The sequence below is a fragment of the Dama dama genome, chromosome X (genome assembly GCF_033118175.1).
Source record: "Dama dama isolate Ldn47 chromosome X, ASM3311817v1, whole genome shotgun sequence".
Taxonomy (NCBI): Eukaryota; Metazoa; Chordata; class Mammalia; order Artiodactyla; family Cervidae; genus Dama; species Dama dama.
Window position 1 is genome coordinate 49,110,768 of NC_083714.1, and position 288,358 is coordinate 49,399,125.

Genomic DNA, 288,358 nt, shown 5'->3' on the forward strand with positions numbered 1-288,358 from the left:
ACAGCTATCAAAACTAGTGCATTTTCTTTTGTGGGAGCTCTCAGTGACCTTTTATATATTCCATAGACAGAGTCTGCCTAGTTGATCATGTGGATTTAATCTGCAGCTTTACAGCTGGTGGGAAGGTTTTGGGTCTTCTTCCTTACCCACACTGTCCCTGGGTTTCAAGTATGATTTTATCTCCACTTCTGCGTGTGGGTTGTCCACTGGGGACTGCTTCTGAAGCTGCCCTGGAGGACTTGGGTTTGTCCCTGTGAGGGTCCGTTGTGGAGGTGGTGCAGCTGCTTGGGTCACAGGGATTATGGCAGCACCATGTACTCAGGGGAGTTGGCGGCTAGGGCAGCAGGAAATATAGTGCTCCAGAAGGGTATGGCAACCAGCACTGGCCAATACACTCTGATATTCTTGCCTGGAGAATCCCCTTCCCTGAAAGACAAGCCTGGCAGGCCACAGTCTACAGAGTCATAAAAAGCTGGGCACTACCAAAGTGACCCTGCACACATAGATGCAAGTCTTTTTTTTTTTTCTTTGCTTGTGGCAGCTCTGCCCTAGTGAGGGTTGAGTGTGAAAGTGGCATAGCTGCTTGGCTTGTGGGGATCCTGGTGGGGCCAAGTGTGCAGGGACACGGACTGCCTTCACCACAGGGGTTATGACCCTATCAGAGTCTTTTTTCAAGCCTTTTGTAGCTGGTGATCAGAAGGCCTCTTTGCCCAGTCTTTCTCCATAGTTCTGCCCTTTCAGGCACTTTAGAGGGCTCCCTTGCCTGGGGTCCTTCTCTGTTGTTTGTCACATCAGGCAAACAGAGGGCCCCCCCTGGCTGGGGTCCTACTCTGTAGATCTGCGCATCAGGCACTTAAAGAGACATCCTGGGTGGGGTCCTGCTCTGTAGTTCAGTGCATCAGGAATTTGATGGGCCAGCCTCTCTATTGTTCAGCTGCTGATGCTGGCATGTGGCAGGAGAGGCTATGGTGATGGCTCCACCCCCTACGCATGACTCAGCAGTATCACCTTGCTTCCACGGCTGCCCAGCTTTCCTCCACAGGTATTTCCCACCACAACCTCCTCCCTCACATCCCCTCGATTCACTTCTCCACAGTCAATAGCAATGCTTGCCCTGGGATTGCTCCACAATCCCTAAACTCCAGCTTCCAGCTGTTGTGCCTTCCAGGGGACCTGCTTCCCTGTTCAGGGTATGTATGGCCATGACAAGAACTGCCTGATTCTCATTCCATTTAGGCTGCCACAGATCAGCTTTTTCATTCTCAGCCTTAAATGTTTCTCCTCTGACTCAGACAGTTGCGCCAGTGTGGGGATCGGACCCCTGATTCAGTTCCCCTTCCCCCAAGGGCAGGCCCAGCCCTACTAACACTCCTGTTTTTTCCCCCTAGTTTCTTCATCCTACCGAGTTTTGCATGGTTCTATATATTCTTTTCCTCTGGTCAGGTCCTCCGGTCCGCTCTCAGCTGGTGTTCTGCATGCACTTCTGTGTCTGGAGGTGTATTCCCAATGTATCCGTGGAAAGACATGTACTCCACGTTCACCTACTCCTCTACTGTCTTGTTCTCCTCCCCTCCTTCTTCTGCAGTAATCTCTTAAATGGTCTCCCTGACTATCTCCTTGCCCCACTTTAATCTAGTCTCAATATAAGATATCAATTATTATGTCACTAGTCTCTTTAAAACCCTCCCAAAACACCCTAGCTTATTCAGAGTACAAGGCAAAGCCTTCACTATGACCTGACTGGTTCTGCAGCATCTGGTCCCCTTCATTCCCTTACCTCTCTGACAACTATGACACTCACTTCTCTTCCTTTGAGTCATTCTGATCGCCTAGCTATGTTCTATTCTGATATTTGTTTCTATATTTAATTTTTTTCATTATTCTGTCTTAAATATTATATGTTTCTTTTTCTAATTTTAGCTAACTCAGTTTCATTTATTTTTTAATATAAAAGGACCACTTTAGCTGCATCTAACAGGTTTTCTTATTTTGTATTTGGTCCTTTAACTATTGTCTATTTTTACATGCTTTCTAATTTTCATCATAGTTTGTTTTTGACATAAACGTGTTTTAGAGTTTCCAAATGTATATTTTAATGTCATCTTTTTATAACATCAAGGTCAGAAAATCAGTCTGGGTGTCACTAAATACTTTGAAATTTGTTTATGGGGTTGATAGCCTAATAGGAGGTTAACTTTTATAAATTTTTCACATATGCTTGAAGAGAATGATTTTTTAAATTTTGGAGTATAGGAGTAAGCCTGTAAATTTTGTTGCTCAAGTCATTCTCAGTCCATTTGTACTTATTGCAATTACTAATATACTTGGATTTTCTATTTTATTTTCTAACTTATTTTCATTTCTATCTTATCATCTTACAAGTTTTTCCTTGATTATTTTCCTTTTTTTCTAACTTTTATTTGAATTGGTGTTTTATTTCTTTCATTTAAGTTTTTTCTCCCTGTCTGCTGCTTCTGAAAATATAAATTATGTTTCTTCAAACTGTTACACTGGTAATTTTGCTTAGCAGTACCACTGAAAACAAAATTTCAATTAAACTCTCCAGTGAAGAAAATAGACTTTCTTGCAGGCAAGTTACCTTAAATCTCTTATTTTGCTGGATTTCTTCCCTGGCTTTGAATGTAGAAGGTCAGTGATAGTTTGTCAAGATGATATTGACAGGCAGGTTTCTCTAGGCCAATTCCATTTAAGCCAATTTCAATTTCAAAGTGTTAATTGCTAATTCTGAATATGGCATATAGCATAGTTAAGTAAAAAAGTTAAAGAGATATTCGATATATACATATCTTTAAAAAAGATTTTTAAATTGATTGAAAGTTCTTATATTAAAGAAATTAGTAAAGTTAAATTAGAACCCAGTATATCAGCTCTTGGCTTTGTTATCAGTATAATTATCCAAGCTGTCTTAATCTTTTTGTACTCTACAAAACAAAACATAACAAATATACATTTTGTTACCAAGTCCTGCTCCTACTGCTCACTGCATGACAGCTCAATAAATATAAAGACATGTTATTGGGGCAAGGAATGGTGACTGTACTGGGAAAGCTGGCAGACTGAAAAGGTGGTGGACTCATGTCCCAAAGAATAATTTTCCCCAAGTTAGAATTCAAGCTTCTCTTAAACTTGAAAACAGTGGAAACAGTGGCTGACTTTATTTTTTGGGCTCCAAAATCACTACAGATGGTGATTGCAGCCATGAAATTAAAAGATGCTTACTCCTTGGAAGGAAAGTTATGACAAACCTAGACAGCATATTAAAAAGCAGAGACATTAGTTTGTCAAAAAAAGGTCTGTCTAGTCAAGGCTCTGGTTTTTCCAATAGTCATGTATGGATGTGAGAGTTGGACTACAAAGAAAGCTGAGCACAGAAGAATTGATGCTTTTGAACTGTGGTGTTGGAGAAGACTCTTGAGGGTCCCTTGGACTGCAAGGAGATCCAACCAATCCATCCTAAAGGAGATCAGTCCTGGGTGTTCATTGGAAGGACTGATGCTGAAGCTGAAACTCCAATCCTTTGGCCACCTGATGTGAAGAGCTGACTCATTGGAAAAGACCCTGATTCTGGGAAAGATTGAGGGCAGGAGGAGAAGGGGACAGCAGAGGATGAGATAGTTGGATGGCATCACTGACTGGATGGACATGAGTTTGAGCAAACTCTGGGAGTTGGTGATGGACAGGGAGGCCTGGCGTGCTGCAGTTCATGGGGTCGCAAAAAGTCAGACACGACTGAGTGACTGAACTGAGCTGAACTGGACTGAAAAGGTCAGGAGTAAAATTAAGCATTTACTGTTTCTTGTCAGCCTCGGGAGAGGATGTGTTAATTTCTTCCTTTTTTCAGCTATTCATAGGTGGCCCTGGGCAAGATGTTTCTTGTGTGCTAAACAAAAGTATTTTTGCTTAAAACTAATTACCTGGGAGACAGCATTCCCAGAGATAGGCCCTAATGTGTAATTTAAGCTTATAGACAATATTCTTTTAATGATGAACTTGTAATAGAATACAAAAATTCTTTCCTATTAGAATTTTACCCTAATAATATTATTTAAATCTAAGTACAAGAGTCTCCAAGAAGTGAAGGGTAATGGGAAAATAGAGAAACAAAGTTCTTTTTATAGGGAAATAAATTGTGAAAGACAGATGTAATTCATTGGAAAATGGTGGGTCACATTTACCTGAAGAGAAGCATTGTGGTGAAATAGGAAGTTTTTTATATTAAGTTTAAGTTTATTCATTATGTTTGATTATACATGATATAAAATAAACAGGAAGGTATCCTTATACATTTATATATTTGGAAATCCTTTGTGAATTAAAATAAATGTACTAGATTAGTGGGATTAGCTGAATGTGGGTTTGTAATACTCAATTTTCATCAGCACGATTCATAGAGATACAGGCAATATAAGCAGGAAGAGATTGTATATGTTTTGCATTTCAGGGAACTCAAAAAAATGAGCTAAAAAACCTTGTGGCCAGATGAGTAGGAATAGGATTAAATGGAGCAAATTATTAGTCAACAGACTGTAAGCACTGCTCTCAATTGCCGTGGGTGCTGGTATTCTTCCTCATCCTATGTCATTATCATGAATCAATAGCATGTGAATAAAGTAAATAGCATTTAGGGTAGAATAACAAATGTAGCTAGGTTGTTCTGCCAAGAGGAAGAAGTATGGTAGAATTTGGAAGACGTTTGTATAAATAACGTGGGAAAAACAGATTCAGTTGGGAGCTCAAGAATATTTTTTCTGTATCTTCTGTTTGTCTCTTCTCTCATGTGGATGTAAACTATATTATCCTATTCCTTTCATCTCTTGGCATTACAATGAGGAGGCAACTCTGAAATGCGAGATGGAAGAATTCATTCTTTAGAGAGGCTTTCAAAAAGGGCTTGAGTTTCTAAGCCTGCTGCTACAGTAGCTCTCTCTAACCTCTTGATACTGTTAAAGGAGGCTGAGCCTACCCAGAATATGTGTAACATGGAGTTTAACAAGTGCCCAGTTGCACGTTGACTTACTTCACAGAATAGACAAAGCTGAGGAGAGAGATGGTCTTCATCAGGTTAGTCTATGAGCAAATGCATGTGATCTAACAACTGACTTGACCAAACTTTTGTCAGGCTTTTCTCCTCCATACAGGTCCCAGAACTTTGGTTCTCCCTTGCTTAAGCAAGCAGTAAGATGCAGACATCCTTCTTTATGACACATTCTCTGAATTGTTTGACTGCAGAAACTTTTTTTTTATTGTTGAAGTCCTGCATTTTTCTACCTTCTCACCCCCACTGCTTGCCTCCCTTCCCCATGAAGTTCCAGTTAACTCTCTTAATCCTTCCTATTTAAAAAAAAAAAAAAAGCTTTTACTGTTTGATCATGAGATACTTTGCAGATCCTAAAGTCAGTGTATTTTCCTGATTCTGATAGTCTTTTTGAATACAGTCTTTCCTTACTTAAATATAGATTTGTTGGTATTTGACAGCTGCTACCAACAATCCCTATTTTTCAATGTTTAATTTTTCCTCAAAGATCACAGACCAGTGATCTATTTCATGCAGTCTTTCAAGGACACAAGTTCTTTTGATCTATTTTTTCCATTTTTTTTTAGGCTTTAGAGTCCTTCAATGGATCGTTTGTGTTTGTCTGGGAGACAAGAGGAGAGAGGGTGAAAAATTGCAAATGAGTTTTTACAGGGCTTCTTAGGTGGTGCTAGTGGTAAAGATCCTGCCTGCTAATGCATGAGACATAAGAGATAGGGGTTCAGTCCCTGGGTTGGGAAGATCCCCTGGAGAAGGAAATGGCAACCCACTCCAGTGCTCTTGCCTGGGAAATCCTCTGGACAGAGGAGCTGAAAGAGTCTGACATGACTGAGCAGAATCATATATATTTTACAGGTCAGGTCTACAAGTGATACACTTCATGGTTACCCACATGCCATTGGCCAAAATTCAACTACCTAACTGCAAGATCCCTAAGAAATTTAGTATAGAAGCAGTTTCATTAAAAAAAAAAAGTATGTCTCTGTCAGGACTAAATATGAATGTAATAGCCTGGCATAATGAATGAACTAAAAATTTAGCAATAATAGAAACTTTAGCAACAATATTTGACTTTCAAAATCCAGCTACACAAATATCAGGTTCAAATAAAGTGATAATAAGGAGGACTTTATGTAGTGCAAAAGCAAGATAAAATTATTTAGGCCAAAAGCTTGTGGTGTGGGTGTGATGTCAATATATTCTTAAGAGAAAGATGTGAAAGTGAAAGTCGCTCAGTTGTGTCTGACTCTTTACGACCCATGAACTGTATAGTCCATGGGATTCTCCAGGCCAGAATACTGGAGTGGGTAGCCTTTTCCATCTCCAGGGGATCTTCCCAACCCAGGGATCAAACCCAGGTCTCCTACATTGCAGACAGATTATTTAGCAGCTGAGCCAAGAGAGAAGCCTGAGAATGCTGGAGTGGGTAGCCTGTCCTTTCTCCAGTGGATCTTCCTGACCCAGGAATCAAATCAGAGTCTCCTGCATTGCAGGCAGATTGTTTACCAACTGAGCTATCAGGGAAGCCCTAAGAGAAAGAATAATGATTCAAATATTGTGGTACTTCCCTCTATGCCAGAACAGTAAAAATCTAATAGTGACAAGGAAATAGAATGTTTCTTTTAGCAAGCAGAGGAAATTCATAGTGATGTTTTAGCAAAATGTTAAATATACTGAAAGGATACTGTTGTGTCTTAGTGTTTCAATGAAAGAATTTAATAGAAAGACACAGGAAGGGCTGGGGTCATAGTGGATCTGGGACTTTAACAGTAGAACATTGTGTATCTTCTTCCTAACATTTTGACATTGATGTGATTTGGCCCTGAAGACTCCCAATCTGTTTCAATGTTTATAAATGCTCTGTAGAGATTTAGTCTATGGATCAGTCAGCTACAGTTAAGATTGAAAGTTCATCTCATCATTAGTTCTGGTTTCCTCTCAGTACTGAGGATTTTACAAGGGAAGAGATGAGTATTTTGAATCAGATGTTTATGCAAAGAAGAATGTACTGTAGGTTTGAAATAAAATAATAAGATTTTGGTTAAGCCCAAGAGAACCATAAGATGATAAAGCATGATTTCAACCATGCTAATGGAGTCTCCATTTATTATAATGTCCTCTGTTGGGAGTAAATGATACGAAGATCAGTTCAGTTCAGTCACTCAGTCGTGTCCAACTCTTTGTGACCCCATGGACTGCAAAATGCCAGGCCTCCCTGTTCATCACCAACTCCGTGAGTTTACTCAAACTCGTGTTCATTGAGTTGGTGATGCCATCCAACCATCCTGTCCTCTGTTTTCCCCTTCTCCGCCCACCTTCAATCTTTCCCAGCATCAGGGTCTTTTCAAATGACAGTTCTTCACATTAGGTGGCCAAAGTATTAGAGTTTCAGCTTCAACATCAGTCCTTCCAATGAATACTCAGGACTGATTTCCTTTAGGATGGCCTCAGAACTGGAAAAGGTCAGTTTTCACTCCTATCCCAAAGAAAGGAAGTGCCAAAGAATGTTCAAACTACCACACAATTTTACTCATTCCACACACTAGCAAAGTAATGCTCAAAATTCTCCAAGCTAGGCTTCAACAGTATGTGAACCAAGAACTTCCAGATGTTCAAGTTGGATTTAGAAAAGGCAGAGGAACCAGATATTCATATAGTCAAAGCTATGGTGTTTCCAGTAGTCATGTATGGATGTTAGAGTTGGACCATAAAGAAGACTGAGCACAGAATTGATGCTTTCTTTCAAATTGTGGTGCTGGAGAAGACTCTTAGAGTCCCTTGGACAGCAAGGAGATCAAATCACTCAATCCTAAAGAAAGTCAACCCTGAATATTCATTGGAAGGACTGGTGCTGAATCCGAAACTCCAGTACTTTGGCCACCTGATGCGAAGGGCTGGCATTTTAGAAAAGACGCTGATGCTGGGAAAGATTGAAGGCAGGAAGAGAAGGGGACGGCAGAGGATGAGTTGGTTGGATGGCATCACGGACTCAATGGATGTGAGTTTGAGCAAACTCCAGGAGTTGGTAAAGGACAGGGAAGCCTGGAGTGCTGCAGTCCAAGGGTTTGCAAAGAGTCAGTCATTACTAAGTGACTGAACAACAACAAAAGTGTTATTGAAACAAAGTTAGTCATTAAAGTATTGTCTAGTATATAAATACTACCTATTGTTTATTATATGTTGAGCAGTTGCAACAGAGACTATATGATCTGTAAAGCAAAACTCTTTACTACCTGGACCTTTACAGAAAAAGTTTGGTGACCTCGGGTCTAGACTGTGTACTGTAAATAATAGAGGGCAAAGGGAAATAATGGCTAAGAATATTTGCTAAAGTCAATGTTGAAGGTCTTACAAGTCAGAATGAATGAGGCAATGTGGAACTATTATAGCTATTTGGAAAGGTGAGTGATGTCCTTAAATATTTCTAGAAAACACATTGTAAGATGACACTGACAAACTAGAGTGGTCAAAGGCCAACACAGATGTAAGTAAAGGGTCTGAAACCAGGTCATAAGTGGGAATGGTTGTAGAATTTATAAATATTGAGCCAGGGCAAAAGGCTTAAGGTTTACAATATGTCGGTATTCAAGTATCTAAAAGCCTGAATGTTGGGGAAAATTCCAATTTATTTGCAAATATCCAATTCAGTGTCTTATCAGAAGGCAGTGCTCCTCTAATGCAGATACTTGAGTGAAGAGGTAAACTGAGATTCTTTAAGAGATCAAATCAGATCAGTACAAATATAGTTTAAAATATCTAGCACAAAATCATGCTATCTATTTTTCACGTTGAAATTCCATCCTATATTTTCCCATGAATCCAGTGCAATATGATTTTAATCATCACCATGGCCACTCCCCTGAATTTGCTTTTATCTAGGTTACCAATAGAATTTGTGTTGAAAAATTGGTTGAATATTTTATATACATTTACACTATTCATGACTTGCTTTAAAAATCTTCCTGTCACTTTGATTTTGTGACACAAACCTTGCTGTGTTTTCCTGTCCCTGGACATTTCATGTTAATCTCCTTCAAAGGCTCTTATCTAGTTGGCCTTCAATTACATATTAGTTTTACTCACCAGTCTGCCATAAACTCTCTCTTTATTCTCCCCCATCTCTACTGGTGGTAGCTTCATATTCTAAAAGTAGATGTTAAAGCCACATCATTTCATGTTTTCAAAGTCATTTTAAGAATGTATGAGGTTTTAGGATTAAGTTTTAAGAAGAGTTCATCTCAATGACTTTATTCATTTAAAATTGAGTGGCCAGTTGGCTCTGACCTTGGTGCTGGAGATCCAACAGTGAGGGAAAAAAAGACATGGGTATTTGACACTTGTGAAATTTTCACTCAAGTTGGAGGGGAAGATAGATAAACAAACATTAGGATAAGTGTGAAGACTTCAGAGAGGGGCAAGTGCTTTGAAGAAAATAGGGCATGGTAATTAATTAGGGAGTAGCTTGGAAAATGACTAATTTAGATGAGATGGTAAATTATGTTTTCTTTGAGACTTGAATAAGGACAAGCTAAGATTTTTGACCTAGGACCTAGATAATAAGAAAGAGCTAGTCATGTGAATGGTGAAGGTGAAGGACAGGGAAGCCTGGCATGCTGCAGTCCATGGGGTTGCAAAGAGTCAGACATGACTGAGTGACTGAACAACAAGTCATGTGACTATCTGGGTGAATAGCATTGCCAGTGGATTGAATAGTGAGTCCAAAGAGCTGAAGATGGGAATGAATGTGGCATATTGAAGGAACAGAGAGATTAAAATGTAGTTAACACTGGGGAAAGTAATACTTGATGAGACTAGAAAAATAATGGGAGCCAAAGGATGTTGTGCTTGTAGGCTACATGTGAAGTCTGAATTATCTGTAAGTGCAATGGAAAGCCATTGGGGGTTTTAGCATGGTTGTAACATGATATCACATTGCCTTTATTTTTCTATTTAGCAAATGATACAAATTATATAACTTTTGACTTTGCTGCAAGGAAATTTAAATCCACAGTAAATTCTTGACCAAAGGATATGGATTAGTTTATGACTTCATGTATATTTATTATCTTATTCTTTTTTATTTCTGTTATGATTTTTATTTGTATGTAGCATCTATTGTAAAATGTCTCAAAGTATTTTTGAAGAATTGATAATATGAATCATAAAATACATTCTGATTTGACATATGAGCATTGAACTTGGATTTGGTAACCTGCATGCTATGCTGGTTTTAACGCTGAATTATTCATGTAAATTTAGGATAATCGTTTAAATTCTTGGAGCCTTAATGCATTCATCCAAAAATGAGGAAATTAGCACTTCTTATTTCTCTGCTTCTAAGGAGTACTGTGTGGAGAAGACTGAGACTGGATATAGGCAGACAGTAAAAAACTATAAATATTCAGTACATATCTCTCAAACTTTTTCTATGGGATTCAAGATGTACTTTCACAAAAAGGATCTGATAAAGTTATGTTAAATATATAGGGATCAGGCATTTTTAACCCATGTATATTTCATATGTAAAAGAAATATAGGATGTTTTCTCAAGTCTATGCATTCTTGGATTTTTTTTTCTAATGAGGAGATTGAAAATCCTGACAAACATGTGAAATTTGAATCAGGAACAGTTCAAGTTCAATGCTAAAATTAGGAGAAAAGTTTGAACAAGTTATCTGTATGCATCCTCATCAGAATTACTGCTAATGGCTATGAGCAAAGTTTAGCTGATGAATTATTCAGTTTGATATCAATCTTGTCTGTTGCCACAGAATTTTGAAACAAAGACTGCTTTGCAACTCTTAAGAATATACCTTTAGGCAATGATGGAAATATTACTTGACATCCATAGTCCATGCTTTTAAAATTTATTTAAAGTTTAAGTAAATTGCATAAGAAGCTTTTAATTCCTATAACTTTTGAATAATGCATCTTACCTTTCTTATTATCAAACACTTATGTGTGTTTTGCTATGAAATACAGTTAACTCCATGTGTACATTTTTTTTGACCCTAGATAGAACTTACTTTATAAATAGTAGGTTGGCCAAAAGAGTCATTCAGGCTTTTCCATATAATTTTATGGAAAACACCCAAACAAACTTTTTGGCCTACCCAATATTAACTCTACAGAGGTGGCTAATGAGAGAACTCCATAAAAGTCAAGTGCTCCATGAATCACATTTTGGAAACCACTGGATTATAGAAAACTACTATGTATGCAATGATCCCAACCTTCCTAACTGCAATGATTTATGTATTTCCATTTTGTTCATATCAATATTTAAGTGCTTTTTGGTATTCCACATGGTATTCCACAACTTAATAATTCTACTCTCATCATATCTTCTTCTATAGAACTGCTTTGATCTCTCCTCCTATACTTTTCTCCTCATCAATAGCCACATCTTGCCAACCTTAAACTATACACCATTGAAGGTTCAGTATTTGATAATGTTATTTCACATGTCTGGAATACATACTTACATACATACATACTCATTCCTCTGCCCTGATACAGGGCTTTTCCAACTGATTATTTATTCAATGTTTCTTCACAACAGCCACTAAAAAGTGACTGCAGCCCTGAGGAAACAACCAGTGAAAGCTTCCCAAGAAAATAATTCATAGAAGGAGACTGCTCTTTAGATAACTTCTCATAGGATCCCTAGGATACACAGAAAAAAACATCAATGTTCAGGATCCGTGCTGTCACTCCCAATGAGTGCGATACAATGAAGCCACTCATGTTTCTATGCCCAAGAAAGGGGCCTATTTCCATGGCAATAAATTGTTTGAGGATAGAAGTTTTATTATTTATCTTCATATTCATATTTCTCTGCATATCACGTGGTACAAATGAGGCCTGCCCACATACTTGTTGAAATAAAGTGCAGTGGATTTCTGAGACATTGCATACCATTTATATTTGTTTCATATCACAGCTCATTACTTTCATAGAAAGAAAGCAATAAAGGGCTTTTCTAACTAGGTACATACAGTAAGTGAGAGAGGTACCAGCATATTCATGAAGGAACTGAAATATATTTTTATAAAGCAAAATAGTATGCAGATAGAAATTATAATACTATAAGCTTTTAGAATATTGGTTATTGGAGAAACGTTAGAATCCAATTTTTTTGTAAAGCACAGATTTCAGCTGGGACAGATCTAGATCCACATGCTAGATTTACCACCTAAAGGCTGTGTGATCTGGACCAAGACTCCAGCTTCTTTAGTTGTACAATGGACACAATAGTAGTACCTGCTCTGAATATTTAACTAAGATAATGTGTAGGACATACCAGGCATTATAGGACTTTGCAGTTGTTGCTGCTTTTAGAGGAAAATTAGGCATTGGGTAAAACATTAGGTTAGAAAACTTACTAGGTCCACTTTCACATTTAGCAATTCTTAGAAAAGTTCTTACAGCCTGGGATGGGCAGACAGAATTGTGATCATCTGACAACTACTTCCTGCTACTTCCTACTCTTTCTTTTGCAAGGAGCTCCCTGACAACAGGCCCTGTATAGGCTCTGTCCCCACATCCCATACCCAAATTCAGCTACCAGCAGTCTCTGTTTCTTTCCCTCTTCTCTTCTCCATACCAGCTGATTCCTTGTCCTTGTTTTCCCTTTTATCCCTCAATGCCTTGCAGAATGTAATTTAACTCACCTTTTTTTTTTTTCATCTGTGAAGCAAGGATAATAACCTTCTTATCACCTTTGCTTGAACAACCATGGTGAGAATTAATGAAATAAAGCTTAGACTCAGCCTCAGAGATAATAAAGTCTAAGAAATGTCAAAGTACTTTGAGTTCTTTAGAAAAAAAATAAATTTGAGAAAGCTCAAAGATAACATTATAGCATTGATAGGCTGAATTTGTTGTCAGAAAAATTATTTTGTCTTCCTATATACAAAGTAAAAACTTCATGCATTACTTCACCTGATTTAAATTAGAAATAATCAAATGCATAGAATATTTAGAGTTGGATGGGAGCTCTGAGATGACGCACTTCAACTCTAGAATTTTGACATGAAAACTGAGGCCCCCAAGAAAGGAAGTGACCTACTTAAGTTCATGAAGCAGTTTGGGAAAAGTACCAGGCAAACCTCCATTATGCTGTTGTGAAAAAAGAGAAAAAATACACTACATCAATATTTCTTTGGGTAAAATTAGCATGACTCAAAACCTCCCAGTGGAAGTCATTTGACCTTAGTGCAAAGTTTCAGAAAATTATTCTATCAAGAATTCCAGGGACTGCCTGGCAGACCAGTGGTTAGAACTCTGCACTGTCACTGCCAAAGGCACAGGTTTGATCCCTGGTCGGGGAACTAAGATCCCACAAGCTGCATGGTGAGACCAAAAATTCGGTTAAAAGTTGGCAAAATGTTGGAGAGAGAAGCAACACTGTCATCCCATCCTTTCATGACTCTCAAGACATTGCAGCAAAACAAGGGCTGCTTTTAATAAACTTCAGAATAGAGGATAGTATGGTGATCATTTTCGGCAGTATCATCTAGACCAGTAAAAGTTCTAGTAATCCAGCAAGGAACCAAATGGAGTACTTCGTTGTTCTCAGTCAATGACAATTACATAATGTTTGGAATACCTTTGTCTCCTCAATGAACTGTAGCTTTGGTTTAGCATGAAAGTGAAAGAATAATGGAACTATTAATCTTCATTACCCTAATAGTCCTCAAAGTCCTATTAGGGTAATGAAGATAGAAACTATTCCAGCTTCTTCTCGTCATTATGGTCATTGATGACCTGAGAAGCAATATCAGCCCCTCTCCACATCAGTGCTCTCTTATTTCCAACACTAAAATGGAGGGGGTTTTCTGAAAGCAAGGAGTGATGACTTTGAAATTGAGATTGATGTTTACTGGAAATTTTACCTTCTAGCCTAAAAACTTGCAGCAGAAACATGTCTCTCAAGGTATTCAATGCACACATCAAAATACCTAATAGGTATATACCCAAGAGAATACACATTTTGGAAGAAGCTCCTTGGTAAATGTTTAAAATGTGTTTAGAAACTCAGTTGGTGAGATTCTTTATGATTATAAGCACAAAAAGGCTTATACTAAAATAAAAAAATACACCTCAACAAAAATTTTGGCACTCAGTGGGAAAAACAGTATTCAGCTCCCAGCATTGATAATGAATATTATTGGGATGTAGCACTGTCTGAATCTTATGGAAATACTGAAACCTTTTCCCCACCCTCCCTCTCACTGTTAACAGTTTTAGCTGTACAAGATATTTCTTCACCAAAACTCTGAGAAACTACTCACTGGAGTCTTCAGATCCATAACAGTCTGCTTCCCACACCCTTCAGAGTGAGCTTCCACTGACCCTTGAGTGATAAAAGACATAGTGATTTTTTTAAATGTAGATTTACTTATTTTAATTGGAGGCTAATTACTTTACAATATTGTATTGGTTTTGCCATACACTGACATGAATCTGCCACGGTTGTACATGTGTTCCCCATCCTGAACCCCCCTCACACCTCCCTCCACATTCCATCCCTCTGGGTCATCCCAGTGCACCAGCCCCAAGCACCCTGTCTCATGCATCGAACCTGGACTGGAGATTCATTTCACATATGATAATATACATGTTTCAATGCCATTCTCCCAAATCATCCCACCTTCACCCTGTCCCACAGAATCCAAAAGACTGTTCTATACATCTGTGTCTCTATTGCTGTCTCACAGGGTTATCATTACCATCTTTCTAAATTTCATATATTTGTGTTAGTATACTGTATTGGTGTTTTACTTTCTGGCTTACTTCACTCTGTATAATAGGCTCCAGTTTCATCCACCTCATTAGAACTGATTCAAATATATTCTTTTTAATGGCTGAGTAATACTCCATTGTGTATATGTACCACAGCTTTCTTATCCATTCATCTGCTGATGGACATCTAGGTTACTTCCATGTCCTGGCTATTATAAACAGTGCTGCGATGAACATTGTGGTACACGTGTCTCTTTCAATTCTGGTTTCCTTGGTGTGTATGCCCAGGAGTGGGATTGTTGGGTCATATGGCAGTTCTATTTCCAGTTTGTTAAGTAATCTCCACACTGTTCTCCATAGTGGCTGTACTAGTTTGCATTCCCACCAAAAGGGAAAGAGGGTGCCCTTTTCTCCACACCCTCTCCAGCATTTATTGTTTGTAGACTTTTTATAGCAGCCATTCTGACTGGCGTGAAATGATGCCTCATTGTGGTTTTGATTTGCATTTCTCTAATAATGAGTGATGTTGAGCAGCTTTTCATATGTTTGCTAGCCATCTGTATGTCTTCTTTGGAGAAATGTCTATTTAGTTCTTTGGCCCATTTTTTGATTGGGTCATGTCTTTTTCTGGAATTGAGCTGCAGGAGTTGCTTGTATATTTTTGAGATAAATTCTTTGTCAGTTGCTTCATTTGCTATTATTTTCTCCCATTCTGAAGGCTGTCTTTTCACCTTGCTTATAGTTTCCTTTGTTGTGCAAAAGCTTTTAATTTTAATTAGGTCCCATTTGTTTGTTTTTGCCTTTATTTCCAATATTCTGGGAGGAGGGTCATAGAGGATCCTGCTGTGATTTATGTCGGAGAGTGTTTTGCCTATGTTTTCTTCTAGGAGTTTTAAAGTTTCTGGTCTTTTGTTTAGATCTTTAATCCATTTTGAGTTCATTTTTTGTATGGTGTTAGAAAGTGTTTTAGTTTCATTCTTTTGCAAGTGGTTGACCAGTTTTCCCAGCACCACTTGTTAAAGAGATTGTCTTTTCTCCATTGTATATTCTTGCTTCCTTTGTCAAAGATAAGGTGTCCATAGGTGTCTGGATTTATCTCGGGGCTTTCTATTCTGTTCCATTGATCTATATTTCTGTCTTTGTGTCACTACCATACTGTCCTGATGACTATGGCTTTGTAGTAGAGCCTGAAGTCAGGCAGGTTGATTCCTCCAGTTCCATTCTTCTTTCTCAAGATGCTTTGGCTATTTGTAGTTTTTTTGTACTTCCATACACATTGTGAAATTATTTGTTCCAGTTCTCTGACAAATACTGTTGGTAGTTTGATAGGGATTGCATTGAATCTATAGATTGCTTTGGATAGTATACTCATTGTCACTATATTGATTCTTCTGATCCATGAACACGATATATTTCTCCATCTATGTGTGTCCTCTTTGATTTCTTTCATCAGTGTTTTATAGTTTTCTATATATAGGTCTTTTGTTTCTTACGTAGATATATTCTTAAGTATTTTATTCTTTTCGTTGCAAAGGTGAATTGAATTGTTTCCTTAATTTCTCTGTTTTCTCATTGTCAGTGTATAGGAATGCAAGGGATTTCTGTGTGTTGACTTATATCCTTCAATGTTACTATATTCATTGATTAGCTCTAGTAATTTTATGGTGGAGTCTTTAGGGTTTTCTATGTAGAGGATCATGTCATCTGCAAGCAGTGAGTTTTCCTTCTTCGTTTCCACTCTGAATTCCTTTTATTTCTTTTTCTGCTCTGATTGCTGTGGCCAAAACTTCCAAAACTATGTTGAATAGCAGTGGTGAGAGTGGCCACCCTTGTCTTGTTCCTGACTTTAGGGGAAATGTTTTCTATTTTTCACCATTAAGGATAATGTTTGCTTTTATTATGTGGAGGTATGTTCCTTCTATGCCTGCTTTCTGTTTTTTTTTTTTTTTTTTTTTTTTTATCATAAATGGGTGTTGAATTTTGTCAAAGGCTTTCTCTGCATCTATTGAGATAATCATATGGTTTTTATTTTTCAATTTGTTTATGTCATGTATTACGTTGATTGGTTTGCAAATATTGAAGAATCTTTGCCTCCCTGGGATAAAGCCCACTTGCTCATGATGTGTGATCTTTTTAATATGTTGTTGGATTCTGTTTGCTAGAATTTTGTTAAGGATTTTTGCATCTATGTTCATCAGTGATATTGGCCTGTAATTTTCTTTTTTTGTGGCATCTTTGTCAGGTTTTGGTTTTAGGGTGATGGTGGCCTCATAGAATGCCTTTGGAAGTTTACCTTCCTCTGCAATTTTCTGGAAGAGTTTGAGTAGTATAGGTGTTAGCTCTTCTCTGAATTTTTGGTAGAATTCAGCTGTGAAGTCATCTGTTCCTGGGCTTTTGTTTGCTGGAAGATTTCTGATTACAGTTTCAATTTCCATGCTTGTGATGGGTCTGCTAAGATCTTCTATTTCTTCCTGATTCAGTTTTGGAAAGTTGTACTTTTCTAAGAATTTGTCCGTTTTTTCCAAGTTGTCCATTTTATTGGCATATAGTTGCTGATAGTAGTCTCTTATGATCCTTTGTATTTCAGTGTTGTCTGTTGTGATCTCTCCATTTTCATTTCTAATTTTGTTGATTTAATTTTTCTCCATTTGTTTCTTGATGAGTCTGACTAATGGTTTGTCAATTTTCTTTATCTTCTCAAAGATCCAGCTTTTGGCTTTGTTGATTTTTGCTATGGTCTCTTTAGTTTTTTTTTGCATTTATTTGTGCCCTAACTTTTACGATTTCTTTCCTTCTACTAACCCTGGAGTTGTTCATTTCTTCCTTTTCTGGTTGCTTTCGGTGTGGAGTTAGGTTATTTATTTGACTTTTTTCTTGTTTGTTGAGGTAAGCCTGTATTGCTATGAACGTTCTTTCCAGTGTCCCATAGATTTTGAGTTGTTATTTTTTAATTTTCATTCGTTTCTATGCATACTTTGATTTCTTTTTTTTATTTCTTCTGTGATTTGTGTGTTGGTCAGTCTCCATATGGTGGAATTTTTAATAGTTTTTCTCCTGTAATTGACATCTAATCTTACTGCATTGTGGTCAGTAAAGATGCTTGTGATGATTTCAATTTTTTTGAATTTACCAAGGCTAGATTTATGTCCCAGGATGTGATCTATCAGAGAATGTTCCTGTGCACTTGATAAAAAGGTGAAATTCATTGTTTTGGGGTGAAATATCCTATAGATATCAATTAGGTCTAACTGGTCTATTGTCTTATTTAAAGTTTGTGTTTCCTTGCTAATTTTCTGTTTAGCTGATCTATCCATAGGTGTGAGTGGGGTATTAAAGTCTCCCACTATTTTTGTGTTATTGTTAATTTCCCCTTTTATACTTGTTAGCATTTATAATTGCTATATGTTCTTCTTTGATTCATCCTTTGATCATTATGTAGTGTCCTTCTTTGTCTCTTTTCACAGCCTTTGTTTTCAAGTTGATTTTATCTGATATGAGTATTGCTACTCCTGCTTTCCTTTGGTCTCTATTTGCATGAGATATCTTTTTCCAGCCCTTCACTTTCAGTCTGTATGTGTCCCTTGTTTTGAGGTGGGTCTCTTGTAGACAACATATATAGGGATCTTGTTTTTGTATCCATTCAGCCAGGCTTTGTCTTTTGGTTGGGACATTTAACCCATTTACATTTAAGGTAATTATTGATAAGTATAATCCCGTGGCCATTTACTTTTTTGTTTTGGGTTCGAGTTTATACATCCTTTCTGTGTTTCCTGTCTAGAGAAAACCTGTAACATTTGTTGGAAAGCTGGTGTGGTGGTGCTGAATTCTCTCAGCTTTTGCTTGTCTATAAGGCTTTTGATTTCTCCTTCATATTTGAATGAGATCCTTGCTGGGTACAGTAATCTGGGTTGTAGCTTTTTCTCTTTCATCACTTTAACTATGTCCTGCCATTCCCTTCTGGCCTGAAAAGTTTCTATTGACAGATCAGCTATTATCCTTATGGGAATCCCCTTGTGTGTTGTTTGTTGTTTTCCCCTTGCTGCTTTAATATTTGTTGTGTTTGATCTTTGTTAATTTGATTAATATTTGTCTTGAGGTGTTTCACCTTGGGTTTATCCTGTTTGGGACTCTCTGTGTTTCTTGGACTTGGGTGACTATTTCCTTCCCCATTTTAGGGAAGTTTTCAACTATTATCTCCTCAAGTATTTTCTCATGGTCTTTCTTTTTGTCTTATTCTTCTGGGTGTCCTATGATTCGAATGTTGGTGTGTTTAACACTGTCCCAGACGTCGCTGAGGTTGTCCTCATTTCTTTTAATTCTTTTTTCTTTTTTCCTCTCTGTTTCATTTATTTCTACCACTCTATTTTCTACCTCACTTATCCTATCTTCTGCCTCCATTATTCTACTGTTGGTTCTCTCCAGAGTGTATTTTATCTCATTTATTGCATTATTCATTATATATTGACTCTTATTTCTTTTATGTCCTTGTTAAACCTTTTGCATCTTCTTGATCCTTGTCTCCAGGCTATTTATCTGTAACTTCATTTTGTTTTCAAGATTTTGGATCATTTTCACTATTATTATTCAGAATTCTTTATCAGTTAGATTTCCTATCTCTTCCTCTTTTGTTTGGTTTGGTGGGCATTTATCATGTTCCTTTACCTGCTGAGTATTTCTCTGCCTTTTCATCTTGTTTAGATTGCTGTGTTTGGGGTGGCCTTTCTGTATTATGACAGTAATGGTTCCTCTTTATTGTGGAGATTCCTCACTGTGGGTGGGGTTGGATGGGTGGCTTGTCAAGATTTCCTGGATAGGGAAGCTTGTGTCAGTGTTCTGGCGGTTGGAGCTGGATTTCTTCTCTCTGGAGTACAATGAAGTGTCCAGTAATGAATTTTGAGATGTCAATAGGTTTGGTGTGACTTTGGGCAGCCTGTATATTGAAGCTCAGGGCTATGTTCCTGTGTTGCTAGAGAATTTGCATGGTATGTTTTGCTCTGGAACTTGTTGGCCCTTCGGTGATACTTGGTTTCAGTATGTAGGTATGGAGGCGTTTGATGAGCTCCTATCGATTAATGTTCCCTGGAGTCAGGAGTTCTCTGGTGTTCTCAGGATTTGGACTTAGGCCTCCTGCCTCTGGTTTTAAGTCTCATTCTTACAGTAGCCTGAAGACTTCTGCATCTATACAGCACTGATGATATAACATCTAGGTTAATGATGAAAAGTTTCTCCACAGTGAGGGACACCCAGAGAGGTACACAGAGTTACATGGAGAAGAGAAGAGGGAGGAGGGAGATAGAGGTGACCAGGAGGAGAAGAGGGGGAATCAAAAGAGGAAAGAGTATTTTAGCCAGTAATCACTTTCCTATGTGCTCTCCACAGCCTGGATCACTCAGAGATGTTCACAGAGTTACACAGAGAAGAGAAGAGGGAGGACAGAGACAGAGGTGCCCAGGAGGATAAAAGGGGGAATCAAAAGGAGAGAGACAGATCTAGCCAGTAATCAGTTCCCTAAGTGTTCTCCACAGCCCAGAACACACAAAGAGCTTTACAGAGTTGGGTAGAGAAGAGAAGGGGGAGGGAGGAAATAGAGGCAACCTGGTGGAGAAAAAGGAGAGTCCAAAGGGGGAGAGAGCAATCAAGTCAGTTATCGTACTCCCTAGTAAAAATGGGTACTGAAGATTGGGTGCTTACAGGTACAGAATTGATAACAAATACCAAAAAGCAAAGATTAAAAATCTAGAGTAGAGGTTAGATTCTCAAAAATACAATATTAAAGAGAAAAACAATGTCACAAAAATTATAAAATAAATATATATGAAGTTTGCTTTAAAAATAGGGTTTTTTTTTAGAAAAGTAATGGTAGGTTATAAAAATGAAAATTAAAGGAGTAATAGAGGATTTAAAAATAAAAAAAATTAAAATTAAAAAAGTGATAATAGTAAAAATATATCTAGGAGTTTCTCTGGTGTTGTGGACAGTGTGGGGTCAGTTCATTTTCAGATAGTTCCTTCATCCAGCATATATTTCCTCAAGATCTATAAGCCCCTTCCTAGGTAGTCGGTGCTAACATCAGGGTTTTAATCTATTGCACCTGTCACTTCCAAAGCGGTTCCCTCTGTTTATTTTAGCTTCTTCTGTTTGCTGGTCTCTTCAGTGTCTAATTTCTGCCCTGACACAAGGGGGTGGTAGTGGTCACTTTTTTAGGCTTACTTGTTCAGCTGTGCTGTGGGAAGGGAGGAACACTGCAAGGAAATATCACTGGGGTGTGTGGGGAGTGCTCACAGTGTCTCAGCCACACTGGTTTTGCCCCCATTCAGGGCATGTGTGTTTTCCCAGTCTACACTTTTCAGGCTCTAGGTTGCTCTGCCTGGAATTGTCTGAGGCCGGCCCTGGGTGGCATGCACTTCCCAGGTCTAAGCTGCTCAGGTTCAGGTTCTCGGGTACTCCACAAAGGCGCAGACTTGGTTGGGCCTGCATTTTGTGCCCTTACCAGGTCCTAGCAGCTCAGGTGACCAGGTGCTTGGCAAGCACAGTCACCCCCAATTGGGGGCTATGTCTTATCACCTCCCCCGTCCCAACCACTCGGTTTTCCGGGTGTACAACTGGCCCGCCTTCTCAAGTGTGCCGTATGTCTCTTCTGGGGAGCTGATCTCTGGCTGCAATGCTCCTGGCAGATGTCGACGGTCCAGAATCCAAAGAAGTCTTGGTCAGCAATGAAGCCTGCTTGCAGTTTGGTAGATGATGTCTCTCTGCGGCCGTGATTGCCTCCTTCCAGCTCTGGCTGCCCTTGCCTGCCTGTCTCCGGTGGGGGATGGGCCAGTCTGCATCTGGCTAGCTCAGCTCAGGCCTTTGTTCTGTGAGCGGGCCTGGCAGTGTCTTGGGATAGCTATCCCACAGTCTGGGTTGTTATCTGAAGTTAGTTCCCTCAGATTGCCCTTGGGGCATTCATGCCTGGTCCTTACCCTAAGCAATGCAGCCCTCGCCTCCCTGTCTAGTCCCCGCTTGCTAGTGGCGGATGCAAAGGTCTGTGCTGCTTCTCCACTGGGAGTTGCCATTAGACACATCATCTGTGGGTTTTAATTATTTACTTATTTTTCCTCCCGGTTATGTTGCCCTCTGAGATTCCAAGGCTTGCCACAGACTCACTGGTGAGAGTGTTTCCTGGTATTTGGACACTTCTATCTTTTTCAAGACTCCCTTCCTGGGATGGATCTCCATCCCTACCTCTTTTGCCTCTCTTTTTATCTTTTATATTTTTTCCTGTCTCCTTTGGAAGACAATGGGCTGCCTTTCTGGGTGCCTGATGTCCTCTGCCAGCATTCAGAAGTTGTTTTGTGGAATTTTCTCAGCGTTCAAATGTTCTTTCGATGAATTTGTGGGACAGCAAGTGGTCTTCCCATCCTATTCCTCCACCATCCAGACATAGTGATTTTCGAGTTTGGTTTCACAATAATGTCCTCTGAGGAGCTTTGCAAAACCCCATTTACTCAGCCCTACCCTGGGCTAATTAAGTGAAAGGCTGAGGATAGAACCCAGACATAGGTATTTTTGAAAGTTCTTTAGGTAATTGTAATATGTAACTAGGCTTGGGAATCCCTGTTTAATAGTATACCTTCTGCAGGCCCCTGCCGCTTCAGAACCTGGAAGGAATATGTCCTTCCCCCCTACCATCCCCAGCTCCACCTATGTTAAATTACTGAACCAAAGACTGTGGAGGGTTCTGGAGTACATGGTATCATTTTCTCTTGTCCTATTGTTCAGCCAAGATAAATGCCAAATGAGAAATAATTGCCAAGTTGTCACACAATAGACACAGACCAGGGCATAGACTCAAACATGTGGAATACACCCAGTGCTAGAGCAGATCAGTATGGAAGAAAGCCAAAATGGTCTCTTAAAGTGACAGCTGGGGACCAGATTTGGGAATCATCCAGCTCTGGTTAACACTGAGCTTGCAGGTCATGATAAGCCCCTTCTATCTCTAGGAAATAAAGTCAGGGTCAGGATTGGGCTCAAGCATCTGAAACACTCAAATCAGGACACACAATTTTAGGAGCCATGAAAATGTCAGTAAATCGGACTTGTTTGGTGGTCCAATGTTTAAAACTGTGCTTCTATTGCAGGGGGTACAGCGTTTGATCCATGTTGGGAAACTAAGATCCTACATGGTGCACAACAGGGCAAAAAAGGGAAAAAAATTTTAAAAGTAAATAAAAATGCACATTATTTTAATGTCATGTCTTAAAAATTCTAAATCAATGAAAAAAATCTATGATGGACAAAATTTTATGTAAATACAGGATCCAACCCTGCACTCTCATAGCTTAGTTACTTCCCTCATCCTAACCTAGGCTCTGTCCTGACCTTTCACCTTAGTCCTGGCCCTGAGACAGATGCATCCAGACCCAAACCCACCTACCACCCAGAAGAGAAAGATACTCTTATTCAGGAGAAAGGTAATGGAACTCCTACTCCAATACCTCATGAGATGAGTGGGCATGAAATACACTGTATCCTGAGCTTCTTACCTACAACTATTCAGGAAAGCAACCCTTCTTTACTGCCAAATAAATCTCATGAAACCTCACTGTGATCCTCCCAATATAAATCAAAAGCTGTGAAATGAGAAGAAAGGGATAAGAGATCCTACAGAAAAAATTTTCCCCAAAGCCCTGCTTGGTGTACTGGAAGGGAGTGGAAGAATGGAATGGAATGGCTAGAAGGAGGCAGTTATTTGCCTGTTGCTTGACTTTTTATAGTTGGACCTCTTGATAGCTCTGTCTCCAGATCAATAATCCCTAAAATGATTCTCTAATGGTTACATTTCAGGCATCCAGCAGCTTTGGGAGAGGCGTAAGGATGGAAAATTTCCAAGTTCTCTCCATGGGGTACTAATTAAAATAATAGACTTAAGAATGAATAAATGTGTGAATGGATGAATGGGTGGGCACCTGCTGTCTCTGCATTAGAATAAAATCTGTTGTCTACATTTTCAAGGTCACACAGAAAGAAAGATATGGTGGAGTCTGCAATGAGAACCCTGGCTTGTCAATTCAGTTTTGATTATTGATCAAAAAATCAATTTTTTGATTACTTCATAACATATGAAGTATGTTATATGAAGTAAAATTGTACTATCAAGAAAAGTGTTAGCAATAGATACATATGGGGAAAGAGGATTTTTGTTTTTGTAATGGTTGGAAAATGTAAAAGCATTTTCAAAATTTTATTATTAAAACTTCATATATTAATAAGAAAGCTGAGATGCTTGAAAAGTAGGAACTAAACAAGTCATGGCTATGTAAATCCAAAATTAAAATTATGAAATAAACATTGAAAACTATGATCACAGAAATGCAAAACTAAATATTTATGATATACCATTTGTTACCTATTGAATTCTAAAAGGATACAGATATTCAGTTATGACAAGGTATTATTTTAAAAAAGCACCAAATATTGCTGGTTGAACTTTAGTACAAATTTTATAAACTTATGGAGAAAAACAGCAATCTATAGCAATGTTCAAAAAATCTCAAGCATTACAATGTAGACATTAATACACTTTGGGGACTATATTATAAGGAAATAATCAGAAATGCAGACATATATTAATAAATACTGATGGCCTCCCCAGAGTTATTGTATAATAAGAAGAAATAGAAAAATTTAAACATTTAAGTGTAGGGTATGGGATAAAATACATTAGAACATATTCATATAATCGTGTAAAATTCAGACCTTTAAATTTTATTTGGAAAAATGTGGGGAAAATGTAGATTAGATAATGCAAATAGGACTAAAATAGAATAGAGAGAGCTGTATATCCAATTCATTCTGAAAGAAAGACTGGAAAAGAGTAACCCTACATGGAAAAGCTGTTATCTCAAATATTATACATATATATTATAAGGTATCAATAGTGAGCTTATATCATTTTTATAATGCAACATGTAAATAATACATAATTTAATTGGATCCTCATAAAGGAATGGATTCCTGGATCATCATACCTCTGTCTTTGTTTTCTCCATATAACCTGCTCTCACTTCTATGAAAATCTTTTGTTCATTGTGGCTTTACTCCCTCTATGAAGGATAAAATATTATATCTCTTATGAAGCCATAATTGAACTACTGTCTATGATATTCTCCAATTTCCTTTATCAAAATTATATCCATATGACATAGTATTTTTTTTTCATTTATTTTTATTAGTTGGAGGCTAATTACTTTACAATATTGTAGTGGTTTTTGCCATACATTGACATGAATCAGCCATGGATTTACATGTATTCCCCATCTGATCCCTCTGGGCCTTCCCAGTGCACCAACCCCAAGTACTTGTCTCATGCATCCAACCTGGGCTGGTGATCTGTTTCACCCTTGATAATATACAAGTTTCGATGCTGTTCTCTCAAAACAATTTGGTTCAGGAATGTTTCTTTGGTTATACACTGACAAGGTTTACTACCAAGGATTACACCAGCCTGGGGATGTAGCTCAGTGGTAAAGCACATGCTTTGCATGTATGAGATCCTGGGTTCAACCCCCAGTATCTCCACTCGATTGCTCTTTGTTTAATTCTTGGAAAATTTGGCTAGTTTAAGTGCAGATCTTAGTTTTTTTTTTTTTTAATTACAAGATAAATATAATTAACATTGCTATATGTCATATATGAAAATTAAGAGTAAATCCAAGGAAAAAATATTTGTTTTTTCTTCAGATTATAACAGAGTGCAAGAAGGTTAGCAGAGCCAAGATATTATAAATGTATGCTATTGATTCTAAATAAATGAAAGTTATTTCTGATACACTTTGCTAATTAGAATGTAAAAGAATATTTCCCTTGAATCAGTGGTGGCATGGGGTGCATCAGAGGGTTTATTAATATGCTCCAGCAAAGGGCTTCCCTGGTTGCTCAGCAGTAAAGAATCTGCCTGCAATGCAAGCAACATGGGCAGGAGACATGGGTCCAATTCCTGGGTCAGGAAGATCCCCTGGAGAAGGAAATGGCAACCCACTCCACTATTCTTGCTTGGGGAATCCCATGGACAGAGGAGTCTGGTGGCTACAGTCCATAGGGTCACAAAGATTTGGACACGACTGAGCATGCAGCAAAGATACCATGTCTGGCACAGTTCCTGCACTAAAGGTTACTACTTTTGGTTGTATTCAGTCATTGTTCAGGATCCATCCATTTTCTGCAGGATCCAGATTGGAAAATTAAATAGAATTATAAAGGCTATGACTCCTGTATCCTTCAGATGTTTAATGATGTCACTAATCTTAACCATATCCTCTCTCATGATTATAAGGTTTTGATTTAGTGTCATTTTCAGGTGATTTCAGGGGTTTCTGTATGGTCTTCCCTAACATGACAGTTCTTACTTCACAGACCAGGGGCCCAATGTGGGGTTTGCCTCATTTTCAAGTATATTCAGGGCTTCCCTGATAGGTCAGTTGGTAAAGAATCCACCTGCAATGCAGGAGACTCTGGTTCAATTCCTGGATCGAGAAGATCTGCTGGAGAAGGGATAGGCTACCCATTCCAGTATTTTGGGGCTTCTCTTGTGGCTCAGCTGGTAAATAATCTTCCCACAATGCAGAGACCTCGGTTCGATCACTGGGTTGGGAAGATCCCCTTGAGAAGGGAAAGGCTATCCACTCCAGTATTCTGGCCTGGAGAATTTCATGGACTAGACATTCCATGGGGTCGCAAAGTGTCAGGGGACGTTCAACTTTAAGGGATCCAATACGTTGTTTTCTTCCTTTGTGTGCTGTTTCTCAAGGACTCTCTGTTCCTTATCAGTTCCTGGAAAACAGGAACAAGCAGAGCTGCACGCAGTTCTGAGGACTGAGATCATGGGAAAGAGCACCTGCTTGGATTCCCTTCCATGACTCCCTTCAGTGACCTTTTAGGACTATCCATTTTTTTACAACTGGTGGAATTTCATTCTTTTTAATGGCTGAGTAGTCATTTTATTGAAGACATATAAGCATGCACTTCTGCAAATTAAAGTACTCTTGTTTCACTCGAGACTTGGGTCCCCTGCATCCTTCTTCTCATCAACTCTAGTCCCCAGGTCGCGGTCTACGAAGACCGTGACAGTGAAGGGTTGGACACAACTGAGCGACTTTCACTTTCAAGTATATTCATTTCGATTGTGCATGTGGGGACTAAGGTCCATCTTAAAATACCAGCACTCTTCCACCTCCAGGAGACATATGCTACAACAGAAAGAAGCACCGGGCCTTATGGTCAGACAGAAAAGAAGAGGCACCTGGCTCAGCATTAATAGCTGAAAGGGAGCACGGTCAGGGAAGACTTCCTGGAAGAACCAGAACTGGAACTGAATGTTAAGATGACCTCTGTCTAATCATCTCTCATTTTGCACTATTTAAGTGTGTGGGCATGCTAAGTTGCTTCTGTGTGACGCTATGGACTGTAGCCTGTCAGGCTGCTTTGTCCATGGGCTTCTCCAGGCAAGAATACTGGGGTGGATTGCCATGCCCTTCAGGGATTCTTCCTGACCCAGGGATCAAACCCGCATCTCTTATGTCCCCTGCATTGGTCTATGGGTTCTATACCACTAGCATCACCAGGGAAGTCCATTTAAGAGTGACTAAGCCTTAAGTCATTTTAAGAGTATTCATGACACATAGTTCAGTTCAGTTCAGTTGCAGAGTTGTGTCTGACTCTTTGCAACCCCATAGATGGGAGCAGGACAGGCTTCCCTGTCCATCAGCAACTCATGGAGCATGCTCAACCTCATGTCCATTGAGTCGATGATGCCATCCACACATCTCATTGTCTGTCGTTCCCTTCTCCTTCCACCTTCAATCTTTCCCAGCATCAGGGTCTTTTCCAATGAGTCAGTTCTTCACATCAAGTGGCCAAAGTATTGGAGCTTCAGCTTCAGTATCAGTCCTTCCAATGAATATTCAGGACTGATTTCCTTTGGGATGGACTGGTTGGTCCAAGGGACGCTCAAGAGTCTCCTCCAACACCACAGTTCAAAAGCATCAATTCTTCAGTGCTCAGCTTTCTTTATAGTCCAACTCTCACATCCATACATGGCTACTGGAAAAATCATAGCTTTGACTAGATGAACGTTTGTTGGCAGAGTATTATCTCTGCTTTTTAATATGCTGTCTAGGTTGGTCACAACTTTTCTTCCAAGGAGCAAGTGTCTTTTAATTTCACGGCTGCCGTCACCATCTGCAGTGATTTTGGAGCCCAAGAAAATAAAGTCTGTCACTGTTTCCCCATCTATTTACCATGAAGTGATGGGACCAGATGCCATGATCTTAGTTTGTTGAATGTTGAGTTTTAAGTCAAATTTTCACTCCCCTCTTTCACTTTCATCAAGAGGCTCTTTAGTTCTGTTTTGCTTTCTGCATTAAGGGTAGTGTCATCTGCATATCTGAGGTTACTGATGTTTCTCCCAGAAATCTTGATTCTAGCTTGTGCTTCATTCAGCCCAGAGTTTCTTGGGATGTACTCTGCATATAAGTAAAATAAGCAGGGTGACTATATACAGCCTTGACGTGCTCCTTTCCCTATTTGGAACCAGTCTGTTGTTCCATGTCCAGTTCTAACTGTTGCCTCCTAACCTGGATACAGATTTCTCAGGAGGCAGGTCAAGTGGTCTCATATTCCCATCTCTTTCAGAATTTTCCACAGTTTAGTGTGATCCACACAGTCAAAGGCTTTGACATAGTCAATAAAGCAGAAGTAAATGTTTTTCTAGAACTCTCTTGCTTTTTTGATGATCCAATGGATGTTATCAATTTGATCTCTGGTTCCTCTACCTTTTCTAAATCCAGCTTGAACATCTGGAAGTTCATGGTTCATGTTCTGCTGAAACCCGGCTCAGAGAATTTTGAGCATTACTTTGCTAGTGTGTGAGATGAGTGCAATTATGTGGTAGTTTGAGCAATTTTGGCATCGCCTTTCTTTGGGATTGGAATGAAAACTAACAATTTTCACTCCTGTGGCCACAGCTGAGCTTTGCAAATTTGCTGACATATTGAGTGCAGCACTTTCACAGCATCAAATTTTAGGATTTGAAGTAGCTCATTTGGAATTCCATCACCTCCACTAGCTTTGTTTGTAGTGATGCTTCCTAAGGCCCACTTGACTTCACATTCCAGGATATTGGGCTCTATGTGAGGGATCACACCATTGTAATTATCTGGATCGTGAAGATCTTTTTTGTACAGTCCTTCTGTGTATTCTTGCCACTTCTTAATATCTTCTGCTTCTGTTAGGTCCATACCATTTCTATCCTTTATTGTGCCCATCTTTGCATGAAATATTTCCTTAGTATTTCTAATGTTCTTGAAGAGATCTCTAGTCTTTCCCATTATATTGTTTTCCTCTATTTCTTTGCACTGATCACTGAGGAAGGCTTTCTTATCTCCCCTTTGGAAACTCTGCATTCTATTCTTTGGAACTCTGCATTCAAATGGGTATATCTTTCCTATTCTCCTTTGCCTTTCACTTCTCTTCTTTTCTCAGCTATTTGTAAGGCCTCCTCGGACAACCATTTTGCCTTTTTGCACTTCTTTTTCTTGGGGATGGTTTTGATCCCTGCCTCCTGTACAATGTCATGAACCTCTGTCCATAGTTCTTCAAGCACTCTGTCTATCAGATCTAATCCCTTGAATCTGTTTCTCACTTTCACTATATAATGTTAAGGGATTTTATTTATTTCATACCTGAATGGTCTAATGGTTTTCCCTACTTTCTTCAATTTTTTTCTGAGCATGGTCCCACCCATCAGAACAAGATCCACTTTCCCCTTCAGTCAATCTCTCCCATCAAGAAGCTTCCATAATCCTCTTATCCTTCTCCATCAGAGGAGAGACAGACTGAAAACCACAATCACAAAAAACTAACCAATTTGATCACATGGACCACAGCCTTGTCTAACTCAATGAAACTATGAGTCATGCCGTGTAAGGTCACCTAAGATGGACGGGTCATGGTAGAGAGTTCTGACAAAAGATGGCCCACCAGATAGGGAATGGCAAACCACTTCAGTATTCTTGCCTTGAGAACCCCATAAACAGTATGAAAAGGCAAAAAGATAGGACACTTAAAGATGAACTCCCCAGGTTGGTAGGTGCCCAATATGCTACTGGAGATCAGTGGAGAAATAACTCCAGAAAGAATGAAGGGATGGAGTCAAAGCGAAAACAATACCCAGCTGTGGATGGGACTGGTGATAGAAGCAAGGTCTGATGCTATAAAGAGCAATATTGCATAGGAACCTGGAATGTTAGGTCCATGAATCAAGGCAAATTGGAAGTGGTCAAACAGGAGATGATAAGAGTGAATGTCGACATTCTAGGAATCAGCAAACTAAGATGGGCTGGAATGGCTGAATTTAACTCAGATGACCATTATATCTACTACTGTGAGCAAGAATCCCTTAGAAGAAATTGAGTAGCCATCATAGTCAAGAAAAGAGTCTGAAATGCAGTACTTGGATGCAATCTCAAAAATGACAAAATGATCTCTGTTCATTTCCAAGGTAAACCATTCAATATTACAGTAATCCAAGTCTATGCCCCAACCAGTAATACTGAAGAAGTTAAATTTGAACAGTTTTATGAAGACCTACAAGACGTTCTAGAACTAACACCCTGAAAAGATGTCCTTTTCATTATTGGGGACTGGAATGCTAAATGTAGGCAGTCCAGAAAAACCTGGAGTAACAGGCAAATTTGGCCTTGGAGTACAGAATGAAGCAGGGCAAAGGATAATAGATTTTTGCCATGAGAAAGCACTGGTCATAGCAAACACCCTCTTCCAACAACACAGGAGAAGACTCTACACATCCCGAAGTCAGATTTATTATATTCTTTGCAGCCACAGATGGAGAAGCTCTATACAGTCAGCAAAAACAAGACTGAGAGCTGACCGTGGCTCAAATCATGAACTCCTTATTGCCAAATTCAGACTTAAATTGAAGATCACGATACACATTATATCTGAAATAATCTCTCTAGAACCTTTTGAATATAGCCAGTTAGATTACCTGTGTACTAGGTACAATGTTTTCCTGACCTGGCACCAGGATATTTGGTGCTGACCTGGATTTTATTTTCATGGGACTTTTTTTTTTCACCCAAAACATCTTAAGACAGTATGTTCAGTGTCAAAATAGCCACTCCCATTGTTTTCTTCAGGAGTCTTTCACTTGCCCCACAGTGAAATGTCTCCTTACCCTAAGCTGTTCCTCCTAAGTTAAAAATAAAAGGAAAAGTCCTTATGGAGGAAGATTTTATTTGGGGAGGAAAATAGGATCCCAGTAGTGTGAACTGTATAAACTGGGCACTGCAGTGGTTCCCGTAAATGATGGACTTAAATATGTGCCCAGAGGTCATAGGGAAATATTTGTTTTGTTTGTATAACTAAATGTTACCTAACTTTCAGCATCCTCCTTTCCCTTCAATAGTTAATGAAAGAAAGAAAATTTGCTATCAACAATTATAATTTTAAAAGTTATTGCTTATAAAATACAAACATTTCCATACATCTCACCCTCTCCTCCCCTCCCCCATGTTCATAAGTCTGTTCTCTATGTCTGTTTCTCCATTGTTGCCCTGTAAATAAATTCTTCAGTTTTACAGAAAACAGCAAAATTCTGTAAATCAATTATCCTTCAATAAAAAATAAATTAATTTAAGAAATATAAACATTTATCTTATATATTTAAAATAAGAACCATAGCAAGGATGGTTACTATGGACCAGAAACCTGAAGTATTACAGGTCCTTCTCCAGCCTCCCATTGAGCTTTACGTTTTTTTTTTTTTTTGGAAACCTGTGATCTCTATCCAGGCTTCACATACCCTGCCTTAAGATTTCTTCACCTGCCTCCCATTTCTTAGATATAACCTTAGGTCTGGAAAACTGTATATTGTAAACTTTGTTCTTCTTTAATCTGGTTCAGGTGCCCATCTTTTTAGCTGTCACAGCACTTGCCCCAATGCATTCTTCTTCCTGCATCATGTCTTTTCATATCTTGGGATCCACCACAAAATTTTACCTCTAGGTATTTGCTGCAAGATTATCAGATCCACAAAGGTGGGGACTGGATTTTATTCACCTCTTTATCCCTTTCATCTGGCACAATCTGAGTACATATATTCAGTAAATATTTAATAAATATAGGAATAGAAAACAGGAAGATAGCTAAATAGAATTCATCCTTTAAAACTTCCTGTCCCTGTCCATATGGAGATTTTTCTGAATTTGACACTTATTGCCATTTTTTAGGCATAACTTTAAATTTCCAAGATTGCTATACCTCGTTATTCAATCAAGTACTAAACTAGGTACTGCTGTGAAGCAACTTGCAGATATAATTGGGTTAGTCATCAGGTGACCTTAAATTAGGAGTGGAGCCTACCATATCCAGGTGGGCACAATGTAATCACATATCTTATAAATAGGACAGGATGGCCAAAGAATATCAGAGATGCATCAAACATAGAGGTGGAGGAGGTGCAGCAAATGGTAAGTCAAAAATATCCCCCAAACAAGAAAGTATTTGATGTACCATTGTTGGTTCTTAGATGTAGTGGGCTATCTGTGAGAATGAAAAAAGTGCTCTTCTCCTAGTTGGCTGAGTTTTTTTTTTTTTTTTTTAATCGTGGTAGGCATTAGATTTTATCAAACATTTGTTCTACAGTTACTAACATTATGTGGTTTTTCTTCTTAATCTTGTTGATATGGTGGATTACATTAACTGACTTTTCAGATGTTGAACTAGTTTTACACACATAGAATAAAAACAACTTGCTCATGGCAATTATCTTTGCCAGGTTTGATTTTCAAATATTTTGTTGATGAATTTGGCAGCTTTGTTTGAGATGTTGACCTATAGTTGTTTTTTGTTTTTTGTTTTTTTTGCTTTTAATTTCTTTTTTTCCTTTCTACTTCAGCCTGATGTTAGTAACAGGGTAACACTAACCTCATAAGGTGAGTTCGGGAGTGACTCTTCTTCAGCTTTCTAGAAGAAATTATGTAAATTTGGAGTCAATTCCCCTTTAAATATTTGGTGGAATTCTCCTGTGAACCATCTGGGCCTGGAGATCTCCTTTGCAGGAGTTCTTTAATTGCAAAGTCAACTTCTTTAATGGTTAGAGGATGACTCGGATTGTCTGTTTAATCTTGGTTGAACTTCAGTAGTTTGAGTTTGTGGTTTGCAAGGAAGTTGTCCATTTCTCCTCAGTTTCCAATTTATGTGTGTACCTATAGCTGTTCATGACATTCCCTTATCCTTATGCATGATCCATAGTGATATTACTTTTCCCATTCTTGATGTTGGAGTCTATATTTTTAAAATTTTAAATTATTGGTCTCTTTAGAGGTCTGTCAGTTTTACTGATACTTAAAAAAACAGCTTTTCTGTTGATTCTTCTCTATAGCTCTTTATTTTCAATTTATTAATTTCTCCTTTTGTTTACTTCTTGAATAAAAGTTATTTTGCCCTTTGCTAATTTCTTGATGTGGGAAATTACTGATTTTTTATTATTCCTTTCTAATCTAAGGATTTAATGTTAAAAATTTAACTCTGCTTTGCTTTAGCTTTGTCCTATCTTATTCGATATATGGTATTTTCATTATCATTAAGCTGTAAGTATTTCTATTTTCCTTAAGAATTATTCTTTGACTCGGGGATTATTTATAAGTGTTTAATTTTTAAGTCCTTAAAGAATATTTTGACATCGTTGACTTCCAGTTAGATTCCCCTGTGGTTGGGGAACATACACTGTATGTCTTTGGGATTTGTTGGTTGCTTTTTCTGATTTGTGTTGAGTTTATTTTTTCCTGGTTCTTGATTAATTTTTATTTTTGTATCCTGGCTTTGGGGGAATGTTGCTATAAACTGAATGTTTGTGTCACCTGGAAGTTCATATGTTGAAACCAAATCCCCTACATGCTGTTATCTGGAGGTGAGATCTTTGGGGAGTCGGTGATTAGGACAAAAAGGCAGAGCCTTGATGAACAAGATCTACGCCTTCATTAAAGAGGCCCCAGAGAGATTCCTTACCCCTTCCTCTGTGTGAGACACAGTGAAAAGACTGCCATCTATGACCCAGGTACGAGATCGGCTGGCGCCTTGATCTTGGACTTCTGGCCTCCAGAACTGTGAGTAATTCTTCATGGCAAATAGATGAGGAAACGATGGAAACACTGACAGACTTTATTTTTTGGGCTCCGAAATCACTGCAGATGGTGACTGCAGCCATGAAATTAAAAGACGCTTGCTCCTTGGAAGAAAAGTTATGGCCAACCTAGACAGCATGTTAAAAAGCAGAGACACTACTTTGCCAACAGAGGTCCGCCTAGAGAAAGCTATGGTTTTTCCAGTAGTCATGTATGGATGTGAGAGTTGGACTATAAAGAAAGCTGAGCGCTGAAGAATTCATGCTTTTGAACTTTGTTTTGGAGGAGACTCTTGAGAGTCCCTTGGAGTGCAAGGAGATCCAACCAGTCCATCCCAAAGGAAATCAGTCCTGAATATTCATTGGAAGGACTGATGCTGAAGCTGAAACTCCAATACTTTGGCCACCTGATGCGAAGAACTGATTCATTTGAAAAGACCCTGATGCTGGGAAAGCTTGAAGGCAGGCAGAGAAGGGGACAACAGAGGATGAGATGGTTGGATGGCATCACCAACACAATGGATGAGTTTGAGTAAACTCCAGGAATTGGTTATGGACAGGGAGGCCTGGCGTGCTGCAGTCAATGGGGTCACAAAGAGTCAGACATGACTGAGTGAGTGAACTGAATCTATGATATCCTGTCACAGCAGTCTGAACAAACTAAGATGTTGAATTCCAATACTGTGGATCATATTTAATAGTGCCTCTTAGCAGGGACTTCCCCTGTCAAGATGTAGTGTAAGATTCTGGTGGGCACATGGGTTCAACTTCCCTGGGTCTCACCAACACCTCTCCAGCAAATGTGGAGTCCTGACAAGCAGCCTCATGATGCATGCATAGAGTGGAATTTCAGCTTGCCCACTAGGCTTACTGACTGCTTCACAGAAATTGGGGCCCAATATTTACATTGTCTCATTCCTTGGTCCTTCTTTGTGGTGTAAACTCAGCTGCACCCTGGGCTCATGCCACTGAAGGAGGGGGATGTAAAGTTGTTAGCCCCACCTGGCAGCACTTCCTTATACCTTACTGATGCTGCTTGGATGTGGGTGTTCAGTGTCCTACCCGGTGACAAAAGGGCAGGGAGAGCACAGTCATACTGCCTCACACCATATTGTTCAGTGTGTCTGTTGCTGCCAGTTGGGTGTGGATGCTAAGTTCCCCCATTGGGCCTCACTGACACCAGCAGGGGGGAAATTGTGTCCACTCCCCTTACCACCTCCTGAGTCTTGTTGCTACCAATTGAGGGTGGAGGGTCAGCTACATGATAGATCTGCTGAAACTTGGGTTGGGCAGGAGGGAAGAAGAGTGCTGATTGGCTGTGACTCACGCATCATCGTGAAGTCTGCTTGTGGCTAGGTGGGAGTTGAAGTTCAGCTTGCTTATCTGTGCTAATAGTGTCACCTAATTCTATTGGGTAGGGGATGAAAGAGCAGCTCCTTGCTCTGCTGCACCTAATCTAACTTAGGCAATCAATCAGACCATCACCTGCCTCTAAGTGTGGGCTGGGTGATGTGATATACTCATGATTTTACCAACACTACACCACTGGGGGAACAGGGACACTCGCCAGCTTTTTTGTGCAGTTGGCGGGGGGGAAATGTTGAGAATATGGATTTCCTCCTCAGGCCAGCTGAAACCAGAGATGGGGCTGTGCATTTGCCATTGGTGTTTTGACTGGAGCCAGATGGGTATTGTCTAAAAGGCTTTTTGTTCTGAAGCCGCTGTTTTTCAAGCCCTTTGGCTTGGGGAAACAGGCTTTTTTAAAATCATTTTTATCTGTGCCTGTTGATGGCTTGGGTTGAAGTCTTAGGTACCCTGTTCAGGATACATGAAAGCAATTACAAAACAGAGAACACACTACCGTGTCATTCCTCAAGTTTGAAGATCCCTATGCAGTCTTTTTTTTTTTTCATTTATTTTTATTAGTTGGAGGCTAATTACTTTACAATATTGTGGTTTTTGCCATACATTGACATGAATCAGCCATGGATTTACATGTGTTCCCCCCATGCAGTCTTTTTTTTTTCCTATTCAGTCTTTTTTCAACCTTTTAAAGGCTTTTTAAAGCCTTCCATTTTCCTTTTGTTGTGAGATTTTTTAGTTGTCAAAGGGGAGACCTGGAAAATGGGGATTTTTCATCTTGGCTAAAACCAGCTTGTCATAACTCCTGTCATAATCCTCGATTTTAATGTCCTCATGCATGATCTTCCCAATACCCATGACTCTCTTCTTCACCAAAGGATCTTGTCCTCCACTTTACCTTAGCTGCTCACTTCCATGTTGCTCTTCTAGACAGTGTCATTACCAATAAACTGAGAGCCCTCTATAAATTCCATTTCATAAACCTCAGTCTGTGACCAAGAACCCGTATTTTCAGGTCACCCTCTCTCCTACACACTTCCAACCATATTTAACCCTCATTGGGACCTCAAACCCATTGATCCTGCCACCTTTATCTTGTCCTTCACCTGCCCCATGTCCTTATCTTCTCAATACTCAGCTTCAGTTCCAAGGTCTCTCATCAAAATCACTTGCTTATACTCAACTTTCTTGTTCCTCTTGCATTCTCTAGTGATCCAGGAAAAAAGCAAAACCCTCATTTTAACTTAGATTCTTCCCCACCTGCAGCTGAACGTGACTGATGGAAAACACTTAAGCATACAATAGTTTTCACTTAAAATTCATAACACCTCTCCTCAGATGAATCTTCAATACTGCCTGGAAGTACTACCACCTTTCCATATTCCACTTTCTCTACATATTCCTACTTCACCAAGAAAAGCCAAGCAATCAGAAGACAACTTCTACAAGCCCCCAACATCATTATCAACTACCTGCATCTGTGTCTACAGTTGACCTCTCTACCATAGTAAATCTCATTCCCCTTCACCTAGTTGAGGACATACTTCCAGAAATTCTTCCCTCTCTTGAATTAGCTTTTGCAGTACTGCATATTTCCCTTCAGCATAAAATATACTATTCCTGCCATGTTTCCATAGCCTTTCTTTGGACCCTTTATCTCCCTCTACCTATTTCAATATTGTTCTGTCCCCCTTTAAAGTAAAACCTTATTTATACTTGCAGTTTCCAATTTCTCTTCCTCTTAAGCTGACTGGTGTGGGATCAGGAGAAAAATCATTTGAGGTTTCTCCTGTTATGGAGATCAACAGTCTGTATTCACAATTCTCATTGTGAAAGTTTTCAAGCTTGTAGAAAAGCTCAAAGAATAATAAACATATGTGACCTAACTCACGTTGGACAAATGTTAACATTTGTAGTATTTGCTTTGGAATTTTATTTATTTAAAAAAGTAGATACACAATTTAAACCTACTTTATTACCTTTCCTGATCCCTTTCTTCATCTCTACCCAGATTAACCACTCTCCTGAAGCTAAGATGAGCCTTCATATCCACATTTTTAAATACATGTATTATATTGGCAGTTATACATAACACAAATACTCCTATGTTTGGTTTATGGCCAAAATTTACATAAATGTGTTACTGGGTATTCTGCATATTAGATTTTTGCAAAAATGTTCAATTACTATGAAATTTGCCAATTATTTTCCTTTCATACATTATCCTTATCTGATTTTGTATGGAGGTTGAATTGGCTTCATAAAATGAGTCTAGCAGCTCTTCATGATCTCTGTTCTTAAACTCTATCCTACATAAATTATTTATCCTTAGAATGTTTGCTAACAATAATATGGTGCTTTATTAGTGATTTTTGAATATTAATGAAATTTTAAAATGACTATAGGTCTCCGGATTTTGTTTGTCCTTGAGTCAGTGTTAGTAATTCATCTTTTTCTAGAAAGCAGTTTGTTGTTCTCTTGCTGCTCTTTCCTAGATGTCCCATTATTATAAGGACAAACTATCAGGGCTACTCCTGAGAACACTTTACCTAAGCAACTTTTTCTTTTCCCATTTTTCTCCCACATTTTCATCACTTAGGTATTTTTAGCTTTTTGCTGTTTGATCTTTTAAAAAAACCCTTTGATATATTTATTGAAAATTTGTAATTTCCATTAATATTTTTTATAAAGTTTTTGAAAACTTTTTATTTTGTTGGACTATTGCTAATTAGTGCTTCCCAGGTGGCACTAGTAGTAAAGAACCCATCTGCCAATGCAGGAGATGTAAGAGACACAGATTCAACTCCTGGGTTGGGAAGATCCCCTTGAGGAGGGCATGGCAACCCCCTCCAGTATTCTTGCCTGGAGAATCTCATGGACAGAGGAGCCTAGTGGGCTGTGGTTCACAGGGTCACAAAGAGTTGGACATGACTGAAGTGACAGCATGCACACATGCATTGCAGATTAACAATGTTGTGATGGTTTCAGATGAACAGTGAAGGGACTCAGCCATACATATACATGTATCCATTCTCCCCCAAGCTCCCCTCCCATCCAGGCTGCCACATAAAATTGAGCAGAGTCCTATGTGCTATATGATAGGTCCCTGTTGGTTTTCTAGTTTAAATATAGTAGTGTGTACATGTTCAGCCAAACTCCTTAACTATCACTTCCCTCCATCCTTCCCACTGCTCCCTCCCACTACCTCAATGATAAGTTCATACTCTGAGTCTTTCAGATTCCGCATTTAAGGGATGCCATATGATACTTCTCCTTCTGTTTGACTTCACTCATTATGACAGTCTCTAGGTCCATCCATGTTGCTGCAGATGGCATTATTTCATTCTTTTTTAATGGTTAAGTAACATTCCATTGTATAATTGTACCATATCTTCTTTATCTATTCTGCAGTTGATGGACTTTTACATTACTTCCATGTCCTGGCAATTGTAAACAATGCTGCAATGTACGTTGGAGTACATGTATCCTTTTGGATCATGTTAATTTTTATTGGGCTCATCACTGCTTAATTGAAAAGTTTTCTATCAAATATAACATGACTAAGTTTTCTGGTTTAACAGTGAATGATTTGTACTTAACCTCTGGTGTATAGAGAAACAAATTAGTATGTGGATAATAATTAAAACAAAATTATCTACATATATAATATAAAATTGGTCAGCATCACTATCAATTTGTGCAACTTGGATTAAGATATAATTGAAATCTTTTCACTGTGGAAATGGACAAAGTAAATACATGATGAAAATATAGTTAAACACCTTAATGTACATTCGTTTCAGATGGCAATTTACTTAAATATTTGTTATAGAAATGTACCTTCCAAAGTGTATTACAAGAGAATAATTGGAAGAGATAAACAGCTTTATGCTGTTTATTTAATGAACTGAAAAAAATGAATATAGAACAAATTAAATTTTAAAAACATTTTCACCCTAGAATGATATAGAACTGTTAAATTACTCATTATTAGGGTTATATGGAAAAATGGGAAAATGTTCATGAAATGCTATTAATGTTGAGCATATTTATCTTTTTATATTCTTGCAACTATATATATATATATGCACATATACACATATACATATATGTGTGTGTGTGTGTATATATCTCAAGTGAGAGAGAAAGACAGCATATGAGTAAAGCGTAGATGTATGGCTGTGGAAATAAAAATTGTATTGGATAGAAGGGATTATCAGTACTTTGGTAGGGATTGTCACTTAATATTAAGAGTTGCCTTAATTAAGCTTTGGGCTGTTGGCCAACCAAGAAGTGAGACTTTTAGTTCAGTCTTCTTTGAGCTTCTAAGAGGTTTAACTTCAGGTAAAACTTGTTTCTATTTTTAAATAATTCTATATTTAAAGGAAAGCCTATTTCTCTACTCTCTTCAGTTAGAACAATCTGTCAGTCTATTCTTGAGCCAGTAACATACTGCCTTAATTATTGCAGCTTTGTAATAAATTTTAATATCTAGTAGAGTTTATGGGCCCAGTCAGCCTCCTTTCTCAAAATTTTGCTGGGTAATCTCTAATGTTTATTTCCACATAAATTTTTACTCTCATTTTGTCAAGTTCCCAAATTGTTTAAATTTCAAGTGCTATTGCACAAAATTTGTAGTTTAATTTGGAATAATTGGCACTATTTCTATGTTGTATCTCCCAATCCAAAATCAAAATGTGCTTCTCAATTTACTCATGTCTTCTCTTGTGTCTTAATTGAGTTGTATAGCTTTCTTCAGTACAGCTTATGCATTTCATATTGAGTTTACTTCTACATGTTTCACATTTGTTTCTTTAGAAATTAGAGATTTATTTAATTTTTAAGCTAGCTATTATTTATCAATTGAAAGACTATTGATTTCTGTGTATTAGGACAGTGACCTTGATGAACACTTTTGTTGTAGTAGACTTAGGACTTGTCTTTCAGCACATTCAAAGAGTAAAACTATCTGTAAGTGATATTTATTCAGTTTTTTTCTAATTTTTCCTACTTTAAATTTAATCAGTCCTTGATCCCTTGATCTCAGTAAAATCCTGTTGATTGCTCAAATCACTGAATTGTAGAACACATGTTATTGATGTCACCACAGAGTGGCCATTAATTAAGCAGGCCATATGTTGTTCTAGAGTAGGCCATACAGGCCTGGGTTTATGGCCGAGGTTTTCTGAAAGCCTGTACTGCACATAAAATCTAAAATCTTATTGCGATTGTTCAATAGAGATGAAAAGTACACTGAACATGTCAGTTTAACATTTAACTGTCCTCATTTTCAAAATAGTAAAAACAAAAGCTTAGTGAAATGTTAATAGATTAAAAACTGTATATGAAACTTCAACATGACATCAATAGCACAGGTAACAAAAGTAAAATAAATTAACTAGGAGCACGTCAGCCTTAAAAACTGCATAAGGAAAAAAATAGATTGAAAAGGTAACCTATGAAATGGCAAAAAAAATGTTTGCAAACCATGTATGATAAGAGACTAATATTCGGAATCTCTAAAGAACCCCTACAACTCTAACAAATCAAATAACCCAATTAAAAGTTGGGCAAAGGGATTGAATAGACATATCTCCAAAGAAGATATGCAAATGGCTAACAAGCACATAAAAATATGCTCAACATTACTAAGCATCAGGGAAATAGAATCAAAATCACAATGAGATGACCTCAGACGCACCACACATTAATGGATAAATGGATAAAATGTAGTATATACAAACACTGGGATGTTAGTCTTTTTTTTTTTTTCATTTATTTTTATTAGTTGGAGGCTAATTACTTTACAATATTGTAGTGGATTTTGTCATACACTAACATGAATCAGCCATGGATTTACATGTATTCCCCATCCCGATCCCCCCTCCCACCTCCCTCTCTACCCGATCCCTCTGGGTCTTCCCAGTGCACCAGGCCTGAGCACTTGTCTCATGCATCCAACCTGGGCTGGTGATCTGTTTCACCCTAGATAATATACATGTTTCGATGCTGTTCTCTCAAAACATCCCACTCTCGCCTTCTCCCACAGAGTCCAAAAGTCTGTTCTGTACATCTGTGCCTCTTTTTCTGTTTTGCATATAGGGTTATCGTTACCATCTTTCTAAATTCCATATATATGTGTTAGTATGCTGTAATGTTCTTTATCTTTCTGGCTTACTTCACTCTGTATAATGGGCTCCAGTTTCATCCATCTCATTAGGACTGATTCAAATGAATTCTTTTTAACAGCTGAGTAATATTCCATGGTGTATATGTACCACAGCTTCCTTATCCATTCATCTGCTGATGGGCATCTAGGTTGCTTCCATGTCCTGGCTATTATAAACAGTGCTGCGATGAACACTGGGGTGCACGTGTCTCTTTTAGATCTGGTTTCCTCAGTGTGTATGCCCAGAAGTGGGATTGCTGGGTCATATGGCAGTTCTATTTCCAGTTTTTTAAGAAATCTCCACACTGTTCTCCATAGCGGCTGTACTAGTTTGCATTCCCACTAACAATGTAAGAGGGTTCCCTTTTCTCCACACCCTCTCCAGCATTTATTGCTTGTAGACTTTTGGATAGCAGCCATCCTGACTGGCGTGTAATGGTACCTCATTGTGGTTTTGATTTGCATGTCTCTGATGATGAGTGATGTTGAGCATCTTTTCATGTGTTTGTTAGCCATCTGTATGTCTTCTTTGGAGAAATGTCTGTTTAGTTCTTTGGCCCATTTTTTGATTGGGTCATTTATTTTTCTGGAATTGAGCTGCAGGAGTTAGTCTTAAATCTTGTCACATGTGACAATATGGGCAAAACTTTAGGACATTATGCTAAGTGGAATAAGCCAATCACAAAAGGACAAATACTGTATGAATCCACCTAGGAGGCATCTAAAGTAGTAAAATTATGGAAACGAAGTAGGAGTTGCCAACAAAGTGGAAACAAAGTGGTTGCCAAGGACTGGGGAGAGGAGGATATAGGGAATCTTTGTTCAATAGATCTAGACTGTCCATCTTGCAAGATGATAATTCTTGATCTATTGTACAATAATGAACATATTTAACAATTTAATGTACAAGTAGAAGTTGCTAAAAGTGTAAATTTGTGCTTTTACCACAATAAAAAAGAATGCAGTGAAAAAAGACGTTTTTATGGAGGAATGGAAATTTTCCCTCATATAATTCATTTTGAATTCATTGGTGGGTTTTTGTTTCTTTAATTAATGACCAGATAGACTAATGGAGCCCATAAGAAAGGGAGGTAGCCAACTGCACTGGCAAAAAGAAAAGAAAGATGAATTTCAAACGTTGTTTTCACTATGATTAAAAATATTCATGGATTATGAAACACAATGAACCACTTCCTCTAGAAATGATCTTCTCTTGACTAAAGTGATGTCATACTCAAGATTTTTCAACTTCATCAAACCTTTATCTGTCTTGCACTGTTATGTTTCTTGTGTGTGCTTTTTTTTTTACTCACTATTCAAATGTTCCAGGGCTACACCTTTTCATACTTTATGCTTTCTATCCTTAAGTGATCTATATCTCTCCTTTGCTTCCGCTACCATCTATATACTAATGAATACCTAAAGTTATATCTTGTGCTTTATCTCTTCACTGAGTTACAGATTGAAATCCAAAAGGTTCCTCAGAGGTCTCCACTTGGACTTTTTATAGGGATCTCAGAAATCTGCCCAGTTAATAAAGCCAGAAATCTGACTCATCCACTATTCTCATTTTCTCTTATTGTCTTATCAAGAAATCATGTTTACTCTATTTCCCAACTTCACCTTCTGTCAACTCTCTCCTTGTTGCCAACATACTAGTTCAAGCTGTAATGGTTCAAATCTAGACTGGTCAATCTGCTCATGCTGGTGTGGCATCATTAACTACTTCAGTTACTCCTTTTAACCATTCTTTATCACTACCCATCTCCCCCTGTCATTATTCTCTACTACTGCAATCCATCCGTTTTCTTCATAGTAATTGTTTTTATTATCTCTCTCACTGGATTTCCAGTTTTGTATGGATAGAATCTACATTGTGTCTTGCTAAGCATTAAAGCTTCAACATCTAGCATTGTACCTGGATCATAGTAAGTGTTAATTGAACAGTTGTTGACTTAAAACAATAAATATTTGAGCACTTACAAGATTATAGCAACTGTGGGTGGTACTTCATACGTTATCTTCACCATAATACTCTGAAGTAATTATTTCTTTCCAGTTTTAAAATGAGTTAACTGCAATTCATTTCATATGGCCACAGCCATACAGCTATAAAAGAGAATCTTGGAATTTAGACTTATTTCTGTCTAAATGCAAAGCATTTTAGAATGTACCACACTGCTATAGGATAAAACACTGGTAGGAAACAAGGTTCTGGTTTGGCATCTACCATCATATAATTTTTTGGAATCTTGGGCATGATGTGTAATCTTTCATTTATAAATAATATGACCAACAAGGGATTAATATGCAAAATACATAAACAACTCGTACAACTCAATATTAAAAAAACAAACATCACAAAAAGAGCAGAAGACCTGAATGGGTATAGCCTTCCAAAATGATATACTACTTTAAACTCCTATCAACATTTTTTTAAATCAAAGTACTTTATTAATAATGTTACTATCTAAGATTTGAATGTTGCATCATTGATCTAACAATCTATAGAGTCACTTTTGTTGTTTCTGGTTTTGGATGAAAATTATTATTCCAGCATTTTTATTTGGCTTGGTTGAACTCTTCTGATACCCATTTTTCTTTAATATTCTGTACCTTGAAGTGACTTTTTTCCCATTAGTCTTTTACACATTTTATTTCATTTTTTCACTAATCTAAGTTGCTTTTTTTCTTGATTTAAAGTGATTATACAAAGCAGATGGTCACTAAAATTTCCTTATTAGATGAAGTTTTTCTCGAGCATAGGTTTGTTTTCTTTATCCCTTGACCATGAAATTTTTTGAGAGGCTCGTTATTGTCGTTTCTCTTTCATTAGTTTTGAAATAATGACCTTCATTCACCTCTATGGTTTTGCATTAAACAATACAGATTATCTCTCTTTGATTACCCTCAGGTTCTACTTGAGTGCTCCTAGCATTCTTTCTCTTTGATATTACATTGGTGTTTTGCTTGAGATACTTAGCTGTTTACCATTATTTCTGAAGTCTGGTGTACTTTAATGGTCTGGTACTGCTAGACTGAGGGGGAGGTATTTTATTTCCCTCTATTGCCTGGTTATCTGATTCTACAAAGGGATATTAACTCTTGGGACCCAGCTATCTGATTCTACACAGGAATATTAATGTCTGAATATTTAAAGTCTATAATTTTTCCCTTGAAGAAAGTCACAAAAGACAAACTGCAGTACAGATGGCCCTTTTCCCAGGATTTATCCTGTCAATACATTGCAGGAGAAGCTTGAGAATACTGTGAGACATATCCTATATGTTCTGATGCCTATTTCACTGCATTTCAAGAACAAAAGGGGGGAGAAATATTAATGGTCATGATGGAAGCCAAGAGGAAAAAGAGCCTTGTGTGCCTCTTTAGAAATCAGTTCTGATGTTATAGACCAAGGAGTTGCCTACTTTATTTGTGCAAATTTCCTTAGTCAATGGAATGTGTACTTTATGGCATATAACTGGGAATCTCTTCCTATCTTCTTACCTGTTGCCTCATATTATGTATGAGTTCCCCATGCCTATTTTATTTGTGTAATTTTTTTTCTGGGATTGTCAGGACCTGAATTAATATTCTTGACTTGCATTTGTAATATAGCTTTTGATATCTTTATGGGATTCTAGAAATATTTCATTTGAGAATTGGAGACTGACTTGACTGTCATCTTTTATATAAAAGTAAAAGGAAATGATTTTCTGGTCAACACATAATGCATGAAGTCAATGTAAATATTACCATTGTTATAAAAATTTTTCTGGACCAGAAGCAGGGAAAGCAAGTTTATGGTGAAACAAGTTTATGATTAGAGCCTTACATATGATATTAGGATATCTAAAGACATTTTCTGGAACTTGGAAAAAAGATAGACCAGTTTCCTTGGGTCCCGTCTAAGATCCATTCAGGTGGTGTCCATTCTGGGCTATCTCTTTTTATTGATATATCAGGGTATTACAGCTTATAGCCATTAGTCAGTCAAGTTATCTTTTTTATTGCCATTCTTCAGATAAAGAATCTGCTCATGAAAAATCTGTATGTTAAATAATTTTCAGGCCATCTCAAAGTGAAGTCCTAGTTAGTCTAAAAATTGTTTTTCAACATAAACTGAAATACTGTGTTTGTAAAAAAAAAAAATTGGTTTGTAAAATTTTATTTCTTAAGATTGCAGAAGTTCTGCTTAAATAGAGGCTTGGGTGGCCTGCACACACAAAAGAAGTAGCTTCCTCGGTGTCATTGTACCTTTGTCACAGGAGCAATTTCTTGTCTGTGCTAAGCTGACCTGAGTCTCCTGTTTGCTTTGAGAACATTTACTCTCTGTGGTAGAGGGTTAAGGTATATCTTTAGTTCCTGAGTTTGGAGTTCTCCTTAGAGAATGGTGCTACTAAAAATTAACTATATTTTGGTTGGGGCATTCAACCCATTTACATTTAAGGTAATTATTGATAGGTATGGTCCCATTGCCATTTACTTTGTTGTTTTGGGTTCACATTTATACAACCTTTCTGTGTTTCGTGTCTAGAGAAGATCCTTTAGCATTTGTTGAAGAGCTGGTTTGATGGTGCTGAATTCTCTCAGCTTTTGCTTGCCTGTAAAGCTTTTGAATTCCCCTTCACATCTGAATGAGATCCTTGCTGGGTACAGTAATCTAGGTTGTAGGTTATTCTCTTTCATTACTTTAAGTATGTCCTGCCATTCCCTTCTGGCCTGGAGGGTTTCTATTGACAGATCAGCTGTTATCCTTATGGGAATCGCTTTGTGTGTTATTTGTTGTTTCTCCCTTGCTGCTTTTAATATTTGTTCTTTGTGTTTGATCTTTGTTAATTTGATTAATATGTTTCTTGGGGTGTTTTGCCTTGGGTTTATCCTGTTTGGGACTCTCTGGGTTTCTTGGACTTGGGTGGCTGTTTCCTTCCCCATTTTAGGGAAGTTTTCAGCTATTATCTCCTCGAGTATTTTCTCATGGCCTTTCTTTTTGTCTTCTTCTTCTGGGACTCCTATGATTCTAATGTTGGGGTGTTTCAGATTGTCCCAGAGGTCCCTGAGGTTGTCCTCATTTCTTTTGATCCTTTTTTCTTTTTTCCTCTCTGCTTCATTTATTTCCACCATTTTATCTTTACCTCACTTATCCTATCTTCTGTCTCCGTTATTCTACTCTTGGTTCCCTCCAGAGTGTTTTTGATCTCATTTATTGCATTGTTCACTTTTAATTGACTCTTTTTTATTTCTTCTAAGGCTTTATTAAACATTTCTTGCATCTTCTCTGCCATATGACCCAGCAATCCCACTTCTGGGCATACACACCGAGGAAACCAGATCTGAAAGAGACACGTGCACCCCAGTGTTCATCGCAGCACTGTTTATAATAGCCAGGACATGGAAGCAACCTAGATGCCCATCAGCAGATGAATGGATAAGGAAGCTGTGGTATATATACACCATAGAATATTACTCAGCCATTAAAAAAAATTCATTTGAATCAGTTCTAATGAGATGGATGAAACTGGAGCCCACTATAAAGAGTGAAGTAAGCCAGAAAGATAAAGAACATTACAGCATGCTAACACATATGTATGGAATTTAGAAAGATGGTAATGATAACCCTATATGCAAAACAGAAAAGGAGACACAGATGTACAGAACAGAGTTTTGGACTCTGTGGGAGAAGGCGAGGGTGGGCTGTTTCAAGAGAACAGGATTGACACATGTATATTATCTAGGGTGAAACAGATCACCAGCCCAGGTTGGATGCATGAGACAAGTGCTCAGGCCTGGTACACTGGGAAGACCCAGAGGGATCGGGTAGAGAGGGAGGTGGGAGGGGGGATCGGGATGGGGAATACATGTAAATCCATGGCTGATTCATGTCACTGTATGACAAAACCCACTACAATATTGTAAAGTAATTAGCCTCCAACTAATAAAAATAAATGAAAAAAAAAAGAAAAATAAGAATTAACTATCAGACTATATGTGAATTCTCAAACAACTTTGGAAACTAAAAAGAAAAATGAGCTTAGTTATTCTTCCTACTAACTATATTTTAGACCGCCACAGCATTTATTTTAAATTACAGTATATATCAAGTCCTTTATTTCATTCAGGACATTACAATAAAGAAACATATCTTGGGTTTATAGGTGGGTTCAGTCTTACATTCAGTTCAGTTCAGTCTCTCAGTCGTGTCTCTTTGCGACCCCATGGACTGCGGCACAACAAGCTTCCCTGTCCATCGCAAACTACCAGAGCTTTCTCAAGCTCCTGTCCATGAAGTCGGTGATGCCATCCAACCATCTCATCCTCTGTCATCCCATTCTCCTCATGCTTTCAATCTTTCCCAGCATCAGGGTCTTTTCCAATGAGTCAGTTCTTCACATCAGGTGACCAAAGTATTGGAGCTTCAGCTTCAGCATCAGTCCTTCCAATGAATATTCAGGACTGATTTCCTTTAGGATGGACTGGTTGGATCTCCTTGAAGTTCAGGAGACCCTCAAGAGTCTCCTCCAACACCACAGTTCAAAAGCATCTTTTCTTCAGTGCTCAGCTTCCTTTATTAATCCAACTCTCACATCTATACATGATCACTGGAAAAACCATAACTTTGACTAGGTGGACCTTTGTTGGCAAAGTAATGTCTCTGCTTTTTAATATGCTGTCTAGGTTCTAATCTTAAATTAGAGTTTTATAAATACTATTTACTAAAGGGGACCCACTCTGAAAACATTTTCAAAATCTGCAGCTGGGCAAAACCTAACCAATTTCTTAAATCTAACCAAGTCCTTTAGAAGCAGATGGCCACTTGTTAAACTGCAGATGCTGACATCAGAGACTAGCTTGCATAACTGCATACAGAGTAATCAGTGGTATGTATACCAAAAGTCAGTCTAACTGTATTCTATCTAAGCATCAAAGACTTTGGTAAAGCCACTATTTTCTCCTGGCTTCCTGTACTTGGAAACATGGAAGTTTGTTTTTTTTTTAAACAGCTGGTTGTTACCAGTGTTTCTCTGCACATCTCAACTAATACAGTAACTTCAAGTAATCTTTAATTTTTATTCTTGGCAGGTGAAATATTTTCTCTTCAATAATACTAAATTGTTGTTGTTGTTTGGTCACTAAGTCCTTTCTGACTCTCTCTGACTCCATAGATGGTAGCATTCCAGGCTCCTCTGTCCTCCAAATCTCCCAGACTTGCTTAAATTCATGTCCATTGAGTCAGTGATGTTATGTAACCCATTTCATTCTCTGCTGCCCCCTTCTCCTTTTGCCTTGAATCTTTCCCAGCATCAGAGTCTTTTCCAATGAGTCAGGTTTTTGCATCAGGTCACCAAAATTGTTGGATCATCAGTCCTTCCAACAAATATTCAGGGTTGATTTCCTTTAGGATTGACTGGTTTGAGCTCCTTGCAGTCAAAGGGATTCTCAAGTGCCTTTTCCTGCACAAAAATTTGAAAGCATCAGTTCTTTGGCACTCAACCTTCTTTATGCTCCAATTCTCACATGTGTATATGACTACTGGAAAAATCATAGTTTTGACTATATGGCCCTTTGTTGGCCAAGTGATGTCTCTGCTTTTTAATATGCAGTCTAGTTTTCTCATAGCTTTCCTTCCAAGGAGCAAGCATCCTTTACTTTCATGGCTGCGGTCACCATCTGCTGCAGTAATTTTGGAGCCCAAGAAAATAAAATCTGCCACTGCTTCCACTTTTCCCCCTTTTCTATTTGCCATGAAGTGATGGGACCAGATTCCATGATCTTAAAGGCCATCTAGTCAAAGCTATGGTTTTTCCAGTAGTCATGTATGGATGTGAGAGTTGGACTATAAAGAAAGCTGAGCACCGAAAAATTGATGCTCTTGAACTGCGGTGTTGGAGAAGACTCTTGAGAGTTTCCTGAACTTCAGGGAGATCCAACCAGCCCATCCTAAATGAAATCAGTCCTGAATATTCATTGGCAGCACTGATGCTAAAGCTGATGCTCCAATACTTTGGCCACCTGATGTGAAGAACTGACTCATTGGAAAAGACCCTGATGCTGGGAAAGATGGAAAGTGGGAGATTTTTTGAATGTTGAGTTTCAAGTCAACTTTTTCACTCTCCCCTTTCACCGTCATCAAGAGGTTCTTTAGTTTCTCTTTACTTTCTGCCATTAGAGTGGTATCATCTGCATATCCGAGGCTGTTGATATTTTTCCCAGCAATCTTGATTCCAGCTTGTGATTCATCTAGCCCAGCATTTTGTGTGATGTACTCTTCATTTAAGTTCAATAAGCATATCATCTATCATCACAGATATAGATCAAATTTAAGATTTTGGAAAATAGTAGAGTTATAATAACAAAAAGTTCCATGATATTTAGTATTATTTGGCACTATTCTAGGGCTTCCCAGGTGGTTCTAGTGGTAACGAACCCACCTGCCAATAAGAAACACAGGTTTGATCTCTGGGTCAGGAAGATCCCTTGGAGGAGGGCATGGCAACCCACTTCAGTATTCTTGCCAGGAAAATTCCATGGACAGAGGAGCCTGGCGGGCTACAGTCCATAGGGTCACAAAGCGTCAGAGATGACTGAAGCCACTTAGCATGCATATATGGCACTATTCTAAGCAATTTGCAAACCCTAACTCATTTCATCTTTATATTAACCCAATAGGATAGGGGTTATTTTTACCTGTTACATAAGGGTAAGAAAATCAAGGCAGAGAAATTCAGTAGTGACTGTGAGATTTGAACCCAGGCACTCTGACTTGACTTTGTACCTAACCGTGACATTTTGGTGCCTCCTGAAGTCAAAACTGAGCTGTTGACAAATCATTGTTGAATCTTGTTACTTTATCATTTATTAAACAAATTGGATTTAGTTTTTGTGCTACCTTTTTATATTACTTGCATGTTTGTTCACTAAACATCACAAAATAATAGGTATTATTTATATAAGAATATAGAGAACCCAGTAGAAAACCATGATCCATAACACTGACTCCACATCACCCAAGATATTGACACTGGATATGTCTTCTTTCTTGATCCCACTTTAATGGACCTTGTTTCAATATCCCTTTTTAATATTCTTGCTTCTGATATCAAAATACTAACATATACCATTTTTACTGTAATATCATAGCATCACATTAATAAAGAGATTTATATAGTGACTTATGGTTTATATAGTGCCTTCATTTTACATTTTTTACATTTTTGTTCTTCATAGCAACACTGATAGATGGTCAGACAGCTATGATATCTTTTCAGGAGAAGGAAATAGGTTAGCATTTGAACTAAGAGTTGGACTAATTTCACTTGGCATATCCTTGTGCAATATCCTTTCCACAATAACTGGCTGGCTGTCTTTTCACAGCTTTCCTTTTCACCTCTTCTCTCATGGAATGGAATGGCATAGCCTTGTTTAATTTGTGTATTAATATTTAAGTAATATTGTAGTAGATATACTTCAATGTTTGATTTATTAATTGTATGTTTTAAAGTACATTTTATTTACAGCATATTATTTGGCCACAGGTCAAAGTGCCTTGTGTGTGGGTAATGTTCATGAAATACATGAATGAGTGAGTGAGTTTATGTAAGAATGAATGGCAGTTCAAGTTGTTATCATACATGCTTTTCAGCTAGTGCCAAATATTGAAGGAACTCAAATCACTGTCACCTCTTGAAGTGTTCACTTAAGCTTTTGATCAGCTACCTCTGTTGTTTCCAAGTTTTTGAATTACCTTTGTTTCTCCTATCCAAATTGCTCTGTTTTAAAAATTGAAGTATGCAAGATTTAGATATATCTATAGTACCACAAAATGTCAATGACACTGCCATTTGTACACCATTTACTCAAGTGATCTGGGTGGCCTTTTTATTACTCTATATGATCCCACTAAAATAATGTTAGAAATGATGCCCACTGTTCTCAAGAATTTGTATAGCACTTCAACAGAATACAATGTATAGCTGCTGGCAGAGTGTGCTTCTGACCATAATTGGTTAATAGTAATCTGTGAAGAATGTTTTCAAATAGCTCGAAATGTAACACAAAAGTATACTTCATAGAAAATGCCAGGATTTCAAAAAGTTCTGTATTACTGGCAATTTAGGCAAGGGCCAATGGAGATTTGAATCTAACTTCCAAGAGTTTTCTTGAGATGGAACTCAAGCTATAGGGACATGTGATTTAGATATAAATTTCTCAATGAAATATTATCCTCAATTATATATAAATCACAAGGATATTCTTTACCTTTAGTGAAAGTTGGTCAGTATTGTCTGACCCTTAATCTGACCCCATGGACTGTAGCCTGAGAGCTCCTCTGCCCATGAAATTCTCCAGGCCAGAATACTGGAGGGGTAGCCATTCCCTTCTCCAGGGGATCTTCCCAACCCAGGGAATGAACCCAGGTCTCCCACATTGCAGGCAGATTCTTTACTATCTGAGGCACCAGGGAAGCCCTTAGATAGAAGATTAGGAAATGAAAATGTCTAATTTCTTCATTTTTAGTTACTATTTATGTCCAACTCTTTTCTACCCCATGGAGTGTAGTCCACCAGGTTCCACAGTCCATGGGATTTTACAGGGAAGAATACTGGACTGGGTTGCCATTTCCTGCTCTAGGGGATCTGCCCAACCCAGGGATTGAACCCTGGTGTCCTGCATTGTAGGCAGATTCTTTACCCTCTGAGCCACCAGGGAAGCCCAGAATGAAATCTGTGAGGGTGGCCATTGCCACCTTTGCTTTCCATATCTGCTATTGCATATGAGAGATTTTAAATCCTTCCACACTATATTACCTTTTTGGGTATCTATTCCATTTTTTGCCAAACGCTCCTAATAAATGATAGTGTTAAAGCTATTGAATCAAGGCAAATTAAAAATTAATTTACTGTGGATGGCTTATCACTATATAATATATGCTTGAGATAACCTGTCACTCTATACCCAGCCTCACCCTATACCCAGCCTAGAAGTTCCAGCATTATATTGAATGATTCTCCTATCTTACTCTGGATTTGTAATGTTTGAGTTTGAAATAAATACAAATCAATGGATTTGTAGTTGGCTGATACTGACTCATTGAGCCATTGTTTTCCCAGCTGAAAAGTGGGACTATTTATATCACAAGATTTTTGAGAGGAAAATAAGTATCAAGAATAACTTAAGCTCTAAAGTGCTATTTAAAAATTGAATGGTAATAAGATACCTTTAACTCCTCCAAATCAAAGATCTCATATTTTGAAAGAAGTCTTACCAAGTTATTTTTTAATCATAACATTGTTTTATAATACAAGTAGGTTCCACTTGTACCCCTATATTTATAAGTCATATTGATATCATCTTATTATTTAGAATATAGTGGTATAGTATGAGTTGCTAATCAACCACTTGTCTTGATGGTTGTGAGTTCAGTCTCTAGGTTCCAGGAGAAATGTGTTCAAGTTCTAGCTCAGCATTTCTCATTTTTGTAACCTTGGGGAAATTATTGTATTCACCTTGAACCTCAGCTTTTTCATTTGTAAAATAGGACTTATAGTAGAGTTGTTTTATGTCTTGATATCATGCAGGCAAACTGATTCAATACCTTAGTCATAGTAAGTGCTTCATAAATGTTATTAATTTCTTTTACATTTGGATTAAGAGGGAGAAAAGTTTTGTGTTGAAGATGATGATCAAGCAAAGGCTCACTATTTCAAGACTTACATTTCCTTTTCTGTCTATTCAATACAAAATTTTATTAGTTATGAGAAAACTATGGGAAAGGGGATGAATAACTTAACCACATCAAGGAATAAAATTACATAAAATTTAATTTGCATTTGATAAACATTAAAAAGCCATCATTCAATTAGTCAGTAAAGTATTTAGTTCAAGTTTTGAGGATCTACTATGTGCCGTGGATGACTTTAACCACTGAAGATAGAGAAGTAGATAAAACAAGTGCCCCTTTTCAAATAAACTTGAATTCTAGTGGTGGGATATGACTAAATTTTAAAAAAGTAAACATACAGATAATAAGATGACAATTACTAGAGAGAAAATTTAAGCAGGTAAAGGGAAGTTATAGAATGCTTGGGGCTGGGGTGCCCTTTTTTAATTGTACTAAGTTCATGCCTCACTAGGAAGGTGAAATTTGAGCAGAGTCCAAAAGGGAGAGAGGAGGCTTATGCCTGGGGGAGAGTACTCTAGTTAGAAGGAACAAGTGCAAAGACTCTATGTTGAGAATACTCTGGAACCTTGGAGGAATGCAAGGTGACTGATAGTCTTAGAGTGGACAAAGCAAGGTATTCAGGCATCTTAACAGGTGAGAATAGAAGAATACCAAGTATAGACAACTTTTCATGAGTTTGTCATAAAAGGGCAGAGAAAGCAATGACCAGTGAGTGAAGTTAGGTCAAAAGAGCTTTCTTTTTAAGTAATTCTAGAAGAAATAATTGAACTTTCTCATGCTGATGGGAATGCCCCAGTGGAGAAGAAACATAGGTGTGGAGAGTGAAGAAATTATTGTGGCAAGTGACATTCTTGGGTAAGCAAGGGAAGATGTAGTATAGTGTGCTAGCAGAGGAAGGATTTTATAAACAGAGATATATGAAGGTACTGAATATCTAAGACGGGAGAAAGGAGGTCACACCCATTTGTAACCCTCTGAACTCTGCTAGTTGCTAGAGGATGAAGCAGTTTGACTGCATTCTAATAGATGAATAGGAATTTACCATCTTGAGAAACCTTGGAAAGAATATCCTAGCCAAAAGGGATGCCCTGTGGAAAGATATGGAGACAGGAATGAACAACATGTTTTGGAGGAAATACAATCTCTGAAATGCTTGAAGCAATTAGTATAGGTGGGAAAGTGGCAGGAGACACAACTATAAGAATAGGCAAGGTCATAACATATAGGGAACTGGACATTTTCAGAAGTTTAAAAAAGACACCCCTGTTTGTCTTTCAACAAAACTCATCATTGGAATAACATACATTTCTATTTATAATGTTATTTTTGGAATTCACCTATTTTTTTTTGCTGGTAAGTATCATGTTATTTCATAGCATATTATGAGTATGAGTCTTGAGATCAGATGATAAATATGGGTTGAATCTAAGTTCTATCACTACCTGTAAGAGCAGTGAGTCTCTGTATTTTCTCATCTGTAAAATGAGAAAAATTATAGTTCCAGTAGAACCTACATTATAGACTTTTGAAGAATTAGGGGGATTATGCATATAAAGCCTGGGGCAGTTCCTGGCTCATAGAAAATGATATAAATGGTTCTTACTATGTCTAACACCTATACTTCAGTAGCAGTAAACACATCAATCACATACTTAGCTTCAGTGTGGACTCCTTAGGTGCCTATATTTCAGTGGGAATCACCATGTTCTTGATTTAAAAAAGAAGATATTACTACCTAAAGACCAGTAAAGCCAAGTTGCCATTCTGCAATTACACAAAATAAATGGGACCAAATATCTGAAGTTATTCATTTAATTCTGTTTGTTCATGAGTCATGTTCTCTCAAAATGTAGTATTTTTAACTGGAGTTGTAACCACATCAATAAAATTGAAGAAATCTGCGTCATCAATGAAAAAACTGTGTTCTTACTAAAAAAATTTTTTGATGATGATCATTGCCATAACATTCTAGGTGCACTATTTTTGACATGTTTGATACATCAATTCTAGTCACCCTCAATACAAATGCTAGTGATATGTGCTATGCTACTGAGAGCTGCCAAAATTGCAGAACTAAATACAGTTGGTAGGACTAATATTTTGATAATTCATGCATCAAATCCAAGCTCAACTAAATGACAGGAGATAATCAATTAGAAATGATCCATAAAAAGTGCTTTATTTTTACATGAAAGTGAAAGGGTAGTGAAAGTGTTAGTTTCTCAGTTGTGCCCTACTTTTTTGGACTCCATGGACTATAGCTTATCAGGCTTCTCTGTCCATGGAATTCTCCAGGCAAGAATACTGGAGTGACTAGCCATTCCCTTCTTTAGGGGATCTTCCCAACCCAGGGATTGAACACACGTCTCCTACATTGCAGTCATATTTTTTAACATCTGAGCCACCGTGACATACCCTCATTATTTTTTTTATTATAACCATATTTTATTTACTCATGTGACTTTGCATATTTGTATTATAACTTTCCTACAAAATTTATTTCCTCAGTTTTCACATACGAAAATAAGTGCTGCTTGACACCATAAAAGTTAAATAATTTCATATCAAAAAGGATTTTCTGTCGTCAGTACTGTTGCATTGGCAAAAACTTTGTCCAATTTTTTTTCATATCAGCTTATGGAAAAACCTGAATAAAGTCTTTGGCCAACCCAATTAAAAAACTTACCTTAAACTGATCATAATAGGTATATTTCAAAAGCCTACTGAAAAGGAAAATACTTTCATGTATCTTAATAAATTATTAATTTTGACTTTATTGGTGATATTAGATAGTATGTAGACAATGCTTAATGTCAGGGTAAAATATTAAATCTAATGCTCATATTTAGATATTTTATTAACTTTTAACACTTTGGTGCTCACATGCCATCTCTTTAATATATCATTCCAGAATCTTTATGCAAATAGTGTCAATATTGCTTGCATAAACTTGATAGCACATTTTTCTTCTGGAAAATTAGAATATCATAAGTCTCAAACATTTCAAAATCTCATTTTCCTTGATTATTCAAATATCATCTACAATAATTAGGCAAACTCATGTATATATTCTTTCAATCCCTTGAGATATGATTTGAGTAGGCCAAGAGATGCCTTAAGAAGAGCTCTGTACTATCTTACAATCTTTTTAACCATCTTTAAGGTTTTTTCTTTCAGTACAAGCAACACTTTCCTTAATAGAGAATGCAAAATTAAAACAGGAAGTGATGTGTTTCTATTTCTGCTCGCCTCCCATTAGAGCAATACCATCAGCTCCAAGCAAAGGCATTTTCCTTGTTTGGCAAATGAGATTGTCCTGGTAGATTATACAGAGCAAGATTAAAACAAAGGCCAATGCCTTGGGAACATCATTGTTTAAGAATTACTAAAATTCCACATAAAAGATGTAGAGATGAAAGAGAAGTAGCAGGAACTGAAAAAGCTGACTTTTTGTCATAAGGGGTCAGAATATTTTTGGCTTTAAAGGCCAGGCAGTAAATACTTTACCCTTCACAGGTCCATATGGTCTCTACCACAGCTATTCAACTCTGCCATTGTAGCCCAAACACAGTCATGTATGATATAGGAAAAATAGGTATGGCTGTGGGAATAAAACTTTAAACCCAGGTTGAATTTGGCCCATGGACTATCGTTTGCCAAGCTCTAAGATAGTAAAATTACAGTGATATTAGAGAAAATCCTAGTTGTCCCTAAATGTGCCTCTTCACTTCATTTACTGGTAGAAACCTAGATTTTTATTTGGCTATGTAGCTATCCAGAATAAGTACTACATTTTAGACTATTTAAAACTTAAATGTGAACACATTACTTTTTGATAACTGAATGGACATAGAAATGTAATGAGAAATTTTCTAGACATGTCCTCAAATGGAGAGGGCACAGCCTTATTTTCCCAACCTTCTTCCTTCAGGCTACAATGTGGACATAATGACTAGAACTTAAGTAGCTGACTTGAATCAAGTGTTTGAATTCATGGGTTTAGATTTGGAGAATAACTACCTATTGATTCATTTCTATGAGATAAACTGGCGTAAGACATTTTGTTATTGTCTGGGTCATGTGAAGCTGAATCTAAGCCAAACAGAATCAACAACTATTCATTATAATTGCATTATCCCATAATATTCAGTATAATGCAAAATAAATATGGAGGGTAAATAGCTGGCTTGATCCAAGGCTTGCCATGTGTATAGCAGGTGCATGAGAGTATCACAGGACAAGGGCATTAAAGAGGGTATCTGTGTGTGAGTGTGTGTGCACATTCACATGTGCACACACATACAGTAGGAAGTCAAAATTTTTCTTAGATTTTGTTCTTCACAAATTTTCAGTTCAGTTGCTCAGTCGTGTCTGACTCTTCACGACCTCATGGACCACAGCACGCCAGGCCTCCCTGTCCATCACCAACTCCCGGAGTTTACTCAAACTCATGTCCACTGAGTTGATGATGCCATCCAACCATCTCATGCTCTGTCATCCCCCTCTCCTCCCACCTTCAAACTTTCCCAGCATCAGGGTCTTTTCAAATGAGTCAGCTGTTAGCATCAGGTGACCAAAGGATTGGAGTTTCAGCTTCAACATCAGTCCTCCCAATGAACACTCAGGATTGATTTCCTTTAGGATGCATTGGTTGGATCTCCTTGCAGTCCAAGGGACTCTCAAGAATCTTCTCCAACACCACAATTCAATCAATTATTTGGTGCACAGCTTTCTTTATAGTCCAACTCTCACATCCAAACATGACTACTGGAAAAACCATAGCCTTGACTAGATGGACCTTGTTGGCAAAGTAATGTCTCTGCTTTTTAATATGTTATCTAGGTTGGTCATAACTTTCCTTCCAAGGTGTAAATGTCTTTTAATTTCATGGCTGCAATCACCATCTGCAGTGATTCTGGAGCCCCAAAAAAGTAACGTCAGCCACTGTTTCCCCATCTATTTGCCATGAAGTGATGGGACCAGATGCCATGATCTTAGTTTTCTGAAAGATGAACTTTAAGCCGACTTTTTCATTCTCCTTTCACTTTTATCAAGAGGCTCTTTAGTTCTTTGCTTTCTGCCATAAGGTTGGTGTCATCTGCATATCTGAGGTTATTGATATTTCTCCTGGCAATCTTAAATCCACCTTGTGCTTCATCCAGCCCAGTGTTTCTCATGACGTACTCTGCATATAAATTAAATAAGCATGGTGACAATATACAGCCTTGACATACTCCTTTTCCTATTTGGAACCAGTCTGTTGTTCCATGTCCAGTTCTAACTGTTCCTTCCTGACCTGCATACAGATTTCTCAAGAGGCAAGTCAGGGCATCTGGTATTCCCATCTCTTTCAGAATTTTCCACAGTTTGTTGTGATCCACACAGTCAAAGGTTTTGGCATAGTCAATAAAGAAGAAATAGATGTTTTTCTGTAATTCTCTTGCTTTTTTGATGATCCAGTGGATGTTGGAAATTTAATCTCTGGTTCCTCTGCCATTTCCAAAACCAGCTTGACCATCTTCAAGTTCACAGTTCAAGTATTGTTGAAGCCTGGCTTGGAGAATTTTGAGCATTATTTTGCTAGGGTGTGAGATGAGTGCAATTGTGCAGTAGTTTAAGCATTCTTTGGGATTGCCTTTCTTTGGGATTGGAATGAAAACTGACCTTTTCCAGTCCTGTGGCCACTGCTGAGTTTTCCAAACTTGCTGGCATATTGAGTGCAGCACTTTCACAGCATCATCTTTTAGGATTTGAAATAGCTTAACTGGAATTATATTACCTCCACTAGCTCTATTTATAGTGATGCTTCGTAAGGCCCACTTGACTTCTCATTCCAGAATGTCTGGCTCTAGGTGAGTGATCACACCATTGTGATTATCTGGGTCATGAATATCTCTTTTGTACAGTACTTCTGTGTATTCTTGCCACCTCTTCTTAATATCTTTGCTTCTGTTAGGTCCATACCATTTCTGTCCTTTATTGTGTCCATCTTTGCATGAAATGTTCCCTTGGTATCTCTAGTTTTCTTGAAGAGATCTCTAGTCTTTCCCATTCTATTGTTTTCCTCTTTTTCTTTGCACTGATCACTGAAGAAGTGATTACAAATTTCAAGCATGCTTCTTTGCCTCTCAACTCATTAATTTCTATTTCATTTTGATATTAGCTGAGTTTTCTTCTCTTGCTTCCCCTTTCTCTTTTGTATAAAGACCTACAGGACTAGTTTTGAAATACAAAATGGCAACCCACTCTAACATTCCTACCTAGAAAATTCCATGAACAGAGGAGCCTGGCAGGCTATAGTTCATGGGGTCGCAAAGAGTAGGACATGACTGAGCACACACAGCACTAGTTTTTATTCTGTAGGCATTTCTCACAGAATGTCTTACTGTTAAGCTTTTCCCACAGAATACTGCTTGGTTTCTAATACACAAAATGCATGGACTATATTTATTTCTCGACTCAATGTTTCATTTTGTTTTTCTGGCTACTGCTTTTATAGGAAAACTTTATGTCACCAAAACTCATTACTATATTTTAAACATCTTTTGAGTTGCATTCTAGACATAATTTGTAGCGTGTTATTCACATGTTGAAATCTTTAAAGCTATACCAGTTGTCAACCAAGGAAGGGGATGTGAGTCATGAAAGTTCTTTGTACAAATAGAGGTCATGTAACAGCAATTATTTACATTTAAAACCATTTTACTTCGGTGACCAGGAAGTCATGTTTTAAGCATTTCACACAGCACATAAGTTATTTATGTATTACCATTTTTATTTTATTTATTTATTTTTAAGTCCTGTCCTACTCTTTGTGACCCCCATGGACTTTAGCCGACCAGGATCCTCTGTCCATGGGATTTCCCAGGCAAGAATACTGGAGTGGTTGCCATTTCCTTCTCCAGGGGGTCTTCCTGACCCAAGATCAAAGCCATTTCTCCTGAATTGGCAGGCAGATTATTTACCACTGAACCACCTGGGAAATGTATCTATCTATCTGTGTGTGTGTGTTTCTTTCTGGCTTCTTAACAGAATACTTTAGACATTCAGTCATGTTGTTGTAAGTATCAGTTTGACAAGGGGTATTATATTTTATGCAAATACCACAATTTATCCACTTGCAAATTAATGGGTTTGTTTTCAGTTTGGAGTTAAGATAAATAAAGCTGCTATGGACATTTGAGTACAAATAGTTGTGTGACATATTTTCATTTCTTTGGAGGTAAATACCTAAAAGTGGGATTGCTGGGTTGTGTGATGTGTACATTTAACTTTATAAGAAATCTTCACACTGTCTTTCAAAGTAGGCTTAGCATTTTGTGTTTGAGTTCTAATTGTTCCACATCTATACCAGAACATGTTCATCTTCTTAATTTTAGTCTTTCTAGTGATTAGGTAATATTATGTCATTGGAGTTTTAAATTTGCCTTCATGACTAAAGATATTAAGTACCTTGTATTTTTTGGCAATCATATATTTTTGGTGAAGTGTCTGTTCAAATATTTTGCCTGTTTAAAATATTTAAAAATTTTTCTGTATTCTTTTTATTTATTTATTTATTTTTATTAGTTGGAGGCTAATTACTTTACAATATTGTAGTGGTTTTTGCCATACATTGACATGAATCAGCCATGGATTTGCATGTGTTCCCCATCCTGAACCTCACTCCCCATCCCATCCCTCTGGGACATCCCAGTGTACCAGCCCTGAGCACTAGTCTCATACATCCAACCCGGACTGGTGATCTGTTTCACACTTTATAATATATATGTTTCAGTGCTATTTTCCCAAGCAATCCCACCCTCCCCCTCTCCCACAGAGTCCAAAAGACGTTCTATATCTATGTCTCTTTTGCTGTCTTACATATAGGGTTATTGTTACCATCTTTCTAAATTCCATATATATGCATTTATATACTGTATTAGTGTTTTATTTTCTGGCTTCCTTCACTCTGTATAATAGGCTCAAGTTTCATCCACCTCATTAGAACTGATTCAAATGCATTCTTTTTGATGGCTGAGTAATATTCCATTGTGTATATGTACCACAGCTTTCTTATCCATTTGTCTGTTGAGGGGATCTAGGTTGCTTCCATGTCATGGCTATTTCAGGATTTTGTGATTGAAGTGCCAGTAAATATGGGTCTTTACTACTGTAGATCTAGTATTATTTCACCTGAAATTGTCTGCTTGTCTACATAATGTCCATAAAACCAGCTAAAGTGTGGAAAGTTCAGTCAAACTTCAGTGTGTTGTTGATTACTTGCTAAATAGCTGATTGACTTTATTTACCTGCTTTTCACTCAAAGGGTATGTGTAAAATATCAGGTTGGCCAAAAGGTTTATTCTGTTTTTTCTGTAACATCACACAGAAAAGCCTGAATGAACTTTTCAGCCAATCCAATACCTAAAATACTGACAGTGCTACTAGTGAAGCCCATCTCTAATCTGGGGTGTGGTATAGTGCAGCGAATAACTTCTCACGGCCAAGACAGGAATGGAAGAGATGCTGCTAATGTCTACTGTCTGAATATATGAAACACCACAGTATTTCTACACAAAAGTCTTGTTTGTGTGAATTACATGAAACAATGCTAGAAGTCGATTCAACTATCAGTGAATAAAATGAGAAAGTCTTTCTATTCAATTCCCAATTCTCATTGTGTTGGATATCAGATGTATGATAAACTATAATAAGTCTCCTAGGGAGAAAATGGCCCTCAAAATACTATTTTTTGTTGTAGTTAGCAAAGTCTTCCACTTTCTGAGTTCCTTCACACTAGGATCAAATACAAACTAAGAATCCTGGTGTCTTAGGTGACTTTGAAGGCAAAAAGAAATTGCAGGATCCTAAAAATCATTCACAGAGATGCAAAAGCATAAAATCAGCAATTAATACAGCATTTAAAGATCATTTTGTCCCACTTTTATAAGATGTAAGTTATCATTTTTTTGGTTCAGGGACTCCTTGGATCATTAATTTAGTTCTATAATTACTTGAACACTGTTTTAAAGCCCACCTCAGTGTGCAGGCTACTCTAAAACATACAATTTAAATCATTAGATAAATTCTTATCTGAGAGTCAGAAAATAATTTAAAACTCCCACACAGAAATCACACTGTACTTTAGATTTCAATGGCATTTTCATTTTTTTTCAGGTGAGATAAATATAACTTAATTTCTGTCTTTAAAGGTGGTTGTGTTGTTATTGAGTATGAAACCACAGAAATTCTTTTTTATGGTGACATTTATGCTTTTTCATAGGGGATAGATAAATGTCCAAGAAGTTTATGTATACTTGCTTTTATTTCTATTTTTATTCCTTTGAGAATCTGGTAATCTCTAAGGGAATCTTTAGAATGCTAGAATGTCTAAAATCTTACTATAAAAGAGATCATTGTTATTGGGTTGGTACTGTAAACTGTCTACATAATATCACATCTTATTTTTATAAGAATTTTTCCTCAGATTCTTTGTTTTTTACTTCTTTAGGTTTAAAAATGGTAGGCCAGGTAATCGAAAATATATTGGTCAGATTGGTGGACATCCTGAACATAAACAACCAGTGTCATGGAAGTAACCAAAGAGAAGTTTAAGTCAGCCATGCAAATTTCTGATCAGGGAGTCAGTGATGTTGATTTTAAAATGTCCCTTCTCTATTTCATCGTGAGATTTTTGGCATTACTCTTAATTGCCTTAATACGAAAGGTTAGGGTGAAGGTTAAGAAAGTCAAGAAGCCCTAGATGACTTCTGGAATACCTCACAATATTACTTAAGGGGGAAAAAAAAATTCACCAGAGATTCTGCTCTGGCTGTGCACACCCTTGCCATTGTTAACAAAGACACTAATTGTGCTCTACAGTCCATTTTGAATCAGTTTGATTATGTGGTGTCGAGGTAGAGTTTGAGGTTCTTTTTTTTCCTGTACAAATACCCAGAGGCTCACACTTAATGGCAAAGGCTGCCTTCTTGCCATAGAATTACTTTGGCAAATTTATTAAAATATTTGAACATACATGGCTAGTTCTAGTTTTGTAATCTCTATTCTGTTTCAATGATATTTTTTTCTCTTTCTCTGGACATCATGACCATATTGTCTTGGTTACTTCAACTTGATATTAAGTCTTCAAGCTATATGAGGCCTCCAACTCTATTCTTTTTCAAGAATTCTTGGTTATTTTACATGCATTTCACTTTCATAGAATTTTATAACCAACCTGTCAATTTCTATAAAACTTCTGGTTTTTTGGGGGGAGTGGTGTTGGTATTGAATCTATAGATCAATTTGGGGACAATTGATTATTTTGTTTCCCAACACATGGACACATTGTACCTTTTCCAATTATTTAAGTCTTCTTCCCATCTAATATTAGTTTCAAGGGCTTTTTAGTGCAAGTCTGCTTGTGGCAATTTTTTCAGCTATTGCTTATCTGAAAATGTCTTTAGTCTCAAACATTTTTGAGTGATAGTCTTTGTTATGTATACAATTATGGATGAATATATTTTTACTCTTTTTTATTGAAATATAGTTGATTTACAATACTGTGTTAGTTTCCTTTACAGCATAGTGATTCAGTGTTGACACTTTTGCAGATTATATTTTGTTATAGCTCATTAAAATATGATGGGTATAATTGCTTGTGCTATAAAGCAAATCCTTGTTGGTTATTTTATACATAATGGCTTATATTAATTACATGCCTTTTATTTGTCCCTGTCCTCTTTAGTAACCACAAACCCATTTCCTATGTCTGTGAGTCTGTTTCTGTTTTGTATATACTTCATTTGTATTTTTTAGATTCCACCTATCAGTGATATGATACAGTGCTTGTCTGACTTATTTCACTAAACATAATGTTCTCTAGGTCCATCCACATTGGTACTAATGGCAGTATTTCATTTTTTCTGACTGAGTAATACTCCTGGACACTAACAGGCAAGTCTGGGTCAATCTCTTGTGGGGTCACTGCTCCTTTCCCCTGGGTCCTGCTGTGCACAAGGTTCTATCTGGGCCTTCCAAGAGTCTGTTTCCCCAGTCCTGTGTAAGTTCTGGCAGCATTATGGTGGGGTTAATGGCGACCTCCTCCAAGAGGGCTTATGCCATACCCAGGCCTACTGCACCCAGAGACCCTGCCCCTGCAGTAGTCCACCTCCTCAGGAGACACTCAACACAGTTCTGTCTCAGTCTCTGTGGAGACTCTAGGTCCTGGCATGCACAAGGTATGTTTGAGCCCTCTGAGTATCTCTGGTGGGTATGGGTTTTGATTTTAAATGTGATTGCACCCCTCCTACCAGCTTGATGGGGCTTCTCCTTTGCCCTTGGACGTGGGGTATCTCCTTAGAGTCACTGCAGCGGCACATAGCTTCTGCTCCAGCGTCTACCAACTTACTGGGGCTTCTCTGCCCTTGGATGTGGGATATATCCTCACAGTCGCTCCATCGCCATGCAGCCACCACTGCAGCACAATGTAGCCAGCCCTCCCCCCACTTTGGTAGTTACCAGAAAATTTTTAATTATAAATGTGGATTGTCTTATATTTCCAATGGATGGGGTGTTATGTTAAGCAGAGCTCCCCAACACCTGTGTCAGAGAAAATGATTGAGTTAGTACCTAAACCATCTCTCTAACCTCCCATTCCAGTACATGCAAAAATTGTCTTCCATAAAATCAGTCCCTGGTGCCAATAAGGTGGGAGCCGCAACTCTGAATAGTGAACACCTGAATGCAGAGTTCCAAAGAATAGCAAGGAGAGATAAGAAAGCCTTCCTCTGTGATCAATGCAAAGAAATAGAGGAAGACAACAGAATGGGAAAGACTAGAGAGCTCTTCAAGAAAATAAGAGATACCAAGGGAACATTTCATGCAAAGATGGACACAATAAAGGACAGAAATGGTATGGACCTAACAGAAGCAGAAGATATTAAGAGGTGGCAAGAATACACAGAAGGACTGACAAAAGAGATATTCATGACCCAGATAATCACAGTGGTGTGATCACTTACCTAGAGCCAGACATTCTGGAGTGAGAAGTCAAGTGGGTCATATGAAGCATCACTATGAACAGAGCTAGTGGAGGTGATGTAATTCCAGTTAAGCTATTTCTTTTTTTTTTTTTTTTTTTTTTAAGTTTTTTTTTTTTTTCAGGTGAATTTTTATTTATTTTTTTTTTATTTTTTTTATTTTTTATAATTTTTTATTATTATTATTATTATTTTTTTCCAGTGGGTTTTGTCATACATTGATATGAATCAGCCATGGATTTACATGTATTCCCAATCCCGATCCCCCCTCCCACCTCCCTCTCCACCCGATTCCTCCGGGTCTTCCCAGTGCACCAGGCCGGAGCACTTGTCTCGTGCATCCCTCCTGGGCTGGTGATCTGTTTCACCATAGATAGTATACATGCTGTTCTTTTGAAATATCCCACCCTCACATTCTCCCACAAAGTTCAAAAGTCTGTTCTGTATTTCTGTGTCTCTTTTTCTGTTCTGCATATAGGGTTATCGTTATCACCTTTCTAAATTCCATATACATGTGTCAGTATGCTGTAATGTTCTTTATCTTTCTGGCTTACTTCACTCTGTATAATGGGCTCCAGCTTCATCCATCTCATTAGGACTGGTTCAAATGAATTCTTTTTAATGGCTGAGTAATATTCCATGGTGTATATGTACCACAGCTTCCTTATCCATTCATCTGCTGATGGGCATCTAGGTTGCTTCCATGTCCTGGCTATTATAAACAGTGCTGCGATGAACATTGGGGTGCACGTGTCTCTTTCAGATCTGGTTTCCTCAGTGTGTATGCCCAGAAGTGGGATTGCTGGGTCATATGGCAGTTCTATGTCCAGTTTTTTAAGGAATCTCCACACTGTTTTCCATAGCGGCTGTACTAGTTTGCATTCCCACCAACAGTGTAAGAGGGTTCCCTTTTCTCCACACCCTCTCCAGCATTTATTGCTTGTAGACTTTTGGATAGCAGCCATCCTGGCTGGCGTGTAATGGTACCTCATTGTGGTTTTGATTTGCATTTCTCTAATAATGAGTGATGTTGAGCATCTTTTCATGTGTTTGTTAGCCATCTGTATGTCTTCTTTGGAGAAATGTCTGTTTAGTTCTTTGGCCCATTTTTTGATTGGGTCATTTATTTTTCTGGAATTGAGCTGCAGGAGTTGCTTGTATATTTTTGAGATTAATCCTTTGTCTGTTTCTTCATTTGCTATTATTTTCTCCCAATCTGAGGGCTGTCTTTTCACCTTACTTATAGTTTCCTTTGTAGTGCAAAAGCTTTTAAGTTTCATTAGGTCCCATTTGTTTAGTTTTGCTTTTATTTCCAATATTCTGGGAGGTGGGTCATAGAGGATCTTGCTTTGATTTATGTCGGAGAGTGTTTTGCCTATGTTCTCCTCTAGGAGTTTTATAGTTTCTGGTCTTACATTTAGATCTTTAATCCATTTTGAGTTTATTTTTGTGTATGGTGTTAGAAAGTGTTCTAGTTTCATTCTTTTACAAGTGGTTGACCAGTTTTCCCAGCACCACTTGTTAAAGAGGTTGTCTTTTTTCCATTGTATATCCTTGCCTCCTTTGTCAAAGATAAGGTGTCCATAGGTTCGTGGATTTATCTCTGGGCTTTCTATTCTGTTCCATTGATCTATATTTCTGTCTTTGTGCCAGTACCATACTGTCTTGATGACTGTGGCTTTGTAGTAGAGTCTGAAGTCAGGCAGGTTGATTCCTCCAGTTCCATTCTTCTTTCTCAAGATTACTTTGGCTATTCGAGGTTTTTTGTATTTCCATACAAATTGTGAAATTCTTTGGTCTAGTTCTGTGAAAAATACCGTTGGTAGCTTGATAGGGATTGCATTGAATCTATAGACTGCTTTGGGTAGAATAGCCATTTTGACAATATTAATTCTTCCAATCCATGAACACGGTATGTTTCTCCATCTGTTTGTGTCCTCTTTGATTTCTTTCATCAGTGTTTTATAGTTTTCTATGTATAGGTCCTTTGTTTCTTTAGGTAGATATACTCCTAAGTATTTTATTCTTTTTGTTGCAATGGTGAATGGTATTGTTTCCTTAATTTCTCTGTCTGTTTTTTCATTGTTAGTATATAGGAATGCAAGGGATTTCTGTGTGTTAATTTTATATCCTGCAACTTTACTATATTCATTGATTAGCTCTAGTAATTTTCTGGTAGAATCTTTAGGGTTTTCTATGTAGAGGATCATGTCATCTGCAAACAGTGAGAGTTTTACTTCTTCTTTTCCTATCTGGATTCCTTTTACTTCTTTTTGTGCTCTGATTGCTGTGGCCAGCACTTCCAACACTATGTTGAATAGTAGTGGTGAGAGTGGGCACCCTTGTCTTGTTCCTGATTTCAGGGGAAATGCCTTCAATTTTTCACCATTGAGGGTGATGCTTGCTGTGGGTTTGTCATATATAGCTTTTATTATGTTGAGGTATGTTCCTTCTATTCCTGCTTTTTGGAGAGTTTTAATCATAAATGAGTGTTGAATTTTGTCAAAGGCTTTCTCTGCATCTATTGAGATAATCATATGGTTTTTATCTTTCAATTTGTTAATGTGGTGTATTACATTGATTGATTTGCGGATATTAAAGAATCCTTGCATTACTGGGATAAAGCCCACTTGGTCATGGTGTATGATTTTTTTAATATGTTGTTGGATTCTGTTTGCTAGAATTTTGTTAAGGATTTTTGCATCTATGTTCATCAGTGATATTGGCCTGTAGTTTTCTTTTTTTGTGGCATCTTTGTCTGGTTTTGGAATTAGGGTGATGGTGGCCTCATAGAATGAGTTTGGAAGCTTACCTTCTTCTGCAATTTTCTGGAAGAGTTTGAGTAAGATAGGTGTTAGCTCTTCTCTAAATTTTTGGTAGAATTCAGCTGTGAAGCCATCTGGTCCTGGGCTTTTGTTTGCTGGAAGATTTTTGATGACAGTTTCGATTTCCTTGCTTGTGATGGGTCTGTTAAGATCTTCTATTTCTTCCTGGTTCAGTTTTGGAAAGTTATACAAATCCTAAAAGATGATGCTGTGAAAGTGCTGCACTCACTATGCCAGCAAATTTGGAAAACTCAGCAGTGGCCACAGGACGGGAAAAGGTCAGTTTTCATTCCAATCCCAAGGAAAGGCAATGCCAAAGAATGTTCAAACTACTGCACAATTGCATTCATCTCACATGCTAGCAAAATAATGCTCAAAGTTCTCCAAGTGAGGCTTCAACAATACATGAATCATGAACTTCCAGATGTTGAAGCTGGATTTAGAAAAGGCAGAGGAAACAGAGAACAAATTTCCAACATCTGTTGGATCATCAAAAAAGCAAGAGAGTTTCAGAAAAACATCTACTTCTGCTTTATTGACTATACCAAAGCCTTTGACTGTGTGGATCCCAATAAACTGTGGAAAATTCTTCAAGAGATGGGAATATGAGACCACCTGACCTGCCTCCTGAGAAACCTGTATGCAGGTCAAGAAGCAACAGTTAGAACTGGACATGGAACAACAGACCAGTTTCAAATAGGGAAAGGAGTATGTCAAGGCTATATATTGTCACCCTGCTTATGTAACTTATATGCAGAGTACATCATAAGAAATGCTAGGCCGCATGAAGCACAAGCTGGGATCAGGATTGCCAGGAGAAATATCAATAATCTCAGATATGCAGGTGACACCCCCATTATGGCAGAAAGCTAAGAAGAACTAAAAAGCCTCTTGAAAGTGAAAGAGGAGAGTGAAAAAGTTGGCTTAAAGCTCCACATTCAGAAAACTAAGATCATGGCATCTGGTCCCATCACTCCATGGCAAATAGATGGGGAACAGTGGAAGCAGTGACAGACTTAACTTTTTGGGCTCCAAAATCACTGCAGATGGCGACTACAGCCATGAAATTAAAAGATGCTTGCTCCTTGGAAGTAAAGTTATGACCAACCTAGACAGCATATTAAGAAGTAGAGACATTACTTTGTCAACAAAGTCGCATTTAGTCAAAGCTTTGGTGTTTCCAGTAGTAATATATGGATGTGAGAGTTGGACTCTAAAGAAAGCTGAGCACCGGAGAATTGATGCTTTTGAAATGTGGTGTTGGAGAAGACTCTGCAGAGTCCCTTGGACTGCAAGGAGATCCAACCAGTGCATCCTAAAGGAGATCAGCCCTGAATATTCATTGTAAGGACTGATGCTGAAGCTGAAACCCCAATCCTTTGGCCACCTGATGCGAAGAGCTGACACATTTGAAAAGACCCTGATGCTGGGAAAGATTGAAGGCGGGAGGAGAAGGGGACAACAGAGGATGAGATGGTTGGATGGCATCACCGACTCAGTGGACATGAGTTTGGGTGAACTCCGGGAGTTGGTGATGAACAGGGAGGCCTGGCATGCTGTGGTCCATGGGGTCGCAAAGAGTTGGACAGGACTGAGCAACTGTGTTGAATATTCCATTGTATATATATCACATCTTCTTAATAGAGTCATCTTTTGATGAGTACATGTATTGCCTCCATGTCTTGGCTATTGTAAATAGTGCTGCTATGAACATTGGTGTGCATGTAAAATTATTACTCTTTGCAGATGACACTATACTTCATATAGAGAACCCAAAAGTCTCCACCCCAAAACTACTTCAACTAATAAATGAATTCTACAATGTCCCAGATACACGATTAACATACATAAGCTTGTCGCATTTCTATATACTAAGAAATATAGAGAAAGTAGAAAATTCTACTTAAAATCATATCACGAAAATGCCTAGGATAAACTTAAACAAGGAGGGAAGTTCCCAATACTAAAAAGTATAAAACATTGAAGGAAGTTTAAGATGATGAAAATAAATGGAAAGATAGTCCATGTTCTTGGATTGGAAGAATTAGTATTGTTACAAATGGCCATACCACTCAAATCAATCTACAAGTTCAGTAAAATCTCTATCAAAATACCCAGGATCCTTTTTTTTTTTTAAACAGAACTAGAGAAAATAATCATAAAACTTTTGTAGAACCACAAAGATCTGAATTGCCAAAGTAATCCTGAGAAACGAGAACATAGATGGAAGTATAGCTTTCTCAGACTTCAGTCTGTACTTAAAAGATACAATAATCAAAATAGTGTGATACTGGCACACAAACAGACATATGAATCAATGGAACAGAATATAAAGCCCAAAATAAATCTGTGCGCTTAAGGTCAGTTAATCTACAACAAAGGCAAGAATGCACAAAGGAAAAAGACAGTCTCTTCACGTGGTGCTGGGAGAACTGGACAGTCGTATGTAAAACAGATTAGAACATTCTCTTGCACCTTATTAAAAGAAAACATAAGTCAAAGTAGATTAAAAACCTAAATGTAAGACCTGAAACCATAAACTTCCTAGAAGAGAACATAAACACAACACTCTTTGACATAAACTGTAGCGTGTTCCCTTGGATCAGTATCCTAAGGCAAAGAAAATAAAAGCAAAAATAAACAGGACATAATTAAATGCTTTTCCACAGCAAACTAAACCATCAACAAAATGAAAAAGACAACCTATGGAATGGGAGAGAATATTTGAAAGTGATGTGACTGACAAGGGTTTAATGTTCAAAATATGCAAAGAGTATGTACAACTTAAACTCAAAAATAAAACAAATTATTTAATTGGCAGAAACTTAAAAAAATAAATTAATATTTTAATGGGAGGATAATTCCTTTAAAATATTGTGATTTTTTTTTTTTTGCTGTGCATCAACATGAATTGGCCACAGGTATACATGTGTTCCCCCCATCCTGAACCCCTCTTCCACCTCCCTCTTCACCCTATTCCTCCTGGTTGGCCCAGAGCACTGGCCTTGGGTGCCCTGCTTCATGCATCAAACTTGGCACTGGCCATCTATTTTTACATAATGCACATATGTTTCAATGCTATTCTCTCAAATCATCCCACTGAGTTCAAAAGTCTGTTCTTTACATCTGTGTTTCTTTCACTACTCTGCATGTAGGATCATCATTACTATCATCCTAAGTTCCATATATATATGTGTTAATATATGGTATTTATGTTTCTCTTTCTGACTTACTTCACTCTGTTTAATAGGCTCCAGTTTCGTCCATTTAATTAGAACTGACTCAAATGCATTCTTTTTTATAGCTGAGTAGTATTTTATTGTGTATATGTACCACAACTTGCTTATCCATTAATCTACCAATGGACATCTAGGTTGCTTCCATGTCCTAGCTATTATAAATAGTGCTGCAGTGAACACTGGGGTACATGTGTCTCTTTCAATTCTGTATTCCTCAGTGTGTATGCCCAGCAGTGGGAATTTTGGGTCATAGGCAGTTCTATTTCCAGTTTTTTTAAAGGATTCTCCATAGTGTCTGTACCAGTTTGTATTCCCACCAACAGCATAAAAGAGTTCTCTTTTCTCCACACCCTCTCCAGCATTTATTGTTTGTAGGCATTTTGATGGCAGCCATTCTGACCGACGTGAGATGATACCTCATTGTGGTTTTGACTTGCATTTCTCTAATAATGGGTGATGTTTATCATCTTTCCATGGGTTTTTTTAGCCATCTGTATGTCTTCTTTGGAGAAATGTCTGTTTAGTTCTTGGCCCATTTTTTGATTGGGTCGTTTATTTTTCTGAAATTGACCTGCAGGCATTGCTTGTATATTTTTGAGATTAATTCTTTGTCAGTTTGCATCATTTGCTATTATTTTCTCACATTCTGAAGCCTGTCTTTTCACCTTGCTTATAGTTTCCTTTGTTGTGCAAAAACTTAAGTTTAATTATGTCCCATTTGTTTATTTTTGCTTTTATTTGCATTACTCTGGGAGGTGAGTCATAGAGGATCCTGCTGTGATTTATGTCGGATAATATTTTGCCTATGTTTTCCTCTAGGAATCTTATAGTTTCTGGTCTTACGTTTAGAACTTTAATCCATTTTGAGTTCATTTTTGTGTATGGTGTTAGAAAGTGTTCTAGTTTCTTTCTTTTACAAGTGGTTGACCAGGATTGTCTTTTCTCCATTGTCTATTCTTGCCTCCTTTGTCAAAGATAAGGTGTCTACAGGTGCGTGGATTTATCTCTGGGCTTTTTATTTCGTTCCATTGATCTGTATTTCTGTCTTTGTGCCAGTACCATACTATCTTGATGACTGTAGATTTGTAGTATAGCCTGAAGTCAGGCAGGATGGTTCCTCCAGTTCCATTCTTCTTTCTCAAGATTACTTTGTCTATTTGAGGATTTTTTTATTTCCATACAAATTGTGAAATTATTTGTTCTAGTACTCTGAAAAATACCATTGGTAGCTTGATAGGGATTGCATTGAATCTATAGATTGCTTTGGGTAATATACTCATTTGCACTATATTGATTCTTCTGATCCATGAACATGTTATATTTCTCCATCTATTTGTGTCCTCTTTTATTTCTTTCATCATTGTTTTATAGTTTTCTATATATAGGTCTTTTGTTTCTTTAGGTAGATTTATTCCTAAGTATCTTATTCTTTTTGTTGCAATGGTGAATGAATTGTTTCCTTAATTTCTCTCTCTGTTTTCTTGTTGTTAGTGTATAGGAATACAAGGGATTTGTGTGTGTTAATTTTATATCCTGCAACTTTCCTATATTCATTGATTAGCCCTAGTAATTTTCTTGTGGAGTGTTTAGGGTTTTCTATGTAGAGGATCATGTCCTCTGCGAACAGTGAGAATTTTACTTATTCTTTTCCAATCTGGATTCCTTTTTATTTCTTTTAAAATCAACAAAGCTAAAAGCTGGTTCTTTGAGAAGATAAATAAAATAGACAAACCTCTAGCCAGACTCATCAAGAAACAAAGGGATAATAATCAAATCAACAAAATTAGAAATGAAAATGGAGGAATCACAACAGACAACACTGAAATACAAAGGATCATAAGAGACTACTATCAGCAACTGTATGCCAATAAAATGGACAACTTGGCAGAAATGGACAAATTCTTAGAAAACTATAACTTTCCAAAACTGAACCAGGAAGAAATAGAAAAATTTAATAGACCCATCACAAACATGGAAATTGAAACTGTAATCAGAAATCTTCCAGCAAACAAAAGCCTGGGACCAGACAGCTTCACAGCTGAATTCCACCAAAAATTTAGAGAAGAGCTAACACCTATCCTACTCAAACTCTTCCAGAAAACTGCAGAGGAAGGTCAACTGCCAAACTCAGTCTATGAGGCCACCATCACCCTAATACCAAAACCAGACAAAATGCCACAAAAAATGAAAACTACAGGCCAATATCACTGATGAACATAGATGCAAAAATCCTTAAGAGAATTCAAGCAAACAGGATCCAGCAACATATTAAAAAGATCATACATCATGATCAAGTGCATTTTATCCCAGGGATGCAAGGATTCTTCAATATATGCAAATCAATCAATATAATACACCATATTAACAAATTGAAAGATAAAAAGCATTGATTATCTCAATAAATGAAGAGAAAGACTTTGACAAAATTCAACATCATTTATGATTAAAAAAAAAAAACTCTAGAAAGCAGGAATAGAAGGAACATACCTCAACATAATAAAAAAGCTATATATGACAAACCCACAGCAAACATTATCCTCAGTGGTGCAAAATTTAAAGCGTTTCCCCTAAAGTTAGGAACAAGACGAGGGTGCCCAGTCTCACTACTACTATTCAACATAATTTGGAATATTTAGCCTTAGCAATCAGAGAAGAAAAAGAAATAAAAGGAACCCTGTCCCATTTTTGCATCTTCATTACAATGGAAACACTTTACTCCATTCTTGGCAAGACTAATAATACACATTGAATTTCCTACATATAATCTTACAAGTTGCACATTTGCAGAGACACAAACGTGCATCTAGTTTCAGCAAGGAACCAGAACCTGTGCCATCAATGTCAGCCATGCATGAAATTGCAGCTTGCCCTCCTTCTCCTATGCTGATGACCCCTCAGTTCTACCATCTCCCACCTCCTCCCTCCTCCAGTCAGTAACTCTTCTAGCCTTTTCACTCGATGCCAGCCCCTGTATGCCAGCTGTTGTACTGAACTACTGTACTTTTCGAGGTACTGTGCTGTAAAATGTTTCCTTATATTTGTGTTTGTTTAGGTATTATTTGTGTGAAATGTATTGTAAACCTATTATAGTACAGTACAATATAGCCGATTGCGTTAGTTGGGTACCTAGGCTAACTTTGTTCGACTTAATGAAGAAATTAAACATACAAACATGCTCTCAGAATGGTAATCATTCATATGTAGGGGACAAACTGTATCCATTTTTCACATGAAGTTCATTAAAATTAATATTTCTTGAGCCCTACATTTTGAAATAGCCCTTGACGTCATACTCATTTTATTAGGCTATAGTCCGTGGGGTCGCAAAGAATCAGACACGACTGAGCGACTTCACTTTCACTTTATTTTATGACTTCAACAAATATTTTAATTGTAATTTATGTACTTGTTTACATTTTGTTTCTCTCACTATAGTATATATTTAGAGAAGGAAATGGCAACCCAATCCAGTATTCTTGCTTAGGAGATCCCATGGACAGAGTCTGAGCTTTGGGTGGGCTACAGTCCATGGGGTCACAGTCAGACATGACTTAGCAACTGAGTACACATTACTTACTGAATTGGCTCTGTATTCATTTCTGTATCTCCATCCACTGACATATTATCTAAACACATAGTAAGCTCTCAATGAAAATCTATTTAAGCGAGTGAAATTGTGATTTGAAGAAAATAACTCTCAGTTTAACAGTTTCCATAACTTGTGGTTTCATTTCATTTGTTGTATTATATTCCCATTTATCCTTGATATCTACTGTTACATTACCTAGTGAAAACTCAGTGAAATATTATTTGACATAGCTCACATGACCTTAGAATTGCCACTACTTTAGTTTTAGAATCTTAGTAAAACTAAGAACAGCATTATATCCATGTCACAGAGACCATATTCAAAAACTCTAAAATGTTTTGTTTTTATAGCTGTATTAGTTGATTAAGGTGGCCATATAAAAATACCACAAATTGGTGGTCTAGGCAACAGAAATTTCTCAGTTCTAGAGGCTGGAAATCCCAAGAACAAGGTGCTGGCAGCTTTGATTTCTCTTGAGACCTCTCTCCTTGGATTGTGGACAGCCACACCCTGATATCTCTTCCTCTTCTTCAATGGACACCAGTTACATTGGATTACAACCCCACTCTTGTGACCTCATTTAACCTTAGTTATTTCTCTAAAGACCATATCTCTCAATAACTTCCACACTGGGAATTGGGGCTTCAGCCTATCAATTCTTGGGGACACAGTTTAGTCCTTAACATTGGCTGCCTCTGTTTTATTATGTTTTCAATATCATGCCTATACAGAAAATCATATTGATTTCCCCCCCACATTTCTTTGGTCAGATGAACACAGAAACCTCCATAACACTCAGGTAGAGATGAAGGAACTTTTTCACTTTATTCAATATTTTGCAATTGGTTGGTAGTTCTTCCTGTTGCTAAATGCAAGATGAGTCTTAAGACTTTTTCAAGGATCTCTAAATATAAGGTGTTTTTTTTTCTGTTTTGTTTATTCATTAAAAAAGTTTTTGACAAAAGTTCACAGGTAATCTTAGCTAGTTATGATCTTTTCCCTAAACCAGCCAGATTACTTTAAAAATTACCAAACCAATAGGATCTGCTATTTATTTGAATGACATGCATTTGGAAAATAATTTTGCACTTTGGGTCTTTGTAAGATGTTTTGACAGGTAATTCTCAAGTGATTACTAATGTGTACAGGGTTTCCTTTTGGGTTAATGAAAATGTTATAAACTTAGGTTTTGGTAATGGTTGCACAGCTTTGTCAATACAACAAAAAACAGTGAATTGCACTTTAAAGGGGGAAATTATATCTGAATAAATATGTTTTAAAAGGGTAATATCTGAATTTATTCTATTTGTTATCATTGTCAGCTAGTGACATTTATCTGATATACTGATTAGAGTTATCTCTGTATATCTAATCAGATATACTGATTAGAGATTAGAGTTATCTCATGTTATGAAATTATTTTTCCATGTTTTACATATTAAGTTTTCTCATTTATTCTACATCCAGTCCTCATCTCTTTGTGAACAGAATCTAATATTTTTTTTAATTACTATTTACTTTAACTGGGAAAATTAGAATAGAGATGAGTAACCACATCAAAATTTAGAACACTAGTTGTAAATAATTGAAAATCCAGAGGAAAAGAAAGACTAAGCTTTTTGCACAACAAAGCAAACTATAAGCAAAGACTAAGCTTTTGCACAACAAAGGAAACTATAAGCAATGTGAAAAGACAGCCCTCAGATTGGGAAAAAAATAATAGCAAACGAAGCAACAGACAAAGGATTAATCTCAAAAATATACAAGCAACTCCTGCAGCTCAATTCCAGAAAAATAAATGACCCAATCAAAAAATGGGCCAAGGAACTAAACAGACATTTCTCCAAAGAAGACATACAGATGGCTAACAAACACATGAAAAGATGCTCAACATCACTCATTATCAGAGAAATGCAAATCAAAACCACAATGAGGTATCATTACACGCCAGTCAGGATGGCTGCTATCCAAAAGTCTACAAGCAATAGATGCTGCAGAGGGTGTGGAGAAAAGGGAACCCTCTTACACTGTTAGTGGGAATGCAAACTAATACAGCCGCTATGGAGAACAGTGTGGAGATTTCTTAAAAAACTGGAAATAGAACTGCCATATGACCCAGCAATCCCACTTCTGGGCATACACACTGAGGAAACCAGATCTAAAAGAGACACGTGCACCCCAGTGTTCATCGCAGCACTGTTTATAATAGCCAGGACATGGAAGCAACCTAGATGCCCATCAGCAGACGAATGGATAAGGAAGCTGTGGTACATATACACCATGGAATATTACTCAGCCATTAGAAAGAATTCATTTGAATCAGTTCTAATGAGATGTATGAAACTGGAGCCCATTATACAGAGTGAAGTAAGCCAGAAAGATAAAGACCAATACAGTATACTAATGCATATATATGAAATTTAGAAAAATGGTAACGATAACCCTATATGCAAAACAGAGAAAGAGACACAGATGTACAGAACAGACTTTTGGACTCTGTGGGAGAAGGCGAGGGTGGGATGTTTCGAGAGAACGGCATCGAAACATGTATATTATATGTGGTGAAACAGATCACCAGCCCAGGTTGGATGCATGAGACAAGTACTCGGGCCTGGTGCACTGGGAAGACCCAGTGGGATCGGGTAGAGAGGGAGGTGGGAGGGGGGATCGGGATGGGGAATACATGTAAATCCATGGCTGATTCATGTCAATGTATGGCAAAAACCACTAAAATATTGTAAAGTAATTAGCCTCCAACTAATAAAAAATAAATGGGAAAAAAAGAAAAAAAAAAAGATTAACATATGAAGATGTCTCCAACTTTTTGAAGCTAAGAAAACTCATTTTCATGGCTCAAAAAAGTGGATCAAATCCCTGAAATTCAGTCATAACATCTAAAACCCTCTTTTTCTGTCAGCTATCCCATGTCAGAAAATGTGCCATAAAAAGAAGAGACTTTTTATGATAAGCATGGTTTCTAGCACTACCCCTAAATCTTCAAGGGATTTTACATGAGTAACCATTGCTCACTGCTCATGCTTATAATTCAATATATGAATCTTGATCAGGCTTTTTCTAAGACAAAATAATGATTTTAATTCATGGTGAGATTTAAGCACTAAAATTCAGAGAAGAATGAGCTTCTAAGTCTTTTTTCTAGAATTTTTCACTAATTGCTTTGTCCTGTCCAAGTAAAACATGTTCTGATATCAGTATTGCACATTAATATTAAGCTGTGTTTAAAATTTTTATTTGTAAGTGATCTTTGAAAAAGCCATTTTAAATAAAACTAATGGAAACTGATGTTTACCAGTAGTCAAATGTGCCTTAATTTTCTGTTTTTAGTAATGAGGGCAAACCCCAAATCTGGAACTTACAACTCTGCCTTTCTCTTGAGCAGAGTAGTAAATGCAACTCTCTGAATCCAATAAGTTGATTACTTTTTTTTTTTTCTAACTTTTAACAATTTCCTCAGTAACTTATTCCAAAATATCTCCATTTCCTTCTCTTGCTTCATGCAAACAGAGTCTATGATTTCCCATCCAAGTAAGGTTTGGCTATTTTGAATGACCTTTTTTCCCACAAACTTGAACTGTAGTCTGTTCCTCTTTGTTTTCTCTCTGAATGATACATAAGCTTGGGAAAATGTTGCTGGATTTCTCTGAGCATAAAATGCAGAGATTCCCAGAGTTCTCAGACCTTGGTAACAATGTCCACTTCAGTCTGGCAGTGTGCCTGAGGGGCTAAGGGTCCAAGGCTGCCTTTGAAAGGAATGACCTAGAGAAACCAAGAAAGAAGAGAATCAGTCTATAGTTTAAATGGGGTTCCAGTTTGATCAGTTACACTAGCCTACTGTGTCTACATGTGGTCACAGAACTTACTGAAAAGCTGATTAATCTAAAATAATAATCATTTTTTGCCTGGCCAACCACATTAGCCATAAAGTAGATCTCATTAAGTCACTATTAAATGCATCTAATTCAGACCAACTGCAGGTTATCATGAGGGAAATGGCTTTTGGAAAAAAGGTTCTTCAAGCTGCTATGTGAAGAATGGATGGGAGGGGAGAGTGAGGGAGTCTTCTGTCTTTTTCCATGGCTGCCCCTATCAGTGAATAGCCTTCTCAAGCTACTTTCTGCAGATGTACTGTTTCACATTCTTCTTTTTCCTACCACAACTAATTAATTTTTAATGCAAGTAATAGCTTCACCTCTAAATTCAGCCCCTTAGAGAACCCAACCCAATGGCCCTTGAATATGCAGGGCTTCTGGGTAGGAAATCATATTAATGCCAGTTTGGGGCTTGCAGCTTGCAGGATAAATGAAGTTATCTTTGGATTGGTTTACTCCACTTGGGTCAATTGCTGGCCTCCTCTCTTGTCTGGTAACACTTTCCTGATTTGTGTTTAAAACTTGCTACTTTGCCCTAACATAGATATTTCTGAAAGTTCAGAAACAGGTTTTTGTGTGTGTGTGTGATGTCTCAAGAGCCATTTCCTTTAGCAAATCACAGCACATCAGGCCTAGAAGGGAATCTTAGAAATCACCTATTCCTGCAGTGTACAGAAAAAAATAAATCTTCAGAGAGAAGAATGGGAAGTTAGCTTGGATTGAGATATGAAGAACTTGTTTTATTTTGTTCACACTCAAGAGTTGGTACTTTGTCCTGGAAGTAATCAAAGGTGATTGTAATTGAGTGTTATTGTGTTTGTTTGGGGTGAGGAGAGAAGGTCTGAGTTCAGAAAGAACATTCTGGCAGAAGTTTAAAGGGCATTGAGAGAGGGTAAATCTAAGGGCTGAGGAGAGCAGTTCAGGGTGTGATATGATTTCCAGTGAAAGGTAGTGGGGATTGAAGTAGGTCTCTGAGTGTCAGGATGAAGACCAGAACATAGAGAGAGCTATTGAAGAGACAGAATTGGCAGGGTTTTGTGAATGATCAAATGTCATGGGTGTAGGAGAAAGAGAAGCTGAGTATTTATTGATTGTCGGGCAAGCTAAGTAGTCAGTCATTCAATGTGATAAGGACTTACAGGCTGGAGACTTATGAAAATGTTTGGCTATGTGGGTAATGATATTAACAGTAATGCTACTGATGATAATACCATTGGGAAATGTCTAATGGATGAGGAATTAACAGACTTAATCAGTAACATATATTTGAAGTATTCTCTGATCCTATCAATTATCAAATACATTTGTCTTCTCAGTATTTCCTTTCAATATTTTTTAAGAGACAGCAGTATTATAAAACTATTTAGTCCCATTTCTGCCATGCCCCTTAGCAAGTCATTTCATCTCTCTGAACCTAAGTTCCTTATCTAGACGTGGAGATAATAAAACAGGCTTATCTTAACTTAGTGTATGAGTCATATAAAACTGATAAGGGAAAGTATTTTGAAAACCTAAAAAAGCACATGTGACTAATTTTTTTATTAAGAGTATTGAAGTTCATGTTATCCCTATTACAGAAATGTACTTCAGGGACTTCCCAGTGGTTAAGACTCTGTGTTTCCACTGCAGGGAACATGGGTTTAATCCCTGGTTGTGGAACTAAGATCCCACATGCCTCACGGTGCAGCCAAAAAAAAGTGACTTTAAGGGCTCTCCTCCTTCCATATTCTTTGTGCATTATGGAACTCCTCAAATTCATTAAACTCTGGCAAACATTGCCATTCTTAGAAACATTCACAGCCAGCTGAAAGGGCCTAAGAAAGAATACCCCTACATTTTCAATGGAGTTTTCAACTATCATCTAGGAAGCCACTAGGACTGCTTTGACATCCAGGAGTTTCTTTGAGTGATATAGATGCTAGGGAACGCATTTGTAGTGGGACATAGAGGAGGCCTGAAATCTGTAATTTTGTGGGGAAATGGCTTGAAACTATAATTTATTTTGGTTCAGACCTACCCTGGTAGCACAGATGGTAAAGAATCTGCTTGCAGTGCAGGAGACCCACGTTCAGTCCCTCAATCAGAAAGATCCCCTGGAGGAGAAACTGACAACCCACTCCAGTATTCTTGCCTGGAGAATCCCATGGACAGAGGAGCCTGGTGGGCTATAGTCTGAGGTTGCAAAGAATTGGACACGATTGAGTGACTAATACAACACTGTCAGGAATCTGAGTGGTCATAAGGCCTTCTTTCCCCCAAGTCAATAGGTTTGAGTGGCATAATTAAGAACTGTGCATAAATTTCTCAGAAAAAGCTTCCTAGTTGTGGTAGGTTTCATTTTGACCTGAAAATGGATTAGAACATTTGGAAAATGCATCCAAATAACTGTTATAGGTTTGCTATGTGCTGGCTTCTATTCCTGTGGACTGAAAGGTGATTATGTGCAAGAAAGACATAAAAGCAGAGATTTATAACAGGAACATCAGAGGCTAAGATTTTAAAAATTGATATATTTGTACAGAAAAACTGAGTACCTTGGAAGTCCTTTTAAATTTGAAGCCCTTTATTTTTACTTGAGTTATTTAAATAACGGTCCTGAAACTAAGAGACAAAGTTCACTCTCTCCAGAAAATTTAATTGGAAACAGCACTGGCCTCAGTGCCACAAACTTGGTCTCTTATCCTGGCTTAGACACTCTTGTGACTCAGGTGACATATGAGGAAGGAATTGATATATTTATACCTGGGATTCCTCCTAACTCTAAAATTCAGAGTCTTAAGTTTTCTCAGAATTCCTAAAATCCTTTTCATTTTGATTTTTGTGAAGATTAGTACAACAAAGTAGACAATTTTCTATAATGAGGTGGGGCTCAGTCTTCACTAAAACTAAAAATTTTTCATGTTGGCTTGAAACAGGGGAAATAAGACATTTAGAGAGAGAACTCTTTCCATGCTATGGATGGGCATTATCAGTAACTACATTTAGCTATGATTGCTTTCTATTTCTTCTGACTAGTATCAAGCCCAAATAGATAATTCATGTGTTTTCAGATGGCTAAGTAAGCACTATAGAAACTTAAAAACCATTTGGGAATGGAAGGTTCAACCATGTAATATTAAACATGACCTGAGCAGTGTTAGTATATGCTATTTTTGGCCAAAGGCATAGAGAAATATAGTCATTGGGCTGTAATGAGAGTCTGCTTTTCTACATTGTATTTCTACTTAATTAAAGCATTTCTTTCCTATTTGTTATTTCCAAGTTTATTTTATTTTTATTCACAAAGAAAGTATAATAAGTTAATAGATAAACTAGCTTCTCTTTTTAGCCTCTGTGGGACATAGTTTCATTAGCTGAAGTAAAAAATACATACATACATACATACATACATATATATATATATTATATATATACATATATATATATATATATATATATATATATATATATATATATATATATATATATTAACCAACACATTTCTGCTGTGTCTTTTTCCACTACTGTATTGTTCTGGTCAGTAGTTGGTGCTCCTGCCTATGTTCATTTTTCATACAGGTGTCTCCTTCTGTCAGCTAATTGTAAAGAAATGTATGTGAAAAGTTTGTCACTAATTAGCCTTTTTGCCATGTGTTATATTGACCTCAGTAATTCTGTGGCCCATTATAGTACAACCCAGGGATGCTGGTTAGAAATAGGAAAGGACACTTAGAAAACAATGTGTATGGTGTCCAGTGACCCAGAAGAAGCAGTTATGCCAGTGTCAGAACTATGCAAAGTATGTGTGGCTAACTGTCCAAACATGGTCATGCTGAAATTGATTCAGTGTAGTGTGGACAATGAGAAAGGCATTCCTGTAGGCTCTTTCAGGTATACCAAGAGGTTTAAAGTACAGTCTAGGTTCTCTTGAGGCTTACAATATAACAATACTCAGACAGCTATAGTCGAGGGAAAGGACACAGGGAAAGTTGCTTTGATGTAGGTCATATCGTTTTTCTTCTGTGCTTATTTGACTGATGTCTCTTATGTGCCATCTAAAGCTTCCCTGGTGGCTCAGACAGTAATAATCTGCCTGCAATATGGGAGACCCGGGTTCGATCTCTGCATTGGGAAGATCCCCTGGAGAAGGGAATGGCAATCCACTCCAGTATTCTTGCCTGGAGCGTTCCATGGACAGAGGAGCCTGGTGGGCTACAGTCCATGGGGTCGCAAAGAGGTGGACACAACTGAGCAACTAACATTTCCACTTTCAAAGCCTTCCCCAGGTTGAGAAAGGAGCTGTCCAGGCTCACTCTCCAGTTTCATCAGTAATACAAGTTACAATGAGACAACCTAGTTACAAAGACTCCAATAAAGAACAAATTTAGAAAGTTTTGAGACAAGTCTTAAGGGTTGTGAAGGATTTTGACAGGCACAGATAATGACAAAGGGAGAAGGAGATCAATGGGAAAGAATGCATAGCATTAAGAAATGGAGCATTGCCAGATATTGACGAATGAGGGAGGGTTCTGGGAAGTGCAAGTGATCTAATTTGGCTGCAGCAGGGGGGGAGATGAGCTTTTGTAGTGAGGGAGTGACATCATCACTGAAAGCTTCAACATTAATTCTGGCAGCAGTAGAGCAGGTGGATTAACAGACATGGAGAGTGTGTATCATAAAAGAAAAGAAATGTGAGCCTGCGCTGGTACAGGGTCTCTGGGAATGGGAATGAGGGGCAGATGTCAAAGGCATGGAGAAGGATCTGTGACAACTGATTGGATCCAGAATGCCTTTGAAAGAGATTGTTGATGACAAAGCTGATTTATTTCTGTGAATTTTGTCGTGGTCATATATATATATATATATATATATATTTGCTTACTTGGGTTAGTTCTCTTGTCAATGTATCTTTCCATTTTCACAGAGAAGATCTTATACATTGAGAGATTATATAGTGAATTTATGCATGCTAATTGTATATACATCTCCTAGTTTAATCATAAAATCTTTAAGATATATATTAATAAATGTGAAATATCATTAATACAGACATAATTATTTCCAGTTAAAAGTAATTCATCTCTTGTCAAATTTTTCTTTTCACTTGATAGAAGAGAGGATTTTTATAAAGGTGATATTACAAGGAAATAAAGATAGGTGGGATGCTTTGTTCTTATCTTGGTAGATACTAAAATGACTCTGCTTTCCAGTACCCAAAGATATGTATGTTATAGTTAATTAACTTGATCTCATACTTGTTCAAAAGTATTTAAAGTGTTCATCTAATATGAGATATAACATAAGGGGTCCTGGCTCATAGCCATCTATCAATTCACCAAGACCCAAATAGTGGGCTGTTACCAGAGAACACTTAGATAATACCATCACTGGAGTCTCTAAGACAGGCTTTTAGAGAAATCCTTCAATTTGTACTTACCTGTATTCCTCTGTGTCCATATTTCTCATTTAGAGTAGATGCTTCCACCATCTACCAAATACACAAGTCAGAATCAGTGAAGTAATTCCACTCCCTTCACAATAAATGAGACATCACTTCAGCAAGCTTCCTTGATATATAAGATCTATTTGTGCTTTTCCATACTCAGTATTCCTCCTTACTTCTAGATGTTATTTTCTGTTCAACTTTTACATCCATTCTCATCTTGAACTCTTCTTGTCCCTCCTCTATATGATAATCGATTTCATTGAAAATGCATGTTACTTAAAATGCTGATTATATAGGAAATAGCTGCTGGTTTCTAAGAATTTAGAAAATGTAGCAACCTTTCTCAGAGTTCAATGAAAGAATTAAGCCCAATAAAAATTATTGGAATAACTTCTCAGTTTTCCAAGGACAGTACATAGTAACTGTCATTCTGGGTGAATAGGAGAAATGCTTTAGAAAAAGGCTGGGCAATTGCAGCCTGCAGGCCAAATATTTGTAAATAAAGTTTTGTTAGAACAAGTTGAGAGTCAATTCATAGGCAGATTGATAAGAATTTCAGGGTCCCCAAGGAGGAGAAAGGGGTCTGAGGCTCTCGAAGTGGAGACTGGGGGTCTGGAATTCTCAAGGAGGAGAAAAGGACAAACGTTTTTTCCCTCTGCATCCCTTCAGTTTAGTTCAGTCGCTCAGTCGTGTCCAACTCTTTGCGACCCCATGAATCACCAGGCCTCCCTGTCCATCACCAACTCACAGAGTTTACTCAAACTCATGCCCATCAAGTCGGTGATGCCATCCAGCCATCTCATCCTCTGTCATCCCCTTCTCCTCCTGCCCTCAATCCCTCCCAGCATCAGGGTCTTTTCCAATGAGTCAGCTCTTCGCATGAGGTGGTCAAAATATTGGAGTTTCAGCTTTCCTTAGTCTCAATCAATTATACTACTAGTTTAAACTCTGTACTAGGCATTATACAACAAGACTGTATCCAGCTGGAGGACAGTTTCTCCTTCCTGAAAACCTTCTGACTAATCCTGATATTTTAGAATGTATATTATGGGAGTGGGTATGGAGGATCTTTCTATTGTTAAATTCTAATCTTGTTATCCTAAAATGTAAATTGCTGGAGTAGGTCTGGTAAAATTTTCACAAACTTGAGACATTCTTTTGATTCATTGTAATAACTAATTAAAAGGTATATAACTCCATTGCTAACACTAGCAAGGGGGTACTCTTTCTGCCCCCTTCTGATGTCTATGTCAGAAGCTTTTTCTATCCCTTTTATACTTTAATAAAATTCTATTGCACAAAAGTTCTGAGCCATCAAGCCTCGTATCTGGCCCCGGATTAAATTCTTCTCTTCCAGAGGCCAAGAATCCCGACGTCTTTTTGTGGGTCGGCAACAACCTTTCAAATTCATGCCCATTAATTTTATGAGTCTTTATGCCATTGTTTGTGGCTGCTTTCACACAAAGGCAGAGTTGAGCAGTCATTGTGACAGAGACCATACAGTCTGCAAAATCTATTACAATAATTACTATCTGGCCCTTTACAGAAAATGGTGGCTAACTCCCACATTGGAACATTAACTCTGAATACTCTAGCAATCTTGTTGAGAGGAGTCACCACTCAGGAAACCATAAAGGCAATATAAAAATCTCACATAATCATGCAACCCAAATATAACCACCACTGTCATTTTAATACACTTACACACAAGTGTTTTTATATGCTTACATATATAACACTAATGCAACATTAATACTATTGAGATAAAAGTATTCATCCAATTTTATCAAATTAATAATATTTACCATATAACATTGGGATCATAGCACATATAACTATGTTATTAAACATTCTTCAAATATAATTGCTAGATCCTCTTCCATCATAAAATTTAACAATTCTGTTTGTGTTGGGTATTGAAGTGATTTATTCGTTTTTTACAAACTGTGTTTTAAAATTTATATAGGAAACTTTTATCAAATGTATTAAAATTACTTAGTCAAATGCAATGTGGTATCCTCAATCACATCCTAAAAGATGTATATTAGCAGAAAAACTGAAATATAAAGTACATAATTTAGTTAATTGTGCTATACCCTTATTAATCTTTTAGTTTTGAAAAATATGATTATATAAGAAATAAATTTTAGAGGAGCCATGGTGAAGAGGATCTCTGTGCTATATTAAAAACTCATCTATAAACCTAAAATTACTCTAAAATATAAAACTTAAAAACCTTGGTCAAAGTTGTCAACTTTGGGGAGAATATGAATGAAATATAACTTCTATATAAGAAAGTGCACAAATCATAAATGTATAGCTTGATTTTCCAAAATTTAGCACTTTCATGTAACTTCCACCCAGATCAAGAAGCGGAACATTAGCAGTTTCACAACCACACCACCCACCTCTGCCGCCCCGCCATGGTGCCCTCCCGATCACTGCCCATGGCTACTGCTAACACTATCCATATTTTTAACTGAAAATATCAAATTCACCAGCTTTTTCAGTTTTTACAATGGCATCAAGTAGCATATATCTTTTTGTGTCTGAAATATTTTGCTTAACATTTTGAGACTTGTCTGTGTCATTGTGTTATAGTTTGTTCATTCTTATTACTGTATAGTGTTCCACTGTATAGTTATAGCCCAATTTATATATTGAACTATTAAAATGCATTTCAGTAAGTTGCAATCTTTGGCTATTTAAAATACTGTTATGAATATCCATGTACAAATATGTTTTCATTAACATGTTTTATGGTGTATACTGCTGGGTCAGAGTGTGTGCATTTGTCTGGATTTAGTGGTTATCCTTAGTCAATAATGAAAAATAGCTTTCTAAAGTACTTGTACCTTGTAATCATAATGCTATCAGAATTATGTGTGACAGTACTGTGATATACAAGACAACTGAAAATGCCCTAATACTTCCCAAGGTTAAATACTTCTAACTTAGAATTGTATATTATCCAAACTCTCATACAAATATGATGATAGAATTAATATATTTTCAAATGTACACATCTCAAATAATCTCCTTTCACCGCCTTTTTGTCAGGAATTTCTGAAAAGTACTCCTCTGAAAGTAGAGATTAAACCAAGAATAAAGAATATATCAAAAATTGCTTAAAAGAATAACATGTCAGAGGCAACATGAGAGAGAATGGGTGATGTTGAATGAAAATCATATGTTGAAAACTGTGTATTAGGCCTCAGAAAAAGCAGCTCAGAGTGGAGCAGGTGGATGTCATTCTCAAGGGGAGGGACAGAATCCCTCCCCCACAAAGTTGAGTTAATTGATCATCTGATAGGGACATCTCTGGTGATCCAGTGGTTAAGACCCCACACTTAGAGTGCATGGGGTATGGTTTGATCCCTGGTTGAGGAAATAAGATCTCGCATGCTCTACTGTCCAAAAAAAAAAAAAAAAGATTATCTGATACATTTACTCTCATTGAAGAATTTATATAGTATAGTTAAAAACTAGGGAGGGGCTTTGATAGGGATAGTTTCATAGAAAATTGCAAAGTAAAAAAATAAGGCAGCTATAAACTCTAGAAGAAAATTATAACAAAAAGCAATCAGTATACTGAATATGAGTGTGTCATAAACAACTTACATAGTTGTAATATAAATGCTGAATATTGATTTAATAAAATTGTTACATATTTATGTTTATCCCAGGAAAACTTCAGTGTGTGATCATGGTAGAAGAAATCAAAATCCTCATTTTTTCCCTAATAGGACAGAGAAGAGAAAATGTTTATATTTGGTAAGAAACAATAGCAATATATGTATATCATTTAGATATCTGAGGAAAATAATACAAGAAAGAGATAAGAGATGATAAAGCCCTGTGAGTGGTGAGGTAGTATGCCAGGTAACTACTATTTTAAGTATAGGCTTTGTGTAAAACCTTATTAACTTGAAATTAATTTCTGTATAATGCTTTTTTTTCTTTTAATAGTTTAGAAGTTGTGTAAAAGATATAAAAGTAATTCTTAGAAGTTGGTATTATGACAAAAACATTAACAAATCATTGATGAAAGAATATATATGGATGGCAAATAAACACATGAAAGGATGCTGAATATCACCAGTTAAACAGAACTTCTAACTACCATGATATGCAATTTCACATCTACTTGCATGTCTAAATTTGGGTAGACTAAAAACACCAGAAAGGAGCTTGCTCAAGTTAACAATCTTAGTAAAAACTGGTGCAACTGTTTTGGAGAATAGATTGGCAAGTTCTTATAAAGTTAAACTACATCTACCTATGACCCAGAAATTCCTTTCCTAAGTATTTATCAAAAGGAAATTTATATGTTCACATAAAAACTTGTATACAATATTCATAGCATTATTCATAATACCAAAAAAAAATGGTCCTCAGCAGGAGAATGGATATGTTTTGGTAAATTCACAAAAAGGAATGCTATTTCAATTAAAAAAAAAAAACAACAGTGAACAATTGATACCTGGAATAATGATGATAAACCTCAGAAATTTAACTTTGAGTGAGAGAATCCAAACACACCAAGATAATATTGTAAGTTTCTATCTCTGTGAAGTACAAGAAACCAGAAAGTAGTTGTCTGACTGTAGAGATGAGAATCAAACTGAAAGGAGTGCCAAAGATTTGGGGGAGTAATTGAAATGCTCTGTATCCTGTCTTGGGTGTTGGTTATGTAGGTAGATATAATTGACAAAAGGTATAAAGCTTCATTGGAGAAGGAAATGGCAACCCACTCCAGTATTCTTGCCTAGAGAATCCCATGGACAGAGGAGCCTGGTGGGCTGTTATCCATAGGGTTGCACAGAGTCGGACATGACTGAGGCGACTTAGCATGCATGCATGGATGCATTGGAGAAGGAAATGGCAATCCACTCCAGTATTCTTACCTGGAGAATCCCAGGGACAGAAGAGCCTGGTGGGCTGCTGTCTATGGGGTCGCACAAAGTCGGACATGACTAAAGTGAGTTAGTAGCAGCAGCTGCAGCATAAAGCTTCATGTAAGACCTGTACATTTTTTAAATATGTAAATTACATTTTGAGGAGAAGACCAAGATGGTAGAATAGCAAAGCATGTAACTCATCTCCTACCACAAAAACATCAAAAATATATCTGTATGTAGAATACTTTTCACTGAAAACTAACTGGAAATTGTCAGACTCCTGTACAACCAAAATTGCAAGAAAGAGCCACATGCAATCAGATACAAAATAAAACGAACTTAAACAATATCCATCTAAAACTTAAACAATAATTTGGCAAATTTTCCATCTGGTAGGCTGAATTTTAGTAAATTGCCTTCCAGCAAATGTACCTGCTCCCAGGACTCAATGACTGTAAACTATTTGTGCTTAAATTTGCATTTAGAGATGTGGAAATTTAAACTTCAATTATAATTTATCTTGGTCAGATGTTTTTCAAATTACAAATGATTGTGCTTCTTATAACATGTGAAACAACATACTCCATCTGTATGGTCCCACCCACAAACCCATGGTAATTCCTCTACTTTTCTCCATGTTCACATGGATATACACACATGTACTTGTACACCCACAACACTCAAAGGCATATAGTTTATCATTCTCTGCTTTAAACATGGGGTCATAAAGTAACATGTTTCTTTCCATCTTTGTTTTATCTTGCTTAGCAAAACTTCACAAAAACCCACCAAGTCAAGTTTTCAAACTTATGCGTAGTAGTCTGTGGTATTAGTGCCTCAGAGTCATTTATTTATTTCTCTCACTCAGAGAGTGGAGGGTCATTCCCAGGTTTGTGATCCCATGAGAATAGTTGTAGTAAATGGCTTTGCGTTTTTTTTTTTTCCCAATTATTTTTATTAGTTGGAGGCTAATTACTTTACAATATTGTAGTGTTGTACATTGACATGAATCAGCCATGGATTTACATGTGTTCCCCATCCTGAACCCCCCTCCCACCTCCCTCCCCATCCCATCCGTCTGGGTCATCCCAGTGCACCAGCCCTGAGCACTTGTCTCATGTAGCCAACCTGGACTGGCGATCTGTTTCACACTTGATAATATATATGTTTTGATGCTGGCTTTGCGTTTCTAGGTGATGGAACCTTTAATTCTATGGAACAAGGTGATAGACATCTTTGTTGTTTCAGGAGATGCAAGTATGTATTTCTTTTGCAGTTTACAAAACACCTAAAAAGATAGGTTTTTATTTTAAAATGTTACTCCACATCACTAGTGTGTTAGATTGGGTTCCTGAGAGACTCCAGGAAGGAAATTTGCATTTGGGGAGATTGACTGGGGAGGACACACAATAGAAAACAACACCTTCGAGGGAGGAGGGGTGGTGGGGGGCAGGATTGAGTAGAGGGAGAAGGCAAGTCATGATGGAATCATATCAGATTCTCATCTGACCCAACAAGCAGCTCTGTTGCTGGGCTGGCCTTTCACAGTGGTCCAGAAGTGAGGCTGGGGGCCTGGGCCTTTGTAGTCCTATACTGATCTGTTATTGAATGTTGACTGCCCTTGGGGGAGAGGCATAACCTTCAGGGAGGCAACTCTTCTAGACCAAGACCAATGTTCAGAGGGGACTGCAGCTGTGAGCCATCCACAGCCAACGCTCCTGGAAGCTGGGGACATAGTGCCTTGGTCCTGAAGGGTTATCTAGGCAGTGCACCACAACATTTCCCGCGGCCAATAATTAAAAACTTAATGATTAACATTCATTGAATGCTAGAAGGAGGTCAATTAGTCAACAGTCAATTGGGTGGAAACCAGTTTTTTTAAATGACCAGTTCACCAAATTATGAAAGATTGCTGGGTCAAAGAGTAGGTGTCTCTGTATTTAAAATACGATGCCAGATTGGTTTCTCAAACAGGTGTATGGCTTGCATTATCTTGCTCTGCTGCCAGTATCCCACACAGAGTCGGGTATAAGGCAGCAGGGAATGTCCTAACTTCTGTTAGATTGGGGAATGTACACTCAATATAAAGATCTTGAAGTTCAGTCCTTTAAAAGGCTACTATGTTAGCCAAATAAAACATCTATAGCATCTAGAGTTGATTTCCCTGATTTAAAAGGAATAGCTATCATGGAACAGAAAACTGCCTAGCCAAGTGAATGGAGACTTTTCCTATTTCACAACAAGGAACAGCAAGAATGAGTCACACAGTTACCTGTGGTGCTGGTATTGATTTGGGGCAGAATTAGAGATTGGAGAGTGTTGATCTTGTGAACAACCAGTATTTTATTTAAAAAAGTTTTCTTCTAAATCTATGGAGCAGATACATGTTATGGTAGAACAGACACTTTGTTTAAAGGCATTCAAATTATGCCCTGAGTAGTCTTGGATTAGAAAATTCTGTGCTAGAAACAGAGCTTTTCTGCCACTCCTCCCCATTGTCCTTTTAAAATGGAAAGTCACTTACCACACTCACTGAATGATTACTATATATTAAATACTATGCCAAGACTTGGAGTTCGGTAGTGAACTAGAGGCAAAGATCCTATATCTAGAGTGCATGCTAAGTGGCTTCAGTCGTGTCCAACTCTTTGCAACCCCATGGACTATAGCCCACCAGGCTCCTCTGTCCATGGGGTCCTCCAGGCAAGAATACTAGAGTGGGTTGACATGCCCTTCTCCAGGGGATCTTCCTGACCCATGGATTGAACCCGCATTTCTTATGTCTCTTCCATTGGCAGGTGGGTTCTTTACCACCAGTGCCACCTGGGAAGCCCAGGTATATATAGAGGAACACATTTAAAAAATCACAACAAGATAATAAAAGTAATTACAAGTAGGAATAGGTGTCATGAAGGAAACAGGCAAAACATTGAGAAACAACATTGAAAAGTTAGTGTGTCACATTTGCTAGGGAAGATGGGCAGAGCACATAAAATGCCAGGAAGACAGAGAATGGCTTGGAATAAGAACATAGGTTCTGGTGTGGTTGTTCAGTTGCTAAGTCATGTCCAACTCTTTGCAGCCACATGGACTACAGTAATCCAGGCTTCCCTGTCCTTCACTATATCCCAGAGTTTGCTCAAGTTTGTGTCCATTTAGTTGGTGATGCCATCCAATCATCTCATCCTCTGTCACTGTCCTCTCCTTTTGCCTTCAATCTTTCCCATCATAGGCTCTGGAGCCTATGTCAATTCTGACTGACATCATTGACTGGCTTCATGAACTTGAACAAGCCTTTTAACAGCTTCCTGGATGATTCTCTTATTTGTAAAGTAGTGTTACCAGTGTATATCTACCTCAGAGACTCTTGCATGCATGCTTAATTCTGTCTGACTCTTTGCGACCCCATGGACTGTAGCGTGCTAGGTTCATCTGTCCATGGGATTTTCCAGGCAAGAATACTGGAGTGGGTTGCCATTTCCTTCTCTAGAGGATCTTCCTGACCCAGGGATTGAACCCACATCTCCTGTTTGGAAGGCAGATTCTTTACTGCTGAGCTGTCAGGGAAGACCCACAGACTCATGAGAATTAAATATTTCCAAATATAAAGAGCTTAGGATGCTGCCTGGCACATAGTAAGTATCCAGTAACTCAGCTTCCCTTATTATAATTGAGATTTGATTATATGAGTCACCAACCAAGAAGGAAATTGTAAAATGAAATGCAAAGCAAGGCAACATTTGAGAGAGGCTGCATGTGTTTATTGTATAGGGATGGTGGTTTCTGCAGTCCTGTTTACCATTTTCCTCATGCTTTTTGCTATAGAATAATGAACTAAAATGTCTAGGACACACAATGCTGTTTCAAGCCTCTGTGGTATTTCCTGAGCCTAGAGTGCCTCCCTTGCCCCATTTGTCTTATCTTCAACTCCCTGAGTTTTCTTTCAAATTCAGGTTCATCTATCACCTCTCCAGGAAGCCATATCTGCCTCTCTTTCCCCCTATGTAGTCAATTACACCTTCTTCTGTATAAAATCTGCACATTGCAGAGAGTGGAATTCTGTGAACCACCACTGTGTTCTGATCTGTTTCCATGGCCCTGTCTCATATGAAGTCACGAGCATCTCAAGGACAGTAACTCAATGTCACACTCATCTCTCCAGCTTCACAATTTAACACGGTGAGTAAATAATGCATAGTGGTAGCTCAGACGGTAAAGAATCTGCCTGTCAATTCAGGAGATGCAGGTTTGGTCCCTGGATCTGGAAGATCCCCTGGAAAAGGAAATGGCTACCCACTCCAGTATTCTTGCCTGGAGAATCCCATGGACAGAGGAGCCTGGTGGCTACCATCCATGGGGGTCTCAAAGAGTCAGAAATAACTTAGCGACTTTCACTTCACAATGCATAGTAGGTTTTCAATAATTATCTGTTGAATGAATGAGTGAATAAATGAATATTTTCATTAGCATCTTTCATAACTGTTTTTGGTTAACTTTCAGCAATTACACAGATGAGTAGTGAATTAGTACTGTGGTAAAGAGAGAAGGAGGCAATCAAATTGCCTATGAGAAATAGTAGTAGCTAATGCTGATTGCTAGCTTCTTGTACATACTATGTTTAACCTCCTTAACAACCCTATTAGATAATTTTGATTATGATCCATGTTTTCAGAAGTGGAAAATTAGGCTTGAAGAAGTTAAGCTTTTGTTCTAGATAGTAAGCCAGTAAGTGGTCGAGCCAAACATTGCTCCCAAATTATTTCTTGCTTTATTACACTATTTGAGATTTAGCTAGCTACAGTAACATTGTTTTAGAATCATGATATTTGAAATGTATTATGATAAATAAAATAATAGAAATACTGAAGTTTTTATGGTAAAATAAAGTGGAGAATACATCTTCCTTTTGAGATGTACAATATACTGTAGCATGTTCAAAACTCTATAATGTCCTATAATAAAGGACTTAATTGCTCTCTTGTTCATTTGCCAAGTTTGTCTATTTGTGAACTCATGGACTGCAGCACACCAGGATCCTCTGTCCTTGGCTATCTCCTGGAGATAGCAAATTCACGAATTCTCAAATTCATGTCCATTGAGTTGGTGATGCCATCTAACCATCTTCTCTCTGCTTTCCCCTTCTCTTGCCTTCAATCTTTCCTAGTATCAGGGTCTTTTCCAATGAGTTAGTTCTTTGCATCAGATAGCCAAAGTATTAGAGCTTCAACATCTGTCCTTCCAATGAATATTCAGGGTTGATTTCCTTTAGAATCAATTGGTTTGATCTCCTTGCAGTCCAAGGGACTCTCAAGAGTCGTCTCCAGCACCACAATTCAAAAGAATCAATTTTTTGGTGCTCAGTCTTCTTTATGATCCAACTCTCACATTCACACATGATTATTGGATAAACCATGGCTTTGACTATTCAGACCTTTGTTGGCAAATTTATGTCTGCTTTTTAATATGCTGTCTAGGTTTGTCATAGCCTTCCTTTCAAGGAGCAAGTGTCTTTTAATTTCATGTCTGCAGTCACTGCCCACAGTGATTTTGGAGCCCAGGAAAATAAAATCTATCACTGCTACCACTTTACTCCTTCTATTTGCCATGAAGTGTCAGGACTGAATTCATGATCTTAGTTTTTTTAACGCTGAGTTTCTAGCCAACTTTTTCACTTTCCTCTTTCAGCCTGATCAAGAAGCTCTTTTAGTTTTTCACTTTCTGCCCTTAGAGTGCTATCATATGCATATATGAGGTTGTTGATAGTGTTTTCTTACACAGCTTCAGTTGATGACATTTTTTTCATGAGAACACTAAAAAGGGGTTCTGGTCACCAAGTCCACAGGAGTATCACCCACACATCCAACAACCCATTCTATGACCCCGGTGGGGTGTCTTACAATTTAACTTAATTCTGACACTACCCAAAGATAGCATCACTTTCCCTCACATTCCTCAAGGGCGCAGTCCTACAAATCTGACCTCCCTTTCAGATACCAGTGGAAAGCATAGGTTATGATCTGTGTTTCTGAACAACTGGCTATAAATCAGAGATTCCTTATTTGGTTTAAATTAATTTCCTATAGCAGCTCACAGAACTCAGATTTTACTTACTAGATCACCAGTTTATTATAAAAAGATATAACTCAGGAGCAGCCAGATAGAAGAGATATGTGGGACAAGGCATGGGAAAGGGGTGTGGGGCTTGCTGGCCTTCTCTAGGTGCACCCCCCCACACACTTCTATATGTGCACCAACCTATAAGCTCTTTTTGGGTTTTTAGAAGGAAATGGCAACCCACTCCAGTATTCTTGACTTTGAAATCTCATGGACAGAGGAGCCTGTGGGCTACAGTCTATGGGGTTGCACAAAGTTGGACAGGACTTAGCTACTAAATAGCAACTGCCTTATCTGTGCACAATTGATTAAATCATTGACCACTGGTGACTGATTCAACCTCCAGCCCCTCTCTCCTCCCTGGAAATCAGGGGGTGGGACTTAAAGTTCCACCCTCTATTCATTGGTTAGTTTCCCTTGGCAAGCAGCCCCCATCTTCAGGTGCTTTCTAGAAGTCACCTTATTAACATAAAGCTAGTAGTGGTGGGAAGGAGCTTCTTGTAAATAACAAGACAGGCATTTCACCTTCATGGCCCTGAAACATTCTCAGGAATGGAGAACAAGAGACTAGATATTATAACAAAAGATGGCCCCATTGTTCTTATCACTCAGGAAATTCCAAAGATTTAGGGAGCTGTGAGAAAGGAAATGTAGACAAAGACTAGCTATGTATGAGAAATATATGATCAAAGTATGTATTTTTTATAAATCATAATATTGCAAATACCAACTGATTTGCAGCAAAGCTAGGATTCTGAGGAATACGCTTTGAGAAGTGCTTACTAGTCTATAGAAATAAAGCAGAAAGTAAGCTTTGGGTAAACTTTACTAAAGTCTCAGAGGATTATGTGTAAAATATGCTGGAGTCTAAACTCTTCTAGAGTCAGGAATGTTCTTGCCAACTGGAATCCTTTAAATAAAAATAATGCAGGAATAAGGTCAGGCTGTATGCACGGAGGAGATGACAACAACATAAACCCAATTTTTATGTTTAGTGCTGTTTGCAGTGTATATGCAGAGATGCAAAGGATGCTTACCACATGATGTGATTGGTGACACTGATGATAGCTCACTTAAATTTTTAGTATTTATTAGTATCGCTTATTCTTTAAATTGGATAGCTGGTATATATCTCCACAAAGAACTATGTAATTTATCTTAGGATGCACATATAAGGGACAAATAACAGAAAGAGTTAACAATCACTTAGAAAAATTCCATTAATAAAGAGGGTGAATCTGTGAAAGTTTTCTCCTTTGGAGACCTCCAAATTTCCTGATGAACCATCTTTTAATTGAGTGTTGCCACATAATGTCAGTACTTGTGTTCAGTTTTGTAATTGTGTTGGCACCAAGTACTACTGCTTAGCCTTGAACTATTGAGGAGACACTAGGTGTGGTTTTCATATCTAGGTTATGCATTTTCACCAGTGTAGACCAAATTATGCAATGGCATACTGTACAAATGAAGAGTTGAAAATGACTTGACAATAGAAAAATTATGTTGAAAATGGGTTGACGATAGAAAAATGATGGGAAGAATTTTGACATAATACAATTCTTGGTATTATAGGTATTTAGAAAGCCCTAAGACATGGGCCATGGCAGTCAATATCATTATATGTGTTTCACACAGTGCTTTTGTTTTCGTAAGTATTATGATTTTTATCATTTAATTATAAAGTTTACTTTGTTTTATAGTACTGTGAGAATTAACAAAATAAATTTGTACTTAGTTTTGTTTATATACATTTAAATAACATTACAATAAAAAAAGCACCGAGAATCAGATCTACTCTGTAGTAATTGATTACTGTTTTCTAAATAGAAGATGGTGAATGACATAAATTCTGTAATTTGGAGATCCTCAACTCGGAGAATTTAGAAATGTTTGGATGCATCACGGTTGTCACAAAGGCTGGGGTCTGCTACAGTCAACCAGTCTATGATTTAGAGGACAGTGGCTAAATGTCTTGCAAGTGCACAGAGTAGACTTGAAAAACACAGATCTGTCATGTAAAAAATGTCAGTACAGCTGTTGTTTAGCTTGCACCCCGCTTTGGTATCTGTATTGTTAGTGATAAATCTTAGCCCAGCTCTAGCAATTGCACTGGGCCATATAATCTATAAATAGTGATAAGGTTAATTTACATATCAGAACTTCAAAATGGAGACCACCCAAGTGGTCCTGTCCACATCACAAATCTAAAGCCGAGTCAACCTGCACTTAACTAGAAACATCTGTCTAGGGAAACCTAGCATATACCAATCCCAATCTTCCAACTCAGTATTAGCTAGGTCACTCAACCCTAGAAAATACAATTAGCTAGCTCTGTAAGGAAATCCCAACCTCCTGGTCAATCACACTGTTTCCATATTGCGACTTCTTTGTTTGGCTGCTTCAGTCGTGTCCGATTCTTTACGACCTCATGGACCGTAGCCCCTCAGGCTCGTCTGTCCATGCGATTCTCCAGGCAAGAATACTGGAGTGGGTTACCATTTCCTTCTCCAGGGGATTTTCCTGATCCAGGGATTGAACCCGCATCTCTTATGTCTCTTGCACTGGTGGGTGGATTTATTACAACTAGTGCCACTTGGGAAGCCCATTGCATCTTCTAATGTTCTTTAAAACAAAGTATTAAAAAAATTTTAAAAAAAGATTCCCCTGGAAGTCCAGTGGTTAAGACTCTGTGATTTCACGGCAGGGGACAAAAGTTTGAACCCTAGTCAGGGAACCAAGATTTCACATGCCGCACAGTGTGGCCAAAAATTTAGGGGGGAAAATGGTTCTTCCCCCAAATCCCCCTGAAACAGTATTCTACTGCTTGTGAGGTATTGTACTCCCCAAATCCTGGGATTGTTTTCCCTTGAATAAAGGACATCACATCTATTACTCATTAGCACTATTTTTGTCTTGACAATATGTGTGCCAATCTGCCTCCTTGCTGTAATATTCTCCCACCCCCTTTTCCTCTTCATTCGCAATTATTCATTTCCCCAGCTCCTTATATAAAGGATCTGAGTGTGTTGCTGTATATGTTTGTGCAGGCACCTGATTGACTAAGCAGTTGCTTAAGTTGGACTGGAATTTTTCAGTTTATATCTCTATGGCTATATTTCATTCTTTTATACATAGGTCTTTGTGTCATGATTTGTATATAATTGTCATGATTGGGCTTCCCTAGTGGCTCAGACAGTAAAGAATTTACCTGCAATGCAGGAGACCTGGGTTCAATCCCTGGGTTGGAAAGATCCTCTGGAGAAGGAAATGGCAACCCACTGCAATATTCTTGTCTGGAGAATTCCATGAACTGTATAGCCCATGGGGTTGCAAAGAATTGGACACAAATGAAGCAACTTAGCCTGACTTAGCCTGTCATGGTTTATCTGATAGATTATAACATTTTTCAGTCCTTCACAGCACATAACCCAAGGTCCTTTTTTCTCCAATTTTATTTCCATATAGTACAAATTTCCTAATCTTTCTTTGCCTCAATTGTATCATCTATAAAATGGAGAAGGGCACCGGCTTTGGGTTCAGTAAGGAGGTTCAAGAGGAAGGGGATGTGTGTATGCCTGTGGCTGATTCATGTTGATGCATGGCAGAAACCATCACTATATTTACTGTAAAGTAATTATCCTCCAATTAAAAATAAAATTTAAAAAAATGGAAAAGGGCCCATACCTCTTAAGTTTGTTGTAAGGGTTAAGTGAGAAGTGAGTGAGTGCATAGTTTAGGTCAGTGACTACCACATGATAAGTGGTTAATAAGATTTAGCTATATAAAGCTGTATGTATTTTTTACAGTGAACACATTTGGATTTTGATAGTCTCAGTCACCAAAATAATAATAATAATAACTGACATTTTAAAGTGGAACAGGAAAATAGAACTATTGCTACAGTAGAAGAAAGGGAAGTACAGAAAGTATCACCAGTGTCCAATATTGGACACTAGAGAGTCCGTTCATTTTCACTTGTTTTCCCACTTTCTACCCTTCCATTCTGGAGGGTGATAAGAGTTAAGCAATGGGAAGAGAGCAGAGCTAACCATCTTTGAAACACTTTTTTACATTTATTTATCATTTAAGAGTTGGATAAAGTGTGATAAGAGACTATTTTGAAATAAAGCAACATTTTATAAATACAGAAATAAAGCACGTTTGTTTTCTCAAAATCAAGATAAAAACTTGTGTAAATAGCCATGACAATGTGAAGAGTAGCATGTCAACAGCAAGCATACTTTTGGACTTTCCTACTCAGTGGCAGCTTCTTTGGCTAAGAAAATATTCAGATTTTCAAAAGGCATGTTTTCCCCTCTTCCACAAATGTATCAGAATGTAGGAGAAGAATTGTGTTATTCTTGGTTTAATAGGCTGCTTAGCTCATTAAGGCATACTTTAAATTTATAAAGGTTGGTAGTACTTACACATCAAAGAAGACAGAATGCTCACTTTCTTGGTTTATAAATTCAGTTCAGTTCAGTCACTCAGTCATGTCCCACTCTTTGTGACCCCATGAACCGCAGTATGCCAGGCCTCCCTGTCCATCACCAACACCCGGAGTTTACCCAAACTCATGTCCATTGAGGCGGTGATGCCACCTAACCATCTCACCCTCTGTCATCCCCTTCTCCTCTGGCCTTCAATCTTTCCCAACATCAGGGTCTTTTCCAATGAGTCAGCTCTTCGCATCAGCTGGCCAAAATATTGGAGTTTCAGCTTCAATGTCAATCCTTCCAATGAACACCTAAGACTGATCTCCTTTAGGATGGACTGGTTGGATCTCCTTGCAGTCCAAGGGACTCTCAAGAGTCTTCTTCAACACCACAGTTCAAAAGCATCAATTCTTCAGCACTCAGCTTTCTTTATATTCTAACTCTCATATCCATACATTACTACTGGAAAAACCATAGCCTTGATAGATGGACTCTGTTGACAAAGTAATGTCTCTGCTTTTTAATATGCTGTCTAGGTTGGTCATAACTTTCCTTCCAAGGAGTAAGTATTTTTTAATTTCATGGCTGCAGTCACCATCTGCAGTGATTTTGGAGCCCAATAAAAGTAGTCAGCCACTGTTTCCCCATCTATTTGCCATGAAGTGATGGGACCAGATGCCATGATCTTAGTTTTCTGAATATTGAACTTTAAGCCAACTTTTTCACTCTCCTCTTTCACTTTCATCAAGAAGCTCTTTAGTTCTTCTTCACTTTCTGCCATAAGGGTGGTGTCATTTCCATATCTGAGGTTATTGATATTTCTCCCGGCAATCTTGATTCCAGCTTGTGCTTCATCCAGCCCAGCATTTCTCATGATGTACTCTGCATATATAAGTTAATTAAGCAGGGTGACAATATACAGTCTTGAAGTACTCTTTTTCCTATTTGGAACCAGTCTGTTGTTCCATGTCCAGTTCTAATTGTTGCTTCCTGACCTGCATACAGGTTTCTCAAGTGGCAGGTCAGGTGGTCTGGTATTCCCATCTCTTTCAGAATTTTCCACAGTTTATTGTGATCCACACAGTCAAAGGTTTTGGCATAGTCAGTAAAGCAGAAATAGATTTTTTTTGTAACTCTCTTGCTTTTTCAATGATCCAATGAATGTTGGCAATTTGATCTCTGGTTTCTCTGCCTTTTCTAAAACCACCTTAAACATATGGAAGTCCATGGTTCACGTATCATTGAAGCATGGCTTGGAGAATTTTTGGCATTACTTTAGTAGCATGTGAGATGAGTGCAATTGTGCAGTAGTTTGAGCATTCTTTGGCATTGCCTTTCTATGGGATTGGAATGAAAACTGACCTTTTACAGTCCTGTGGCCACTGCTGAGTTTTCCAAATTTGCTGACATATTAATTGCAGCACTTTCACAGCATCAACTTTCAGGATATGAAATAGCTCAACTGGAATGCCATCACCTCCACTTGCTTTGTTCGTAGTGATACTTCCTAAGGCCCACTTGACTTCACATTCCAGGATGTCTGGCTCTAGGTGAGTGATCACACCATCATGATTATCTGGGTCATGAAGATCTTTTTTGTATAGTTCTTCTGTGTATTCTTGCCACCTCTTCTTAATATCTTCTACTTCTGTTAGGTCCATACCATTTCTGTCCTTTATTGAGCTCATCTTTGCATGAAATGTTCCCTTGGTATCTCTAATTTTCTTGAGGAGATCTCTAGTCTTTCCTATCCTATTGTTTTCCTCTATTTCTTTGCATTGATCGCTGAGGAAGGCTTTCTTATCCCTCCTTTCTATTCTTTGGAACTCTGCATTCAAATGGGTGTATCTTTCCTTTTTGCTTCTCTTTATTCACAGCTATTTTTAAGGCCTCCTCAGGCAGACATTTTGCTTTTTTGCATTTCTTTTTCTTGGGGATGGTCTTGATTCCTGTCTCCTGTACAATATCACGAACCTCTATCCATTGTTCATCAGTCACTCTGTCTATCAGATCTAGTCCCTTAAATCTATTTCTCACCTCCACTGTATAATCATAAGGGTTTTGATTTTGGTCACACCTGAATGGTCTAGTGGTTTTACCCACTTTCTTCAATTTAAGTCTGAATTTGGCAATAAGGAATTCATGAGCTGAGCCACAGTCAGCTCCTGATCTCCCTCCTGTCACTGAATTCCTTCTGCCTCAGGAATGTTGAACCTAGCCCTGAGCTTCAGTACATCATGGTGCCTGGCTTATTATCTTTGATTCAACATTGTCATTAAGGAATATCGTCTCTTTAGATTAACTAAAACCCTTCAGAAAGATTTACTGTCCCTTGTATGGGTTTTCTCCTTTGATGGGAAGGCAAATAAGATAAAGGCAAGAAGGAAAAGAGATTCCTACATAAAACAATACCTTAGCTTTCCCCCCCCCCTCATTTCCATTTTTCTCTGAGATGTATTTACAGTTTGTATTTCTGGAAAGCCTTTTTCATTACATGATGCATAAACTTGAAGAATGTGTAGTGATAGCCATACTGTTTGTGGTTGGTTTACTTTTTATCCTTATGTTTTCTTGCCCTTGGCAAGAAATAAAAAGTGATTTTGCAGTTTTTTCTCACTGCCCTCTTATGAGTATAAAAAAGTACTTGTTCTTAATATTTTTCATAGATCTTTTAGTAATGCAGTTGTCAAACAAAACCTTTGCTCTCTAGGTTGTTGGTTTTTATGGTCCCAACCAGAAGGAGGGTAATTTCAATCACTCAACAGCGTATTAGGATTGAAGCAAAAAGGATATTAGCATGTTTTCCAGTGTGCATTTTACATAAAACAATGCCAAATGGATGTAAGCCTTGATCAACTTCTGATGTTTTCCTTGTCCACCAAAGCTTTTGTCAGAGTTCTTCAGGAGTTAAAAAAGAATCTAGGCACAGAGACTGTCATCTGTTCTTGTCCATAGAACAGGCAGCCTGAAGCAAATGCCAAGAGTTTTATTGGGCTTTTTTTCTTGATTTGTTATTGCAGCTGGTCTCATTCATTGTGCTACATGGCAGCTGATGCAGACAGATAGAGTGAGGTGATTGAAACATCTAGGTTCCAAATGGCAAAGTGGGAGGCTGTCCGAAAGCATTTTATGTGTTTGTGTTTGTTTCCTGAAGTTTAATGACACAAAAGGCAGCGAGGATTGACATAAAGCAGGCTGAAGTAATGGCTGCAGGAAATGCTTCCTGCACTTGACTGTTTTATTAGTGCCAAGTGGAAGGACCACCAGAGAGAGAATGCCTATCTTTCCAACAAGTTGAAATATAATTATCAGAGCACCTTCTGCTGCTATATGTTTCCTTGTACTATATTGAATTCTGCTTGGGTCCTCATCTTTGTTGATGAGATTATAATTCATAGTCATTCACTGTTCTTCAAACTTTGCAATTCAGTGGTTACCCCCCACCTCAGACTAGGGGATACCCTAAACAGGAGGAGGCTGAGTAGTCTCTGTAGCATAAAGAGTCAAGAATATATCAGAGTTACGCTATAGATGATCTAATTGACTCTGTATATTGGAGTAGGGTTAGAAGTGATGTACAAAAACTGAAGCCCTGGGGAAAATGGACGCAATGGCCACTTACCTGCACAGGTGAGGGTGGACACCCAGTGGTTACATTCTTGATTGCAAGTGTGTGTGGCGGACCACGTGAAAATTCTCTAGATACAATTGGCATGTGTTTCCAGTGATTAATTCAAATTTTACTCAAATACCTCTGTGGTAAGAAGGACTGTATTGATCATATTGCCTATAATCCTGGAGAAGTTGGAGAAGGTGAAGACTAGGCCAACCACAAACCTATTCTTGAGGATTATTACAAAATGCACTAACTCCCCCCAACAACCCCCCTATATATTATAGAGTATAAATAGTGATGGCAGAACAGTCCCCAGCAATGAGCAAGCAGGAGATTGAGAGTAGGGTAGCAAGCACCTACTACTTACAAAATGGGAGGAGTGGACATCACTAACTTTTTGTGGGCTCATCTCTAAGTGGTTATTTTAAAAAAATGCTCCAGGAAAATCAAAGCAGACACTTGGCGCACTAAACCTAAACTCAGATCTTATCTAAAAATTCAGACTTCGGTTGTGAGCAGGGTTGTCATACTGTCAAATGCCTAAGGAGCATCTCAAAATAGCTGTTTTCTCGTCAATCAATCAACTTGCTGTTAGCAATCATGTCACAGTGTATTGTTTTTCAATCGCTCATTTGTGTCTGACTCTCCGTGACCCCATGGACTGCAGCAGTCCAGGATTCCCTGTTGTTCACCAGCTCCTGGAGCTTGCTCAAACTTGCATCCACTGAGTCAGTGATGATATCCAAACATCTCGTTCCCTGTCATCGGCTTCTCATCCTGCCTTCAATTTTTCCCAGCATCAGGGTCTTCTCCAGTGAGTCCCCTCTTTGAGTCAGGTGGCCAAAATATTGGAGCTTCAGCTTTTCAGCATCAGTCCTTCCAATGAATATTCAGGGCTGATTTTCTTTAGGATTGACTGGTTGGATCTCCTTGAAGTCCAAAGTACTATCAAGAGTCTTCTCCAACACCACAGTTCAAAAGCATCAATTCTTCGGTGCTCAGTCTTCTTTACGGTCCAACTCTCGCATCCATTCATGACTACTGGAAAAACCATAGATTTGACTAGATGGACCTTTGTCAGCAAAGGCATACCTCTGCTTTTTAATATGCTGTCTAGGTTGGTCATAGTTTTTCTTCCAAGGACCAAATGACTTTTAATTTCATGGCTGCAGTCACCATCTGCAGTTGTTTTGGAGCTCAAGAAAATAAAGTCTTTCACTGTTTCCATTGTTTGCCAATCTATTTGCCATGGAGTGAGGGGACCAGATGCCATGATCTTAGTTTTTCTGTGTTGAGTTTTAAGCTAGCTTTCTCACTCTCCTCTTTCACCTTCTTGAAGAGGTTCTTTAGTTCCCTTCACTTTCTGCTATAATGGTGGTATCATCTGTGTATCTGAGATTATTGATATTTCTCCCAGCAATCTTGATTTCAGCTTGTGCTTCATCCAGCATGGCATTTTGCATGATGTACTCTTCATAAGTGTTAAATAAGCAGGGTGACAATATACAGCTTTGACATACTCCTTTCCAGCTTGAATGAATCTGTTAATCCATATCTTGTTCTAACTGTTGCTTCTTGACCTGCATACAGGTTTCTCAGGGGGCAGGTATGAGATGGTATTCCCATCTCTTTAAGAATTTTCCACAGTTTGCTGTGATCCACACAGTCAAAGGCTTTAGCATAGTCAATGAAGCAGAAGTAGATGTTTGCTTTTTTTTTTTTTCTGAAATTCTCTTTCCTTTTTTATGATCCAACAGATGTTGGCAATTGGATCTCTGGTTCTTCTGCCTTTTCTAAATCCAACTGGAACATCTAGGACTTTTCAGTTCACATACTGTTGAAGCCTAGCTTGGAGAATTTTGAGCATTACTTTGCTAGCCTGTGAAATGAGTGTAATTGTGTGGTAGTTTGAACATTCTTTGGGACTAGAATGAAAACTGACCTTTTCCAGTCCTGTGGCCATTGCTGTGTTTTCCAAATTTGCTGGGCATGTTGAGTGAAGCACTTTAAACAGCATCATCTTTTAGGATTTGAAAAAGCTTAGCTGGAATTCCATCACCTCCACTAGCTTTGTTCATAGTGATGCTGCCTAAGGCCCACTTGACTTCACATTTCAGGATGTCTAGCTCTAGGTGAGTGATCACACCATCATGGTTATCTGGGTCATTAGACTTTATGGTATAATTCTTCTGTGTTTTCTTGCCACCTCTCCTTAATATCTTCTGTTTCTTTTAAGTGAAATTGAAGTCACTCAGTCGTGTCTGACTCTTTGCGACCCCTTGGACTGCAGCCTACCAGGCTCCTATGTCCATGGGATCTTCCAGGCAAGAATACTGATGTGGGTTGCCATTTACTTCTCCAAGAGATCTTCCCGACCCAGGGATTGAATGTGGGTCTCCCGCATTGTAGGCAGACACTTTACTGTCTGAGCCACCAGGGAAATCCCACTTCTTACCACTTCTTCTTAAAATAGTCTGCTTCTTTTAGGTGCATAATATTTCTGTGCTTTATTGTGCCCATATTTGCATGAAATGTTCTCTTGGTATCTCTGATTTTTCTTGAGGAAATCTCTCTAGTCTTTCCCATTCTATTGTTTTCCTCTATCTCTTTGCATTGATCACTTAGGAAGGCTTTCATATCTCTGCTATTCTTTGGAACTCTGCATTCAGATGGATATATCTTTCCTTTTCTCATTTGCCTTTCACTTCTTTTATTTTCTCAGCTATTTGTAAGGCCTCCTCAGACAGCAGTTTTACCTTTTTGTATTTCTTTTCTTGGGAATAGTTTTGATCACCACCTTTGTACAATGTCACGAACCTCCGTCCATAGTTCTTCAGGCACTCTGTCTATCAGATCTCATCCCTTGAATCTGTTTTCACTTCCACTGTAAAATCATAAGGGATTTGATTTATGTCATACATGAATACCCTAGTGGTTTTCTCTACTTTCTTCATTTTAAGTTGGGATTTTGTAATGAGTTCATAATCTGAGCTACAGTCAGCTCCCAGTCTTGTTTTTGCTGACTGTATACAGTTTTTCCATCTTCAGCTGCAAAGAATATAATAATCTGATTTTGGTATTGACCATCTGGTGATGTCCATTTGTAGAGTCATCTCTTGGTTTGTTAGAAGAGGGTGTTCACTATGACCAGTGTGTTCTCTTGACAAAATTGTTAACCTTTGCCCCACTTCATTTTGTACTCTAAGGCCAAACTTGCCTATTACTCCAGGTTATCTCTTGACTTTCTACTTTTGCATTCCAGTTCCCTATGATGAAAGGGACATCTTTTGTTGGTGTTAGTTCTAGAAGGTCTTGTAGGTCTTCCTAGAATCGTTCAACTTCAGCTTCTTTGGCATTAGTGGTTGGGCATAGGCCTTGATTATTGTGATATTGAATGGTTTGCCTTGGAAATGGACAGAGATCATTCTGTTGTTTTTGAGGATCTATAGGATATCAAATATCCTCATAGTGTATAGGATATCAAATAATCACATTGTAAACCTTAAATATATGCAATTTTATATGTTTATATGCTTATATATTATAATATATAATACAAATGATATGTTTATATGTTATATATTTGTATGCTTATACAGATTATAATGTATTTATATACTTACATATCTCAATAAATTCAGAAAGTAGTTTCAATTCATGTTGTAGTGATTTTTAACTTCAAGTTGAAAAATAATGGTGAATTATGTCAACTGTAACCTGTCTATAATTTCAGAAATAATTTTACAGAATATTTTATTTTGATTTTCTCCTAGAAGTTACTGAACCTCTTTTGTGCTTCAATATACAGAATACTTCATTTAATCCTATAGGGCAGTCACTTTTGTTTAGATTCAGGTATCTTCAAAACTTGTTTACATATTTTTCAGGTTTCTTTCTTACATATTAATCTCTACATGAACATATGAATTCCTGGGTGCTGGTTGGATCTCTCTGATTGATCGGTATTTTCCTCAATAGAACTAAATGCACCAAAAACAGTGAGTCATCAGAACAGAGATAGCCAAATGAGACCTGTTTGAACCATGTTTTAGGGCCTTTTATCTGTGTTTCAGGTGATTTTGCTTTTTCCTATTTTTGATATTAAGGTTCTACATATTTTTTGAAAAAAATTAAACTAATAATTGATTAAAATTCATAGTGTCTCTTATCTCAAGAAATGTAGCAAGGGGGACTGAAGCCTGCTGTTAGTAGTAGTTGCATTTACCCTTGTCTGGACTTCTAGGATGTTGTTTTTGATCAAACCTTATTAATGTGCAGGCTGAGTTATCTCAGGTATCAAGATCAAAGGCTCAAAAGAATAAAGACTCAGGCACTCACTGCAAGTTCATTTGGAGTAAATTGCTTTATACATCATTTTATTTGCACCATTTTAATCCTCAGAGTTACATTGTACAGAGCTGTCTAGTTTGGCCAAGATATTTCAAAGCTCAATATTGAGGAATGAGCTCATGAATTTGTGTTATTCTTGTTGTACCCTGAGATTGGCTATAAAGAGCTTAGATTTTTTTAATCACTTATTTTTTTGTGGAAACAAATATCAGTTTAGCCTATAGAGTAAACCGAATCCATGGCTTATGACTTGGTGGATTTGATTAAAGGTTGTGCAAATTTATCTGAAGGGTCAGCCTGGCAATAACTCACTTTCCAGGTGGTATTTAAGAAATTTAAATTACTTATACCATGCCTATTTCTAAAAGGATTATGATACAATATAAAAATATTTCTTGAGAAGTACCATTAAAATGCAAAAAAAAAATGAGTACACACAAATACAAATTAATGTACATACGAGACCCTATTTTAAAGAAGGGAGAGAGAATCAGGTTGGAATCTGGAATGAATGATGTATAGAAACTGAGCAAAATCAATTTAGCAGCCCAAAGAAGAAGCTGGATCTACTGGATAATATTGTGTGATTTTCTGATGAAAAGAAGTAAACAATTTCAGCTACCCAAATAGCAGTTTTCTTGACATTGAATTCTAAGAAGGACATATGAGGGGACACTTATCTTCAGCTTCAGGTTTTAATCAACATAGCAACCCTCTTCAGATAGATTTTTCTCAAATGAATTCTCCAGAAATGCTAAATGTTGTATCAAATGAGGTTTTAGGTGGGTCATTCTGTGGGAAACAAGGCAAACTTGTCCAGGTGCAAATACCACTGATGGAACAACATGAGCCCAGAGCTTAGAGTATCTGGAGGAAGGCATCTGTAACATCTTCTAGAACTTTCTTTCAAATTTGAGCTGGGCTGGGCTTAGTTGGGATAGTAGACTGTAGTGACTATGTGGACTCTGTATTTGGCTTCTCACATCCTAACAGATGGGTTCCCAGAGGAAGCATCTGGACAGCAGGTATTCTAAAAGACCTAGAAATTCAAGACTTAATAGGCTTGACTTTTTTATGAGTCAGTCAGAAGGCACATAGAGTGGCATCCACGGTCCTCTATTGGTTGAAGGCATGCCAGGTTAGTGCAGATTCAAGGAGAGGTGAAACAGCACTCTACTCTTGAATAAAACAGTCTTTAATAAGCTGTGGTAATGTTTAAATACTACCTTAGTCATACTGTGTTCAAAGAACTTGCTTTTGTATGTTGTTAAATCATGTGGTTTGTATGTACTGCATTTGTTTCCCCATACCTTTATTTATAACAATTTTTATTTTTTGCTTTAAGTATATCTTATAAAAGCAGGGTATTGTTGGGATTTTTTATTTATTCAATATTAGAGACATTTTGTATATGACTGTTTCTGAGCTACAACAACACAATATAGCAGGTGCCATATGACCCATAAGGCTATAACTATTTAAAAATTGATCATTTACAGAAAAAGTTTTCTGATCCTTCTAACTCAAACTCCATTGTCAAAATTGCACATATCCAAATAATAATATTCATAGTTAAATTTCCTCATTTAGGACAGACACACCCGAGATCTCTCAGAGCATTTAGTTGTTTCTTTAGTCTTTCTGGCCACAGCAGTTCTTCATTCTTTGTTTGTATTTAATGATGCTGAAATTTTTAAAGAATAAAAACCACTTGTAGAATATCTTACTATAAATTTATCTGATATCACCTCATGGTAGATTTAGGTTAAACATTTTGGGCAGGATTAACACTGAAAAAACTCCGTGTTCTTCTTATTGCACCCTGTCAGTAGGTATAGTAGATGTCAACTTTTCTTTTGTTAGTGATAATCATCTTAATCACTTAGTTAAGTTGGTATTTAAGTTCTTCCAACATGAAGTCACTCTTTTGCCGTATTAACATATAACTTTTGGAGGAAAAGCTATATAAATATCTTGTTCTGAATGAATTATCATTATGGTTAAAAAGAGTGATTTTAAAGTTCTATATGCATGTTTTAATGTCTTGTAGAATAATGCAGTCCAGGCCTGTGTACACAAAGTGCAGGAGGAATGTTTAAGATCAATACTCAGTAGAAGCCAGGACTCACACAGAATGCTGAGCCTTATCTTCAGTGCCTTTTTGAGTGTGAATAATGGATGTGATATTGAAAACAGGGAATGTTGTGTGGTTGACAGAATCTTTATGGAGTAGGGTACTACAGGAGTGCTCAGAATAAGTTCTGAATAATATTCTTCCATAAAATGCAGTATAGAGATTCAAATGCAATACTATAATATGACTAGGAAACTTCCATCAATTCAAAATGGTTCAATATAAGGCATGACTGTCTACAGGCCAGAAAGAAAACACACCACAACATATAGGTTTGGGTAACTGATTTGCAGTGGTGGTCCTCAGCCAAATATTTCACTTATGTGACTGTGAAAAACCAGTGCATTGGGCTGAACTAAGACATGTTTTACCTACCCTTAGTTAAAAGCAATCACTCAGGCTGCCACTGTTAAAATTACTTTTTCTGGTAGTGGGAGCTGACATACCAAGTGTATGAAACTTCTGATTTGACTCAATATAAAGTCAAAATGAAGGTCATATCATAGTTCTCAAAGTCAGACTTGGTTCGAGAAGTAATTAGAACAAGAGAGATTAAGGAAACAAGAAACAACATTTTCTTCCAAGTGTTATTAACTTAGCATTGATGGATGTTTTCATTCTGTCCACTCTCTGATTTGAAAAAGAGGAAGAATTGAAAGGCCAATTTGGAGTATACTCATTTTCAATTTCTGTTCAATATTGGTTTGGAATAGAGCAAATAGTGAAATGATAATGGTATGGACAAGAAGGGAAGCAAATGTTTTTCTAGATGGTACCAGGGGAATTTCCCAATATGGCAGAAAGGAAGTAGTAGGAAAGAAATCTCACAGCATGTTTTATGTGGTTGAAGTGTCAGTCTCTTGGTCTCCCCATTTAGATATTTACATAAAACATTGCAAATAGTCTTGTAAATACTGGTTTTTAGGCAATGCTATGTGTCATTTTAAGAAAATTTATTTTTATAATATGTCAGGAAGGTTTATTTTTGGGGTAGTGATAATAGAATAAGTTGGCTTCAGTTATAGTATCCTAAAAAGGCACTGAATAATCATATGGGGACATATGTATAGCTGAGGCTGATTCATGTTGATTTTGGGGAGAAAACAACAGAATTCTATAAAGCAATTATCCTTCAATTAAAAAATAAATAGATTTTAAAAATCATTCTCATAATGTACAAATACAAGACCTCTAACAGAACAAAGACTAAGTGAATGAAAAAAGTGTTGAACCTTACCATATCTTGGCATACACATATGATGATACATGCTAATGTTTGCCAAATTGTTATTCATATACAACTGAGTCCAATGTGAACTTATTTATAGATCTGTACACTCAATTGTACTGGTCATAGCAAACACCCTCTTCCAACAACACAAGAGAAGACTCTACACATGGACATCACCAGATGGTCAAGACCGAAATCAGATTGATTATATTCTTTGCAGCCAAAGATGGATAAGCTCTATACAGTCAGCAAAAACAAGACCAGAAGCTGACTGTGGCTCAGATCATGAACTCCTCATTGCCAAATTCAGACTTAAACTGAAGAGAGTAGGGATAACCAGTAGACCATTTAGTTATGACCTAAATCAAATCCCTTATGAATATACAGTGGAAGTGAGAAATAGATTTAAGGGACTAGATCTGATAGACAGACAGCCTGATTAACTATGGACGGAGGTTCGTGATATTGTACAGGAGATAGGGATCAAGACCATTCCCATGGAAAAGAAATGCAAAAAGGCAAAATGGTTGTCTGAGGAGGCCTTACAAATACCTGTGAAATGAAGAGAAGCTAAAAGCAAAAGAGAAAAGGAAAGACATTCCCATTTGAATGCAGAGTTCCAAAGAATAGCCAGGAGAGATAAGAAAGCCTTCCTCGGAGATCAATGCAAAGAAATAGAGGAAGACAACAGAATGGGAAAGACTAGAGATCTCTTCAAGAAAATTAGACATACCAAGGGAACATTTCATGCAAAGATGGGCTCAATAAAGGACAGAAATGGTATGGACCTAACAGAAGTAGAAGATATTAAGAAGAGGTGGCAAGAATACACAGAAGAACTGTACAGAAAAGATCTTCATGACCCAGATAATCACAATGGTGTGATCACTCACCTAGAGCCAGACATCCTGGAATGTGAAGTCAAGTGGGCCTTAGAAAGCATCACTACGAACAAAGTTATTGGATGTGATGGAATTCCAGTTGAGCTATTTCAAATCCTGAAAGATGATGCTGTCAAAGTGCTGCACTCAATGTGTAAGCAAGTTTGGAAAACTCAGCAGTGGTCACAGGACTGTAAAAGGTCCGTTTTCATTCCAATCCCTAAGAAAGGCAATGCCAAAGAATGCTCAAACTACCACACAATTGCACTCATCTCACGCTAATAAAGTAATGCTCAAAATTCTCCAAGCCAGGCTTCAGCAATACGTGAACCAAGAACTTCCAGATGTTCAAGCTGGTTTTAGAAAAGGTGGAGGAACCAGAGATCAAATTGCCAATATCCTCTGGATCATCGAAAAAGCAAGAGAGTTCCAGAAAAACATCTATTTCTGCTTTATTGACTAGGCCAAAGCCTTCGACTGTGTGGATTACAATAAACTGTGGAAAATTCTGAAAGAGATGGGAATACCAAACCACCTGACCTGCCTCTTGAGAAACCTGTATGCACGTCAGGAAGCAACAGTTAGAACTGGACATGGAACAACAGACTGGTTCCAAATAGGAAACGGAGTATGTCAAGGCTGTGTATTCTCACCTTGCTTATTTAGCTTCTATGCAGAGTACATCATGAGAAACACTGGACTGGAAGAAGCACAAGCTGGAATCAAGGTTGCCGGGAGAAATATCAATAACCTCAGATATGCAGATGACACCATCCTTATGGCAGAAAGTGAAGATGAACTAAAAAGTACCTCTTGATGAAAGTGAAAGAAGAGAGTGAAAAAGTTAGCTTAAAGCTCAACATTCAGAAAACTAAGATCATGGCATCTGGTTCCATCACCTCATGGGAAATAGATGGGGAGACAGTGGAAACAGTGTCAGACTTTATTTTTGGGGGCTCCAAAATAACTGCAGATGATGACTGCAGCCATGAAATTAAAAGATGCTTACTCCTTGGAAGGAAAGTTATGACCAACCTAGATAGCATATTTAAAAGCAGAGACATTACTTTGCCAACAAAGGTCCATGTGGTCAAGGCTATGGTTTTTCCAGTAGTCATGAATGGACATGAGAGTTGGACTGTGAAGAAAGCTGAGAGCCGAAAAATTGATGCTTTTGAACTGTGGTGTTGGAGAAGACTCTTGAGAGTCCCTTGGACTGCAAGGGGATCCAACCAGTCCATCCTGAAGGAGATAAGTCCTGGGTGTTCATTGGAAGGACTGATGCTGAAGCTGAAACTCGAATACTTTGGCCACCTCATGCGAAGAGTTGACTCATTGGAAAAGACCCTGATGCTGGGAGGGATTGGGGGCAGGAGGAGAAGGGGCGACAAAGGATGAGATGGCTGGATGGCATCACTGACTCTATGGGCATGATTTTGAGTAAACTCCGGGAGTTTGTGATGGACAGGGAGGCCTGGCGTGCTGCGATTCATGGGGTCGCAAAGAGTTGGACACAACTGAGCGACTGAACTGAACTGAACACTCAATTGTAGGTTCTTTTCTACTGACAGGAAACAAACAAACAAACTGTTTTGGATGCTATTCATCACAAAAATCTTCATTTAGCTTCTTTATGAAGGATATATTACCTACATAAATCTGAATCATTACTTTCATAATTCTCCAAGATGGAGATTCGATAGGAAGTTAATTTTAAGTGGAAAAATATCTAAATTATTTTAAGACTAGAAATATCTCCTTGCTTCCAATCATTGAAAGTTTGTTTTTCAAAATTCAATAATATATTTATTTACAATATTTTTATGGGTTATTGCAGAACAGAAATTTGTCTTAAAACCTTGTTGAAGCCACCTAATGATATATTGTATGTACTGAGGATATTCGAGGTGGAGGAGTTTCAGGGTCACACATTCTGAAGTGAAGAGACATGAACATTTGATAACTAATTCAACATTTGATATCAATTCAACTAATTGATATCAACATTTGATAACTAATTTGATAACTAATTCAACTAATTCAACACTAATTGCTATTTAGTGTTAAGATTTCCTTGAAATATTTACTCATGATCACACTGTACAAGAAATAGTCTTCCTGTTGACAAATAGGTTTCCAAAATGTAGTTGTTAACAGTTTATGAAGACTCAAAGGGATTTTATATTGCTATGTGTCTTAATTTGTACCAGGATAATGTAATTAGCCAGCACATCCTAGCCAGAATTTTCTGGGGGGCAAAGGGAAACAGAGGAACTTCTCTAGAGTGCTTTTTAAATTATGATGATTTGGAGGACAATACCTGCATACAGATTGCCTGAATCCCAGTTTGGCTCTACCATCCACTGCTAGTGTAATCTGGTGTAAATATGAGAAAATGTAAAACCTCCATGCACTTTACTATTCAATAAGATTCTTGGAGGATTAAATAAATATAATAGAGTATTTATAAAGGTGACATAGAGTAAGCCCTTAGGTATCAGCATTACTATTAAATAAGGGCAAACTGTACATATGAGAAAATGCATAGTCCAAAAGAATTTCATCATTAAAGCTGAAGAAAATAAGTGAACTGAAGATGCAATTCAAAAAGTTAAAAATAATAAAAGAATAAAAGGAACCATGAGAGATGAATTGTTAAATATAACAACATAAATTATTGGATTGACAATATAGATTAAAAGCATTCCAAGCATTGTCACATTGAAAAGATAATCATAAATGGACAATTTGGTAAAATCTAATTATGAATCAGAGAAAACATAAGATATGCTGTCAGAGATTTGGAAGGCAACAAAATTATTCAAAATGATGGAGATAATTGATGATAAAAAATCACTGTCCTATCATTTGCCTCTGAAAAAAGTAGGTTTTTAGAGACCAAAGCCACATAAAAAGACTGAGTCATGTAGCTAAAATATGGTTGCTTGTATTTCTCTGAGGAGAAGATGGTGTGAACAGCTAGCTGACACTTCAGTCAGTGAAGAAGATGACAAGAGGTGAGAGAGTAGGAAGATGGTCAGGTGCTGGGGATGTTGCTGCAGTCCTTAGAATGTGACAATATTTGGAATAGAAACTTTGAATTGGCAAGTTTGAAAAGTTTTTGCTTCCTAACTTATTCTGATGTATTTCTTCCATTAATTATGAAAAAAAAATATTACTACTTTTAAAAATGCCAACCTGGGTCAACTAGATTAAGTGAAACAAAGGAACACCTTTGGGCTAGAGATTGAGTATCACACTTCTCAAAAGTGGGTATGATGGCAGCTTTAAGAAATTCTGAAGGTTTAGATGGATCATAGAAAAAGCAAGAGAGTTTTAGTTGGATCATAGAAAAAGCAAGAGAGTTCCAGGAAAACATCTACTTCTGCTTTATTGACTATGCGGATCACAATGAACACTAGAAAATTCTTCAAGAGATGAGAGTATCAGACCACCTGACCTGCCTCCTGAGAAATCTGTATGCAGGTCAAGAAGCAATAGTTAGAAGTGTACATGGAAGAACAGACTGGTTCCAAATTAGGAAAGGAGTATGTCAAGGCTGTATATTGTCACCCTGCTTATTTAACTTATATGCAGAGTACATCATGTGAAATACTGGGCTGGATGAAGCACAAGCTGGAATCAAGATTGCTGGGAGAAACACCAATAACCTCAGATATGCAGATGATACACCCCTTATGACAGAAAGTGGAGAAGAACTTAAGAGACTCTTGATGAAAGTGAAAGAGCAGAGTTTAAAAGGTGGCTTAAAACTCAACATTCAGGAAACTAAGATCATGGCATCACCTCATGGCAAATAGATGGGGAAACAGTGGAAACAGTGACAAACTTTATTGTTTTGGGTTCCAAAGTCACTGCAGATGGTGACTGCAGCCATGAAATTAAAAGACTCTTGGTCCTTGGAAGAAAAGCTATGACCAACCTAGACAGCATATTAAAAAGCAGAGATGTGACTTTGTTGACAAAGTTCCATCTAGTCAAAGCTATGGTTTTTCCAGTAGCCATGAATGGATGTGAGAGTTGGACCATAAAGAAAGCTGAGCTCTGAAGAATTGATGCTTTTAAACTGTGGTGTTGGAGAAGACTTGAGAGTCCCTTGGACTGCAAGCGGATCCAACCAGTCCCTCCTAAAGGAAATCAGTCCTGAGTATTCATTGGAAGGACTGATGCTGAAGCTGAAACTCCAATTTTTTTGCCACCTGATGCAAAGAACTGACTCGTTGCAAAAGACCCTGATGCTGGGCAAGATTGAAAGCAGGAGGAGAAGGGGATGACAGAAGTTGAGATGGTTGGATGGCATCACCGACTGGATGGACATATGTTTGAGCAAGCTCTGGGAGTTGTTGATGGACAGGGAAGCCTGGCATGCTGCAGTCTACGGGGTCACAAAGAGTCAGACACCACAGAGCAACTGAACTGAAAGGTTTATGTGAAATTCAGGGGGCCTTGAACAACCTGGTTTCCTTTTATTGCAAAGTTATTTGACAGTCATTTCTGTGTATAATTTTTTCCAACACCCCAAAGTGTACTTGCCACCTGATGAGGACTGAATGCATGCATGGTGAATGAGGGAGGCCACTTTTATATAGGCAGATCAGTGGTTACCACCTTATCTTGATGGTAGAGATAATTTTATGACAGAAGTGTGGAAAAGGTGTCTCCAGGTTACTGTTGCTTTTTACAATAGCAAAGCTACACTACTCAGTTCATTAAATAGGCCTGCTCTCAGCATGCACTAGTTTTTTGCCTTTGATACTTTCTGTGCACATAGGTGCAGATAGAATCATCAGTAAATGAATAGAAATTGATGTACCAAACACATTCGATCAGAGAAGACTCCAGTCCAAGCAACTAGTGATAAGTGCCATCCTCCTGGAATGCTCCAGACAGTAATAATGACAGCAGTAATAGCTCTCAGATACTAATGTATCTACCATCATCCAAAGTAGCAGTTTCAAACTAAATGTGACAGTGAAGGATTTTTCAGGCCATACAGATGTTTCCACTAATAGCACACAGGTACATGTTCATTCTTCCCTGGTGGCTCAGACGATAAAGTGTCTGCCTACAATGCAGGAGATCTGGGTTCAGTCCCTGGGTCAGGAAGATCTCCTGGAGAAGGAAATGTCAGACCACTCCACTATTCTTGCCTGGAAAATCCCATGGATGGAGGAACCTGGTAGGCTGTAATCCATTGGCTCGCAAAGAGTGACTTGACTTTCTTTCTTTCTTTTACATGTTCATTCAGACCTGTAACCTTGCCTACCACCAAGATTACCTAGCATGATTTCCTGCCAAAAAAAGATTGTTTTATAGGTGATAAAAATATGCAGTAAGTGTCTACTGCTGTGTGATGAGGTAAAATCAATCTCTCACAAAAGATGTATAACAAGTTACAGTCTAACCATCACAAAGAGTAAGGCTAGGAATGCTGAAGAGCCCAACTATGAAGACCAGGCTTACAGGGCCTACCTAAGACTGAAGTTTTAGTAGGAGAATAGAGAACTCTCTCTCTGTACTGCTAATCTACCAATGAATAAGAAATAAAAGCATTCAGAACTAGGTGACTGGCAAAATCATGAGAGACACTCTGTATGGAGCAGACATATAGGGACAACCAAAAACTAAGAATAGCAAACCAGCATTAAGAAAAACTCTTCAGCAACTCCAAGCACTCAATCTCACCACAAGCTGATGTGGAGAAAGTGGAACCCTTGTGTACTGTTGGTGGGACTACAAATTGGTGCAGCCACTATGGAAAACAATAGGGAGGTTTTGCAAAAAAAGAGAAAAAAAAATGGAATTTGGCATATGTTCCAGCAATTTTATTTCAGGCTGTATACACAAAATGATCTGTAAGCAGGAACCTTGAAGACACATTTGTATACCCAAGCTCATAGCAGCAGTATTCACAATAGGCAAATGATAGAAGTAACTCAAGTTTTTATTAATAGGTGAATTGATAAAAAAAAATGTAGTCTGTACATAAAATATGATATTTAGCCATAAAAAAGGGAGGGAATTGTGACACATTGTTACAGCATCAGTGAACCTTAAGAACATTATGCCAAATGAATAAACCAGTTATAAAAAGACATATTGTATGATTCCATTTATATGAGGTACCTAGAGCTGTATAGTCAAAGCTATGATTTTTCCAGTAGTCATGTATGGTTGTGAGAGATGAACCATAAAGAAGGATAAATGCTGAAGAATCGATGCTTTCAAATTGTGGTGCTGAAGAGATTCTTTTTTTTTTTTTCTATTTATTTACTTTTTATTGAAAAATAATTGCTTTACAGAATTTTGTTATTTTCTGTCAAACCTCAACATGAATCAGCCATAGGTATACATATACTCCCTCCCTTTTGAAACTCCCTCCCATCTCCTTCCCCATCCCACCCCTCTAGGTTAATACACATCCCCTGTTTGAGTTTCCCAAGCCATACAGCAAATTCCCATTGGCTCTCTATTTTACATATGGTAATGTAAGTTTCCATGTTACTTTTTCCATGCATCTCACCCTCTCTTCCCCTCTCCCTGTGTCCATAAGTCTACTCTCTATGGCTTTTTCTCCATTGCTGCCCTGTAAATAAATTATTCAGTGCCATTTTTCTAGAATCCATATATGTGTTTTAGAATATCATATTTTTTTATCTTTCTCTTTCCTACTTCACTCTGTATAATAGGTTCTCGGTTCATCCACCTCATTAGAACTGACTCAAATGTGTTCCTTTTTATGGTGAGTAATATCCCATTGTGAATATGTACCACATCTTTATCCATTCATCTGTTGATGGACATCTAGGTTGCTTCCATGGTCTGGCTATTGTAAATAGTGCTGCAGTGAACAATGGGATACATGTGTCTCTTTCAATTTTGGTATCCTCAGGGTATATGCCTAAGAGTGGGATTGCTGGGTCATATGGTGGTTTTATTCCTAGTTTTTCAAGGAATCTCTGTACTCTCTCCCATAGTGGCTGTATCAATTTACATTCCCAGTAACAGTACAAGAGTGTTCCCTTTTCTCAACACCCTCTCCAGCATTAATTGTTTGTAGACTTTTGGATGATGGCCATTCTGACTGGTGTGAGATGATATCTCATTGCTGTTTTGATTTGCATTTCTCTAATAATGAGCGATGTTGAGCATCTTTTCATGTGTTTCTTAGACATCTGTATGTCTTTGGAGAAATGTCTGTTTAGGTCTTTTTCCCACTTTTTGATTAGGTTGTTTGTTTTTCTGGTCTTGAGTTGTATGAGCTGCTTGTATATTTTGGAAGTTAATCCTTTGTCAGTTGTTACAATTGCTATTATTTTCTCCCATTTTGAGGGTTGTATTTTCACCTTGTTTCTGTTTCCTTTGCTGTGCAAAAGCTTATGAGTTTAATCAGGTCCCACTTGTTTACTTTTCTTTTTATATCCATTACTCTAGGAGGTGAGTCAAATAGGACCTTGCTTTGATTTATGTCATGGAGTGTTCTACCTATGTTTTCCTCTAAGAGTTTTATAGTTTCTGGTCTTACATGTAGGTTTTTAACCCATTTTGAATTTATCTTTGTGTATGGTGTTAGGAAGTGTTCTAATTTCATTCTTTTACATGTAGCTGTCCAGTTTTCCCAGCACCATTGATTGAAGAGGCTGTCTTTGCCCCATTGTGTATTCTTGCCTCCTTTGTCAAAAATAAGGTACCCATTGATGCATGGGTTTATTTCTGGACTTTATATCTTGTTCCATTGTTCTGTGTTTCTGTTTTTGTGCCAGTAAAATACTGTCTTGACGACTGTAGCTTTGTAGTATAATCTGAAGTCAGGAAGGTTGATTCCTCCAGCTCCATTCTTCTTTCTCAGGATGCTTTGGCCTTTCAGGGTCTTTTGTGTTTCCATAAAATTGTGAATTTTTTTGTTCTAGTTCAGTGAAAAATGTCATTTGTAATTTGATAGAGATCACATTGAATCTGTAGATTGCATTTGGTAGTATGGTAATTTTCACAATATCAATTCTTCCCACCCAGGAACATGGAATATCTCTCCATTGGTTTATGTCATCTTTGATTTCTTTCATTAGTGTCTTATAATTTTCTGTGTACAGTTCTTTTGTCTCCTTAGGTAAGTTTATTCCTAGATATTTAATTCTTTATGTTGCAGTGGTGAATGGGATTGATTCCTTAATTTCTTTTTCTGATTTTTCATTGTTAGTATATACAAATACAGATGATTTCTGTGTATTGATTTTGTATCCTGCACCTTTGCTAAATTCACTGATTAGCTCTAGTAATGTTCTGATACTACCTTTAGGGTTTCTCGGTACAGTATCATGTCATCTGCAAACACTGAGAGCTTCACTTCTTTTCCGATCTGGATTTCTTTTAATTCTTTTTCTTTTGTGATTGCTGTAGCTAGGACTTCCAGAAGTATCTTGAATAATAGAGGTGAAAGTGGGCACCCTTCTCTTTTTCCTGATCTTAGGGAGAATGCTTTCAGTTTTTCACTATTGGGAATAATGTTTGCTGTAGGCTTATAATATATGTTCTTTACTATGTTGAGGTAGGTTCCTTCTATGCCTATTTTTGGAAGAGTTTTAATCATAATGGGTGCTGAATGTTGTCAAAGGCTTCTTCTGCATCTATTAAGATGGTCATATGGTTTTTGTCTCTCAATTTGTTAATATGGTGTATCACACAGATGTATAGAACAGACTTTTGGACTCTATGGGAGAAGGTGAGGGTGGGATGATCTGAGAGAACAGCATTGAAACATGTATATTATCAAGTGTGAAACAGATCGCCAGTCCAGGTTGGATGCATGAGACAAGTGCTCGGGGCTGGTGCACTGGGATGACCCAGAGGGATGGGATGGGGAGGGAGGTGGGAGGGGGGTTCAGGATGGGGAACACACATAAATCCATGGCTGATTCATGTCAATGTATGGCAAAAACCACTACAATATTGTAAAGTAATTAGCCTCCAACTAATAAAAATAATTGGGGGGGGGGGCATTGATTGATTTGAGAATATTGAAGAATCCTTGCATCCCTGGAATAAACCCAACTTGATCATGACTGAGCAACTGAACTGAACTGACAACAGAGGGGGATAAAGGGGAAAAATCCAAAAGAATCTACAGTACAAGTCTAAACATAAGAATAATAAATGTTTTTCTTGAATCATTGCTGTTAGAGTCATTTCCCTCGCTGGGAGTCATAGTCTACTTCACCTCCTTAGGATACCCTTCAACACTGCTTATTTCTGGACCTGCTGTGGGGGCAGCTCAGATTCTAATCTGGTCCTACTCCTGTGTGTTCCTGTCTACAATGTCCACAGCTATCAGAACTAGTGCATTTTCTTTTGTGGGTGCTCTCAATGTCCTTTTATATATTCCATAGACAGAGTCTGGGATTTAATCTACAGTTTGTACAGCTGGTGGGAAGGTTTTAGGTCGTCTTCCTTAGTCACACTGCCCCTGGGTTTCAATTGTGGTTTTATTTCCACCTCTGTGTGTGGGTTGTCCACTGGGGACTGCTTCTGAAGCTGCCCTGGAGGACTTGGGTTTGCCCCTGTGAGGGCCAGGTGTGGAGGTGGTGCAGCTATTTGGGTCACAGGAGTTCTGGCAGCACCAAGTACTCAGGGGAGTTGGCGGCTAGGGCAGCAGGAAATATAGTGCTCTAGAAGGGGATGGCTGGAGCGGGAAATGGCAACCCACTCCAGCACTCTTGCCTGGAAGATCCCATGGATGGAGAAGCCTGGTAGGCTGCAGTCCATGGTGTCACTAAGAGTCTGACACAACTGAAGCGACTTAGCAGCAGCAGCATCATCAGAAGGGTATGGCAATCAGTATTGGCCAATACGCTCCAGTGTTCTTGCCTGGAAAAATCCCCTCCCTGAAAGAGAAGCTTGGCAGGCCACAGTCTACAGGGTCGCAGAGTCAGACATGACCAAAGTGATCCTGTGTGCATAGACGCAAGATTTTGTTTGCCTGTGGCAGCTCTGCCCCAGTGAGAGTTGAGCATAAAGGTGGCACAGCTGCTTGGTTTCTGAGGACCCTGGCGGTGCCAAGTGTGTTAGGACACAGACTGCCTCTGCCACAGGAGTTATGGCCCTATCAGTCTTTTTTTGAGCCTCTTATAGCTGGATATCAGAAAGCCTCTTTGGCCAGTCTTTCTCTGTAGCTCTGCCTGTTCAGGCACTTAGAGGGCTCCCTTGCCTGGGGTCCTTCTCTGTTGTTCTGTGCGTCAGGAATATAGAGCCCCCCTCCCCCGCCCTGGCTGGGGTCCTACTCTGTAGATTGGCACATCAGGCACTTAAAGGGACACCCTGGGTGGGTTCCTACTCTGTAGTTTGGTGCATCAGTCACTTAAAGGAGTACTCTGGGTCTATTCCTACTCTGTAGATTGGTGAGTCAGGTGCCTGATGGGCCAGCCTCTCTATTGTTCAGCTGCCGATGCTGGCGTGTGGGGAGAGAGGCTATGGGATGGCTCCACCCCCTATGCATGACTCAGTAGTATCACCTTGCTTCCCTGGCTGCCTGGCCTTCCTCCACAGGCATTTCCCACCACAGTCTCCTTGCTCACACCCCCTCGATCTGTCTGCCCACAGTCAATAGCAACCCTTGCCCTGGGATTGCTCCACATTCCCTAAACTCCAGCTGCCAGCAGCTGCACCTTCCAGGGGACATGCATCCCTGTCCTCTGTATGTATGGCTTCAGCAAGGACTGTCTAATTCTCATTCCATTTAGGCTGCCACAGATCAGCTGTTTCATTCGTAGCCTTAAATGCTTCTCCTCTGATTCAGACAATTGCCCCGATGAGGGGATCAGACCCCTGCTTCAGTTCCCTCACCCGCCAAGGGCAGGTCCAGTCCTACTAACACTCCTGTTTTTCCCCCTAGTTCCTTTGTCCTACCGAGGTTTGCATGGTTCTATATATTCTTTTCTGCCCATCAGGTACTCCTATCTGCCCTCAGCTGGTGTTCTGCATGCACTTCTGTGTCTGAGGTGTATTCCTGGTGTATCCGTAGAGAGAGATGTACTCCACATCCACCTATTCCTTAGCCATCTTGTTCTCTCCTGAAGAAGACTCTTGAGAGTCCGTTGGATGACCAGAGATCCAGCCAGTCAAAGAAAATAAATTCTGAATATTCATTGGAAGGACTGATGCTGAAGCTGAAGCTCCAATACTTTGGCCACCTAATGCAAAGAGCGAACTCATTAGAAAAGACCCTGATGGCTGGGAAAGATTGAGGGCAGAAGGAGAAGGGAGCAGTGGAATGAGATGGTTGGATGGCATCATGGACTCAATGGATATGAGATTGAGCTAACTCCAGACAATAGTGAAGGACAGGGAAGCCTGGCATGTTGCAGTCCATGGGGTCACAATAAGTTGGAAACAATTTTGCAACTAAACAACAACAATGTAGAGTTGTTAAATTCATAGAAACAGAAAGTTGAATGGAGAAATGGAGGGAAGGGAACTAAGGAGTTGTTGTTTAATTGGTACAATTTCAGTTTTCCTAGGTGAAAACAGTTTTGAGATCTCTTACATAAATGGATTTAATATTACTGAAATGCATGCTTAAAAATGGTTAAGATGATGAATTTTGTTGTGTATTTTATCACAAAATTAAAAATAAAAAGTAGGAATAACTATATTAGTATCAGATAAAGTAGACGTCATAGCAATAAAAATTACTAAGAGCGAAGAGGGACATTAAAGTATCAATTAAAGTATTATTAAAGTATCAATCCACCACAGATATAACTGAATGTGTATCAAGAAAACAACAGAGTTTCCAAATACATATAAAGGAAAGACTGACAAGAGTTGAAAGAGGACATCGACCTAGCCACAGATATACTTGGACTTCAAACATCTAACATTCAGCAAATGATAGAACTACTAGGCAGAAAATCAGCAAAGAGAATGACTGAACAATACAACGACCAACAGGATCTAATTTATATATATAACACTCCACTCAGCAGCAGCAAAGTACACACTTGTTTCAAGAGTCTGCAGAACACATACCATGATAGTCTCTATGCTGGGCCATAAAATGGGCCTCAACAAATTGAAGACAATGAGATCTTACAGAACATATTTTCAGAGAATAATGGACTCAAACTAGAATTCTGTAAATATGAAAGACAACAGGAAAATCTTTAAACAATTGGCAATTTAAGTATGTTTCTAATTAATCCATAGGTTAAGGACAGAACCTCAAAGGAAAACTTTTAAGAAAGACATTGAACTGAATGACAATGAAAAGACATATTGAAATATATGGAATGCAACTAATGTGGCACTGAGAAATCTATCACATTAAATGCTTACATTAGAAAAAAGGAAAGGCCTTGAATCAGAGACCTAAGTTCTTACCTAAAGAATATAGGGGAAAAGAGAAAAAACCCAAAGCAAGTGGAAGGAAATTAATAAAGAGCAGAAATCAATGAAATTGAAAGGAAGACTTTTTTTTCTTATTGACTTTCTCTATTTCTTCCCCCCAAATCAGTAAAATTGATAAACCTTTGGCAAGACTGAAAAGAGAAAATGAGAAGTGACAATGGCAGATATCAGGGATAAAACAGGGAATGTCACCACATATCCTGCAGTCATTAAATGGATAATAGGTAGATGCTTTTATTAACTAGTAAACTTGAAAAATTAGAAGAAATGAATCAATCCTTTGAAATAATCCCAAATTACTGCAACCCCCACCCCAACCAGGTTATATAGGCAATATAATTAGTCCTATAACCAATAAAGAGGTTGAATTTGTAGTTTATGTCCTGAAATATACCCATGCCCACATGATTTCACTGGAAAACTCTACCAAACACTTAAATAAGAGTAAATGTCAATTTACAATTTCTATCACAGAATTAAAGAGGATGAGAACATTTCTCATCTCATTTTATGAAGCCAATATTACTCTGATAGTAAAACTACAAAGAATATAAGAATAAAGTGGAAGGAGTCTCTGTACCTAGTTTTATGGTTTACTATATAGTCACAATACTGAAGATAGCATGGTGTTTGCTGAGGGATGGACACATATATTAATGGAACAGAATAAAGAACCCAGAAATAGACTCAAAACAATATTCTCAACTATTTTCAATAAAAAGGAAAATGGAGGAAGAGTAGCCTTTTTAAACAGATTTTCCTGAAGCAATTGGACATAGTTAATTAGTTAATTATATAATAATTAATATAGTTAATTTTTTTAAAGAACCTTGGTCCAAAGCTTATACCTTATACAAAAACAGAGGACAAATCATGGATTAAATGTAAAACTATAATTTTAGAGATGTTCAGTACCAAAGACCAAGTGAAAGTCCTTAGACACCAAAAGCATGATCCATAAAAGGAAAATATTCATAAACATAATTATAACTTTTACTCTGTGAAGCATGCTGTAACGATGATGAAACATAAGCTACAGACTGGGAAAAATATAAACAACATTTTCTGACAAAGGACTTGTATCTAAAATGTATAAAGTGTTAGTTCAGTCATGTCCAACTCTGCAACCCCATAGATGGTGACCCTCCAGGTTCCTCTGTCCATGGAATTCTCCAGGCAAGAATACTAGAGTGGGTTGCCAATCCCTTCTCCAGGGGATCTTCCTGACCCTGGGATCGAACCCAGGTCTCCCACACTGCAGGCAGATTCTTTACTGTCTGAGTCACCAGGGAAGCCAAAAATGTATAATGAACTCTCGACATTCAATAGTGATAAAATTTAAAATTCCAACTAGAAAATGGACTACATCTGTGACCCACGATAAGTACATGTGGTGAACCTGTATGATTCCTTTATTCCTGGGGTTATCATGTTATTGCTAAAAATTTCATAGACAGAAATCAGACAGAGAAACTCTTTAAAAAGTGTATAAAAACTGGAGAAGGAGGCATAATGGCTTAAGAAGGAACAGGCCCACAACAACAAGGACTTGCACACTAGAGAACATCTTTTGAGAACTGGAAATCCTAAGTGTGCTACTTTGTTTGGTTGTTGTTTTTTTGGTTGGTTTTTTTTTTTTTTTTAGTTTTCAGTGCTCATTACCAAAGACATGTAGTCCTAAGGATAGTCTATCTGGTTTGAACTAAGGATACTGAAGCTTTACCAGTCAGGAGAACACAAAACCACTGAAGAGAAACAGAGGCCCTAAACATGACTGGACTAGGAGAAAATAGGCTGACTTCCAACTCTCACTGATAATGGTGAAGAAAGAAATGTATTAAGTGACTTTGAAAGGTGATTTCTCTTGGCCTTTGTTTTTACTTTGCAAGGAGCTGGATTCAGAGGATGTTGATTTGAACACGGTCAGCCATGCTGCTAAAGAGGTTCTTATCCCCACATTTGCAATCAGGTGCTCCCTCCAGACCTCCATATACTGGCCTGGGCCCCTGTAGAACTCAGCTTCAGTGCGAGATTCAGCTATCATGAGTAGACCTACTGCCATTTCCCCCTTGTGGTGACTTAGATATTATAAACATCAAAAGTATGATGACACATAAGACTTCAGGAACTTATATAAATGGATGTAGCCAACAGAGTGATTAATTTTTCAGTGGACTATTCTCTCTGCCCAAGTACAGCTAGTAGTCCAGCGCCTGAGTGAAGGGAGAGGGCAAGAACTTTTCTAGTATGTCAACTTGAAATTATAGGCCAGGTGTTCCTTTATCATCATGTCTGTTGTATGATGGTTCTCCTTTTGCTAATTGGTCAAGAAATGGAGAAGACAGACTATTGATGAGCTGCTGAGCATAGTGAAATATCCCTTGAAACCTCAATATGGTACAGCTGTAGAATTTTCTCTTTTCTATGAGACTTTAAGTTTCAAGATAGCCACTGGATTTTATGACTGGGAGTTTCAGGCATTCAGTGTTACCCACCACCAAATACTGAATGGAGTGATAGAATAAAGAAAAGTTAATAACTCTGTCATAATGCAGACCATTGCATTTGTAGTAGAAGGAAATGCACACTATAAGCCTCTAATAGATGATCCTACATGTCAAGGATAGGACTCCCAATCCAGCATCTTGTAAGCAGGGGATGTACATGAGCATCTACATGTATTTCATGAAGAGGAAACAAAAAGCCTAAAGGGACTATATAATGCCAGACTAGAAGAAGAAAATATTACTTATGGAGGCCAACAAAGAGGCTCTGTGTTGATACAGAAATTAAGACAGCATTTAACCATGGAAAAACTCACCAGAATCCAGGAGGCAACAACCACCTAGATGGTAGGTGGGTGTAGAAAGCAAAATGTATATATGGTTACAAGAAGTTCTAGAAATTCAGATGATAAGCTCTTTAAAAAGCCCATAAGATTACAGTAAGAAAGATCTTGTTGCTTAAATAAGAAACAGTTTATTCTTTTATCCCTGTCCAAAAAGATTGAGATTTTTAAAAAAGTAATTGTAAAATGGAGATGTATTTCTGTATACCTGGAAACCTGTGCTTTGTGTTCAAATTCATGAAAGTCTGATTCTACCAGTGTTTAAAAAATAGGCTGTAGACATGAATAGAAATCTCAATGAAGGATACACAGATGGCAAATGAGTACAGAAAAAGATGTTCAACACTTAACCATCAGGGAAATGCAAATAAAAACTTCAGTGAGAGATCACTACACGTGAACCAGAATGATTTAAATATATATATATATTTAATTATAACACCAAATACTGGTGAGAATCCAGAGGAACTGCTGGTGAAAGGTTGTTTCTGACCCACTAAAAGACGTCAGGATTCTTGGCCTCCGGAAGAGAAGAATTCAATTCGGGGCCAGAGACGAGGCTTGATTGCTCAGAGCTTTTGTTTAACAGAATTTTATTAAAGTATAAAGGGATAGAGAAAGCTTCTGACATAGACATCAGAAGGGGGCAGAAAGAGTACTCCCTTGCTAGTGTTAGCAATGGAATTATATACCTTTTAATTAGTTATTACAATAAACCAAAAGAATGCCTCAAGTTTGTGAAAATTTTACCAGACATACTCCAGCAATTTACATTTTAGGATAACAAGATTAGAATTTAACAATAGAAAGATCCTCCAGACCCACTCCCATAATATACCTTCTAAAATATCAGGATTAGTCAGAAGGTTTTCAGGAAGGAGAAACTGTCCTCCAGCCAGATACATTGTTGTTGTATAATCCCTAGTACAGAGTTTAAACTGAGTAGTGTAATTTACTGAGCCTAAGGAATGCAGAGGAAAAAAAGTTTGTCCTTTTGTCCCCCTTGAGAATTCCAGACCCCCAATCTCCATTTCAACAGCCCCAGACCCCTTTCTCCTCCTTGGGGACCCTGAACTTCTTATCAATCTGCCTAGGAATTGACTCTCTCACTGGCAGCATTGTAAACTGGTATAGCCACTCTAGAAAGAAGTACGGACATTTCTTACAAAACTGAGTACTCCATGACCATATGACCCAGCAATTACTCTTATGGACATTTATCTCAGAGAAATAAAAAAAATTAATTTCACACAAAAACCTAGACAGGAACAATCATATCAGTTTTATTTCTAATAGTCAAAAAAGCAAAAGCAAAACAACCAAAATGTTCTTCAATGAGTATTTTTTTTAAACTGTGGTACATTCATACCATAGAATATTACTCACCAATAAAGCAAGCAAAAAAAAAAAAAAAACTGATAACATACAACTACTTGAATGGATCTCAAGGCATTTATACCAAAGGTAAAAAGCCAATCACAAAAGGTTATGTGTTAAATGATTTCATTTATTTAACATGATTTCATGTATGTAGCATTCTTATAATGGCAAAATTAGATGAAGAACAAATTACTGGATTCTAGGGATCATGAGGGAGGGAGGTAGTTGTGGATATGGATGAATAGCATGACAGATTCTTAGGATGGAAACTTTCTCTATCTTGACTGTGGTGGTGATAACCACAGGAATCTACACAGGTGATAAAATTGCATAGAACTATACACACACACATTACACTCCAGTATTCTTGCCTGGAAAATCCCATGGATGGAGGAGCCATGGGGTCACAAACAGTCGGGCACGACTGAGCAACTTCACTTCAGTTTATACACACACATGTACACAAGCTCGTACACGTAAAACTGGTGAAGCTGAATAAGGTAAATGGATCATAACACTTTCAATTTCCTGATTGTGATATTGTACTATAGATATGCAAGATATTACCATTGGGAGAAACTAGGGTAAAGGGGATAAGGTACCTCTCTATTTCTTAGGACTGCACACGGCTTTACAATGACCAAATTTTTAATACAATTAAAGTTTGTGGCATCATTTAAATGCTACTTAACTCTCAAGCAAACAACAATCATAATATTAAAAAGAAATGTACTATTGATGTACCCAAGAACATTGACTCTAATATGCTGAGTGAGAGAAGCTGGTTAAAAATGAGTACATATTGATTCCATTTGTATAAAATGCTAGAAAATGTAATCTATGGAGACAGCAAGCAAATCAGTGATTATATGAGTATGGGTATGCAGAAAGGGGCAAGAGGGAACAATTATCAAAGGGGAAGGGGAGATGTCTGAGAGTGATGAGTATTTTCACACTTAAAATTGTGGTGATGGTTTAACTAGTGTACACATATGACCAAATTAATCAAACTGTTACTTTAACAAACTGTTACTTTATAATATGTGCAACATATTATATGTCAGTTATGCTTCAGGAAAACCCCTCTAAAAGGATCCTCTTTTCAGAGAAAAAAGCAACTTTGGAAGGAATAGAGACAAAAGATTTTTGAGGGAGAGATAATGCTGTTCTAGTGTTCTCTATAGACCATCGCCTGCCCTGAAAAGAGACAGCTCCCACTGACCTGCTCTTGGAAAGCCACTGCTCCACGCTTGTTTCCTTAGAAAGGGGGCTAATCAGTGTTGTATTTGTGGCTTCCTATCACCATTACTTTAGTCCTTAGGGACCTAGCAATAATTTTTAGTAGCGTGAGATCTTTTGGCCCTTCGGAGGACCTGTAGTTGCTGACGTCATAAAGTGAAACGTCATGCATACTTCTAGGAAATGGCAACCCACTCCAGTATTCCAGCCTGGGAAATCTCATGGACAGAGGAGCCTGGTGGGTCACAAAGAGTTGGACACGACTGAGTGACTGTGCACGCAATACACACCTCAAACCGCATACATTCTGGTTATCTACACTCTCTCATGCCCCTCCTCCAGCCACCTAATAGATACAAAAACGCCGAGTCCTTCTGGGTCTTGCTTGTGGGTTGAAGTGTTAAAGAAATTTGTCTTCAGCACTCAGTCCTGAGGCATTTCTTTCCCCCACTGGCTGGTTAACTGTGATTCTGTCAGTCTGGCCCCCAACCCTGCAGGACCCTTGTCCCTCCCTCCCTCACACATTCATCTCTTCCCTTCCTTCCCTGCTCCTCCCCACCCCACCCCACCACGACGAGAGAACTTGGAGAAACACACAGAACTTTTCACAAGTTGATTTTTATTGAATTACCATCAGTGTACCCTGTTGCTGTAAAATTCAATGTCTACACACTTGGCAACTTCTCAGACCTCAGACTGCATGGATATTTCTTGAGGTCCCCAGTCTCACTCTGAAGTAACCTGGCTGCCCAGGTCTTTACTTCCACTGATGGGCTTCTGCACTTACTATTGGTTCTGTTCTGGATCATTCTGACGCAGTGTCTCATTCAACCGGTGATAATGGCCGAATCGTGTTGATTGTCTAGTTTTCTTCAGCTTTCTTATAGAGTTGGTAGTTTTTTCAGAGACGTTTTTACTCAAAGTACTTTGAAGGGTTTTTTTAACCTTTGTGGTTGTCTTCAGCACCTGGAAGGACAACAGGACAACAGAGTGAGGTAAAAAAGACAGTGGTTTAGGGGGGTAGATAATGTGATATTGACAGAAAGGGGGAGTTCATGAGAAGGAGTCAGGGCTGAGGTGGACTGAGGTGCAGTGGGGGGTGGGGGGTGAGCCAGGCAGGGCAAAGGTAAGATTCTTGGGAGAGAGGGAATCAGTGAAAAGAGAATAGCTTGAGTCGGGTCATCTTACTTTGCCACCACTTTCGGATTTGGGTTGACCGGGAACCTTCTTCATCTTCCCCTGTTTGGAACTTGAGGTTGGTTGGTCTGTCTCTGAATTAGGCTCTGCTGTTTTTCTGGACACCTTGGCCATATTGAAGCCTCCTAGTGGTCTACCCCAGGCCTACTAGCCACGCTATATATGTGGCTCCCCAGGACAATGAAGGGGCCACACCCTTCAGTTTTGATTGGTCAGCACGGCACTCCCCTAGCCAATGGTGGCTATGGAGGGGCTCGGACATCATAAAGCACAAATTATGACACCTCTGTGTGTAGGACAGGTTGCAGGGAAGACTAAGATGTAGCTTAGACATTTCAGCAAATCATTCCTGAAACCTCAGAGGGTGGGAATGGGGGGATGATAATGAAGCAAAGATGGCTCAGTTAACAGAGAAGGGGCTTTCTTTAACACCCCAACAGAGTCTCCCTAAGCAGAACTGCCATCCCGCCTCATATCCCCATGTTCAAGTGTGGTTGTACATATGCTAGAGAAAGAATCTTTTCCTCCAAGCTAGTCTCCAAGGCTCTGTCCTACTCAGTGGTTTGTTCTGATATCTCCCATCCTTAATTATTAGTGAATATTTTGGGTATTTTACCCAAAATCCCTCCAAAAGCTATATAGCTGAACTTAAATGTTGTTGGAGCTATGAGTCTTACAAACTAACAAAAAGACTTTTCTCGTTAATAAACATCTCCCTACCTAGAGCAACTGGCATTAAAGCCTGCTGATTTTGATTAAATTATTTTCTGCCAGCCCTGCAACTTAAAGACAGGGATTAGAATTAACTGCCCAGTCATGAAGGTTGCTTTTATTTTTACTTTTATTCTATTCTTGGACTCTAGCCATATTATCATCATTGATTTTTACAAGGTTCTTTTTCTTATATTTTTCTGTTTTTCTTTCATCCTGGAGTATGCCACTCATTTCCTTCCCACTATTAGGCATCTGCTCTGTTGTGTCTGAATTACACCCTCGTGTATGTTTGTACTCCTGTGAAATATATGGCCCTGTTAAATATGTGAGTGTTTGAATGTGGTGCATTGTGCCATAGATCTTGTTCTGTTTCTTACCTTATACTTTGAAGTTTAACTTATGCAGTTCTCTGTTTTCCTAGTTCATTGTTTCTAATACTGCATCATGTTACATTAGGATGAATATCCCATGTATCACTTGTCTATTCTTTCCTCTCTTGAGGGACTCTTACGTTTACTTTCCACTCCTCTGCCACAAGCAACATTATGAGAAACATTCTCATTGATGTCCCTTTGTGGATTTCTGATATATTTTCTGGAATATACTCTCAGGAGTATCCCAGCAACATAGAATTTCTATGTCATAGATAGCCTTAGTCTGTTCAAGCTGCTAAAAAAAGAACACCATAGACTGGTGTCTTAAACAAAAAACATTTACTTCCCACAGTTCTAGAGGCTGGAAGGCCAAAATTAGGATGGCAGCATAGTTGGGTTTTTGATGAGGACCTTCTTCCTGCTGATGTCTTCAGATGGCCTTGCTCAGTGGGTACACGCACAGAGAGAGGACTATCCTGTGTCTCTTCCTCTTTTTCTAAGGGCATTAGCCCCATCATAAGACCCCCATCCTCATGACATAATCAAACTCTAATTCCCTCCCCAGAGCCCTACCTCCAAATACCATCACAGGTAGAGGGTTAGAGTGTCAAGTTATGAATTTTGGAGGGATACAAACATTCAGTCTATAAGCAATATTTTTTTTTCCTAAATATTGCCAGGTTGCTTTCCAAAATGATGGTACCAAATCTATCTTCCCAATAGAATGCTGTATTACTTATTTCCCTACATACTTCTTAATACTCAGTGTGGAAGCAACTTCTAATATGACTCATAATAATCCCAGTCTCCTGATGTTAACATCTTGGGTAATCCACTCCCCTTGTGTTTGGGCTGTACCTATTGACTTCTACTGAGTTGAATCACTGGAATCCAGCAAAAATCATAGGATGTTATTAACACGGTTAAGTTTCCTCTTGCTAGAACTTTGCTGGTGTTAGTGTTTCTTGCCTTTTTGTCTTCTCGTTCTATTAAAATCATGTTGTGAGATGCTCATCCCAGAGGTTTACACATCAAGGAACAGATCCTGAGGACCTGAACTTCCAGTGTTAGAAACCACAAGGAACTGCATGCTACCAGGAACCAACTAGGGATGAAGATCCTTCCCAACTGAGACTTGAGATGAGGTAGCCATATAAGACACCCAGAACCAGAGGACTAGCTAAAGTGAACCTAGATTCTTGACCCATAGAAACTCTGAGATAATAAATTCTGTTGCTGCAAGCCAAGAAGTTTTAGGGTAATTTTTTACACAGCAAGTGATAACTAACACACTTAGTATTGTGTGTATGCTCAGTCATGTCTGATTCTTTGTGACCCCATTGGCTGTAGCCTGCCAGGCTCCCCTGTCCATGGGATTTCCCAGGCAAGAATACTGGAGTGGGTTGCCATTCCCTTCTCCAAGGGATCTTCTTGACCCAGGGATTAAACCTGGATCTCCTGCATTGCAGGTGGATTCTTTACCATTGAGCCACCATAGAAGCCCACACTTAGTATTACAGGATTTTTAATTAAAAAAAAATAAACTCAGTGCACTGGTTTTGAGTGCCCTATTTCATGCAATGAACTTGGACTGGTCATCTATTTCACATATGCTAATATACATGTTTCAATGTAACCTAGTGGGATGGGATAGGGAGGGAGGTGTGAGGGGGGTTTGGCACAAGAGGACACATGTACACATGTGGCTGATTCATGTCAATGTGTGACAAAACCCACAAATTGTTAAGTAATTAGCCTCTAATTAAATAAATAATTTTTTAAAAGGACATTTGTTTCACTTGAAAAAAATAAACTGGTAACTAGTGTAATCTCCTTTCACTTCTATGATTACAAATGTTTCAGATATTTAAAGTTTCAATTCTTTAGGTTTTTTTTGGGGGGGATTAATAATATTTCTTATTCTACTGGATTTCTTGTCTATTTCATGTTGATATTACCATTCCTCTGTATTTTATGGGTAATAATTATTTGTTAGTGAAATTTATCTTTGATATGCTTTGGATAAATACTAAAGATTTATGTTCAATACTTCTGTTATCCTCCACATAGTTTTCCTGCACCATATGATACCTTTTTCATACACCTCCTACTTTTAGGGGTATTATTTCACTGATTGTTCAAAATAGATAGGGAAACAATTAAAATAGTGAGAGACTTTATTTAGGGGGGCTCCAAAATCACTGTAGATGGTGGCTGCAGCCAGGAAATTAAAAGATGCTTGCTCCTTGGAATAAAATCTATGCCCAAACTACACAGAATATTAAAAAGCAGAGACATTACTTGGCCAACAAGGGTCTGTCTGGTCAAAGCTGTGGTTTTTCCAGTAGTCATGTATGGATGTGAGTTGGACTATAAAGAAAGCTGAGTGCCAAAGAATGGATGCTTTTGAATTGTGATGTTGGAGAAGACTCTTGAGAGTCCCTTGGATTGCAGAGAGATCCAACCAGTCCATTCTAAAGAAAATCATTCCTGAATATTCATTGGAAGGACTGATGCTGAAGCTGAAACTCCAATACTTTGGCCACCTGATGTGAAGAACTGACTCTTTTGAAAAGACCCTGATGCTGGGAAAGATTGATGGTGGGAGGAAAAGGGGATGACAGAGGATGAGATGGTCAGATGGCATCATCAACTCAATGGACATGAGTTTGAGCAAGCTCTGGGAGTTGGTGATGGACAGGGAAGCCTGGCGTGCTGCAGTCCATGGGGTCACAAAGAGTCAGACACAACTAAGCAACTGAACTGAACTGAAGTGATTTCATTGATGGTGGCCTCTGGGCCTCTAGTACTAGGTTGACATAGAGGCAATCTCACCCATGGGTATCCTGAAATTTATTTGGCTAGTAATATGTTATGGGGCTTCCTGGTAGCTAAGATTGTGAATAATCTGCCTGCAATGCAGAAGTCTCCAGGTTTGATCCCTGAGTCAGGAAGGTCCCCTAGAGAAGGGAATGGCTACCTACTCCAGTATTCTTGCCTGGAGAATTCCATGAACAGAGGACCCTGGTGGGATACAGCCCGTGGGGTTGCAAAGAGTAAGACACAACTGAGCAACTATCGTTACATTATTAATATGTTGTAGTAACTATTAGGAGGAGCTTTTCTAGGTTTTGTCTTATTTTATTTGTTACAGAGACTTTTAATATGTTAAAGACATTTCCTGCTCTTCTTAGGTTGGAAAGTACTTTTTAAAAAATGTTGTCTTTATCAAATGCTTTTGCTCTCGCCATTGAGATTGTTTAAATTAAATGTTTTCTGTATCTCATTAACGTGGGGAATCACAGAGGCATATTTTCCTTTCTAAATCAGTCTTGTACTCCTAAGATAAGTGTTATGTGATTATGATGCATTATCCTACTATCATATAGTATTTTACAAGTTTGTGTCTGTGTTCATAAGGGAGCTAGCCTTTATGTTTCACTGTATGATCTGTTCTATCTCCGTTTTGAAATCAAGGTTATACTAGCCTTATAAGACAGGTTGGTAAGCTTTCTCTCATTTTAAATTTTCTGACACAGCTTACATGTGAGAGAAAATTATCTGTTCCTTGAACATTTTGTGCAGCTTATCTCATAAGCAGTCTAGATCTAAGGCTTTTCTGTATGTGGCACAGTGGACAAGGGTGAGTCTGATGGCTGTTTTTATTTCTGTAATAGTTACAGGCCTTTGGGGTTGTGAGATGGGCTAATTAATAACTCATTTCTTCCTTTCCAAGTTTGGAACCTCATGCTTGTGTTTAGTGTGGTAGATATGTAGGCATCAGAGAGATCTAGATAGAGCTGACTGCACCTTGTGACTTTAGGTCTGTAGCCAAGTGGACTTGCTAATAGTTCACCCTGAATTTGCTCAACTCCTTACCATGTGGCAGGTCAGAATTCATCTTTCAGCTAGTATGCTGATCCCTTGAAAATTGAGTGGATCAGAAAGGGCTGGGTGAAGGATGCCCTATTGCTTCTTACAATTTTACCAAAGAAACCCATGTCTTTTCATGGGCAGAGGTGAATGAGGTGGTGGAGAGAGGTTAAATGTTTTTAAAAATTAGACTAGAGTCAATTCCCTGGCAGTCCAGTGGTTAGGACTCTGTGCTTCCACTGCAGGGGCCACAGGCTTGATGCCTGGTCAGAGAACTAAGATTCCATATGCAATGAAAGTACAGCCAAAAAGTAGACTAGAACAAGTGAGAGTCTCCAAAATAATTGGCCTTTTCAGATTTTTTCTGCAAAATTTAGCCATTTATACTATTTCCTCCAGTAATATGCTCATTTCTTCTTGGACTTTAAACTTATTGGCATATACTAATTCATAATATTTCATTACTTTTTAAATGGCTATTTTTGCTTTTCTCATTCATATTTTACTTGAGTCTTGGCTCTTTTTTTCTTGATGTTTCCCTGTAGTTCATTTTGTAAATCTTCTAAAGTAATCATTTCTTGATTTATAATTCTTTATCTTTGGTAGTTATTTCCTCATTTCTGTATTTATGTCTGTTTCCTCCTTATGGTTTCTTTCATATTTATTTTGTTTCCCTTCATTCTAGCTTATTAAATTGAACATATAGTTATTTGTCTTCAATATTTTCCTTTAATTCTGATAAACATATTTAGAGCAGTAAGTTTCTCACAAAGATCTTTTAGTTATATGTCACAGAAGTACTGCTAATTTGTGTTAGGAATATATACATTTTATTTCCTCTTTAATCCAAGGATTATTAAGTGGTATAATTTTAGTTTTGAAGCATGTTGAGTATTTAAGCTATCCTTTAAAAAAACTAATTTTATTGTAGTCAGTCAACATGACTTACATGCATGTATCTTTAATGGCATTTTCACAAGTTTTAATATTTTAGTGTTAATGAGAATGGCAACCTACTCCAGTACTCTTGCTTGAAGAGTTTCATGGACAGAGGAGCCAGGCAAGCTACAGTCCATGGGGTCACAAAGAGTCAGACATGACTGAGTGACTAACACTTCCATGCTAAAATAGGTAAGGAAATGACATTTCTACAACCACCTCAATGCATATATGAAAGCATAGCTAATTGATGGTGCCATAATTTTCTGCTGCAGCCTCAGAATCTAGTTAAACAAAACATTCTAGGGAGGGAACTAAGATGGCAGAGGAATAGGACAGGGAGACCAATTTCTCCCCTACAAATTCATTGAAAGAACACCTGAAAGCTGAGCAAACTCCACAAAACAACTTCTGATCACTAACAGAGGACATCAGACACCCAGAAAAGCAGCCCATTGTCTAGGACAAAATATAAAAGATAAAAAGAGAGACAATAGATTTAGGGATGGAGATCCGTCCTGGGAAGGGAGTCTTAATAGAGGAAGTTTCCAAACACCAGGAAACCCTCACACTGGCGGGTCTGGGGGAAGTTTTTGAATCTCGGAGGGCAACATAACTGGGAGGAAAAATAAATAAAGCCCACAGATTACATGCCTAAAAGCAACTCCCAGCAGAAAAGTACCCCAGACTCTCACATCCACCACCAGCAAGTGGGGGCAGAACGGAGAGGAGCAGGTGGCATTGCTTAGGGTAAGGACCGGGCCTGAATGCCCTGAGGACAATTGGAGGGAGCTAATGTGAAATAGCAACTTAAACTGTGGGATAGCAAGAGAGAGAGAATTAAGTTGGGAAAAGCCCTAAAGTTAGGCACTACCCGCCGGTTCCCAGAATGAAGGACTGAGCAAATACCAGAGAAGAGCTAGCCGGCGGCAGACCAGTCCATCCCCCACTGGAGGCAGGAGGCAGGGGGGGAGGGGAAAGGGGCAAACTCGGCCCCAGAGACAGCACCCCCTACCAAACTGCAAACAAGCTTCCAGCTTCTAACCGAAGACTTCCTTGAGATTCTGGATGGTCGACATCTGCCGGGAGGGTCGCAGCTAGAGTCCAGCTCCCCAAAACTGACACAAGGCACACCCAACCGGCGGGCACGGAAACTGAGGCTGGGACCACGGAGGGGATAAGGTGCCCTGCACCCTGGCAGAGTGCGCTCGTCAAGCTCCTAGCTGCCTGAGCTGCTCTGACCGGGGAAGGCACAAAACACAGGCCCAACCGAGTCTGGACCTTTGTGGAGTACCCGAAAACCTGAATCTGAGTGGCTTAGGCCTGGGAAGTCCACGCAATGCAGGGCCCACTCCCTGGAGAGCAGCCTGGAGCCTGAGCAGTGTAGACGGGGAAAGCACACACACCCGCCCCCAGCGGGGGCAAACCCAGTGTGGCCGGAAAACCGCGAGTGCTCCTCACACAGGCCAGTGACATTTGTCTGCAGTGCCCCTCCTCCCCACAGCAGAACTGAACAAGCAAACCTAAACAAGAGATCACCTTTGCCCATGTGTGCCAGGGTGGAAATTAGACACTGAAGAGACCAGCAAACAGAAGCCAAAGAAACAAAGGGAACCACTTCAGAAGTGACAGGTGCAACAGATTAAAATCCCTGTAGTTAACACCGACTACACTGGAAGGGGCCTATAGATAGTGAGAAGTGTAAGCTCGAACAAGGAGCTATCTGAAACTGAACCGAACCCACACTGCCTGCCAAAGCTCCAGAGAAATTCCTAGATATATTTTTATTACTATTTTTTAAATTTTTAATTAAAAAATTTTTTTCTCTTTCTTTTTATACTTTTTCTTTTTAAGTCCTCTATTACTCCTTAATTTTCATTTTTATAACCCACTATAACCTGGCAAAAAAAGGACCCTGTTTTTAAAATGAACTCCATATATATTTCTTAAATTTTTTTGTGTTTTTGTGGTTTTTTACTATTGTATTTTTAAGAATCTAACCTCTACTCTTTGTTTTAATCTTTTAATCTACTCTTTTAATCTTTGTTTTTCAGTATTTGATATCAATTTTGGACATTTACCTGTCTGTCGGCATAATCGTCACATCCTCTCTCTGGTGGCGGGGACTCGGCTCAAAATCTGTGTAGGAAAAACACCTGGATCCCAATCTCTCAATGGCTTCAAGACAACCAGAAGTGCCTGCTCTTGAGCCTAGTGGGCCTCTAGGCAAGATGTCCCTGCCCATCGGGATGTACCGCCGGGCATTCAGCTATGATGATGCCCTCGAGGACCCTACGCCCATGTCTCCTCCTCCATCGGACGTGGGCAGCATCCCCTGGAAGCCAGTGATTCCAGAGCGCAAGTATCAGCACCTCGCCAAGGTGGAGGAGGGAGAGCCTGGCGTCTCCCCGTGTGCCCCGGCCCCGCCATCAGCCAGCGACAGTGAGAAGGCCCCTGTGGTGAAGGCCAAAGCTACCCACGTCATCATGAGCTCTTTGATCACAAAACAGACCCAGGAGAGCATTCAACGTTTTGAGCAACAGGCAGGGCTGCGAGATGCTGGATACACCCCTCACAAGGGCCTCACCGCTGAGGAGACCAAGTACCTTCAAGTGGCAGAAGCACTCCACAAACTAAAGCTCCAGAGTGGAGAGACAGCAAGAGAGGAGAGGCAGTCAGCCTCTACGCAGTTCACCCCGAGCAGCAGTCCCCAGGCCTCTCCTAAGCAGAAGACCAGAGGCTGGTTCACTTCTGGTTCTTCCACAGCCTTACCTGGCCCCAGTCTTAGCACTATGGATTCTGGAAGCGGGGATAAAGACAGAAGCTCGACTGATAAATGGAGCCTCTCTGGACCAAGATCGCTCCAGACGTCTGAGTCAGGAGGCTTTGCCATCCAAGCCTACCGAGGAGCTCAGAAGCCTTCTCCAGTGGAAGTGATGCGTGCACAAGCCGCCCGAAGGGCAGAGGAGCCAGCAGTGTCCAAGCTGCCCAAGATGGACATCCCAGCGACGGAAGGGACGAGACAGCTGCTGCGGGCCCACAGCCTCAAGCCCCGCGACCTGAATGTTCTCACACCCACTGGCTTTTAGAGCTTTCTGTCCCGGCGACGCTGCATCGAGGGTGTCGAGCCCAGCTCCCTTTACCATGGCTCTGACATAGGAAAAGTTTTGTCTTTGTGAAAATCAAACTGAGGCTAGGTGGAGACATAATTGGTTTTTGCGAAACATCAGTGCAAAGCTTGTCCTTGTGTGGAAAAGCCATTTTTGTATTGCTCTAGCTTTAGACTAAACTTGAGCAGTGATGTATGGGGACCTCTCTAGAACTTGGGCCACCGCTTACTAGGTGACTGTCTGCAGTGTTCCAAAACCAAGGCTTCAGGATTCTTTCAGCACTGTCCAGGTGCGCATGGACAGACCATGGTGTAGGGACGTCCACAGAGTAGTACAGGCGGCTTCGGCCCTCGTGGCCGTGCTGGTGCTGGGTGCTCCGGTCTGCTGTTAGGGAACCCTAGGCCCGCTGGAGATGTGGGTGCAGCTAGGAGCCAGCCCGGCAGGGACCCACCGTTTGTGCTGGCAGCAGCCTCCTCGAGTTCTGGGGGACCTCACGGGTCCCTGAGTCCCGCAGCCAGCCCTTCCTCTGGGACCTCTGGGGCCCGTGCTGCAGGAGGGGTGCTTCTCTTCTGCATGTCACAGAACAAACACTAGTCTTAACATATCCTTTGTTGCACTTTAAAGTGAGATTAATTTAACTTCCATTTGGTTGAAAACTTCCTAAGGAGAAAATTCAGTCTACTGGCTTGCTATAGATAAATGGATGTTAAACTTTTTAAGAAAAGAGGTGGCAACTGCAGTTTGGATATAGTCTTGAGGTTCATATGAAACTAGTGTCACTCTATTTTGATTTTCTTGTTCAGGCTAGGGCTTGAAAATTTTTTTCCTGGGAGGTGGAAGAATTAAAAAATTTCTGTATGCAATCATTTTCCCCTCAAATGAGCCTCATACCTTTGTAAAATGTACCTCACTGAGGAAAGGAACTGGGGAAGCCACTTTTTCATTTCTTTTCACTGTGTACATGTACAAACACTGTCTTGAACGCTGTCTCCCATCCTGCTGTCTTTTGCTTTGGACGTTATTGTGTCTACTCAAGGAGCCGAGCTGACCTTCCCCCAGAGGCACCCTGGAGTCTCAAATGATCAGAATTAATTTATTTGTGTCTTCTGTTATGCTTGTATCTCTTACTTGTTTTGACAATAAAAATCCTTACTACTTTCAAAAAAAAAAAAAAAAGAATCCAACCTTCAGTACCCATTTTTACTCAGGAGTGTGATTACTGGTTTGATCACTCTCTCCCCCTTTTGATTCTCCTTTTTCTCCCCCAGATCACCTCTATTTCCTCCCTTCCCCTTCTCTTCTCAATCCAATTCTGTGAATCTCTCTTGGTATTCTGGGCTGCAGAGAACACTTAGGGAACAGAGTACAACCTAGATCTGTCTCTCCTCCTTGAATCCCCCTTTTTCTCCTCCTGCTCACCTCTATCTCCTTCCTCCCTCTCCTCTTCTTCATGTAACTCTAAACCGCTCTGGGTTTCCCTCACTGTGGAGAATCTTTTCACCATTAACCTAGAGGTTTTAATATCAGTGCTGTATGGAGGGAGAAGTCTTGAGGCTACTGAAAGAATAACACTGAAACCCAGAAGCAAGAGGCTTAAGCCCAAAACCTGAGAACACCAGAGAACTCCTGACTACAGGGAACATTAACTAATAAGAGAACATCCAAAAGCCTCCATACCTACACTGAAACCAACCACCACCCAAGAGCCAATAAAGTTCCAGAGCAAGACATACCACGCAAATTCTCCAGCAACGCAGGAACATAGCCCTGAGCATCAATATACAGGCTGCCCAAAGGCACACCAAACCCATAGACCCATCTCAAAACTCACTACTGGACACTCCATTGCACTCCAGAGAGAAGAAATCCAGCTCCACCCACCAGAACACCGACACAAACTTCTCTAACCAGCAAACCTTGACAAGCCAAACACCCAGCCCCACCCACTGGGAGAAACCTCTACAATAAAAAGGAACCACAGACTACCAGAAAACAAAAAGGCCACCCCAAACCCAGCAATCTAAATAAGATGAAAAGACAGAGAAATACCCAGTAGGTAAAGAAACATGAAAAATGCCCACCAAGCCAAACAAAAGAGGAGGAGACAGGGAATCTACCTGAAAAAGAATTTAAAATAATGATAATAAAAATGATCCAAAATCTTGAAAACAAAATGGAGTTACAGATAAATAACCTAGAGACAAGGATTGAGAAGATGCAATAAATTTTTAACAAGGACCTAGAAGAAATAAAAAAGAGTCAATTAAAAATGAATAATGCAAAAAATGAGATCAAAAACACTCTGGAGGGAACCAACAGTAGAATAAAGGAGGCAGAAGATAGGATAAGTGAGGTAGAAGATAAAATGGTGGAAATAAATGAAGCAGAGAGGAAAAAAGAAAAAAGAATTAAAAGAAATGAGGACAACCTCAGGGACCTCTGGGACAATCTGAAATGCCCCAACATTCAAATCATAGGAGTCCCAGAAGAAGAAGACAAAAAGGAAGGCCATGAGAAGATACTCGAGGAGATAATAGCTGAAAACTTCCCCAAAATGGGGAAGGAAATAGCCACCCAAGTCCAAGAAACCCAGAGAGTCCCTAACAGGATAAACCCAAGGCAAAACACCCCAAGAAACATATTAGTCAAATGAACAAAGATCAAACACAAAGAACAAATATTAAAAGCAGCAAGGGAGAAACAACAAATAACACACAAGGGGATTCCCGTAAGGATAACAGCTGATCTTTCAATAGAAACTTTTCAGGCCAGAAGGGAATGGCAGGACATACTTAAAGTTATGAAAGAGAATAACCTACAATCCAGATTACTGTACCCAGCAAGGATTTCATTCAAATATGAAGGAGAATTTAAAAGCTTTACAGACAAGCAAAAGCTGAGAGAATTCAGCACCACCAAACCAGCTCTCCAACAAATGCTAAAGGATCTTCTCTAGACAGGAAACAGAAATGTTGTATGAACATGAACCCCAAACAACAAAGCAAATGGCAACGGGACCATTCTTGTCAATAATTACCTTAAATGTAAATGGGTTGAATGCCCCAACCAAAAGACAAAGACTGGCTGAATGGATACAAAAGCAAGACCCCTATATATGCTATCTACAAGAGGCCCACCTCAAAGCAAGGGACACATACAGACTGAAAGTAAAGGGCTGGAAAAAATATTCCACGCAGATGGAGACCAAAAGAAAGCAGGAGTCGCAATATTTATATCAGATAAAATAGAATTTAAAATAAAGGCTATGAAAAGAGACAAAGGACACTACATAATGATCAAAGAATCAATCCAAGAAGAACATATAACAAGTATAAATATATATGCACCCAACATAGGAGTACCACAATATGTAAGGCAAATGCTAACAAGAATGAAGGGGGAAATTAACAATAACACAATAATAGTGGGAGACTTTAATACCACACTCACACCTATGGACAGATCAACTAAACAGAAAATTAACAAGGAAACACAAATGACACAATGGTCCAGCTAGACCTAACTGATATCTATAGCACATTTCACCTGAAAACAATCTATTTCACCTTTTTCTCAAGTGCACATGGAACCTTCTCCAGAATAGATCACATCCTGGGCCATAAATCTAGCCTTGGTAAATTCAAAAAAATTCAAATCGTCCCAGTCATCTTTTCTGACCACAATGCAGTAAGATTAGATGTCAATTACAGGAAAAAAAAACTATTAAAAATTCCAACATATGGAGGTTAAATAACACGCTTCTGAATAACCAACAAATCATAGAAGAAATCAAAAAAGAAATCAAACTATGCATAGAAACGAATGAAAATGAAAACACCAAAACCCAAAACCAATGGGACACTGTAAAAGCAGTGCTAAGGGGAAGGTTCATAGCAATACAGGCTTACCTCAAGAAACAAGAAAAAAGTCAAATAAATAACCTAACTTTACACCTAAAGCAACTAGAGAAGGAAGAAATGAAGAACCCCAGGGTTAGTAGAATGAAAGAAATCTTAAAAATTAGGACAGAAATAAATACAAAAGAAACAAAAGAGACCATAGCAAAAATCAACAAAGCTAAAAGTTGGTTTTTTGAAAAGGTAAATAAAATTGACAAGAAGTTAGCCAGACTCATCAAGAAACAAAGGGAGAAGAACCAAATCAGCAAAATTAGAAATGAAAATGGAGAGATCACAACAGACACCACTGAATACAAAGGATCATAAGAGACTACTATCAGCAACTATATGCCAATAAAATGGACAACTTGGAAGAAATGGACAAATTCTTAGAAAAGTATAACTTTCCAAAACTGAACCAAGAAGAAATAGAAGATCTTAACAGACCCATCACAAGCAAGGAAATTGAAATTCTAATCAGAAATCTTCCAGCAAACAAAAGCCCAGGACCAGATGGCTTCACAGCTGAATTCTACCAAAAATTTAGAGAAGAGCACCACCTATCTTACTCAAACTCTTCCAGAAAATTTCAGAAGGCGGCAAATTTCCAAACTCATTCTACGAGGCCACCATCACCCTAATGCCAAAACCAGACAAAGATGCCACAAAAAAAGAAAACTACAGGCCAATATCACTGATGAACATAAATGCAAAAATCCTTCACAAATTTCTAGCAAACAGAATCCAACAACATATTAAAAAGATCATACATCATGACCAAGTGGGCTTTATCCCAGGAATGCAAGGATTTTTTCATATCTGCAAATCAATCAATGTAATACACCACATTAACAAATTGAAAGATAAAAACCATATGATTATCTCAATAGATGCACAAAACGCCTTTGACAAAATTCAAAATCCATTTATGATAAAAACTCTCCAGAAAGCAGACATAGAAGGAACATACCTCAACATAATAAAACCTATATATGACAAACCCACAGCAAACGTTATATTCAATGGTTAAAAATTGAAAGCATTTCCCTTTAAGTCAGGAACAAGACAAGGGTGTTCACTCTCACCAATACTATTCAACATAGTTTTGGAAGTGTTGGCCACAGCAATCAGAGCAGAAAAAGAAATAAAAAATCCAGATAAGAAAAGAAGAAGTAAAACTCTCACTGGTTGCAGACGACATGATCTTCTACATGGAAAACCCTAAATACTCAACCAGAAAATTACTACAGCTAATCAATGAATACAGTAATGTTGCAGGATATAAAATTAACACACAGAAATCCCTTGCATTCCTATACAATAACAATGAGAAAACAGAAAGAGAAATTAAGGAAACAATACCATTCACCATTGCAACAAAAAGAATAAAATACTTAGGAGTAAATCTACCTAAAGAAACGAAAGACCTGTATATAGAAAACTATAAAACACTGATGAAAGAAATCAAAGAAGACACAAACAGATGGAGAAACATACCATGTTCATGGATTGGATGACTCAATATTATGAAAATGGCTGTACTACCCAAAGCAATCTATAGACTCAATGCAATCCTTATCAAGCTACCAACAGTATTTTTCACAGAACTATAACAAATAGTTTCACAATTTGTATGGAAATACAAATAACCTCGAATAACCAAAGCAATCTTGAGAAAGAAGAATGGAACTGGAGGAATCAACCTGCCTGACTTCAGGCTCTACTACAAAGCCACAGTCATCAAGACAGTATGGTACTGGCACAAAGACAGAAATATAGATCAATGGAACAGAATTGAAAGCCCAGAGATAAGTCCATGTACCTACAGACACCTTATCTTTGACAAAGGAGGCAAGGATATACAATGGAAAAAAGACAACCTCTTTAACAAGTGGTGCTGGGAAATCTGGTCAACCACTTGTAAAAGAATGAAACTAGAACACCTTCTAACAGCATACACACACACAAAAAAAAAACTCAAAATGGATTAAAGATCTAAATGTAAGACCAGAAACTATAAAACTCCTAGAGGAGAACAAAGGCAAAACACTCTCCGACATAAATCACAACAGGATCTTCTATGACCCTCCTCCCAGAATATTGGAAATAAAAGCAAAAATACACAAATGGGACCTAATGAAGCTTAAAAGCTTTTGCACAACAAAGGAAACTATAAGCAAGATGAAAAGACAGCCCTCAGAATGGGAGAAAATTATAGCAAATGAAGCAACAGATAAAGGATTAATCTCAAAAATATACAAGCAGCTCCTGCAGCTCAATTCCAGAAAAATAAATGATCCAATCAAAGAATGGGCCAAAGAACTAAACAAACATTTCTCCAAAGAAGACATACAGATGGCTAACAAACACATGAAAAGATGCTCAACATCACTCATTATCAGAGAAATGCAAATCAAAACCACAATGAGGTACTATTTCATTCCAGTCAGAATGGCTGCTGTCAAGAAGTCTACAAGCAATAAATGCTGGAGAGGGTGTGGAGAAAAGGGAACCCTCTTACACTGTTGGTGGGAATGCAAACTAATACAGCTACTATGGAGAACAGTGCAGAGATTCCTTAGAAAACTGGAAATAGAACTGCCATATGACCCAGCAATACCACTCCTGGGCATACACACCGAGGAAACCAGATCTGAAAGAGACACGTGCACCCCAATATTCATCACAACACTGTTTATAATAGCCAGGACATGGAAACAACCTAGATGCCCATCAGTAGACGAATGGATAAGGAAGCTATGGTACATATACACCATGGAATATTACTCAGCCATTAAAAAGAATTCATTTGAATCTGTTCTAATGAGATGGATGAAACTGGAGCCCATTATACAGAGTGAAGTAAGCCAGAAAGATAAAGACCAATACAGTATACTAACACATATTTATGGAATTTAAAAAGATGGTAATGATAACCCAATATGCAAAACAGAAAAAGAGACAGAGATGTACACAACAGACTTTGGGACTCTGTGGGAGAAGGCGAGGGTGGGATGTTCTGAGAGAATAGCATTGAAACAAGTATACTATCAAGGGTGAAACAGACCACCAGCCCAAGTTGGATGCATGAGACAAGTGCTCAGGGCTGGTGCACTGGGAAGACCCAGAGGGATGGGATGGGGAGGGAGGTGGGAGGGGGAATCGGGATGGGGAACACATGTACATCCATGGCTGATTCATGTCAATGTATGGCAAAAACCACTACAATATTGTAAAGTAATTAGCCTCCAAGTAATAAATGAAAAAAAAAAAAAAAAAAACTTGTAGATTGTCCTTACAAGTGGACAAGCATTGACCAAACATGTACAACTTATCTGTTTTCCTGAGGCCAGATAAATAGTTAGTGAAATGATAGCCAGTATATGAAATTCAGTTTGGCTGCCCAGTTAGGCCAAAACAGAACAAACAAAAATAACCATATACACATTCATGTTTCTATTTTCTATGGCTAATTTCATACTATGAAGGCAGAGTGGAGTAGTTTTGGTGGAGACCATATGGTACACAAAGCCAAAATTATTTGCCATCTAGATCAATAGAAAAAAAAAAAAATTGTCCACCATGCGGTAGCTTCATGAGCTTTCTGAAGGCAGAATCTAGGTTTAATTTATCTGTGTCTTCTTTCAGATGACAGCATTTGATTGATCCTTATGAACCGAAAAACCAAAACAAACATAAAAGAAACCCAGAACTTTAGAGCTGTGAGTTGAGTTTATTCAGTGTCTTACTGAGGACTATAGTCTGAGAGACAGTCTCTCGGATAGCTCTGGGAAACTGTTCTGAAGAGGTAGGGTGGAGGTCAGTATATGTGATTTTGGCCAAGGGAGTACATGCAGTCAAACACACATCTTTGTAGAAGGTTGCTGTTAGTAATGAAGAGCAGAGGTCTCAGCTAATTATTTCAGAGCTTATCTAATATGGGAAGATGCAAGAATTCATGTTCATAAAAATCTTCTCCTGAAAATATCTAACTAACTGAATGACTGTTCTGCCAGTTCTCCCAGAGCACAGAGTGCCTTGTTCCTCATCTTCACTCTGAATTCCTTTCAAAGTGTGTTGAAGGTAAATGAATGCAGTGCCTAATGACTTAGTCCTTGTAGAACCAGGTGGTGATTGATGTTCTTTAGCTGGTATCCTTGAAATATCTAGAAACAATAAGTTGAAAATAAGTAAAATAAGAAAACATTTCCAATGAAGGCACCACTGTTGAATACTAACAACCATATCATTGTCTCAAATAACATGCTAATTCAAACATCTACAGCATTATCACTGTACTTTCCCTTCAGGTGTTGTTTTAATTTCTCAAAGTAATAACATGATTAGAATGGAGATGAGAACTAAGGGTAGAATCCCATCGTTCTTGAGACTAGATTTCCTGTACCAACTGACACTTTGGGCCATGAAATTGAAAGCTCATTTAGGCTGTCTTTGTCCTATATTTTTAGGAAGGTCAGTTACTTCTTTCCACAGTGAGGAAGACTTATACATCAGTGCCAAGTCCATGTGTATTATAAAGCTGTAAATGGATTCTAATGCAAATACAAAGGAAGCCAAGTGAAGCATAGAAAGGTTTTCAGACAGGAATTATCATCATTCTTTCACAGGTAAAATACAAATATGCTGCATTTCTGTATGATCTGCTTAAGCATTTTTTCTAATATTTCCTAATGTTCTCTTGTTTTTTATAATTTTTTAATCATCATTCAAATTAAGTGCATAGTAAACACTCAGTAACTATTTGTTGCAAAGATAAAACAATTATTTCATGACATTAGGTACTTCCCAGAAATTTCATGATAAATAATAAAAAAACAGTGTGCAATGGGATGACTGCAAAGGAGGAGTATTTTTAAGTGTTGAGCTTTACATAACTCAATATTTAAAATTAAGTCTTTCTGGAAACTGAATTAACTTTCAAACCCAGAACTTCTAATAGTAAAGTATTAATGAATAAAATATTCTTTTTGTATATAATGCCAAGAAATAGTCAATATAGGACTGTTAGTAATGACCTGATGGAATGATTAATATTTCTTATTACTGGTAAAAAAAAATGCTCTGTCTCTGGTAAAGCAATTTTAGGATATGAGAAATCTATCTTTCTAAATATAAATCCAAGACTAACAAATAATTTTAAATAATATATTTTCTAAAAATCAAATGTTTTCCTCTTTAATCAATAATGTTGTACTTCTATATTCTACTTTATTTACATCAAAATTAAATGATTTGGATGTGTACTGATAGGCAAGATTGTCAGAGTTTTGCCTTTATGTTAAAGCAGCCTTTAGAGTGAACTCTCCTTTACTGTATTTTGTATTAAGTACCAAATGAGATTTATAGAATATATTTAATGCCTTTATATTTGGATCAATTATTTCAGCTTTCTTTCTTTTTTTGAAGTTTAATATGTGAATATTGGTATTTTATAATTTTCAAGAACTCTATTAGACTGCATTTTTCAAACTTATTATCTTAGAGTGGCTTATAATAATCCTTCATTTTAAAATCTCTTTTATGTGTGTTTATTATGTTGGGATATTTTACATTATTGCTTGAACTCTTCTTTCTTAATGACAATTATTGAAAAATATGTATATATATATATATATATATATCAAGGTAAATTGGAAATGGTCAAATAGGAGATGGCAAGAGTGAACATCAACATTATAGGAATCAGTGAACTAAAATGGACCGGAATGGGTGAATTTAATTCAGATGACCATTATAACTACTACTGTGGGCAAGAACCCCTAGGAAGAAGCAGAGTAGCCCTCATAGTAAACAAGAGTCCAAAATGCAGTACTTGGGTGCAATCTCAAAAGTGACAGAATGATCTCTGTTCATTTCCAAGGCAAACCATTCTATATCACAGTAATCCAAATCTATGCCCCAATCACTAACGCTGAAGAAGCTGAAGTTGACTGGTTCTATGAAGACCTACAAGACCTTCTAGAAATAACACCAAAAAAAAAAAAAAAAAAGATGTCCTTTTCATCATAGGGGACTGGAATGCAAAAGTAGGAAGTCAAGAGATACCACTACTTTGCTGACAAATGCCCATCTAGTAAAAACTATGGTTTTTCAAGTAGTCAAGTATGGATGTGCAAGTTGGACTAAAAAGAAAGCTGAGTGCTGAAGAATTGATGCTTTTGAACTGTGGTGTTGGAGAAGACTCTTGAGAGTCCCTTGAACTGCAAGGAGATCAAACTAGTCCATCCTAAAGAAATTCAATCCTGAATATTCTTGGATATTCCTGAATCAGTCCTGAATATAAGAGTATTGGAAGGAAAGATGCTGAAGCTTAAGTTCCAATACTTTGGCCACCTGATGCAAAGAACTGACTCATTGGAAAAGACCCTGTTGCTGGGAAAGACTAAAAGCAGGAGGAGAAGGGGATGACCAAGGATGAGATGGTTGGATGACATCACTGACTTGATGGACATGAATTTGAGCAAGCTCTGGGAGTTGGTGATGGACAGGGAATTCTGGTGTGTTGCACTCTGTGGGGTTTCAAAGAGTTGGACACAACTGAGAGACTCAACTGAACTGATAAATGAATTATCACTGTTACTTATTGGCCAGAAAACTAGTGTCCATGTGAAGGTCAAATATAGACTTTAGCTGCTTTTTTTTACAAATAAAACTTTGTTGGAACATAGCCATACCCATGCATTTATGTAGTGTCTGTGATTGCTCTTGTGCTAATACAAAAGAACCCTATATCACCTACAGAACCTAGAGTATTGACTACCTGGCCCATTACAAAAATGTTCGCTATTCCAGTATTTTAAAGATCAGAACAGTGAATCTCAGAGCAGTTCAGTAACCTGCCCAAATTTGCACTATTGTGTAACGATAGAACTGAGACTTAGATCCAATCTCCCAGATTCTAGGGCCTCTGCTTATAATATATGTATCATAATTCCTTATTATCTTATCAGGCTATTATTACCCTCAAATTCTCCCCAATGTTCACAGCTTTTCATTTTTTCCAAAATATTCGTTATTACATTTTATTTTCATTTTTTTATATGTCAAATCTCCAGTCAGCACAATTGGTATTTGCAAACCTGGACAACTTTTAGTTATTTGCCCCACTAAGTCTTTGTTGCTGTTTAGTTGCTAACTTATGTCCGACTCTTATGTGACTCCATGGACTGTAGCCTGTCTGGCTCCTCTGTCCATGAGATTTCCCAGGCAAGAATACTGGAGTGGGTTGCCATTTCCTTCTCCCGGCAATCTTCCCAACCCAGGGATCGAACCTGCATCTCATGCATTGGCAGGCCAATTCTTAACCACTGAGCAAGCAAAAAATCTAGATTTACCATAAAAAAAAGGAGCCTGCTAAGGAGATCGGCAATAGCAGAAACCAAAATATATGAAGGCTCTGTCATACATGCATTTAAAAAATATGACATTATCTAGAGTTTTTAAATATATATATATATATATATATATATATATATATATATATAGTTAGAGTTTCAGTGACGTGTAAATAGGGAAATAAATGAACACATAAAATGCTATTAAATAAATTTGAATTCACATTCAAAAATCAAAATTCCATTTTACAAAAACTAACTCTTCTCACAAGATATTGTTTGTAGCATCCAGAGACTAATTTTAAAATCTGCTCTCTATATCTATTTATGTATCTATTCACTATTAGTGAATAGTGAATATTCACTATTATTCACTACTATTTATATTATATAAATATAATAGATATTTATATATCTATTCACTCTTCACTGATGTATAAATCTTGGCATGGCTGTCAGTTGAGTGATCCAAAGGGTAAATGAGCTGTATAATTATGTGCATAGTGTTTTCTAATATTTATAGGAAAATAAAATACCCCATCCTGGGGTCTATAGTGGAATTTCTCTCCTTCCCTTCTGCCTCCCCTCTATCTCTTTCTTTGTATATGACAAATATATTTCAATGAAACCTATGTGGTAGATGTTGGAGGTTAAAATTGGATATAAAGAGAAAAGTATATAGTAGAAGATTATAAAATGCTGCATTATATACCTTATAAGCCACTACCACATATCAGTGCTTAAGCTATGATATATCACTCTACATATAAAATTTTCAGTTGAATATATATTCTAAATCACTTTCTATGTAATATTAACAAGTCTTTCAGCTTCTACAAATCCTAAAATTCTCCACCCATGGAAATGTAGTAAATAGAACCTAGTCTAATCTCTTTGATTGAGTGATTATTATATCACTTGATATAGCAATGATAAGAGTCTTTTGAAGTTTTCTTTTCCCACTGTAGTCTCTGGTGCTTCCAATAGCTTTTTTTTTTTTTTTTTGCTTTGTTCATGTCTGGATTATTCATTTTTCTTGCTTGAAGTTTTTCTCAGATGTGTGGTAATCCTTGACTGTCTGTTTATACTTAAAGATAGGGGAATAAAATGAGGTTTGTAAGTTCTGAGTCTGTGCGTCTAACTGATTGACTTTGAATTTTGCTGTATAATTATCTGGATGCAAATTCTTAATAATGCCACATTTTTGTATTTATATGCAGTTATTTTGTGTCTGATGAAGTTTAACTGAAGAGAGATTTCTAATCTGCTATCTGGATGGTAAAATCCTGGTTGCCAGAGGTTTGGGAGCAGCACTCAAAGAGAATGGAGGAAGTGAAGCCTGAAATTCTCATTTTTTGATATGTATATGGTGCATGGTCACTTAATATTCCTAATTTTTAGTACCCATACCCTCAACTGTGCCAGGTATTTCCAGACAATAAACTTTCATGTATCTGCTGGAGTGGGAGACAAAGAGTTCCCTAGGGACAGAGACTAATAAGGAGATCAAGAAATCTGAGTGTTTATTGACAATTCTTACTCTAACCTTTACTTGAGCCTCTCCTTTTCCTCTATATTTTTTGGGCTCCAAAATCACTGCAGAAGTTTGTTGCAGCCACAAAATTAAAACATGCTTGCTCCTTGGAAGAAAAGCTATGACCAATCTAGACAGCATATTAAAAAGCAGAGATGTTACTTTGCCAACAAAGATCTGTCTGGTCAAAGCTATGCTTTTTTCCAGGAGTCATGTATGGATGTGTGAGTTGGACTATAAAGAAAGCTGAACACCAGAGTATTGATGGTTTTGACATGTGGTGCTGGAGAAGACTCTTGAAAGTCCCTTGGACTGCAATGAGATCCAATTGGTCAATCCTAAAGGAAATCAGTCCTGAATATTCATTGGAAGGACCGATGTTGAAGCTGAAACTCCAATACTTTGGCCACCTGATGCGAAGAACTGACTCATTGGAAAAGACTCAGATGCTAGGAAAGATTAAAGGTGGGAGGAGAAGGGGATGACAGAGGATGAGATGGTTGGGTGGCATCACCAATTCAATGGACATGAGTTTGAGTCCGCTCTGGGAGTTGATGATGGACAGGGAAGCCTGGCGTGCTGCAGTCCACGGGCTTGCAAAGAGTCGGGTATTACTGAGTAACTGAACTGAACCATTCATGCCCCATTCCATAAGTATCTGGGGCTAGTATTTCCTGAATCTTTGAGGATTCAATAATATACATCTGCTTGGTTTTCAGCTTTTCCTAAGGTCTGTTTGAGATTCACTTTTCTTAGTTCTGCTAAGTTAATTATCACTGGTTCATTTGCTTTCTAACTTAAAAAATGCTGTTTTTGTTTATACCCTCTGTCCTTCTGGATCCTAGTAGAGTTTTCAGTTCAGTTCAGTCGCTCAGTCGAGTTTGACTATTTGTGACCCCATGAACCACAGCACAGCAGGCCTCCCTGTCCATCACCAAATGCTGGAGTCTACCCAAACCCATGTCCATTGAGTCAGTGATGCCATCCAGCCATCTTATCCTCTGTCGTCCCCTTCTCCTCCTGCCCTCAAACTTTCCCAGCATCAGCGTCTTTTGAAATGAGTCAGCTCTTCGCATCAGGTGGCTAAAGTATTGGAGTTTCAGCTTCAACATCAGTCCTTTCAACAAACACCCAGGACTGATCTCCTTTAGGATGGACTGGTTGGATCTCCTTGCAGTCCAAGGGACTCTCAAGAGTCTTCTCCAGCACCACAGTTCAAAAGCATCAATTTTTCGGCTCTCAGCTTTCTTTACAGTCCAACTCTCACATCCATACATGACCACTGGAAAAATCATAGCCTTGACTAAGACGGACCTTTGTTGACAAAGTAATGTCTCTGTGTTTTAATATGCTACCTAGGTTGGTCATAACTTTCCTTCCAAAGAGTAAGCATCTTTTAATTTCATGCCTGCAGTCACCATCTGCAGTGATTTTGGAACCCCCCCCCCAAAAAAAAATGAAGTCAGCCACTGTTTCCACTGTTTCCCATCTATTTGCCATTAAGTGCTGGGACCGGATGCCATGATCTTAGTCTTCTGAATGTTGAGCTTTAAGCCAACTTTTTCACTCTCCTCTTTCACTTTCAAGAGGCTGTTTAGTTCTTCTCCACTTTCTGCCATAAGGGTAGTGTCATCTGCATATCTGAGGTTATTGATATTTCTCCCAGCAATCTTGAATCCATCTTGTGCTTCCTCCAGCCCAGCGTTTCTCATGATGTACTCTGCATATAAGTTAAATTAGGAGGGTGACAATATACAGCCTTACATACTCCTTTTCCTACTTGGAACCAGTCTGTTGTTCCATGTCCAGTTCTAAATGTTGCTTCCTGACCTGCACACAGGTTTCTCAAGAGGTAGTTCAGGTTGTCTGGTATTCCCATCTCCTTCAGTATTTTCCACAGTTTATTGTGATCCACACAGTCAAAGGCGTTAGCATAGTCAATAAAGCAGAAAGAGATGTTTTTCTGAAACTCTCTTGTTTTTTTTGATGATCCAGCAGATGTTGGCAGTTTGATCTCTGGTTCTTCTGCCTTTTCTAAAACCAGCTTGAACAACTGGAATTTCATATTTCACATATTGCTGATGCCTGGCTTGAAGAATTTTGAGTATTACTTTACTAGCTTGTGAGATGACTGCAGTTGTGCAGTAGTTTGAGCATTCTTTGGCATTGCCTTTCTTAGGGATTGGAATGAAAACGGACCTTTTCCAGTCCTGTGGACACTGCTAAGTTTTCCAAATTTGTTGACATATTGAGTGCAGCAGTTTTACAGCATCAACTTTCAGTATTTGAAATAGCTCAACTGGAATTCCATCACCTCCACTAGCTTTGTTCATTGTGATGCTTTCTAAGGCCCACTTGACTTCACATTCCAGGATGTCTGGCTCTAGGTGAGTGTGATTGATCACACCATTGTGATTATCTGGGTCATGAAGATCTTTTTTGTATAGTTCTTCTCTGTATTCTTGCCACCTCTTCTTAATATCTTCCGCTTCTTTAAGGTCCATACCATTTCTGTCCTTTATTGAGCCCATCTTTGCATGAAATTTTCCCTTGGTATCTCTAATTTTTTGAAGAGATCTCTAGTCTTTCCCATTCTGTTGTTTTCTTATATTTCTTTGCATTGATCGCTGAGGAAGGCTTTCTTATCTCTCCTAGCTATTCTTTGGAACTCTATTCAAATGGGTATATCTTTTCTTTTCTCCTTTGCTTTTCACTTCTCTTCTTCTCACAGTTATTTCCTAGGCATCCTCAAGTAGCCAGTTTGCTTTTTTGCATTTTTTTCTTGTGGTTTTCAGAGAAATTGAAATTAGATGTGTATATTCAGTCTCCCATCTTATTATCTTATACCACTGGAATAAGCATGAGGGATTTACATATCTAGTAAAACCTGGAGTATTCTTCATGGCAGGGATTTGCATATATAAACTACATTAATTTGGAAATGAGCTACCTCTGAATTCCTCAAGGAATTAAATAAAAATATATACACAATAAAAGAAAATAATGTTTTATTGTTTCCAGTTTGTCTTTTAGACTTTAATGTAGTTTTGAAGGCTAAACACATATTTTAATGGAGATTCTATTCCTCTGATGTCAAGTAAAGGGGCTAACTTCCTATTTATTAAGTTGGCAAAATTATTTAAAACATTTAGTCCTTGTTCTGGCAATAGGCTTGTCACTTCAAACAATTCCAAGTGAGATAGGTGTGATGATTACTTGGAGATAATGTCATATTATGCCATAAATTGAGGTTATTAGCATTGTTTGCAACCAAGAGAAGAACAAAGTTTTTCTGGCTGTACTGTGTGACTTAACAGGACAAGGGGCACAAATGTAAAATACCAAAAGGAAATTGTGTTCTGTTGGGATGAAATGAGATGAAAAATATGAACTGTAAAGGAGTAGTTACTAGGTTTTGCCACCAATGTATTTGTTTTCTCCAAGAAAATACTGCTCTTGGACTGTTGTTGGAATTTAGGTGGCAAAATATTTCAATCTGTCATGTGTTAAATGTAACTCATTCAAAGCGTAACATCAGAAAGACATGAAATTACTTTTCAGAATGGGTAATCTGTCCCTAAAGTCCACAAAAGGCTTGTGCCCCCAGTGTAGGGAGCAGTCTTTAGAAGGAATAGAAATGATAAGAACAGATGCTAAAATTACAGTTCCTAATCTAAAAGAATTTAAAATATAAGTCAGGTCATAAAGACACAGCTGACATCCATATATCTATATCATTTCAATGTGAGAGAAAACTATGAGGAAGAATATAGGAAGATTGAAGTCAGTAGAAGGATGCTGGATTGATTTTTAAATGATAGCTCTAAATTGGCCTTATTTTTTGCAGCTTTATTCATTCATTTACCAATATTGTTCATGCTGGATTCTCTGCTTGGTGCCTGGAATATAGACCTGAGAATAATAATAATTACTGCTGTCTACTGAGTGCTTATTATGCAACAGTACTTATGGTAGGCAGGCTATTAACATGCCCTTTCTTATTTATTCCTCACAAAGACTTTGAATGACAGTTATTATTATTCCTAATGACTTTTCTAATATTTATCAGTTAAAGGGTCTCCATAAGAAACAACCTATTCATTCTTCTTTCTCAAGATTACTTTGGCTATTCGAGGTTTTTTGTATTTCCATACAAATTGTGAAATTCTTTGGTCTAGTTCTGTGAAAAATACCGTTGGTAGCTTGATAGGGATTGCATTGAATCTATAGACTGCTTTGGGTAGAATAGCCATTTTGACAATATTAATTCTTCCAATCCATGAACACGGTATGTTTCTCCATCTGTTTGTGTCCTCTTTGATTTCTTTCATCAGTGTTTTATAGTTTTCTATGTATAGGTCCTTTGTTTCTTTAGGTAGATATACTCCTAAGTATTTTATTCTTTTTGTTGCAATGGTGAATGGTATTGTTTCCTTAATTTCTCTTTCTGTTTTTTCATTGTTAGTATATAGGAATGCAAGGGATTTCTGTGTGTTAATTTTATATCCTGCAACTTTACTATATTCATTGATTAGCTCTAGTAATTTTCTGGTAGAATCTTTAGGGTTTTCTATGTAGAGGATCATGTCATCTGCAAACAGTGAGAGTTTTACTTCTTCTTTTCCTATCTGGATTCCTTTTACTTCTTTTTCTGCTCTGATTGCTGTAGCCAGAACTTCCAACACTATGTTGAATAGTAGTGGTGAGAGTGGGCACCCTTGTCTTGTTCCTGATTTCAGGGGAAATGCCTTCAATTTTTCACCATTGAGGGTGATGCTTGCTGTGGGTTTGTCATCTGAAAGAGACACGTGCACCCCAATGTTCATCACAGCACTGTTTATAATAGCCAGGACATGGAAGCAACCTAGATGCCCATCAGCAGATGAATGGATAAGGAAGCTGTGGTACATATACACCATGGAATATTACTCAGCCATTAAAAAGAATTCATTTGAACCAGTCCTAATGAGATGGATGAAGCTGGAGCCCATTATACAGAGTGAAGTAAGCCAGAAAGATAAAGAACATTACAGCATACTGACACATGTATATGGAATTTAGAAAGGTGATAACGATAACCCTATATGCAGAACAGAAAAAGAGACACAGAAATACAGAACAGACTTTTGAACTTTGTGGGAGAATGTGAGGGTGGGATATTTCAAAAGAACAGCATGTATACTATCTATGGTGAAACAGATCACCAGCCCAGGTGGGATGCACGAGACAAGTGCTCCGGCCTGGTGCACTGGGAAGACCCAGAGGAATCGGGTGGAGAGGGAGGTGGGAGGGGGGATCGGGATTGGGAATACATGTAAATCCGTGGCTGATTCATATCAATGTATGACAAAACCCACTGGAAAAAAAAAAAAAAAAGAAAAGAAACAACCTATTCAGACTAGGATCATTTGTGGAGGAGGGCAGGATTTTATAAAGGAATTAATTGTAAAGGTGTGGGTAGGGTACAGAGGAAACTCAAAGGATACTGCAGGAAACTGGGCTAAAAGTAGCAAAATTGTCCCTACCCATAGTGTGAAAGGAGCAGGGCAGGGGTTAGGGTGGTTGGGTAAAGGTGGACTTCTGAAGAGGAACAGTGACAGTCTGTCTAGGGACAATCTGGCATCAACCACCTAACAGAGAGGTGACCAGGGGGATCAGTCCTTTGATCTTGCTGCCCTCCCTCCTTCAATCTCCTTGGGGTTTTCTGTTGACCAAACAACCTCAAACCAGATGAGCATGTGTATGGATTTCCTATCAGTCAGTCCATGGGGCAGAAAGTTGGATGGAGGAGGGTGGAAAATATATACGGAGGCACATACATATCCAGTACACAAGGCCACACAATAAATAACACTTACAGAATTTGAACCCAAGTGTAAATGATTTCAGTATCCATGGGTTTTTCATGAAGCATTTCAATCTTACATAGTTCTGCCTTGATAAGATTCTAATTGGATAGGAGAGACACTTCTATTAACAACTACATTACTCCTGTAAAAGAAGTGAACTAGATGAAGAAGATAAGTTAATGATTTTGAGACACACCTACCTCTAGCTTATAAACATCCAAAGGCCTATGTTCTGCTGTGGCTTTAGAGCTTACCAAGATCCAGGAGTCTATTTAAAATCTGAAGCTTCTAGGGCATGATGACTCAGAGATAAATTAGACATCTTAAGGAGATCACAGTTGAGTATGATTTATGTACATGTCTTTGTGTCATATGTGTATGTGTGTCACAAGTTTATGTATCATATATGTGTATATGCATACATAGCCACACATGATTATTATAGGTATGTGTATAGATGTATACATATATGTGTGTGTATATATATATATGTATATATGCATGTATGTATACATATAATACATACACACATATAAATACCTAACTAAAATATAAGTGTCCAGATCTCTGGAAATTGCAAGAATAATCAATGCTTTGTAGTATCATGGAGGAAGAAACTATTAGAATATGACTGAGGGTTGGAGAAATAAAGGTTTCATAGAAGTGTCATTAAAAAGGAATAGGACAATCAGGAAGTATTCAGGTTAACTGGAACTGAAATCCTAGAACCTTTATTGGGAAATGTCAATTCCTTGGACTTGACTAACCTATCTGGGACCAAATTCTGATCTCCAAGAATTTGGTATGGGGGTGGGGCAGATGGATGCATACTGAGAATTGACTGTACACTGTGTGTGTGTGTGTGTGTGTGTGTGTGTGTGTGTGTGTGTATGTATGTATGTGTGAGCCACTCAGTCATGTCTGACTCTGCAATCCCATGGGAGGTAGCCTGCCAGGTTCCTCTGTCCAGGGAATTCTCCAGGCAAGAATACTGGAGGAGTATGCTAGGGGATCTTCCCGACCCAGGGATTGAACCCAGCTCTCCTGCCTTGTAGGCAGATACTTTACTGTCTGAGCCACCAGGGAAGCCCCTGGTGTACATTTAGTTCAGTCAGTTCAGTCACTCAGTCATGTCCGACTCTTTGTGACCCCATGAACCGCAGCACACCAGGCCTCCCTGTCCATCACCAAATGCCGGAGTCTACCCAAACCCATGTCCATTGAGTTGGTGATGCCATCCAGCCATCTTATCCTCTGTCGTCCCCTTCTCCTCCTGCCCTCAAACTTTCCCAGCATCAGCGTCTTTTCAAGTGAGTCAGCTCTTCGCATCAGGTGGCCAAAGTACTGGAGTTTCAGCTTCAGCATCAGTCCTTTCAATGAACACCCAGGACTGATTTCCTTTAGGGTGGAATGGTTGGATCTTCTTGCAGTCCAAGGGACTCTCAAGAGTCTTCTCCAGCACCACAGTTCAAAAGCATCAGTTTTTCGGCTCTCAGCTTTCTTTACAGTCCAACTCTCACATCCATACATGACCACTGGAAAAACCAGAGCCTTGACTAGACGGACCTTTGTTGACAAAGTAATGTCTCTACTTTTTAATATGCTCTCTAGGTTGGTCATAACTTTCCTTCCAAGGAGTAAGCATCTTTTAATTTCATGGCTGCAATCACCTTCTGCAGTGATTTTCGAATCCAAAAAAATAAAGTCTGACACTGTTTCCACTGTTTTCCCATCTATTTGCCATGAAGTGATGGGACCAGATGCCATGATCTTAGTTTTCTGAATGTTGAGCTTTAAGCCAACTTTTTCACTCTCCTCTTTCACTTTTATCAAGAAGCTTTTTAGTTCCTCTTCACTTTCTGCCATAAGGGTGGTGTCATCTGCATATCTGAGGTTATTGATATTTCTCCTGGCAATCTTGATCCCAGCTTGTGCTTCTTCCAGCCCAGCGTTTCTCATGATGTACTCTGCATATAAGTTAAATAAGCAGATCTCTTCTAAAGTGAAACAAAATTCTTGTTGAGGCTTTTGCTGTTTTTGGCAACAATTTCTCATCTTAAATTTGAAGTATTTATATTATTTTCTTCTGTCAAAACCATTTGTCATCAAGGTAAAGTTTTTCTTTTCTAAAACATATTTTAGTGAAATGTATTACTTGCCTGGTGGCTCAGGCGGTAAAGTGTCTGCCTACACGTGCGGGAGACCCAGATTGGATTTCTGGGCCAGGAAGATCCTCTGCAGAAGGAAATGGCAAACCACTCCAGTATTCTTGCCTGGAGAATCCCGTGGATGGAGGAGCGTGGTAGGCTACAGTCCATGGGGTCGCAGAGAGTTGGACACGACTGAGCGACTTCACTTTTACTATGAAACTAAAATGAAAGTAGGGGTAGAAATGCAATCTTAATTTGAGGCAGAGTAAAATCTTTATCACCAAATTTCATTATTCATAGAAAATATTTAAATGTCCTTTAATATGTCCTTGGAATTATTTATTATTTAAATGTCCTTGGAATTCAGCCAAAAGGCAAGATTTTAATACAGATATTTAGCAGCATCAATACTAAAAATCAAATAGAGAATGAATTCTTCTTTTGATTCACTTCTAACTTTGGCAAACTTATAAGAATCTCAATTATGGCAGAGTAAATCTGAAAGCATATAAGCAAAATTATGCTAAAAATTCTAAGCTCTGTCACTCAGTGAATACTTCATTCAATTGTTCTCTGGGAATAGGTTTTCAATAATGAGAAAATTTCTCTCCCATCCCTCTCCAGTGATAACTGCACTTGGCAATAGCTGAAATCAACCTTCAGCCTTAGTAATAGCATCTAAATAAATATGAAAACCTTTGGAAACTCACTAGGAAGTATTTTTTACATAAAACCAAATTATTTTCCATACATCTTTACAGTTGGGCACAGTTTTTAAGATGACTTGTTCAATATTTAACTACTTGGAGTTGAGTAAACTGAAGCTCTGTGAAGGAAAGTGACTTTACCACATTCATCTTGCTTCCTTTGTTTCCCTTTTTCCCAAAATTTTGATGTAATGATCTATCTAACCATCCTGGTTCATCCTGTACAGCCATCTTCAAGTCCCCCTTTTCTAGCAAATTTACTCTGTCACCTACATACCAAGATCTGTTGATTCCACATGAAAAAATGTATATTAAATTCAATATTTCATTGCCTTTCCCTCTATGACTGCTTTGTTCAAGCCACCATAATCTCATTTTATACAGTTTTGATGAATTCCTTTCAGTTACCAGGAGTCAACATTTTAAATTATAAAGTACAAAGATTGTATTTAGTTCAGTTCAGTTGTTCAGTCATGTCCGACTCTTTGCGACTCCATGAGTCTCAGAATGCCAGGCCTCCCTGGCTATCACCAACTCCCAGAGTCCACCCAAACCCATGTCCATTGAGTTGGTGATGCCATCCAACTATCTCATCCTCTGTCGTCCCCTTCTCCTCCTGCCCTCAATCTTTCCCAGCATCAGGGTCTTCAAATGAGTCAGCTATTCACATCAGGTGGCCAAAGTATTGGAGTTTCAGCTTCAACATCAGTCCTACAAAATGAACACCCAGGACTGATCTCCTTTAGGATGGACTGGTTGGATTTCCTTGCAGTCCATGGGACTCTCAAGAGTCTTCTCCAGCACCACAGTTCAAAAGCATCAATTCTTGAGCACTAAGTGTTATAGTCCAACTTTCAATTCCATACATGACCATTCAGTATTAACTATCCAAGCTTTGTTTTAGCTGCTCACTTATCACCCAATCCAACTAAACATCCAACTCTCTAGCAAAAGTACTTCTCTTTCTTCTCCAAACATGCAAATATTACACATTCTCAAAATGTATTTTTCTCTTTATGTAAAAGACCTTTACTTTTGCTTGCCTACTGAATATCTTTGTTATCTTTTTACATGCTGCTCAAATGTAAATTTGTCCCCAAAATCATCTCTACCAGTTGTGGTCCTAAGATGGTGGAGGAATAGGATGGGAAGACCACTTTCTACCCCACAAATTCATCAAAAGAACATTTGAACACTAAGCAAATTCCACAAAACAACTTCTGAATGCTGGAAGAGGATATGGGGCACCCAGAAAGGCAGGCCATTGTCTTCCAAGGGAGGTAGGACAAAATATAAAAGATAAAAAGAGAGACAAATGAGGTAGGGATGGAGATCTGTCCCAGGAAGGGAGTCTTAAAAAAGAGAGAAGTGTCCGAATACCAGGAAAGACTCTCATCAGTGAGTCTGTGTCAAGCCTTGGAACCTCAGAGGGCAACATAACCGGGAAGAAAAATTGATAAATAAATAATTAAAACCCACAGATTACGTGCCTAAGGGCAACTGCCAGAGCTCATAGCCGCCACCAGCAAGAGGGGGCTGAAAAGGAAAGCGTGGGCTGCATTGCTTAGGGTAAGGACCCGGCCAAATGCCCTGATGGCAATCTGAGGGAACTAACTAAAGATAGCAACCCAGACTGTGCGACAGCCAGAGAGAGAGAGAAAAAAAAACAACAAAAAGAATGCATGTGTGCACACGCATGCGTGCAAGAGAGAGAGAGAGAGAGAGTGAGAACAATCCCATGAAAAGCCCTAACCTAAGACACTGCCAGGCCTGCTCACAGAACAAAGGACTGAGCGAATACCAGAGGAGAGCTAGCAGGCTGCAGCCAGTCCATCCCCCACCGGAGACAAGCAGGCAGAGGGGCAGCCAGAGCTGGAAAGGGGCAATCGTGGCCCCAGTAAGGCAGCCACTACCAAACTGCAATCAGGCTTCACTGCTAACCAAGACTTCTTGGGATTTTGGACGGTTGACATCAGCTGGGAGGGTTGCAGCCAGAGATCAGCTCCCCAGAAGAGACACACGGCACACCTGAGAAAGTGTGCCAGTTGTACACCCAGAAAACCGAGTGGCTGGGATGGGGAAGGCCATAAGACACACCCCCCACCTGGGGGTGATGCGCTTGCCAAGCACCTGGTCACCTGAGCTGCTTGGAATTGGGAAGGGCACAAGACGCAGGCCCAACCAAATCTGCACCTTTGGGGAGTACTGGAGAACCTGAACCTGAGTGGCTTAGACCTGGGAAGTGAATGCAACCCAGGGCCTGCATCAGACAGTTCCCAGCAGAGCAACCTACACTCTGAGAAGTGTAGACCATGAAAGCACACACATTAGCCGGGGCAAACCCAGTATGACTCAAATACTGTGAGCACTTCCCACACATGCCAGTGATATTTGTTTGCAGTGTTCCTCCCTCTCCACAGCATGACTGAACAAGTGAGCCTAAAAAAGTGACCACCATCGCTACCCTGTGTCAGGGTGGAAATTAGACACTGAAGAGACCAGCAAACAGAAGAAGCTAAAATAAACAGAGGGAACTGCTTTGGAAGTGACAGGTGCACCAGATTAAAACCTGGTAGTGAGCACCAACTACATTGGAAGGGGCCTGTAGATCTTGAGAAGGATAAGCTAGATCAAGGCACTATCTGAAAAGGAACTGACCCCACACTGTCTGCAACAGCTCCAGAGAAATTCCTAGGTATAATTTTACTATTATCATTTTTTAAACTTTAAAATTTTTTTTTTGTTTAAGTCCTCTATTACTCCTTTAATTTTCATTTTTGTAACTGACTATTACCTTGCAATAAAAGGCCCTATTTTTAAAGTAAATTTCATATATATATTATATATTTTTTGTGACTTTGTTTTTTTTTTTAAATATTGTATTTTTGAGAGTCTAACCTCTACTCTAGATTTTTAATCTTTGCTTTTTAGTATTTGTTATCAATTTTGTACCTTTAAGAACCCAATCTTCAGTACTTACTTGGGAGTGTGATTACTGGCTTGATTGCTCTCTCCCTCTTTGGACTATCCTTTTTCTCCACAAGGTCACCTCTATCTCCTTCCTCCCCCTTCTCTTCTCTACCCAACTTTGTGAAGCTCTTTGTGTGTTCCAGGCTGTGGAGAACACTTAGGGAACTGATTACTGGCTGGATCTGTCTCTCTCTTTTTGATTCCGCCTTTTCTCCTCCAGGTCATCTCTGTCTCCCCCCTCCCTCTTCTCTTCTCTGTGTAACTCCCTGAACATCTCTGAGGGGTTCAAACTGTGGAGAACACATAAGGAATTGATTACTGGCTAGCTTGCTCTCTCCCCTTTTGATTCCCCCTCTTATCCTTCTGGTTACCTCTATCTCTATCCTCCTACTTCTCTTCTCCATGTAATTCTGTGAAGCTCTCCAGGTGTCCCTCACTGTGGAGAAACTTTTCATCATTAACCTAGATGTTTTATCATCGGTGCTGTATAGATGGAGAAGTATTGAGGCTACTGTAAGAATAAGACTGAAATCCAGAAGCAGGAGCTTAAGTCCAAAACCTGAGAACACCAGAGAACTCCTGACTCCAGGGAACATTAATCGATAAGAGCTCATCCAAAAGCCTCCATACCTACACTGAAACCAAGCACCACCCAAGACCCAAGTTCCAGAGCAAGACATAGCACACAAATTCTCCAGCAACACAGGAACATAGCTCTGAGCTTCAATATACAGGCTGCCCAAAGTCACACCAAACCCACTGACATCTCAGATCTCACTACTGGACACTTCATTGCACTGTACAGAGAAAAATTCCAGCTCCACCCACGAAAAGACAGACACAAGCTTCCCTAACCAGGAAACATTGACAAGCCACCCATCTAACCCCACCCACAGTGAGGAACCTCCACAATAAAGAAGAACCACAAACTGCCAGAATATGGAAAGGCCACCCCAAACACAGCAATCTAAACAAGATGAAAAGGCAGAGAAATACTCAGCAGGTAAAGAACAGGATAAATGCCCACCAAACAAAACAAAAGAAGAAGAGATAGGGAATCAACCTGAAAAGGAATTCCAAATAATGATGGTGAAAATTATCCAAAATCTTGAAAACAAAATGAAGTTACAGATAAATAGCCTGCAGCCAAGGATTGAGAAGATGCAAGAAATGTTTAACAAGGACCGAGAAGAAATAAAAGAGAGTCAATATATAATGAATAATGCAATAAATGAGATCAAAAACACTCTGGAGGGAACCAACAGTAGAATAACGGAGGCAGAAGATAGGATAAGTGAGGTAGAAGATAAAATGGTAGAAATAAATGAAGCAGAGAGGAAAAAAGAAAAAATGGAAAGATATGAGGACAAACTCAGAGACCTCTGGGACAATGCTAAACGCCCCAACATTCGAATCATAGGAGTCCCAGAAGAAGACGACAAAAAGAAAGACCATGATAAAATACTTGAGGACATAATAGTTGAAAACTTCCCTAAAATGAGGAAGGAAATAGTCGCCAAAGTCCAAGAAACCAGAGAGTCCCATAACAGGATATACCCAAGGCAAAACACCCCCAAAATATTAATCAAATTAATAAAGATTAAACACAAAGAATAGATATTGAAAGAAGCAAGGGAAAAACAACAAATAACACACAAGGGGATTCCCGTAAGGATAACAGCTGATCTTTCAATAGAAACTCTTCAGGCCAGAAGGGAATGGCAGAACATACTTAAAGTGATGAAAGAGAAAAACCTACAACCCAGATTACTGTAACCAGCAAGGATCTCATTCAAATATGAAGGAGAAATTAAAAGCTTTACAGACAAGCAAAAGCTGAGAGGACCCAGCACCACCAAACCAGCTCTCCAACAAATGTTAAAGGATCTTCTCTAGACAGGAAGCACAGAAAGGGTGTATAAACTCAAGCCCAAAACAACAAAGTAAATGGCAACAGGATCATACTTATCAATAATTACCTTAAATGTAAAAGGGTTGAATGCCCCAACCATAAGACAAAGACTGGCAGAATGGTTAAAAAACAAGACCCCTATATATGTTGTCTACAAGAGAGCCACCTCAAAACAAGGACACAAGCAGACGGAAAGTGAAAGGCTGGAAAAAGATATTCCATGCAAATAGAGACCAAAAGAAAGCAGGAGTCACAATACTCATATCAGATAAAATAGACTTTAAAATAAAGGCTGTGAAAAGAAACAAAGAAGGACACTACATAATGATCAAAGGATCAATCCAACAAGAACATATAAAAATTATAAATATATATGCACCCAACATAGGAGCACCGCAATATCTAAGGCAAATGCTCACAAGTACGAAAGGGGAAATTAACAATAACACAATAATAGTGGGAGGCTTTAATACCCCACTCACACCTATGGATAGATCAACTAAACAGAAAATTAACAAGGAAACACAAGCTTAGATGATGCAATACACCAGTTAGACCTAATTGATATCTATAGGATATTTCACCCCCAAACAATGAATTTCACCTTTTTCTCAAGTGCACATGGAACCTTATCCAGGATAGATCACATACTGCACCATAAAACTTGCCTTGGTAAATTGAAATCATTCCAAGCATCTTTTCTGACCACAATACAGTAAGATTAGATGTCAATTACAGGAGAAAAACTAGTACAAATTCTAACAGAAGGAGGCTGAAAAACACACTGCTGAATAACCAACAAATCACAGAATAAATCAAAAAAGAAATCAAAATATGCATAGGAATGAATGAAAATGAAAACACAAGAACCCGAAACCTATGGGACACTGTAAAAGCAGTGCTAAGGGGAAGGTTCATAGCAATACAGGCTTACCTCAAGAAACAAGAAAAAAGTCAATGAAATAACCTAACTCTACACTTAAAGCAACTAAAAAAGGAAGAAATGAATAACCTCAGGGTTAGTAGAAGGAAAGAAATCTTAAAAATGAGGGCAGAAATAAATGCTAAAGAAATAAAGAGGCCATAGCAAAAATCAACAAAGCTAAAAGCTGGTTCTTTGAGAAGATAAATAAAATTGACAAACCATTAGCCAGACTCATCAAAAAACAAAGGGAAAAGAAATAAATCAGCAAAATTAGAAAGGAAAATGGAGAAATCACAACAGACAACACAGAAATACAAAGGATCATAAGAGATTATTATCAGCAGCTATATGCCAATAAAATGGATAACTTGGAAGAAATAGGCAAATTCTTAGAAAAGCACAACTTTCCAAAACTGAAACAGGAAGAAATACAAACTATTAACAGACCCATCACAAGCATGGAAAATGAAACTGTAATCAGAAATCTTCTAGCAAACAAAAGCCCAGGACCAGACAGCTTCACAGCTGAATTCCACTAAAAATTTAGAGAAGAGCTAACACCTATCCTACTCAAACTCTTCCAGAAAATTACAGAGGAAGGTAAACTTCCAAACTCATTCTATGAGCCCACCATCACGCTAATACCAAAACCAGACAAAGATGCCACAAAAATTGAAAACTATAGGCCAATATCACTGATGAACATAGATGCAAAAATCCTTAAAATTCTAGCAAACAGAATCCAACAACATATTAAAAAGATCATACATCATGACCAAGTGGGCTTTATCCCAGGGATGCAAGGATTCTTCAATATCCGCAAATCAATCAATGTAATACACCATGTTAACAAATTGAAAGATTAAAAACCATATGATTATCTCAATAGATGCAGAGAAAGCCTTTGACAAAATTCAACATCCATTTATGATAAAACCCTCCAGGAAGCAGGCATAGAAGGAACATACCTCAACATAATATATGATAAACCGACAGCAAACATTATCCTCAATGGTTAAAACTTGAAAGCATTTCCCCTAAGGTCAGGAACAAGGCAAGTGTGCCCACTCTCACCACTGCTATTCAACATAGTTTTGGAAATTTTGGTCACAGCAATCAGAGCAGAAAAAGAAATAAAAGGAATCCAGATTGGAAAAAAAGAAGTAAAACTTTCACCATTTGCAGATAACATGATTCTCTACATAGAAAACCCTAAAGATTCCACCAGAAAATTACTAGAGCTAATCAATGAATATAGTAAAGTTGCAGGATATAAAATTAACACACAGAAATCCCTTACATTCTTATACACTAACAATGAGAAAACAGAAAGAGAAAATAAGGAAACAATTCCATTCACCGTTGCAATGAAAAGAATGAAATACTTAGGAATATATCTACCTAAGAAACAAAAGACCTATATATAGAAAACTATAAAACACTGATGAAAGAAATCAAAGAAGACACAAATAGGTGGAGAAATATACCATGTTCATGGATTGGAAGAAGTAATATAGTGAAAATGAGTATACAACCCAAAGCAATCTATAGATTCAGTTCAATCCCTATCAAGCTACCAATGGTATTTTTCAGAGAACTAGAACAAATAATTTCACAATTTGTATGGAAATAAAAAAAACCTTGAATAGCCAAAGCAATCTTGAGAAAGAAGAATGGAACTGGAGGAATCAACTTGCCTGACTTCAGTCTCTACTACAAAGCCACAGTCGTCAAGACAGTATGGTACTGGCACAAAGACAGAAATATAGATCAATGGAACAAAATGGAAAGCCCAGAGATAAATCCACACACCTATGGACACCTTATCTTTGACAAAGGAGGCAGAAATATACAATGGAGAAAAGACAATCTCTTTAACAAGTGGTGCTGGGAAAACTGGTCAACCACTTGTAAAAAAATGAAACTAGAACACTTTCTAACACCATACACAAAAATAAACTCAAAATGGATTAAAGATCTAAACATAAAGACCAGAAACTATAAAACTCCTAGAGGAAAACATAGGCAAAACACTCTCCAACATAAACTACAGCAGGATACTCTATGACCCACCACCCAGAATATTGGAAAGAAAAGCAAAAAAATAAACAAATTGGACCTAATTAAACTTAAAATATTTTGCACAATGAAGGAAACTATAAGCAAGGTGAAAAGACAACCTTCAGAATGGGAGAAAATAATAGTAAATGAAGCAACTGACAAAGAATTAACCTCAAAAATATACAAGCAACTCCTGCAGTTCAATTCCAGAAAAATAAACGACCCAATCAAAAAAATGGGCCAAAGAACTAAACAAACATTTCTCCAAAGAAGACATACAGATTTCTAACAAACACATGAAAAGATGGTCAACATCACTCATTGTCAGAGAAATGCAAATCAAAACCACAATGAAGTACCATCTCATGCCAGTCAGAATGGCTGCTATCCAAAAGTCTACAAGCAATAAATGCTGGAGAGGGTGTGGAGAAAAGGGAATCCTCTTACACTGTTGGTGAGAATGCAAACTAATACAGCCACTATGGAGAACAGTGAGAAGATTCCTTAAAAATCTGGAAATAAAATTTGCCATAAGACCCAGTAATTCCACTACTTGGCATACACACCGAGGGAACCAGAATTGAAAGAGACATGTGTACCCCAATGTTTATTGCAGAACTGTTTATAATAGCCAGGACATGGAAGCAACCTAGATATCCATCAGCAGATGAATGGATAAGAAAGCAGTTGTACATATACATGATGGAATATTACTCAGCCATCAAAAAGAATGCATTTGAATCAGTTCTAATGAGGTGGATTAAACTTGAGCCTATTATACTTAGTGAAGTAAGCCAGAAAAGAAAACACCAATACAGTATATTAATGCATATATATGGAATTTAGAAAAATGGTAACAATAACCCTATATGTAAGACAGCAAAAGAGACACAGATGTATAGAACAGTCTTTCAGACTCTGTGGGAGAGGGGGAGGGTGGGATGGTTTGAGAAAATGGCATTGAAACATGTATATTATCATATATGAAATAGATCACCAGTCCAGGTTTGATGCATGAGACAGGGTGCTTAGGGCTGGTGCACTGGGATAACCCAGAGGGATGGCGTGGGGAGGGAGATGGGAGGGGGTTCAGGATGGGGAACACATATATACCCATGGAGGATTCATGTCAATGTATGGCAAAACCACTACAATATTGTAAAGTAATTAGCCTCCAATTAAAATAAATAAATTTATTAAAATAAAACAAAACAAAATCTTCTCTACCACCCAGGGTGATGAACCCTGCTTTGTCTATATACCCACAGCATTGTGTACAAAATTGTACCGTAAGCCTTTTCCTTTGCTTCAATATCCTTGAAAGCAGAGGACATGTATTACTCAACTTTGTATACCTCATATCTACTACCATGGCTGGAAGATAATGGAAGCTTTGCTATTTGCAGAATGAGTCATTTAATGAACTGATTACAGTCAAGGTCTAGTTGTCAAGGTAAACCTATACATATATATTAATAAGTGGCTGGCTCTCTGTTGCCATTTCCATCGATATTACAAGGTCTGATACAATTGGATGACTTGGCAACAGAGGGAGTTTGATCTTTCATTTGAAGCTTTGGGGGACATCCTTTCATCTAACAATCTCTCATAGGAAGCTGCCAATTGATACTAGCCAGTAGCATAATGACTTCCCTGGTGGTTCAGACTGTAAAGAATCTGCCGGTAATGCCAGAGATTTGGGTTCACTCCCTGGGTCGGGAAGATCCCTTGGAGGTGGGCTTGACAACCCACTCCAGTACTCTGGCCTAGAGAATCTCCTTGGGCAGAGGAGCCTGGTGGGCTACAGTCCATGGGGTTGCAGAGAGTCAGACAGGACTGAGCAACTAAGCACAGACACAAGTAGCATACTAGAATAATAAATGTCTTTCCAGTAAGGTGAATGTTGGTGTGCAAGGCATACAGGTGCCAACAAATTGCAAATTTACCACATCATTGCACACCTCAACTTTGGCTAATGTAAATGGATGTGAGGAGTCTCTTCTGGATTCACCTGGGGCTGCTTTTCTTGGTCTTTCAATCCGAGCCATATTAAGGGTAAAAACCTCATTCTCAAGGCATGCTTTCTAATGTTTTAAGCATTTCCTTGTCATAATGACCAAGGAGTGGAGGAAGGGCAATATTTGAAACACAGGATTAGCTGTAGGTCTTTCCATCTGTACATCCTAATTCTTGGATAAATTTTTCATGACTCAATTCTGTAATGAATTGAAGAGTTTACTAGATATACTAAACTATACTGAGATACACACTTACAGGTTTCTTCTTCAAATGTGTCAGAATAGGAAGCACTAAATATAGTTTTATTCACAATTTGCACGTCCAGTTATTGCTGGAGCAATCTGAGCTCATTCATTCACTTACCTTTGATTTATCAAAGGGAAATATTTATTGAAGGTAAATATCAAAATATCTTGAACCCCTGTGGCTCAGTGGTAAATAATCGGCCTGCCAATGCAGGAGACACCAGGTTTGATCCCTGGGTGAGGAAAATCCCCTAGAGGAGGAAATTGCAACTGAACTCTAATATTCTTGCCTGAGAAATCCAGTGGACAGAAGAGCCTGGTGGGCTGTAGTTCATAGGCTCACAAAGAGTTGGACACAACTGAGCATGCACACATGCACATGCTTGCATTTTGAATCCCTATAATATTGGGCTTGTATTCATATACAGTGAAGTACAAGACTGCCTGTTAGTACCTGCCATCCTAGAGCTTACCGTCTGTTGGAAAAATCAGTGCATGTTTACTACGCATCCATTATGTGCCCTGAACTCTTCTTAGCAATTGGGGTATTTTTTTTTTTTTAATGAAGAGGTACAAAGCATACTATAATGCCTTAAAGGAACTTGCAGTTTTGAAGGAAAGGTGAATTAAGACAGTGATCTTCATTGGGGAAATAAGAAATCATTTTACATACAGTGTGCTTCCTGGAGCAGCTTGAGCCATTTTGTCAACTTTTGTGTGTCTCCCCACATTCCTGGTACACGTAAAACTCCATTTCTGTTCACTTAACTGAAGGTTTCTTTGAGGTGCTACTCCTCACGTGAAGCTGTATATGGTATATATTAGGACTCCTTTTCAGACTGTACTATGAACAATATCACATCTGAATCATGATGGCAATATAGGGGATGTAGAAACATGTCTTAAAATTGTTTATAATTATACAATCCTGATTAGAACAAGAAAGGATACAGCAGGCATCAGCCTCTCTATTCACGATTTTCTTATTCTGAATATTGTCATTTTCTCTGCCACTTAAAAAATATAGGCTGTCTAATATTCAGAACTTGGGAAATAAAAATATTTTATTTAAAGTAAATGGGTTATAATTTTGCTTGGGTAAGCACTAACTGACCAGATAAATGACTTGTCATCTGAGCTTGCCACATCTTATTTTCCCAAGTAAAACTGAATGAATTAGACAATGAAATCTGAGTTCTTCATTTCCACTTCACTTGAACCTTTAAGGGGAGGTACCAGTGAGAAGACAGCCTTCCCCTAGCTTCTGGATGGGAGTGTGCAATGAAGAGCACAATTTTTAGGAGACCATATGTTTACTATTTCAGATGATGCTCTGAGTTTCATTTTGACCCCATCTTGAATTCTCCTATATAAAGAAGCAAGGGGAGGCTGCCCAGTGGCTCAGGTGGTAAAGAATCTGCCTGCAGTGCAGGAGACCCAGGTTTGATCCCTGGGTCTGGAAGATCCCCTGGAGAAGGGCATGACAATCCACTCCAGTGTTCTTGCCTGGAAATATCCCACGGACAGAGGAGCCTGGCAGGCTACAGTTAATAGGGTCGCAAAAGAGTCAGACATAACTGAGTGACTAACAATTTCACTTCATACAAAGAAGCAAATTAATAAAATTGGAGGCCCAGCAGTTGACCAGCAGTTAAAATGTTGACCTGGGAAAGGTCACCATTGTAATATCCATTTTCTGACACATGAGCCCTGTCAAAGTTTACACTTCAAGAAAATCTTCTATTTCAGGATCAGAGTAGGAATTAGGATGGAGAGTTGGTGCTATTTGCTCCCCCTCCCTTTTTTTCTTAGTTGTCGTTGTTGTTAATAAGTTTTCCCAGCTTTATTTTTTAGTGATTGAGGTTAAAAAGCACTTACAGTTAAACTGTGGATGGACTTGGGGAAATTGAAATAGATCGCCTGTAAATTGGTTGATCTCAGAACGCAATCCAAACAGGATAGCTACCTGTCAAGTCTCTCGATTTTCTTCTGGAAGGTATTAGTGAGAGTGGCATCTTTGAAATTTGCAGCCTTTCTGAATGATAGTGCAGACCTATTTCACTCTCATAGCTTGTGTCGAAAAATTTCACTGTAGAGACAACAGCCAGATTCTTTTGTGTGAGGCGTGCTCCTCTGTCAATAGACTTTTCCAGTCGATAGTGCCAAAAATCAGCAAAGGGGAAAATCCTTGGTGACTGTGTGCTTAACTAGAACTGTCATGTTCATCCATTTGGTGCATCAGCCCTATTCAGGAAAACAGTATTGACTTCTCCCAAGTCTCTTAAAACCTTCAGTTCTGATTGGTTTTTGACTCAGAGGAGCTCTGGACAGCTGACTAGCCTTTCCCTGTTCTGTGAACCCCACCATATTCTTGCCTCTCCTACAGCTTCCCAGGGACTTCACTGTTTGTCTTGTAACCTTGAGTCTGATGGGCTCACTGAGGGGAAAAAAAAGAGGGTCTCCATATCTCCCAAACTGCTTTGGGGTTGACTTTGTGATATACCAGTTTAGACTAAATAGAAAGTTGTGATATCCATTTGACAAGGGAAACTAAATTTTGCTTCAGTCCAGATAATGTCAGTGAATAACAAATTGCTTTCTTTTGCCTTTTCCAATGCCTTGTACACACCAAAAAAGCAATTTGTTTTTATAACATTAGATCCTACATAGGAGAGCAGTGTTTTCTTGAGTGTGTAAATATCCTGACTTGGTTCCATTGGAATACTTTAAGAAGGAAAGCCTTCTAGCTACTTCATAATCAGGAAGGTTTTTGTTTGTTTTTACTTGTGGTGTTAATTTAAGGTTCAGGAATTAAGATCAAGAATCAGAGATCATGAATTAAAATTCTCTTACAGATTTTAACTTCCTGAGCACACATAAAAATATGGCATTAGCCAGAATTTATGCATAGTCTATAAAACATTTCCAGAGAGGAGAAAAATTCTCTTAAATAAAACAGAGCACTTTAATTATGAGAGATTTGCATTGATTTTAATAACTGAAAAATGTTGATGCTTAGTCACAAATATTGGTAAAGAAATTGATAGAAATATTTTTACAGTTTTGTGACCAAAATTTGTCATCTAACAATTAAAAGTGATGGTAACGAAGTATTTGAAAGTAAAGGGTTTATGTATTTTAACAAATGATCCGCCAATACTGGAGACTATAAAATTCTAAAAAATTCTCTAATTGAAGATTACAAGTGTGGTTGTAGAAATATTAGATCCCTCATTTTGCCAGTTGTTGTTTTTCATTTAATTTCTTTTTATTACTTTAAAATAAAATGAATGTATTCATGAGTTTGTAGCCATTCAGAAACAATTTTTCTTACGAATTATGTATGAAACAACAAGCAAAACTTTAAAAAAATCTCATATAGCATTTTGTGATGCAAGAAACTTTCCATTAGGGAATAGTGAAATCATACCTGAATGTTCCAACACAGCATGCCTCAGTCTCACTCTTCTCTAACTTGTTTACTGATACTATATTTGTAAGAAGATACACAAAACTTGACATGTACGACAAAGGAGCAATTTGGTTTCAAAACATATTGATTGAGAAAATGCAAAGAGAATGTATATAAGGCTTAGAGAGTTTTCTGAAGACTTAAAAATTGTACTCATATCTTTAAAACTAGAAGGGTAGCATGACCCTGAAAATTTCAGATTTTTCTCTTTTATCCCTGGAAAGGTACTGAAAAAATTACTATTATGGTTTCTCTCGTTAATTGGCAGGAACCGAATGGGGTTCAAAGGAGCACACAGACATGACCGCAGTATTCTCAGCCATCTTTCATGTTCTATATTAAGCAAATTAAGGTCAAGTCCTGTCCTACAGTGGAGCTATCCAATGAATTGAACATACGTAAGTGGCAGGATTTAGAAATGGAGAAAGCAGTTAAAGTCTGATCTACTGAATTTCGAACATGAGGAGTCAGCCCAAAGAATTGAAGATAGGGTTTGCTCAAGATCACCCAGTGAGTTAGCATCAATCTGAAGCTAATCCAGGTTCACTGACCGCCCAAGCTGGGGGCTTGCTTAGAGCATGTGTGCTGCTTCAGGTGATGTTTTTGTTGTCCAGCTGCTTGCTGAATCGCTGCTTATTTTCCAAGTAAATTTTCATCATTCACCTTGATAAGGTACCCAGAATGTCTCACTGTGTAATTAGGAAACAGTGGTCCACAGCCTGACTAAGAACCCACAGTATTGCTTGTGTGCAGAGACTCTCACCTTGGCATCAAGAAATAATTTCTCCAGAATCATGCATAGTGTTAACCTGATCAGTTTGGCTCAACATACAACAATTTTCCCCATGCCATTTCCCATGACTTTCACTTAGCCTGCACTTCAGACCTGCTGGCCAACTTGACAGTTCTTGGACTGCCATGCACTTTCATGCAGTCATGCCAGTGCTCCAGCAGTTCTCAAGCCTGTAATGTCTTCTCCACAATCATTTTTCTATCTTCTCAAATTCTTTATCACTGAAAATACAGGAAAACAATGCAAACAATCCAGCAACAAAATGCACAAAAAAATATGAACAGTTCATTAATAGAAAAGTAGATGCAACTTGTCAATAAACATAAAAATGTTCAACCTCATTAATACCAAAATGCAAAAGAAAATGAAATACCATTTCTCATCTTGGAGATTAGCAAAAATGTTTGCTAATAAGCACTATTAATGAAAATATGTGGGAATAAGCAACCTCATGAACTGTTGGTAAAAGTGTATAGTTTTGTATATATACTGCAATTTGGCATTTTCTATTAAAGTAAAAATTCATGAAATATTTAAATCTAGTGAAGACAATTCTAGAACTCAAACAGAAATACACTCATGTACATTAAAGGATTGCACATGTGTGTGTGTTCATGCAGAAATGTATGTATGTATGTGACTTAGGTGGATGAGTGTTCACTACACACATAATTCAACCTTTATGTGGAAAGAACAATTCCTTGCAATTAGGTAATACTTTACAGAATCCAAAACGCTTTCTTATGTATCTTCTCATTGGAAACTCAGGATTTGTATCTTCTAAGAATTTTTAAAATAGAGTAAGTTTATATTCCATTACATTTAAGTGTGAAATTATTTTAGGAAAGGGAGTTAGTTGGGAGGACTTAAAGAAATACTGTATGTACAACTGACTTTCTAACTCTTTCCGTGGGTGGGGGTGAGGGAGGATGAAAGAGGATGCAAGGTGGTGGAATAAGCCAGAGTATAGGGTTGTGAATGAACAAGACAGAAAATAGACCAAGAGATACCTTGGGATCACCCTCATTTTTTGCCAGACATTTCCTCTTATTCATAAAGAAATTTCCTACCTGCCTGTTTGGTTTTGAAAATGATTACCTCCCATGTTCCCTTCTTCAGATCCAAGGAGCTAGACATCTGCAGAGAACCTTAAAATCATAACCTTTTCTGAAGACAATATGACCTGTATTTATTCTGAATGATTCTGTACATTACACATAGATGTGTGTCATTTAATTTTATCATTTCATTTTTGTCTATCACCAAGTGAATAAAGGAAAGCAATATCCAGGGAGTGAGCTAAATTTGGGCATTTAGGCTTGATAAAATATTCAATATGCCAGTAACTGAAGTTTGTTTCCCCTGAACTCAGAACAGTGCTGTGAAATCATCCTTCCATCTCTCGAGGCTCTAAATATCTTATTGCAAAGAACCTCTTGCCAGAACACACAACCACCAACTTTCCTTCAATTAGCCCTGATGAAATTGTGTTTAAAGTTTTAATTTCCAGGACACAGATGTAAACTTAAGTTCTAATTATGAAAGACATGGGTCTCTTTTTCAACTTTTTATTTAATTTGCTGACAAATGGGAAAACCCACTGTTTTCTTCATGGGTAATTTTCCAAAGGCAGAGGAGGGTTTGGAAAGCAATTGAGTTTTTTTCATGAAAGGAGATTGTAAAACACAAAGACAAAACATTTATACCTGCCTCAGGAAATAATACCTAGTTTATGCACGAGCTCAGAGCAGTCAGAAGCACTTACATACATGGATGTATATGTGCACCTCCGTGAGTATATACATTAAAACTAGTGGTAAATAGAAGAGAGGATAAAAAAAGAAGTGTTCTAACAAGACAAAAGACTCTTGAAAGCCCCTTGGACAGCAAGGAGATCAAATCAGTCAATTCTAAAGGAAACCAACCTTGAATATTCATTGGAAGGACTGATGCTGAAACTCCAATACTTTGACCACTTGTTGTGAAGAGCCAACTTATTAGAAAAGACCCTGATGCTGGGAAAGATTGAGGGCAGGAGGAGAAGGGGACAACAGAGGATGAGATGGTTGGGTAGCATCACTGACTCAGTAGACTTGAGTTTGAGCAAATTCCAGGAGATAGTGAAGGACAGGACAGCCTAGCATGCTGCAGTCCATGGGATCGCAAAGAGTCATTCAGGACTGAGCAACTGAACAAAAATAAGAAGCAAGTGGCTCAGTACTATAGGACTGGTAACATAACAAACACAAAGGAGGAGCTGTAGAACTGGAGGATTCTGGCAGAGCATTTACATTTTGAGAGACAGAAAGAGGAGGAGTAAAATTAGCAGTCAGAGATACAAGATCCAGATGCCAACTTCAGGCTGAACCTTAGATATGGGTAGAGATTCTGAATTGTTTGTCCAATAAACTTAATCTCTTGATTCCTTATGATACCACAATTTTACTTTGGATAGCAACACGACCAGCTAAAAAATATTTCCTTTCTCCTTTGCAAGAACTATCATGTGACAGTTCGGGCCAGTGTGCTATTAGTCAAAGTCATTGGGTAGGATTTCTGAACAAAACTGTCAGAGGGATATGAGCCTGCTGGCAAGCAGATTTTTGCCCCTACCCACTCTTTCTTCCCCTTTTATTCCCCCAAGGGAAACAAGATAGTTAGAGTTGCAGTTACCATCAGTGAAATCACAAGCTGACCTTGTTGATGGGAGACAGGCTATAGGAAGCAGACCAGAAAGAAAGCAGCAGCCTAGGACATTGATTGCACAGAGCTCCTACCGGTAGACTCTGTTAAAAGAAAAATCACACCCCATTTGTTTACTCCTCTGTTTCAGTTCTGTTATTAGCAACTGAATGAAATCCCCAACTGGTTCAGAGGGGCTCTGTCAGTGGAATGTTTGAACCAGGTAAGATTTGCTAATGGAAGTTTCTTCTGAGAATGTGGGGCTCTGAAAGGGTCCCTTTATGTCCACTAAAATCCATTAAGTAACACTTAACAAAATTCAAGGAGGCAGGAAATTGCCCACATTACACCAGAAGAAACTTAGCAGCCATATCCAACAGCAGTACTTCCCAGAAAGAAATGTCCATGTACACACGCCAGCAACCTTCACTCCTCAAAATTTTCCAGGATAAAGTAATTTCTTTGAACCTATATTTACCAGACCGGTTTCCAAATGGATTAAATTGATGTGGAGTGAACTGTTCCAGGATTGCTCTGAACAGTAGCACAGAGAAATGATGGCAAAGCAGAAATCAAAATTAACTCAAAGCTAGTTAGTCCTCAAATGAACTTTCCCCCTAGACTTGGTTGGTTCTTGCCCCTACTCTTCTCTGCAGCTTACATACATTTCATTATACCCTCTTCTTCCTCCCCTCCTGACACATCTTCATATCTAGCCATGTGACACTACGTGTAATTAATAAAATCTCATGTCATTTCTCACCTCTAACTTTTCACAGTTTCTCTGCTAGCCTGTTCTTTCTTTGCCCCCATCTTCCCTATAACTCATATCTACCATTCCAGGCTCAGTTCTTTTTCTGCCTCTTCCCCAAAGCACTCAGTTTCTATCCTTCCCAACCTATCTTCACATACAGTAAGTCCGCTACATACAAACAAGTTCCATTCTGAGAGCGTGTTCATAAGTCTGATTTGTTCATAAGTCCAACAAATTTAACCTGCGTATCCAACTAATACAGTCAGCTATATAGTACTGTACTGTATGAGGTTTATAATACCTTTCACACAAATACTACATAAAAAAATAGAAAACATTTGAAATCTTACAGTATAGTTCTTTGAAAAGTAGTATAGTATAATAGTGGCATACAGGAGCTGGCACATGTTTGCATCTTTTTTTTTTTTTTTTGTAGAAGAGATAGCTTCTTTTAATTTTTAGGATAGCTCAGTTTTTACAGAATGAATGTTACCTCCCCCTTAAGTCACCACATATTACATCAGATATTGGTTTGTGCTTCCGTCAATATTTTTTTCCCCATGTTTTTCCCCTAAGCATTCATCTAGAACATTTCCGATTACAGGCTTTATACTTAAATGTCCATCTTTGAAAGTTCACATCTGAAAGGTTTCTTACTGTAGAGTGGACGCTTCATCTCCTCCATTTGATACTCAGGCTTACCACTCTCACAGGCCTTAGCATGGTGAGCTATCATGGGCTCCTTGATGCTTCTCAAGTTTCTGGGAGCATGAACTAAGGATGATCCATTTCTGATTGCTAAGCCTTAACACAATACCTAGTACTTAATACTCATTAAATATTTGTTGCTTGCATCGATGTCATAAATTATTTAAAAATCCTTTGGCTATTTTCCCACATTTGCAATGCTTCTCTAGAATTGATGTTCAATAAAATACGTCCTTAGGTTAATATGCAAAAATATCCTTAGTGTAATTTGCTGGCATAAAGCCAGGAGCTAAACAAGTTTCACCATAATGCTGAACAAACTCTAAGATGATTTAGGGTTGAACACATAGAGGGAAATAACTTAACATAGAAATTCCTTCTACATTCTAATAATTATGGCAAATTATTCTGGTGGTTTATAAATGCCCCCTATTTATTTTTCACATGTTTTTTCTGAATTTCAGGCCAAAAAGGCTCTGTGTGTGAGCTAATTTATGATTAGGAATTAGAAGAAGATGCCATAGGTAAAGAGAAAAGTGGAGCATATATATATTTATTCATTTATAGTACGCTGAGAAGGTTGATCTTCTTGTAGGAAATTGGAAGATTTAGTATAAACCCCATGGCAGATCTAACCAACTAGTCACAGCACTCTTTCACACAAACCCTATGTGTTCCCCCAGAATTTTTCCTGACATAATTCTTCAATCATTAGCAATTAGAGGCAGCCTGTAGAATAAAGCTCTGTTACATTTGAGTTAAATAAAGGATTAAGAGAATTCCTCTTGATTAAAGGAAATCAAGAGAATTATTAACCTGTAGATATGAATGGTATGTCTATATCTTGCCATATTTAAGTGTGTAAAAATTAACTAGAATGAGACAAGATAGACCTCAGATTGGTCCTGGGAGATATAATAGATAGGTTTATCTGTGTCAGCCAGAGGCATCAGTGTTCAGAATTGGGTGTGCATTGGAATCACTGGGGGACTTCCCAGGTGGTGCTAGTGGTAAAGAACCCACCTGCCAATGCAGGAGACATAGGAGATGCAGTTTCTATCCCTCCTCCCTGGAGGAGGGCACAGCAACCCACTCAAGTATCCTTGCCTGGAGAATCCCACACACAGAGGACTACAGTCCATAGGGTTGCAAAGTGTTGGACACAACTGAAGTGACTGAGCATGTGCGCAAGCAGAATCACTGGGAGAGCTTAGGAAACCACAGATTGCTGTTACATCCCCAGGATTTTTTATTTAGTAGGTTTGGGGTGGAGCCTAACATTTTGCATTTCTATCAAATTTCCAGCGGTTATTGGTCCTGCTCCTACAGAGAACATGCTTTGAGAATCATTACCCTCAGTACTTCAGTTATGGTGATTCCAGTCCATATTTAGAAAAAGCTTGAGACATTGAAGAAATAAGTGAATAACCCCCAAGGCTAAACGCTGCACTCAATCTAGGGACAATAGAAAGAAACAGAAGGCATGCCCTCTTTTCCTCAAAGAATGAAGTGTCCTTAGACCTTGAAGACAGACTCTCTCTCTGGGTGATCTCATTCGCACCCATAACCTGATGGCCATTTCTGTACTGATTATTGGCAAATACATATTTCTACTTTTGTTCACCCTCCTGAAAATCATACTCATGTTTCCCATCTGGATGTTCAATATATATCTTCCAGATCAGAGATGGCAAATAGCTTTATCTCCTGTGCAAACTAGAATTGATAGTAGCCATGCTGAATTGAGAAGGATCTTGAAGCCAGGACTGGGTCAAGTAAGAAAAAATAATAATAAAAAAAACAATCCTGATTAATTTGTTTGTCTGTCAGGAGCACAGGAGCATTTTGTGTTGCCATCTGAGTAGGAAACTATAAACATCTCTTGACCCCATCCTCCCCTCCTCCTCTTCCTCTTCCACCCACGAATTCTGTGAAAAGACTGGAAGGTGCTTTTTGTTCCATCTAGAGCTAGAACCACAGCAAGTATATTCCTGGGCAAACAAGCTCACTCTTACAGAGATTCAATTCAAAACAACTTGCTTTAGAGTTCCTTATTCTAATCTTCTTGCGTTGCTGTTTTTTTTTTTTTTTCCCAAAAGTGTTTGCTCTCTCTGGGTTATGTCAAAAGGATATTTATGAACATTTTAATAGTGAATCCTGAATATCAATTTTGGATACCTCTTTTCATTTTTGCCTTCAAATTAATAACAAGTGATGAATTCCAAAAACTCATGATTTTCATCTCTATTAATAAACCTTGCATTGTAATGAGTATAATATTCTCTGGAAGTGATACCAACCAAGAAAGGGACTCCTTCCTTTCTCTTTCTCTTCTAATCAGGTTGCAGGCTTCAATAATGTTTATTACCTGGCTTCTCCATTTCTGCCACCGTCATATTATATCGCTGATTTTCTTGGTCCTTCTTGACTATAGTCTCTTTTTCTCAACCAAAAGTATGATCATTGATGCTCATCTGCAACCGATTTAAAACTCATAAATGACTATCCATTGTCTACAGTACTGTTTTGCACATGTTCTTCTTAAATGGACTATAATTGAACAGAACATATGACATTCATTCTGGATCATAAGGGGTGAGTGTCCTTAGCATGAAAGATGAAATATTTTATTCTAGAACAAATAAAGTTGATGAGGTTGGGTGGTGGAAAATACTTGGGTCTATTAAAATTGTGCCCTTGCCTCCACTTCAACCAGAGATGATTTTTTTTGATGTATTTTATGTATTGGATCCTCTATAAGTTTCCCCTTGGGGAAAAAATACTTTTAAGAAAGTCTGTAATCTTTGGAATACAAGATAAAATCTTCAAATAGATAGTCAAGACTGTCCATGATCTAGTCCCCACCTATCTTTCCAGCATCTTATCTTACTGTATTGTCTCACATCCCCTTTAAAATAAATACAAGTCCTTTCCAACACCCTTTCCCCACCTCTGCACATGTCATTCTATCCACTTGGAACACTATTTTTCATGTTTTATGGACCAGAGCAAATATCAACTTCTAGACTAAGTCAGATACAACTTAGATAATATGTGCTCCCATGGCACTCTGCAAATACTGCAACACTCCCTTGACTCAGACACTTAAATTTCCTGGAGTAGGCAGCATCTTTGATTGCCCCTGGTCCCACCACCTTACCTGACATAGAGTGAATGAACAGGAAAATAAAATTTTATTAAAAACATAATAAATAACATTTATTTGCATGTGAATCATTTGATATTTCACACATTATATTTCAATGTCATGCAGTTATAGAAGTGGTGCCAAACTGGCATTGCATCCTGGCTATACACTTTACTGGCTTTATAGCTTTGAGCAAGTTATATAACCTCTCCATACTGCAGTTTCTTCATGTGTAGGCAGATAGTAGCTACCTCAAAGGAATGAAGTATTTGACTTACGTAAACCACTTAGCAAACCACCCAGCTCATCATAAGCATTCAGTACATTAGCTAATACTGTGATCTAATTTGATTGTTAAATTAACTTAACATTCACTAAGTGTATTTTAGTCTCTCATTTCAACAACTGAGAATCTTCAGGACTTATCCAAGTCTCTCAGCTTTTTATATAATCCTATGTTAATCAAGAAAACCACCAATGTGATGAATAAATTTTCCAGCTATATTTAAAATTTGAATGAGGATATTTTTTAAAATAATTTAAATCACTAAAGCTATTTTATAGTGTTCTATATTGCAATTCAGTAAATTTGTTTAAAAAAATCCAGTATAGAAGAAAAAGTCATTATACCTAGTCACTCATTTCATTCTATGAAATTACTTCCTAATTGCCTGTTTGTTTAATCTTGATTTTGATTACGGTATATTTTGTAAGTAATAAAATGGTACGTGTTCAGTTCAATGACTTGACAAGTTTTTGAACCCCTGTAACTACCATCATAGTGAAGCCATCAAATATTTCCATCATCCCATGAAGTTTCTTCCAGCCTCTGCCAAGCCAGTCTCCACACCACTCATCTAAAGGCAACCACTCAGTGATTTGCTTCAAAGATTAGTTTTGACAGTTCTTTTATTTTCTATAAATTGGATCATGTGGTATATACTTTCAGCATCCAGCTTCTTTCACTCAGGATCATGTTTTTGAGGTGCATCTATGCTGTCGCATTTATCTCTTTTAATCTCTTTTTGTGGCTGAGGAGCATTCCATCATATAAATATTCCTCAATCTGTTTATATACATTCTTGTTGATAGGTATTTGGGATGGTTTCCAGTTTGGGACAATTATAAACGAGGTTGATATAAATGAATAAAATTATACAAGTCAGTTTGTAAACATTTGTTTTCATGTCTTTTCAGTAAATACCTAGGAATAGAGCTGACAGGTCATATGGTAAAGTATGTTTATAAGAAACTGCCAAACTATTTTCCAAAGTGGTTGTACCATTTAAACCCCCACTGCTAAAGTATGTCCTTGCCTAAATTTGGTGTAGTCAAACATTTTTTAAAAATTTTAGCCAATATACTGAATGTGAAATTTTATCTCATTAGGATTTTTTTCACGTGCTTATTGGCCACATATGTATGTCTGTACGTACATATACACATGCACAAACACATATGTTTATTATTTGTAATGCCTTTTTGTTGCTTTGGATAAGTTGTTTTTATGCCAGGATATGGGACATTTAATCAGATATATGTACTATAAATATTTTCCCATTCTAGGACTGTGTCAAAAATAAACAAAGCCAAACTTTAGCTAAAATGGTGAAAAGAGATTTTATCCAGTAAGTGGGGGGAAGCCAGCAGGGACTTGAGTGAAAATTCCAAAGAGTTGGTCAATGTAGGTGTGATTAGACCAGCAATGTCTGCTAGCTGGCAATTATGGAACTTAGGTCTTTCACAGAGACTGGGTGACCAAATCCCTATATATCTTTCATGATTACATTGCAAATGATGGTGTCTAAGTCCTTGAGAAAAACAGACTGAGTTGCTGGAGATACGTACACATCTCAAAGTGACAGCAGAAGGTCATAAGCTCTCTGTGGTAAATGCTGTAAGAAAGAGGGGCTGAGTTGTTTGGCTTGCACAGCCCTGAGGTATTTTTTTACAAAAAGGAACTCAGAGAGGGAGCTGGGTCAGCCACGGAAGGGACAGTAGGCTGCCAGAAGCCATTCCAGGATTGGTCATGTCTCTTAGTGCAGGGGTCCTAAGAGCTCTTTTGTACTTCTCACTTGCTCTTAGTTTTCCTGATGGTATCTTTTGATGAAAATACACTCTTAATTTTTATGAAGTTCAGGTAAAACTTTTTCTCTTTTCTATTTAAGGGATGTGTGTGTGTTCGTGTGTGTTCCTCTCATAGGTATCTTTGCCTACCCTAAGGTTGAAAAATGTCATAGCCCAGTCTATCCAGTGGCACTAGTGGTAAAGAATCTGCCTGCCAGTGCAAAAGACACAGATTCGATCCCTGGGTCAGGAAGATCTCCTGAAGAAGAGAATAGCAACCCACTCCAGTACTCTTACCTGGAAAAATTCCATGGACAGAGGAGCCTGATCTGCTCCAGTCCTTGGGGCTACAGAGTCAGACATGACTGCTCAGCTGAACACAACACAAGGTTACAAAATATCCTCAAATAGTTTCTTCTGGGAGATGTATACTTCTGGGTTTAACATTCAGGTCTATGATACATGTCAAACTTATTTTTGTATATAGTTTGCTGATACACTGCTTTTTTTCTCACATATAAACATACAATTCCCCAGTACCATTTTTTTCAAAAAGATACTTTCCCCCTATTGAATTGATCTGGCACCTTGGTATAAAATCACTTGGCTATATGTGTGTGAGTCTATTTCTGAACCATTATGTTCTGCTGATCTATTATTTTTCATCCAATACCACACTGTCTTGATTGCTATAGCATAAGCCTTGAAATCTAGGTTAAACCTTACATATTTTTCAACATCATTTCAGATATGTTAAATCCTTTGCATTCTCAGGTAATTATTTTTTGAAAATTAATTTTGACAAGGATTAAATCACAGGCAAATTTTGGGAAAAATGATTCCCTAATAATACTGACTTTCAGTATATGGAAGTTTTCCATATTTATTTCACTGTTCTTTAACATCTCTTAGTGATGTTTGTAATTTCCAGTGTACTGTTGTTATACATCTTCTTTAGACACTTTCTTAAATATTTGATACTTTTTGGTACTGTTAAAAATGGTAATTTCAGTTTTATGTTCCAATTGTTTGTTACTAGTACATAGAACTAAAATATAAATGAAATAGAAATTTTATGTTGATTTCATGTTATGCTGCTGTGCTAAATTAGCTCTGTATTAGCGTTTTAGTTTTTTTTTGTTGTGATTATTATAACATTTTTAGACTCCATAAAGTTTTCTTACATAACAAATCTTCTAGGAATAACAAGAATTTTACAACTATTTTCCCAATCTTTAATTTTTTTTTTAATTCTTGTTTTGTCTTATTGCATGGGAGAGAAAACTAGAAAAATTGATTGCAAACTTCTTTGCTGAGTTCCTGATAGTAGGGGGAAAGGGCTTAATTTTTTACAACTAAATGTTAATTATAATTTATAATGCTAAAATTAATGTTAATTGTAGATTTCTCATAGATGACATAAAATTGAGGAATTTTATTCTATCCATTGTCTGCATGGCCTGTAGTGTTGTTCCCAACTTAATTCTCAATTTGTATAATTTGCCTTCTTTTTTCTTAATGTGACTAAATATTTATCAATTTCATTGAGTCTCTCAAGAAATCAGCTTTAATTTCACTGATTCTCACTCTGTTTTGTTTTGTTTTCAATCTGTAGATCTCTACTCTTTATTCAGTTCAGTTCACTCTCTCAGACATGTCCAACGCTTTATGACTCATGGACTGCAGCACGCCAGGCTTCCCTGTCTATCACCAACTCCCAGAGCCTGCTGAAACTCATGTGCATCGAGTCAGTGACAATATCCAACCATCTCATCCTTTGTCGTCCCCCTCTCCTTCTGCCTTCAGTCTTTCCCAGCATCAGGGTCTTTTCAAATGTGTCAGTTCTTCACATCAGGGGGCCAAAGTATTGGGTTTTCAGCTTCAGCATCAGTCCTCCCAATGAATATTCAGGACTGATTTCCTTTAGGATTGACTGGTTTGATCTCTTTGCAGTCCAAGGGACTCTCAAAGTCTTCTTCAACACCACAGTTCGAAAGTATCAGTTCTTCAGTGCTTAGCTTCCTTTATGGTCCAACTCTCACATCCATACATGAGTACTAGAAAAAACATAGCTTTACTAGATGGAACTTTGTCAGCAAAATAATGTCTCTACTTTTGAATATGCTGTTTAGGTTGGTCATAGCTTTTCTTTCAAGGAGCAAGCATCTTTTAATTTCATGGCTGCAGTCACCATCTGCAGTGATTTTGAAGCCCAAGAAAAGAAAGTCTGTCACTGTTTCTATTGTTTCCTCCATCTATTTGTCATGAAGTGATGGGACCAAATGCCATGATCTTCGTTTTTTGAATGTTGAGTTTTAAGCCAGCTTTTTCACTCCCCTCTTTCACTTTCACCAAGAGACTCTTTAGTTCCTCTTCATTTTCTGCCATAAGGGTGGTGTCATCTGCATATCTGAGGTTATTGATATTTCTTCCGATAATCTTGATTCCAGCTTGTGCTTCATCCAGCCCAACATTTCTCATGATGTACTCTGCATATAAGTTAAAAAAGCAGGATGACAATATACAGCCTTGATGTACTCCAATTTGGATTACTCATTTTCCAATTTGGAACCAGTCTGTTGTTCCATGTGCAATTCTGTTGCTTCTTGACCTGCATGCAGATTTCTCAGGAGGCAGGTAAGGTGATCTGGTATTCCCATCTCTTAAAGAATTTTCCAGTACTCTTTATTATATCCATCTATTTGCTTTCTTTAAGTACCATAAATTTTATACTTTTTGTTTAAAGTGAAAAGTTTGGTTCTTGATTTGAGATATTCATCTTATAACATGAAGACTTACACCTTAAATTTCATTTAGGTTGTAAAGCAATTATCCTCCAATTAAAAAAAATTAAAAATTCCTTTTAAGAAATTCTTTCATTGCATTCACATAGTTTGATATGCTTTGTTTTGATTTTGCTCTAGTCTAAATATTTTCTATTTTCTCTTGTAATTTCTTGTTTAATCCTTGGGTTATTTATTAATATTAAAATATTTTAGTATTTTCCACATATCATTCTATTATTAGGTTAATTTTATTTTGGGCAGAGAGTTTGTATTATTCAGTTATTTTACATTTCTTAGTGTTTCATTTATATGAAATGAATGCCTTAAAGACTTCTCTTTTTCTTTGTTTTCTCAGCAGTTTGAAGTCCTGGGTATGGTTAGCTTTGGTATTTATCTTGCTTGGTGTGCCCTTTTTCTTGGATACATGATTTGGTTTCATTAATTAATTTTGGAAATTTCTCAGCCATTTGTCCTTTTATATACAATGCAGGGGTTAGGAGCACTGACCCACCATGTGTTACTGAGTCCAGGCTCATATTGCTCACATCACAAAGGGCCAAATAATGGAGATAAGAGTTGTTGGGGCAAGAAATAGCAACTTTATTCAGAAAGCCAGCACACTGAGAAGATGGTAGACTACTGTCCCAAAGAGCCATCTTGCTGGGGTCTGGATGCTAGCTTCTTTTATAGAACAAAGAGGGGAAGGTGAGAATGTAAGTGAAAAAGGTAATAAGTTGTTGCAATTTTTTTCTGTTTGGGGCTAGACACCAGAAGAGATGTGTTAATGTCTTCTTACCTGAAGTCATTCACAGGCCTGGTTAGAATGTTTCCTGTGAACTAAACATAGATATTTTGACTTAACACTCAGGCATGGGAGGCAGGATTCCTAGAGATAGGCCATTATGTATATATATGTTAAGCTATAGGCTACATCCCTTTACCTATTAACTTGTAGCAAAAGCAATAGAAAACAAAGGTTAAAGTAAAAGAAACAGATCCAATATGGAGTTAGATTTGTTCTTCCCTATTACACATGCAATTGAAAATCCATATATAAACTTTACAGTCAGCTCTCATATCTGCAGTTCCACGTTCAAGAATTCAACCAACTGTAGAAAAATTCAAGCAATTTTAGTATATTGAAAAAATCTGCGTATAAATGGGCCTGCACAGTTGAAACCATGTTTTTCAAGTGTCGACTGCATTTGTTCTACCCATATCATTTTTCTTTTCTCCTTCTGTGATTACAATTATACATATTTCAGAGCAATTAATATTGTCCCACAGTTTTGGGATACCTTTTTCTGTCTCTCCCCCCACAACACTCTTTTTTCCCCCTTTCTGTGTGCAGTTTTTTGTAGTTTATATTGATCTGTCTTCAAGTTCACTGATTCTTTCATTGACTGCATTAACTCTACTGATGAGACTGACAAAGGAATTTTTCATCTATCTTTTTTAGCTTTTATTCTTCATTTCCACTTGATCCTTTATTATAATTTCCATATTCCTATTGACATTTTCCATGTGATCATGCATATAGTTTACCTTTTCAAGTAGGGACTTGCTAATGAAAGTTGTTTCTTTTTTAACCCCCTAGTTTGATAGACTCAGCAATTGAATCATATGTGATTCTAGTTCTATTGATTGTTTAGTTGATTGATAATGTTTTCACTTGCTTCTTTGTATATTTCATAATTTTTGTTACAAGTTGTGCATTTTGTTTAGGACAATAGAAAATAAGTTTTATATTATATATGCTCAGAAATGAGCACCCCTCTGTTCTGCTTAGTCTTCAGTGTGGAGGACTAAGATTATCTATGTACTTAGTCACTGAGCCAAGTAGAAGTTTATTGTTGCTATGATTACTTTCAATGAACCACAGTCCTCAAATTCCTCCAGTGTTACTTTGTATTTAGAGTGCAAGCTGATTTTCCAGGAAATTTTCCTTAATATCTGCTCTTTTTCCTGCTATAGGCCTTTGTATATCCCTCAAAGAAAGTCTATTTTAACACTCTCTCAGCAGATTATTGTTACTCAAAGCTCAGTAACTTGGTGATAGAGAGCGGAGGATGTTTTCTGATATTCTGGCTCATTCTCAGTTGCAGGCAGGTTCTCTATCTCCTTTGTTCTCATTGTGGAACCTTCTCATTAATCCTATTCCTTCCTCAGTAGTAGGGTGTGTCTCTATTATTCTGGGACAAGGATGTGTTTCTGTCCTTCCTTCAGCTATAGACAGATTTTTCTGTTTCTTTCTCCCAGATACAACTGATCTTCACCCATACCTGAGAGTGATGTGTCTTATTGTCATTTCCCCAGTGAATTAAGACTTATTCTATAGGGCCGATAGAGGAGGATGATTTCTATGGAGTTTCATCACTGCTGTCTCCTTTCTCTTGCTCTGCACCACAAAAGAGGATCTCTCATCCTGTGCCCTGCCTCCAATCTTTCTCATGAGATGTCTGATACAAGAACTTGCAAATGTCTTTTCTTTGACTTACTTAGGAAGTCTATATTTGCTGAAGATAAACTAGGTTGAGTTGATTTCTTCCTATACTTTTAAACATATTTACCCATTGTCCTCTGTCCTCTATATTGAAAAGTCAACTATCATTTGCATCCCTGTTCCCATGTATGTAATCTCTGGCCACTTAAGAGTTGCTGTTTGCAACTCATCTTCAGTAGTTTCTCCTTTGTGGAGAATCTTGCCAATGTCAGTAAGGTAGGAAAGAGAAGATGGGAGTGGATTGTAGCAATAAACTTGCCATCTCCCAAACCTCTGTGATGACAGGGTTTTCTGAGGTGATTGGTCTTTCCCCTCACACAAAGTTCATTTTCTCTGAGAGAATGATGTTTTTGCTGAGAGCACTATTGTTCCACCCTTCCTAGTCTATTTAACTACCCCAACTTTGACACATGCACATTGCCCTCATTCTGGTCACAAAAGAGACTCCTTGTTGCCCTTTGTAGTCATAGTCCTAGACTGAAAATGTGAAAAACTCAAGCATAAATCTGCAACATACACCATCATAGTGTTAATTCTATCAGAAAAGTAGCCACAGACCACACTTAGAAACCAGGACAGAAATAAATTTCTGTTGTGCATTTGTTAAAATGATTTTTGGAAATACCAATTTTCTTGTGCTTACTCTTTCCAACATAACATTTACTTTGGAACAACATATTCAATGACTTCACTCCCACAGTGAGTTCACACTTACCTGAATAGTCTGAACTCCATGACCTGGCACACCTCTGGAAAGGCTCCAATTAGCATCAAGCCCACGGCTGCATTTCAAGATGCCTGGGGCCCCATGCTTGAGACTACAGGACTAAACTCTCATTTTGTCTTTCATCTTTCTCAATGAGAGTTGCAGAGCACACCATGTTGACCTATGATGTGAGGGAAGTAAAAAATAGATTTTTCTTAGTGAAAGGCATCTGAGGATTAAAAAAAATTAAATCCTGTATATTATCAAGTGTGAAACAGATCGCCAGTCCAGGTTGGATGCATGAGACTAGTGCTCAGGGCTGGTGCACTGGGAAGACCCAGAGGGATGGGATGGGGAGGGAGGTGGGAGGGAGGTTCAGGATGGGGAACACATGTAAATCCATGGCTGATTCATGTCATTGTATGGCAAAAACCACTACAATATTGTAGACTAATTAGCCTTCAACTAATAAAAATAAATGAAAAAGAAAAAAAAAAGTCCTGTACAACAGTAGTCTAATATTTTTATTGCAAAGGCCAGAGGCCCTGCCACATTCTAATTGACATACTCTCAAATTAGATGTCTTTGCTGGATTATATAACTGCATTAATTCACCACTTCATCTTAAAATGAGTTCATTTTTGGTGAAAGATTCATGAAGGGATTAAACAGAAGTGACAGCACAAAGCTAAGCAATGCTCACAGTCCTAATTGCAATGCTCAAAACTAGGCCAAAGAGGGGAAATACCATGTGTTTAATACCAAAGACTTCCTTAATTGACCAGAGGTTTTTGTTTTCATTTTGTTTTGTTTAGTTGGTAAAAGTAATTTCCTGAGTTCGGCTAGATGTTCACCTTTTCTTCTGCTCTCCTAGGAGATTTAGCAGGAAGTAAACAAGGATTAGGGGCCTTCAGTTCAGGGGTCTTACTACATCTTAAATATGGCAGGAGACATCTTCTACCTGTGGTTCAGTCTGGAAAAGTTAGGAACCAGGAAATTGAAAGGGATTTATGAGCAATCCTTTTATTATCCCTCTTAAACATTATCTCCAAATGCATCTTCCTTAAATCTCTGGTAAGTCAAGGTAGTTATTCTGCACTTACTGGGCAAAGTGGCTATGGCTAAAATTAAGAGCAAGGGAAATACATCAAGCTTAAAACATACAGGAAGGAAACAGGACAAGGCTTTTGGTAAATACTTGAAAAGATTGTCACTCCATTAGAGCTTTAATTTAAGCAAAGTTCAAATTCATTGAGGACTCCTTGACCCACATTTGTAGAGGAACTGGTAGAGACTCGTAAAAGTGAAAGTCACTCAGTCTTGTCCAACTCTTTGTGACCCCATGGACTGTACAGTCCATGGAATTCTACAGGCCAGAATACTGGAGTGGGTTCCCTTCTCCAGGGGATCTTCCCAACCCAGAAATCGAACCCGTCTCCCACATTGCAGGTGGATTCCTTACCAGCTGAGCCACCATGGAAGCCCAAGAGACTCATACACAGCCACAAGAAGAAAAATTTGCACAAAAGTTTAGTGGCAGTATCCTCTGCAACCACCCATTTCTGCTTGCACTTCTGGGTTGAGAGCAAAAAGGCGGTGATAATTTGCTTTTTGTCACTCTTGACTGAGTGACTGAACTGAACTGAGACAGCATATTAAAAAGCAGAGACATTACTTTGTCAACAAAGGCCTGTCTAGTCAATGCTATGGTTTTTCCAGTAGTCATGTTTGGATGTAAGAGTTGGACTATAAAGAAAGCTGAGTGCAGGAGTTGATGCTTTTGAACTGTGGTGTTGGAGAAGACTCTTGAGAGTCCCTTGGACCATAAGGAGATCCAACCAGTCCATCCTAAAGGAAAGCAGTCCTGGGTGTTCATTGGAAGCACTGATGTTGAAGCTGAAACTCCAATATTTTGGGCACCTGATGCGAAGAGCTGACTCATTGGAAAAGACCCTGATGTTGGGAAAGATTGAATGCAGGAGGAGTAGGGGACGGCAGAGGATGAGATGGTTAGATGGCATCACCGACTCAATGGGCATGAGTTTGGGTAAACTCCGGGAGTTGGTGATGGACAGGGAGGCCTGGAGTGCTGTGGTTCATGGGATCACAAAAAGTCAGACATGACTGAGCGACTGAACTGAACTGAATTGATTTGAGGTACATATGACTTAAGGTACCTATATTTTTCAATATTTATGGTCCTCATATCTTTTACTGCTATCAGAAACCAATTACAGAGCTGAGAATGATTTCATGTTTAGTGGCAGCATTCTAAAAGAGGTAACATAACCTGTACTGTCTCACCATCTCAATTTAAAATACTCTAATGATAAAGTGTCAGTAGTAAATATTTCTCCTTGGAAAAATGGCTTGGGAATTAATTTTCAGTAAAAATTTCAGAGTTAGAGTAAAGCTTAGTGTAAATGTGTAAATTTAAAATGGTCAAGCAACTGGTGATTATCAACCAATTATTCTTTGGATATGCAAATACTAGTCCTTTCACTTAGAGTTAAGCATTAAAAGATTATAATCCTGCCTTCTGTATAGAAGAGATGGTTTTATGATCCTATCAAAATGGAAAATGCTTAGTAGAGCATTTAGATAAAACAAAATTAAAATAGGATTTGAAAAAAGGATTGGAGTTTAGAATTTCAAATGTATATATAAGGAACTTCAAAAGTTGAAGAAAAGTGGTCTCGAATGAAATTTGCCTCAAATGTTTTGTCTTTTGGAAAAATTAAGCTATTTTAAATTGGCTTTTATCTTAATTAAATGTCAGTTACTATAAATAGCTAGTTGAACATTTAAAGATTTTCTTCAAACAGAACTTTATAAATATGTAGTAAGGTTATTTTAAAAATTTAAATATTCAGGTCTGTATTAATCTTCCATGTCCATTTGTAAATGCACATAGATTCTCTTAAAGGGTTTATTCCTGACTGGGAAGAAATAGCTTAACTGCAATTTAAATGTAAAAGCAGGTTTAAAAATAATCTGCATCTTATATGAACATTTTCTAAATTAAAAACTGTAAGTCTTTTTGAAAGTATAAAATCTTATATTCTAAATATTACTTGGTCTGATTCTTATTCTGTGCTATGAATCAAGGCTTTATCCAGGGAACACAAATGCAAATAGAAATGAGTGCAATTTTGATAGGGTTTAAAAATGAATGAAATCCAGAATAAGGTTAAAAAATGAGTATATTTTAGTTTCTAGAATGTTGAGGTCAAATAGCAGTTTTCTGAGTTAAATTCAAATTCAATTCAGGGGCCCTTCTGAGCTGCAGCTCTTCCTCCTGCTTCCCACATTCCAGTTACAATCAATCCATTGCTTTCTGTTCTGTGAAGCAATTCTTTCCAGTGTCTTCCTAGGACAGAACATCCTTTCAGTGTAGGAAAGCCTTGTCAAGAAGCATTCCCAAATTAACCCCATTTCTCCCATTTCTATCCTTCTTCTGAGTTGACTCAATTTGCTTCAAAATGGCTTCCTGTAACAATTTACTTGGTGCTGATCATGTGCAATATTTGTATAACTAGACAATGAGATCACAAGAAATAATCCTATCTTTCCACTACATGCAAGTGCCACATCCTTCATAAAGGTTTCTCTGTTCATCTATTTGTAATTACATCCTGGCCTTTTTTTCATTCTCATATTTACTTTGGACCTCTTGTTGATGTATATTTAATTCTACTGTGTATTGTGATTATTTTGCTTGCATGTGTGACCCAAGTATTTCTGCATTTTTATTTATGAAAGTAAAAAGACTAAGCTCTATTTTGTTGACTTTTTCTTTTTTTAACCTACTGATTCTAATTTCAGACCTCTAGAAATATACTGCCCTCAATTATATCTGAAAGGATCAATGAAGCAGTTCATGGATGCTTATAAATAAGATCTCTGCTTCTATATAATAGCTACCATGTGACTTCCTCTTCCTCTCTGACTTTTCTCCCATCAGTCACCACAGCTGCTCATGTGTTATGTTATCCAGGGTCCTCATTATTCCTGTGTTCTTATGTTCATAGCTTCTTCATTTTCTTCTTGTAGCCTCCACTTACCCAGAGCTCAGACATGAGTTTGCTGAAATAGGTTATGGAATCAGCATTGAAACAAGCTCTCTGCTATCATTGAAGAGACAGTCTTTGGGAATTCCGTTCCAACTAGACAAAAATTCAAGCCCAGCCATGTCTAAATTCAGGAAATAATATGGCTTATACAGAAACTGGGACCTCTAATACACAACCCTAACCCCCACAGCCTTTGGACTTTGAGAGGATACTGTCCTGCATCTCCCCATCCACCAGCAACCAGCACAGTATTTGGCATATAGCACATGTTTAATAAATCTAGGTTGAATAAACTCATTCTCTCTGATAATACCTAGTGTAAAATTAGACATACAATAGATTCCTATTGCATAGCTTTAAATAACACATAGATATGATAGTCACATTATACAATATGATGTCTTTTAATTAGGAAATTTCCATTTTAAGACAGGAAGCTATGATTTTGTTATAAACACTGGAGATATGGTCTCCACACTTCAATTTTGAAGCCCACATCTCTCTCAAGTTATTATACTTTTCTTCACTTTCCAAGAGTTTTAACTAGAAAGCACAGTGATCAATATTTTCTTTTTCTATGTCCTCACATCTTATCCACTATAAAGCCCACTGTAATTTGGCTTGTGCCTTAACTAGAACATGAAAATCATGTTTGCCAATGTCAACAAAATTATTGTAGTTGCTCAATTTAACAATTTAACAATTGTTAACAATTTAACAGTTCCTTGGCCTTACTTAAACCCTTAACAGAAATTGGCTAGGTTACAAAAATCTTTCTTTGAATATTTGTTTCTTGGTGTAAAGGATACTGTATTCTCCTATTTGTTTCCTATTTTTCTAATATCTCTATCTCATTTGGATAGAGATATTACATTCTCTGCCCATCTTTAAATATTAACACTTTTCTCCTAGGTCCTTTTCTTATTTCGAAATACTCTCATGATTTCTATTACCATGTATACAGTTGAAAATACAAAATTTCCAACCTAATTCTCCCTTCTGTATTTCTGACATAGTTGTCCAAATGTGACTGACACTATAGGCATACCACATTTCTTTAAGCTACTCAAATGCGCTATACTCTCTTTCCTACAAATTTTGCACATGATATTTCTTAAGCCTGAGGTGTGCTTATCCAGATAAATTTCCACTCCCTCAAATAATCTGTCAGCTTTTGGCTTAGATGACACTGTACCCATAAGATTGTGAATTACTTTCAGTTGACAACATATACCATGTTCTCCCTTGCTTTGGGGTCTTGTAATAGATATAAAGTATGAAAGGAATTAAAGGGCTTCCCTGGTGGCACTAGTGGTAAAGAATCTGCCTACAATTCAGGAGACATAAGAGATGTGGGTTTGATCCTTGGTTCGGGTAGATCCCCTGGAGGAGGGCATGGAAACCCACTCCAGTATTCTTACCTGGAGAATCCCATGGACAGGGGAGACTGGTGGGTTACAGTCCATAGGGTTACACAGAAGTGGACATGAATGAAGCTACTTAGCACATGCGTGCATGCACACACACACACACACACAGACATATAAAGGGATTACACCAACTTTTTGGAGCAAAAATACATCTCTAAATGTTTCTAATTCAAATTCAGTCTGGCTTAAAACCTTCTCTTGGCTCCTGGGAAATTGACTCTTGTGTTGTTGTTGTGCTTAGTTGCTCAGTCATGTCCGTCTCTTTGCGACCCTTTGAACTGTAGCCTGTCAGGCTCTTCTGTCCATGGGATTTGTTAGACAAGAATACTGGAGTGGGTTGCCATTTCCTCCTCCAGGAAATCCTCCTGACCCAGGGATCGAACCCATGTTTCCTGCATCTCCTGCACTGTAGGTGATTCTCTACCTGCTGAGCCACTGGGGATTTCCCTGGGAAACTGAATGTCAGTCATTATTTGATCCCCTTTCCATTGACTTTAAAATAATGCCAGGTTTACTTTGTGCTGAAAACCCATGAGAGGGCCCCTGGTTTTATTTCCTGAGGTCATCCTATGATTACTCACTATCTAAGTTCATGTGGCCCATTTCATATGGAAAGCACTAATATTTCTATGACAAGAACAGGTAAAAGAATCTTCACCTTATCTCTTAAGGTCAAGGAGTCAGTTGTCATTACCAAGCACATGCATTACCTCCCCAGTTCCATCCATCTATGCATATACTACTTATTCAGAGGTTCCACCGCCTCTCATGGGTGCTGTATTGGAGAGCAATGTCAGTCCCCTAGCATTTATATCAACCCTAATCTCTAGTCTAGTTCTATCTATCTTTATCCAAGAAAAGACACCATCTCCTGGGACTAAAGCCATGTACTATTCTTTTACTGAAAAAAAAAAAAAAAAAAAAAACAGCCTCCATCCTCTCCTGCTCTGAAAGTGTGTTAGTCACTCAGTCATGCCTGACTCTTTGTGACCCCATGGACTATAGACTTCTAGGGTCCTCTGTCCATGGAATTCTCCAAGCAAGAATACTGGAATGAGTTGCCATATCCTTCTCCAGGAGATCTTCCCTACCCAGGGATCAAACCAAGGTCTCCTGCATTGGCAGGCAGATTGTTTATCACTGAGCCACCTGGGAAGCCTGACAATGGGTAAAAGAATCATTACCCTGCTCTGAAAATATTCATCATAATCCTCATTGGAGGGCTTGAATCATAGTCTCCTTACTTTCTTCCAAAACTGTGATGGGAGAAATATGTAGAGATGCAGTGAGCTCCCTTGTGTGCAAACCAATATGGACCCTGATCAACCACAGCTGGAGAAAGAAGAGTTTTATTTTTCACTTGTCCTAATATGTCTACAGGAGCCAAGAAATCAATATGCCAGTCACTGTTCCTGCCCCCCACAGGTACACACTAACTATTCACACTGCTAGACTGATTCAGTTCAGTTCAGTCACTCAGCTGTGTCCAACTCTTTGTGACTCCATGGACTGCAGCACGCCAGGCCTCCCTGTCCATCATCAACACCTGGAGTTTTCTCAAATTCATTTCCATTGAGTCGGTGATGCCATCAAACCATCTCATCCTCTGTCGTCCCCTTCTCCTCCTGCCTTCAATCTTTCCCAGCATCAGGATATTTTCCAATGAGTCAGTTCTACGCATCAGGTGGCAAAGTATTGGAGTTTCAGCTTCAGCATCAGTCCTTCCAATTAATATTCAGAACTGATTTCCTTTAGGAAGGACTGGATGGATTTCCTTGCAGTCCAAGGGACTCTCAAGAGTCTTCTCCAACATCACAGTTCAAAAGCATCAATTCATCAGTGCTCAGCTTTCTTTATAGTCCAACTCTCGCATTCATATATAGTACTGGAAAAACCATAGCTTTGACTAGATGGACCTTTGTCGGCAAAGTAAAGTCCCTGCTTTTTAATATGTTGTCTAGGTTGGTCATAACTTTTCTCCCAAGGAGCAAGTGTCTTTCAATTTCATGGCTGTAATCACCATCTACCGTGATTTTTGAGCCCCCCCAAAAATAAAGTCTGTCACTGTTTCCACTGTTTCCCCATCTATTTGCCATGAAGTGATGGGACCATATGCCACAATCGTAGTTTTCTGAATGTTGAGTTTTTTCTCTCTCTTCTTTCACTTTCATCAAGAGGCTCTTTAGTTCTTCACTTTCTGCCATAAGTGTGGTGTCATCTTCATATCTGAGGTTATTGATATTTCCTCTGGCAATCTTGATTCCAGCTTGTGCTTCATCCAGCTCAGGGTTTCTCATGATGTACTCTGCATATAAGTTAAATAAGCAAGGTGACAATATACAGCCTTGACGTACTCCTTTCCCTATTTGGAACCAGTCTATTTTTCCATGTCCAGTTCTAACTGTTGCTTCCTGACCTGCATACAAATTTCTCAAGAGGCAGGTCAGGTGGTCTGGTATTCCCATCTAGGCTGATTGACTTCTACTTATTCTTCAGGCCCTGGTTTAAATGTGGCCCAGTTCCAATATACCTTCCAGGATCTTAAAAAATTTGGTTTCCTTCCCAAGAGCTTCCACAATCCCTGTACATCCTATGTTATATACTATATACATACCACTCTGTATTAGAACTGACTACTTGGTTGTCTGTCTGTCCCATTTAGAGTGTGAGCTCCATGAGGGCAGCAGGTATTTTTGGTTCCCTAATTATTCTCCTATTCCTGGAATGCGAAGTCAAGTGGGTCTTAGGAAGCATCACTACGAACAAAACTAGTGGAGGTGATGGAATTCCAGCTGAGCTATTTAAAATCTTAAAAGATGATCCTGTGAAAGTGCTGCACTCAGTATGCCAACAAATTTGGAAAATTCAGCAGTGGCCATAGGACTGCAAAAGGTCAGTTTGCAGTCCAATCCCAAAGAAAGGCAATGCCAAAGAATGTTCAAACTACTGAAAAATAGTACTCATCTCACATGCTACCAATGTAATGCTGAAAAGTCTCCAAGCCAGACTTCAACAGTATGTGAACCAAGAACTTCCAGATGTTTAAGCTGGATTTAGAAAAGGCAGAGGAACCAGAGATCAAATTGCCAACATATGTTGGATAATAGAAAAAGCAAGAGAATTCCAGAAAACCATCTGCATCATTGACTACGCTAAAGCCTTTGAGTGTGTGGATCACAGTAAACTGGAAAATTCTTAAATACCAGACTACCTGACCTGCTTTCTGAGAAACCTGTATGCAGTTCAAGAAGCAACAGTTAGAACTGGATATGGAACATCAGACTGGTTCCAAATTGGAAAAGGAGTATATCGATGTTGTATATTGCCACCCTGCTTATTTAACTTATATGCAGAGTACATCATGTGAAATGCCAGGCTGGATGAAGCACAAGCTGGAATCAAGTTTGCTGGGAGAAATAGCAGTAACCTGAGATATGCAGATAATACCACCCTTATGGCAGAAAGTGAAGAGGAACTAAAGAGCCTCTTGATGAAAGTGAAAGAGGAGAGTGAAAAAGCTGGGTTAAAAGTCAGCATTTAAAAGACTAGGATCATGGCATCTGGTGCCTTTGGTTCATGGCAAATAGATGGGGAAACAATGGAAACAGTGACAGACTATTTATTTATTTATTTATTGGCTCCAAAATCACTGTGGATGGTGACTGCAACCATGAAATTGAAAGACAATTGCTCATTGGAAGAAAAGTTATGACCAACCTAGACAGCATATTAAAAAGCAGAGACGTTGCTTTGCCAACAAAGTCAAAGCCATGTTTTTCCTGGGAGTCAAGTATGGATGTGAGAGTTGGACTATAAAGAAGGCTGAGCGCTGAAGAATTGGTCTTTTTGAACTGTGGTGTTGGAGAAGACTCTTGAGAGTCTCTTGGACTGCAAGGAGATCCAACCAGTCCATCCTAAATGAAATCAGTCCTGAATATTCATTGGAAGGACTGATGCTGAAGCTGAAGCTCCAATACTTTGGCCACATGATGCAAAGAACTGACTCAATGGAAAAGGCCCAAGTGCTAGAAAAGATTGAAGGTAGGAGGGGAAGAGGGCCACAGAGAATGAGATGGTTGGATGGTATCACTGACTTGATGGACATGTTTGAGCAAGCTCTGGGAGTTGATGATGTACAAGGACTGCCTGCTGCAGTCCATGGGGTTACAAAGAATCAAACACAGATAAGTGACTGAACTGAAGTGAATTATTCTCCTTGGTCATGAAGATCCCTGGAGTAGGAAATGTTAACCCTCTCTAGTGTTCTTGACTGGAAAAGTCCATGGACAGAGGGGCCTTGTGGGCTATAGTCCATGGGATCATAAAGTCGGACATGACTGAGCAAGAGCATACATACACCTCTATAAAATTATTCTCAGCCCCACCAAAGCATATAATGTATTAGTCAAACATTTGACACATTTCTTAGGTGATATTACTGAATCACCTCCATGGGCAGTCCGTAATGAAGCCCTTATCAGTAACTTTTGACCAAGTGCAATTTTAGATTTATATAGAGAATATCTACTTTTTATTTTCCTTATTTTTCAATGTATTGATTAATATTTACTTTTCAGTCTATTGTGGTCTCTCTGATTTTGAATATCCTCATTCTATTTCCTTTAGACAGATCCTAGATTTTGTACCAGGTCTCTAGAGAAATTGTGAGAAATTTTAGAGTTCACAACTCAACTTGACACCTTTTCAAGATGCAGTGGAAGAACACATTTTGTCCACTGGGTACCTTTACCAGGTCCCAGACCCCATCATCCTGCAATTTCACGTCCTCACTCCACTTCTTAGAAAGTTGCAGCTTTCAATATGCCTTCCACAATCCTTTCAAGAATCTGCAGAATTGATACAGATAAAATCAAGCCACTGAAAACCTTGTGTTTAACCAGTTTTTTCCCCCTAAGCTCTAATCTTAAAGTGAATAGACAAATATTTGTTCCACCCCTGATGAGCTACTAACTGTGACCTTTAGCAAAGTCATCTCAAATTTTGATACTCAGTATTCTCTATGAAATAGGGATAATAATAGTCCATACCCCATAGGGTTGCTATGAGGATTAAATGAGATTACATCTAAAATGGAGCACTTAGCACAGACCTGGTACACAGTAAAAGGCCAATGCATGGTAATTATATAGTAATTACTTGCTCCAACTTTTCATTTCAGAGATAAAGCATACAAGTTCCTTTTGAAGAGTCCCATGGTGAGAAGTTAGTGACTGAGGCATTTAAAAAGTACTGCAATTGATCCTTAAAGAATGACAGCAAATACACCAAAACATTTCTGAGATTCCTTTTCTCAGAAGAGATCTGACAAGGGGAGGCCCATGTCATTCTTTCTGACCCAATAACAGCTTGAATCACTTATGTGCAATGCTAAGAATATATTTTTACTCTGTTTTTCCCTTAAATTCATGTCAAGGAGCAATAACTTGAATAGATAATTCAGCATAATAGCCAAGAAATAAGGAAATATGTCTGATGAGTGATTCCAACTGGGCTGGTCTTACAATGAGACTTGATGGGGGTGGGAATCATAACTGTCTTTAAGAAGAACCAATATACAGGGCTCTACAGTCAGTCATCTCATTTACATGTTTCCAGTTTTTGCAGATGTGCCTTTATGGTGCTTTCTCAGAGTTGGATCATATGTGATATTCTTGCAGATCCTCACTTGCCAAGTATCAAAGGCCATCAATAGAAAGTGATCAAGAAGTTTAGTCAATAACCAGTATTGATTTTAATGATATTATTTACAATGACTATCTTTTGTGGAGTGACTTTTATGAGTCAAGTTTGGTAATCAGTTTTGTATGGCTATTACCTCTAATCTCTATAATAATTCCATGCTGTAGATAAAATCATTACCATTTTACAGATGAGAAAACAGGATCAAAGAGATTCATATGATTCCCATAGTTATATAGCATGTAAGTATCTAAGGCTTAACTCAGGTCTGTCACACAGCTATTCTCTGTCTCCCATCCAAGTACTAACCAGGCCCAACCCTACTTAGCTTCTGAGATCAGCCATGCTCTTTTTAACAGTTCACATTGATTCTTGTTTGGGGACCAAATAGGCCTTAGCTGACAGTCACTGAAACTCTTCCACCCAATACAATCAAAAGAAAGAAAGTGAAAGTTGCTCAGTCGTGTTCAACTTTTGGTGACCCCATGGGCTATACAGTTCATGGAATACTCCAGGCAAGAATACTGGAGTGGGTAGCCTTTCACTTCTTTAGGGGATCTATCCAAACCCAGGGGTTGAACCCAGGTCTCCCGCATTGCAGGCAGATTCTTTACCAGCTGAGCCACAAGGGAAGCTCAAGAATACTGGAGTGGGTAGCCTATCCCTTCTCCAGCAGGTCTTCCCGACCCAGGAATGGAACCGGGGTCTCCTGCATTGCAGGCGGATTCTTTACCAACTGAGGTATCAGGAAAGCCCCAGTGCAATCAAACTCTGATGTAAAAACAACAACAACAAAAAAGACAAATAAGTATATTCAAAATATCCAAAAATTATATGTTTATGCCAGAATTTTCTTTTTGCCTTTTGTGCTTGCAAATACATTATTCAACAGCATTATCTTTTAAGATTTCTTAAGCAGTCTCTTCAGTAGTATTTAAGGATTTTTTGAACAGGATCTTTATGCAGGTTGTCATCATTGCATCTCAGTCCCCTCAAGCAAACGGTCAGGTTGAAAGGATAGTACAGATGACTAAAGGTGCCCTGCAGCAAATTGCTGGAGGAGCCTGACCAAGGGGACCCTGCCAAGCTTCTGATCTCAGCACATCAATGGCAGAAATAGTCTTGCAATCTTGTTAATCTAGTGGCATCCCAATTGTTGTTTCAAATGTTATAAAGGAGACTTAGAAGAGAACTTAAAACACAAATGTGAGTGTTCCCTGGTGGGTGTTCTGATTGCACTTATTCTTTCATTTTAACCAGAACAGCTGATTCTGGGGTAGGCGGAGGGACTAGATAACTCATCTCATGTATTCCAAGCTTCAGTCCCTCAGAGAGGCTATACGTGAAGTGCACACCCCCCTCGTTTAAAATAGTCCTCTCCTCCTCTAGGAATTATCACATGAACTGGGTTCATTTTCCTGAAAGAGTAACTGCTAGCAGAAAATTGGGGGCTGTTTCTGTTCATCTTAATTTTCCTTTACATCACTTGGCTCTCCCTAATGAAACACTAGCTCCCCCAGAACAATATTTATATGCTTCTTCACTGCCTCCCTAGTTCCCAAGGAGTTGCCTAGAATACAGTGGGAGCTCAGTAAAGATGTACTGCTAAAATGGAGCCTGCGGAAGGTAAGTGTGTGCTGTAAGGTAGAGCATAGAGGATCTCAGTGTGGCATTTCTGGGTTGGACAGTTCTCAAGGTCTTCATTCCAGAAAGGGCTTGATCTAAGCAAAACCATCAGAAATGTATCCTCTACAGCCATCTGGATTTAATTTTGCAGACCCATCTAAAGTCTACCCATGGCCACTAAGTGGAAAAAGTTCTCTGTGGCTGCCACAGCTATTCAAACTAGCCCTAGAACTTGTACTCTCAGTTTTAGAACACAAATGGAGGCTTCCAGAAGGTTTAAATGAGACTGTTAGCCAAGGAGTGAAGATTCTCTATTTCTCAAGAGACATGGTCCATAATTAAAGTAATATTTCATCCAAAATAGTGTTTGCCATAACGCATAATATTTTATGAGCAGAAGTATCTTAGTTTGCATCAATGATGAGTAAACATATAGAGCTTAAAGCTTTCCAGTGGATCTCCAGTACACCTCTTACCCTGGCATTCAAAGCCCTATGTGACCTAGTTCCTTCATGCTTCTCTGACCTGATTTCTATGAGCCCTTCTCACTCACCCCACTCCATATAGACTGGCTTCTTCTTCAGTTCAGTCCAGTCGCTCATTTGTGTCTGACTCTGCGACCCCATGGACTGCAGCACACCAGGATTCCCTGTCCATTACCAACTCGCAGAGCTTGCTCAAGCTCGTGTCCATTGAGTCAGTGATGTCATCCAACCATCTCATCCTCTGTCGTCCCCTTTTTGTCCTGCCTTCAATCTTTCCCAGCATCAGGGTCTTTTCCAACTAGTCAGTTCTTTCCAACAGGTGGCCAAAGTCGAGCTTCAGCAGCAGTTCTTCCAATGAATATTCAGGACTGATTTTCTTTAGGATGGACTAGTTGGATCTCCTTGCAGTGGCTTCTTCTTAAACCACTAAAAACACCAAGCTCTTTCCCAAACTAAGGAAATTGTACTTGCTTCTTGCTCCACCTCGGAAGCCCTCTCTTTAACTCTACCCTACACCACTCAGATTTTTGCGTGGCTGATTCCTTCTCCGTAACTCAGTTTCTCTTCAGGTGTTATCTCCCTGTATCTAACTGGTGCTATTTAATAACTCAGTGTTAAGTTATTGCTGCTCAGTCGCTAAGGTGTTTCTGACTCTGTGACCCCATCGACTGCGACATGCCAGGCCTCCCTGTCCCTCACCATCTCCCGGAGTTTACACAAGTTCGTGTCCATGGAATCAATGATACCATCCAACTATCTCATCCTCTGTCTCCCTCTTCTTCTACAGCTACAATGTTAAGTAACCATCTAATAATTCTCTATTTTATTACCATCCTTTATTTCTCTGCAAAATGTATTGCTTCTTGATATTTTCCTTAGTTACGTGTGTATTTACTTGTTTGTTGTCATTCCTTACATATTAGACAATGAGCTCTGTGAGAGAAGGCCTCTTATCAGTCTTCCAGGGATTCTTTCTGACTTTTCTGCTCTATCTGTATCCTCAATATCTAAAACAGGGCTTGGTACATAGTAGGTTCTCCACATATATTTGTTAAATGCAGGATGAATATATATTTATCAAATCATGAAACCAATGAATATATCATTACTTATGTGCTAAGAAGTGCTATGAAGGAGAAATGTAGGGGGTTGAGTAAAGAAAAATAGTGGTAGGAGGCAAGATAGAAGGAATCCACTTTAGGTAGAGGAGTTAACTCAGGTGCTCTCTATGGATATGACATAATAATTTCAAATCTAGTGGAAGAGAAGGGTGAGACATATAAAATGTGATGGTGTCCATGGGTTCATGGATTTATCTCTGGGCTTTCTATTCTGTTCCATTGATCTATATTTCTGTCTTTGTGCCAGTACCATACTGTCTTGATGACTGTGGCTTTGTAGTAGAGTCTGAAGTCAGGTAGGTTGGTTCCTCCAGTTCCATTCTTCTTTCTCAAGATTACTTTGGCTATTCGAGGTTTTTTGTATTTCCATACAAATTGTGAAATTATTTGTTCTAGTTCTGTGAAAAATACCATTGGTAGCTTGATAGGGATTGCATTGAATCTATAGATTGCTGATATCTATGGTGAAACAGATCACCAGCCCAGGTGGGATGCATGAGACAAGTGCTCGGGCCTGGTGCACTGGGAAGACCCAGAGGAATCAGGTGGAGAGGGAGGTGGGAGGGGGGATCGGGATGGGGAATACGTGTAACTCTATGGCTGATTCATATCAGTGTATGACAAAACCCACTGAAATGTTGTGAAGTAATTAGCCTCCAACTAATAAAAAAATAAAAATAAAATAAATTTTTTTTAAATGTGATGGAAGGAGTTTTTGGTATTTTTCTGTTTACTTTGTTCTATATTTTTTAATTTTTGGCTTTAAATAGTTACAGCTACAGCTTCACAGGTAGTTGCCAAGGTAATACAGAGATGTCCTGTGTACCCCTCATACAGTTTGACCTAATGATCACAGGGGGAAGCTATACCTAACTAGGAAAATAGCAATGACACAATGTTGACATTGTAAGTGAGTGAGTGAAATTGCTCAGTTGTATTCGACCCTTTGCAACTCCATGGACTGTAGGAGCCTACCTTGTTTCTCTGTCCATGGGATTTTCCAGGCAAGAGTACTGGAGTGGGTTGCCATTTCCTTTTCCAGAGGATCTTCCCGACCCAGGGATCGAACCCGGGTCTCCTGCATTGTAGGCAGATGCTTTACCATCTGAGCCACCAGGGAAGTCAACAATGACATAATGTTGACATAGAGCCCTATACAATGTTATCTCATGTACATTCATGTAAACACTACCACAATCAGAACACAGAATTATTTCATCATCACAAATATCTCCCTTTATTTTTGTTTCAAGTCCCTTGGATTTCTTACAGTTGTGTACTTTGATAATTTAGGTGGTAGCAGTAGTGTTAAGGTCAGTACAAAAATGTTTCTGTCCCATAGAGGACTGGGAAGAAAATGTATCCATTCATCTGTTGTTTAGCTACTTCCAATAAGGCAGGATTTGCCAGGGGATTTTTAAAGTAAGTTATTCCCTTGGGTCAGAAAAACTGTGGCCTGAATCATTTAGAAGATGTTCAAAATAGCATGGGTTAGAGTAATAATTCTAAGGTTCACATTCAATTCTTACTGCCCTACAATCAGCAGTCTTTCTCCACTACAAGGTCAGATGCAAATTGTTTCTTCTTTGTGTGAAACAAATAGATTTCATAAAACCTAACCTGAAAGTGTGCTAAGAGAACTAATTCCATTTAGAATAGCTTGTCTTCAGACCACCTGGATTTTTCCATCTGCTTTATTATTTTTTTCTTTTTCTATCATAGTCTCATTTGGGGACTGAATTTTAAAAAGACTTTAGAAAAACCTGACTTTTCTTTCTTGATCTACACTGATCACCTCATTACCATTTTTTTTTTTCTCAATAGCAAGTCCTGTCATTCTACTAAGCATAGGAACAAAAACCAGCAAGGGAACATTTACCATGAGATTGTTCTTTACCTGCCAATTCTGACCGACTCTCACCCCACACAGCCTCCTTGTCCCTAGAGAAAATGTAAGCCAAGTGCCCCATGCACGATGCTTCTAAAGCTCTGGGCAGCTGCACTCTTTCAGAGCCTCTAAAAAACATCATGAAATTATGTCACCAAAAGCAGTTCAATTGCCAGTGGACCAGCTGCCGTTTTGTGTAGACAAATTTATCAGAGGGTTGAATGCTGAGAATAACCTCAAGGATGGGGACATTGTAATTATGAATTCGAAATGGAAGAATTCACAACTAAAGATATCATCACAACAGAATGCATTCTGAAGCTGTGTTCTCTGCTCCCCTAGGACTAAATACCACTATAATCCAAATAGGCAATTTATCTGCAGTGTCAGCCTTTAAAAAAAATGTATTGAGTACCCTTGATTTTTCTTAAGTTACAATTCAGGGGAACACACATACGCTTTTAGAATCTGAGGACAGATGCAAAGTGCATATAGGCAAAGATTTCTTAACATAAAGATTCAGGAACCATTTTAATTTATATATTGCACATTATTAGCAAGTGTTCTAAAATTCTGTCCATTGCCAAGATTTCTAGTTGTCACTTGAAAGGCTGCATTAAATAGGGATTAGCACACCAACATGAACAGTAATAAGTCATTGAAGTTCCAATGGAAAAGTCCAACATTCTGCATTTTTGGCAGAATTAGCAAACTTTACCCCTGACATTAAAAATTCACCAGCTTTCACAGGTAAATAGGAACAATTTGATCATTTATAGCTCTCTGCACCATATGACACTGTCTTTTGTAGTCATTTTTCTAGGATCATAAGAGGCTTTCTTTTTTTCTTTTTTCTTTTTATTTTTTCCATTTATTTTTATTAGTTGGAGGCTAATTACTTTACAATATTGTAGTGGTTTTTGCCATACATTGACATGAATCAGCCATTGATTTACATGTGTTCCCCATCCTGAACCCCCCTCCCACCTCCCTCCCCATCCCATCCCTCTGGGTCATCCCAGTGCACCAGCCCTGAGCACTTGTCTCATGCATCCAACCTGGACTGGTGATCTGTTTCACACTTGATAATATACATGTTTTGATGCTGTTCTCTCAGATCATCCCACCCACACCTTCTCCCATAGAGTCCAAAAGTCTGTTTTATACATCTGTATCTCTTTTTCTGTCTTGCATATAGGGTTATCGTTACCATCTTTCTAAATTCGATATATATGCGTTAGTATACTGTATTGGTGTTTATCTTTCTGGCTTACTTCACTCTGTATAATGGGCTCCAGTTTCATCCATCTCATTAGAACTGATCCAAATGTATTATTTTTAATGGCTGAGTAATATTCCATTGTGTATATGTACCACAGCTTTCTTATCCATTCGTCTGCTGATGGGCATATCTCAATAAACCGTAAGAGGCTTTCATTGAAACACAAGTCATGTATGTCGGCTGAATTTGGCTCTTCTCTTTCTCCTGTGTATTCTATCAAGTACTTTTTAAAAATTTTTTCTAGTTTCTTTTTACATCAACTTTCACCAATGTTCAGTTATTAGCTATATCCTTTCTTCTCTTCTTGTCCCTGGGAAATTTTATTCATTGTTGTGTTTTAAGAACCCTACACACGGAGATTCCTAAATAATGTCTTTCTAGCCCTGCTCATTTCCCTGAATCCCAGAACCAAACACTGAACCCACAGCTGCACTTGTTAATTCATGTATCTAGCAATCACCTGATTGCGAAGAGCTGACTCATTTGAAAAGACCCTGATGCTGGGAAAGATTGAGGGTGGGAGGAGAAGGGGACAACAGAGGATGAGATGCTTGGATGGCATCACCGACTCAATGGACATGAGTTTGGGTAAACTCCGGGAGTTGGTGATGGACAGGGAGGCCTGAAGGGCTGCAGTTCATGGGATCACAAAAAGTCAGACACGAATGAGTGACTGAACTGAGCAATCATCAAAACTTGTCTCCAATAAGTACGTCTACTGATGTACATTGCTGTACAGCAGAAACGCAATAACATTGCAAAGCAAATAAATTCCAATTAAAAAAAGAAAACTTGTCTCCAAACCTTAATTCATTCCCCAACCTTTTCCCAACTACTAAGCTCCTTAACACCATAAATATTATTATCAAAGCAGATTGTAACCTTCTCATCCTCCACTCCACATATACAAGCAGTTAGCAAAGAAACTCTTCTGGATTTGCTTCATCTCCACCTTTTTTTTTTTCCAAAGCCACTTGTCAAAATCAGACTCTCCTCCTTTCCTGGCAGGTTGCAGTATTGCAGTACCCTCCTAACTTCCTAATTTTACTCTCTAAACCATCATTTTTTTACACTGTTTTTTGATTTATCTTCATAAAACACAGATTTCATCAAGCTGCCATTCTGTTCCTTCTTTCTTTCTGCTCCTTAGTATACATATTCTAATGCAAAACTTCATAGAGTATAATCTCAATGTTAAATTTCAAGTTTATTTTCCTCCTAGTTATAGTGACCTATTTGCCATGCATTGGGGAGGGGGTAGTCTCAAGTCTCCAATTTGGGCCTTAGCTCCAGTTCTTCCCACAGACTGGAATTGTATATTTCCACATCTAGGCTCTGACAGTTATTGCCCTATCTGTCTTACAAGCTATAACTCAACTGTTTGTTCCTTCATGAAGTCTTCTCATAGCCCCCAACAACACATGAGAAGACTTCATGAGGCCTGATTGAGGAGCAAATAGTGGTCATGTGAAAGTAGAAATCAAAGCAGTTCAGATAGAGGTAATAGCAAGTAAAACTCCATGAAGGTGGGGAAAGTGCAGTGAGTTGATATTTGGACAGTTACCCAATGTTTACTATGTGCAAAGTGCTGAACAAAACAGATATTTCTTGCTCTCAAGGCAAGGGTTGTCAGTGTAATGGACCAGACTTATACTGGCCCAACTATAACACAGATTTACTAACATTGTGATACCTGCTATAAAGACAATGTAAAGGAGGGCACTCTAAAGTGCTGGTGAGAGAACAACATGAAAACAACATTTTCATTAAATTGTCACATCCGTGGAGGTGGAAGAAGAGGCCTATGCTGAAAATGTTAGTCATTCCTTAACACATAGGCGAGTAATTGTTTTGGTTCAAGAAAGGGCTCAAGGCTAAGAGTCAAGGAAATCATTATAATCTAACATTATCAGTTAGATTATAAATCTGACATTAATAATAAACTTTATCAGGTGAAACCATAAAAGGACACCCAACAAGGAGAAGCCAGAGAGTTTGGAAGAGAACCAGAGTATCAGAAGCTTGTAGAAATAAGAGCTCCCACAGGAGGGACTAAAGAACTGACCAGTGGTCTTGAGAAGTCAACTTACAAGAGATTTGAAAAAGTAGCTACTGGATTGTGCAACAAGGAAGTCACTGGTAAAGCTTTGAGAAATCAGTATTGGTGGAGTGGTGGAGACAAAAGATAAAGTAGAGTGAGTTAGAGAGATGTGATTTATAGACACTTCATCAGGAGCTTGGCTGTAAGCAGTGGTAGAGAATTGGCAATTAAAATAGCCTTAATTAAAGTGATCCCAGTATCATTTGGGTATTTATTGATTTAAACCTTTTTCCTTCTCTTCATTATCTGTTGTTAGATTGCCACCATTATTTTTATTTTCAGCCACTATAAAATAAGTGAGTTAGACTCGATGAATTTTTAAAGGCCTTGAATTACTATTCAGAGGTCACACAGTTTAGAAGTTACAGAGCTGAGGCAGAAGGCCATGTCTTCTGATGGCAGGTTGAGTTTACACCAGTTGAAACATGCCTTCTAAATCTGTTCTTAAAATATTACACAGAGGTAGGCTCTCTGAAAGGAAATTGTCTGCCAACCTCTCAATGAGTGTTAACTTTGGCTTTAGGAGAAATGCCCTGATTTATCAGTGATTTCAAATGAGCTCCTGCAGGCATACTCCTAGGTAAATTCCTAATGACACATGCTGTCAAGCACACATTGTCACCAACAGCCCCATACCCAGAGCTTCTATTATCATCAGATACACAGATGTACATAATGTGGTGATGTAAATAATTATATTTTCCTCGGAACTTTGTGATGCACACAGATGTACATGTGGTGATGTAAATAATTATATTTTCCTCAGAACTTTGTGATACACACACTTGTTCTGTTGCTATGTCCAACTCTTTGCAACACCTTGGACTGCAGCACACCAGGTCTCCCTGTCCTTCACTATCTGCCAGAGTTGCTCAAGTTCATGTCCATTGAGCATTGAGTTAGTGGTGCCATCCAACCATCTCATCCTCTATTGTCCCCTTCTCCTTTTGCCATAAATCCTTCCCAACATCAGTGCCTTTTCCAATGTGTCGGCACTTTGCATTAGATGGTCAAAGTATTGAAGCTTCAGCATCAATCCTTCCAATGAATATTCAGAGTTGATTTCCTTTGGGATTGACTGGTTGGATCAAAGGGACTCTCAAGAGTCTTATCCAGCACCACAATCCAAAAGCATCAATTCTTCAGTGCTCAGATACACACATTCACATAGAAATATGGTCTTGAAAATTTATAATACTAGTTTGCCCATAATCACATTTTTAAATAGTCTCTGGTGCTATAAATCCACTATAGACCAAGATCTGTGCTTCTTTCCCTCACAGAATGGAAGAGCTGGCATAGAGCTCACAATCTCACTGTCCTTTTAAAGATGTTGACTCTTTTTTCCCGATTTCATGGTAGAAGACATATTACTGTAAAATAGTTAACCTTTTTCTATTTATTGGATGAGATGACTGCTGTGGCTTGTTTTTGTCCACAAAGAATGTCTGGAAGTTTCCTCCCTTTATCCCAATTCCTGGACATTATGTCAATATCATGGAACCTCCATCATTGTCTGTAACTCTACGAGACACACAATCTGGAGAAACTGTCCGAAGTAATTTCATAATACTTATCTGGAAATATATTCCCATTTTAAAGTACTTTTAGGAAATTAATGAGGAAAATACTTTAATCAGAAAGTTATATTAACACTTTAAACAGAAAGCACAATATCACACAGGTTTAAACTTCGAATCAGCCAACTCTTTGTGACCCCATGGACTGTAGCCTGCCAGGCTCCTCTGTCCATGGAATTCTCCAGGCAAGAATACTGGAGTGGGTTGCCATTTCCTTCTCCAGGGGATCTTCCCAACCCAGGGATTGAACCCAAGTCTTCTGCATTACAGGCAGATTCTTCACTGTCTGAGCCACCAGGGAAGTCCCTTGTATATGGACACCAAGAAGTAAAATAGTGATCTTTGAGCAACCCATTTAACTTATTTAACATCATTAGCTTTACATCCTTGTTGGAGTGTGAGTCTGCAGCCACTTCCTGAGACTTTCATCTTCTACTGATTGCCCCTGTGCAGCTGTGTTCATATTCTGAGTATCCCCTGGGCTCCATTATGTGCACAAAGGCTGCAAGGCACTTTCTCAGCCCCACTTCAGTAGAGTCCATCATCTGTGCTCTCTCTTGCCACCAGTATCACTAGCACAGACCTTGTTTATGGCTAGTCAAGCATAGAGGTATACATTAGCTCTCCTGAGTTCTGGAAGAGTGGCTTCTGAATACTAAAGAGAACATCCACTGGGAAAAGATAGCATTAATTGTAATCATGTACATTATGCTGAATAAGTCACAAGGCAAGTGGCACAGAAGTTTGGTCTCCACTGGCATTTATAGTCTAGGATACAGAGTGCACACACACACACATAAATGTGTACACACATACATGATAGTCCAGGGATTTCCCATATATCCCTCTTCCCCCTCCTGTTTCCTCTATAATTAATGTGTTGCATTAGTATGGTACATTTATTAACAATTAAGGAAATCATAATGATTGATACACTTTTAGTAATGGAAGTCCATGATTTCTATTGGGGTTGGCTTTTCCTATTGTACATTCTGTGTGTTTTGACAAATGCATAATGTCATATATCCACCATTGCAACATCAGACATAATAGTTTCTCTACCCAAAAAAATCCTTTGTGTTTCCCCTATTCATCTTCATTTCACTTTTAAACCTATCACTAGTACATTATCATTTCAAGATCAAATGAGATTAAGTGTTTGAAATCAATTGAATTTGTTGATGCAAAGCAGTTATAACATGTTTGCATTTTTTCCTCTATTTCAGTACATTAAAAGGGTGTAAACATAAGTTTTAAATATCAAACATTTTAAGAGTATACTGAAAGCACACTAAAATGAGAGAGAGAATTTCAGTTAATCATTAGAGACATAGAAAACAACTTTACTTTTCTCAGTTGCTATGACTAACAACCCACAGAAACACATTTTGTGGATATTCTACACAGACTCCATTTAAGGTCTCTTTTTGATATTTCTGCCTTACTTTCAAAAATCATTAGCACACTAGAATTTATTGTTAAAAGGATCACTGCAGTAATAAACACATAGCATAAATCTCAAATAAATATTGTGTTCATAATCAGATTTTGAGAGGATAGCTTAGACTTAATTGAATTGTGAACTTCTTGAGCAGGTGGTCTAGTTGTAGTCTCTCTTTTTTCCAGGTTAAACATGTAGAAGAATAGGTCTAAGTAGAATTTCAAGACAGTTCACTTTGCTATTAAATTCATATCACCAAACTTTGTTTTATTAGACATAGCTCACTTCACAGGAGTGTATTTTGCATCTTGGATATAAGTGAATATCTTTGATTTATATGAAACATGAAGCAGAAAGAGCAATTTATTAGCAGCTTCTGATGAAAATTTAGTTATATTTCATTCTTTCCAATGGAAAGATATCTTTGCAGTCAATATTAGAAATCCTTCAATGGCTAAATCATCATTAATTGAATAACTGCACTTGTACACGTGCTGTGCACTACAAATTTGGAGTAAAGAAATAAAATGACCTAAAGAATCATCTTTGTAACCCACCTACAAGCACTGCTAAATATATTATGGCAACAGCTTGATAATGTTTTCAATTTGGCCAGATATACAGGCAGTTCAATGTAAACTATTCAATTTTACCAGTTCAATCAACTATTGTGTACTCAATACAATTATTTTTTTATGCCAAGAGGGACAATAGATGTACAATGACAATGTGCAGTTTAAGATATAGGACTTCCTTTAGGTTTAAGTTTTTAATTTTATTATCTCCTCTGGAAAAATTTACTGGAGTTGATTTAAAATGTTGTGTTAGTTTCAGGTGTACAGCACAGTGATTCAGCTGTCCACACATCAGTTCAGTTCAGTTCAGTTGCTCAGTCATACCTGACTCTTTGTGACCCCATGAATCGCAGCACACCAGGCCTCGCTGTCCATCACCAACGCCCGGAGTTTAGTCAAACTCATGTCCATTGAGTCGGTGATGCCAACCAGCCATCTCATCCTCTGTTATCCCCTCCTCCTCCTGCCCCTAATCCCTCCCAGCATCAGGGTCTTTTCCAATGAGTCAACTCTTCACATGAGGTGGCCAAAGTATTGGAGTTTCAACTTCAGCATCAGTCCTTCCAATGAACAGCCAGGACTTATCTCCTTTAGGATAGACTGGTTGGATCTCATTGCAGTCCAAGGGACTCTCAAGAGTCTTCTTCAGCACCACAGTTCAAAAGCATCAATTCTTCGTCACTCAGCTTTCTTCATAGTTCAACTCTCACATCCATACATGACCACTGGAAAAACCACAGCCTTGCCTAGTCGGACCTTTGTTGGCAAAGTAATGTCTCTGCGTTTTAATACACTGTCTAGGTTATTTAACTTATATGCAGAGTACATCATGAGAAACACTGGGCTGGAAGAAGCACAAGCTGGAATCATGATTGCCGGAAGAAATATCAGTAACCTCAGATATACAGATGACACCATCCTTATGGCAGAAAGTGAAGAGGAACTAAAAAGCCTCTTGATGAAAGTGAAAGAGGAGAGTGAAAAAGTTGGCTTAAAGCTTAGCATTCAGAAAACTAAGATCATGTTATCTGGTCCCATCACCTCATGGGAAATAGATGGGGAGACAGTGGAAACAGTGTTAGAATTTATTTTTGGCGGGCTCCAAAATCACTGCAGATGATGACTGCAGCCATGAAATTAAAAGATGCTTACTCCTTGGAAGGAAAGTTATGACCAACCTACATAGAATATTAAAAAGCAAAGACATTATTTTGCCAACAAAGGTCCATCTGGTCAAGGCTATGGTTTTCCAGTGGTCATGTATGGATGTGAGATTTGGACTGTGAAGAAAGCTGAGCGCTGAAAAATTGATGCCTTTGAACTGTGGTGTTGGAGAAGACTCTTGAGAGTACCTTGGACTGCAAGGAGATCCAACCAGTCCATCCTAAAGGAGATAAGTCCTGGCTATTCATTGGAAGGACTGATGCTGAAGCTGAAACTCCAGTACTTTGGCCACCTCATGTGAAGAGTTGACTCACTGGAAAAGACCCTGATGCTGGGAGGGATTGGGGGCAGGAGGAGAAGGGGACAACAGAGGATGAGATGGCTGGATGGCATCACCGACTCGAATGGGTATGAGTTTGAATAAACTCCGGGAGTTGGTGATGGACAGGGAGGCCTGGCGTGCTGTGATTCATGGGGTCGCAAAGAGTCAGACACGACTGAGCGACTGAACTGAACTGAGCTGAACTGAGGTTGGTCATAACTTTTCTTCCAAGGAGTAAGCGTCTTTTAATTTCATGGCTGCAATCACCATCTGCAGTGATTTTAGAGCCCCCCAAAATAAAGTCTGACACTGTTTCCACTGTTTTGGCATCTACTTGCCATGAACTGACGGGACCGGATACCATGACATTAGTTTTCTGAATGTTGAGCTTTAAGCCAACCTTTTCACTCTCCTCTTTCATTTTCATCAAGAGGGTTTTTAGTACCTCTTCACTTTCTGCCATAAGGATGGTGTCATCTGCATATCTCAGGTTATTGATATTTTTCCCGGCAATCTTGGTTACAGGTTGTGCTTCTTCCAGCCCAGCGTTTCTCATGATGTGCTCTGCATATAAGTTAAATAAGCAAGGTGACAGTATACAGCCTTGATGTACTCCTTTTCCTATTTTGAACCAGTCTGTTGTTCCATGTTCTATTCTAACTGTTGCTTCCTGACCTGCATACAGTTTTCTCAAGAGGCAGGTCAGGTGGTCTGGTATTCCCATCTCCTTCAGAATTTTCCACAGTGTATTGTGATCCACACAGTCAAAGGCTTTGGCATAGTCAATAAAGCAGAAATAGATGTTTTTCTGTAACTCTCTTGCTTTTTCCATGATCCCGCAGATGTTGGCAGTTTGATCTGTGGTTCCTCTGCCTTTTCTAAAACCAGCTTGAACATCTGGAAGTTCACAGTTCACGTATTGCTGAAGCCTGACTTGGATAATTTTGAGCATTATTTTACTAGCGTGTGAGATCAGTGCAATTGTGTGGTAGTTTGAGCATTCTTTGAAATTGGAAAGAAAACGGACCTTTCCCAGTCCTGTGGCCACTGCTGAGTTTTCCAAATTTGCTGGCATATTGTGTTCAGCACTTTTAGAGTGTGATCTTTCAGGATTTGAAATAGCTTAGCTGGACCATAACCTCCACTAGCTTTGTTTGTAGTGATGCTTTCTAAGGCCCACTTGACTTCACATTCCAGGATGTCTGGCTCTAGGTGAGTGATCACACCATTCTGATTATCTGTACACATATACATATCATTTTTTCAGATTCTTTTCCCTGTAGGTTAGTACAAAATATTGAATATAGTGCTATACATTAGGTCCTTGTTGGTTATCTATTTTATACATAGCACTGTGTGTGTATGTTAATCCCAGAGTCCTAATTTACCCCTCCCCCCCCTTTCACCTTTGGTAACTGTAAAAGTTTTTCTGTGTCTATTTCTGTTTTGTATATACATTCATTTATATCATTTGTTAAGACTTTAAATTTTTTTTTTGTTACTCTTGTGTGTGTCTCTTTATATTTTTTTTCCCCTTTATTTATTTTTTTATTTTTTCAGTGGGTTTTGTCATACATTGATATGAATCAGCCATAGATTTACACGTATTCCCCATCCCGATCCCCCCTCCCACCTCCCTCTCCACCCGATTCCTCCGGGTCTTCCCAGTGCACCAGGCCGGAGCACTTGTCTCATGCATCCCACCTGGGCTGGTGATCTGTTTCACTATAGATAATATACATGCTGTTCTTTCAAAACATCCCACCCTCACCTTCTCCCACAGAGTTCAAAAGTCTATTCTGTACTTCTGTGTCTCTTTTTCTGTTTTGCATATAGGGTTGTCGTTACCATCTTTCTAAATTCCATATATATGTGTTAGTATACTGTAATGTTCTTTATCTTTCTGGCTTACTTCACTCTGTATAATGGGCTCCAGTTTCATCCATCTCATTAGAACTGGTTCAAATGAATTCTTTTTAATGGCTGAGTAATATTCCATGGTGTATATGTACCACAGCTTCCTTATCCATTCATCTGCTGATGGGCATCTAGGTTGCTTCCATGTCCTGGCTATTATAAACAGTGCTGCGATGAACATTGGGGTGCACGTGTCTCTTTCAGATCTGGTTTCCTCAGTGTGTATGCCCAGAAGTGGGATTGCTGGATCATATGGCAGTTCTATTTCCAGTTTTTTAAGAAATCTCCACACTGTTTTCCATAGCGGCTGTACTAGTTTGCATTCCCACCAACAGTGTAAGAGGGTTCCCTTTTCTCCACACCCTCTGCAGCATTTATTGCTTGTAGACATTAAATTTTTAAAAATTATGGTAAGAGATGAATACAAAACCATTTCTTAAAAGAGCTGAGTTGTATAAATCTTTTATACTTTAAAATATTATCCTCTTATACCCACAAGTAAAGCATGAAAACTGGAATTATGATTCATGCAAATAATGACACATATCACTTCATTCAAGGGCAAGGAAGTGTTGTTTTCTTAAGCATACAAAAATCCCCTGCCAGCTTTTGAGAGGTCAGAGTGTGTCAAGTTTGACTTTGAATTGTTCCCTTTTTTCAGACCATTGTTTAAGGAAGACCCAACCACTGTATTTGACAAAACTAGGAAATTCATCTTTTCATTTTTGGATCTCCTCTTGGTGCCAGTTACTTTTTTTTTTCATTTATTTATATTAGTTGGCAGCTAATTACTTTATAATATTGTAGTGGTTTTGGTCATACATTGATATGAATCAGCCATGGATTTACATGTGTTCCCCATCCTGAACCCCCCTCCCATTCCCCTGCCCATCCCATCCCTCTGGGTCATCCTAGTGCACCAGCCCTGAGCACTTGTCTCATGCATCAAGCCTGGACTGGTGATCTGTTTCACAATTGATAATATACATGTTTCAATGCTATTCTCTCAGATCATCCCACCCTCGCCTTCTCCCACAGAGTCCAAAATTCTGTTCTATACATCTGTTATTTTTTCCCCCTCTCTCTCATAATGCCACTGATGTCAGGAAGAAAAGCTGTAAGTTTTTCCATCATAAGCCCTTTATGCTTGCTTCTTCTCCTTTCACCCCCTCCCTTCCTTCCCTCCATCCCTACCTCTCTTTCTCTCACACCCAAACACACACATATTTATGGCCACTTAGAAGAGTCAGATGTTAAGATTAGCTGTCAGATATTTTCAAAATTACCCACAGATGTTTGACTTGGGTGCACTGGGGCCTTTACTGAAAAATGTCATCTATCTCTCTATGCTTCAGAACAAAAGCATGGTCTAAATTTCACTAAGGTGGAAAAGTGATTCAGTGTTCTTTTTTGTGTGCTCTCAAATACCCCATAGCATGGACTGTACTGGTTTGAGGTCTTTCGGTGAGAAAATTCCTGCTATATTTCTCCTATTTTAGAAACAAATATGTCTGGAAGTTTTATATTTCAGCAGATTTTCTTGAATTTCTATCTGTTAATTATTCACAAATCCAAATAGTTGACTATCTGCTACTTGCCAGGCACTGTGTATCTTATAGCAATACACTAATAAGATGCTGGCCCTTCCCTTATAGAAAAAACAATCTAGTGAAGAAGGAAGACACAAAAGCAAACAGCTGCCCTACAATGTGACGCTTAAACATCACCACTGTGGTTTTCCTGCTGGCTCAGATGGTAAAAATCTGCCTGCAATACAGGAGACCTGGGTTCGATCCCTGGGTTGGGAAGATCCCCTGGAGAAGGACATGGCAACCACTAACACACACTGTGCAGTCCCCTCAATACTCCCAACTGCCTTGAGAATCATAAAAATATTGTGTTGAGTCTGATTTACAGACAACAGGAATGTTCTATTGGATGAATAACAGGCTGGTGCCATTTGAGAATTTACAGTGATAGCCTAAGCCACTCCAGTATTTCATATAACCTTTTCCTTCTAAACCAGTTTTAACAATAATTATAATGTCAACCCCTATCTCATTATAAGCAATTGAAACACTGAAAAAAAGGTGACTGTGTTCCTTTCGTGTATGCTCAAATAGTCATACCATATCCAAATGTTCCAGGGCATCCCAGGAGTCTTGCCAGGCTTAGAAATATCTTGGCAGTAAACCCCAGGGTCTATGAGAAATGTTTGGGTATTTTGTCAATTTTGTATGAGTATAGAAGGGAGAAAATTTTCACACTGCCTGGAGGAATCTGGTGTGTTCACAGAAGACAGGACTGTTCATTAATCAATTCAACAAATGTTTATTGAATACCTAATATGAACAAAGCAGAGAGATGTAGTAATACAAAGATGATTCAGAGAGGAACTTAAAACAAAGGGAAAATAGAAAACAGTAACATGATATTCCCAGCACAATTACATCAATGACTATATTAAATTTTAATGGGATAAACTCACAAATTAAAAGGCAGAGATCATCAAAATCAATAAAACAACAGAACACAACTATGAGCTATCTACAAGAGACACATTTTAAATAGAAAGATACAGGAAGCTTGAAAATAAATGGATATAGAAATATATGCATGCAAACAGTAACCCCTTGAAGGCTGCAGTGGCCATATTAGTATCAGGTTTCAAGGGAAAAAAAAGTATTCCCAGGAAGAAAAGAAGCAACAAAACATAATGGCATTAAACTAACCATGAAATGTTTTCTCCCAGACTATCATTTCCCAAAGCATGGTCTGAGATATTCTATTGCCAACAAACTTAATTACCTCAGTTTAACCTTTTTCTAAACCTATTTAATCACAGAAACTTTGTTAGTTTATTTTTATATAATGCCTATTAACATCTCCTAGAATACTCCAGTATTCTTGCCTGGAGAATTCCATAGATAGAGGAGCCTGGCGAACTACAGTCTTGGGGGTCGCAAAGAGTTGAACACAACTGAGTGACTAACACTTTCAATTTCAAATAAAATTTGGGGAAAAATAAGTTTCTTGAGAGATCTGCATTCCCATCACTCAGCATAGTACCTGAAATATTAGGTGTTAGTATTAGGTATTAGGTATTAGTGAATGCTTGGTGAATAAATGTATTGATACACACAGAGATAATGTTTTATAAAACTGTACTTATTAGGGCCTCAAAATTTTAAAGTGCCCAATGAGTGTCCCAAAATTTCTGTAGTGTATACAGCTCATTGACAAGATAAATGGAAGAGAACATTTACTTTACTTTTTTACAAATTAATTTTATGGCAGTACAGTTGATTTTCAATATTGTGTTAGTTTCTGCTATACAGCAAAATGATTCAGTTATACATATATATACATATTTTTTTCATATGATTTTCCACTATGGTTTATCAGAGGATATTGAATGTAGTTCCCTGTGTTATACAGTAGGACCTTGTTGTTTATCTGTCCTATATAAAATAGTTTATATCTGCTGATCCCAAACTCCCAATCCTTCCTTCCCCACCACCCCACCCCTCGGCAATCTGTTCTTTGTGTCTATGGATCTCTTTCTGTTTTGTAGATAGGTTCATTTGTATCATATTTAGATTCCAAATGTGAGTGATATCTTGGTATTTGTCCTTCTGACTTACTTTATATGAGTATCTCTAGGTCCATAGCTATTGCTTCACAGGACATGGTTGCATGCTTTTATTGAATGAGTAATATTCCATCATATATATGTATCACGTCTTCTTTATCCATCTGTCAGTGGACATGTAGACTGTTTCTATCTTGGCTATTGTGAACAGTGGACAGCATTGCTATATTAAACCACCCATCCCTGCTAAGGGCAACTAGCCATCCTATCTTACAAGGGCAAAATGAGACTTGTGATTAAGCTATCTTCCCTCTTTGACATATACTAGGAAGTCAATCAAACAAGGTCATGAACCAAGGCAACTGACAAAGTCAAAGCCCATTTTACCAACTGCTGTGAAAATTTGGGCTTTCTCAGAGCCTACTAAATGAGTCTTCGTACAGGTGTTCCATGCTGAACAAGAGAATTGTGATGAAACAGTACATAAAATCAAATTTAAGAAAAAAATACAGTCTTGTGAGATTGAAGAGTCAAAAAGACAGCAAAGGAAAAGAGAATGTGCTCAGTCACATCCAACTCTTTGCAGCCCATGGACTGTAGCCCACCATGCACCTCTGCCCTTGGGATTTCCCAAGCAAGAATACTGGAGTGACTTGCCATTGCCTGACTTGCCAGATCCCCTGGAGGGATCTTCCTGACTGAGGGATCAAACCTGTGTCTCATGTCTCCTGCATTGGCAGGCAGATTCTTTACTACTAGTGTCACCTGGGAAGCCCAAAAAGAGAACGAACCTGAACAAATTCCAGCAACAAAAGGCCAAACTATTTTATATCTCAATGCTCCTGTGTGTGGGCACAGACAAAACGAGTCATTTAAATGCACCAAGGTGCGATGTGGGATAAACATAAAACTTCTTACTCCAAAACAGATTAGATTATAATAACATATTTTTGAAGAAAGTTTTTAACCACAGAGAATATATGGAACCTTGATTCTCTACACCTAAAGCAATTAGAGAAGGAAGAAATGAAGAACCCCAGAGTTAGCAGAAGGAAAGAAATCTTAAAAATCAGGGCAGAAATAAATGCAAAAGAAACGAAAGAGACCATAGCAAAAATCAACAAAGCTAAAAGCTGGTTTTTTGAAAAAATAAACAAAATTGACAAACCATTAGCAAGACTCATTAAGAAACAAAGAGAGAAAAACCAAATTAACAAAATTAGAAATGAAAATGGAGAGATCACAACAGACAACACTGAAATACAAAGGATCATAAGAGACTACTACCAGCAGCTCTATGCCAATAAAATGGACAACTTGGATGAAATGGACAGATTCTTAGAAAAGTATAACTTTCCAAAACTGAACCAGGAAGAAATAGAAGATCTTAACAGACCCATCACAAGCAAGGAAATCGAAACTGTCATCAAAAATCTTCCAGCAAACAAAAGCCCAGGACCAGATGGCTTCACAGCTGAATTCTACCAAAAATTTAGAGAAGAGCTAACACCTATCTTACTCAAACTCTTCCAGAAAATTGCAGAAGAAGGTAAGCTTCCAAACTCATTCTATGAGGCCACCATCACCCTAATTCCAAAACCAGACAAAGATGCCACAAAAAAAGAAAACTACAGGCCAATATCACTGATGAACATAGATGCAAAAATCCTTAACAAAATCCTAGCAAACAGAATCCAACAACATATTAAAAAAATCATACACCATGACCAAGTGGGCTTTATCCCAGGAATGCAAGGATTCTTTAATATCCGCAAATCAATCAATATAATACACCACATTAACAAATTGAAAGATAAAAACCATATGATTATCTCAATAGATGCAGAGAAAGCCTTTGACAAAATTCAACACTCATTTATGATTAAAACTCTCCAAAAAGCAGGAATAGAAGGAACATACCTCAACATAATAAAAGCTATATATGACAAACCCACAGCAAGCATCACCCTCAATGGTGAAAAATTGAAGGCATTTCCCCTGAAATCAGGAACAAGACAAGGGTGCCCACTCTCTCCACTACTATTCAACATAGTGTTGGAAGTTCTGGCCACAGCAATCAGAGCAGAAAAAGAAGTAAAAGGAATCCAGATAGGAAAAGAAGAAGTAAAACTCTCACTGTTTGCAGATGACATGATCCTCTACATAGAAAACCCTAAAGACTCTACCAGAAAATTACTAGAGCTAATCAATGAATATAGTAAAGTTGCAGGATATAAAATTAACACACAGAAATCCCTTGCATTCCTATATACTAACAATGAAAAAACAGACAGAGAAATTAAGGAAACAATACCATTCACCATTGCAACAAAAAGAATGAAATCTAAGTGCACTTTTAAAAAGTCCTCCTCAGTTATGCCTAACAGGAGAACTTTTAATGGAGAGAGTGCGTGGACTTTGAAAACCATCTTTTTAAGATGGTTGGCCAACTACAATAAGAATAAATCCCTGATTAGAAATTATGGACCAAAAGTAACAGTACTTAACAAGCTTGTCTTTCCTGACCACAGAAGTGAAGATTAATAACAGGCCAAGGACATCAAGAACTAAATTATTGTCAGTGAGGTAAAGACAGTTTGATCATTACAAAATGCAACAAATGCAAAGGATAGTGGTGGGTTTCTGGCTTACAAAAGAGAAAAAAAATCTGAATGCAGTTAGTCCTAAGCTCTGGGAGGAAGAAAGCAGGAAGAGACTCTTTGAGGCCACTGTGGGAGTTTAGAAGGGGATTTGTTAGGCAAATGTGGAAAAAGCCCCTACCACCTTTTTCTGTATATCCAAGAGCCACAACATTTTGGTGTAGATTTGTTACTGAGCCTCAGAGTGCAAGCAAAGATAAGGGCTTTTCCCTTTTATATTCCCTTTACCAACCTAAAGTCAGTTCTGCACAAGCTACCTAGAGATGAAGAGGCATTCAGATGCCTTTCACTTGCTTATTTTTTCTTTTGAGAATGTACTTCCAACGATGACCAATTAATGTGTCCAAGAGACTGTCCTTGCTGTATCTTCAATCAGGAGGAAAACAATAAGTATTTATGGAGCACCTACTATGTGACCGAGACTATTTGGGAATAGACTTAAAATATTATTCTATAATAAACTCCCGCCTTTCTTAAAGCTCTACACATGCCCTTCGAGGAAACAGTCAGGGAAATCTTGAATGAGACAGCTCACAACAGGGAATGTTTTGGAGCCTTTCTCAACATCCAAGTGAAGTGAATCATGGATAGATTGTGAATCTTTGTCTTTATGTTCAGAGTCAGGCCATATAGGTATTACATGATCTTTAGATATGGCCAATCAGTGTCAACTCTTACAATAACAATAGCTAAATTAATGTATAGTCATTATGCCTTGTTTTTACAGTCCATGGGGATGCAAGAGTCAGACATGACTGGGCAACTGAACAACAGCAATGCCTTATTTTACTTATTTGTTGAGGGAGTTAAACATGAATTTGCTAACAGCTGAAACTTAACTAATGTAGTCTATGAAATTTTTAGAAATACAGATTTGGGAGGAAATGAAATTCTGTTAACCATTAATTAAGGACAGATTTATTTGACACAGAGCTCCTCAGTCAGAGAATATTGCAATTCAGTGACCTTCCACAACTTCTTACCAATAAAGAGAGCATAGCAGGAATTCCAGGAGTGGCATACTTGGGACCTACAGTGCTAGAAGAAATGTTGGTCTGCTCAGGAAAAGAATATGGAAGATATTTTTGGAAGGCTGTATTTTGGAGCTACAGAGATGAATCACACACACGTCATATTTACCAAAAAAGGGCAAGTTGCAGAACACATACAATTGGATACTGCTTATACGAAGTTTAAAATCATACAAAACAAGGTGATGTATTTTTTAGGAATAAATAAATCTGTAGTAAAACTATAGCATAACAAGACAATAATTCATCTAGTGGTCATTTTTGTAGGGGGTGGAGGTAATTGATGTAGGGAATTTAACTGAATTGCCTTTTGTTTCCTAAGCTGAGTTTGGATATATGGGTACTTATTGTATTCTGGGCTTCATATCATCAAATATATTGATTATATGTGTTATTTCAAATGTATACAAAGAGGTGCTAATAAAGTAAACTCCTGTGTACTTGTATATTCAACAATTATCAAAATGTCACTATGTTTTCTTCACCTACCTTTGTTCTTCTTTGTTATAATGGATTTTAAAGCAAATTCCAAACAACATGTCATTTTATTTCTACATGCTGCAGTATACGTATCTACAAAATGTGAGCTTTTAAAATACATAACAATGTCATTGTTATTTTTAACCAAAGTGATAATTCCTTAGTATCATGTATATCAAAAGGCCACAAAAATACTTCCCCTAATTGTCTCAAAAATCCATCCCTTTTTATAGGTAATTAATTCAAATCAAGATGCACTGAAGGTCCAGACATGATACTTAGTTGTTAGATCACTCATCTCTTTTAATCCAGGATGATCTTCCCTGCCATTTATGTTTTCATGCTATTGACTTGTTGCAGGAACTAGGTCAGTTCTCCAAGCTATTTACTTTTCATTCTCTTTTGTATGTCTTGAATATTGTATGCTTTGTAAAATATTTAAGATGCTATTATGTTGAAAAGGTTAAGCATGGCATTCCCACAGTTGTTGGTCTTTGGAGGCATGGTAAGATGATGGAAATGGAGGAAAGTTGATTGTCTGGCACTACACACTATGTCTGTTTCAGAAGAGGTGTCTGGGTCTTCTTTGAGGGAAAACCCTGTGTGGTGAGTGGGCATATGCTTAGCCGTTAGCAGATGAGAGATGCCTTTCCCAGAAGCACTAAGTGGTGGGAATTTGGAAGAAATAGCACTTTAAGAAAAGCAGATCCTCTACCTGTCCTTCTTCTAATCTCACCTAATCTTTTGATATTGACAGAAAAAAAATATTTATTTAAACTCCCAAATATTACTTAACACCTAATATATGCCGGGCAGTATTATATATGGGGTGGGATATTAATAGTATTATTATTTATTAATATTAGTAACCATAGCTGATATTTATATGAGAAATTAACTATATATAATTATTTAATTGAATCTTCCAAACATACCTGTGAGGATCATTGCATTTTCTTGTAATACCAATGAGGCTCAGAGAGGTTAAGCAAGCTGCTCAGGTTGAAAAAGAATTATTCTTGAAATCTGTTTGGTTTGAACTCAGTCTAATACCAAGTGTGTTCCCTGTAGCTCATATGGTGAGACATGGGTTTGATCCCTGGGTCAGGAAGATCCTCTGGAGAAGGGAATGGCAACCCTCTCCAGTATTCTTGCCTGGAGAATCCCATGGACAGAGCCTGGTGGGCTACAGTCTGTGGGGTCACAAAGAGTCGGACACGACTGAGCAACTAACACTACACTACTACTGTGTGTGGTGATAATGATAAAAAATAATAATATATTATTCCAAAGCAGAGCCTTTTAAGCACTATAGTATACTATACTGCCTCAAATATTGATACAAGTGCAACTTCCATGTGGACAAGAACAACAAGGACCCTCAACTTCATAGTGCTCACTTTAATTTAGACCAAAGTTCAATTTATGTACAGCACCACCCAAAAGCCCAGCCCTCCCCCTTGTGATTATGCTTGGCTTATTTTCACATGCTTACCTCACTTCCATTCTCTGATCATTTGCAGTTATAATCAAGTTTAATTAACTATATTTGAACATATATCTTCCAGCATTCAACATTCGCTGCTTTGGTCTTGCATACATTTTTGTTTCTGTGCCTTTTCTGTCCCTCTTAAATTTGGGACTAAATAGAGACATAGATGATATAGCCATAGATATCCATATATATGTAATTATTTTCCATTTAGTTCCTTTCATTGGGTTTCCTTTTTGTCAAAAATAAGTAAGTTTTGTCAACATGAGGAGGTAGGGTTTATAGAGGAAAAAAACACTTGCAGTCATCAGAAGCCCTGGCCTTTGTTTCTGGATCTGCCACTGCATATTTGGGAGAACTTCACCTCTGAGTGCTTCACCAGCAGTGGCAGATCCAGAACTGAAGGGACCAGTAGGAAAATGAGAATTCCTGCCAAGGCAGTTGTGGGGGTCTGTGAGGAGACAGACTTCATAGAAGTGTCAGCTGTAAAATGTTGCATAAGACAGTGAAAAGAAGGGAGCTTAACCATGGTAATCAGATTTTCAGCAACTCTACAGTCACCTCACAGTTTGATCCCTGGAGGCTCACATCTGCTTCATACAAGTTGATAACAGTAAATCAATACTATTTCTCACTTCTTTGACTAGGAAGAGTGAAATTTCTGCTTTAAGAGAGCTAGAAATAGGATTATCACATAAATGCTATTAGCTGACAGCCCGTTATTAACTTCCATACTAAGAATGGTGTATGTCTCATATTATACATCATTTCCTGAATTACTTTATTTATACTTCCTTAAAATATTTTACAAGATGGAAAGAGTCTGTATGTGTATACACACACACACACGTATGTGTGTGTGTGTGTACAGATATGTGTGTGGGGGGGTATGCTCAGTAGGTCAGTAGGGTTGACTATTTGCAACCCTATGGACTATAGCCCACTTGAATCCTCCGCCCATGAAATTCTCCAGGCAAGAATACCAGAGTGGGTTGCCATTCCCTTCTCCAGGGGATCTTCCCAACCTAGGGATCAAACCTGCATCTCTTACAGCTCCTGCATTGGCAGGCAGGTTCTTTACCACTTGCGCCACCACCTGGTAAATCTGGTAAATTGAGAAAATGTCAAATTGGAAAATAGAATGCACAAGGAAAGCTTTATTAATGGCATTTACAAGGCTTTTATTTCTAATCAGTGTCACTTTCTCAATCAAGGCAATAGAAGGTACTGCTATTTTAATCTTAAATTGCCTGTCATAAAGGAGTTTCAAGTCTTAGGCTTTTATTAAATTAATGTATTTATTTTAATTGGAGGCTAATTACAATATTGTAGTGGCTTTAACTAAAGAGTATGTTCTGTGCTTAGTCCCTCAGCTGTATAGTAGTAATGTATTTTTTCCTATCAATTTCCTTGATACATAATTTGTATAAAATACAGTACACCCATTTAGAGTATACACTGTGATGAAACTTGTCAAATACACCTGCATAATCACTACCACAATCAAGATATAGAGCACTTCTATCAACTAAAAAGTTCTCTCCTAGGTCTTTGTGGCCAATTCCATCTCTTGACCCATGACCCAGGCAACCAGTCATTTGGTGTTTTGTCACTATAGATTAATTTTTCCTTTTAGAATTTTGTATAAATAGTCATACTGCATGTCAAGTTCTGTGACTGGCTTTCTGCATTTAGCCTAACATTTTTGAGATTCATTCATATTGTTATATCAGTAGTTTCTTTCTTCTACTGTATTCTATGATTTGCATTCACAAGTAGTTTTTCTATTCACCTATTGATGGTTCTTGCGTTGTTTCCTTTTATTAGTTGTTACGAGTAAAACTGACATGAACATTCATTTGCAAGGCTCTGTATGGATATACATTTCATGTCTCTTGGATAAATACTTAGAGGTGAAATTGTTGGTTCATAGGGAAGTAAGTATAATTTTTTAAGAAAATGCTAGACTTATTTAAGAGTGGTTACACAATTTTATGCCCCCAGCAACAAGGTATGAGAATTCTCATCACTCTATGTCTTCATTAGTAGCTAAACTTTTTAGTGTTTTTAATTTTAACCATTCTAGTGGGTGTGTAGTGAAGCCCATCATGGTTTTAAATGAATTTCTCTCATGACAAATGAACATCTTTTCATATGCTTTCCAGCCATTCCTGCATATTTTTTATGAAATATCTGCTTAAATAATTGCTACTTTAATTTGGCTCCTTTCCTGCTTATTATTGAATTATGTTAGTTATATGTTCTGTATATCAGCATATTGTTAGATATGCTTTACTTTTGTTTCATATAAAATAGTCATCTACTCTAAGGTAAAGTTTTAGTTTTTGATTTTATACTTAGATATCTCATCCATTTGCAGTTGAGTTTTGTGTGCATTGTGAAGTATAAGGGTCAAGATACATTTTTAATAGGAATCTCAAGTTGCTCCAGCACCATTTATTGAAAAGGCTAGCATTTCCCACTGGCAACTTTGTTGAAAATCAATTGAACATGTATATTTGGGTTTATTTCTAAACTTTATATTTTGTACATTTGAACTACCTATCCATTGTTATACCAATAATATACCATCTTGATGACTGGAGCTTAACAGTAGTTCTTGCATTCAGGCAGAAGGGTACTCCAATTTGGTCCTCCCTTTGAAATGTCATTTAGGCAATTCTAGGTCCTTCAAATTTTAATATTCATTTTAGAGTCAGCTTGCACATTTCTACAAAAATATTCTTTTTCAGGACATTGTAACAATCCATGTAAAATAATCAACAAACCTCTAGTCTCTTTAGGAACACCTTAGGTGATGTGAAAGGCCAATGGCCACTGAGTATTTTTCTAACTGAGAAACACTTATGATGGCTTTAATCTCTGCCATGTATCTTACAATGATGGGTTTAATCTCTGCTAAGTATTTTACAAGAGTCTCGAAATGATAACTAGGAGATTGGAAGTAAATGTTTTTTAAGCAGTCAAGTCCGTGTGTGTGTTTATACACTGCATACACGGACAAGGAGAGAGAGTGACTCCCTTATCATTGCAAAGAGTATATGTGGATATATTGATGAAAGACCAATCTTGTGAAATTTGCACCATAGAAAATACACTAATGATGGACATTCAAGATTAGTAACACTTAATGGTAAGGTAAACTGTTATGCCTTTGGGCCAAATCTGCATTTCTATGTGAGACACTGAGTTCAATTTTTCTGTGCTTCATCCTTCAGGAAAAATCACCTTAACTTAGTTACAAACTCTTCTTGAAGCAATCCTAAAATTAAGGGGTACTATCATATTAATATGGTGTTTCATATGTTCTGACTTTATCCAATTTAAGATCATGCAGATTTCTTAGATTTTAGGTTTCAGTTCAGTTCAGTTCAGTCACTCAGTTGTGTCCGACTCTTTATGACCCCACGAATAGCAGCACGCCAGGCCTCCCTGTCCATCACTAACTCCTGGAGTTTACTCAAACTCATGTCCATCAAGTCAGTGATGCCATCCAGCCATCTCAACCTCTGTTGTTCCCTTCTCCTTCTGCCCCCAATCCCTCCCAGCATCAGGGTCTTTTCCAATGATTCAGCTCTTCGCATGAGGTGGCAAAAGTATTGGAGTTTCAGCTTCAGCATCAGTCCTTCCAATGAAAACCCAGGACTGATCTCCTCTAGGATGACCGGTTGGATCTCCTTGCAGTACAAGGGACTCTCAATAGTCTTATTTTAGGTTTAAGTATCCACAGTTACATGTCTTTATTCTCTCTCATATAGGCCCCTTCCACTGACAAATTAGCCAGGAAATTTCCAATTTGTACTTTTAATGGTTCAGGTTCTGTCTGGATATGCCATAATATCCTATTAGATACCAGTGGTGTTGTGACAAGGAAGATGAAGAGGTTCTGCTCTTTGCTTTGAATGCTGCTCTTTTTTATTAAGAATGTGAGTGTTCGATGGACTTCTGAAACCTGAAAAACTGCTTCTAAAATCCTCTGCTTGCCCATTCTCTCTGATACAGGATAGATGCACACGTGTAGGATCTGAGCCAAAAGACTTAGCACTGTCACAGAGGAAACTGTCATTTCTATAAGCATCACCATATTGAAATGTATCCATGTAATATTTTAAGTGATGCTTCTGTATCCCTATCCATCATGACATTCTTCTTTTTAAATAACTGTTTCTTCCTGTTTTGAGCATAGTTGCATCCTCCTTAATCTTAGTTCTTCAAATCTCAGATACCTTTTATAATGACAAACACAACTTTATTTCTGCTTTTTAAAAAGCATTATGTTTTCTTTTTTATGAAGAAGGATCAATTCACAATTAAGCATCAAGCTGATAATTTTAACTCTCAGTTCAGATCAGTTTAGTCGCTCAGTCATGTCTGACTTGTTGCAACCCCATGGACTGCAGTATGCCAGCCTTTCCTGTCCATCACCAACTCCCAGAGCTTACGCAAACTTATATCCATTGAGTCAGTGATGCCATCCAACCATCTCATCCTCTGTTGTCCCCTTCTCCTCCCACCTTCAATCTTTCCCAACATCAGGGTTTTTTCCAATGAGACAGTTCTTCTCATCAGGTGGCCAAAGTATTGGAGTTTCAGCTTCAGCATCAGTCCTTCCAATGAATATTCAGGACTGATTTCCTTCAGGATGGACTGGTTGGATCTCCTTGCTGTCCAAGGGACTCTCAAAAGTCTTCTCCAACACCACAGTTCAAAAGCATCAATTCTTCGGCACTCAGCTTTCTTTAACTCTAGAAGAAGCTTTTCCTGCATTATTTAATTTAAATTATTTAAATTTTTATTGACATATAGTCAATTTACAATATCATGTTAGCTTCAGGTATACAGTACAATGATTCACACACACACATATATATAGGTCCTTGTTGGTTATCTGTTTTATACACCAATCAGTCCTTTTATTGAACCAGGCCCTTCTGCTCTGGGCCTGTTGTCATTCTTTAGTGGAAGAGTTTGTTCCTACAGGATGATGTTAAGTTCTACACAGCAGATGGAGCTCAAGAACAAAGTTGCTCTTGTGAGGACCAAGGCTCAGGCCCTACTGTATTTTGTAAAATTGGCCACTGACAAACTCAGGGTACATATAGAGACCATCACAATCTTGAGGTCTGTGCTCTATTTAGTGAGGAACTGTAGAGATAACTGGGGAGAGACCCAGTTTTTCACCTTGGAGAGACCTGCAGATAACATGATGATGGTCTTTACAAACTTCATGTACATCCATATGGGAGTTGATTTAGAAGTAAAAGGAGTTGATTTTCAGAGACAAGGAAGAGATTTTATTTAAATAATAATTAGAATTGCAGAAGGGGCTTCTTATGAAGTGATGAGTTAGGATGCCGTTGTTGTGGAATTTGTCGTCAGATAAAGAACAGGTATTGTATCCAGGTCCCATCACTTGTTAACTTTGTGACTTTAGACAACAACTTGCTTAAAATATATGAGCTTCAGACTCCTTGTCTGTAAAATGGCCTGCTGGAGTTGTATCAGGAAAACTATATGAGACTGTCCACGTGAAGCACCTAGAACAGTGCTTGGCTGGTGGGACCTTATTCCCTCTCTGTCACTGCAGGATCTTCAACTGAGTTGAATGCTCCCATGGGGAACTGAGGCAGTAAACTGGACCAGATGATATCTAAGTTCTCTTCCAACTCTATGATCCTGCCTACTGTATTTTAATTTGTGTTTGACTAGTTTTGTTCTCAAATCAGACAGTGAGATATAATAATATGGTGTATATTTCTGTGCAAAATGTTCACCTCAAAATATTTAATACTTATTAAATGGGTAACTATAGAGTGTCACACAAATATACTCACAAACTCAGATGATTAATAACATTAAAATCCAATTGCATTTCCTCTGTATATCTATTTTAATAATTTATGCTTGACTTATGAGTTTAGAATGAATGCCAGATTCCATCTGTAATTAGCACTTGCAGCCAATTTCCAGCTTCAGGAAGTCATAAAGTATAAGGCATGCAGTATGAGGTCTGTTCAATTGTCCATCTGACTGTTCAGACAGCAGCAAAAAGATTTTGTCTGTGAAGAAATGCAAGCTGCCCTCATAAGGTTAGAAACCAAGTTTGACTCTTCTTTTTCAGCTATTTTACATCTTACATCAGTGAATTTATCTAAACTTTTGCTGATCCTTTTTAGCCTATAAAATATTTTTCATGACCAGTGCCACCAGTGCAAAGTTGTACTTTTCTTTTCTATCTACAAAATGGTCGGCTTTTTGAATGTCCTGGTCCTGATATTAACGTGTGGATTTTGGTGGAAAAGACCCCTACTTTTTTTTTTCATCTAAACCAATCCTTATAGATTTCTGTCTGACTTTCCAAACTGAAGATTCCAAGCCATTTCCAAAATCAGGTTATGACTTCTGCATCTACATGCAACATTATGTTGTGTGGCTAGTCCATGAGTTTTTCAAGATTTTCTCTCTCTCTCTCTTTTTTTTTTTTTTTTTTTGGTCTCTGGATTTCCTGACACTATTTAGTGTTTTTGTGGCTTCTTTGGCTGCCCCTACTTCTAATCACTTACTGAACATCTCTGCTGGGATACCCTATAGGAACCTCAACAATCACATTCAGCATGCCCAAGCTGAATTCAACATCTTTCTGATCTGCCTAAACTTGCTCCACTCTCTGTATTCCTTTTCCATTTCCAGAGAATCTTAGGAATCATCCTCATGGCCCCTCCACAAACTTACCCACAGAGTTATCATTTCTGCTACTCTTTGTTTCTTTCTATAGATTCACGTCACCATCCAGCATCATTTCTTTGCCATCTCAGATCTGCTATTGAGATCTTATAGTGAATTTTTCTTTTCTGTTATTGTACTCCTCTTAACCATGTCTTCTTTGGACCAAGTGTTATTTTCTTAATTTCTTTTTTATAACTCGGTTTTAACTTTATCTTTGTTGTTGGTTCATGATTTCTTATATTTTTTTAATGGCTGTTGTCCCTTTCCTTTAACTCTTTGGACATTCCAAAAATACTTAAAGATAATTCTGAGATTCTCCTATTAGTTGCACTTTATTGACAGTGAATGTATTTGATGACTATGTTGGCAATCTTTCTTAGAGTGTTCTCTGTGTCCTTTGGAATTTTCATTTTCAGATACATATTCAGTAGCTTTTATTCTGCCCCTCATTCCTCTGTGTAACCATCCCTATCTAAGCAGTTTTGTGGTGGCTTCCCCCTGGCTCTGAGAACCTAGGGGTCATGGTTCTTTCATCTCGGAGAGATGATGTGGAATTGGCAGATACTGTCACTAAAACAGTTAGATATTTGGCCCCATTTTAGACCCTAGAATTTCTATGGTTCTTCCAATTACATTTGTATATAAGCTTTAAAAAAGCAGGGAATTAAGCAGTGACTAATTCAGCCTCCTTTTGTACGAAGTACACTATGCCAGGGACCCTGATTCTGTTCAGTGAACTTTACTGGGATTTCTATCAGCATATTCAGTGTTTTCCTTCCTGTTCCCCTCTACACACTTAACTCCCAGCTTCCTTCATTTGCTTGAGAACCTATAGCTCAGCAGGGCCAGGATTTCAAGACTTCATAGCATTATATGCATTTATAGTGTTTCTGGTTTACAGACTTTTCAGTGTGCTTTTTTAAGTTCCATGTATTTTTTTTCCAAATCTAACTTGAACATGGACTGAAATCATAAAGCAGTCATGCCATAGAAGTTTCAAATCTGACCCCTTCTCTCCACATCCACTGCGACATCAGATCTCAGTATTACTGTTGCACCAGCCTCCTAACTGCTCTCCCTGTGTGTACATATCTTCTGTTCCCACCTAACCTCCAATGTCTAGTTGGGGTATTCTTGCAAAAACACAATATTTTGCTCCTTAAACCTAATTGTAAGAAAAATCCAAGCACAGACTACAAGTTCCTTCAGTTTCTTGCCTCGATTCTTCACCATCTTATCTTAGTTTCACTTCTACTGAAACCTTCCTCTACCTTCATAAAATGTCTGTTGCCCTCACTAAAACTTTTGTTGTACAACTCTTCAGTAATTCCTTTAGCCCTATGACACTGTGTTGATATGAAATGCCCACCCAGCTCCCCTCAGCCGGAAAGATGCCTCATCCTGAGCTCAAATAGTACTGATTTCATAAAATTTTCTCTAAACTCCTCAAACAAAATTCAGCATTCCTTTCTCTCTAGTCGCGGTATTCTTAATACCTTTAACATGATATTTGGCACACTGAATTCTGATAGCATTTGCATATTTGCCTCCTTAACATTTTTGCAAGGCAAATTTTTTTAACATGATGGAAAATTTTAAATGGACAACAAATTTCTTTCATCATAAATTTGATAAGGAAGTGAGTAATCAGTTATTTTTTACCTCTGTGTTTACCTAGAAACCATTATAAATCAAAACATGGTGGAAAAGGTTATTCTTTACCTTTGGAATAATGTTATAATTGAGGGTTACATGCATGATCAAGAACTTCGCATCCAATAGTCACAGCAATGATTATCATTATGTCCTGAAACTAAAACTGTTTTTCAGATAGTAAAATCACACTCCAAGTTTTATTAAACAAGTATCAGCATATAGTTAAAGTTGACTATACAAGGAGTCCCAGCATACCATAATAAAAGTACATTCAGTACATAAAATTTACAACTCTACCTAGGTTATTTATTTGCACAGTATTTATAGGTGAACTATGATAAACTTAACTTAAGCATTTAATTAAAAATTATAGCACCTTCTGCTTCAGAATTTAAAGATTATCAAAGGATAATTTGCATTCCTTAACTCTTAATCCAACTCATCAATTTTTACAGAATGTATTGTTGCTATAGTTAACTTTATTAGAATCTCAAAAGAACACAGTCAGTCATTCCATCTTTTGGAGCAATACTCCAAGTAGCTGGTACGATAATATGTGTTCTCAATGATGATAATGGTCATTTGTTGCATAATTCATTTATTTATTGAGGAAATATTTACTGAATGTTAGTGCATGGCAGAGTTCCCTAGGTTCAAGGGTAGAACAGTAAACAGAAAAAGTTAAAAAGAAATTGCTGCCATCTTGGAGCTGACTCTCTAGTCGGGGAGGGGAGGTAGCAAATACCAAACGAATAAATGGATGTGATACTCCACAATAAAATAAGATGGTGATGAGCACTGCATAGAAAAATATAGCAAAAAAATAGGTGAGGCAAGTGACAAAGGTAGGGGCATTTTAAAAAGAAATGCCAGGGAGACCCTTACTAGGAAGGTGATGTTATAGCAAAGATGGAAGCCTTGGAGGGAACCATCATATGCATTTCTAGGGTAAGAGTATCCAACAGAAGGAAGAGCTGTACAAAGATCTGTTTTATTTTAATTTTTAACAATTATTATGACCTAATATATTATAGTTTTCTTGTGCATCTTACTTATCTCCTTTTCCCACTAGAATAAAAGTTCCATAGAGGTAGAAAATTGAATCTGTTGTTTGTTTGTATTTGCCAGGAAATCCACACTTGCATTGAATTTACCTGAGACATATCCAAGTATTGAGCGTTTGGATTAGAATTCTGTCCTGGATCACACCTCCGCTGTGTTGAATGTCCAGGCCAGACCCTCTTTCCTTTATGCTGGTATTTCCATCCATCTAGTGATCTGTTTCTCCACCCAACCATCCTTTATGTAGCAACTATTTAGTAATGTTTATTAGGGCAATCAGATCCAGAGAAGCTCGGTGTATTGAGGACACAACATATAGACAGATGTTTACTAGGTCTTGGGGAAACCAAGATGAATAAATAATAGAAATGTGAATAAAATAGACACAATTCTCATACTCAAGACACTCAAGTCTAAAGAAGAAAACAGCACTTATAATTCAATGTGGCAAGTGCTGATGATAAATATAGAGTGTTATGGGAGCACAAAGACAGGTTCCCTAACCCAGTCTGGAGGTACAGGAAAGACATTTCAGAAGTAGGATAGCTAGAAGTTAGGGTAGGGATACATATTGCAAGAAGTAGAAGAAATTTATAAAGACTTAAAATTAAGAGAATGTATTCAGGAAAGACTGCTGACACATTTGCTATGGGTTTCAGTTCAGTCACTCAGTCGTGTCTAGCTCTTTGTGACCCCATGGACTGCAGCATGCCAGATTTCCCTGTCCATCACCAACTCCCGGAGCTTGCTCAAACTCATGTCCATTGAGTCGGTGATGCCATACAACCATCTCATCCTCTTGTAGTCCCCTTCTCCTCCTGCCATCAATCTTTCCCAGCATCAGGGCCTTTTCCAATGAGTCAGTTCTTCTCATCAGGTGACCAAAGTATATGGGTTTGGGGTTTGTCAAAAAATCAAAAACATGGGCAATTAAAACTAATCTAGGCAGATACTATGAGTGGAGCTCTACTGCAATGGCTTGGAAGGCAGTTGCTGTGCTCAATTATTCAGCTTTGTTTCAATAGTTTCTTATGAGCTTTTTCAAATGAGTTCATATTCAGGGCTTATTTAACATCTGAAGTCATGATAACATTTTGTCCTTAGCTCAAGGCAGAAAGTACCTAGAGAAGAACTTACCCTTTAGATTTGAAACTTTAATTTGTGCTTCTCATATGTTTACTTAGTCAAAATGTTGTTTAATAAAAGTTATTCTGTGTCTTCAGAAGATTTATTAGCTGCTGGTAATTTTTTTAGAAAAGACTCACTGATTTTGTAGGATCATGAATGACTGAGTCAGGGATTTGCAGCTTCTTCCTGATCCCTCCACTGACTCATTTCAGCCCTATCTTTAAACCTTCTTCATCTGTGAGGCCAAAATCTTTTTTCTTACAAAGAGAAGAAAATTTCAGTTTTTTAGAAGTGACTGCTCTGTTGATATAGGTATCAGTGATTTATTCAGAAAGGTGGAAATGTAGATCACTCATGAATAGAAGTGAGTTACAGAGTATGAGCTAAGTTATAACCTAGAAAACTGAGCTAGTAATTAAAAAAAAAAACTCCCCAAAAATTCAACCAGTCCTAGTAGATTGTTATAATCTGTCAAATAGGTAAATTAGATATTTCTGGAATTTCTGTTTGGCAGTTCTGACATCTGAGATATCAAACCATAGTCAAAAGTCTCTGAATACTGGGTTGGGGACACAGTACAAGGCCCAGTCTTGAAATCACAACAAAGGAATAGCAAAGACCAAACAAAATTTCAATATTAAAAGATGAGGCAAAGCTCGGAACAAAGAAAACTGATGAGGGCAGTGGTTCAGTAACAACATGGACATATACTAATATCCTCTAAAGAAACCAGATCCAAAGATGATTTATGAGGGAGGAAGATTAGAGAGCAAAATGAGAAATTAGTCATGGCAACTGGACAACCAATTCCCAGGTCTGCTAATTTCTGATTCTGGTGCAGTATATTAGTCAGGGTTCTCCAGAAAGGGAAAAAAAAAATAGGTTGTGTATGTGTGTGTGCATATGTGTGTACGTAAATATGTGTGTATACACATATATGTGTATATATGTATGTTTGTGTGGAGAGAGAAGGAGATTTAAAAGAATTGATTCGCGTGTTGATAGAATCTTAGAAAGTCCAAAATTTGCAGGGTAGACCAGCACACTGGAAACAGGAAAGAGTTGCAAGAGTGTTGACATAATCTCCTCCTCTTCAAGGAAGGTCAGTTGTTTTCTCTTGGTGCTTTAGTCACTAAGTCACTAAGTCCAACTCTTGTGACCCCCTGGCAGGAGTCCTGACAGGTTCTTCTGTCTATGGGATTCTCCAGGCAAGAATACTGGAGTGGGTGGTCATTTCCTTCTCCAGGGGATCTTCCTGACCCAGGAATCAAACCCAGGTCTCCTGCATTACAGGTAGATTCTTTACCGACTGAGCTACAAGGGAGACTCAGTTTTCACTTATGGTCTTCAATTGATTGGATGAGTCCCTCCCATGTTATATGCTCTACTCATTTACATGTTAAGTCGACTGATTTATATGTTAATTTCATCCAAAAAACATATTCCTAGACACATCCAGAATGATGGGTAGCTAACTCTCTGGGCACAACAGCCCCGTCAAATTGACACATAAAATTAATCATCATAGGCAGTGACTGAGATTTTAAGGGCCTTCTAAATTGTTAACTGGGACCAGGATAAAAACTTTAGAATTCATCAAATTGATTTTAAGTAAGTACTTTACTTTTCTAGTTGATGTAGACTTATTAACAACAGGCAGAATAGGAATCATTTTGAAAAAACTAGAGTATCACTTTAGTCCTAATCAACCACTAGGATACTCTCTATCTCAGTGTATTTTCTGATTGTGGGTTCCCATGTGAATTTAATCGAACACCGGGGCCATTTTATCATCTAGTGCATTAAGTGTACAGCTTGAAGGAGGAGTCACAGGATTCCAGCTTCCACATTCAGGATACTCTCAAACAGAAAAGAAAATCTGACCAGCAAGTATTAGTTAATTCCTGAACTGATCCCATTGTAGGAGACTGTAGATGATGGTGCGGTGCACAGCTGTTTTACATGCAGTCCTTCAACCTGTCTCTACTGCCCAGGCATATTTTTAGATTCTTTCATCTCTCTGTCAACCAAATGTGGTCCCACGTTGGAGCTCCCTTGATTCCTATCTGTGTCTTTTCCTCATTTGTTTGAACTAAGGGCAAGTGAAAGTGTTACATGCTCAGTTATGTCCAACTCTTTGTGACCCTGTGGACTGTAGCCTGCCAGGCTCCTCTCTGTCCATGGGATTCTCCAGGCAAGAATACTGGAGTGGGTTGCCATTTCCTTCTCCAGGGGATCTTACTGATTCAGGGATTGAATCCACATCTCCTGCATTGGCAGGTGGATTCTTTACCACTGAGCCACCGGGAGCCACCAGTTAATTGCTTGAATTAACTGGCCCTCAACACCTGTTTTGCTCCTGGAATGTTGTACTTCCGGTTTTACTTAGCTTCCTATTAATAGTATCAGCAGAGTGTCAGCAGATAATAGTAGTATTAATAGCTGCAAATGTTTATCAAGCTCATATGATCAAACTGAATCCTGTTTCTACAACTGTGAAAGTGAAAGTTAGCAGCTGAGTCGTGTCCAACTCTTTGTGATCCCATGGACTGTAGCCCGCCAGGCTCCTCTGTCCATGGAATTCTCCAGGCAAGAGTACTGGAGTGGGCTGCCATTTCCTTCTCCAGGGGATCTTCCTAACCCCAAGATTGAACCCAGGTCTCCTGCATTGCAAGCAGATTCTTTTACCATTTGAGCCACCAGGGAAGCCCCCTAACAACTATTATTACCTCATTTTCACATAGGGAAATGGAGGCTTATGCAGCTTAAATCACTTCTCCAGTGCCACAGACCATCAAGTGATAAAGCAGGAATTTGAAGACAGGTTTAAATAACCTGAAAGCCTCATTCTCTTAACAAATATTAATGCTTAATCTAGTTATTCCACCCTCTCATCCGTTCCTGCTCTCAGGTCTTAAAGCTTCAACCCAGGTTGTAATCCTCTGCCTTCCATGATCTTCCTCTCCCCACTTGTTGTTGATCAACATTCAGAAGAATGCTTCTTAAAAAAATTGGACTAAGAGTCCCAAACAGATCGCCAGTCCAGGTTGGATGCATGAGACAAGTGCTCGGGGCTGGTGCACTGGGATGACCCAGAGGGATGGGATGGGGAGGGAGGTGGGAGGGGGGTTCAGGATGGGGAATACATGTAAATCCATGGCTGATTCATGTCAATGTATGGCAAAAACCACTACAATATTGTAAGGTAATTAGCCTCCAACTAATAAAAATAAATGGAAAACAAAGAAAAATTTAAAAAATTAAAATAATAATAATAAAAAAAGAATGGGAATGGGTAGTGCCCAGAGGAAGAAGAGGACTGTAGAAGGATTTTCTTCAGTTCTAATATGCTTCCAAGCTGAGGAAAGAGTACCAGGATAGTGGGGAGAGAGTGAAGATATAGGAAAGAGTAAAACTGATGGAGTAAGTTACTTCTTCCTGTGAAAATGATAATTCTGTGGTTCTGGAAATGACTGGAAAGTCCTTGTTATAGCTGTTTCAATATGAAACCAGCTGCAAGCCCACTAGCATGGCATTTTGGTGAAGCAAGTTTATAAGAAAAAAATATAGAAAGCAAGCTATTTAATGATGGCTTGTTTGAGATGATGCCAACATTAGCTTAATAGTAATTTTAAATGGTAAAAAAGTGAAAGATTTTAAGGATTTTTAGAACTATTATTGTACTTACTATAATATATTGCTTTGCCAAAAATATTCTTGAAACTGAGCAATTTAGGAAGCTATTTTGGAAACTAACTGCAAGAATTTTCCACTAAAAGTTTCACTTTCTTTTTTCTTTAAAATCTCAAGTAAATATGTAGCCATACATAGAAAATTATCAGAAGACATATCTCACAGTATATAATAAAACCTTAGATGAGACTTTGGCACACGAGGTGAATTCAATCCCATTATTGAGGGTTCTTTCATTTCTATCTTAAAAGTAAGATCTCAAAGCTCATTCATTTTGTAAATATTATCCAACTGATAGGTACAAAACTGTTCATTCACTAGAATAACAGATATGATATTTTTCTTTGGTCTTTCAAATCAGTCAAATAGCTGGCTAACCTTTTAGCCTCCTTTTTCTTTATTGAATGAAGCAAATCCAACAGCCATTCGTGTCATACAGAGTGTCAGAAGCTACTATAAGGAACTATTACCTTTCCATATCTTTTGCTCACTCCTCATCTTCACCCAGCTAGCAGTTCACAATTGTGTTTTCTTGCAAGCTGATAGTCCTGTCACACTCAAGGACTAGATTTTCTGGGGAAAATAAAAAGTAGCTTTAGATTATCTTTCAGGAAAAATAGAGAATATGTACTTAAGTACAGTATTTTGTATACAATTTCAAGGAAATAAAAATCCAACTGCAGTTTATCTATTAATCTTCTAGAAGTCATTTAAGAATTCTTATTACAGAAGGTTTTTTTGACACTGTAACCCCCTTTTTTTTTATTATTATTATTTTTTTCCAGTGGGTTTTGTCATACATTGATATGAATCAGCCATGGATTTACATGTATTCCCAATCCCGATCCCCCCTCCCACCTCCCTCTCCACCCGATTCCTCTGGGTCTTCCCAGTGCACCAGGCCGGAGCACTTGTCTCGTGCATCCCACCTGGGCTGGTGATCTGTTTCACCATAGATAGTATACATGCTGTTCTTTTGAAATATCCCACCCTCACATTCTCCCACAAAGTTCAAAAGTCTGTTCTGTATTTCTGTGTCTCTTTTTCTGTTCTGCATATAGGGTTATCGTTATCACCTTTCTAAATTCCATATACATGTGTCAGTATGCTGTAATGTTCTTTATCTTTCTGGCTTACTTCACTCTGTATAATGGGCTCCAGCTTCATCCATCTCATTAGGACTGGTTCAAATGAATTCTTTTTAATGGCTGAGTAATATTCCATGGTGTATATGTACCACAGCTTCCTTATCCATTCATCTGCTGATGGGCATCTAGGTTGCTTCCATGTCCTGGCTATTATAAACAGTGCTGCGATGAACATTGGGGTGCACATGTCTCTTTCAGATCTGGTTTCCTCAGTGTGTATGCCCAGAAGTGGGATTGCTGGGTCATATGGCATGTTGACAGTCCAGAGTGAGAAAACAGAGGAAAAAGAGGAAGGCCATTATCAATGATGAAACAATGTACCTCTAATAACTGAAGGATACAAGTGCCTAGATGAAAAGGAGGAATTAATGTCAAGCAAAAGGAAGGAAAATGATTGAAACTAAGAAACATCATCAAGAAATTTCAGGATACTAAGAACAAAGGTAAAAACACAGAAGCTTACTCTAGCAGTCAGCATGCTTTGAACTGGTGGAGAAAAATTCTCACTGAAACCTGTTTAAATAATAAGCCTTACTAAATTAAAGATTGTATACAAGTAGAGTAGGTTCCAGCAATAGTATCAGAAGTTCAGTTGAGGTCATCAAGGACCCCAGTTCCATCTGCCCCTTCCTTCTTTCTCTGGAACTTCCTAAATTTGGTTTCCTTAATATTCACAAGATAGTTGACAGTAGCAATGGAGGCTACAAATTTTATAGTTCAAATTCAGAAGGAGAGTGAGAACCCTCTCTATCAAATATACTCTAAGTCCTTTCCTTCGATTTGATGAGGTAATTAATGTCACATGCCCATTTAGGGGCATATACTGGCCAATAGGGAATACCATTTGCTGATTGTTTTAAGTTAATCAGGATAGTCTTATGAAACTGGAGATAGGATAAATACATGAACAAATTTGGCGTGAATTGATGTTGGATAGGCAACAACATCTAATGCAATTTCAAATGAAAAAGGAGGTAACATTAGAACATGAGAAATCTGCACAGTTTTGGATTTCTCAACAGGAACCATGGAATATAAAAAAGAATAAACTTTCAAGATGGTTAAAAAATTATTTCTTATGTAAAATTCTATTCTCATTTTATACTGGTTGGGAAAAAAATACATGCTTTTAATATTTGAAATCTGAGAAGTTTATCTCCTAGGTATAATTTTCAGAAACTGTTTGAAGAATGAATTCTACCAAATAAAGGATGTATCAAGAATGAGCAAGAAATGGGATTAAAGAAACCGTGAATTCCTATCAAAACTCCAAAGGCGTTTTTCTAGAAGTAGAACAAAAAATTTGAAAATCTGTATGGAAACACTAAAGACTCCAAGTAGTCAAAATAATCTTGAGAAAGAAGAGCTTGAGGGATTGTGCTCCCTGACTTCAGATTACACTACAAAGCTAAGTAATGAAAATAGCGTGGCACTGGCACAAAAATAGACACGTAGAGCATGGAACAGAATAGACATCCCAGAGATAAATCCATGTACCTATGTACTCAATTAATCTATGACAAAGGAGCTAAGACTATATAGTGGAGAAAAGACAGTCTCTTCAATAAGTCGTGTTGGGAAAACTGGACAGCTACATGTAAAATAATGAAATTAGAATATTCCCCAACACTGTACACAAAAGTAAACTCAAAATGCATTAAAGACCTGAATTTAAGACCTGATACTATAAAACTCTTAGAGGAAAACATAGTCAGAACACTCTGATGTAAATCACAACAATATATTTTTTCCATCTACCTCCTAGAGTAATGGAAATAAAAATAAATGGAACCTAATCAAACCCAAAAGCTTTTGCACAACAAAGTGGAAATGAAAGTCACTCAGTCATGTCCGACTCTTTGTGACCCCATGGACTACACAGTCCATGGAATTTTCTAGGCCAGAGTACTGGAGTGGGTAGTCTTTCCCTTCTCCAGGGAATTGTCCCAAACCGGGGATCAAACCCAGGTCTCCCGCATTACAGGTGGATTCTTTACCAGCTGAGTCACAAGGAAAGCCCAAGAATACTGGAGTGGGTAGCCTATCCCTTCTCCAGTGGATCTTCCTGACCCAGGAATTGAACTGGGGTCTCCTGCATTGCAGGTGGATTCTTTACCAACTGAGCTATCAGGGAAGCCCAATGGAAACCGTAAACAAAACAAAAAGGCAACCCATAAAATGGGAGAAAATTTTAGCAAATGAGGTGGCCTACAGTGGATTAATTTCTAAAATTTACAAACAGCTCATGCAGCTCAACAACAACAACAACAAAAAATGGGCAGAAGGCCTAAATAGACATTTCTCCAAAGAAGACTTACAAATGTCCAAGAGGCACATGAAAATATGCTAAACACTGATAATTATTATAGAAATGAAAATCAAATCTATGAGATATCACCTCATACCAGTCAGAATGGGCATCATAAAAACCTGCAAACAATAAATGCTGGAAAGGGTGTGGAGAGAAGGGAACCCTCCTACACTGTTGGTGAGAATGTAAATTGGTACAGCCACTATGGAGAACAGTATGAAGCTTCCTTAAAAAATACTAAAAATTGGGGGGGGGGGGGTGGAGGTGGGAGGGGGGATCGGGATGGGGAATACATGTGACTCCATGGCTGATTCATGTCAATGTATGACAAAACCCACTGCAATGTTGCGAGGTAATTAGCCTCCAACTAATAAAAATAATTGGAAAAAAAAAAGAAAAATAAAAAAAAATTAAAAATACTAAAAATAGAGTTACCATATGACCCCAAAATCCCACTACTGGGTATATACCTAGAGAAAAACATAATTTAAAAAGACACATACACCCCAATGTTCATTTCAGCACTATTTATACAGTAGCCAAAGCATGGAAGCAACCTAAATGCCCATCAATAGATGAATGGATGAAGAAGACATGGAAGACATGGTACGTATATACAATGGAATATTACTCAGCCCTTAAAAAGAGTGAAATAATATCATATGCAGCAACATGGATGGACCTAGAGATAATCATACTAAGTGAAGTAAGTCAGACAAAGACCAATATCATATGATAATGTTTACATGCAGAATCTAAAAAGATGATACAAATGAACTCATTTACCAAACAGAAACAGACTCACAGACATAGAAAACAAATTTATGGTTACCAAAAGGGCAAGGTGGAGGGAGGGATAAATTGGGAGATTGGGATTAACATATAGAAACTATACATAAAATAGATAATCAACCAAGACTTACCATATATAGCACAGGGAGCTCTACACAATACTCCATAATAACCTAAATGGGAAAAGAATTGGAAAAAGAATAGATATATGTATGGTCTCCCTGGTGGCACTTGTGGTAAGAAAGACATAAGAGATACAGGTTCAATCTGTGTCTGCCAATGCAGGAGATGTAAGACATGCAGGTTTGATCCCTGGATCAGGAAGATTCCCTGGAGTAGGAAATGGCAATCCATTCCAATATTCTTGCCTGGAGAATTCCCTGGGCAGAGGAGAATCCCCTGGAAAGAGGAACTCTTCCCACAGGGTTGCGAACAGTCAGACACGACTGAAGCAACTTACCACACACATGTATATGTATAACTGAATCACTTTGCTAATTTTAGTTTATATCCTAAGCTAAAATAATAGTTTATACCCTAAACTAACACTCCAGTATAAAATATTTTTTTTAAAAAGGAGACAGAGCAGATTGTCTAAAGGAGTTACCTGGAAGTACACAAGAATGGATTAGAGAGAAAATTGATTACCTATGACCTAATATGCAGCATGGCAGACACACAGTCAAAGACTTGGAGGCAGGGACCTATCTAATAGAGGTTTCTGGAATATCAGTGTAGTTAGGAATACTTAGAGGTATCCCTAATGCATTTTTCCATTTAAACAAGTTTCTAGGAGAGACTATGGATCATCCCAGGGAGTCAATCACTTGTGTTAGTATGTAACAATAGCTGGTTTTCCAAAATACCACAAGTATCCATTCTTTCTCTTATTGTGAAAGATGGGGGCCCAGTTGATCAACATTATATTCTTCTTAGGATTCAAATATCCCTGGGCATATCTGGAAGACTGGCGAGGCCAGCCCACAGGGTCGATTTTCAGGATAGACTTATTCATCTCCTGGGAAAGAAAACACTTTGAAGAGGATGTCAGGTCCACAAGACTTACTTCTTTAGTCCTTGGTCATCAAAGAGAGGGATGCTTCTGAGCACTGTGTAATTCTATTTCTCATTTTCATTTCCAAGATTTATATAGGTTTTATATGGCCAACTTTATAGTGAGAGAGGAGGGCTGCAATTAAAATTAGAAAACTTGTGTAACTTAAATCTTGGTAATGTGTTATGGTGCAAGGTGTAACTGCTATGGGATACTGTGATTCAAGATGGAGAGAAAAGACTATCTACAGAGTGGCTATCAAACATGAGACAGAGGCAGGAATAGAAATCAATTGTGCTCTTATTGTGCCAGACAACATTATGAAGCCATCAAAAGATAAATAATGCCCTCATGTTTTAAGGCACTTTCTGAAACATGTAATATGTGTTCCTTAAGATTACACAATTAAATCATTATTCTATGTCATAGTATTTCAAATGACAACCTGTGGACTCCTGGCATCCAGAGATATATATTACTGTGGATCTGCAAGTTTTCTCTAATATTTTTTTTCTGTGGTTTTCCATTTTCATGATCTAAAAAAGTATAGTTACATTCTGAATCAACTAGATAAAATACTCTGGAAGTGAGCCCTGTCACACAATTTTATTAGTTGTATCATATTTTAATTGTGGATTCATGGAAAATGGTAAATAATATTTAAGTATTAAAATAATGCATTTGAGCCAAGCATAAGCCAAATCATGTAACACAGTCTAAATTAAAATTTCACAGGAGTTCAAATGGAGAAAAGTAGTAAGAAATTACTTTGCCACAAGACACGAAGTGATAATGACATGTTGAATACATAGAAGAATATGTACAGTAGCAGTAATCATTACTATATTCATATTGGGGGTAGTGATCTATTTGATAGAAAAAAATCATCTTTCATATGAAATTAATATTGTGCATTTGAATTTTATTAGCTACATGAATATTATTTTATTAATATAAAAATATATATAAATATAAATACTTATTGAATATATTGAATAATATGTTTTGCTTTTTTAAAATAGGTTTCACTTTTATAGGTGTATAAGAACTATTAAGATGAGAAGCTTTTTCTTAGCTTTTTGATTGTGCTGATTTAACTAGCTGTTAAAATCAAGTCATCACCTTGGGTCTGAGATGTTTTCTTTGCAGTGAGATTCATATATTGTTCAACTTTGTGGCAAACCAAAAACAAACACTGCTCTTCTGAGAACTTCGTGGTTTTAAGTATTTCAGAACCACCTATGGCAAGGACAATGCTTTGGCACCACTAAACCCAGAGTAACACTAGCCAAGCTTTCTGCCACCTCATTCTGGAGTTATAATGAAGAAAAATCTTTAAGAGATTTGACTGAACAATGCCAACTATTTTTTAAGAGATTACACTGAAGAATTTCTATTAAAACAATTTTCAATGTGTTATAATTCCTTCTTGAATCATATTTGGATATAACAATGTATCAGTAGTATCTATGAGGCCCTGTACTATGTGGAAAATTTATTACACTACTGTTTTGTATATGACAAGAATGGAGCTGAGACACATTAAGTAGTCTAAGGTGCCATAGAAAGAGCTCTGGTAACAGTTATAAGTTTCCTGATCAAGTCATGACCTTTCCACCCATGCCACCAGCTCCTTCTGATCATATACTTCCTCCTATTCAAAAATTCACTTAGCATAGGCAAATTAAACTTTGCCCACTATCAAATAATACAGTCTTTCCTTTGCTGGACACTGCTGACCAACCACAGGACTTGCACTTTGAATCTTTCTAGTTTCTCAGATATTTTCACATTTACCCACTGCCATTTTTCTTGCCTTTCATGATTAATAGCACATATTTCTAATACTGCAGGGGTATTTACAATACGCCCCTTCTGAATTGAAGCAGGCAGAATTATGAGGGAATTTTAGTTGTCACAAAGAAAGCTGCAACAACAGAACATCCAGGATATTGAGAATTCAAGTTAAAAATCATTTACTCAAAGCCATCAATGTTCTTAAAGATATGACAGCTCTGCCTATTGTATCTAGAAGCCTTTGAGTAGCAAAATACTGGGCTTCTTCAAGACAGTAACAGAAGTTTGTAAAGATGGTCCAATTTCATAATACACTTGCCTTTTTCCCTTGACTCACTCATTGATTGAAATAATGTACATAACAATGTCAACAGCTGTGACAAGTTTAATTGAAAATTGCCATCAAAGTTTTGCCTAAAATTTTAAAATTGTCAACTTATATAAAATAAATTGTCACAATTGGATAAGAGGGAAGGAAAAGCAAATCATTTCTTGAGGAAGAGACAAGGCTGAAAAGAATAAAGAATAAGAATATTTACAGAAGTAGCATCTTACCAAAATTTCTTTTCCTCCTGTTACATTTTAATGTTCGCTCTTGAACTTAGGCTTATTTTAGTTCAGTGCATGAAAATCCTAAAACAAAAGATTCCAAGCTTTGGATTTTTAGAAGTTCAAGATTTTTTAATGCCACTTACTTCTATTATTTGTATTTTAAAGATATCTTGTATCATGAAGGATGCATTGTTACCCTTCCTAATATAAAATATACTCAGATGTTATAAAGATTCTGAGGCAAATAAAATTGAAATACAGGCTTGTAGTATATACTCCTACATTTAAAAAGAAAATGCTTTAAGTGCATTGAGTGAATTTTTAATACTCACCTTTCTTTAAGTGGAGTCAGTGCAGGAAGTGATTACTGTTAATTAAAGTAATGTTTTAAAAGGGAAAACAAATAACAAAGACAGAGGTATACTTTTTTCTTATTTTACCAAAATTAAACACTTAAAAAATATCTTTAACATCTTTGACTGAAGTTATATTGGGTTGGCCAATAAGGTCATTTGGGATTTTTCATAAGATGGTACAGGAAAACTCAACAAACTTTTTGGCTAACTCAATATATATTGTGTAGGGAAAGGAACAAACCAGGTTCTTACTAATTTCAGTCATTTTTAGTGAACTCATAAATTTTAAGGGACCCATAGAACTTGAAATGCATTACCTTGTAAATTACTTTGTGGAACTCTGAAGACCTGAGTTACAACCTCACTGTGCCACAAGACAATTTGCTGTACTTTTCACTTTTTGCATCTATTGGGAAGTTAGTAGTCTTTCCCACCCCAATTTTTACTTCCCTTCCAGGTTGGATGGGGAAGAAAGCACTTTCACACTCTCCTAAAGGGATGAAACTGACACAAACTTTTAGAGGATAATTTGGAGATACTTTTTGAACTTTGTTCAAAAGTGCTACTTGCTCTGAACCCTTAAGCCATCTCAGTAGTGGTAGCCTCCAGGGACATAAATTTATACATTCAAAGTAACTGGACATCCCCCAAGGTTTAAAAACTACTGTTTCTTGTGAGCTCAGGTTCTTTGTAGTTACGTGCTCAAACTTACCAGATTTACTTCATTTCCTTTTCTCATTTCCATGAATGGCATCTGGACAAGGGAAGATGTACATAGTATTATGGAAGCAACAGAGGAGTGCTGTCTGAATCAAGAATTACCTTCCTCTGTGAACACCTACTAACTTCTGGTTAAGACAGAGCTCACCTCTCCTGGTTTGGCATATGGTCTTCTATTTTTTTTCTTCATCTGCTGCTGAAATGTCTATAGTTAATATAATGTACAGCATTTCCTCTTGGTAGAGAAATATACAAGGATGTCTAGGAAAATCAGCCAAGTCTCCTTCTTACTAGGCATCCCATCTTGGTTCTTATTGATGTGGTTGATTCAGATACTCACTGGTATCCTCCATCTAGACTTCAGCTTTGGGGTATCCATCCCGGGGCCTCTGTAATATATACTGATGACTTTTACCATCTTGATCCTAGAGAATCATACTCAGTTATTAAATACTTTCTACTCTCTCCACAGGTGTGTCTCAAGGGACCCTCTGGAGCTTTTTTACGTCTGGTGAAAACTGTGGAAAAACTGAGGAGAGGACCTTTCCAGATCTTTTATTGAATACGTGAAATCACTATTCCTCCTCTATTAGAGCCACTCCAGGTTTGTATCGGGGAGCTGCGCAAAGCTATTTTATTTCCAGAGTTCCCTAGGGGAAATTTTTTTTTTAATCATAAACTTTCAGCTTTTCCCCTATCTCTTAAAAGTTATTATTATACTGCTTTTTCCACTTCTATGCAGTGACCTCTTCCACTTAAAGGACCACTTCAGTGACCACTTCCTTAAAGGCCCCTTAAAGGAAATGCTCCCATCTGCATTGAACACTATTTCAATGATGTATACACTATATCCAACAGAGTCCCAGCCTTTTTTGCCCCTTTCATGTTCTTCCCAGCACTGGACAGTCTTTTTTCTCATTTTTGTACAAAAGGAACTTACTTTATATCATATTATATCTTCTTAACATTAGCACAGATTATAGTAAATCTTTATGCTCAGATCCAAGGTTTGTTCTTCATATATAGAGGAAAGTTTTCACATATTGAAAATCTCTGTCTTTCAAAAACATCATGGTTAAAAGAACATTAACTCCATTTACATTAAAGTTTTAACCTCTAGCTGAACAGTGGTTTCTTTTTTTCAAAGTAGTATCCGTTATCCACCAGAAACAATGAATTCATTGAAGTCAGTAGGTAAAGAACCTAAACACTACGGGGAATTTTAGAAATTGCAGAATTTGGAAAGTCTGTTAAAGTATTAACAAAGTTGCATTATTAAAACTTAAAAGTCTATTCACATTCTTTGCCTCAGTGTACCCCAAAAAAATCCATGTACACATAAACAAAGTAAATATACAAGGATATTCACTGTGATAACTAAATATTGGAATAACCAAAATATCCATGAACCGATCATTAAGTAATATGCTATACCCATAGAATGCAATAAACAGAGTAATAAGAAAGAATGAAGTTGATATATATGTAGTTATAGGTAAGATGAGTGTTAACTTAAAAGCCATTTTCATAAAATGCATAGTCTGCACAGAAATGTTTTTCCCTCAGATTTTCAGTTTCTCTGGTAAATATTTTTATAATATTTACATTTTTTATTAATTCAGAAAAATATTTTTACATTTACAAAGAGGTATCAGAGTATATCTCAAACCAGTGGTTAGTATGACACTTACTGAGGAAATGCTAATGGCATTCTTATTAAATCTAGGAAAAGAGTGATAGGCATATCATTACTACTATATGTATTTCAGAATAAATTAGACAAAATAAGACATGCAACAGAGTTCAAAGGTTGAATTATTAGAAGGACAGAAAAGAGACTATCATCATTTATAATTGATATGTTTGCTTATAATAAATAGAATTCACAGATAAGCTGTTAAAAGTAAAATAGATCAATAAAGTAGTTAGTTGTAAAATAAAAATATAAAAATCAATGGCTACCCTGAAAAAAGCAATATGCAATTTTGATAAACCACTCAGAATATCGATGGCATATATAAACTATTCAGCAAAATCAAGAGAAAGTGTGAAAGTTTTAGAAAAGAAAATATTTTGAAGAGAAATATAAGTACATAAAGATAAAACCATAAAATATTCTATGTTACTAGATGAGAATTTGTAAGCTTGAAAAGAGGTCAGTTAACAAACTGATGTACTTTTGGATTGTCTCCAAATTAATTTAGAGATTAAATATACCTCTAAATATAATTAGAATGATGTATATGGCATATGAAAAATAAACTAACCTCAAGAGCAAGTCAGTAATTCTTCAATATGGTAAACAAGGTTTTATGAACTTGGCCCTACCTAACTTAATTCACCTACCTTCCCTCAGGCACAAAGATGTTCATTACAAAATAATAAATTCCAATTTATCCAAAGCAATGGAGTGCTTAGTATATACATCAGAAACATTAATAATAAAGCTTTGTGGATGGGTAGTTCTGTGGTAAGCCTTGCTTTACATGCAGTATCTTATTTGATCTACACAATAAACCTAAAACAGATAATATTACTTATCTTATTTTTGAGATTAGGAAATAGATTAGCAAAGATTAGATTAGAGCTCAGTTGGCTCTACTAGTAAGCATAGAAGCTAGAATTTAGAGAGCATAAAATTGAATATGGCTTTTAATAGTCATTTCAGAAAATTATATACAGACATATGATTGGCTATTATCCAATCTTTAATCTTGAAGAAGAACTAAAGAGCCTCTTGATGAAAGTGAAAGAAGAGAGTGAAAAAGATGGCTTAAAGCTCAACATTCAGAAAACTAAGATCATGGCATCCGGTCCCATCACTTCATGGTAAATAGATGGGTAAACAGTGGAAGGTCCATCTAGTTAAGGCTATGGTTTTTCCAGTGGTCATGTATGGAAGTGAGAGTTGGACTATAAAGAAAGCTGAGTGGCAAAGAATTGATGCTTTTGAACTGTGGTGTTGGAGAAGACTCTTGAGAGTCCCTTGGACTGCAAGGAGATCCAACCAGTCCATCCTAAAGAAGACCAGTCCTGGGTGTTCATTGGAAGGACTGATGTTGAAGCTGAAACTCTAATACTTTGGCCACCTGATATGAAGAGCTGACTCATTGGAAAAGACCCTGATGCTGGGAAAGATTGAGGGCAGGAGGAGAAGGGGACGACAGAGGATGAGATGGTTGGATGGCATCACCAACTCAATGGACATGGGTTTGAGTGGACTCCAGAAGTTGGTGATGGACAGGGAGGCCTGGCGTGCTACAGTTAATGGGGCTGCAAAGAGTCAGACATGACTGAGCGACTGAACTGAACTGAACTGAATCTTTATGAAATATTTATATTGTGTGAAAATGCTAATAATGTTGAGTAAATACACCAAAAGTCAACAAATTATACACAGTTCTTACTATGACCATGCATTTATCATATCAGTAGTAAATGCTAGTGTTCACTATCAATATGAATTACAGGGATAAAACCCATATCCACAAATTAGCAGTATCATGTAAGAAAAAAATCTATAGAATCTAAAGTAGGATTTTTAAAAAATATAGGATGCATTTCATTTATCTATGAAATGCTAAGTAATGCAGGCATTGCCTTTCTGCAATAAAAACTAGAAAACCAGACAAAAATATATGCAAGAGTACAATATTTAAGACATGGCACAATTTAAGACATAGCACAGTTGCAGGACTGAGAAAGTGAAAGCAAAAGGAGTCCTAGAGCTGGCACAGCTTATCTCCTAAAGGCAAGTTCAAGGTCACAGTGCTGAAGGGGGAAACCAAGCAGTCCTGGGGCTTGGCTGAGTTGAGACAGCTATCAGCGATTGAGGAATCCAAGGTGGCTATAATTTGTAAGTAGGATATTGTAGGTAGAGAGGAAGGAGCTGAACAGAGAGAAATTTCACCAGGCTAGAGAGAACAACACCAGAAAAGAGTCGGTCAAATAACTGACTGCATAGTTCAGTTATTACCATTACAGGAACAGCCCATCATATTACAGTGAATCAGATTCTATGCCTTGGACAAAAACTTGTCCTTTCTGCTCCTCAGATAGGTTTTATTAGTAAAGTGAGGCTAAAACTGTCTCTCTCAAAGATTGGTAAAGTGTGAGCATTTTTTTCCTTCCAGTATTTTCATACAATTTGTGAAGTTTATACTCCATTTACAGTTATTGGAAAATGTTGACTATATTTCCCATGTCACACAATACATCCTTGTAACCTGACTTACACCTAATCATTTGTATCCTATCCTCATCTTGCTTCTTCCCTCTCCCCACTTGTTACCACTAGTTCTCTACTATACCTGTGAGTCTGCTGCATTTTTTGTAATATTCACTAGTTTGTTGTATTTTTAGATTACATATATAAGTGATATCATACAATATTTGTCTTTCTCTAACTTATTTCACTTAGCATGATACCCTCCAAGTCTATCTATGTTGCTGCAAATGGCAAAATTTAACTTTTCTATGGCTTTATCCAGTCATCTGTTGATGGACACTAAAGTTGCTTTCATAGCTTGGCATTTATAAATAACACTGCTATGAACATTGGGGTACATGTATCTTTTTAAATTAGTTTCTTTTCAGATATATACTCAGGAATGGAATTTCTAAGTTATACGATAGTTCTATTTTCAGTTTTATAAGAAAGCTCCTTGTTGTTTTACACAGTGGCTGCACCAGTGTACATTTCCACCAACAGTGTCCAAGGGTTCCCTTTTCTCCACATGCTTGCCAAGATTTGTTATTTGTGTTCTTTTTGATCATAGCACTTCTGACAGGTGAGGTAGTATCTCATGTTTTTGATTTGCATTTCCTTGACAGTAGTGATATCTTTTCATGCACCTGTTTGCTGTCTGCATTGCCCCTTTGGAAAAATGTCAATTCAGTTCTTCTGACCATTTTTCACTCAGGTTGTTTGAGTTGTATGAGCTGTTTATATAGGTTGGATTTTAATCCCTAATCAGTAATATCATTTGCAAATATTTTCTCTGATTCAGTAGGTTGTCTTTTTGTTTTGTCAATAGTTTACTTTGCTGTGCAAAAGCTTTTGAGTTTAATTACATCTCATTTGTTTATTTTTGCTGTTATTTCCATTACTTTAGGAAACAGATGCAAAAACTATATTACCACGATTTATGTTGAAGAGTGTTCTCCCTATGTTTTTCTCTAAGAGTTTTATAGTCTCCGATCTTCCATTTAGGTCTCTTTCCCATTTTCAGTTTATTTTTTATATGGTATTAGAAAATGTCCTAATTTAATTCTTTTACATGTAGCTGTCCAGTTTTCCTAGCACTGCTTATTGAAGAGATTGCCTTTTCTCGACTGTATATTCTTGCTTCTTTTGTGGTAGATTCACTCACTGTGAATGCATGGGTTTATTTATGGGCTCTCTTCTTTTCCATTTTTTCTATGTGTCTTTTTTAGCCAAACCCATGGTGCTTTCCCCTGGAGAAGGGAAAGGTTACCCACTCCAGTATTCTGGCCTGGAGAATTCCATGAACCGTACAGTCCATGGGGTTGCAAAGAGTCAGATATGACTGAGCGACTTTCACTTCACATCACTTCATGGTGTTTAGATTACTGTAGCTTTGTAGTACCTTCCCAAAGTTAGGGAGCATAGTTCCTCGAGCTCCGTTCTTCCGTCTTGAGATCATTTTGTATACAGTCCTCTTCTCTTGTTCTTGAGGAGAAGAGGATGCTGGACACACATCCTTAAAGTTTCAGAATGCCCTTATGTAGAGATTTATATCTGCTTATTTCCTGAAGTTTCTGAAAGGGGGGGGGTGTTTACTGGAGTATCTTGTGCCAGCTTGAGGGACTGTGAGGAACAACAGGGCTGTTTTCAGGGGTGAATAAAATAAAGGCACCCCTTACTCCAGGCTCCTGAGCCCTCAGTGACCTCAGAAGACCCCAGTGGCTACTGTGGCTTCAGGCAACACAGAGGCATGGAAACCTGGGGCACAGGAATCCTCAGACCTCATCAGGCCCCTCACATTAGACTGAACCAGAAAATGCCTGGCGATGTTGCCCTCCTGACTTCAAGGTAACAGAGCCACAGTTTAGCCTGTTCTAGGAGAAGGGGGGATATTTGAAAAGGATATATGATTGGAATTGTAAGTCAGACTGGATTCTGGTAGTTCTGTCAAAAGTTAAACATAGAGATGCTGCATGACATAGCATGCTACTCCTAGAAATATACCCAAGAGAAAAAAAATGTCTATACAATATGTAAACATGAATGTCCATAGCAGCATTATCCATAATAGCCAAAAAGTGGAAAGAACTCAACTGTCCAGCAGTTGGTGAACAGATCAATACCTGTGGTCCATTCTGTCATACAATGGAATATAACTCAGCCTGAAAAAGGAATGAAGTACTGACACATGCTACAATATGGATGAACCTGAAAAACATCATACTAAATGAAAGAAGCACACACTGTATAATTCATTTAGTATGAAATGGTCCTAAAAGACAAATGCATACAAACAGAAAATAATGTGTGCTTTCCTAGAATTGAGATTATGAAGAGAGGTAGATGGGTGACTTATAAAGGGTATATAGTCTCATTTTAGGATGGTGAAATGTTTTTAAGTTAACTGTAACGATTGTTGTAAAACTCTGTATTATTGTTCACTCACTCAGTCATGACCACCTCTTCGCAAGCCCATGGACTGCAGCACTGCAGGCTTCCCTGTCCTTCACCATCTCCCACAGTTTGCTTAAACTCATGTCCATTGGGTTGGTGATGCCATCCAACCATCTCATCCTCTGACATCCCCTTCTCCTCCTGCTTTCAATCTTTCCCAGCATCAGGGTCTGTTCCAATGACTCAGCTCTTCACATCTGTTGGCCAAAGAATTGCAGCTTCGATTTCATTATCAATCCTTCCAATGAATATCACAGTTGACTTCCTTTAGGATTGAGTGGTTTGATCTCCTTGCAATCCAAGGGACTCTCAAGAGTCTTCCCACACACCACAGTTCAAAAGCATCAATTCTTCACTGCTCAGCCTTCTTTTAGGGTTCAGGGCTAACATCCATACATGACTAGTGGAAAAAGCATAGCTTTGACTAGACAGACCTTTGTCAGCAGAGTCATGTCTCTGCTTTTTAATATGCTGTCTAGGTTGGTCATAGCTTTTCTTCCAAGGAGCAAGTGTCTTTTAATTTCATGGCTGTAGTCACCATCTGCAGTGATTTTGGAGCCCAAGAAAATAAAGTATGTTACTGTTTCCATTGTTTCCCCATCTATTTTCCATGAAGTGATGGGACCAGATGCCATAATCTTAGTCTTTTGAATGTTGAGCCAGCTTTTTCACTCTCCTCTTTCACTTTTATCAAGAAGCTCTTTAGTTCCTCTTCACTTTCTGCCATAAGGGTGGTGCCTTCTGCATATCTGAGGTTATTGATATTTCTCCCAGCAATCTTGATTCCAGCTTGGGATTCATCCACCCAAGCATTTCACATAATGTACTGCAAGGAGATCCAACCAGTCCATCCTAAAGGAGATCAGTCCTGGGTGTTCATTGGCAGGACTGATGCTGAAGCTGAAACTCCAATACTTTGGCTACCTCATGCGAAGAGCTGACTCATTGGAAAAGACCCTGATGCTGGGAGGGATTGAGGGCAGGAGGAGAAGGGGACGACAGAGGATGAGGTGGCTGGATGGCATCACCAACTCGATGGACATGGGTTTGAGTAAACTCAGAGAGTTGGTGATGGACAGGGAGGCCTGGCATGCTGCCATTCATGGGGTCGCAAAGAGTCAGATATGACTGAACGACTGAACTGAACTGAACTGAACTATGCATGTAAGTTAAATAAGCAGGGTGACAATATACAGCCTTGATATACTCCTTTCCCTATTTGTAACCAGTCTGTTGTTCCATATCCAATTTTAACTGTTACTTCTTGACATGCATACAGCTTTCTCAGGAGGTAGGTATGGTGGTCTGGTTTTCCCATATCTTGAAAAGTTTTCCACAGTTTGTTGTGATCTACACAATCAAAGGTTTTAGTATAGTTAATGAAGCAGAATTATGTGCTTATCTGGAATTCTCTTGCTTTTTTGATGATCCAATGGATGATGGTAATTTGATTTCTGGTTCCTCTGCCTTTTCTAAATGAAGCTTGATCATCTGGAAGTTTACAGTTCATGTACTGTTGAAGCCTATCTTGAAGGGTTTTGAGCATTACTTTGCTAGCATGTGAAATCAGTACAATTGTGCAGTAGTTTGAACATTCTTTGGCATCGCCCTTCTTTGGGATTTGAATGAAAACTGACCTTTTCCAGTCCTGTGGCCACTGCTGAATTTTCCAAATTTTCTGAGTTTTCAGAAATTTCCAAATTTTCCAAATTTTCCTCAATTTTCTATATTGAGTGTAGCTATTAAACAGCATCATCTTTCAGGATCTGAAATAGTTCAGCTGCCATTCCATCACCTCCACTAGTTTTGTTCATAGTGATGCTTCCTAAGGCCTACTTGACTTCACACTCCAGGATGTCTGTGTATATACATATGAAAAACCATTGACTGGTACACTTTGCATGGGTGAATTTTATGGCATATAAAATATATCTAAAGGCTGTTAGAAAACATGGATTTGAACTGAGTCATAATAAATAATTGGAAAATTATGAGAAAAGACTAATATATTGAGCATTCCTTTTCTTATTGGGTTATCTGATTGAATGTGAACTCCAGGAAGGTGAGGACTTTGTTTGGTTCACCTCTGTATTCACTGTGCCTGACACATAATAAGTGAGCAATAAATTCATACTGAATTACTAATAAATAAGGATATTGAAATAAAATACTTTGATGTCTAGCACTGGATTTGGTGAATGTTCTCTAACTAGCAAAAGCAAATATCATCAAAAGTTTCTTCAATTAAATTGAATGGACAAAAAAAATAAATAAATTGAATGGACAGACTCTGCCATAAAATCCATGAGTTTTCAGAGTTTGGGAATTCCTTAGTGCTGCAGGGTGAAGATGACTATGTTGCGGGGACTAAAAAAATAATACATATCATAAGAATACATATAGTGTATGTGGTTTATGTTAGGTGCATACATTTCACATATGTATACTGTTATATATTTATATATGCAGATATATAATATAGGAAAACTTTTGCCTTGCCATCTTCTGCCTTCAGGGACCAAATTATCGATAAAAGCTTGGAGAGGCCACATCACAGAAAAGAAAAAGAGGGTTGCAGTCAATTAAGGACAGATTTCTTCAAAGGTGCTTCTCTATATGCACTTTCAAATGTGTAAAATATGTGGGATAATTGTATACTTTGTTATTTTTAAGTAAATATACCATGAAATTCTGTACCAAAAAAAAAAAAAAAAAAAAACAAAAAACTTCCACTTGTTTTTAAGACCTCACTTTTCTTTTTTCTGTCACAATACTGCATGTAGTTATCACCAAAGCTGCTTGTGGTTGACTTGAAGTCAAGTCCATCTTTTTTTTTTTCTTTCTCTCCATCTCCCTCCCTGCCTCCCTCTCTCTCCCCCTGCCCCCTTGCAATGTAGGCTGGGAGTATGGCATTGAATTCTGCACAGAAGGCTGACGTCACCACCAATAGCAAGACTGAATGGTGGTGACTGATGGGTCTTTCCTGATATCGACTAATAATCAAGTACTGCCAGTTGAGCACTGCCAATGTTCTTTTCCTGGCAAAAGCCTTACAGTTTAGTTTCGTACGTACAGAAATCAGTTAGATCAAAATTAATGAGATTTTGCTGCATTTACAATCAATCCCAGTAGTAAGAGCTGAATCCATCACAGAGCCTGTGTCAGCCACCAGGATGAACACAATAAACAAGGTGTCTTATCTCTCCAGTTAGAATCTCCAATGTGAAAGCTCGTCAATAAGAATAGGCACAGCCCTAGATATACTGCATTTTCACCTCTCTGTCTCTTTCAGGCCTGGCCTTGCTCTTTCCTGCTCCTGTAAACCCTCAGGTTTTCCTTCCCATGGGAGAGTCAGGAAATAGTCACCAACCACTGACCTGAGCTCAGCTCTCCAGCATTCAAAAATCAAGCACATGAGTATTCAAAATAAGCAAACCAAAATAAAACCAGTATTATATTCATATAGTTATATTAAAAAATAATTAATACCTTCATCACTAATATTTGCATTTTCCTTTAATAAATGAGCCCAATAGCTCAACTAAGTACTAATATTAGTTTGTTATGGTGTAAAATTATGATGTAAACAAGTTTTTATTATGAATTCTACCCATATGGATATAATCAAATTTAAGAACTCAACTATTCTATTTGGGCATAATGGACAGCATACGTTTTTGATACTAAATCAATGAAAAATATTTTTCTCAAAACAGTCCAATATGGGGGTATTCATGAAACAAGATTGGGCATAAGGCTGCAGAATGGTTTATGGGGGAGTTATTAAGCTAGTTACTCTACAATATATGCTTCATAATTTTCACAAAAAAGAATTTAAGAATAAAACATTAGTCATGTGACATACAAATGTAGACAAATACTTATGAAGAAATGACAGCATGTACTAAGTACATAAATTTAGATTTAGGTGAAACTGAAATAAAATATAGCAGGTTACAATACCAGTTAACAATAGTCATTTGTTTGAACTAAGCTTGACCTTCTGTTGCTTATCCAAAAGGGATCATTCTCTTCATTCTCTAAATTTGGAGAATACTTTTTGTCTTTCAAGGTTTAAAGTTAGTGCAAACTTAGTGGCTCAGATGGAAAAGAATCCGCCTGTAATGTGGGAGACCTGGGTTCAATCCCTGGGTCCAGAAGATCTCCTGGAGAAGGAAATGGCAACCCACTCCAGTATTCTTGCCTGGAGAATTCCATGGAGAGAGGAGTCTGGTGGGCTACAGTTCATGGGCTCTCAAAGAGTCGGACATGACTGAGGATCATCCTTACATTATTGCTTTCACTTTCACACTTGGGCAGTATTTTCATATAGTAAGATTCTCTTCTTGACAACTCTTTATGAAGAAGAGCTTTGTTTGATCAAAATTATATATACCTATGTTTTATATTATCAAATAATACTAGAATCTGTGTAACAACATTGTTTCCTATCCCACAACTTCTCAGTCTACAATCCCACACACCAGACCTGAGAAACTTTCACTCATTTTGCTCTTTTATCTGGTATTCATCTCACTATGGTTCTAAATTATATACTTGTACATTTTCTACTGCCTTATTGTGAAAGACAAAATTTAGCTCCCTTACTGCCTCTAACCCTCATTCATTGCCTACATCTTTGCCAGGATAAAATCAAATTTCTAGTTAACATTTGTGCATTGCTTACTCCCCATTTCCTGTTTCTTTTTTCTTTTTTGCAGCTGCTTACCTTCAATCTTTTTGCTGTATGTTAAAATCACTGTAAGTTAGATTTTTTTGTTATTTGCAGATAAAAGCATTTTTTAAATGTATTTTAATTTAGTGTTCTAAAATTGAGCTATAGTTTCCTGTTCTCTCCAAGTAGTCAGTTCTGTCACTCAGTTCAGTTCAGTTCAGTTCAGTCACTCAGTCGTGTCCAACTCTTGCGACCCCATGAATTGCAGCACGCCAGGCCTCCCTGTCCATCACCAACTCCCAGAGTTTACTGAAATTCATGTCCATCGAGTCAGTGATACCATCCAGCCATCTCATCCTCTGTCGTTTCTCCTCCTGCCCCCAATCTCTCCAAGCGTCAGGGTCTTTTCCAATGAGTCAACACTTCGCATGAGGTGGCCAAAGTATTGGAGTTTCAGCTTCAGCATCAGTCCTTCCAATGAACACCTAGGACTGATCTCCTTTAGGATGGACTGGTTGGATCTCCTTGCAGTCCAAGGGACTCAAGAGTTTTCTCCAACACCACAGTTCAAAAGCATCAATTCTTCGGCACTCAGCTTTCTTCACAGTCCAACTCTCACATCCATACATGACCACTGGAAAAACCATTGCCTAGACTAGATGGACCTTTGTTGGTAAAGTAATGTCTCTGCTTTTTGTTGTTGTTGTTGTTGTTAGTTGGAGGCTAGTTACTTTACAATATTGTAGTGGTTTTTGTCATACCTTGACATGAATCAGCCATGGATTTACATGTATTCCCCCTCCAGATCATAACTTTCCTTCCAAGGAGTAAGTGCTTTTTAATTTCATGGCTGCAGTCACCATCTGCAGTGATTTTGGAGCCCAAAAAAATAAAGTCTGACACTGTTTCCACTGTTCCCCCATCTATTTGCCATGAAGTGATGGGACCAGATGCCATGATCTTAGCTTTCTGAATGTTGAGCTTTAAGCCAACTTTTTCACTCTCCTTTTTCACTTTCATGAACAGGCTTTTTAGTTCCTCTTCACTTTCTGCCATAAGGGTGGTGTCATCTGCATATCTGAGGTTACTGATATTTCTCCCAGCAGTCTTGATTGCAGCTTGTGCTTCATCCAGCCCAGCGTTTCTCATGATGTATTCTGCATATAAGTTAAATAAGCAGGGTGACAATATACAGCCTTGACATACTCCTTTTCCTATTTGGAACCAGTCTGCTGTTCCATGTCCAGTTCTAGTTGTTGCTTCCTGACCTGCATACAGATTTCTCAAGAGGCAGGTCAGGTGGTCTGGTATTCCCATCTCTTTCAGAATTTTCCACAGTTTATTGTGATCCACACAGTCACTCAATCATGTCCAATTCTTTGCGACCCCATGGACTGCAGCACGCCAGGCTTCCCTGTCCATCACCAACTCCCGGGGCTGTTCCAAACTCATGTCCATCACATTGGTGATGCCATCCAACTATCTCACCCTCTGTCATGCCCTTCTCCTTCTGACCTCAATCTTTCCCAGCATTAGGGTCTTTTCAAATGAGTCAGTTCTTCATATCAGGTGGCCAACGTATTGGAGTTTCAGCTTCAGCATCAGTCCTCCCAATGAATATTCAGGACTGATTTCCTTTAGGATTGACTGGTTGGATCTCCTTACAGTCCAAGGGACTCTCAAGAGTCTTCTCCAACACCACAATTCAAAAGCATCAATTCTTCAGCTCTCAGCTTTCTTTATAGTCCAACTCTCACATTCATACATGAGTACTGGAAAAACCATAGCTTTGACCAGATGGACCTTTTTTGGCAAACTAATGTCTCTGCTTTTTAATATGCTGCCTAGTTTTAATATGCTCTCCAAGTAGATGGAGCCCCATTTGGCCTACTCTTGCTTTTGGCCTTTGTTTCCTGCTCTTTTATAACTCCATACCAGGTGTGTGTGTGGTCATTTAGTCGTGTCTGACTCTTTGCGACTCCATGGACTGTAGTCTGCCAGGCTCCTCTGTCCATGGAATTCTCCAGGCAAGATTACTGGACTGCACTGTCATGCCCTCCTCCAGGGGATCTAACCTAGGTCTCCTACATTGCAGGCAGATTCTTTACCATCTGTGCCACCAGGGAAGCCAAATAACAGGAGCTCCATGCCAAGAGATTTTATTTGACAAGTGTTTAGAAAAATAATGAAGCATGTTGTACTCGATCTACCTTTCTTCCTCTTCAAAATGACCTGTTCACAGAAAACACTGTTTCCCAAAGCTCCTTCAGGGTACACTTTGCTTTTCTAAGGTATGGGGGTTCCCTCATCCAACATTTCTGTGGGTGGGCATGCTTGCCTGCAAGTTAGTTAGGAGGACTATTTTGCTCTTCACTAAGTTGTATCTTCCCCATTTACTAGTAATCATATGGTATTCTGGCCTCCAATCTGCTGGTCTTTCTCAATTTTCACATATTCAAAGTAGGAAAATGAAGGGCCATTTATTGTTCTCACTCAGGGACACCAGTAATGTCTGTTGATTATTTGTTATTCCATAAAATGTATTCCCTGCAGAACCAGGTAATACACTGTAACTATACTTCCTTTTTTATACAACTTTCCATTTTTCCTGGAGGTAAGAATTTCTGTCTTCATTTTTTTTTCTTACTTATACATACGCTCTTTACTCTTTCTTTATGCAATATAAAATCTCTAGATTTCTCTTCCGCAAGATAAATTTCATCCAGCAAATTTTTATTTCTTTTATTTTCCTAGAGTCTTCCTTTTGGGGGCCTGATAATTTTCTCTTCCAATTAGGTTGGTTATTCTTTAGGCCTAGTGTATATTTGTCATTCTGGAACTTTCTTATGGTTATGTCAAATATGAGTTCTGTTTTTTCAAAATGATTTTTTATTGAAGTATAGTTAATTTATAAAGTTGTATTGGTTTGAGGTGTACAATAAAGTGATTCAATTATACATGTCTATCTATGTTCAGATTCTTTCCCCATAGAAGTTATTACAAGATATTGAATATAGTTCCCTGTCCTATAGAGTAGGATCTTTTTCATTTTGTGTATAGTACTGTGTATATGTTATTACAAAAGTCCTAAATTACCTACCTGTCCCCTAAGGTAGGTTTGCTTTCTGTGTCTTCATAGATATATGAAGGCATGTTTTGTATATAAGTTCATTTGTATCATTTTCTTTAGATTCCAGAAATAAGTAATAACATATATTTGTCTGACATTTCACTTAGTATGATAATATCTAGATCCATTCATGTTGCTGCAAATGGCATTATTTCATTATTTCTATAAGTAATATTCTATTGTGTATATATACCACATCTTCTTTATCTATTCATCTATCAATGAAGAGTTATGTTGCTTCTATGTCTTGGCTATTGTAAATAGTGCTGCTATATATGAACATATGCTATATATGAACGTTGGGGGTGCATATATCTCTTCAAATTAGTTTTCATCTTTTCCAGATATATGCCCAGAGTGGAATTGTTGGATCATATGGTAGTTCCAATTTTAGTTTTGTAAGGAACCTCCATACTGTTTTCCATAGTGTCTGCACCAATTTAAATTTCCACCAACAGTGTAGGAGGGTTCTCTCTTCCCCAAACTGTCTCCAGCATTCATTATTTGTAGACATTTTAATGGTGGGCATTTTTACCAATGTGAACTGATACCTCATTGTAGTTTTAATTTGCAATTCTAATAATTAGTGATACTGAGCACCTCTTTATGTACCTGTTGGGCATCTGTATATCTTCTTTGGAGAAATGTCTACTTAGGTCTTCTACCCATTTTTTTATTGGGTTCTTTGTTTTTTTATTGGGCTCTAAGAGTTATAATTTATATATTTTCGATATGAACCCCTAGTCAGTCACATCATTTGCAAATATTTTCTCCCATTCTGTAGGTTGTCTAGGTTGTCTTTTTTTGTAATCTTCTTTGCTGTACAAAAGCTTTTAAGTTTAATCATGTCCCATTTGTTTATTTTTGCTTCTATTTCCATTATCTAGGAGACTGATGCAAAAAAATATTGCTGCAATTTTTGTCAAAGAGTGTTCTTCCAATGTTTTCTGCTAGGATTTTATATTATTAGCATCCAGACTTCCATAAAAGGAGAAACTGGCAGAAATACAATAATGGTGGGGGGCTTTAACATTCCATTTACATTAATGGACAGATCATTTAGACAGAAAATCAGTAAGAAAACACAGCCCTTAAATGACACATTAGACCACATGGACTTTGAATACATGAAACACTTCATCCAAAAACAATAGAATACACATTCTTAACACTAGAATACACAATCTTTACAAGTGCACATGGAACATTCTCTGGGATATACCACATTCTAGGGCACAAAACAAGCCTTGGTACCTTTAAAAAATTTGAGATTATATCAAGCATCGTTTCCTATCCAAACAACTTTATTTGCCTCCACATTTGTGCGTTGTGTCATTTCATCTGTTTTTGCTAATCTGTCACCCATGAATGCTTATTGCCTGTACTATAGCAGAATCCTATTCAGACTGCAAAAGCTAGTTCATGGCATTCTGTCATATCTTGCTATCTTATGTTTCCACATCACTTTTTATACCTCCATTATTGCTTTGATCATAGCTATCCTTAACCCATAAATGGCTCTCTTTATGTCTATTCATGTGTTTCCCCGTGCCTAACATAGTGACTTACATGGCACAAGCATTAAAAATGGGTTGGAGTATATTTCCACACAGGAAAAGAGAAACAAATGTTACTATAACAATGGACTAGTTTGAGATGCCACAAATGCTTGCCTCCAGCCATCACTATAATAATGTTTTGCTTACATATCATTTTCCTCACTTTAATCTTTGGATCATATTAAAAGCAATTTTTTATAAGAATTCTGGGAATTGATGTGACTGTAATTGGAAACATTCCAAGGATTTTATTGAAATAAGAGGCATCACAAGAAGCTTATCAGATGTTAAACACTATGAACATGTACCTTGGGCATCTCATTTTAGTTCTGGTGAAATATGGACAAGGGAGCAATTTTTCAAAATTGCATATGGGATTCACATGCACAAAGCACATTATTTTCCCATGTGCACCTGAAATAATGGGGGAAGGGAAAACCCTGCTTCTATGTTCCCTACACACAACAAAATAAGAATGAGGCCACAGGGACACATGAGAAGTGCTCAATGACTTTGCAGCACTTTGTAATTCTTTCCTCAACAAATGATGTCATTCTCAGCATGAAAATATCAATGTCTTATGCAGTAATGATTGAGAGTCAGCAATATGTTCAAATAGGAAATGAAAAGATAAGTACTTCCTTTTTATATATTTAGTCCAACCTGGGGTTTAAGAAAATATGATGTAAAAATTCTAATATTTACCCAAAAAAGAATTAATTAGAAGATACTAGCGTAATGACAATTCACCTTATTGTGAAAGACTATTGGGTTAGGAAGGAGGCAGCCATGATTTTTAGAATGCTCTCTCAGTCACTTTCTAGCAATACTATTTTGGGCAATTTATATTACCTTTTTGCACTCATATTTTTTTCTTTTATTAAACAGAAATAGAGATAACTATTTCAAGATGTTATTCTGTTAATTGAATAATATATACTTTGCTTAGCACATAGATATTTAAAATTATATATGCAGTATTAGTGATATTTTAGCTTGCAAATTTTAAAGATAATCTTATACACTAATAAGTGATTTTAATTATTCTGAAAAGTATGAGTTGCATAAGCCTAAATATAGATAGTCTACCATTCAAAGAAAATATAATTTATAATACAATAAATAGATACAAGGTTCATATGGCAGACTGTAAACATATCTTCAACACGTCACCCCTTGCTGTACCCATTCCCTTTACCATGTATGAAATTTTTAATATACTTTCATGCTTGCTATGGCTCCTTTTCCACTCCTTGACTCTAACCTTGGCCACATAAACTTTCTTGGTAAACAGAATTAATTACCAGTTGATGATATAGCAGTTCCAAACTTAGGCTTCATGCATATTTCTGCAAATTCTCTTATACCTCTGCAAGCACCCTGAGAAATACATGTCCAGGCGAGAGAGTCAATTCCTAGGCAGGTTGATAAGAAGTCCGGGGGTCCCCAAGAAGAGAGGGGTCTGGAATTCTCAAGGAGGAGGAAAAGACAAACATTTTTATCCCTCTATATTCCTTAGGATTATATAACAATAATGTATCCTGCTTAAGGACAGTTTCTGGGGGAAAAAAAAAAAAAAACTTCTGGCTAATCCTGTTATCTTAAAATGTATGTTATGGGAGTGGGTCTAGTAAGGTCTTTACAACCTCCAGACATACTTTTGATTCACTGTAATAACTAATTAAAAGTGTATCACTCCATTGCTAACACTAGTGAGGGCATACTCTTTCTGCCCCCTTCTGATGTCTATGTCAGAAGCTTTCTCTATCCCTTTTATTCTTTAATAAAACTCTATTACACAAAATTTCTGAGCGATCAAGCCTTGTCCCTGGCCCCGGATTGATTTCTTCTCCTCCGGAGGCCAAGAATCCCGGTGTTTTTCGTGGTTCAGCAACAACCTTTCATCTTGGGGTCTCATCCGGGATTCTTCAGGATGAGATAAGGTTGCTTGGAGCTCTAATTCTTTGTTCTCCTAGTGAACTCATTTTCTGCTGTACTTAACTAACTCTACAGTGTGCTTGTGTGAATGAATGATACACCCTGCATGAAGCAGGTGAGGAGCCCTGTTCTCTGGTTCTGTGGTGACCTCATACAGCTTATGGCAGAAACCTGTCAGGGGTTTACACTGACCTGCCAATGCCACAAGGCACCCAACACCTCCATTCGGAGAACAGAAATGGGCAAAGTATGTGGATCAAACTCTCCGGTCTCAGTCAAACTTTCCAGTCTCTTTGACCATTTCATAACTTCTTGGGAATTAGAACTACTAACTTAATATGTTGGATCATAGACTTTCAAGGGACTTGTGATCTATGCTGTTATTGTGTACTATTACTTAGGTCCCAAACTTGGATTGGTAGTCAGGAAGCACCTAGTCTCACTAGGAATAGAAAGTTTGGAAGCTAGATGGAGCTCTAGCTCCAAGAGCATCTCTGAGGTTAAAGGTTACTCAGATTGAAAGTACAGTGGGCTTCTTCCTTTGGTAACAGTAGCTCTTAGTGGACCAGAGGAGGCTTTCCAGTGGCTTTTTGTCCCAACTCCTTAGATATTCTTTCTGTGAAATCTGTGGGAATGAAATGGAAGAACTGGCCCTAAAAAACTCAAGGACAAAAATCACTTTTTCCTCACTGGCCAGCCCTTCACCTTCTCTTTTGCTATCACTTATACTGGCATGGTGACGCTTGGAAAGAACATCTCAGTTTTATGTTCGTATCAGTCTTACTGTGGTCAGGGATACACTCAGGGTTGTGCACAGGCACTCAAGTGACAAATATTTCCCCCAGTGATCTTATCTTGGGAGGCATTCCGGAAGATCACTCTGATTGCACCCCAGGTGGCATCAGAGGCAAGCAAGGTTTTAATGGTGAGAAACTGGACATCAGTCTGGGATGCCATCAGGTCTACCCCTGGTGCATTTCAACCCCATCTCAGTGGTAGAACCGGGAGGGATGAGTACAGTGCCTGTGTCAGTAAGGGACAGACTTAAGTCCAACCAGGGAAGGGAAGCTTTGGTGTAAAGTCTACCTACACACCCAGCTAGAGCAGGGAGGGACACCTCTAGTAGAAAAATAGCACTTGTTGCTTTTTTTCTCTCGTACAGATGTGAGCTAACAATTCTAGCCCCACTCCTTTGAACTGTATCCTGAAAAACTGGGATAGATTTGATCTCCAGAGCTTAAAGAAGTCACTCCTGATTTTCTTCTGTAATACTGAATGGCTACAGTATCCTTTAGAAGATGGGGAATTTTGACCTGTTGAAAGATCTCAATTATTACTGTTTTACAATTAGGCCGGTTCTGTGGAAAACAAGGGAAATGGGTAGAAGTAGCATATGGGAATTCCCCACTGGCAATTAGGCGGTCCCAACTATAGAACCAGACTGGGACTATAATACAGGTAAAGAAAGATGGGATCAGAGTCATTTTGTCAGATGTATTCTTAAAGGACTCAGGCAAGTGTATGCTAAGACTTTAAACTATACCAAACTGGCAAACATAGAACAGGAGTAGAAGGAAGCTCCTGGTAAATTCCTAGACTGAGGGAAGCCCTTCGCAGATTCACTGAGATTGATCCCGAAAGTGAAGAGGAGAGAGTGATCTTAAAAGATAGATTTCTCACTCAGTTGGCTCCAGATATCTGCCATAAGCTATAAAAACAGGCCTATCAACCAAATCAGTCTTTAGATAATCTGTTGCAACTGGCTCAGTCTATTACAGTAGGGAATATGAGGGGGGAAAGGCAGAAAAAGACAAAAGGAAGAGGCAGAAGCACTTGTACTGGCTGTCAAAACTATTCTTAAACAGCCTGAGAAAATTGCCCAGAGGGACCCAGATGAAAAAGGATGGGCTTGCTATTACTGTGAAAAGGAGGGTCACCTCAAGCAAGATTGCCCTCAGGCATCTAAGCCGCCCCTGGCTCCATGTCCAGCCTGCAAGGGACCACACTGGAGGAGAGACTGCCCTCAGAAGTGTAGGTTTCAGGGCTCAGACTCTCAAGACAATCAGGACTGAAGGTGCCTGGGGGTCCCCACACAAGCTCCCGTCCTAATTACACCTGAGGAACCCTGGGTATTAATAACGGGTGGGGGCAATCCATCAATTTCCTATTAGTTACTGGGGGAAGTTTCTCTGTGCTTACTGAAGCCCCCCACTTTCTTCCCAATCCGCTTCCATAGTGGGACTGTCTGGATGAGTCAAAAGGTATTACTTCAGTTGTTCTTTAAGCTGTAACTGGGACACTGTGCTATTTTTCACACATGTTCCTGATCGTGTCAGAGTCTCCCTCACTCCTTTTGGAGAGGGATATACTGAGCAAGGTCCATGCCTCTGTTTTCATGATTATGGAGCCCTCCCTTTCTCTCACTTTAATTGAACAAAATATAAATCCTAGAGTGTGGGCTGATGGAAAATCCATGGGTCGAGCACAAAATGCTATTCCTGTAGTTGTCAAGGTCAAAGACCCACACTTATTTCCACATAAGAAGCAGTATCCACTGAAACCTGAGGTTAAGGATTGGTTAAAACCCATCATTGAGAATTTAAAGAGCAGGGGCTATTAATTCCCTGTAACAGTCCATATAACACTCTTATTTTGGGTATAAAGAAATCAAATGGTAAATGGAGACTTTCAACTGCTATATATTGTCCTAAAGACGTAGCTGTTATGCATTGCAAAGGGCACAGCAGAGATGAGAGTAAAGTAGCTAAAGGTGATCAGCTGGCTGACTGTCAAGCCAGAAAAGTGGCACTTTAGGAAACTCCTTCACTGCAGACACCCTTGAGCTGGACAGGTCCTGTGGAACAGGAAAAACCACAATATACTGAGGAAGAATTAGAAAGATATAAGAAAAGAGGAGCAAAGATTACTGATAAAGGATGTTTAGAGTCTGAGAATGGAAGATTAGCATTTCCTGAAAATGCTCAGTGGAAAAGTTTTCCTAAAGCCTTGGAATTAACTAATTATCAGCTCTCAGCTTTATCAACAGGCATTAATGGAACTCCAGGAGGTGACTCCTGACCCAGCTTCTGAGTCAAGCAAGCCTCTATTTGAGACAGGAACCAAGGTCCTGTTAAAATCATTGAGCCAATCGCTCAAGCCCCTCTGGGAAGGCCCTTACCAGGTTATTCTTTCTTCTCCCACAGCTGTCAAAGTGCCAGGAATTGATTCGTGGGTACATCACACTCAAGTTAAGAGATGGCACCCCGACCAGAACTAAGTGACGTCATTTTATGTCTTTATTTTCTATGCTCTGACTTTGTACTTTTCATATGGACCTGATAATCTGTGTGAGCCTGCTTCTGCTGGCTCCAAAAATCCCGAGTCTGCCATTTTACCCTCAAGACAATGTCCTCCTGTTCTGGGCTCATTCCTATGCCACATTCCAAAATCTGTCTAATTGCTGGGTCTGCGGAGCGCTCCCCTCTTCATCAGTGGAAGGCTTCCCGTGGTGGACATCTCCACTTCAAGGAAAGGACTCCTTTCAACTCTGTGATGACATCTAGCAATCCTAAAATGGACTGATGTAACTATGGAAATAATGTAACTTTTAATCTTGATTACGTTTTGACTTGGTTTAATGACTATTTTGCCTTATATCTGTAACTGTGAACAGGGTTTGTTTCTAACCGTCTGAAAACTTTTAAGTTACAAATGGTTGTACAAGCTCCTATGAGTGCCACAGCCTCCTTTATTACTTGGGACCCCTGGATCAGAGACCCTCAATATGAGGGTTAGGAGAATATGTTGCCTCAACAGTTTAGGGACCATGCCCCTCAACAGCAGGAAGTAGTTATGGAATGGAAAAGGTGCCCCTTTCCCCTGGCAACATAATTTTCCTAAAAGAAAAGGGGGGAATGGGAAAGTCAATTCCTAGGCAGGTTGACATGAAGTTCGGGGGTCCCCAAGGAGAGAGGGGTCTGGAATTCTCAAGGAGGAGTAAAGGACAAATGTTTTTGTTTTTGTTTTCCTCTACATTCCTTAGGATTATATAACAATAATGTATCCTGTTTGAGGACAGTTTCTGGGGAAAAAAAAAAAAAACCTTCTAGCTAATCCTGTTATCTTAAAATGTAAGTTATGGGAGTGGGTCTAGTAAGGTCTTTACAACCTCCAGACATACTTTTGATTCACTGTAATAACTAATTAAAAGTATATAACTCCATTGCTAACACTAGTGAGGGCATACTCTTTCAGCCCCCTTCTGACGTCTATGTCAGAAGCTTTCTCTATCCCTTTTATACTTTAATAAAACTATTACACAAAAGCTCTGAGTGATCAAGCCTCGCCTCTGGCCCCAGGTTGAATTCTTCTCCTCCAGAGGCAAAGAATCCCAGTGTCTTTCGTGGTTCAGCAACAACCTTTCAGAGGCTCACCTCTTGGTCTCTTGAGCATGATGAGACACACTTGGAACAGACTCGCTTTTAGCCAAGTCCATCAATTACCAAGTTATTTCTTGTCAAGTTACAAACTGGAGAGATAATAAATGAAATTTATATAGATACTGAGTTTGGGCAGTTTAATTATGCAGTGCTTATAGTTGAGAAGGGATGTATATGGTATATAAAAATAAAAGTGATATGAAATCATATATATTCAAAAGGCCCATATCATTGCCCCCCATATCTGCACAACTTCAGCTAATACTTAGTGGTAGTGTTCCTTTGGGAAATTTCTTGCTAAACAGTAACTGTCACATTGTTAAAGTACTTATTTTAATTTATCCTCAAAATTTCTAACAAGCTTACACTTACAGTTGAGAGGAAGGAAAATGGAAAGGCAAGGAATCTGAACAGGTTAATGGATCTCAAAAATGGGGAAAAAATTGCCAAAATTTTTTTTAATATATTCTTCCAAAGTATTCTTCCTTCAGGATCCTGCCAAAGAAAAACTGCATTTATTAACCTTTTTTTCCTGATTAGGAGGTTAATTTCTATTCATTGTATAACAATTCAAAAAACACCTAAAAGTTATGAGGCATGTAATGCCAGTAATACCATAATGTGGATATAATATTTAAAATTATGATGTGCTCTATTGCATACCTTTAACTGTGCTTATATAAAGTTTGTAGGTTAGTGTCAAAATTTATATGGCATTTTATTATAAATTTTCCATACAAGTATTTTACAGTCAGTAGACTAGTAAATATTTCTGAAACATGGTTTGATTCAAGTGTTTGAGTTCATCATACCTTTGCTAATTGATTTGTGAGAGATGATTTGACTCTTGGTCTGTCATATATTTTAAATATTTTCAGTGTTTTCTAAGCTTTTAAAAATTTAAAATCAGAAGATGGCAGAGGAAAAGGACGGGGAGAACAATTTCTCCCTGACAAATTCATTGAAAGAACATTTGAACACTGAGCAAATTCCACAAAACAACTTCTGAAAGCTGTCAGAAGACATCAGGCACCCAGAAAGGCAGTCCATTGTCTTTGAAAGGAGTTGGAGAAGTCTTGAGGCTACTGTAAGAATAAGACTGAAATCCAGAAGCAGGAGGCTTAAGTTCAAAACCTGAGAACACCAGAGAACTCCTGACTCCAGGGAACATTAATCAATAAGAGCTCATCCAAAAGCCTTCATACATACACTGAAACCAAACACCACCCAAGAGCCAAGTTCCAGAGAAAGACATACCATGCAAATTCTCCAGTAACACAGGAACATAGCCCTGAGCTTCAATATACAGGCTGCCCAAAGTCATACCAAACCCACTGATATCTCAAAACTCACTACTGGACACTTCATTGCACTGTAGAGAGAAAAAGTCCAGCTCCACCCACCAGAACACTGACACAAGCTTCCCTAACCAGGAAACCTTCACAAGCCACCCGTCCAACCCCACCCACAGCGAGGAACCTCCACAATAAAGAGGAACCACAAACTGCCAGAATACAGAAAGGTCACCCCAAACACAGCAATCTAAACAAGATGAAAAGCCAGAGAAATACCCAGCAGGTAAAGGGACAGGATAAATGCCCACCAAACCAAAAAAAGAGGAAGAGATAGGGAATCTACCTGAAAAAGAATTCCAAATAATGATGGTGAAAATTATCCAAAATCTTGAAAACAAATTGGAGTTACAGATAAATAGCATGGACACAAGGATTGAGAAGATGCAAGAAATGTTTAACAAGGACCAAGAAGAAATAAAAGAGAGTCGATATATAATGAATAATGCAATAAATGAGATCAAAAACACTCTGGAGGGAAGCAACAGTAGAATAACGGAGGCAGAAGATAGGATAAGTGATGTAGAAGATAGAATGGTAGAAACAAATGAAGCAGAGAGGAAAAAAGAAAAAAATGAATTAAAATATAGGAGGACAACCTCAGAGACCTCTGGGACAATGTTAAACACCCCAATATTCAAATCATAGGAGTCCCAAAAGAAGAAGACAAAAAGAAAGACCAAGAGAAAATACTTGAGGAGATAATACTTGAAAACTTCCCTAAAATGGGGAAGGAAATAGTCACCCAAGTCCAAGAAACTCAGAGAGTCCCATACAGGATAAACCCAAGGTGAAATACCCCAAGACACATATTAATCAAATTAACAAAGACCAAACACAAAGAAAAAATATCGAAAGCAGCAAGGGAAAAAAAAAAATAGCACACAAGGGGATTCCCATTAGGATAACAGCTGATCTTTCAATAGAAAATCTTCAGGCCAGCAGGGAATGGCAGGACATACTTAAAGTGATGAAAGAAAAATCCTACAACCCAGATTACTGTAGCCAGCAAGGATCTCATTCAAATATGAAGGAGAAATCAAAAGCTTTACAGACAAGCAAAATCTGAGAGAATTCAACACCACCAAACCAGTTCTCCAACAAATGTTAAAGGATCTTCTCTAGACAGGAAACACAGAAAGGGTGTATAAACTCGACCCCAAAACAACAAAGTAAATGGCAACAGGATCATACTTATCAATAATCACCTTATATGTAAAGAGGTTAAATGCCCCAACCGAAAGAGAAAGACTGGCTGGATGGATACAAAAACAAGACCCCTGTGTATGTTGTCTACAAGAGACCCACCTCAAAACAAGGACACATACAGACTGAAAGTGAAGGGCTAGAAAAAGGTATTCCATGCAAATAGAGACCAAAAGAAAGCAGGAGTAGCAATACTCATATTAGATAAAATAGACTTTAAAATAAAGGCTGTGAAAAGAGACAAAGAAGGACACTACATAATGATCAAACGATCAATCCAAGAAGGATATAACAAATATAAATATATATGCACCCAACATAGGAGCACCGCAATATGTAAGTAAGGCAAATGCTAACAAGTATGAAAGGGGAAATTAACAATAACACAATAATAGTGGGAGGCTTTAATATCCAATTCACACCTATGGATAGATCAAAGAAACATGAAATTTACAAGGAAACACAAACTTTAAATTATACAATAGACCAGTTAGACCTAATTGATAACTATAGGACATTTCACCCCCAAACAATGAATTTCACCTTTTTCTCAAGTGCACATGGAACCTTATCCAGGATAGATCACGTCCTGCACCATAAAAATTGCCTTGGTAAATTAAAAAAAGAAATTGAAATCACTCCAAGCATCTTTTCTGACCACAATGCAGTAAGATTAGATGTCAATTACAGGAGAAAAACTATTACAAATTCTAACATATGGAGGCTGAACAACACACTGCTGAATAACCAACAAATCACAGAAGAAACCAAAAAAGACATCAAAATTTGCACAGTAATGAATGAAAATGAAAACACAAGAACCCAAATCATATCGGACACTGTAAAAGCAGTGCAAGGGGAAGGTTCATAGCAATACAGGCTTACCTCAAGAAACAAGAAAAAAGTGAACTAAATAACCTAACTCTACACCTAAAGCAACTAGGTAAGGAAGAAATTAAGAACCTCAGGTTTAGTAGAAGGAAAGATATCTTTAAAATGAGGGCAGAAATAAATGCTAAAGTAATAAAAGTGACCATAGCAAAAATCACCAATGCTAAAAGCTGGTTCTTTGAGAAGATAAATAAAATTGACAAACTATTAACCAGACTCATCAAGAAACAAAGGGAGAAAAATCAAATCAACAAAATTGGAAAGGAAAATGGAGAAATCACAACAGACAACACAGAAATACAAAGGATCATAAGACACTGCTATCAGCAACTATATGCCAATAAATTGAACAACTGGGAAGAAATGGACAAATCCTTAGAAAAGTACAATTTTCCAAAAATGAACCAAGAAGAAATAGAAAATATTAACAGACCCATCACAAGCATGGAAATTGAAAGTGTAATCAGAAATCTTCCAGCAAACAAAGCCCCAGGACCAGATGGCTTCACAGCTGAAATCTACCAAAAAATTAGAGAAGAACTAACACCTAGCCTACTCAAACTCTTCCAGAGAATTGCAGAGAAAGGTAAACTTCCAAATTCATTCTATGAGGCCACCATCACCTTAATACCAAAACCAGACAAAGATGCCACAAAAAAAGAAAACCCCAGGCCAAAATCACTGATGAACATAGATGCAAATATCCTTAACAAAATTCTAGGAAACAGAATCCAACAACATATTTAAAAGATCATACATCATGACCAAGTGGGGTTTATCCCAGGGATGTGAGGATTCTCATTATCTGCAAATCAATCAATGTAATACACCATATTAACAAATTGAAAGATAAAAACCATATGATTATGTCAATAGATGCAGAGAAAGTCTTTGACAAAATTCAATATCCATTTATGATAAAAACCCACCAGAAAGCAGGAATAGAAGGAACATGCCTCAACATAATAAAAGCTATATATGATAAACCCACAGCAAACATTATCCTCAATGGTGAAAAATTGAAAGCATTTCCCCTAAAGTCAGGAACAAGACAAGGGTGCCCACTCTCACCACTACTATTCACCATAGTTTTGGAAGTTTTGGCCCAGCAATCAGAGCAAAAAAAGAAATAAAAGGAATCCAGATTGGAGAAGAAGAAGTAAAACTCTCACTGTTTGCAGATGACATGATGCTCTACATAGAAAACCCTAAAGATTCCACCAGAAAATTACTAGAGCTAATCAATGAATATATTAAAGTTGCAAGATTTAAAACTGACACAGAAATCCCTTGCATTGCTATACACTAACAATGAGTAAACAGAAAGAGAAATTAAGGAAACAATTCCATTCACCATTGTAATGCAAAGAATAAAATAGATACATATCTACCTAAAAAAACAAAAGACCTATATATAGAAAACTATAAAACACTGATGAAAGAAATCAAAGAAGACACAAATAGATGGAGAAATATACCATGCTCATGGATTGGAAGAAGCAATATAGTGAAAATGAGTATATTACCAAGAGTAATCTATAGATTCAATGCAATTCCTATCATGCTAACAACGGTAATTTTCACAGAACTAGAGCAAATAATTTCACAATTTGTATGGAAATACAAAACACCTCAAACAGGCAAAGCAATCTTGAGAAAGAAGAATGAAACTGGAACAAACAACCTGTCTGACTTCAGTCTCTACTACTAAGCTACAGTAATCAAGACAGTATGGTACTGGCACAAAGACAGAAATATAGATCAATGGAACAAAATAGAAAGCGCAGAGATAAATCCACACACCTATGGACACCTTATCTTCGACAAAGGAGGCAAGAATATACAATGGAGAAAAGACAATCTCTTTAACAAGTGGTGCTGGGAAAACTGGTCAACCGCATGTAAAAGAATGAAACTAGAATACTTTCTAACACGATACACAAAAATAAACTCAAAATGGATTAAAGATCTAAATGTAAGACCAGAAACTATAAAACTCCTAGAGGAGAACATAAGCAAAACACTCTCTGACATAAATCACAGCAGGATCCTCTATGACCCACCTCCCAGAATATTGGAAAGAAAAGCAAAAATAAACAAATGGGACCTAATTAAACTTAAAAGCTTTTGCACAAAGAAGGAAACTATATGCAAGGTGAATAGACAGCATTCAGAATCAGAGAAAATAATAGTAAATGAAGCAGCTGACAAAGAATTAATCTCAAAAATATAGAAGCAGTTCCTGCAGCTCAATTCCAGAAAAGTAAACGACCCAATCAAAAAATGGGCCAAAGTATTAAGCTGACATTTCTCCAAAGAAGACATACAGATGGCTAACAAACACATGAAAAGATGCTCAACATCACTCATTATCAGAGAAATGCAAATCAAAACCACAATATGGTACTATCTCACGCCAGTCAGAATGGCTGCTATCCAAAAGTCTACAAACAATATATGCTGGAGAGGGTGTGAAGAAAAGGCAACCCTCTTACACTGTTGGTGGGAATGCAAACTAGTACAGCCACTATGGAGAACACTGTGGAGATTCCTTAAAAAACTGAAAATAGAACTTCCATTTGACCCAGTAATCCCACTGCTGGACATACACACCAAGGAAACCAGAATTGAAAGAGACACTTGTACCCCAATGTTCATCGCAGCACTGTTTATAATAGCCAGGACAAGGAAGCAACCTAGATGTCCATCAGCAGACTAATGGATAAGAAAGCAGTGGTACATATACACAATGGAATATTAGCCATTAAAAAGAATACATTTGAATCAGTTCTAATGAGGTGGATTAAACTGGAGCCTATTATGCCCAGTGAAGTAAGGCAGAAAGAAATGCAAACTAGTACAGCTGCTATGGAGAACAGTGTGGGGATTCCTTAAAAAACTGGAAATAGAACTGCCATATGACCCAGCAATACCACTTCTGGGCATACACACCGAGGAAACCAGATCTGAAAGAGACCCATGCACCCCAATGTTCATCACAGCACTGTTTATAATAGCCAGGACATGGAAGCAACCTAGATGCCCATCATCAGATGAATGGATAAGGAAGCTGTGGTACATATACACCATGGAATATTACTCAGCCATTAAAAAGAATTCATTTGAATCAGCTCTAATGAGATGGATGAAACTGGAGCCCATTATACAGAGTGAATTAAGCCAGGAAGATAAAGACCAATACAGTATACTAATGCATATATATGGAATTTAGAAAGGTGGTAACAATAACCCTATATGCAAAACAGAGAAAGAGACACAGATGTACAGAACAGACTTTTGGACTCTGTGGGAGAAGGCGAGGGTGGGATGTTTCAAGAGAACAGCATTGAAACATGTATATTATCAAGGGTGAAACAGATCACCAGCCCAGGTTTGGATGCATGAGACAAGTGCTCGGGGCTGGTGCACTGGGAAGACCCAGAGGGATCGGGTGGAGAGGGAGGTGGGAGGGGGGATCGGAATGGGGAATACATGTAAATCCATGGCTGATTCATATCAATGTATGAGAAAAACCACTACAATATTGTAAAGTAATTAGCCTCCAACTAATAAAAATAAATGGAATTGAAAAAAAAATAAATAAACAAAAGATTGAACTAAAAAAAAAAGAAAAAATCATCAATACAGTATACTAATGCATATATATGGAATTTAGAAAGATAGTAATGATAACCCTATATGCGAGATAGCAAAAGAGACACAGATGTATAGAACAGTCTTTTCAACTCTGTGGGAGAAGGCGAGGGTGGGATGATTTGGGAGAATGGCATTGAAACATGTATATTATCACATGTGAAACGGATCACTTGTCCAGTTCCGATGCATGAGACAGGGTGCTCAGGGCTGGTGCACTGGGATGACCTAGAGGGATGGGATGGGGAGGGAGGTGGGAGGGGGCTTCAGGATGGGGAACACATGTACACCCGTGGCTGATTCATGGCAATGTGTGGCAAAACCACTACAATATTGTAAAGTATTTAGCCTCCAATTAAAATGAATAAATTTATTAAAAATAAATAAATAAAATTTAAAATCAGATATAGTAAAATTTTCCATTAGACATAGTCATTTCCAACACTCATTTACCTTTAGACTTTGTTCTATGGTGGCAGTACTATGAATTGGTTAAACACATGTATTACATCATTTAATCAACTAAAACCTGCAAGAACGCAGTATGTATCTTTATTCCACATTTGTCAAAAAAGAATAAAGCTTGGAATAGTTAAATTAATTGCAAACAGCCATGAACCAAATATACAGTCTGATCCAGGGTTGCCCATTTGGTTAAAGGATACCACAGTCAACAGTCAACCTATGGCTGCAGAACAAGCCATTCCGAACCTCAGTGCCTCAAATGGCATCACTTGCTATTTCCCATAGCTTCTTAAGTCAATTTGGAGTCTTTTCTACTGGGCTCACCTCTGCGACTGCAGTCTGCTTAGCTGGAATGACAGTAACAGTAAGGCTGGCTGGGCTTCTCCTCCACTTGGTTGTCCATTCTCCAATTCTTTGGAACATAGTGAGCTCAAGTTTCCAAATGACAAAGCAGAGACCTCAAATATCTTAATGCTGGGCCAGGAAGATAAGCAATGTCACACCTGTATCATCCCATTGAGAGAAACAAGTTATAAAGTCAGCCTAAGATCACCAGGTAAGGAAATAAATTCAAGCCCTGAAAGGAAGAGGAAAAAAATCCTATTACTAAACAGTGTGTTCACTTGGACATGAGATTCACTGTGTATTGATATAACAATCCACCAAACCATAATGTATTTCCATATTTATTTACCATGTATGCCTTTCTTGTTATTCTTAAAAAGAAACCTCACAGTTTGCTGTGGTAAAAGTAGGGGTAAGGGGCTCTCTAATCAGCAAAGATCATCAAGATGTTGATTAGGATTCAAGAACCAAGTGCTTGTATCATGGAATAAAGGAATGAAGCACCTTTAAAATATCTTCACAATTATTGATATAAGTCATGTTTCACTTCATTAATCATACTTTTAGCTTAGAGTTGGAAGGAGCCCGGGTAGTTTGTGACCAAATGTTGCTAGATTACCAACATTCTTTTGGTAATTGCTTGAAAACACTGAGTTGTTAGTTTATGTGTCTCCATTTTGAGTGAGAGAGGAAGTTGTTTGTTCTGTTAATCATCTAGTCCTCCCTCTCCCCCATCTTCAGTGTTGATTGGTAGAGAGGATGAAACGCACTAGAGCTCACTTGCTGCTGCTGTTAAGTCGCTTCAGTCGTGTCCAACTCTGTGCGACCCCTTAGACAGCAGCCCACCAGGCTCCCCCGTCCCTGGGATTCTCTAGGCAAGAACACAGGAGTGGGTTGCCATTTCTTTCTCCAATGCATGAAAGTGAAACGTGAAAGTGAAGTCACTCAGTTGTGTCTGACTCTTAGCAACCCCATGGACTGCAGCCCACCAGGCTCCTCCATCCATGGGATTTTCTAGGCAAGAGTACTGGAGAGAGCTCACCTAATTGACCACAAATGGCAGGTTTCCTTGTGCTGACAACATTTGTAGCTGGAGTGGTTTTTGGGACAGGAGCTTGAGCTGATTGACTTGAACTGCACAGCAACTATGTGGCAGCTCTGAGATATCTTCAGCCAGCAGCTTGTGTCAGAGGTGTATGTTTGAGACTTAAGGGCATGGGAAGGGAGGAAATGAAAAAGTCAGGACTGATGAATCAAGATGAGTGGCTGCCACACCAGTCAGAGGAATTGGGGAAACACAGAGTCCCATACTTGCCTTCATCCCCCACCCCCACCCACATCACTGCCACTCTTGCCCCTGCCCCTCTTGGAGGCGGGGGTGGGGGCATTACCAGAACACAGAGGGTGACAAGGTTCCTAGGCCTCATTCTCCTTCCACCTCCTGCCTCACTCTCACCAGCTACCTCAGCAAATCAACTGAAGAGGAATGAGGATCAGGAATCACAGTCACCACCATTGAGATGCTGTGTCATTCCCAACAGAGGGTTAAAAGCTTGCTTTGTGAACCAGGAGAAGATGAAGTAAACATCAGAGGAAAACTGGACAATCAAAGACCATCAATAACCATGCCCTTCCTCTGGGCAAATCTTTTTCTTCTCCTGGCTGTTATTCCACCCTGTTCATTCAGAAGGCCCTATCTCCCTATTTACCTGTTTTCATTCTTCCAGTGGTACCTTTCCCATGTCTGGGTGGGATAGGGCAGTGGCACTTCTACGGCAGTGCTGGGGTATCCACATCTCATGACAACTCAAGCACCTTGGGCTGTAAGACACTCTGTGTTTACCACCAAGAAGGAGGGGACATCATACTGATAATGCAAGCACTGTGTCGACTGTGCCCTGTGAGGAAGAAGACAAAAAAGACCCAGTTGCGTTTCCCAAGTGGAAACAAGCAACTGAAGACAGAGAGACACTGGTTTCACTTTATCTTACTGAGAAACCAGAGTCTAAAGCCAGGGGTCTTCATTCCCATGTGCCCTTGTGAATGGGGAGGGAGAGGACTGAACTCCATCTCTGGCATAACCTCCTTTCATTTCACCTGTTTGGACACCAGTCTCTTCCTCCCCTAACCTGACTGCAAGTGCCTTGAAAGCAGGGTCTTGCTGGGCATCAGCTTTCCATCAGCATCATGGCCACCATTCCGACAAGTTACAGGCAGGGATCCAATTGCCATGAATGAGTACAGGCTCCTACGAGGGACATAGATGCCCCTTCCAGTTAATTCATAGCAGGATGCAAGTTTTGAGAGTTCATATGAACATGAAATAATCTGTATGGGATTTTGGAAATGTGTAAGGACACTAGCCTGTGATCCACACTTCCCAATGAGAGACAATGTCCGTATTCACCACAAAAGTGTAAATAAGCCTGTAGGGATTTCTAGGACCCCCAAATACTAGTATAGGCTCTGGGGGAAATTATCCTTAAATGCACAAAGTGAAGGACTTCAAAGGGGAGCCACCCCCCACAAACACACACAATACTAAGAAGTCCTAGGAAATACCTCTCTTGGAGACAAAAGTTAATTCAAACAGTATAAAATAATAGGGAATGCTATTGTGAACCAAAGACTTGGTGGACAGAAACTGTCCATGTTACTTGTTATGACCAAGAACTACCTGAGGGTGTAGAAAGGAAAACATTTCATACAACTTTGACGTGCTCACACCTCCACCCTCTCACCCTGAAAAATAACTGCCCTATACCCACTTCCAGAGCCAACTTCACACAACACCATTGCTTCCTAATTCTCGGAGACCCTTCTAATTGAAAACTCTTCCTGCAGGGAGCAGGACTCAGTGCAACAGGCAAGTTTTTCAATGACTTCTGACTGCCTGAGAAATACTTCATGAGACCAATTACCTGCACAGGAGAGAGCAAAGTGTTTTGATGAGGGTTGCACAGACACCTCCAACTATCCCAGGCCACCATACTGTCCCACTCATAACATTTTGTAAATGTGAAGTTAAAAATGGCCTACATGTCACAACTGACATCCCTGGAAGAATCACAGCAGCAGGAAAATCTCCAGCCAATGCATCTCTGTCCCCTCCTGCCAGTCTCCAGAGCCAGTATAGTGTAGTAGATAAGAGCACAGATCTTTCCATGGTCAGCCTTGGTCCGAGTCCCTGCATGGCGCTTTCTGGGCTTCATGACTTGAGCAGGTGATTTGGCCCTTGGAACAGCCTAGCTCTAGGAAGATGGGAGGGGGCACCCAGAGTATCCATGCCTGAAGGGGGCTGCTGGGGGTGTGAGCGGGCAGGATGGAATCCTTTCCTCTTCTGGAGTAGAATGCAATTCAGAATTCTCTGGAGGTTGGCCTTAAAACTGCACAAACACCAGTCGGCCATGAAACTCCCTGATGTGGTTTAAGGAAGCATACCTGGGTGGAGGATTCAGGACATGCCCCATTTCCAACAAAGGGGGGAAAAATGCAGTGCCTACTTCCCAGACAGAAGAGTTGCTTTCCCACAGATGCTCTCCATATTCCCGAACTTTCTACCCTCTCTATTTCTCACACTGCCCCACCCAGCTGTACCCCTGCTTTCCATACACACACAGTCAGGGGGGAGGAGAAAATACAAAATGGCATTTCCCTATTTTCAGAAGGTCTGACCTGCCTGCCCTCCCTTCATTTCTTTACAAGATATGTAGAAGTGACAATTAAAGCAAACAGAGTGACAACTTCTCACCAAAGCCTTTGCATATCAAAGGAAACCAATGGATAACGGAAAAAGCCTATAGAATGGGAGAAAGTATTTTGCAAATGATGCAACCAACAAGGGGTTCATATCCAAAATATACAAATAGCTCATACAACTCAATATCAGGAAAACAACCCAATCAAAAAATGAGAAGACCTCAATAGATATTTTTCCAAAGAAGACATACAGATGCCTAATGGGCACATGAAAAGATGCTCAGTGTCAATAATTAGTACAGAAATGCAAATCTAAACCACAATGAGATATCATTTCACACCAAAAAGTCTACAATTATGAAATTTTGGAGAGGATGTGTAGACTGTTGTGGGAATGTAATTTGGTGTACCCACCATGGAAAACAGTATGGAGGTTCCCTAAATAACTAAAAATAGAAGTATCATATAATCCAGAAATTCCATTCCTGGGTATATATCTGCAAAAAAAAATGAAAACACTCATTTGAAATGTTACAAGCATTCCAATGTTCATAGCAGCACTATTTACATCAGGACATGGAAGCAACCTAAGTGCCCATTGATAAATGAATGGATAAAGAAGATATGGTACCTATATACAGTAGAATATTACTCAGCCATAAAGAAGAATAAAGTTCTGCCATTATCAGTAGCATGAATGGATCTAGAGGATATTATACTTAATGAAACAGAGAAAGATAAATACTGTATGATATCACTTATATGTGGAATCTTAAAAATAATACAAATGAATATGTATGCAAAATAGAAATGGAACCACAGATATAGAAAACAAACTTGTGGTTACCAAAGGGGACAGGGAAGGCAGGGGGACAAATTAGGGGAATGGGATTAATAAATACAAACTATTACATATAAAATAGATAACAATCAAGGATATACTTTATAGCACAAGGAATCATACCTACTACCATGTAATAACTTATGATGGAATATAATCTGCCAAAATAACTAAGCACTATGCTGTAAATCCCAAACTAATATGGTACTATAAATCAACTATACTTCAACTAAAAAACATATGTCACATAGAATGATGAAACTGAACTAATCCCAAGTTTACTTGTTCTTTCAAATCATTGTGCTATTATTGCTTATTCAGAATTACTATTTAAACTCAGGGGTATTTGCATAATATATTTGTATTATATATATATTTCCACAGGGATTTCAGACTGGATGTGAAATAGAAGTAAGCTGTAACAATTCCAAACCATTAAGAACCTTACAAATCAACAGGAATAGCTAAATCAACCTGTGTCTCAGGCCAGTTGCATAACAGGGAACCCTCCACATTAACTTCCTTGTAGAATACATGTTTATTAAAGTGTAAGTATTAAAATGCCATATGAACCATACATGTACATTATCAAAACATATCACAATAATAATTAGACTATAACATCACCCCAAGATTTCTCCCCATGGTATCTGTGGAGATTGAGTAGGGAGTCTGGACCATGACCCTCAATCACTGCAAGCAGTCAGCTCAGATAAATGCTTTTCTCCTATGCCACTGTTAACAGGAAAAACTGAGTAAGGAGGTCTTCATTTTGTCACTCCCCACCTCAACATGAGACAAGAGAAGGCAAGTATCTCTCACCAGTTCAATTATAAAGGGGAGATCTCAGAGAGAAGAGAGCTGGAAAAAAAAAAGAATTCTTTAAAACTCTAATATACTGGAAAGGCCCCTAGCCAATTCACACATAAACATTTAGAATAAGCATGTCAAAAGTTTCAGAACTGAAACAAAGTTTGGAACACCACCCAGGTTTTCAGAGTGGCCTCCATGTAGCATAAAAATGAAGCACACCAGAATAGCATTACAAGGCTCTAAAAGCTAAATGTCATTTGAACCACAGCCTACAAAAGTAGGCCAGGACCCATGTGCCAACCCTAAACTGGGTGACTGCCTGCTAAAATAGATTTAAATAGGATCCAGAGTTTCCTGACATCATACCCAAAATGTCCAGGATAGAAACAAAAATCTCTCATCAGACCATCAACTAGGAAAATCACAACTTGAATGAGAAAACACAATCAACAGATGCCAACACAAGATGAATCAGATACTGTAATTTTCTGAAAATAGTATTGACTTCACAATGATAAAAATGCTTAAGAAATCAATTATGAATTCTTTGCAACAAAGGAAAACAAAATTTTACCAAAGAAATCAAATGTATACAAGAGAACCAATTGAAAAATTATAAACATGAAATATACAATAACCAAAATTTTTTTTTTTTAAAAACCTACTGGGATGGCTCAATAGTAGAGATGACAGAGGAAATAATCAGTGAACGTAAAAGCATATCAATAAAACTTCCAAACCTTAAAATAAGATAAAGTAGACTGAAAAAATAATGAACAGAACCTCAGATACCTATGGGACAATAACAAAAGAATTAACATCTATGTCATTAATGCCATAGAAGGAGATGAGCAGTAGTGGCTAAATGGCTAAAGGAGGTTCTTCACACAAAAATGGAAATGAAATAGAAGGGATCCGAGATTATCAGGATGAAAGAAAGAACAATGGGAATATCAATAACTTGAGTACATACAATATACCTTCCTCCTCTTGAGCTTTCCGAATTATGTAAGAAATTGCATAAGACATGACAACATTGTAAAGTGCAGTCTTAGTATACATACAGAAGGACATTTAAGAAAAGAATGCTCTAAATAGAGAATTAAGGAAATTAAATGGAGGTAAGTTGTCTACACTTTACCAAGACTTGTTAAATGCTCATATCACCAGACTATGATAAGTTACATATATATAATGTAATATTTGCAGAAGCTACTAAATAATCTATACAAAGAAATAAAAAACTGAACAGATATTCTAAAATGGAATTCTAAAATATGTTTAAGTGACACACAAGAAAGGGTTGAAGTGAAATAGAGGAATACAAAGCTGAGTTTTCAAACAGAAAACAAATAAAAACAAATGTAAATAGTCTAAATATATCAACTGATTACATTATATTATATATTTAGTCAACTGACTTGGAGAAGGAAATGGCTACCCACTCCAGTATTCTTGCCTGGGAAATCCCACGGACAGAGGAGCCTGGCAGACTATAGTCCATGGGGTTGCAGAGTCGGACAAGACTTAGTGACTAACACTAACATTCCTAGAGGGCCCATTTATAGTTTCTAATGTATCAAAACTGACATACTTTTATATTATCAAAATGAGCATATCTTCATTTTCTTCTAATGAGTCATCTGCCAAGTTTAGGAAATATTTTGGATGATTATCTATTATCCTTTACTAAGCAAACACCAACTATTTGAAGCAAGACAAGACATTGTTATTATTTAATAGATAACATAGGAAGTATGTAAATCCAGGACACTATTTCCTAAATCTGATTATTTATCAAATTATATGGTTTTATAAGGAAGTGATTATACATAAAAACATGAGTTTGGGATTTCTCATTTATCTCGAATGAGAAATTTTAGTCTTGAAGATTATCGTTAGTATCTTTGTAGACAAATTCAAATATCCTGGCAATGTGCAAGTCCTTCTATTAAAATACATTTCACAATTAATTTAATGGAAAGATTATTCAGTACTTAATTTTGAAATCAATGTCAGATTTTCAGAAAGGTACCCTTTCTGAAGTTTGGCTCAATTGCCATCTTTCGGCAGTTCTTTGGTGGCTTTGGGTCAATACGTTGGTTCTCCTAAGTTCTATTTGTATCTGATATCCTGAAAACTGTATTTAATTTTAGAATATAATCTTGGACCATCAGCCCTGTGTTCCAGCATAACAATGTATTGTAAATGTATTATTCTAAGAATTAACAATAAGATTAACCGAATACTTAGTATGTGCTAAGTACTATGTTTCACATGCACTATATATATATATTTATATATTATATTATATAATATCATATATTATAGCCACCCATGAGTTTGATAATATAATATAGTTTAAAGATCACCACTAGGATATAGACTCACAGGGATAAATTGACTAAAGTCATAAAGCTAATAAGTGACAGAAACAAGTCTTAAAAACAGATCTTTTTGATTATAAAAATGATACCCTTAAATACCATGTTAGTTTGTTTTTTTAACAAGTAAATAAGCTTTT

General features: G+C 38.0%; 1 protein-coding gene, 1 non-coding gene and 1 pseudogene across 2 annotated transcripts; all 3 read left to right on the forward strand.

The window, feature by feature from the left end:
• Positions 1–20,465: 20,465 nt before the first annotated feature.
• On the forward strand, positions 20,466–126,796 carry LOC133052632 (tRNA pseudouridine(38/39) synthase-like; annotated as a pseudogene).
• TRNAA-UGC (transfer RNA alanine (anticodon UGC)) lies at positions 25,292–25,363 on the forward strand. The gene has a single exon. It is a non-coding gene; the product is annotated as a tRNA-Ala (tRNA).
• A 12,142-nt stretch (positions 126,797–138,938) lies between the features above and the next one.
• LOC133052525 (putative monooxygenase p33MONOX) lies at positions 138,939–139,924 on the forward strand. The gene has a single exon (XM_061137462.1). The coding sequence runs from the start codon at positions 139,010–139,012 to the stop codon at positions 139,922–139,924; it is 915 nt and encodes a 304-aa protein (XP_060993445.1). The 5' UTR covers positions 138,939–139,009.
• Positions 139,925–288,358: the final 148,434 nt, after the last annotated feature.

What these genes read in the sequence shown, in the direction of transcription:
- LOC133052525 (XM_061137462.1), top strand. Translation starts at nt 139,010, where the DNA reads ATGGCTTCAAGACAACCAGAAGTGCCTGCTCTTGAGCCTAGTGGGCCT.